The sequence below is a fragment of the Cyprinodon tularosa genome, unplaced genomic scaffold (assembly GCF_016077235.1).
Source record: "Cyprinodon tularosa strain WSP-4 unplaced genomic scaffold, ASM1607723v1 ctg500, whole genome shotgun sequence".
NCBI classification, from domain to species: Eukaryota; Metazoa; Chordata; class Actinopteri; order Cyprinodontiformes; family Cyprinodontidae; genus Cyprinodon; species Cyprinodon tularosa.
This window is the reverse complement of record NW_024039231.1, coordinates 233,679-522,036: the sequence shown is the minus strand read 5'-3', so window position 1 is coordinate 522,036 and position 288,358 is coordinate 233,679. Positions and strand designations below refer to the sequence as shown.

The 288,358-nt window shown below is 41.6% G+C and overlaps 5 protein-coding genes and 1 long non-coding RNA gene across 8 annotated transcripts; 3 read left to right on the top strand and 3 right to left on the bottom strand.

The window, feature by feature from the left end:
- Nucleotides 1-13,304: 13,304 nt before the first annotated feature.
- LOC119795159 lies at nucleotides 13,305-35,346 on the bottom strand. The gene is made up of 4 exons (XR_005282301.1): nucleotides 35,234-35,346; nucleotides 34,802-34,847; nucleotides 13,550-13,622; nucleotides 13,305-13,462 (listed from the first exon to the last, which is right to left on the bottom strand). It is a non-coding gene; the product is annotated as an uncharacterized LOC119795159 (long non-coding RNA).
- Nucleotides 35,347-66,062: 30,716 nt separating this feature from the next.
- On the top strand, nucleotides 66,063-91,715 carry akap1b (A kinase (PRKA) anchor protein 1b). Its single transcript, XM_038302998.1, has 11 exons — nucleotides 66,063-66,215; nucleotides 72,240-73,755; nucleotides 77,174-77,298; nucleotides 79,965-80,091; nucleotides 80,636-80,754; nucleotides 80,830-81,007; nucleotides 82,353-82,503; nucleotides 86,144-86,211; nucleotides 89,671-89,744; nucleotides 89,826-89,891; nucleotides 90,889-91,715. The coding sequence occupies exons 2-11, from the start codon at nucleotides 72,264-72,266 to the stop codon at nucleotides 90,949-90,951; spliced, it is 2,463 nt and encodes an 820-aa protein (XP_038158926.1). The 5' UTR covers nucleotides 66,063-66,215; nucleotides 72,240-72,263; the 3' UTR covers nucleotides 90,952-91,715.
- Nucleotides 91,716-95,767: 4,052 nt separating this feature from the next.
- cuedc1b (CUE domain containing 1b) lies at nucleotides 95,768-119,883 on the top strand. The gene is made up of 11 exons (XM_038303009.1): nucleotides 95,768-95,975; nucleotides 98,799-99,324; nucleotides 106,546-106,670; nucleotides 109,662-109,782; nucleotides 110,169-110,391; nucleotides 114,445-114,501; nucleotides 114,601-114,666; nucleotides 114,741-114,828; nucleotides 117,105-117,163; nucleotides 118,025-118,094; nucleotides 119,292-119,883. The coding sequence occupies exons 2-10, from the start codon at nucleotides 99,010-99,012 to the stop codon at nucleotides 118,090-118,092; spliced, it is 1,122 nt and encodes a 373-aa protein (XP_038158937.1). The 5' UTR covers nucleotides 95,768-95,975; nucleotides 98,799-99,009; the 3' UTR covers nucleotides 118,093-118,094; nucleotides 119,292-119,883.
- A 10,574-nt stretch (nucleotides 119,884-130,457) lies between these two features.
- On the top strand, nucleotides 130,458-279,677 carry nf1a (neurofibromin 1a). Of its 2 annotated transcripts, none has more exons than XM_038303004.1 (57): nucleotides 130,458-130,727; nucleotides 141,116-141,259; nucleotides 143,752-143,835; nucleotides 148,370-148,560; nucleotides 152,779-152,885; nucleotides 153,331-153,398; nucleotides 153,493-153,568; nucleotides 157,238-157,395; nucleotides 157,488-157,661; nucleotides 158,433-158,561; nucleotides 158,646-158,720; nucleotides 158,806-158,937; nucleotides 159,024-159,161; nucleotides 160,758-160,871; nucleotides 163,642-163,721; nucleotides 164,146-164,269; nucleotides 164,354-164,600; nucleotides 166,573-166,646; nucleotides 166,972-167,055; nucleotides 169,632-170,012; nucleotides 173,562-173,701; nucleotides 177,077-177,199; nucleotides 177,287-177,370; nucleotides 177,459-177,575; nucleotides 181,979-182,160; nucleotides 182,276-182,487; nucleotides 185,743-185,904; nucleotides 186,132-186,229; nucleotides 189,592-189,727; nucleotides 198,640-198,702; nucleotides 209,510-209,668; nucleotides 217,218-217,315; nucleotides 220,782-220,928; nucleotides 221,011-221,157; nucleotides 224,872-224,982; nucleotides 245,711-246,143; nucleotides 246,243-246,583; nucleotides 246,767-246,969; nucleotides 251,632-251,825; nucleotides 251,914-252,054; nucleotides 263,938-264,217; nucleotides 264,337-264,551; nucleotides 264,740-264,801; nucleotides 264,874-265,015; nucleotides 265,738-265,839; nucleotides 266,140-266,280; nucleotides 266,784-266,910; nucleotides 267,101-267,232; nucleotides 271,745-271,880; nucleotides 271,974-272,131; nucleotides 272,216-272,338; nucleotides 274,122-274,240; nucleotides 274,317-274,417; nucleotides 274,815-274,957; nucleotides 275,067-275,113; nucleotides 276,982-277,198; nucleotides 279,535-279,677. In XM_038303004.1, the coding sequence occupies exons 1-57, from the start codon at nucleotides 130,668-130,670 to the stop codon at nucleotides 279,675-279,677; spliced, it is 8,319 nt and encodes a 2,772-aa protein (XP_038158932.1). In that variant the 5' UTR covers nucleotides 130,458-130,667. The 2 variants fall into 2 exon arrangements, with proteins under 2 accessions (XP_038158932.1, XP_038158931.1); XM_038303003.1 differs by having other exon boundaries at nucleotides 169,629-170,012.
- Nucleotides 228,884-236,270, bottom strand: omgb (oligodendrocyte myelin glycoprotein b). Its single transcript, XM_038303006.1, has 3 exons — nucleotides 235,956-236,270; nucleotides 230,225-230,419; nucleotides 228,884-229,942 (listed from the first exon to the last, which is right to left on the bottom strand). Exons 1-3 carry the CDS (start codon nucleotides 235,961-235,963, stop codon nucleotides 229,030-229,032), a joined length of 1,116 nt encoding a protein of 371 aa, XP_038158934.1. The 5' UTR covers nucleotides 235,964-236,270; the 3' UTR covers nucleotides 228,884-229,029.
- Nucleotides 244,465-253,438, bottom strand: LOC119795158. 2 transcript variants are annotated; one of them, XM_038303007.1, is made up of 3 exons: nucleotides 253,284-253,438; nucleotides 245,397-245,546; nucleotides 244,465-245,310 (listed from the first exon to the last, which is right to left on the bottom strand). In XM_038303007.1, exon 3 carries the CDS (start codon nucleotides 245,304-245,306, stop codon nucleotides 244,680-244,682), a length of 627 nt encoding a protein of 208 aa, XP_038158935.1. In that variant the 5' UTR covers nucleotides 245,307-245,310; nucleotides 245,397-245,546; nucleotides 253,284-253,438; the 3' UTR covers nucleotides 244,465-244,679. The 2 variants fall into 2 exon arrangements, with proteins under 2 accessions (XP_038158935.1, XP_038158936.1); XM_038303008.1 differs by having other exon boundaries at nucleotides 245,397-245,541; nucleotides 253,284-253,436.
- Nucleotides 279,678-288,358: the final 8,681 nt, after the last annotated feature.

Sequence of the window (288,358 nt, the reverse complement as noted above, 5' to 3'; positions counted from 1 at the left end):
ATAACACTACAGGGACTCTACAGAATAAAAGCCTCTTCTTTATACACACTCATACATTCTGGCATATTGCTCATAGCCATTTGTAATTTCATCACTGCAATGGCTCTTAGAATGCGGGCGAAGCCCGCCAATGGTGATTTCATCACTGCAATGGCTCTTAGCAGGCGGGCGGAGCCCGCCATTGGTGATTTTTTTCATCGCTGCAAGGGCTCCTAGCAGGCGGGCAGCGCCCGCCAACTGCGCTTTACCCACTGCGGTTCAATATGGACAAACCATATTACCCTTGTCCATCATATGCTGTGCACGTCTATCTCCCAGATTTCAGCACAAGTGGCACACAGCTCTCTTTGCCCATGACCTAGCCCTCTTTCCTTCCCTCAGCAGCCCTCAAAGGCGTAAGCAGTTGGTCTGGGGAGCCCCAACGTCACTTGCCAGGGCCGTACTTGCCCAGTTACCCAGACGGGCAGTAGGTGGCCCCCCTCAAAATTTCTTTAGAAATTTTCTAGTTTAAATATTAATACACATGTATACCACTTAAAACTTATGAACAATGAAATCAGTAATTTTCACCCCTTAAGTGTTAAAAATAAATGTTACCCTACAGATTACCAAATATATGGGATGTAGTTTGGAAAAATGCAAATCAAATACATAAAAGCTATTAGTTTATTAACTAAAATGGCAGATTTGCAAAAAATGAATAATTAATTGCTTTAACTTTGAGGGACGGCAGCAGAATACGACATAAGATGTTCTGATTCTTAGGTCAGAGGTGACGCGGCCTTCAGAGAGATCTCCCTATTATCCCAGGTTGGCTTACAGCAGAATACTAACTGGTTCGCCGTTTATTGACTAGAGTTTAGTTATCTGCGGATAAATAGACTGAAAAGCAACCATTTACCGCTGAACCAGTTACAGTAGGTTTGGTAAAGATGGGCAGGCTAAGGGTTCCAGGAATCTGCCTAAACCACTGCAGTGAGGAAAAAAACCCTGAAAGGTTTGCATGCAATAATTAGAAAATTTGATTACTTATATTATGGCCATTTGTTTGTCTTATATGTTTGTTTCCTGTTTGTCTCTTCTGTTGTCTGACTTTTTGTGGATTGTTTGATTGTCTGTTGTCTATTTGTGAAATGATAATTTAATTATTTTTGTCTTGGGAAAATAGAAATGAGTGAATAATTAAGGTTAAACTGTAAAATAAGGACAGCTTCTAGTTTCCGTAGCTCATTATTCCCCCTAACCTGTTTTCAAAACAAAGCAGGAGTTAAATGTGTTAAAGTTAATGCACAGCTGTTTAAATTGGTAATAAAGGGGATTGATATGAGGTTCTGATATCACAACAAATAAAGTTTAATGAAATAGATTAAACATATTAACAGATTTAGTTTGTTTAACAATAATTCGGCATTTCTTCAAATAAGCAAGAAACTGTGTAATTATTTAAATGCTAAATGCTAAATTTAATTTTTTTGGTTTAGATTAAACTTTAAGGGCAAATAAATCTATATATGTGTAGAGCAAAATAATTTGTATAAAAATAAATTAGACTGATTGAATTTGTTTTTAAAATATTGACAATTCATTGAGAAATAAATGCATCTTTAGTTGATCTGGAAAAAATATGCAAATTTATTTAACATAAATACTTGTTAATAATTATATGGTGCTCCAATGACTCAGTTGGAAATAATAGTTATTATCTAATAATAATAATAATAATAATAAAGTGACAGAGGATATAGATAACAGGATTTAATTCCTACATTAAGATGAAAGGTGGAGGCTTTAAAAGGATCTATTACTAATGAATCTATAGCTCAGATATATCTGGAGGTTAAATTGACAGAAATTGCATGTTGTTGTTCCTTCAACAGAACATATGTTGTTTGTTCTGATGGAAAAAAAAAAGGGGAAAAGAATAAAATCAAAAGAAAAACAGCAAAGCTAAACTCATAAGGATCCATATAGATGCTGCTTATTTTTCCATCTGGAACAGTCCATGTGGAATTTGGGTTTGTAATTGAGAGCAGAATAAACAAACAACCTAAATAAAATACAAAATTATGACTAAACCAGTAAAGTAAATAAATAAGTTAATAAAATGGCCTTATAAAGGAAAATTATCTATTTAGGTAATTCTTAGCAGCAGAGGACAGAAACGACTGCTAGACTGCTGGATGAAGTTTGAACACCTCAGCCTGACTGTCTGATGTGCGTTTGGGAAAACCAGCGTTGTTGATGTTTGTTGACGGTTCAGCTTCTTTCACCCCTGATTCGCTGTTTCTTCACCTCATGAAACTCTTGTTTCTGGTTCTTTGATTTTGCTTCGCCTTGGAAACATCGTTCTTGAAATCAGATGGAAAGCCCATCTGGTGGAAGCAACAGAGAAGGCTGTCCTGCAGCGTCTCCCCTTGTTTACAGCGCTGCAGCCCACTGACACACACACCGTCCCCCTCCCTCCTCTGCTGAGGAGAAGTTTGTTTGGGCTTCTGTAGGTGCATAAGTGATAAGGGTACCGAACATTAAGGAAGTAAATTTACTGGGTAAGTTTGAAATTATGGAATAATTCAATGATTTGTGACAAAGTTCTAATTTTAATCTAAAGTTCTTTAAGATACATGACCTTGTTTTATGTACTATTGTTTATGAAAGGCTAAGATAACATCTGATCTGTCCTTCTCTCAGCTCCTTTAATTCAGCATATTGGTAACTTTGACTCCCAGTTTTCCTCCACATGAGCTCATGACGGGTCGACCCTTTCCTGGACCACAGAACGGACCAGACCACTGACCTCTGGCCAGACTGGGACTGACAGGTGACACATTAAAATGACCTACAAGACCTTTTTTCCCTTATAGACAGCTTTACAGACGGACCAAGGTGCCTGGAGACCCTGATGGAGGATCATCTCATCCATCCTTCCATCCTTCAGCACGAGGAGGTGCGGCTCAAGGTCTTCAAAAGAAAGTGATCAGAGCTCATCTGAGCTCATCAGGAAGGAACCAGGAAAAGCTTCAACAAAACAAATCAGAATAAAGGGGCAGAATAATCCCCTCTGACTGGTTAATTAACACATCAGTAGTCCACCTGATGTGTTGAGGACCAGCTGCTCTGCAGACAACATTCAAAATGTCGCCTGTATAAGGGACCAACATCAACAGAAAGATGAAGACGCCCACCTGAAGATGTCTGACATCAGCTCTGGCTTTTTGATTATTTAATTATAGAACATGAATGAGATGGGAAATGTGTTGTAATGTGAAATATTTTAATGAAAAATGAACATTTTTAGTATCTGAATGTTTGATATCAGTTTCTTAATACAAATAAAGTCCAAGTGTTAGATGACCACCTGATGGCTGATGGTCAGTATTGGCAGAGATTTCTGGATTAGAGAATGAACTCTGATGATCGGGTCATCTCAGCTACCATTGGGGAAGAGGAGCGCTGAGATTAAATCCTCCAACTTTTCAATGTGAGCTTTGACTGACCCTGATTCTGAAGAGCTGAATCTGTGTAAAACATCTTTGTGTTATGTTTTTAACATTTTGCATAGAGATTGATTTTATTATATTATTTTTTTTACTTTTAATGAGGTTTGTTGTGTTTAACAGCTAAGGTTAATCACTTGACTTATACTTTGTAGGCATGAAGGAGTCTATATTTTCAAATGATTTGAACTTATCTCTTTCCTGGGAAACAACAAGGGTAACTGATAATAATAAGAACTAACAATTTTAATTCTCACCTAATAGATCTTTTACCATAAAAAGCATCATCATGGAAAAATAACAGTTAAATGTTTTTGTCAACTAGGATGTGATTCCAGGGCTCTATTTATTGGCAACATATTTGAGCCATTATAATCTTTGCCATGATTTTTCCATCTATTAGAATCATTTAACATTGTCCACTGACTTGATTGCAGGTGTGCATTTTTTATATATATATTTTTTTTAGTTTCTTAGTCTTTAGCTTTCTTTACATATATTTATAATTTTAGTTTCTTAGTTTTTTATATTCATTAATTTTCCTTTTTTATTATCGATTACACAAGGATAATATCCTTTTATAATTGAAAGGGTGGTCCCAGTCCCAGTAGAAAGCATTATCAACCATTTATAACTTTTGTCAGGTGCTATTTTAGTCCTAATTCTAAAAGTTAGGATGTTTTTGTTTTTATCATCCTACATTTAAATCAATTTAGTAGGTTTTAGATTTCACTCTCTTTAAAAAATACTTGTTTTAAATGTGACAAAAAATTATTATTGTTGTTATTTCACTCTCTCTGGAAAAGATGCCACTTTTTTATGAATAAACCTTGAGAAAGAATCTGGTTTGTTACGGGAAGAAGCTATGTCTGGTCCACAAACACCCTCATACAGAGAATGGTGTGGCTGTGCAGGTGAAACAGACTGAGTGAAAACTTTTAAAGTAACTAAATAGGATAAATTAATATACGACATAAGAGAAATCTAAATTTTCCGACAACAAGGCTTAGATGAATACAATAGTTTTTCTAACTCTGAAAGTTCAACTGGATTAAAGCAGTCTAAACCCGGTTCAGATTCTATGGCTACCACATTGTTACCAAATAAACAGATCATAGTAAGAGGGCTGCTAATGATCACATTAAAGGAATAGTACACCCAAAACATGATTAGCCTTCATTTTCTACTCACCCCCATGCTGAACAACACTCTGGAGTACTTTTTTGATATCTCAAATGCATCTGGAGATCTGGGAGGCTTCTTGCTGTCTGCTGACATTCAAATAATGGAGGTCTATGGTGCCCGAGTCAGAAAGGTCCATAAAAGTCCACAAAAAACGTGTCAATATTCCTCCATACTGCTCGTCCAATGTATTCCAAGTGTCCTGAGTGGGTAGCATCCAGAATTTACTCGAAACGAAGTCATTTAGAATGTTTTTAGAGCATAAACAGTAGTGTATAGGATTTCCAGAAGCGCGCGCCGGCGCGTTCATGACGCTACGGAAGCCGGCAGACCAAACCAGATGAAAGTGCGCATTCAGCGTCTGCTCTGCCGATAATGCAAGCGTAGAAGAAGAAATGTGCTGTTTACCTGTGCAAAGAAAGAAACAACGAAAGAAAAATGTCTGAGGACTTCAGTGTTGAGGAAGAGCATGAGTTCTTTGCCGAGCTGAATGCGCACTTTCATCTGGCTTGGTCTGCCGCGGTTTCCGTAGCGTTATGAACGCGCCGGCGCGCGCTTTCAGGACCTCCTTTCAGGACCTCCATTATTTGAATGTCAGCAGACAGCAAGAAGCCTCCCAGATCTCCAGATGCATTTGAGATATCAAAAAAGTACTCCAGAGTGTTGTTCAGCATGGGGGTGAGTAGAAAATGAAGGCTAATCATGTTTTGGGTGTACTATTCCTTTAAACCACTGATGGTCTCCACTGATGATGGTCAGAGGGACTGGTGGCGCCATTGTAAGCCAGCCTGGCTTCTGTCAATTAGCCCCAGGACAGCTTTGGCTAGAATGTAGCATGCCACCATGAATGGGTGAATGACAGAATGTAGTGTTCAGTGCTTTGGTCAAGTCCTCTGACTTGGAAAAGCACTATATACACTAAGTACTGGCCGTTTACCATTTATTTTCAATAGAATCAAAATCACTACTGCTAAGATCAGGTGGTATGGATGGTTAAACAGAGCTATGGCTCTGGGTGACTTTGGCAACTGTATTAAAAAAGAAATCTGGGATTATTCTTATTATCCTCTATTAAATATGCTCTTGCTTTAGGAAGGATCTTCCTATACAGCAGTAAAATATATACTCAGACTAGGTAGGATCCCCGTAGGCATATAGAGCACCATTTTCTTTCCAGTTTCCTAGAATTCAGTTCTACACTGCGCAACTCTGCATTAAACCAGGGAGCCGGTTTTCTCTTGTTTTGTTTTCTTTTTCTTTTTTAAAGAGGCTGCAATTTCTAATGCAGTATACAGAGAACTAGCAACCCCATCAACAAAATCATCAACCTGTGAAGGGGAATAAGCTCAACTTTTGCCCTCGGCACAACTGCTCAGCGACAAAGAGGAGAGAAATAGTGAAACATGTTCTTTAAAATTTATAACTGAACTATCTGATAATGATCTGCTAAAGTGAAACCTTTTGTGGAGGAGAACTGCTAAAGTAATCATGAAGGTTGTTTAAAAGTGGTCAGAGAGGACAGGGTTATGAGGAAATACTTATTTCTTCACATTCAATGCCATAAGTAAGCACAAAGGCCAATGGTATAAAGATGAGAACTTGTGGGACTATTCACATTTTGAACAAAGCCAATCATGCTGCTTTCAGCTATCACCTTCAATGTCAGCATAGCTGCTAAAATCCCCCGCTATGATGACCCTGTCGTACACCTAATCAGATAGGGACTCTGAAAACCCATCTAGAAATTCAGAGCAAGGACCTGGCGGACGATTCAAAGTGACAACAAGAAGGGGTTTTGTGGCTTTGCAATTTAGACGAGGGAAACTAGGGGTTAAATGTTCAAAAGAGTTGTAATTATTAACTGACTTCGGAGTAATCAGCAAGTCTGTCAAGGCTCAGGACAGAGGACCCAGTTTTCAAGGAAAGACAGACAGTAAGATTACTCAAAATGTGTTTATTTAAAAATAACGGATTGTCAATGGCAGTTAGGGTGTCTAATGCAGGAACCTCTGCAGGAGTGAAACACAGGTTAGTGACCACATAAATCTGACGGAGGCTGGTTACTAACCCGGTCTTAAAGTTCAGTCCCTGGCCAGAGGAAGAGGTGGATTCCAGCCACACATCTGCCAATACAACGCAACGAACACTGCCCAGAAAGTACCAGATGCTGAAGTCTTGAGGACAGCAGAACTGACAGGGGATCAGATCCAAGCAGACGGAGGAAGGCAGGACAATCCAAAGGACAAAGCCAGAAAAAGATGCTGTCAAAGAGATTTGCAGGATTCCAGGGCAGAAGATCAGAGATCCAAAGAGGTACAGAAGGAAAATCCAGGTCGGTGTCAGGAAGCAGATCCAGGGTCATCAATAGGCAGAATCCAGCAGGAGTCCGGAGACATGTCAGGCAAACAGATCAGAACAGGAACGGGCGAGCTCAGAGGTCCAAAGGCAGAACTGGTCAGGATCAGGCAATCAGGAGGCTTGAATAATCTGGCACTGATGACTGGAAGCAGGCAGGTTATATAGAGACTGGAGCAGCTGATACAAATGAATGGTGATGAGAACCTTGGGGGAGCGAGGCAGGTGAATGGAATGAACAATCAACCCAGTCATTAACGCCAAGATTAAGACAAAGTCAAGGCAACCTATGTAATTAACTTATGTTAAATAAACCACATTTAATCATTTTAACTTGTCCTACAATTGGAGTTATTTTTATTTTCATTAGATTATCATGATTTACTCCTTCAGAATTCTTTTCTAATTTATTTGATTTTGGTCGTGGGTAAGACACTGTCTGGATGTAGTAATGAGTGGGTAACAGTGGAGATGCTGCAGAGAGGTGTGTTAAACTACAGTTCTGCTTCCTGGCCTGCACTCTGGGCTATCAGGGTTTTGGAGGACTAATACATTTGGCCTACAGCTATCAACATCTACCACAGCTCACTGTAGTGCCAGGAATCCAGTTTGTGTGGTCTGTTTTTGTGTTTCCTTTCCTCCTCCACCAGGTGGTGCCCCATCCTCATTGGGTCTCCCTGCACACCTGCAGCTCATTGCCTCATTACCTGTGGAGTGTTCTTAAGCTTCTGACTGCCACTACCTCGAGGCCAGAGTGTTTGCCAATACAGGGTACTCTAGCCATGCTTAGTTTAGCATGAAGTTCTGAGCTTCTAACTGAGCTGGGGTTCCAAACAGAAAGTTTGGATCCATTTTCCCAAGAGGTCGTTTGAGCTTCACTCCAAGCAAAGGTTTCTTCAACACCGCAGCCCGTTCAAGTACCGCAGGAAATCAGAGTGGCAGTCAGCTTCTTCGTTCACTCCAAACAGGAAGTTTGGATCAACTTTCCACAAGAGGTCGTTTGAGCTTAACACCAAGCAAAGATTTCTTCAGCACTACAGCCCGTTCAAGTACTGCAGGAAATCTGAGTGGCAGTCAGCTTCTCCATTCACCAGGGAACAATCGCAGTCTGAGTAACCCAGTCCACCCATCACCAAACAAGACAAGCTCTGGTACAATCCTCACAGTCTGGATTCCATGAAGGACACCTTTCCCTGGAGAAGTGAGTCTGGAATCTTGTCATCCAATTCTAAGATTCAAATTTCCCACTGAGCCTGAACTAACCGCAGTGTCTTCCCCTCACCTTTCAGTCCCTGTTGAGCAGCAGTCAGAGCAACACTGGACTCACTCCCTAGTGCTCAGAGCAGCACTAGATTTCACCACAATATTCCTTAATAAACCTGTTAAACTTTTAAAACTCTGTCTCTCTGTTTGGCTTTCTGCATCTTGGGGTCAAACCTTAGAATTAAATCATGACATGGAGAAAAAGCTAATGATTTACTACAATATTTAATTTCCTTTTGGGATTATGAGGTATTTTGAATCCTGCTGTTTGATGTCTATATTCACCTTCTGTGCATACAGGTTTCTTTAGGGTCATAAACTTCTCAAATTGCCCTGATGGCGCTAATATATAAAAAAAAAGTGTGAATGACCATGCAGGAAAGAAAGCCCAGAGTTGAGCATAAAGTCTTGTGGTCTGACTACTGCCTAAGACTGCCTATTAATCATGTAGAAAATCTAAGTGGGCATCTATTCTAAGAAGTTAAACTACTTGAAAAACTATTGCATGCAACTAACGGTGACTCTTAATTCTCCTTTTTTGGCAAGCTAGGTGTTGAACTCAGATCTACTCAGAGATGTGAAGTAACGAAGTACAAATACTTCGTTACTGTACTCAAGTAGATTTTTTATGATATTTTTACTTTACTTTACTACTTATTTTTATGGAGACTTTTTACTTCTACTCCTTACATTTTTACGCGAATATCTGTACTTTCTACACCTTACATTTTAAAAATTTGGCTCGTTACTTTAGTTTTGAATCATTTCAATGGAGTCACCGTTATTATTTTTCACGTCATCAATACCAAATTCAATCTAATTGGATGGGAATCTACGTTGCATTTGACGCACCACTACAAGATGAATCGACAGATTCGGCGGTATTCATCGGCGGCAAATCATTGCAGCTTGGTGGCGGTGGCGTTAGCATAGTAGCATGGACGACGAGATGATTGAAAATGAACAAAACGGAGATCTAGTCCTATTGGCAGACATCCATTTAAAATGTAGGCAACGGCATGAAATAAGTGGTTTCTACTTTTACTTTTATACTTTAAAGCTACAGTGTGTAATTTTCAGCAACATCTAACGTCCAGACTGCAGACCGCAACAACATGAACATCTCCCCCCCACCGCTTCTCCCCCCCAACAGTACGGCGAGCGTTACGGGACAAAATGTCTTCCACGACGTCCGCATCACCTACCTTCTCAAGTGATGAGGTTTGTTTACATAGATAATTTTACAGATAGTATTTCATTAGTCTGTGTAGGGTATAGATTTCATGTAGACTTAAGATAATAAATATACCCAGAATGGGCGATCTCGCAATCGCTAGTTTGTTGGCTCTGCGCTGCCGTAGCGCAAAGATGTCTGCCTCCATGGCTGCGAGACCCGCTCCTATGTAATTATAAATAACGAATTCTAAGGCAACGCAAATATTAAGGTTAAGAGGCTGAGCTCGTAGATGATGATAAATAACATAGTGATGTATAATATATTACATTTCTGACTGTATATCCCTGTAATTATTACACACTGTAGCTTTAAGTAAATTTACAAGCCTGTACTTTGTTACTTTTACTTGAGTAAAGAAGTTTAATCAGTACTTCCACTTTTACCAGAGTATTTTTTAACACAAGTATCTGTACTTTTACTCAAGTACGGAAAGTGAGTACTTTTGCCATCTCTGGATCTACTGCAGTCTTGCTTACAGACAAGTATTTTTTTATGTTACAATTTATAAACAGAAGAAAGTAAAAAGTAAAAGTAAAAAAGAGAAGATGAGTGACAACAGGATATTGATCAGTCAGGTTTCTATTATTATTTAGGATTACTGTCATGTTTACAATATTTTCTCCCTTTTTTGGTGACATGTCCCAGAAAAAAATAATTTGTTCACACTGTAGATCTCCCAAATTATCTTTTCCCATTTGCTGTTTTTTAATGTTTTTTTTTTTTTGTTTAACCATTTTCTGCTAATAGATTTCGATCCCAGCAATCTGTGTCTCCTCTGGGAAGCTTTGGGGTTCCTTGCCTTAACTCTAGCTTTTGTTTGTTTTTTTCTTTAAAAGATTATTTCAAATGATGTATCAAAGCAAAACCCTATTTTTCTTAGCAGATTGAGTCCAAAATATTGGTGCCTAGGCTGCGAAACACCTCACACATATGAGAGGAACTACTTGAAGCACACATCCAGGTTGTGCCGAAAGACAGTCATCTAACATATGAGTTAGATGACTTTGTTAGACGACCACACAAAGGAAAACATATCTATTATCTCTTTGGAACGGAATACTATGTGGGCGCTTTTATTTAGAAAAAAAAAAACTTGTGTGTAACCGGACTTCAGGTATGGCAAAGAAGCAGGCGGTGGGGTCATTTCTGAGCTCCCATGATATGGATTCTGCCCTCAACAATTACACCATCTCTGGAAAAACAAGTTGAAAAAAATAAGAGGAAAAAAAAAATAAAACTGAATTGAATTGAACAAAAAATAATACTAAAATCACCTCTGTCTTGTGCATTTTATGTTAAAATATGATTTTTTTCTTTTGCTTCAGGAAAGTTACTCATCGTGAATAGAGTAGCCAAGGATTATACTCAAGTAAGAACAGTAGCAAAACGTCATGATCATTTTACTTGAGTAAAAGTAAAAACACTTGTGAAGTGAAACTACTCCTGAGGTACGTTTTTATTTAAAGGTTACTCAAGTAAATGTAGGAGGTAACTAACAAATACACATGTCTGAAAGAATGGATATAAATACAAAAATCATTGAGAACCGAACACAAAGGCCTGTGGATCATAAGTCTTTAGGCAACGAGTCTAAATCAATTCTTAAGTGTTTAGACCACCAAAGTCAGGTTTTCAGAGTTTTCAACTAAAGTGTGAATTGATTACTTATGTGAAACTCAAGCCTTTAAATCCAGTTCATCTTTATGACGGCTAAGCAACAAAACATGGCATTTAAACGAAATAATAATAATGTTTATTTTGACAGCTCATCGGTAGTGGCGGTTCTAGGAAAACATTTCTGGGGTGGCCAAGGGGTGGCTAAAGGATTTCCAGAGATGGCCACATTAGCATGGTGCCTAACCAGTGGCGGTTCAAGAAGATTTTCAGAAATGTGGTCTTGCAGGGGCCAATGTGCCCGGAGAGGTGGCTGAACACTGAAAGGTGTCAAAAACATCTTTTGTCTATACTGATCAAAATAAACCATCAGAAAAATTAATGCGTAAAACATCCATATTTTACAAATAAATCACTGAAGACAGATCAGATTATCATTAGGGTCCTTGCTAATAAAAAATATGCGCATATTTATACAGTAGTGCCATTTATATGGATTTAGAGATGTCCCGATCCAGGTTTTTTGCACTTCCGATCCGATACCGATATTGTTTTTGGACTTCTGATCCGATACCGATACTGGCCGATACCAGCCTATCCGAGCATGTATTTAAGTTTAAGTTAAAGTATTTAGCCTTAGTTGTAAGACTCATGTTGAAAAGGGTTTTAGTACTCTTGATAACATCTAGCCAACTAAATTAGGTGAGAATGAATAAAACACAATGCTTGGTAACAACAAACTTACCTGTTTATTAAGAGATAAACACAAACTGGACAAAATTATGAATAGCAATCTGAAATTGCACAGTGAGCAGTAAAACCGTAAACAGTTAAAGGTGCAAGTATTACTGTAAGTTTTAATAAAAATGCAAAAACAGGGGAACACTGGCGCAAAATAGTGGAATGGATCGTTTCAATCGGCAAAACTGGAAAATACGGACCGCATTTTTTTTTAAAAACTGGATCGGCAGTCTGGATCGGCATTTTACATGCTTTGTCGATACGCATTTTTTTGCCAATATCGGCGTCCCGATCCGATACGTGGATCGGATCGGGACAAGCCTATTAGAGATGTCCCGATCCAGGTTTTTGCACTTCCGATCCGATACCGATATTGTTTTTGGACTTCCGATCCGATACCGATACTGGCCGATACCAGCCTATCCGAGCATGTATTTAAGTTTAAGTTAAAGTATTTAGCCTTAGTTGTAAGACTCATGTTGAAAAGGGTTTTAGTACTCTTGATAACATCTAGCCAACTAAATTAGGTGAGAATGAATAAAACACAATGCTTGGTAACAACAAACTTACCTGTTTATTAAGAGATAAACACAAACTGGACAAAATTATGAATAGCAATCTGAAATTGCACAGTGAGCAGTAAAACCGTAAACAGTTAAAGGTGCAAGTATTACTGTAAGTTTTAATAAAAATGCAAAACAGGGGAACACTGGCGCAAAATAGTGGAATGGATCGTTTCAATCGGCAAAACTGGAAAATACGGACCGCATTTTTTTTTTTAAAACTGGATCGGCAGTCTGGATCGGCATTTTACATGCTTTGCCGATACGCATTTTTTTGCCAATATCGGCGTCCCGATCCGATACGTGGATCGGATCGGGACAAGCCTATATGGATTTACGGTACAACATAATATATACATTAAATGGGTGGAGAAATGCTCTTTATCTTTAATTACATAGAAGATTCCTAGGTGACTGCAGAGACAAACTCCTCCCTATAAAACCCAAAACCTGTTTCAGAAAAGAGCAAACATCCTGTATTAATCATCTCTAGTACTATATTGTTGTGAATTCTTTTTTTTTTCCAGCATTTTCTATTCATTTCAGTTGATATACCAGCATTAAAATCTCCACGTTGAAAATTTTACATGATGGGGTATTGAATTACATCCCAGAGGCAACCACAAATCACCTTGTAGGGGTGGCCATACGGGTGGCCAATGACTGTCTAGGGGTGGCTATGGCCCCCCTGGCCACCCCTCTAGATTCACCCTTGCCATCAGTCTTTAATACAATATATGAAAAACACATACAATATTAATATATTAATATTAATTAATATTAAGTACTAACCTGTGTTGTTTTTCTTTTGATTGAACAATACCTGTTTTGTTCTATTTTCTTGCGTTTTCTTCCTTTCTAATATACAGGTGTAAGTCGTTTTAGTAGCTGGCCGTGGGACAGTGAAATATTCACAAGATTTGTCAGTTGCTTTTCCAAGGAAATTCCCATTCGAGAAGAGTTCACAGCTGAAGGTTGGGGAGGGATCGCATGCTGCATAATAACAATTCAACCTTAAAAAGAATTAAACAGCATGAATCGATTGAGGCAAAAAAAGTATTAATAAGTGTTATCAATGAGATTCAATAGCATGTTCAAACCTGGCAGTGGTGACGTTGATGCTGCAAATATCAAAATAGCCATAGTTTCCTTGCTCTCTGGTTAACGCTGCATCTACAATCAGATGGAGAGGCACCTTGAGGTTAGATATATCAACTTTTATTAGCCACTTTAAACCAGTGGCTAATAAAAAGCAGTAGGCAGGTTATATATATATATATATATATATATATATATATATATATATATATATATATATATATATAAAGCTCTGACAGCATTTCATTTCATAAAAGAGTGACTAATTCTAAAACTTTGTTAAGACAAAGCGATCAGACTTTTGCCATCTTAGAAAGACTACACTCTATAAAAGAGAGCAGTGGTCTAAAATATATATAGCTAAATATCCAAACATATCTAAGTATGTACCCTAACCCTAACCCCCAAAAAATGCTGGGTTAACATGTTTTTCAAACATTGGTTAATTGGTTAACAATGCGCATTTGGCTCTCTTCCCATTGGCTAAAAAAGCTGATTCTAACCCCTAGCTGGCAATCTGCATGGCCTCTGTCCCCCAACCACTACATATCTGGAGACACCATCACCCTGGATTAGTGCTGCCTAGCTACGCCCAGTTTCTCATTACTGCTCATCTGTTTCACCTGTTCAAGCCTCTATTCAACCTCTCTTCTCTCAGTCATCAGTTCCAAATTATTCAAGCCCTTGGTGAGAGTTTTCTAGTTAGTATTATTGTTTTCTGATTGCCTGATGCTGACCCAGTCTGCCTTCGCACCTCTGAAATTGTCTGTTCCCATTCTGGTGTGTTTGCCTGACCTGTCTTCAGACTCCTGCTGGATTCTGTTTACTGAACCTGGAAGTGCTTCCTAACGCCATCCTGGCTTTCCCTTTGGCACCTCTTCAGATCTTTTATCTTATGGCCCAGACTCCTGAGCACCTTCTCGACACCGGCTTTGGCTTCGCCCTCTGGATTATCCTGCCTTCCTTTATCTGCTCGGTTCAGATCTCCTGCCTGTTCTCCAGTCTCCGGGGCTTCAGTGTATGGGACTCTCTGGGCAGTGTTCGTCGTATCTTCGTCCTCTGGGCACGGACTGAACTTTAAGACCAGGTTAGGGACTCACACGTTTGTAATCAGCCTCCCCCAGATTGACGTGGTCACTAACCTGTGTTTTCCCCTTGCAGAGGTTCCTGACTTAAACGCCCTAGCTGTTTACTGCTGATCCGTCACTTTAAATTAACGCTTTTTGAGATGTCATACTGGCTGTCTGCTTGAATACTGGGTACTCTGTTCTGAGCTCTGACAGGAGAGTAACATGTAAGGAAGCCAGGGCATAATAAGTGTGCTTTATTGTTTTGCTCTTTTACCAGTTCGAATCCCTCCTACCTTTGCTACGCCATGTTTATCGAATGTTAACAGCATATTTTTGACTTGTTAGAGCCGACTACAACTGGTGTGTTGATGTCTATATGTTGCGTTCAATGGTATCATGTAAATATAGCGAGTTAACCCAGTTGTGGTGTTCCCACAGCATGCCGATCATAGCTGAGGAGATAAGATTTTTTATAACAGTCTATACTGAATTATATTTTGATAGAACTGCAGTTTGAGCATATTAATAATACAAAAACATCAATAATGAAAATATAATAATAGATAGCATTAGGATTACTGTTTGTGAGTATTAGTAGAAGTAGAACTAAAAGGCCAGTACTAATTGTAGTGGTGGTGCTAGTAATAGTAGCAGCATTTGCATTAATAATAGGAATACAGGTTGATTTTTTTTTTGTTTATTATTTATTTAATTATTTCATTTTACATTTTTTTTAAATGTTTCATTTATTTCAGGTTGAAGTTTTTTATTTAATATTTAATAATTTCAGGTTAAAGGCTGTATGTATTTGGTCTTTTTAATAAGGGTCTATATACATGGCATGTCCATTTTCAATTCACTTCAGTTTATTTATATAGCGCCAATTCACAACACATGTCACCAGATCACCCAGTCAAATTGATTCAAAGCTTTCTATCTAAGGAAAACCAGTTGATTGCATCGACTCATTGACTCTTCAACAATCCCTCACACTAAGCATGCTTGTAGCGACAGTGGAGAGAAAAAACTCTTTTAACAGGAAGAAACCTCCAGCAGAACCAGGCTCAGTATGAGCGGCCATCTGCTGAGGCCGACTGGGGTTCAAGGAGACAGAAGCAGAGATACAAAAAGCAACTGTATGTCACTATACAGTGATTTTTTTAATGATACATCTGGGGTGGGGAGAGGTTTGTGGGTTAGGGTGGGTGGGTGGGGGGGGGGGGTCTTCAAATATCATTTTTCAATTTGGTCAGGGACAGCACTGGTTAGTAGTGCAGCTGAAATTCATCAAAACGTGAAATGCTGAAGGCATGTTCTGTTTGTCAACATCTCCAATTAAAAATGAAATTAAGACCCCTTCTCCTCATCTAAATAACAATTTATGAAGGTTTGACCTCAACCTCTGTCATATGGCATTTATAGCACTTATTTTACACCAAGACCATTCATATCAATGTTGCAATATTAATTTGTATTTTCTAAGATTTAGGGTTTCCTCTGCTGAATAATAAATATACAAAAATAAAATATGTTAAAAAATACTGTTCATGCTTCATAGGTCTATGCCTCAGGCTCTCACAATTGCTAAGCAACCAGAGCTAAACTGAGGTGAGAGCACAGGACTGCTGGTAAGGTTAGACCTTTCCAATTCACATCTCCAAACTTCTGGTCTTTGATTTTTTTGAAATTTTGTTGCTTTTGAAGCTCCTGAATTAACGGTAGGGGACAGGGGGAGGAGTTCTCTTTATCTGCTGCAGGCAGCCTGACCTGCTTGACGACAGCATGCCTATTTCCTGTTTAGTACCTTACCACTAGAAATCCCACAGATACGAGAATTTTCGTCAGCCTCCAGTCCCTCCAACAGTACTTCACAACTCATGAATGGGTGAAATAAATTTTACTTCAATACTGAAATCATACTGTTTGTCAGGGTTTGGTTGTGGTTTGGAGGACCCAAATGCAGAGGCAGACAGGCTGAGGAGATTTCTGGGTAGTTTAATGGGGCAAAAACAGTAACAAAGGCAGGAATGCAAAAATCCAACTAATAATCAAAACCAAACCAGAACTATGGAGACATCTGGGGAAAACCAAACACGAGGAGCCAGGGAGAGACGAGGAACGTGGACAACAGCACGGGAGGACAGCAAAGACAAGGAACCAACAAAGAGTGAGAGCAGAGGGAGAGCATATATAGGAGAGAGAGACAAAGGGAGGGCTAACGAGCAGACAAGGAACAGGTGTGAGAGGAGACAACGAGGGAGCCAAGGGGAAAGGAACATACACACACAAGAGGGCAAAAGAGGACAACAGAAAAACATGAGAACTAATATAAATCTAGAAATACAACAAAACTGGAATTAAACCAATAAATCTAGAAAACAAGGAGCAAAGTAAAGAACAGCAGAACCAAGACCATGACAGTGCCCCCCACTTAAGGGCGGATCCCAGACGCCCTAAAATGTCCAGAAACAAAAAAAATAACCCACCCTGGGTGGGCGGAGGGGGAACCAGGAAGGAGGGCACGAAATACAAAACCAAACGCAGAGTCCAAACAAAAACCAAAACAACCCACCCAAGGTGGCCGAGGGCAAACAAAGTCTCTGGAGGGCGGCCGCGAGGCCCGAGGCCAGGAAGAGTCTTTGGAAGGCGGCCGCGAGGCCCGAAAGAGTCTCTGGAGGGCGGCCGCGAGGCCCGAAAGAGTCTCTGGAGGGCGGCCGCGAGGCCCGAAAGAGTCTCTGGAGGGCGGCCGCGAGGCCCGAAAGAGTCTCTGGAGAGACTCAGGAAGAGTCTCTGGAGGGCGGCCGCGAGGCCAGGAAGAGTCTCTGGAGGGCGGCCGCGAGGCCAGGAAGAGTCTCTGGAGGGCGGCCGCGAGGCCAGGAAGAGTCTCTGGAGGGCGGCCGCGAGGCCAGGAAGAGTCTCTGGAGGACGCCGACGCCGTCTCTGACCAAGGAGGGTCTCTGGAGGACGCCGACGCCGTCTCTGACCAAGGAGGGTCTCTGGAGGACGCCAACGCCGTCTCTGACCAAGGAGGGTCTCTGGAGGACGCCGACGCCGTCTCTGACCAAGGAGGGTCTCTGGAGGACGCCGACGCCGTCTCTGACCAAGGAGGGTCTCTGGAGGACGCCAACGCCGTCTCTGACCAAGGAGGGTCTCTGGAGGACGCCGACGCCGTCTCTGACCAAGGAGGGTCTCTGGAGGACGCCGACGCCGTCTCTGACCAAGGAGGGTCTCTGGAGGACGCCGACGGCGACGCCGTCTCTGACGAAGGAAACTTCGGGGACGCCGCCTCAGACGCAGCCGCAGGAACCTTGGGGGAGGACAACGTCTCCGTTTCAGCAGCTCAGCAACAGTCTCTGAGGGGACTGCGGACTGCGGCTCTGGAACCGGAGCAGGAGGGATCGCCGGCTGCGGCTCGGGAACAGGCTCTAAGGTGGCCGCCGACTGCGGCTCTGGAACCGGAGCAGGAGGGATCGCCGGCCGCGGCTCAGGAACAGGCTCTGAGGTGGCCGCCGACCGCGGCTCAGGAACACCCCCAGAGGCTACCGCCGACCGCGGCTCAGCTCAGGAACACCCCCAGAGGCTACCGCCGACCGCGGCTCAGGAACACCCCCAGAGGCTACCGCCGACCGCGGCTCAGGAACAGTCTCAGTGATTACCGCCGACCGCGGTTCAGGAACAGAGGGGCCCGCCGACTGCGGCCCCTGGACAGGAACAGAGGGGCCCGCCGACTGCGGCTCCACGTCAGGAACAGAGGAGACCGCCGACTGCGGCTCCACGTCAGGAACAGAGGAGACCGCTGTTATATTTTTTTATTATTTATTTTTTTTTTTTATTATTATTTTTTTTATTATTTATACATCATGTGCACTGTTAATTTGTTAGTCAGATTAGACAGAGCAGAAGGCCTTCCTTCACATTGTGGATATCACGGTGTGTACGGAGGTCATCTAATCAAGACAGCCTTCGTGTCTCTAAGAGTACACAGAATATGGGCACATCTTGGAGCCGGTCTGATAGGAGAGCTGCTGTATCTTTAACCCTGAGACAGAGAGGCAACCTGCATGGAGTTCAAGACATGGATGGCGTGTCAGTTTCTGATACGGACAGCTAAGCATCCACATGATGCGACACAGACTCAGAAGGTATAAGAAGCAGGTGATGACGTTGTTCGGGGCTCAAACTTTGCCGGACGCTTGCGGACGTGATTTTTGAGACCACAGCTGTGCATAGCTCGAAGCATTTTTCTCTGTCCTGTAACGACCTGATCTAGAATAAACTCTGTTACTTTTTTACTCCTGTTTTTATAGTCCTTTTTTATATGGTTTTAACGAGTTTGAGTTAAGAGTAGTAAATAACTTGCTCCCAGGAAAAGAACTGTGTGAGGAGGCCCCGGGGCGTTACAGCCTTTACTTTGAAGGGGACAAATCCTTCTCACTTTAACAAATTGGTGTTTCCGCCCGTGACCTGGAAGCAGGACAACAGAGCCACCGACAGAAAAAGCTCCACAGCCTGCGGCCGAAACAACTGATAAGGTGAGGAGATTCCTTATTACAAAATATCTCCAGTGTTTTTACTGTTAAAACACTTTGGCTGTGTTGTGATTTTCTGAAGTGAGCTGAAGCTTTTTATGCAAAAGAGGACAGAGAAATTGCTCAGAGTGATTTTAGTTTTTGTTTTTGCGGTTTTTGTTTTGTTGTATTTGTTGGTTTTTATTTTTTTTTTACATTGCGAACGTGTACACATAAAAAAAAAAAAAAAAGGAGAGAGAGAGAGGAAGAAAGTCGTGCGTTCTGCTGTGGGTAGCGGTTGAAAGTCCGACTGAAGGCGACTGCGCAAACGTCTTCAAGAACTATACTGCTCACTAGGATAAGTTGGTTGGAAAGCCCAACGGTTTCTGCATGCAGAAAGGGACGGTGATTTTATTCCCGGTCTGCCTGCAGACACGAAAGATGCACTTCTGAAAACAGACGCACAGACAGAAACCAGTCACATAGCCGGCTAGAGTTTGCCAGTATACCTCCCATAAGGACATTTACGAAAAACCGAGACTGGAAATAAGCGAGCGGATCAGGTTGAAACGGACCTTCTGAGGTGTTTTTCTCTTTCCTTCTCTTCTCTTATAAAAGGAAAAGAGAGAGACGATAAAATGATATTCCTCATAAAACTAGAAGAGACTGATGCCCGGATTAGGTAACTTGTTTGTCTAATCCTAAAAGTTGGTGGAGTTCCATTAATGTGCACATATAGTTTAACAAGGATCCTAAAATGAGGCTGAAAAGCACTGGTGTAGAGGTCTTAAGACCGGACTGGTGAAAAGATTATGATTTTTGTTTAAATTGGGAAAAATCCTCTAAGAAGATAAATCTAAATTGATACTGATGGATTAAACAAACTTTATGTGGCCAATGTCTGTCTGTCTGTCCTAAATGTGGAACGCATGTGAGGTAGAATGTGTGTGGTCAAGTTGGGAATGATTAAGAATATTTTTTGATGTGACATTAACATGATTTGCATTTTTACAGGATTGAGAAGGAGCACTGGGGGCATAACAGAAGGGTAATCGTATCAAACATGTTGCTCAGGGGCCCCACCTATGAGAGGCTCTGACAAGACCAGAGCAGGTTGCTGTTGTAAGGTGTGAGGTAATTTTTGGGTGTGGAGTGCAGCTGAGATACTGTAGATTAATAGATTATAGATTAGAAAAATAATTAAATATATAAGTAATTATCCAGAAAGAAGCAGAATGGGTGTTTTTACTTTTTGGGAAACTAAAATCTCAGACGAGGGCATTACATGATTTTAATTTAAAGGTAGTTTCATTTTCAATCATTAGATTTGCATTAGAGATTGATTAGTTTCATTTTTCTCTCATTAGGATTTTATTAGTGATTGATTAGGGACAGGATAAATCACACCTCGAGCTGGAACTGGACACAGCATATGGCCAAGATACCCGCAGGAGCTCAGCAGATTAGCGGGGTCAACTTTTATAAACAAGGCTGGAGAGTTAAGAACGTTTTCGGTGTGACCTGACCCTGGGTTTTTTCAGCCTTCAGTTTTTATCCATAAGTATTTTTATCTGTGTATAATGCCGTTTGGAAACTGCCTAGGCACGAACTGATTAATTTGAATCTCTAATCATTACTAACACTTATCTTTTCACTGTTCATCTGGGCCTTACTTTCTTTGCATGAAGTGTTAGATTCTACTACCTTTACAAATTTCTGTGAATTAAGTGCTTAACTATTGACTAATTGATGAACTTTTTGATTGCTTTTTCCTGGTAACAAACCAGAGGGGTCATTTACTTTTTCCCTGCTTGTAGAGAGTGACAGTGCGGCTGTCAGGGAGCAGGCATGATTATTCAGAGGCCCATTTAAGGAGGATCAGGAGATCGTTTTGCTTAAACATGTTCCTTTTTTCTTTTTCAGGCTGTGTTTGTAACAATCCTTAAATGTTAACATTTTTTCTTCCAGGACAGGCTGACAAAAGTCTCATCCTTCATTGTGTTTTGTTTAACCCATTTAGGCCGGGAAAGCATTACCGCATTTCTACCATTCAAGCCGGGGGTGCTGTTGCGTCATTCTACCATTGACGCCGGGAGAGCATATAAGTCAAGCAAGAAGAAAGAAGTTTTTTTCAAGCAAACATGGAGGAGTTTGACAGAGAAGAGTTGTCGGAAGGCAGTGATTTTGAGGAGGGTGTCAGCTTTGATGACGGTATAGATGAAAATGATGACTTTGAACGCGCTGAACCAATCGAACTACCACCGCAATGCACGGACTGTTTTCAACCGCACACCTGGAGTGAAAGTTGATTTGCCTGCAGACGCCACACCGCTGCAGGCATTTGAGCATATTTTTAATGAAGAACTTTGGATGCATCTAGTTACCGAGACGAATAGGTACAGTGACCAAACAAACCAAACTCCAACAAGAGCAAAGATGGCAAAGTGGTCACCCGTGACTGTGACGGAGATGAAGACATTTATTGGGCTGTGTATGTAAACCTCTCTTCAGGACGCAGTTCCCCCAAAATATGTCCCGGGACAGATTTGTGGCCATCTGGAGGTAGGTTGTATGCAATTTATAACACAGACATATGCATTATTATGCATAATAATACTGTTAATAAGTAATCATCAGATAGTTATTTATGTAATGTTTGTTCTTTATTTTGAAAACGTTTTATATTGCACATTCTCAATGAAGACATGATCACATATGGAAAAAATAAAAGGTTGAATTTTTTTTTTTTTTGATTACTGCTTTTCACATTTTTTTTTTGGAAGAATTTCAAAGATAAAATATATTTTGAGTTCTATCTGCTACAGAAGCTGAGATATCAATAATTTAGGCGTTGACACAGTTGCTGAATTTACAGAAAAACTTCAGGTTTTAGGGGTATTTTTTAAAATCGGCCATAGGTTTTTAAGGTGTTTTTTCCAGGCGTTTTAGGCCTAAATGGGCTAAGATGTGCATTAACCCTTATTTTCCCAACAGCTGCAGAAGTTCTGGCATGTTAAATGGACAACTTGGCTGAGAGTGACTAGAGCAAGAGAGAGAGGGGGGTTCAGATAGTTGAAAACTTTTTGATAGGAGGATTTGAATAGGTTCGAACTGACTGGACTGACTTGGTTAGTAACTGGACTGGATCGGAACCATGGATTAGGACATTAGAGAAATGGTGTGAGAACGCAGCATGCCAGAGACAGGGTGTAGAGATTGTGGCTGCATGTTTTGTTCCCGGCTGAAGGCCATTCTGGTGAGCTCTGGGTTTGTTTTAATTCCTCTCTGGTTCTGATATGACCTATGAGGTAGAGATGGATGTGGTGGTTTGAAGCTCACAGACTTTTGTTGGGGTGGAATTGCGCCCCCCATTAAGAGCAGTCATGCTGGCAGAGGCATTTAACGAATGACAAGATGAACCAACAACTATTTGGAGAAGTCAGAGGCACCACTGGGGTTTTTGTTGTCTTACATGTTTGTCGTTGTTTGTGTCTGTATGTTTCTTTGTTTGTTTTCTGTTTTCTGTTTGTTTACTAACATCTTAGCCTTTATGAAAAAAAAAAAAAAAAAAAGACGTGGCACGCATGTTAAGTTTTTTTGAATAGTTTTGACTACACTACGGATGGGAATGTTTCAAAATGAACAATGAATCTTCGTTTGGAGAGACATTGGACACTTTCTTTCTTGAGTCACAGGATGGATTAACCTACAAGGGGCACAGAGACAAACTTTGCTCCTAAACTACAGAAGGAGGGATGGTTTGCAGCTGCTGAGATGCGAACATTAAGGAAATGACTGGATGCCCACTGCTTTGGACGAGAAAAGAACACTGGCAGTGATGGGTTGATGGAAGGTCATGGGATCATCGGACAAGACGGATGAAAAAAAAAAAAAGATAAGTGAACTGACACACCAGATTTCTTATTCACAATGAAAAATTATGGGCAACTTATTTTAAACCGGTTTATTAATACAGATCTATGAATAATATTTTTGCTTTACGGGGATCAACAGGTAGATGTAATATCTTTCTGAACAACGCGGCAGTAGTTTGGGGATTATTAGTATTATTGCTTTATTTATTTATTTTCTTAAAGAGAAATATCAGAAGCGATGGCAACAACATAGAGTATAAATTATAGGAGTAACTTTACCGACAGATTTTAAATGGTCTGCTAAATTTTCTTTATATCATCAGGGGGTGGGGTATTCTTAAATAGAGGAATAAATAAGAGGATTTAGAGATGTTTTACTATGTGATAAATTAGACTGGGTTTTTTTTTTGATAAATGGTTTGGTCAGTTATTAATTAGCATAATATTATTAAAGGGACAACAAGTTGAAACTTTAACTTTTGGGAATGGTAAAGTTGCATCAACAAAATGCAATTTAGGGGAAATTATAACATTTTAGGAGCAAATGTTTAAAGCAAATGATGGTTTCTTTCAATATAAGCAATAACGATGAAGACTTATAGTGTTAATGAGCTTATGGCGATTCAATATCAGGCCCAGGGACTAAAACTTCACCATTTATTTTATCTTTTTATTTTATTTTATTTGTTTTGATTAATTTTATTTGTTTTTTTTGTTTGTTTTTTTACTGCGAGCAGAGTTATAAATAGCATTTGAGGGGCTATATATGATTTGGGGGATGGGTAACCATACTTTTTATGCATGAAGCAATAAGAACACCTGACTTTACTTCACTAGAGCTGCAATTAATACTTTAGAGGGGATGCACACTTTAGTGTTTAGTTTATTTGAGATAACACATATGAGAAGAGATTATGTTTCCTGCACATTTTTGGATCTGGTCAGGGGTCCAGATATGACAACTATTGACTGGTTCTGGGGATGTTGGAACAGATTTTCTTTTTTCTTGTTTTTATTTTGTTCTTTGTTTTTGTTTTGTTTGTTTTTCTCATCGGAGCACTACTTTTTGGAGAATATTTTAAATGGACTATAGCTGGACACTTTGCATAGAGGGGGTGCAGTCGATTTCAACACCTGCAGGAACTGTGTACTGCTGAGTTTTGGGAACGCAGCAGCAAGTCAGAGTACAATCCTGTGCTCTGAGCAGATGAACATTTCAATATGACATTTCCTCTTGAAGGGAGGAACACCTTTGACGCACTGTTTCCTTCTACCTCTATGTGATACTGCTGATGACACAGGTAAAGACTTATCCTTCAGGGGGTGTGGGGACACATGGCCCCAAGACTCTTATGGTTCAAAGCTGCTGTGGTAACAGAGGGAAACCTGATGGACTTGTCCGAACATCAAACTTTTTTGCATGTTTGAGAGGATCACTGCTCCAAGAAACACTTTTTCTTCCAAACCAGTAGCGGGATGGCTCCTGACCAGTTTCCCACGTATAGATCCACTCACATAGACACACACACATACTGTCACGTAACAACACGCCCACACACGGTTAACGACTGGAAGAACACACAAGGGTCCACATGGGAATTAGGTTTTTTTTCATGCACTAACATTCACGGATACAAGGTCTGGTGGGGGAGTTTTTAATAGGGGGAATCTGCGCCAAGCTGGGTTTTTTCCTTAGAGATTAAAGAACTTCTAATAATTTTCTGGGGAGGGTGTAGCAGTAAACTAAAATGCAGTTACAAGTTTAGACGAAACTAAAACTTAATATGCTATGATGTAGAAATGGTTTTAAAATTCATTTATTTAATCCATGAATTGAGTGTTACAATGTGTAAAAAAGGGTTAAATGTTTTCTAAATATTTACAGGTTCCTTGAATTAGATTATATTAGTTGCAGTGATTTTGAGCTTATATGAACAAAAATGATGAGCTGAAACATCCATAGGATGTTCAGGCTGAGTACATACTGGTATAAATAACTTTCAACTGCCAGGCATTGAACGGTAGGTTATGTTAAATGTTTAATGTTTTTGGGGATTTCTTTTTTATTTATTTTTATTTTTTGTTTTTTGAATAGACACTGAAATAATCTGCTGAAAAAACACAGAGTCCATGGATAATTAATTTAAATGTAGTCAGTTTAATGGTGATTTAAGGGATAAAGGGAAAGTAATTGTGGATAAGAATATCTGGTTGTGACTTAGATTTTGAGTGAATAAAGACTTGCTCATTAAAGACACTGCTTATCCTGATAAGAACACTGACTGCACTCTCTGTGTGTCGAAGGATCCCGGAGGAAAGGGTTGATGAACTGTGATGAGAACAGTCCATGAGAACCACCACATGGATTCAGCATCTATCGGCCATTGGACTGCATGGCGAACAAAGTGGCCGTGGAGGAGGCCATACGAGACTCTGATTGATTAATTTGATTGATGTGTGATAGAGACACTGAAAGAATTCATCATCATCAGTGATATTCACCATTTGTTTTTAACTCGGACCAGGATAGTTCTTTGATTTAACCTAATTGTGATGTATATGTTTTGATTTATTTTGATTTTGTTTTGATGAAGATCATGGAAACATTTTGCTCCAGACCCACCAAGATCACGTTTTATGCCATTTTTTCTTTGATGTAGAAAGACTCTGAACCTTACAGGTTCTTTAAGTAGTTGGTAATGATAATTATCAGATTCAAAACGGGGTTTTCTTGCTCAAATTGCCCGAGAGTGGGATTTCCCTGGGGTCACCCCAGTTTTTACTACCTTTTAGAGAGGGTAGCGTTTTCCGGTGGAGAACGGCCCAACCTGTCCTGCGACGTCCCCTACTGTGACTGACTGGTTGGTAAAGTTGGATAGATGGTTTATCCATGAGGAGCGGTCACGTTTAGGAGGCCTCCAGGTGGGAGTGAGAGTAGATGAATTTGGCCTTATTAGCTTTATAGGCTTAGGTTATCTAGTCTAAGGTAACTTAAAATAATGTGCGCATAGGAAACTAAAACAGCTTTCCTTTAATTAGATGACACCCAAATTGTAGTTAAATGCTGAAACTGTGGTCTTGAGTGAGAACATTTGGTCTGTGAAGCTTTGATTGTGATTACTTTTGATCCCTAATTAATGATACATGACTAATTATAGATGCTCTCTGGGTCACCCGGTCCTTCAAAGATGTGTCGCTTCTTGTGTTTTTAAGTCACCTGTAAAAACGGTAACTTATCAGGGGGAGTTGTTAGGTGTTATTATTTATACAGTTGTGTTCGAAATAATAGCAGTGCCTCAACAGCAGCAAGAAAATCACTTGTTTTATTAACATTTCAAACTCTATACCCCAGATAAGTTTCTGGGGGGTAAAATAAAGGTATAGAAAACCAACAAACCCAACAGGACAGCCATGCATACTGTGGATTCTGTGAAATTGAATGCTTAACTGAAAAGGGTGTGTTCAAAAAAATAGCAGTGGTGAGTTCAATTAGAGAGGGCATCAATTAGGGAGGGTATTCTGGGAAAAAAGGGTGTTAACAGGTGATCCGTATTTAAGGATCAAGACAACTGGCATGCTGGCTGTGCATTTGTCCTGAAAAAACAAGGAAAATGGGTCGTTCAAGACACTGTTCTGAAGATGAGCGTTTCCTAATAAAAAAATTGATTAAAGAAGGGAAAACATACAAAGAGGTGCAGAAAATCATTGGCTGTTCAGCTAAAATGATCTCAAATGCCCTGAAATGGGAGCAAAAAACTGAAAAACGAGGAAGAAAAAGAAAGACAACCCCTCGAATGGACAGAAGAATAGCCAAACTGGCGAAGACTCAGCCAATGATGGGATCCAAGAGGATCAAGCAAGACCTTCAGTTGACAGTGAGTACTGTGACAATCAGAAGACGTCTTACTGAGGTTAACCTTCCAGCAAGAAGCCCCCGCAAAGTCCCACTGCTGAGAAAAAGACATGTGCAGAAGCATTTACAATTTGCCAAAGAGCACATTGACTGGCCTGAAAAGAAATGGCATAATATCTTGTGGACAGATGAAAGCAAGATTGTTCTTTTTGGGTCTAAGGGTCACAGGCAGTATGTCAGACGCCCTGCAAACACAGAATTCAAGCCACAGTACTCACTGAAGACCATTAAGCATGGTGGTGCAAGCATCATGATATGGGGATGTTTTTCATACTATGGTGTTGGTCCGATTCACCGCATACAAGGGATCATGGATCAGTTCCAGTACATCAGGATCCTGGAAGAGGTCATGCTGCCATATGCTGAGGAGGAAATGCCTTTGAGGTGGACCTTTCAACAGGATAATGACCCCAAACACACCAGCAAGCGAGCAAAAGCATGGTTCCAGATGAACAAGATTCAACTGATGGAGTGGCCAGCACAATCCCCGGACCTTAATCCCATTGAAAACTTGTGGGCTGACATAAAAAGTGCAGTGCATGAGGCAAAACCAAGAAACGCTGAGGAATTGTGGAATACAGTGCAATTATCCTGGGCTGCAATACCTGTGGAACGATGCCAGAAGTTGGTTGACTCCATGCACCACAGATGTGAAGCAGTCATCAGAAACCGTGGTTTTGCAACAAAATATTAGTTTAGGATACTCAGCTAGGTTCACTTATCAAGAATTTCTTTGTTTGTACAGTACATTTTTGAGTTTCCAAGGAAAGATGGCAACACTGCTATTCTTTTGAACATGCCATTTCTTACTTTATTTGAAATATTATTATTATTATTTAAGTTTTGATGACTTTGCGCAATTGTTTTGCTTTGGAATAGAATGTACTGTGTCCCCAATGTATCTGTGTTCATTAAAGTACAATTTCTTTGAAGAATTTTGACATTTACTCATTTTTCTAAAGGCACTGCTATTATTTCGAACACAACTGTACATCATGTGCACTGTTAATTTGTTAGTCAGATTAGACAGAGCAGAAGGCCTTCCTTCACATTGTGGATATCACGGTGTGTACGGAGGTCATCTAATCAAGACAGCCTTTGTGTCTCTAAGAGTACACAGAATATCGGCACATCTTCGAGCCGGTCTGATAGGAGAGCTGCTGTATCTGTAACCCTGAGACAGAGAGGCAACCTGCATGGAGTTCAAGACATGGATGGCGTGTCAGTTTCTGATACGGACAGCTAAGCATCCACATGATGCGACACAGACTCAGAAGGTATAAGAAGCAGGTGATGACGTTGTTCGGGGCTCAAACTTTGCCGGACACTTGCGGACGTGATTTTTGAGACCACAGCTGTGCATAGCTCGAAGCATTTTTCTCTGTCCTGTAACGACCTGATCTAGAATAAACTCTGTTACTTTTTTACTCCTGTTTTTATAGTCCTTTTTTATATGGTTTTAACGAGTTTGAGTTAAGAGTAGTAAATAACTTGCTCCCAGGAAAAGAACCGTGTGAGGAGGCCCCGGGGCGTTACAGCCTTTACTTTGAAGGGGACAAATCCTTCTCACTTTAACACCGCCGACTGTGGCTCCAAATCCAGCATGGAAGAAACCGCACATGGCGGCAAAGGTTCAGTCTCTGAAGTGGCTTGTGATGCCCGCAGAGGGCTCTTGGCGGTCTGGAGCGCCTGCAGAGAGGTCCTAGGAGGCGTAAAGCCACATACCTCGTATTCAGACACCTCCTTTAAGTTCTGCTCAGGGGTCTCTGGACGGCACAGAGCTAACTCAGGGGTCTCTGGACGGCACAGGGCTAACTCAGGGGTCTCTGGACGGCACAGGGCTAACTCAGGGGTCTCTGGACGGCACAGGGCTAACTCAGGGGTCTCTGGACGGCACAGGGCTAACTCAGGGGTCTCTGGACGGCACAGGGCTAACTCAGGGGTCTCTGGACGGCACAGGGCTAACTCAGGGGTCTCTGGACGGCACAGGGCTAACTCAGGGGTCTCTGGACGGCACAGGGCTAACTCAGGGGTCTCTGGACGGCACAGGGCTAACTCAGGGGTCTTTAGACGGCACAGGGGCTAACCCAGGGGTCTTTAGACGGCACCAAACTAACTCAGGGGTCTTTAGACGGCTCAGAGCCGGCTCAGGGGTCTCTAGACTGCTATGAGCTGACTCAGGGGTTTCTAAAAGGCACAGAGCTGACTCAGGGGTTTCTAAAAGGCACAGAGCTGACTCAGGGGTTTCTAAAAGGCACAGAGCTGACTCAAGACAGCTCAAGGCTGGCTCAGGGGTCTCAGGCGCTAGGCTAAACGGCCCGCTAATGGGCTCAGGAGTCTCTGGCGCTAGGCTAAACGGCCCACTAATGGGCTCAGGAGTCTCTAGCACTGGGGAAACCGCCCCACTAATGGGCTCAGGTACTGGGGAAACCGCCCCACTACTGGGCACTGGAGCTAGGGAATCTGGCCCTCTACTGGACATTGGAGCTAGGGAATCTGGCCCTCTACTGGGCACTGGAGCTAGGGAATCTGGCCCTCTACTGGGCACTGGAGCTAGGGAATCTGGCCCTCTACTGGGCACTGGAGCTAGGGAATCTGGCCCTCTACTGGGCACTGGAGCTAGGGAATCTGGCCCTCTACTGGGCACTGGAGCTAGGGAATCTGGCCCTCTACTGGGCACTGGAGCTAGGGAATCTGGCCCTCTACTGGGCACTGGAGCTAGGAAATCTGGCCCTCTACTGGGCACTGGAGCTAGGAAATCTGGCCCTCTACTGGGCACTGGAGCTAGGAAATCTGGCCCTCTACTGGGCACTGGAGCTAGGAAATCTGGCCCTCTACTGGGCACTGGAGCTAGGAAATCTGGCCCTCTACTGGGCACTGGAGCTAGGGAAACTGGCCCGTTAATGGGCACTGAAACTGATGGAGGTGGCAGGAAAAGGAAAAGATCTTCCCTCTCCCCATAAAAGAAGGTCCATAATTGAGACTCCTTAATATGGGGAGCACTGACTGTAGGGGGTGTAATAATGAGTTTCTTTAAGGATGGGGCTAGCTGTTGGTCATGGAGGTGACGACTGAGATTTAGGGAGAAACTGACCTGGTTATGAGGGGAGCTAAGGCTGGCAGCTGGCTGACCCATGGGAGTGGAGGCGTCAGGCTGACCCGCCGGAGAGGGAGTGGTGGCGTCAGGCTGACCCGCCGGAGAGGGAGTGGTGGCGTCAGGCTGACCCGCCGGAGAGGGAGTGGTGGCGTCAGGCTGACCCACCGGAGAGGGAGTGGATTTCTTACCCCGGCTGCGCTTACGCCTGGAGGAGGCAGACGGCATGGGGGGACCAACAGCTGGTGAAGGTGGTGGAACTGGACCGGAGGCGATTGACAGCAGGGTAGGGAGGAGATGAAGAGATGGTTTGGGTGGTGGAGGTCTGCTGAAGAGCTGGGCGCTGGCTGCTTGGTGGTTCCACTCCAACTCTTCAAACAGTTCAGATAATACTGGGGGAGAAATGAGTGTGGAGTTTGAGAGGAGAATCTGTTTAAGTTGGCTAGTTGCACTCACCCTCTTCCAAGGCGGTGTAAGGTTGGATATTGAGTCCAGAGTATTGCCTAGATTGAGGAAAAAGTCCCTCAGGTCGTCCAGACTGGGCTCTGCTGGGTCCATCTTGGTTGGTTCCTATTGTCAGGGTTTGGTTGTGGTTTGGAGGACCCAAATGCAGAGGCAGACAGGCTGAGGAGATTTCTGGGTAGTTTAATGGGGCAAAAACAGTAACAAAGGCAGGAATGCAAAAATCCAACTAATAATCAAAAGCAAACCAGAACTATGGAGACATCTGGGGAAAACCAAACACGAGGACCCAGGGAGAGACGAGGAACGTGGACAACAGCACGGAAGGACAGCAAAGACAAGGAACCAACAAAGAGTGAGAGCAGAGGGTGAGCATATATAGGAGAGAGAGACAAAGGGAGGGCTAACGAGCAGACAAGGAACAGGTGTGAGAGGAGACAACGAGGGAGCCAAGGGGAAAGGAACATACACACACAAGAGGGCAAAAGAGGACAACAGAAAAACATGAGAACTAATATAAATCTAGAAATACAACAAAACTGGAATTAAACCAATAAATCTAGAAAACAAGGAGCAAAGTAAAGAACAGCAGAACCAAGACCATGACACTGTTTGACATTTTCTAAGCTGAAATGTTGAATGACATGAAAAGGTGAGAACAGACAAAATACAATTATTCTCTAAGTTATTCTTTCTTTCACAGAGTGAGCTTTGCTATATAAATGAGTCTGTTGGTGAATGGACAATATAAATAGGTTCTGCCTTGCCTTGTTGGAAAAGCATGGTTATGATATTCCTGTAAGATATTCCTGTAAAAAGGTCTGATGTTGCAGGAGAAGGTAATGAAAAGTGTTTGGAACATGCTCTTGTTCTGATACCAGTTTGTTTCTGCCTTTATCCAGTCTTCTGTAGAAGGGCTGGTCATATCCCAGGTTATTGACGGATGGACTAACTAGAAGAGCAGAACGCTGGGACCCTTTTTCCTCCTGGATCCCCGCTCTTTTCCCCCCTCTTGTCTCTCCGTTGTCGCACAAACTTGCCCCTTGCATATTTCCACTTCCCCACCGCCTCAGCTATATCTAAACCCACAGCTGGTTTGTGATTGTCCCTCTTGCATTGTGGTGTGGATTAACATAGCACAGACCACGCTTCAAGATTGGGCATAAATCAAAAATATCTGCGCCATACCTGTGACACTGCGACACACTGCTGTGGGAGGTTAACAAGCCCTTAAGAGAGCAGGAGGCAGGGGGAACCACTCGCTCCCCGCTCAGGAGGACAGAGTCAGTGCAAAAAAGGTTGCTGGATTTGGTGCTAGACATTTTTTTTTTTAAATAAAGGTGCTGGAGATGTTTGAAAATTCTTTATATATAGCAACAAACCACTAACTTAGCAACACTATTGTGGACCCTCACAGGGACCATAAGGCCACTCCTCACCAATCCTGAAACTGTGAGTTCAGACAATTCTTCCAGAGAAGAAGCATTGCAAGGATCAATAATTCTCACTCAACTTCCTGTTCCTGAATAATCTGTGTTTTAAGGTGATCCATGAATTAATCTAGATATTTGGCTGGAAAAGCAATGTCTGCATTGGAAAGCAAGGATTGGTATTAAAGATTACGTTAGACTAAGACAATTCAGTGACTTACTGAAAACATGTGGTAATGGCAAAATTTTGCAAATGAGTTGAAACACTCATTATCAAGTTCAGTTTCTAAACAGAGACTCATGGCGAAGATCAGGGTAGAAAACGCAGATAGACAGGAAAGTCAAGCTTTACACAGGTCTAGTTGTTAAGCATATTTTTGTTGATTGGGCAAAGACATGTTTACTGTGTGGCGTGATGACGTCAGTGCTCGTGCACGCCCCCGCCATGTTCTTTCTGTGTATCTCAATAAAATGGCTGACTCTGGTGGAGTTAAGGAGTGCCAGCTAAAGGAGAAGATGTTGTCCGGTGTTTCTCTCATGCTAAGCTAGTCCATAAAGTCTTTCACTGTTTACCCTAAGTAAAACACAAGTGCTGCTGCGCAGGCATGGTGAATATCCCCACACTAGTCATAAGTGTCAACTGTCAGACATGACTGTGGAGGAAAAGTGTGCAGGAAAATAAAATGTCCTTTGCATGTCTAAAGACAAGTCATATTACCAAAAACTGTAAGAACAACTCCATGCGTGGCCAATGCAAACGCAAACACCCCACACCCTTGCACGAGGACCACTTTCCAGCAAGTAAATCTTGTCCACAGGGGATCTTGCATATGTAAGAAAACATGTCTAAACAGTCATGCTGCATTAGTGAAAGTGAAGGAGAAAGATTGTTCCTGTATGGATCTCTTCATATAACTCCCTTAAATCTGAAATACACATTTATGCATTATTGGATTCACAATGCAGTCATAACTCTGTGGCTCAGTAGGTATGTGAAAGGCTTGAGGTGGTAACACAACCAGTGAAGCTTAAGCTTTCTGCCATGAAGAAAAAGGACTTAGTTGTAAAGAATCAGAGGGATAGTGAATTTAGAGTCAGATCCTTCTCTTCAGAGGGCATCATAGTTCTGCCTCCTTCCTATACAGGAGATTTCAATCCACTTGAATGAGCACATATTCCCATGTTCCAAAACAGCAAAAACATGGAAACACTACAGCACCATGTTTAATGTTTAGAAGCTAGGACGAGGTAGAAGCTCAAGTAGACAATGAACTACAGTATTAACAGCATTTATTCATAACATGTTCAGCAGTACTGTGACATCAGGTCTTCCTTCCTTACATCTTACTTCCTACTCTACCCCATTTTTGTATACTCCTACACCACATAATGATAGACACAACACCATGGCTCATTATATTTCTATTGATTTATAAGGACCGTAACCCCCAAATAACACACCCTCCATAACCGCTCTTCCCCATTCTGCTCCAGACCGCCTGTGCAAAGCCTGCAGCCTCTGCGGTTCCTCCCGTTTTGTTCCGCTCTGAGTTCCTTGGAGCTCAAGGTGAGCAAGAGCGATATTATTTTTCCATTCATAGGAACACAATATGAGGTAATGAGCACTTAATTCAATATAGCGTAATAACAAATCATCATCAGCATCCAGCATAAGTTCAGTTTCTACCCAAACATTTTCTTTTCTCCTTGAACCCCAGTCGGCCTCAGCAGATGGCCGCTCACACTGAGCCTGGTTCTGCTGGAGGTTTCTTCCTGTTAAAAGGGGGTTTTTCCTCTCCACTGTCGCTCCAAGCATGTTTGTTGTGAGAAATGGACTTTGAGTCAATGATTCAATGCAATCAACTGGTTTTCTTTAGATAGAAAACTTTAAATCAATTTGACCGGGTGATCTGGTGAATTGTAGGGTGCCTTGAGATGACATGTGTTGTGAATTGCTGCTATAGAAATAAACTAAATTCAACTGAATTTAATTGTTTTTGTGTTGTTTCATTTTTCACACTCTTTAGTTCTTCTAGTTCTTTTTCTGTCCATTTTGGAGCGTTTAATTGACCCCACAAATGTGATGCTCCAGAAACTCAATCTGCTCAAAGGAAGGTCAGTTTTGTAGCTTCTGTAACGAGTTAAACTGTTTTCAGATGTGTGAACATGATTGCACAAGGGTTTTCTAATCATCAATTAGCCTTCTGAGCCAATGAGCAAACACATTGTACCATTAGAACACTGGAGGTGCTGGAAATGGGCCTCTATACACCTATGTAGATATTGCACCAAAAACCAGATATTTGCAGCTAGAATAGTCATTTACCACATTAGCAATGTATAGAGTGTATTTTTTTAAAGTTAAGACTACCGGTAGTTTAAAGTTATCTTCACTGAAAAGTACAGCGTTTTTCCTTAAAAAATAAGGACTTTTCAATGTGAGCCCAAACTTTTGAATGGTAGTGTATGACCAGCTATGTTAAGGGAAAAATATAAATAAAAAAGATTTATTTACACAGTCAACCTAATTCCATTTTCCTGGAAAGTATTGCAGAATATATTATATTATGTTGCATATAATCCCTTCCAATGTATTTTCTTAAAATCAACATGAAATCTACAGAAGAGGAAATTTAAATATGAACAAGTGTTAAAACCTAAAAAAGGATTAAAGCCATGAACTAACAGTGATCTAACCAATCCCAGGATAAACTGATTAGGGCTGGTTCTACTGACTGATGAGCCGGCTACACAACAACAGAAGGGAAATTCTGTTTATCATAATTCTCAAAAGAAGACTCTCAAGCTCCAGACTTTACCCTAAAATCCAAGCCTCCCACCTCAGGGCAAAATTCAGACACCTCACTGTGTGAGTATTTATTTAAGAGTGAAACAGGCTTACCGATAGGGATGAAAAGTAGGCACAGAGCGATGACCATTCCCCTTAGCTGCAGTATTTGACAAAACGCAGAAAACAAATCCAGTGGGGTCAGAAATAGGACTTAAAATAAAATTCCATATATTTTTATACATTTTTGTGTCTCATATACAGTTAACCTGATGAAAAAGAAACAGTTCCCCTAATCTCAGATGAACCAGAAAACTCATTAGCCACACTCTAAGTACAGCTTCAAAATCCTATAAAAGCTATGAAAGCATCAAATAATAAAACCATGCACTATTCCTGCATCTCACCTGTGTAGAGTTTCCATCTATAAAAAGGATTTAGTTTGCACAAAATTAAATTGTTCAACACTTCTCCCCGTAGTACAACAAGTAGAGGCCTTGTTGCATGATCAAATACGAATTATAAAGATAGCTGATATTACCTTACCATTGTGCCTTTTCTTCTTTTTTGTCCTGAGAATCACGTCTGAAGTGGAAAGAAATGCCAGAATCTTTGTAAAGGGTGGGGCTGGACATAATGAAATAAACAGCTGGATTGGAGCCAGATGGTTCTCTGTGGGATAAAACTGACTAAGTGCTGCACATCCTGCCAGCGTGTGAGCCCATTTCAGGAATATCAATGTAAAACTTCAACTCTATGGAAGCTAGTGTTACTCTGATTAAATTAAAAATGTTTTTTAAGCAGCATTTTTGACTCAAGATTAAATAAAAAATAAGTCAACCAAGTTACATTCAAATTTTGTTCTGCAATACTTTTCAATAAGTATATTAAAATGAAAAATAACATTTGAATAAACATTTAATGTTGTTTTAATGTTACGGGACGGGTCGGCAGTCTGTTGCAGGGTAGCATGTTTTGACTTATGAATGAAATACTTACAGGTCATCTAAACTGCATTTCCATATTCTTCTTAAAGACTGCTTCATTTTTACCCATTTAAAATGATTGAGAAAATAATATTTAATGTTTGATTTTTTTTAAATCCAGCAAACAGTTTCCAAAATTACTTTTTGAATCCCCAATTTGCACATTAAAGAAAAAGTCCGGTCAGCAAGGTATGATCAATGGATCATTGTCTATACCTAGAACTAATACGTTTGCGGTGATTTAATGAATTATAAAGTTAATTCACCAGAGCAATAATGAAACTGACAATGCCCGCGTGCATGGCAGCTGGATGCTGGAATACACTGGGGAAAGGTAAAAAACAAAACAAAAAAAAACACGTAATATGTACCGTGACGTGACAAACATGGATGCCTCCATTAAAGCCCATTCAAATGAAAATCACTCTTAATTAAAAACACTTATCACTTATTGAACAGTATGTAAAAATGTCATATTTAAAGTACTTTCAGTAGATTGAATTCTGAATGTCACCGGACTTCTGCTTCAAAACCTCTTCAAAGCTGCATTTTTTTTCGATTTTTGAGTCATAAATAAATCAGCAACAGATAATCCAAAACCTTTTGACAGGCTCTTTGTTGAAAGGTAAAACAGGTAAATGATGTTCTGGTTATAGTTGGCAAAAGTCACAGTTTAGTTAAATGTTTAATTCAAATCGTTTAAGTTAAAAGTTATATCTGTAGGCTATATATCATGGCGAATTTAAAGGATACTTCTTTGACTTTATTGCAGATGCAGAGCTTCTCGCCAACCTGCCACATCCTTGATGTCATGGTTTTGGTTCTGTTTAAGTTTTCATTGGTTTTATTTCCATTTTGTGTTATTCTAGCTTTTTTTTTAGCTTTTTTTTTTAAGTATATGAGTTCTTAGGTATTTCTTGTTTGCCCTCTGTTGCCCTCTTGTGTCAGTCTCCTTTTCTCTAAACTCCTCTTTTCACACCTGCTCCAAATCTGCCGATTAGACTGGTCTTGTTCTTTATGGTACTTTATTGGCTGATGGCATGCAACGAAATGGTGCATTACTGCCACCAATAGGTATGAAGTGGTCTGAATGGTTACTACTCACTTATACTGTCTCTCACCTGTCATTTTCCCTCAATTTTCATTTATTCCTCTCACCTGTTTCCTTTGGGTTATATTCAGTTCAGCCTGAGAATTCAGTGCCAAATCATTATTTGTTTTCTGTGAGTCTGTCTGTTCAGTTTTGCCTTGGTTCTTGTCCTGGATCCTGGCGGCCAGTGGAAAGAGAGTTTTGTGTTTGTCTCGTCTCCTGATCGTCCACTGTTCCTCCCCCGCGGAGTCCTCTGGGTTTTTGGCTCTATATGTGGGGAGGTTCAGTTTTTATCTCAGTAAGCCTGGCTCCGGGGAGGAGACCAGTTTAAAGTCCTGCATCAAGTTCTGGTTCCACGTCCTGTCTCTGCTACCCTCTGCCACTGAGCCTGCCTGTCTGCACCTGATCCTGTCTGCTCCTGTGCGTGACCACCTGGTCATGCTTCCGGTCCCAGTCAGACTCTGAACCTGTGAAAAGACAGCATCACAGCAAGCACGGAGCAGCACTGTTTAAAAGCTAAGTGGCAACCAAACTCACAAGTGGCTTACATCTACTGAGCTGTCTTTTAAGCACTCTTTAAATGATGGAGCGCAGACCATCAGCGAGATTTTAGACACAATCATTAGCATCTCATGGTGTCCAAGCTTCAGTTAGCTCCAGATCTAGCATTGTGTTTTTGCAAGCTAAGATGAAAGCTGAAGCAGCTCAAACTAGAGCAACATTCATGAAAAGGAGGCAGAAATTAAACTGGAGCAAGCACGTCTGCAAGCTGCACTTGATTCGCTCAGAGCAGACGAAGAGCTAGAAACTGCAAGAACTGAAATGCAAACACAAGAAGCTGGATTAATGGAAATGGGCTATGAGATAAGGAGTTATGCTTCTAGTTCAGATCTAGAAGAAACTGCAAAGCAACTTGTCTCCAAATATGTGCTAGAACAAAGGAGTGCTAATACAGGTGCCACACCATATCAGATGAGGAGTGCAGATGCAGATAGCATGTCAAATCTCTGTGCTGCTACAGATCTACAAGCACCAATAAATCACACAGCTACTGATTATGGCCCACCTCCTCTTCTAAGCGCCCCGAGAGGTAATAGTCCACTACCTCATTCAAGCAATGGTCCTCCACCTGTACCTGCTCCGTGGCGTTCTAGCCTCAGAGTGCCTGACCGTACAGATTACCAGTCTTTCAATCTCACCAGAGATCTTGCTAAATTTTTAGCCCGCAGCTACATGGTATCCTCAGGGCTCAGTTCCTTTGATGATCAGCCCATAAATTACTGGAGATGGAAGGCATCATTCAAGAGTGCAATAGCTGGCTTAGATAGGGTGACCAAACGTCCGTATTTCCCGGGACATATCCGTATTTCACGTCCTGTCCCGGGCGTCCCGGGTTTTTTTTAGAAAGTGAGGAAATGTCCAGATTTTTTAGACGCTGCATGTGACGTAATCCTTGAGCCGCGTCAGTGCGGGCAGCCCTGTTCTTAATCAGAGGCTCTGTTCGAAATCCTGGGCTGCATCCTCCAAGGACGCGGTCTACCTAGACTGGATCCTTTGAAGTCCTTGAAAATAAGGAGGCCGGAAGAGCTTTGGCTGTAAATTTGAACAGGTCCACCCTTCAGCGGGTTTTACCGAGTATGCTCTGTTGCTTAGCAACCGTGAAAGTTGACACACAAAGCAGGAAAAGAATGAATACAGAAGTTTTCAAAACTGTTTGTTTATTTATTTATTTTTAAAAAAAGTTAAAGTGAACAAAGACTACACTCACAAGAATCCAGAGTGGAATAAAGATTCCAACCACCGGGAGCAGGAACAAATAAAATCAAATGTAATGATAGTGTTGTGATTCTATAGTTAAATTCTATTCCCAGCCCGCTGGGAATTTATGTTTTTGATACTTTAAGATGTTTATTGCCCTCCCCTGTAGGGGTGGTAAAATATCTTATTTAATCAGATATTATTTCAGCTGTTATATACTGTTTATGACACACAGTCCTACTAACTGTGTGTTAGAACAATAAATGAAAGAGTGATTCGAGCACTAATCATGGTCAAACAGTTATTTCTGCACATACATGGAATAAATTCACCACAACTTCTGTTCAAAATATAAGATTTTATTAACAAAAATCATTCAGCTCCAAGTCAAACATATTTCAGTTTAACACTCTCAACTAAGACTAGTAAAACTCAACTAAACTAAACTAACTACTATGTACAAAGAGGAAGGGGAAAACGGTTGAAAACCATATTACAGTTTAAGATGGATTCTGTGTTTGAAACCAAAGTTTATCTGGAATAATTTGGAATGTGATCAAATTAGCTTTTCACTAATTTTAAAGAAATTGGAATGTTTTCAGACCAATTCACAATGCAAATCCATGAGATGAATAAAACATTATTTGGCCAAATAATGTTTTATTAAATGATTTGCTTAATCAAGAACCAAAAACCTTTAGTCAAATGATTCTTTACCCTCTTTGAAATAGCTAGCAGCGAATAGACATCAGGCTTCCACTAAATGACTCTTGGTCAGACTTGGTAATGGAAATGTAATGAGCATTTGAGGAACACATGAACACTAATGTTACATCAGTGTTTAAATCCTTAGTGAATAAAGCTTGTCTAAGCTTTAGCAACAGCTCAACATATATTCCTGTACCATAGCGTAGCATGCAGTCCATTCTTTAGCATCAATTAGCGTTGTCTTTACTCAGCAGTAAACACACAATATGATTAGCATCATCAAAAGACATATTGCTTTTCCTGTCCCTAATCATGCCAGACCTGCAAACCTTTTTCCATGTCCGTTTGGAAAGCTTGAGTTTCATCCAGTTTTGCAGCTCTGCAGTCAGGGGTTCTTTGTCTCAGTCTCACAGCAGGGGTCCCCTCAGTCTCACACCAGGGCATGGTCTTCATCCAGTTTGGCTCTGTAAGTTCTGAAACTCAAGAGAAATGTGTTGCAAAGGTTCTGTTTGCAGCAGTTAGGTTCTGAAGAGTTCTGACTCATCCTTGATGGTTCTGGGGATCTGGTTTCCCTGGGGCCTGCATCTCCACTGTGGGCCACAGTGGGCCCCAGCTTTGAGCGCAGGAGCAGAAGCAGGCTGGATCAGACGAGGGAGAAAAAGTGAAGAGGCAAAAGAGGGAAAGAATCCTGTGTGCTCTGTGGTTTTGTTCTGCCCTCACAGCGGGGGGATGGTGGTTGGTCACACCTCTGTGACTTCCATGTGGCTGCTTTGGCTGAAAAAGGAGGGCTGCTGAAGTCCCCAAGCTGTTATTCATCAAAGCTGCGTTTTCTTCTCTGGTCATCCTATCAGGATGAAATATGGACACTGCTTCCCAATGTCCAAAAAGTATGATCATGGCATATGGCACAACATATCCCCCCTTTGATCTGGAAATAAAAGATGCAGTTCTTTGTTTTCAGATCACAAATAGGTCCATAAAGCCATGAGATCTGGAGCGGTGATGAGTCAGGTTCCTGTTGGCAGGAAGAAAGTTCATTTAGGGTTCATATCTTCTCCAGTGTTTGTCCCTGGATGATTTGCTGCAGGTCTGGCAGAGGCTGACCCTACCTTATCATAAAACAGTTCATTTTCTCCATAGGTTTTGCGTTTGGTTGAAGCAGGTCTGGCAGGAAAGTCTGACCCTGATACAAAAATATATACATTCCAAACAAAATTTCCTAACACCCTCATGATGCTGTTGTTCAACCTTCATCATTTCTCAAGTTGTGAAACAAAAGGAAGAAAGGATAAAACAGGTTAAAGTATGTTAGAAATGATCAGGAACTATCATATTCTTGGATATGATAAGTTTTACCATTAGCTTGGAATTGTAGTACCTTGTGATTGGTCAGCGAAGCCAGTAGCTCTGTAAGAACTGTTTTGCAGATCTGTTCTAAGTTTTCTTTTGTTGTTGTTTCTGTAGCTTGTTGATACCCCCCTTTACCAGTGTAAACCTTTGGTTTTGCATTGTGATGTGAAGGCTTATGACCTTCATCTTGGTGAACCACTGGGGAACTGAATCTGTGTCTGTTTCTGGTCCTGTTCTTTGTTTGAAGGTTAAAGACTCTAAGCTTGCTTTGAAATCTATCTGATTTGAGACGTATTTCCCAAACAAGCTGAGCATATCTGCGATTTTCCTGCATAGAAAGGTTCTCTATCCTGCAATGCATTGCTACGTCATATCGTACACTTTCATGTAGATTTTGGATGAACAATGCTTTAAAGGTGTGATCTTCTTCGTCAATATCTGGAGAACTGCAGCCCTCAAAATAAACCTGTCTCAAGCGAAAGTAATATTCTCTGGGTGTTTCATGTTCTCCTTGGAGAACTAAAGATGCCTCAAGCGTTGCTAATGCCGGATCTCTGTAACCAGAATATTCTTCTCTTAAGGTTTGACAAAGAGCTGAATAACTTTCTCTGATTTTTGAAGGAAGAGATTTTATGAAAACATGGACGCTTCTAGCTGTTGTTTTCCAAATCAGCTTCAATTTCTCACGAGAAGAAGGAAATGGCAAGTCTTTTAGACAGTGCTCAACTTCTTGCAGATAATCAGCTATGTTGGAGTGTTGATTTTCTGGGTCAAAAATATCAATGTCTTTGGCCAAGGATTCAATTTGTTGAATTCTATGGTCGCTCGGTGGACCTGGCCCGTCAGGAAGCTGGTTCTGCTCATTAAGTGGTGGGGGGTTTTGAGCTAACCTTTGATGACACAAGGGAGATGGGTTCTCCTCAGAGTTTTTCAAGGTGTGAACTTTGGCACTTGATGCTCGGTCAACGGAGTGTGAGACAGAGATTGGTTTGCATGGCTGTCCTTTGCAAAATTTTAAACCGCTTGAGTTTACCAAGTGATCTACTTGTTTCTCTCTGTCTGCGACACTACTTTGATTTTGAACATCTTCAGATCTATTTAGTGTTAACTCAGAGTTTAGAGACTTTGTATCTGCTTCAGGAACTGTTCTCCTTTTGACTGGGGTGACCTCCTGCTGATTCAAAGTCTGCTTGCTTTGTTTATTGCATAGCTCCTCCAGGAGGGGGGTCACCGTTTGTTCTGAGGCATGGTCAGTCTGGCCACATGGGTCTTTGATCTTGTCAGCTCCTGACAATAAAATGTTTGCAGCACTTACTCTGTGGCAGATCATCTGATATTTGGCTTCTAACTCAGAGTACTGTTTAGCTTTTATTTGGGATTTAAGCTGATAAAGAAGCGTGAGCTCACAGAGTACATCTGTTATCAGAAAGTTTCCATTTGGGTTTTGAATTAAGTTAATTAATTCTTGAATCTTTTCTTCACATAGGCTGAGGTTAAAATTGTTTAGGTTATCCTGCTTTACTGGGGATAAGTGGATAAGCTTAACAACAATTTGTTTCAGTTTCTCTATGCCTATGGAGTCAATCGTGTGCCCAGAATTGAGGATGCTTGGATCCATTTTCAGCTGATGGCACAAAAACACAAGTTATGAAGAAATTTAAAAAGAACACAATCCAGTCAGTACCCACTATATTTGTATATTTACATATACATATTGTAAGGACTTATTTTTATGTGTGTAGAAACGGGTCACTGGTTATCTTTAAACCTGTGAAATCAAAGAAACACTTTTCTTTCAGTGTTAAAAATGCTACACCTTGTTTAGGATTTACCAGCTATTTTAGCGCATGCTTTACCTGTCTCTGAGGATTTATAAGCAGTTTGGCGCAAAGCTTACCTTTTAAGGACTTACAAGCAATTTTGCTTATGCTTCACCCTTTTCTGTGATATCAAAGAAACACTTTTCTTTCAGTGTTAAAAAAAATGCTACACCTTGTTTTAGGATTTATTAGCTATTTTAGCACATGCTTTACCTGTCTCTGAGGATTTATAAGCAGTTTGGCGCAAAGCTTACCTTTTTAAGGATTTACTAGCAAATTAGCTTATGATTCACCTTTCTTTAAGGGATTTTAAGCAATTTAATTTGAATCCACCCCCTTTCGGTTGGGTAGGACCACAGATTAACTTACGTTAAATCTGGCAACAAATCTTGTTCTACACAATATAAAATAAGTGTTTAGGAGTCTTATCAGACTAATAGACTAAGGGATTTAGGTTAAATTCCGAGGCATCTAACCTATTTTGGACTGGAGGTGACTTTGAAATAGCATAACTTGGGAGTTTTCATTTTTGGGATGTGGTTATAGAAACCACAAATGGCAGCATCTAGTTATAGATGTGCATAAATTTTGGTCGAACGATAAGATTAACTTGGGTGTTAAATCTTTTAGTTTTAGTTGGACCAAAGTGATCAGATTGATTTGAATCATCTGAGTTTTGCTTTGAAGTAAAGTTGGTTATCACTAGCTGAAGAGATATTTTGGAGTTATTAGATTTAGTTAAATTTTCTATATTTTGATGCTCCAAGAATGTCAAAGGTTATATTTTCTTCTCATATAAGCTAAGACATTTAGTATTGGATTCTTAAGTTGTGAGTTTAAGATTTCATTATTGAGTGGTGAGAGCTGATGTTAATGCTTTCACACGGTTTTCAATAATGGCTCTAAGTTTATTCTCATATATGTGCAGAATGACTGTTATATTCGATGACCACCAAACTGAGACACCAATTAAATGTTACATTCAATGAGCCCAGTCGCATGGGACGCTAAATAAATGTTACAATTAATGGGCCCACCCAGGGACGCCATATTTATGTTGTGATTCTATAGTTAAATTCTATTCCCAGCCCGCTGGGAATTTATGTTTCTGATACTTTAAGATGTTTATTGCCCTCCCCTGTAGGGGTGGTAAAATATCTTATTGAATGCAGACAAAACAGAAGTTATAGTCTTTGGACCAGAGTCTCTGAAAAAGAAACTGATTAGCCAGTCACTTCATTTGGATGGGATTAAACTGATTTCAGATAATAAAGTAAAAAATCTTGGTGTTATTTTTGATCAGGACCTGTCATTTAAATCCCATATCAAAGAGGTTTCTAGAATTTCCTTCTTTCATCTGAGGAACATTGCAAAAATTAGAAATATCCTGTCCAGGGGTGATGCTGAGAAACTAGTCCATGCATTTGTTACTTCAAGGCTGGACTATTGTAATTCTTTACTATCAGGAAGTCCACAAACTGTAGTTAAAAGCCTTCAGCTGATCCAAAATGCTGCAGCCAGAGTTCTAATGAAAATTAAAAAGAGAGATCATATCTCGCCTATCCTGGCTTCTCTTCATTGGCTTCCTGTTAAATCAAGAATAGAATTTAAAATCCTCCTTCTCACATATAAAGCCTTAAATGGCCAAGCTCCATCTTATATCAGAGATCTGATTGTTCCTTATGTTCCTAACAGAGCACTTCGCTCTCAATCTGCAGGTTTACTAGTGGTTCCTAGAATTTCTAAAAGTAGAATGGGAGGCAGATCTTTTAGTTATCAGGCTCCTCTCCTGTGGAACCAACTACCAGTTTTAGTCCGTGAGGCAGACACCCTGTCTACTTTTAAGACTAGGCTTAAAACTTTCCTTTTTGATAAAGCTTATAGTTAGAGTGGCTCAGGTTATCCTGAGCTATCTCTATAGTTATGCTGCTATAGGCTTAGACTTTTGGAGGACATAGGGACCCCCATTTCATCATTCTGCTTCATTCTCTCTCTGTTCTCCTACTCTGCAGAATCTGTTAGTTCAATCTCTAACCTTCTGCTCTCTGCTTTTCCTCAGAGTAGCTTTGCCTCGTCTGTTCCTGTTTGGCTGTGACGTCATCCTGGAAAGAAACATCAGCTGTGCTGCTTCTATCAACACCCTTGTTTATAGATGTTGGAGATCGGCCTGTTTTCCAGTGTGGTCCTGTTTCTCTGACCGTGACTGAGTGGATGTGCTCTCTTCGTCCTCTGGCATGGGAGCTGCCTTGGAGCTCGTCTGCCTGGCTGTGTGTTTCCTGGACGGGGCCGCCTTTTACAGCTGCTTTTTGTATCTCTGCTTCTGTCTCCTTGAACCCCAGTCGGCCTCGGCAGATGGCCGCTCACACTGAGCCTGGTTCTGCTGGAGGTTTCTTCCTGTTAAAAGGGAGTTTTTCCTCTCCACTGTCGCTACAAGCATGCTTAGTGTGGGGGATTGTATTTGAGTCAATGAGTCAATGCAATCAACTGGTTTTCCTTAGATAGAAAACTTTGTATCAATTTGACTGTATGATCTGGTTGAACTGTAAAGTGCCTTGAGATGACATGTGTTGTGAATTTGGCGCTATATAAATAAACTGAATTGAATTGAATATTATTTCAGCTGTTATATACTGTTTATGACACACAGTCCTACTAACTGTGTGTTAGAACAATAAATGAAAGAGTGATTCGAGCACTAATCATGGTCAAACAGTTATTTCTGCACATACATGGAATAAATTCACCACAACTTCTGTTCAAAATATAAGATTTTATTAACAAAAATCATTCAGCTCCAAGTCAAACATATTTCAGTTTAACACTCTCAACTAAGACTAGTAAAACTCAACTAAACTAAACTAACTACTATGTACAAAGAGGAAGGGGGAAACGGTTGAAAACCATATTACAGTTTAAGATGGATTCTGTGTTTGAAACCAAAGTTTATCTGGAATAATTTGGAATGTGATCAAATTAGCTTTTCACTAATTTTAAAGAAATTGGAATGTTTTCAGACCAATTCACAATGCAAATCCATGAGATCAAGGGCGTAGGAATATGTTTACAATTGGGGGGGACACCAGTGTTGGGCACGTTACTTTGAAAAAGTAATTAGTTATAGTTACTAGTTACTTCTCCCAAAAAGTAACTGAGTTACTAACTGAGTTACTCCACAATAAAAGTAACTAGTTACTAGTAAAAGTAACTATTGCGTTACTTTTGCGTTTCTCGCCCCGTAACCCTCACCACCCGGCCCCCCACCTTCTCGCCGTGTGTTTCAAAGCCAGCTGAATAGAGCGGACGACAAGACAAGAACCTGCAGACAGTTTAGCATTTATTGCAACTCAACGTAAATGACATCAGGGGGGAACGCTATGTGAAGTTTTATAACAGGACATTCAGATCCGGTGAGTATATGAAATTAATAACTGGGGATGTCTAATTCTGAAATCCTGTGTGTTTGGGTTGTTATAGATACTGCAACATCTATCTATCTATCTATCTATCTATCTATCTATCTATCTATCTATCTATCTATCTATCTATCTATCTATCTATCTATCATCTATCTATCTAGATGTATACTCTGTGTGTGACATAAAATATGGATCTCCATCCCTGCCACAAAGGCCATCAAATAATGTTTAAAATAAAAAATACAGTAGGTTGAGAAGGCAGAGCATCCATCCATCCATCCATCCATCCATCCATCCATCCATCCATCCATCCATCCAGATTTCTCCCTTTCTCCATATAGGCATCATTTCTGGCTGTTGTCAGGTTCATTTGATCGTTCACGCTCTCTATAGTTCTCCTGTGGCGTGAGCACAGGGCGACTGTTGCGCGCCTTTAGCGAGCATGCGCGTTTCCTGCCGCTTGCGCGGTGACTCTTGCCGCCTGCGCTGTGTGGAGATGCAGAGGAAACCGTTATGTGATGGGGAAACGCAGCTCTACGTAACACCGGTATTTCCATGTGGAAAACGCTGTTTTGCTGCTGGAGTCATCCTCACTCTCCATCTCTCTGTGTGTGCTGTACGTTAACACCCACCAGCAGAAACACCCACCTACCCAACTGACAGACGGAATCTCACCATACATCAGCCATTCTCATCCTCCCCTCTCTCATGACAAGGCGCGCACCTCTGGATGACCTAAAAAATAATCTTTAATATCTCTTAAACAAAAGTAGCACAAACAATATTTTTTTCTGCACAAATCTGCACTAACGTTGCACTAACCATTCAGTCTATTTGCAGAGTTTTTTGACGTGGGTGGGGTGTCAGCTTCACGCAGCTGCGCACGAGTCCTATCATGAAAAAAGGTTCATTGTGCGACCTGAGTAACGCGCAGTAACGGGGTGCCTGCAATGGTAACTGCGTTATAGTTACAGTCAAAGTAATTAGTTAGATTACTCGTTACTAAAACAAGGTAACGGCGTTAGTAACGGCGTTAGTTTCAACGCCGTTAGTCCCATCACTGGGGGACACATGTCGGAAATCTGAGATTCGTAAATATTCAACAGAAACATATCTTAAGTACGCTACTTTAAAAAAAGGCTATTTAATCTTTTACTTTATTCCTTTATAAATGTGTTTGCAAAAATAATGCATTTAAAATTTACATAATGTATTTGTTCATAAGATGTGAGCATATCACCAAACAAAATGACTGGAGTCTTTTATTAAGCAAAGGGAGATGTCTTTCTAGGGCTTCAGCCCTTGGCATATTTAGTGTCCGCATACGCACTAGAAAATCAAAACAATTCAGTAGGCCACACAAGTGCAAAGTTTGATATGTTTTATTTTGTCAAACTTGCAATAATGGTCAAAAATGAATTTATATAGGTTGACTGACAGAGGGAGCTTACAGTGTGTTGAAGAATTATGGACAGGGCGCTTTGAAGCATCTGGTTCAAAAACGCATTCTGAACCTTTGGTAGAAATCCATTTATCCTTCCATTTTCTGTACACTCTGTCCCTTAGTGGGGTCGGGAGGTGCTGGTGCGGGGTCCACCCTAGACAGGTGGCCAGTCTGTCCAGACCTTTGGTAAAAATGGCGCCTTTAATTCCAATTTGCAGTACAGAACAGAGAAAACTACAGATTTGTCAATGTTGTGTTAATCTGTTTATAGTGTAAAAAGAGGAGCCAGCAGTTTATTTGAGGAAATAAAGATGCAGAAGTTAATTAGTTGGTTACTTAGTGGTTGTGCAGCAGTCCGCTGCACGACCAATGCGGCCGCCGCTTCTAAGAATTAGAATTAATTCTCCCTGTGGTTAACTAACTATCAGGAGCACGGCAGGTATAACATCTGTCCATTTCGGTGAATCAAAACCATGCAAAAAATAAAAAATCCTCGTAAAACGCACGCCCAGACCGGGCTAATTTCAACACAAGTTGTGTTAGGTGACTGTTACTCACACTGACGTTTCTCTTTAAAAAAAATCTGAGTAAGTCCTGCTGCTGTTTCAGCCTTTTAGTTGGTGGTGGCATTGTACTGAAATGAGATATAAAAAAAATATATAAAAAAAACATTTTGGCTAGCGTGGCAAACGTCTAGAGAAAGTTAGCAGTTAAATATTGGATGAGTGATCAGCCCAAGACTACGGAAGAGGATTAGGGCCACTGGAGAAAAAAAAGTTAAGTGATTTTTACATTTTATTTCAGTTTAATACGGGAAAAAAGTCAGAATTCTGACTTTTATTTTCAGAATTAAGACTTTTTTTTCTCAGAATTCTGACTTTTTTTCTCAGAATTTTGGATCTTAATGTAGATGGGCACCATGAAGGCAGAGATGTGGAGCACTCAGCTTCACTGACAAAGATGTGAGTTGTTTGAGAGAGCCAGTGACACATTGGTAGCCTGGGTGCCAGTCAGAACTTAGTCCCGCCCACAAGGTTTGAGTTCGGGGAAGTTCGGTCTGGCTCTGCTCCATAGTAGCTCGAGTATTATCGCCCACTGTCAGGCGATCCAATCAAATTGTCAGGGCGGACTTTATACGATGATGGACAGATGATCAAGAGTAATGTAATCAACCACGTGACCAAAGCGCGCTTGGGTGACAACAATAATGGCTGCCGCTGGAGAGTTTGGGTGAGTAGATTCTGCTATTAGGTCTGTTCTAGAAGATATCGACAGCAAATTAATTTTAAAAGAGGAACAGAGAAACGCGATCAAGTCTCATCTTCTTATTCTAGGCGTGAAACTGCCCGCTTTGATTTTTGTGGACAACAACTATGCCTCGCTTAACATACACTCCGTTGCTCTTATTGGTTGTAGATCTATCCAATTGAGTGCAGAGGCATTTTTTTCCCTGGTTCGTTCGAAACACGCCCCATAATCACAGCTCTATGGAGCAGTATCAGACTCATATTCTGACTAGAATTGAGTAGGACTAAGTCAGGCTAACACATTGGTGGAAAATGACAGAATTAGGCAACTTTTTACGTGCCCGAGGGGTCCCCTCATTAATGGAGGAGCAGAAGGTCATTAAAACAAGAGAGCTAGTCTCTAAAAGAGACATGGCTATGGCTTGATGCTAACATGTTTGTTGTTAAACATACTTTTGTTATATTACATTTGTGTTGTGTTTTCCAAATAGAAAATTAATGGTGGGTTTATAATGTTTACCTTTTATGAGCAGGACAGGAAGAAGAGAAGTGTAGCATTACCTCCAACTAGTTAAACTCATAATTATGAAGTTATTCAACAAATTCCTCAAGTAAAAAAGTGCAACTTTTATTTTTTATTTATTTATTTATTTATTTTTTTTTACCAGATTTGTTGATTAATTTCAGAATTATGTATTCCTTCCAAATTTCCAAATCTGAATAATTTTTTAAACCAATATCTACATTATTTAACATTTAGTTTGTTTTAGCAGTACTTCCTGTTATATTTCTTTATACGTATATTTTACATTTTCTTGCACAGCAAGCTCAGCAGATTTGAAATTGTGTGCTTGTGTAAACACAAGTAGTCAATCTTTACTCTAAACATATATTCTGGTTATTTTTTAGTTAGACCTTCTTGTTTTTATATATCTGTATTAGGCTTGTCCCGATCCGATCCACGTATCGGATCGGACGCCGATATTGGCAAAAAAATGAGTATCGGCACAGCATGTAAAAATGCCGATCCAGTTAAAAAAAAAAAATCCGGTCCGTATTTTACAGTTTCGCCGATTGAAACAATCCATTCCACTATTTTGCACCAGTGTTCCTCAATTCCGGCCCGAATTTTCCAGAACACCTTCAACACACCCACAGGTCTTTTTGGTCTGTCTCCCGGCCTAACCATTAAAACAGGTGAATTGGAAGATAGCGGGAAAATGTCAGCCATGTGGGATTATTTTATCCTGCACAATGTGTAGATGGAGACTAGGTGTGGAGGAGATTGGGGAGTATAAGGCATTTTTGTGTAATAGTTCACTATTATTTGCACTGATTTTTTTTTAAGCAGTGTCTTTTTTCAAGAGTAGAGTCCTGATTCTAAGTTAATAGACTATTTTCCACTCTTGTCTGTTTTGCATTTTTATTAAAACTTACAGTAATACTTGCACCTTTAACTGTTTACGGTTTTACTGTTCACTGTGCAATTTCAGATTGCTATTCATAATTTTGTCCAGTTTGTGTTTATCTCTTAATAAACAGGTAAGTTTGTTGTTACCAATCATTGTGTTTTATTCAATCTCACCTAATTCAGCTGGCTAGATGTTATCAAGAGTACTAAAACCCTTTTCAACATGAGTCTTACAACTAAGGCTAAATACTTTAACTTAAACTTAAATACATGCTCGGATAGGTTGGTATCGGCCCATCTCGGTATCGGATCGGAAGTCCAAAGACAATATCGGATCGGATCGGAAGTGCAAAAACCTGGATCGGGACATCTCTAATCTGTATAGTACCCCCGCCCCCCCCCCCCCCCCCCCCCCCCCCAACCCAAAAAAACTGTAAATTGATTAGAAATATTAATCATCTGTCAGATTTCTGAGAAAAAAGTCAGAATTCTGAGATTAAAGTCAGAAATCTGAGAAAAAAGTCAGAATTCTGAGATTAAAGTCAGAATTCTGAGAAAAGTCAGAATTCTGACTTTTTTCCCCCATGTTAAACTAAAAAAAATTAAAAATCAGTTAACTTTTTTCAGTGGCCCTAATCCTCTTCCTACAAGACTAAGATGACTAAACCAAAAAGATTCAGTTTCTATATATGAAAGTGAACTGACAACAAGACGTTATAAATAAGCAATATTCATAGCAGCATTCCCGACAGACCATTTTACCTCATTCACAAGTTTCTGACTTTCTGTATTGCTGTTTCCCTCTGAGTGCTCAAACACTCAACAGTTCACAGAGGGGAGGGGGAGTACAGTGACGTAATGCTATGCTGCACCTTCAAAATAAAAGCACGATAGTTAAAAAATTGTCAAAATCTAATATTTGGCGGTACAATTTTTGGGGGGGACATATCCACCTGGCTTTTATATTGGGGGGGACATGTCCCCCCCGTCCCCCCCGCTTCCTACGCCGCTGCATGAGATGAATAAAACATTATTTGGCCAAATAATGTTTTATTAAATGATTTGCTTAATCAAGAACCAAAAACCTTTAGTTAAATGATTCTTTACCCTCTTTGAAATAGCTAGCAGCGAATAGACATCAGGCTTCCACTAAATGACTCTTGGTCAGACTTGGTAATGGAAATGTAATGAGCATTTGAGGAACACATGAACACTAATGTTACATCAGTGTTTAAATCCTTAGTGAATAAAGCTTGTCTAAGCTTTAGCAACAGCTCAACATATATTCCTGTACCATAGCGTAGCATGCAGTCCATTCTTTAGCATCAATTAGCGTTGTCTTTACTCAGCAGTAAACACACAATATGATTAGCATCATCAAAAGACATATTGCTTTTCCTGTCCCTAATCATGCCAGACCTGCAAACCTTTTTCCATGTCCGTTTGGAAAGCTTGAGTTTCATCCAGTTTGGCAGCTCTGCAGTCAGGGGTTCTTTGTCTCAGTCTCACAGCAGGGGTCCCCTCAGTCTCACACCAGGGCATGGTCTTCATCCAGTTTGGCTCTGTAAGTTCTGAAACTCAAGAGAAATGTGTTGCAAAGGTTCTGTTTGCAACAGCTAGGTTCTGAAGAGTTCTGACTCATCCTTGATGGTTCTGGGGATCTGGTTTCCCTGGGGCCTGCATCTCCACTGTGGGCCACAGTGGGGCCCAGCTTTGAGCGCAGGAGCAGAAGCAGGCTGGATCAGACGAGGGAGAAAAAGTGAAGAGGCAAAAGAGGGAAAGAATCCTGTGTGCTCTGTGGTTTTGTTCTGCCCTCACAGAGGGGGGATGGTGGTTGGTCACACCTCTGTGACTTCCATGTGGTTGCTTTGGCTGAAAAAGGAGGGCTGCTGAAGTCCCCAAGCTGTTATTCATCAAAGCTGCGTTTTCTTCTCTGGTCATCCTATCAGGATGAAATATGGACACTGCTTCCCAATGTCCAAAAAGTATGATCATGGCATATGGCACAACAATAGAAACCTTAGTCCGTTAAATAACCTGCTGCTGTCATTCTGCACATCTCTGATGTTGCTGCTATTTTCAAATATCCATTACTGTAAAAATGTCCATAGCTGAATATTGGTTATTAATTCTCCAGTTTTATATTGTTAAAACACTTTACAGAATTGTATTGTTTATATTTTAACTCTTCCCTATTATGTTATTCTTCTACATTTTTCTAAGGTCCACATTTGTGTGACAATTTTTAATAATCTTTCTGCTGCTGTAAATTTGCCCATTGTGGGACAATAAAGGGATTTTCTATTCCATAAAAGGGTTAGAAATATATAAGTAAATCTAAACAATGTATGTACAAAAATATATCTGCAAAATCTCTAATATTCAAAATAAAAAAATACTTAGTTAAGCATATTGTGCAAAACAGCAATAAAAAAATTAAACTCCTATCAGATTTATAGTCCCCACTCTGCAGATATATTAGAATCTGTCCTTAAATTACAGCCAAACCCATTTAATCAGTAACAGATAAAAACCTTTAGATAAACCAAACACTACCGCCACATATCTGACTCTATAACCATTAAAACAACTATTTTCATTCATTTCAGACGGAACTATTCACAGAGTTGTATTATATTAAACTGAACTTCCAATTTTTACCACTGTTCAGCGCCAAGTAACATTTCCTCTGATCACGGAGCAAATCCCGATGATGAGACATTATTTCTTTCATTGTGCTATTTATTCATTACAGGAATTGTTAAGCATTTTTAATAAATACATTTTGAATAAAATTATCGTTTGTTATTGGAGTTATAACAAACTCCACTGACTTTTACTGAAAAGCATTTTTAATAAGTCAACTGTTAATATCATGTTATTGTAGGATTACGTAGGCCTACGTTAAGTGAGTGCATGCCACAGACATCTCTATGCATGGGAACAGAGATCCCCCCGCCCCCCCCCCCCCCCCCCCCCCAAGGTGTCCTGGTTTTCCCAAATGAAAATATGGTCACCCTAGCTTAGATATGTCAGCAACAGAAGAGCTGGATGTTCTTGTGAAGTATCTGGGCAAGGACTCTGCTGAGCAAATCAAGCTAATCAAAGCCGTTAACATCCGACACCCACCAGTCGGATTGTCATTAACCTGGGAATGGCTTGAAGAGACATATGGCTCACCTGAAGCTATAGAGCATGCGCTTTTCTCAAAGGTGAGAATTTTTCTCAAGGTTTCATCCAATGATCCATGGAAGCTGCATGACCTAGCCGATCTACTGTCAGAGCTGGAGTGTGTAACGCTAGATGGCAGTCTACCAGGCCTGTCATACTTAGACACTTCCAAAGGCATACAACCCATAGTGGAGAAATTGCCCCACAACATACAAGATAAGTGGATATCATATGGCTCAAAATACAAACGGACCCATCTTGCCGTCTTTCCACCATTCTCTGTGTTTGTGAAGTAGTTTGTTCTCACAGAGGCTAAAGCACACACAGACCCCAGCTTTAGTCTCTTTGCTTCTTTGTCTACACCTGCAAATGTGAAAAAGGGCTATTCAAACTGGTCAGCTAAAACACCTGTGGGGGTCAACAAGACGCAAATCTCTTCTACTGGAGAGTCAACCAGAGAGAACGAGAGCAGTGCAGTGAACCCAAGCAAATTATGCCCGATCCATCAAAAGCCTCATCCGCTCAAGAAGTGTCGTGGGTTCAGACTCAAGACAATGGATGAGCGTAAGCAGCTCCTTAAGAAGTTCTCCATCTGTTTCCATTGTTGCTCCTCCAGTCAACACCTGGCTGAAGATTGTATAGCTGAAATCAAATTTACCGAATGTGAGATTGATACTTATGTATCAGCACTCCACCCTAGTCCAGCCCCTTGTTCATCCAAAGCGTCTCTTCCCCCTGCAAGTCATGGCGGGGAGGGTGACAAAGCGGACAGCCAAGAGGTAACTTCAAAGTGTACATAGGTGTGTGAAGAAGGAGTAAGCCCACAAGCATGTTCCAGAATCAGCCTAGTCAATGTGTACCCCTTTGGATGCCAAGAACAGTCCAAGACAATCTACGTTATTTTGGACAATCAGAGCAATTGCCCTCTTGCTCGCTCCAAGTTCTTTAACATCTTTCAGATCAAGGGATCCTCGTGTGCATACACATTAAAAATAAGTGCAGGGCTAGCGGAGATGTCAGGAAGAATGGCTTGCGGGTTCATCATAGAGTCAGTAGACAAGAAGCTGAGTCTTTCCCTACCTACTCTTGTTGAGTGTGATCAGCTCCCCAGCAACCGCTCTGAAATACCTACGCCAGAAGCTGCCCGCCACCACACTCACCTGAGGTGTATTGCAGGTGGAATCCCACCTCTGGATCCCAACGCCAACATTCTCCTCTTGTTATGCCGGGACATCCTTAGGGTGCACAAAGTCAGAGACCTGATCAATGCTGTGAGCAACTTTCCATTTGCACAGAAGCTGGATTTGGGGTGGGTAATTGTCGGAAACGTTTGTCTTGGATCCACCAACAGACCTCTTGAGGTAAAGAGCTTCAAGACCACAGTGTTGGAAAATGGTCATACAAGCTATCTTCAGCCATGCAGCGGTCAGATGAAGGTGAAAGAAACGTTTGCAGAGAAGCCTAATAGTTGTCATCAGCGTGCGCTTTGCCGAGCATGCAGCTCGATGACACCTCTCAATAGTGAGAGCCAGGGTCAAGAAATCTTCAATCGCACCTCAGACGATCACAAACTCGGACTCTCAGTTGAAGACAGGAAGTTTCTGAAAATCATGGATGAGGAGTTCCATCAAGATGATGCCAACAACTGGGTTGGTCCCCTACCTTTCCAGTTGCCAAGAAGGCAGCTACCCATAAGCAGACAGCTCGCCAATGACCAGCTCATGTCTCTACGATGGTCATTGGACAAAAAACCTGCCATGGAGACACACTTCTTGGACTTTATAGAGAACATGCTCAAGCGACAACATGCAAAGATCGCACCACCATTCCAAAGAAACAAAGAGTGCAGGTAGCTACCTCTGTTTGGAGACTACCATCCGAAGAAGCCAGACAAGATCCGCATCGTCTTCAATTCCAGTGCAGCGTATGACGGAGTGTCACTCAACAACATCCTCATTACAGGCCCTGACGTCAATAACAGCCAGGTGGGCGTCCTCATGAGGTACAGGAAAGAACCAGTGGCTGTCACAGCTGCCATTGAGCATATGTTTCATTGTTTTGTGGTGAAGGAGGATCACAGAGACTTCCTTTGCTTTCTGTGGTACCAGAACAATGACGCACTGAATATCGAATGAGAGTCCACACCTTCGGAAACAGTCCCTCACCCGCCGTCGCCATATACGGATTATGAAGGGCTGCTGAAGAAGGGGAAGCAGAGTTTGGTCCTGCAGTGCGAAGATTTGTTGTACATGAGTTTTACGTCTATAATGGGCTGAAATCATTCAGCACTGAAGAAGAAGCAATCTGTGTTGTAAACCAAACACAACAAATGCTTGCAGCTTCTAACATCAGGTTACACAAGCTCACTTCTAATCGGCCTGCAGTTCTGGAAGCCTTTCCGTCTAATTATCTTGCTCAAAATATGGAAGATTTGGATCTCTTTGCAGATGACCTGCCTATTCAATGCAGTCTGGGATTGTCCTGGAACATCGCAATGGACACGTTCACTTTCCGAATCACCTGTGAACAGAAACCCTTTACGTACACGAAGGGGGGTGCTGTCGACTGTGAACAGTGTCTACGACCCACTAGGGTTCCTGGCTCCAGTCACCATTCAGGGTAGACTGCTCTTGAGAGAGCTCACCAGCCTGGCATTCGACTGGGACTCACTTCTCCCACACAATATGGAAGCCGAGTGGAGGAAATGGAGAGACTTTTTGCAAGACCTAGAGGAATCCCACGTGTCTACACACCCATTTCTACATCAGGGGCTTAGCAAAAGGAGCTTTGTGTGTTTGCTGATGCATCAGTGAAAGCTGTGGCTGCAGTGGCATACATCAGAGTCTCATCTCAAGAGGGGCATGTAGAGACTCGCTTTGTGTTTGGGAGAGCGAAGTTTGCGCCTCGACCTGATTTGACGAATCCGAGGCTGGAACTCTGTGGGGTAGTGCTTGCTTTGGAGATGGCAGAGATGATAACTTCAGAGATGGATTTGATGTTCAACAACATAGTATACTACACTGACAGCAAGGTAGTGTTAGGATACCTCCCCAACCAAACACGGAGGTTCTACGTCTATGTCCACAACAGAGTCCAACGCATACAGCACTCATCATGCTCTGGACAGTGGAGATACGTACCCTCGGACTTGAATCCAGCGGACTGCGGCTCTCGCTCTGTGCCAGCTGTTCTTCTCAGCAGCACGACATAGCTTAAAGGACCAGCCTTCCTCACCAAGCCATCTCTGTACCTCTCTGAGTCTAAACACACCTACGACCTTCTCGATCCTGAAATACGTCCCCAGGTGACGTTGTGCAAATCCCTGAAGATATTGTTCAGCCCAAGCGTTTTGAGCGCTTCTCCAAGTTAAGCACTCTGATCAGAGCAAGGGTGCACTTGACCCACATTGCTCGCACCTTTTCTCACTCTAGTTCCACTAGTAGCTGCAGAGGTTGGCACAGCTGCAAACCCTCAGTGGAAGAGATGTCCAGGGCAGACATTTTACAGAAGGTGCCATCAGGTAGCAGGCTTCTGGTTAGTTGGTGCAAAATGAAGCATTATCAGTCTACACACTATGGTGATAGCTGTACTGCCCCACATGTGAAAGCAAAATCAGTTGGCCCCTTTTTTGGGCATCAAGACAATCATTCTTATTGCCACATAACCAGACAGGACACACACAAAAAAAGGAAAGAAAACGAAGACAGCTACTACCCTTTCTTTGTGTACTTGTCCTTTTCTAATTTAATGTTCTAAACTTACAGCTTGATCCATTGTATTTCTTCCTTTCCTAAAATCACTTTGGTATTTGGCTATATATCCTTTCTTTTCCATATAGTATGTTAACCTTTCATTTATAATTTTCTCCACTATCTTGCATATCTCAGATGTTAAAGCAATTGGTGGATAATTTCCTAGATTTATACAATATTTTTCCTGGTTTGCGAATTGGTACCACCACAGCCTCCTTCCAGCTCTGAGGCAGTTTCCCATCCTCCCATATGTTGTTATATAGTTCTAGTAATGCATCCTTTTAATCTTCACTCAGTTGGTTTATCGTTATGTAACAAATCAGATTGCTTCCTGGTGCTGACATCTTGGATTTCTGGAGAGCTCATTTTAGTTCTATCATTGTAAAAGGTTTGTTTTATAAGTCATTAGAGTTTTCTTCTTGTTGTAACTCTTCATTCTCCCTTACAGTTTTCTTCCTCCCTCTTTTCCCCTCTTCACTAATACTATTTGAGCTGTGAATTGTTATAAAATTTCTAGCCAGCATCTCTGCTTTCTCCTCGCCTCTCACTGCTATTGTTTGTCCATCATTTAAGAATGGGTAGCCATACTCTCTTTTTATTCCGTTCATTCTTTTTATCATCAATTTCTGTCTACCTTCCAACTGTGCAACAAAGCTTCCTCCAGTATTCTTTCTTTGCACTTTTTATGGTTCTCCTTACATTTGCTTGTATTTTTTATAATCAATAAGATTTTGAAAACGGTGATTCCTTTTTATTGATTTAAAAGCTTTATTTGGAGAATTTATCTAGATTTATATTTCTCACTGTATGACCAGCTTTATAACCATCATTGAGCTTTTCAGACTGCTCAACTCCTGGTGAAGAAGGGTTTCCCTGTTCATGAAATCCCTAAGGAGATCCTGTCTTGCCGTGGACTCCAGTTTATTTCCCATGTTTAGAAAGCTTTTTGTAATGCTCTCAATGCTAAAGTCAGTCTCATTTCCGGTTACCGCTCCCAGTCCAATGCCCAGAGCGAACGCTTGATGCTTTCATGGACTTGAACACCATTATTCCACAAACTGGAACAGCTGGGCTTCAATACACCCCTCTGCAATTGGCTGCTAGACTTCTTCACCAACAGACCTCAGTCCGGGTTGGACAGAACACCTCTGATGTCATCACCCTAAAAACTGGCTCCCCTCAGGGCTGCGTCCTGAGCCCCCTGCTCTTCACCCTAAAGACACATGACTGCGTCCCCAGGTTCACCACCAATCACATGGTGAAGTTTGCAGACAACACCACGGTGGTGGGCCTCATCAGAGACGGCAACGACCTGGACTACAGAGAGGAGGTGGAGCAGCTGGTGGAGCAGAGATAACAGCCTGATCCTGAAGGTGGAGAAGACGAAGGAGATCATGGTGGACTTCAGGAAGAACCGGCCTAACCACACTCCACTGCTCATCAACAGCTCAGCTGTAGAGGTGGTCAGCAGCACCAAACTCCTTGGGGTGCACATCACAGACACCCTCACCTGGACTGGAAACACCACCTCACTGGTCAAAAGGGCCCACAAGCGCTTGGACTTCCTGCAGAAGATGAGTAGAGCCCACCTGCCCCCACCCATTCTCCCCACCTTCTACAGAAGCACCATAGAGAGCGTTCTGAGCAGCTGTCTCACTGTGTGGTGCGGAGGCTGCAGCGCCTCAGAGTGGAAGAAGGTGAGAAGAGTGGTGAGAACAGCAGAGAGGATCATGGGGGCATTTAAATCAGGTCCAGCAGATTCTGAAACTTCTTCTCTGCTTCTTCCCCACTGCCATCAAACAGCTGAATGTTGAAAAAATTCTAAATTATGTCACAGACTCTGCGTAAAACTGACCATATCAATGCGTTTTTTTTGCAACATGTTTTTTCTCCCACAATGTTAACATTTGTTCACTGCTGCACTTTAAGAAAATGTTATGAGAGCTGTACAAAATGAAATTTCCTTTAGTATATACTCTGTGTATACAAAATGACAATAAATGTTGTCTAAGTCTGAAGCATGTAACAGGAACTTGAAGCCACGCTTAGATGCCTCACAGCCTACAATCCTACCGAATGGAGCAAGTTTCTACCCTGGAATTAGTATGCACATAATTCCCACGTCTCTCCTGCCACTGATTTGTCATATTTTCAAATCTCTTTGTGCTACCAACCACCTTACTCAGATGATAAGTAAATCATTGTAACCTCTGTTTTTCATCACATCCGTCCCTGCAAAGACATCTGGTCTTCCACAATTACTGTTATAAATAGAATAGAATAAAATAGAATAGAAAATCCCTTTATTGTCCCACAATGGGGAAATTCTGGTGTAACAGCAGCAAAAAGATTATAGAAAAAAATTGTCACACAAATGTGGACCTTAGAATATTGTATAAGAATTACATAACAGTGAAGAGTTACAATATAAACAATAAAATACTGTTCGGTAAAGTGTTTTAACAATATAAAAATTGTGCACCTGGAAAATAAATATTCAATACAGCTGTGGGCATTCTTACAGTAATGGATATTTGAAAATAGCAGCAACATCAGAGATGTGCAAAATGGCAGCAGCAAGTTATTTTACTGACTAAGGTTGAAACTTTAAAATAAGCAGGAATGTAACTTATTGAGGTGTTGAGAACAGTGATGGTTTATAAAGTCTTCAGGCTGCTGGGAGGAAGGATCTGTGATAACGCTCCCTGGTGCATTTAGGGTGCAGCTGTCTGCTACTGAAGGAGTTCTCCAGTTTAGCACCAGCTTCATGCATGGGGTAGGAGACATTATCCAGCCACTGCTCCAACAGACAGCTTAATTAAAGATGGCTGATGCCACAACAGAGTCATAGAAGGTATTTAGGAGCGCCCCCTGCACTTCAAAAGACCTCAGTATCCTCAGCAGGAAGAGCTTCATGTTTTGACTAGCAACCCCTGCTGACCTCTTTCTGGATGTAAACAAAAAGAGACAGGTCATTAGCTGTAATGATTTTGGCGCTGATGGCTGGCTTGATTGCACATTTCATTCACCTGTCTAGCTCTGCCCTGTTACACATAGTTGCTCATCTGATCCACCTGCTCTTGCTTCTATTTAAATTTCTTGGTCTCAGCCATCAGTGCCAGATTATTCTTGAGTCTTTGGTGTTGAGAGTTCTCTAGCGTTTCTATAGTGTTCTGATTGCCTGATCCTGATCCGCTTCTATATTTGGACCTTTTAGTCTGCCTGACCCTGTCTGATCTATTTGCCTGGCCTGTCTTTGGATTCTGCCTTCCTTCGTCAGCTCTGATCTGATCTCTTGTCAGCTCTGCAGCCTTCTAGGATTTCGTGTCTGAAACTCTCTGGCAGCGTCCGCTGCCTCTGTTCCATCGACAGTTGGAAAAATCCTCGTTCTCTCGGCACGGACTGAACTGTCAAACCAGGTTAGTGACTCACACACTATTAATCATCCTCCATCAGATTATTGTAGTCACTAACCTGTGTTTCTCCGATAGATGTTCCTGCCTCTGATGCCCTTGCCGCTGCAGCCGCCACCACACTCCGCTTTGTTTTTAAATAATATAAATATAAAAAATATAACCAAGGATGTATGGGGGACAGTGATTCGCCCACATTTTATGAATGCTGGCGTATCATAAATGATAAACTATGAACAGTTTAGTTTGTGCTTTTAAGTCGTTGCCCATAGGAAGAGGTTGCTTGGATATAACAAAACCGAATATCTTCGGAACATCTCCCAATGACACAAAACTCATATGGGTGAGTAGTACGGAGCCCCTCTGATGACATGGTCAAAAAAAATGTTTAATTGTGGCCACGAAGTAGTAACCTGACAACAGCCAGATGCATGTCTCGCTCCGCCCAGCTCCACTCACATACATCTGGGAACCCGCTCATAGAAAGTGATTTCCCCAACCGAATTTATGGTCTGTCCAATCAGGTGTGTCCTGGAGTGGAGAAGCGACCGTGAGATTCCAACAACAATGGCGGCTCGCATTGAGGAAGCAAGCGTTAGCATTGATGCTGCTATTTCTTCTGTGTTGTCCAATCTATCTGATATTGTTTCATTAAAAGAACTTCAGAGAACAGCTTTGAAGGCTTTTGTTGGTGGAAACAATGTTTTCGCCCTTCTCCCGACTGAATTTGGCAAGAGCTTGATCTACCAAATGGCTCCTCCTCTCACAGCGTCATGGGTTAGCTCCGGTGTGAGTGGTTGAAATAGCACGTCAATAAAGATGACAGACAAGTGGCTTATCCAATCATATGCAAGGAGTTTTGATAAGGCCCAGCCTTCAGTAAAGGCAATTCCTATGGCGGGTTCCCAGATGTATGTGAGCGGAGCTAGGCGGAGCGAGACATGCATCTGGCTGTTGTCAGGTTAACGAAGTAGTATTTCGTGCACACGAAGTAGTATTTCGCGGCCACGCAATAAGTATAACATGCGCACGAAATACTACTTCGTGGCCACGCAAAAAGTTTATCGTGCGCACGAAACACTACTTCGTGGCCACGCAATAAGTTTAACGTGCGCACGAAATACTTATTAATAATATCAATAAATCCGCCCCTGTTTTCAGGCTTATGTTAACTGTAATGACTTATCTTGGACAGGCTGCTATGTAAACGGGCCTTTAGTCCTTCGTTTAGCTATGCTGCGGTTGTTTACACTACGCCTTTTCCACCTAAAATGGCGTCTTAGCAACAAATGTCACGTGACTGGCGGAGACCGACTGGGTAAGCAAATCGAGCGCACCTTAGACCTTAGAGAAGGCGTGCTCGATTTGCTTACCCAGTTGTCCAGGAATGATATTAATATTATTAATAAGTATTTCGTGCGCACGTTAAACTTATTGCGTGGCCACGAAATAGTATTTCGTGCGCACGTTAAACTTATTGCGTGGCCACGAAATACTACTTTGTGCGCACGAAATACTACTTCGTGGCCACAATAAAAAAATTTTTTTGACCATGTCATCAGAGGGGCTCCGTAGAGTAGAACATTATGTAATAATGTAAAATCAAGGGCCCAATGTAAAAAAAAAAAAAAGGCGTTCCCTTTTAAGTATTTCACGGTCTGCCTTGCCTGAATCCTTGGTTCGTCTTTCTGAGACATTACATTAGCACCTGCAGCACCACATAAAATAATGTTTTACTCAAAGGAACTTCACATGGTCTTAGCCAAACGTTAAGTTGTTACTATACATGTTTAAGCTCACTCTTAATGGTTAATCTCTGTCCATTGATTGCAGTACAAGAGTTCAGACTGATCTGAATTTGTTTAAAACACTGCAAGTCATTTATGATTATCTCTGCCTTTTCAACAATAAACATGCGTCCTCCCACAAAGCAAGCTGTCTATGTTACATTTCTGTCCCTCTTTACATGTGGCCACCGCTTTAGTTGTCTCTCTCTGTCACCTTTGGAAACATCCTTCTTGAAACGCAGGTCTTTTGTTGCAGGTAAGATAATGCCTTTGCTGCTTTCCAAACAGCCTCCTTGGATTCCCAGGAAGCCAAGTGCAACATGATGATTTGTGCCCCGGTCCCCTCCACAGTGGCCGTGCATCTCCCCATTTGTGTATGAAAAATTTGACCTTAATACTTATATAATTAATCATAAATTATATTTGTTTATCTTGGAATATAATATCAAATTTCATTGAGAAGGGGGAGAGAAAATATATGTAAGGATTTAGTTTGTAACCAGTTATGAATTGAGGATAAAAATGTTTGGGATTTACTACAATTAAAAAAAAGAGAAATGTTCAGTTCTTTTTTCCTCATCTTGCTCACGTAGACGACATTTTTCTACAGTGAATCTAAATTTGGAGCATATGAATAGGTTGGAAGGATAAATTTAAGTTTTTGAAATGAATCTCTTTATGTTTTGATGTAATAGCAAAGATAAGATATTTATTTCTCAATGTATGGATATCATTTCTGGTGTATTCTTTTAAAAGGGAAAGTCTTTTGATTGTTTAATTAATTATAGAAAGCTTGCTCCCTGGTTTAATGCAGAGCTGTGCATTCTGAAGCAAAATGCTAGGAAAGTGGAGAAAAATGGCGCTCCACAGGCCTACGGGAATCCTACCTAGTCTGGAAAAATTGTTTACTCATGATTTAGAAATATGCAGAGTTACGCATTTCCTGTCAGTGGTTATCAAATTACAAAAATACTCCACAAAACTGCCCCATTGATCAGAAAACAAAAGCAGAGCACATCAGTGGTTTAGTCCCCACCCTTCTCTTTTGCGGCTAAAAAGTTTTTCTCTGAGATGTTAATGTTATTGTTATTGATTTTATGATAGTAAATCTAATTAGCCACAGGAAGAACACTGAGTTAATAATTTATCAGTTATTTATCAAATGAGGAGCAAAACATGCCTGCTTCATAAGGCAGAGAATTTGAATAAAATATAGAATATTATTTCTTTAAATAGCAGCAAAAACAATGTCAGCATGATAATGAATGCTGTCATTGTGTTGCTGACATATTATTAAGTATGTCAACATAGTACATTTTTAAAAGGTAGTATGATTTCTTCTTCTTCTTCTTCTTCTTCTTCTTCTTCTTCTTCTTCTTCTTCTTCTTCTTCTTTTCTATTATGGCGGATCACAAGCAATGTTAAGGTGCATACCGCCACCTACTGTACATGAGTGTGTAGTAGCATTACTTCACATCTATTAGATTCTATTTTTTTATTTTGTATTCTTAAGATACATAAACAATGCTTTCCTTAGTTTATGAATATCTGTTATGTTTCCTTCATTTCCTAATATTCCTTTAAGATTCCATTCATGCCCTATACTTCTAACTATTCTCTTTAATTCTTCCCTTTCGTGTTCATATAACTTACAGTTCATCAGTATGTGTTCTACATTTTCTTTTTCACCACATTTCTCACATTTATCACTATTTTTCCTCCCTATTAAATAAAGCATGTCATTTAAGTAGGTATGACCTATTCTTAATCTACTAACTATTATTTCTTCTCTTCTGTTTCTTTCATTAATGCTTCGAATTCGAACTGACTTTTGCACTTCATATAATCTTCTTCCTTTCCTATCTTCGTTCCATATTTTTTGCCATTCCTCCATTTCTTTACTTTTAATAAGTGATTTCCCTTCCCCTTTTCCAAAATGAATTGAAATTGTTATTTCCCCCTCTAAAGCCCTTTTAGCTAATTTATCTGCCTTTTCATTGCCTTTTACTCCTTCATGTGCTGGCACCCAACAAAACCAAACATCAATGCCACCCCTATATAATCTAAATAAAATATGATGAATTTCTAATACCAAATCTTTTCTATTATTTCCTTCTCCCTTAATACTTTCCACTACTGCTTTAGAATCTGTGCACACCACCACCCTGATTGGTCGAATCTCCTCCACCCATTGCAAGCTTAATATAACTGCCACCATTTCTGCTGTAAAAACCGACAATTGATCTGATATTCTTTTATGAATAAATTTTTTAAACTCTGGGATATATATTTCTATACCCACATAACCTTTTAAATTCTTAGAACCATCTGTATAAATTTTAAGGTAATTATTATATGTAGTTCTTAAATAAATATCTGTTTTTATCCCTATTTCATTTAAATTCCAATCATTTTTCATTAGGTAGTATGATTATTTTTGAAAGTAATTTACATAATTAGAAGAACTAAGAAACCCCGGAGAGTGAGAAAATAAGAGTGTCAAATATATTAATTTATTTTTGCCTGATGGTGTTTATAAAGTGCTATTTCAGGTCCAGTAAAAATTTGATTTAAAAAAAAAATATTGGAACTTCACCTTATGATGTTTGCATTTCTAAAGCATTATTAGCAATATATATAAAAAAAATATTGTGACAGGGGCAGGGCATCCACCAGGTTGACATGCATGTGATCAAACTTGCAGACCAACAACAGGAAGCAGGTGTTCTTCAAACTTACGTGAATTGTCTATGCCATGCTACAATGTGGGATTCAGAAAAAAAGGTTGAAATGTCTGAAAGGTCGCACACAGGCGAGAGCGTATCGGGAGATGGAGACGGAGACCTACAAGACCTCCCTCATCCTTGGCCCAATCTCAAAGAATGTTTCTAAATAGTTGAAAAATTGGGCTTTCAATTCATATAGCGGCATCTGGCTGTTTTTTTAAAGGTTACTTTATACTTTTGTACTTTAAGTAGGTTTTGGAGCACATACTTTTTCACTTTTACTTCAGTAAAGAAGTCATGTAGATACTTCAACTTTGTGTTTTTAAAGTTCAGTATCTATACCTCTACTTAAGTAACAAATGTGTGTACTTTTGACATCACTGTTGCATAGCTGCCATTATAAAAATGTTCTGGCTACGCCTCCGATTAAGATATGTTTGAATTTTTCTCCACACAATGCTTTCAGAGTTTTACGCAAGAGGATTAGGGCCACTGTAAAAAAAAAAAAGTTACCTGATTTTTTATTTTTATTTCAGTTTAACATGGGAAAAAAGTCAGACTTCTGACTTTTTTCTCAGAATTCTGAATTTTTTCTCAGAATTCTGACTTAAATCTCAAAATTCTGACTTTAATCTCAGAATTCTGAATTTCTTCTCAGAATTCTGACTTTTATCTAAGAATTCTGATTTTTTTTATTGTCAGAATTCAGTCAGAATTCTGACTTTAATCTCAAAATTCTGACTTTAATCTCAGAATTCTGACTTTAATCTCAGAATTCTGAATTTCTTCTCAGAATTCTGACTTTTATCTAAGAATTCTGACTTTTTTTATTGTCAGAATTCAGTCAGAATTCTGAGAAAAAAGTCAGAATTCTGAAATTAAAGTCAGAATTCTGAGATTGAAGTCATAATTCTGACTTTAATTTCAGAATTCTGATTTTTTTCCCCATACTAAACTGAAATAAAATGTAAAAATCAGTTAACTTTTTTTTTTCCAGTGACCCTAATCCTCTTCCGTAGAGTTTAGATTTTCCTTTATGCAAAAAATGTCTGTTTAAGATTACAGCACCGCAAGGCACATAATTCCAGTCTGCTGTCATGTGTTTATGAACTTTCCTCATTTCCTTTATATTTAAGAACCCAATCTCAGCTCATCTTAGACTGTAAAACTTAGGATTAGTTCTATTTTATGTGCCTTGCCCATATGCAGTTTATGTCTATTAATAGTACTTGTGTGCAGTTTTTTTTATGCAGTCTCCTTCCAGGGGAAGGAGCACTCTCGCCTGAAGCGAGAGTACATAATCGAGTATCGCGAGATTTGAACAGCTGTTTGGACTGTTTTTACAGACTAAGGCAGGTCGGTTAACACGTGGGGAGATCAGGAGCGCGATTGAAAACATTCTGACAATTTTTGTTCCCATCGTGGCAGCATCGAGGACCTTAAAACACTGTAAGTAAAGAGGCAGCCATGTTTCCCAGCCGGCTGCACGGAGCAGTTTTAGCATGTCTCCTTGTTCGCTCTGTCCATTTGACATTGTTGATGCACTGGAAGCGGAGAGCGCTAACTACAGCGATAGTGTGAAGTTAACGTCGCAAGCTGCTCCAAGCCGACTCTGTAGGGGAATTGGAGCGGTATGCTCATGTCATTGAACGGACAGCCTGTTCCCTCTGGCTGTCAGCGGGGCGCTTTAGCTGCGCTCCCGTTATGAAACTTAAAGAGCCGGACTTTGTCTGGTTAGCTCAGACCTATCCTAGCCACCGCGTGAATATGTTTCGATCCCAAGGTTAGCAGGTAGCCGCTAGACGCCGTGTGCTATCATGCTAGCTCTGGTGGCTAGCAGCAGGGCTGAGGCCTGCTCGGGGAAAGTCGTTAACCCGCGTGCAGCACGCACGTGCCCTCTGCTTAGTTGAACCTGTGGGATGGGTCGTGTGGCTGCGATGGGAAGGTCAAACCGTCCGGGTTGAGTTGAGTGGATGTGGATTGCGTGTCACCTCTACTGATGTCATGTGTTGTGGGTAGAAGTGTGGCCTCCTCAGCTGTCACTTTGCTCCCTGTTCTCCTGGAGGAGACCCTCCACAGGAGGAGCACAGGCTGGAGGCCTGCCATGCACCGGGCGGCTTTATGTGCTCACATTCGGACCTGCTGACTTTTTTCACCTTTCATGAGTCCAGATCTTCCCTCAGTTATTTAATTAATTCAGTGTGAAGTTACTGGAGGGGATCATGTCGGAAATCTTTAGGGAGATGGTTTCTGGGAAAGTTAAGGACAGATAATATTGAATTATATTTCCAAACTTTCTTCTGTTGCTTCTCATTGTGTCCTTGGTTTCTCTTTCCTTTCCACCCTTCCTTTAAAGTTTGGTTTCTTACCTCTAACCTTATGTTTCTTTCCTCATTCCCTTCATTTCTTTGTAGTGTCCTTGTGTCCTACCTCCCTCTAGTGTCCTTCATATCTTTCCTATCTTGCTCCCTTCTTTGTTTCTCCCATTTTTTATCTTTCCTTTTCCTCCAACCTGCTTTTTTTTAGGTTTCTTTTTGCAGGTGACCAGCAGTGTTGGGAAAGTTCTCTTTCTACGTGAACTAGTTCAAAGTTCAGTTCACACATTTTAAAATGAACTAGTTCAGTTCATAGTTCACAATTCCAAAAAACGAACTAGTTCATAGTTCTTTTTTTTTTCATTTTTTTTTCATATATTGCTCAATAACACCATAGCCTACTGTAGAACCACGACAGCAATTATTTTATCAGTTGTAACTCTGAAACTGTGCGTCAGATTTCATCTTCATATCCAGTTTTGAATCCTTATCCAACCAGGGTTTACATTAGCATTGAGGGGACAGCATTTCCCCATTGTTGCTTTAACGCTTTGTTGCTGTCCATTCACTTCACACTAGTAGCAGCTGCAGCTTTCACCCCTACAGTATATTCTCAAAAACATCAGGAAAAATGTGCTGCTTGAATGGTCTTTTTTATGAGTAATTATTAAAAGAAAAATAGGAAAGTAGTCTTTAAGGTGCAAATGTTTTTTTTTATTTTAATAATTTTTTCCATTTAAAATTCCATTTCAATACATACTAAAAAGGAATCCTGGAAAATTATACCAGGCAGGTTTAAAAAATAAGTTACATGGATAGTAAAACCCTCAAGAACAGGGGTCTTCTATGTTTTCCAGACCAAGGACCCCCAAACTGATGGCGAGATGGAGCGGGGACCCCCTATTTATATATATTGTATGAAATTGTGTCCTATAGTCACTCTATTACAGATGGAGTAATGTAAAGAAATTAATTTCTCCCTGGGATTATTAAAGTTTTTCTGATTCCTGGTTGTTGTGAAGGAAACTGTGCCCAGCTTGAAAGAGCTCCTGTGTGTCGCTGAATGTGTGCATTGATGACTGAAAGACATCTTCTGTCTCCATTTATCTGTTTACTACAGTGTGTTGATTTCATGTTAATGAGTATTTAAAGACATTTCAATTAGTGGGGGAAAAAAATGCAGGGGGAGAATATAAAAATATCAACTAACCATGCACACCCTCATGCAGTACCTCCGTAGACCCCCTAGGGGTCGCGGATCCCCCGTTGAAGACCGCTCAAGAAGATTTTACTAACACAAACTGAGGGACCAGGCTGAGGTAGGAATTTAAGGTTACTGAAGTGCGGATTTTTTTACTGAAAGCCGGCGGGCAAACTTGTTGCCATCATCCTCACCGACCACCTGGTCATAAAACTGTTTTAAGTCGTCTCCATGCTGCTGTGGCTTCCACGCTGCATTTTGTTTTGATGACGCACGCGGCTGTAGGCTACGACACTGGTAGCTGCTGTTGCCAGATTGGGTGTTTTTACCGCTACATATTAAGGCCTGTTTACGGTGTGATTTAGCCGGGGTTTCGCCTGGAGGGCTCTATAGAAATCTGGCAACCTATTGAACGGAGTTGAACCGAGAGAGCGTGCCGTTCACAGACGCCAGAATGAACGAGTTCACAATAACGTTCATCAGGCAGTAATGCAGTACGTTCAGTTCACGTTCGCCCAAAATATGAACGAGTTCATGAACTTTCGTTCAATGAACGCGTTCAGGCACAACACTGGTGACCAGTATAACATCGGGTCACAGGATCAGGCCAATAAAACCAGGTGTTGGTAATGTAAGGTCTATTTACTGTGAGTTCACAGTGAACTTCACTATTTTGTATTTGAAAGTGAAGTGCCTCTAGGAAAGGAATACTTTGAAAGTGTTTTATATTAGAAATGGTTAAAAACTAGAGATGAATCCATTCGTGACTCCTGCAAAGTAATTTTTTAAAGCGATTTAGAAATGAACAAACCTGCTGAATCGTTTTTTGGTTTCCAACTGCAAGGTTTCTGTCCAGCTGCTCTTTAAGTTATTCTTTAGCTAAAAATGTGGGGCTTTCCCCAAAAGTCTGTTATACCCCTATTTAAAACGTCATTCTACATAATGAGAGTCTGTTTTTGGGCAGCTTTCTGCAGGCTGCCCCCTCTTAGCCCAAAGGTATAACTGCATCTCTGACTGTGTAGACAAAAGCAGTGTTTATATAATGAATGGTCTTAAAATGAAAGTGACATTTGTCATCCAGAAGAAGAACAAACAAGGCTTTCCAAAAAAGTTAAGAAAAGTCTTCAAACTTGGAAACACAGTCTAGTGGATTGTTAACTTTTTTTTGAAGGACCATGACCTGGATGACTGAATATTCTTCATCAGCAAACAAGGGTTTCATTTTTATACCATCAACTGGAAATATTTTACAGACTGAATTAGGAGTCTGGAAGCTGTAATTAGGTCATTTCCAACCTCCATAAGTTATTTTTTAAGATTTTATTGGAAAAAACGGTATAAAGCTACAGTTTTAGTAGTTTATTAATCCCCGATACAAGAACTTTGTACTTCATATAAATGCTAAACTCATATTTGCTAAATAAACCCACCCCCTTTTCTTCAGGCCCTTCCTCTCTGATGTTGCTCCGGGTAGTGGTCTGAATTTCAGCGCAGCTGGGATGTACTTGAACGTAGCAGCCTGTCAGACAGCTGTCTATTACCGTAGTTGGTCTGATCCAGGTGAATGTTGATGTCTTCACTTCAGTGCTGGAGTTTCTGATAAAGCAAATCAGGAGGAATCATGTTTTAATATTCTGGAGAAATGAAACAGTGCTGTCAGTGTGACAGCAGGTGCATGATAGCAGCTTTAACTCCACAGTGTTAAGCTGCGTGGGGCTCTGATAGTAGCCTGTCTGCTTACTCAGGGAGGCTAACAGGAGTCTCTGTAGGAGGAGGGTGTTAAACTCCACTGAGTGGAATGGAGTTAGTGTCCTGAAACTTTTAAATGTATTTATCTCACTGTCCTTTGATCCTGGTGTGTTAAACTGAGCGGGGCTGGACAAAACTGGCTAAGTTGGCCAAGTCTGGCTTAATCCGGGTATACACTGTGTGATATTTTCAATCATTTTAGCAGCTACAGCTCACACTGCAAGGCAAAACCGCAGGGTTTAAAAGTTCCCAGCTCACGATGTTTGTTCTCACACTGTGCGACCCGACGCTCTGATGCGATCTACCTGCTCACACTGTTCGACTAAAAACCAGGTGGGACTGAGCTCCGCAGTGAGATGGCGCTACTCGGACTTGTCTGTGAATCAAACGAGTAGAAGAGGAATAAAAAGTTCACTGAAACGTGCTGCCTTGGCAATTTGTTCAATTTTGTGTTGAAATCCCTAAAAAGTAAATGCGACGCTGTATTTGGACAAAGATGTGGCTGAGCACACGGCTACTACGGTCTGTCAGTTTTATAGAAAGAACTCCATTTCAATCATTGCACCCCCCGCCATGCTGCTGTGTTTTTACGACAGCCGACTGAATTTCAAACATGTTTAATTTTCTCCCGACCCTACGATACCTGATCGGAAGGTGGTCGTTAGAAGCTGATCGCTCCTCGTTACCCCCCTGCACACGTACACCACGCACCATCAGGCTGAAAGTCGGCCTGATCGAAAAATTCTCGCACAACTCGAGAATCGTCCCGAAAAGGACAAAAAAAAAATGTACGGTTTATGTCTGGCTTTATTTGGCTTTCATAAAGCTGGCTGTCCGTTTCTGGCCCGGTTGCTATGGAAACAAACCCAGTACACTCGGTTAAATGACTCTTCGGACAGATCACCACTGTTTTTCGCTCCTGTTGGCCTAGTGGTGCCGCCGTCATCTTTCCTTTCTCTCGCCCCTAAAACAAATCCCATAATGCTAAGAGATAAGGGGCTCTTGCAAAGCATTTTGCGATATCTGTTCATCTAGTGACCATGGATGCACACTACTTGTGGACGGACATTGTGGGCAATTTTGAGTCCACGAGTTTTCATCCACTGCCCATTCAGACACTCGTGTAAAATGGGGTAACCCCATATAGTGACCTACAGAGGGGTTAGGGCGGACGTTCTGACACAGCCTGTCTTTGTTGATTTCCTCACCAGGGGGCTGTAAATGACAGTATGAGCACCATCTAAGGGTGGGCGTTTATTGTGAACTATGTTTGTTCTTTAGCTCCAAACTCAGCATCTCTTCATCCATGCCTGCCACAAGAAGTTTTTTTATAATTTTTGAGATTCGGTCTTAGAAGTCGTTGTGACTGGATTTGATTAAGCTTTTACGCATCTTGGTATAAAATAATTTGATGGATATGAGAAATCTGCTTCTTGATACGTTGAAGTATCAGTAGCTTGCATCCAATCATGTAATTAAACTAAATTAAATCTTATTTTTTGGGAATATATAAGAATTATGCTCTAATTTGTACTTACCGATCTGTCGTTGCTATATTTTAATTTGACAAACTGGATCTTCTCTACGTTCTTTTTGCTGCTTGGTGCGATTGCGGATTTTAAGCGGAGCGGAGTAAAGAAATAGCTCGGCTCGTATTTCGACGGTGACGGACGGAGAAGACTTACGTGGACGGCGGCGTGCGGAGGAGTAGCGGTGGATTTGGAACAGTTCTGATTGACTAACCTGACAGACAAGTACTCCTCATGACGTACGTGGGCGGGGTGGTGACGAAGGATGTGGAATCTGGGGGTTACTTTTGATATCTAAGAGGATGAAGAGTACATACAAAACAAGACTAAACACTTTAAAAGAGACCCAACTTTATCATTTATAATGGTGATTATGATTTATAACATTTTGAGCCAGCAGCCCAGTTGATCCATTTTAAAGAACAAACTGAGAAGGACAATATATTTCTCTTTATTGACCTATTGCTCTGCAGTCAAAGTATTTTTTTTGTTTGCCTTTCCCTAGAGGCCCATGCACTCTGCTTTCCTCAGATAGAAAATATTCTATCCAGGCTGTCCCAATGTTTGCACTAAAAACAACTGAAGATGCCTTCATAAGCTGTTTGATATAATAAGTTTACTTCTCTAAATGAATCCAAATCAATTCAGTCGTTGCTAACATAACTTTCTCTTGTTTCAGGTGAGTGTTTGGCGTCTTGAGGAAATGCCAGTGCGGTTCCGCTCTGTTGTTCCCTACACATTGCCTGGAGTACTTGTACTTATTGGCTGGTGGTGGTACACATCGAGGAAGAAAGAACGGATCGACAGCCAGAGCTCGGAGGTCTCTCAAAGTCCTGTGAGCTTCAAAGACTCTCACGTAGAAGGCAGCAATGGCCTGCTGTATGAGGAGGAGAGCGCCGTCTTTCCAAACCTCAGCAACCAGAATAAAGAAAATGAAATTATTTCCCCCTTTCAACTCCAAGACGCTGAAGCAACATCTTCACAGGAACACAGAGGTAATGATGCTAGCTTAGCACCCGCAGAAGCTCATGCTCTGTCAAATTTAACTCCGCCAACATTTGGCAACAAGGATTTGGCAGAGACGCCCCATGAAGACCCGGACATTGATTCAGCCCCCGCTTTAATTGGGAAGCTAGAGAAATGCCCAGCCAAAGATTTAGACCTTCTTCCAGAAGTATCGGAGGAATCTGCTTTGCTGTCCAACGCCGCACCCTCATCCTCATCCAAAGACGCCAGATCCTCCACAAACACTATAGATGCAGAAAGGCCAGAGCCAGAAGGTGAGGTTGCTACCCATCACAGCACTGTAAATCCACAAGAGGAGATTGTTTGTATAGCTACATCTACCAAAACACTGAGAGCGACGGCCTCAGATGAAGAGTCTTTGGAGAATCCCCTGCAAATACAGGATTTACACAATCACATCCTCACCAGCACCCCCAACATCCCCGCCTCCAGAGCCCAGGCCACCACCACCTCATTAGCTAGCTCAGCTGAGATACAAGTAGAGAGAAACACTGAAGAAATGAACCATCTGGAGCTCCTGGCAGCCGGACTCATAACTGAGGTCCTCTCTGCAGCCACCCAGGAAGTGCTTGGCACTACGAGCTGTGAGGTTACAGCAAACGAGGAACCCAGTAGTAGAAGTAGTGCTGCTCTGGCCAGTGGCACTCTATGCCCCCAGCTCAACTCCACAACAGGAGCCTCCCTTGATGATGGTCTCTCACATGGAGATGGAGAGCTCACCAAGGCAACAGAGAAAGAAGTTGAAGGAGAGCTGAAAGTTTGCTCTCTGGTCGAAGAATGGGCAAATGTTGAGACCCGGATTCAGAAAACCAACAGTGCACAGAACGAGGCCTGGCCAACGGCGTTACGCCAAGGACATCCGGCGCTGCTCTCTAAATGTAGAAGTGAGGAGGCGGCGGCGCTGGCTGAAGACTCTGCCTGCAGCACATGCCACTCTGAGGAGGGAATCAGCAGCGAAGACCTGCAGGGCAGCACGCTAGAGAACCCAGCCGACGCGTTCAAGGTTCCGTCTGCGCAGGACGGCCGGCAGCCTCCGGCCGCAGCCGGGAGCGTCGCAAAGGAGACAGAAGAACCGCCTGATGCAGTGTGTGACATGAAGGGCGTAAATGGGGACGGCCTGAGGAACGGAGCACATGGGACATGCGAGTTGGATACAGATCAGTCTGGAGGTGAGGAAGGATTCTAATCATCCTGTTACTTTTGCTTTGTTGAACTTCTAAGGATTTAGTGGTTTGAAAACTATTGCTAGTTTAATGCTTAACTTAAGAGGAGCCTTATAAAGGATCGAATGTTCAGAGGTGAACAATCAGGGTCCAGAAGATAGAAATACGCCCGTTAGCACGTGTCACAGAGGACATGTGAAGAAATTATGTATTCTTGTTAAATTCCATGAGGGGGTCTTTGCCCCACCTCCTGCGCTGCAAAGGATTATGGGAGTCCTCATAGCTCCTTAGCATTAGAAAAGAACCACTGAACTCTATTTATTCACTGGATTGCTGATAGGCAGTTGGTAGTACACAGTGCTGTGAAGTTACATGCCGCCATATTGGTACTCCCTAGATTTACCAGTTGGAATGTAAACAGTACGTACTCTAATGCATTGTACAATGATGATGATCTCATTTTCAGGCGGCCTTAAAGGGATAGTTCGGTATTTTTGACATGAATCTGTATGGCATCCCCATCACCAGTGTCATGCAATCACACTGACTTACCCCTGGCAGCGTCCTGTGAGCAGAGTTCTCGTCCAGTTTTGGTCAAGCCGAAAGTAGTCCGGCAGGTTTGCTAGAGCCAGCGAAATAAAACGTTTCTCTTCCCAAAACATTATGTGTTCAAAAGAGTGATATTTTTGCATCCCAAAAACGTTGTAGTGGAAAAAGTCACACGTCGTTATCACTTGGTCCTATTTTCTCTCTGTTCATATCAGTGCGCGCCGTCATTCAGACAGCGAGCTCAACAACAGCCAGATGCATGTCTCCCTCCGCCTAGCTCCTAGCTGGGCGGAGGGAGACATGCATCTGGCTGTTGTCAGGTTAGTAGGCCCTAGCTGTCTGAATGACGGCGCGCACTGATACGAACAGAGAGAAAATAGGACCAATTGATAACGACGTGTGACTTTTTCCACTACAACGTTTTTGGGATGCAAAAATATCGCTCTTTTGAACACATAATGTTTTGGGAAGAGAAACGTTTTATTTCGCTGGGTCTAGCAAACCTGCCGGACTACTTTCGGCTTGACCAAAACTGGACGAGAACTCTGCTCACAGGATGCTGCCAGGGGTAAGTCAGTGTGATTGCATGACACTGGTGATGGGGATGCCATACAGATTCATGTCAAAAATACCGAACTATCCCTTTAAGACTTTTTAAAAAAGTCATCACTTTCACACATGCCGTTTCATAGCATCAGTAGATTAGTCATTTAAGATAAAAAAAAAAGTTAATCATTCATAGTCAGTATAAAGTGTATAAATCAAGTAATGTAACATATTATGCAAATCCATTACAGCAACATTATGACAAAGTATATTAATGGAGCAAAATAATACTGGGCTTGATGATTCAGCTCTTGGGGAGAGAATTCTGCAGAGCAGCAGCTGGATGATGAATTTAATCTATACTATAATACACGCTAGATTAAAAACGATCAGTCAGGGATTAGGAAAAGAATAATTGTATGCGCACAGTGTAAATATTTCTATCATATGGCCGTCTTCTGTACAGTGGTCATACATTCAAAAATGTTGATAAAATTTTTTCTCTTAGACATTGGAGTGGTGCATTTAAATGTTATAGAGCTAAACATGTTAAATTGGTGAGTAGTAGTAGTGTAAGTTTTTAACCTGTTAAGTTTTTTTTTTATTTTTAACATTACAATTTATATTTTTCCAAGCACACAACAGTTTAAAGCAAAGTTTAGTTTGAAAAGAATGTGCAGGAAGGATTGAAAAGCATGTTAACACGGTAATGTAAGCTTGAGTTCATTATCTGACGCATGCAGATACACACCAGGAACCTGGAAACTTATTGAATTACAAAAAAACATTTAAAAAGCAAACATGTTTCATTGATATATATACAAAAATGATTATTAGGAACTATATTTATCAAACATTATACTGGGCAAGAAAAAAATAGTTTCTGGGCAAATGAAATGTGAAAGTCATTTGCCCAAAGGGCAAGTGGTAAAAATCCTTAACATCCACCCCTGTAATACTGTAGTCAGATATTATTACTGTTCCACAGTACACCCCCACATACTATCTGATGTGCCAAAAGTGCTCAATCTTTAATGTATATGGTATATACATGTATTGATAACATTTTTATGATGATGACATTACATTAAAGGTAGTTTTATGGTGCGACTCAGTGAAACTGCTCCTTTGTTTAATGGCACAGAGCGGCTTTGCTATATTTGCTGTGATCATATATTTCTAAGTGAGAAAGTCCACCTGTGCAGTCAGTTCATCTGGATTACGACCCTTCCTAAAAGTGTTATTTCTCTGCTGGAGCCACTCAGACCCCCCCCCATACTGACGGTGCGCTGTTATTAGGAATCCCCAGCAGCAGCTGCCTCAGGCCCGCTCGCCTCTTGGGGGTTTTCCCCCCACTTTTTCTGGCGAACATGTTTTTCCAGCAGATTTGGGCATTTTAAGTTAATTTAGGCTTTAATAAACTGTTTCAGAGGAGCGATCATAGCGCTCTGCATCAGCAGTGCTGTCTGTCTCCCTGCCAGCTCCCAGAGCAGCTTCTCTGATTGGTTGATATGGTGAGTCGAGCAGCAAAAGTTACATTTTTCCAACTCTAACAGCTGCTGCTTGTGAAGCTCGTCAGATCCTCAGAAGTTAAAGCAAAGCTCCTCCTGCTCTAGATGCGCTGCAGGACCTTTTGATGTGCGTCAACCATTGACTTTACATGTAAACCGGCCACTTCTGTTGCTGAAACTGCATGCGGTGTGAACGTAGCATAATGGTACCTCCTTCCTTGCTGCAAGCTATATTTAGACAGCACTTATCATTGCAAACATTCTTCCACTTTACTTTAGAGTCTTTTGTGATTTGCTGTATTTGGATCCAGCTTCTTTCTTCTGGCGCTTAAAATGGAACAGTAGTGGCTTATCTCCATACAAGTGTTTTTGCTTCCTGGATGGATAGTCCATGGCGATCTAACCTGAACAATAAATGCAAAATGTCGGTGCTGTTACCTGTGTTCAGTAGGTTTATCCTAACACTCAGTGTTGAAACATCTCAGAGGGATTTTTCTCTGGTAGTTTCAGTTCTTCCTGTGCAGATAAACTAGTTTGAAGACTGGAATGTTTTTGTGTGAATCTTAAGTAGTGACCTCTCCCATCTGTGTTGTTGTAAAGAATCAAAATGCTTTGATGTTATTTAAAACAGTAACCACATTGACATAGTAAACCTACTTGGATTACGACCCTCTTAGAAGTAGGAGGCAATAGTTCTTCACGGCTCTGTGTGGTCAGATTCATGTGATGGCCTCCCATCATGCCTCCCTGCCTCTAAATTAGCTCAATATGTAATCGATGTTTCTGATCTGATGTGTTCTAACGGTAAATGTCTGTAGGTTCTGATGTCAACAGTATGGACTCTGTGGACAGTGGCTGCACTATGGGTGTTTGCGAGTCCCAGGTCAACAACGCCGCCTCTTCTTCCTCGGAACTCGTCATCTGGGAGATTGAGGTCCCAAAGGTTAGTCAAAGCGGCGATTTGATGCCATTACCTCTTCTCCCTCATTAATACTTTAATGTGTCGACATAATCTAGTCCTAATGTGCCCTTCTGTATCTCTGGGGAACTTGATATGACATGTGTCTAACAAACACTTTTTATAGTTGCATCGTAGCTTTTAATAATGATGGCACTGAGGAAATGCTAGTTATATTTGCTGTGTATGTAATACAAATGATTTTTGACTAAAGCAATGAATCGGGTTAACATTAGGACTCCCAGAATTCAGATACTACTACAACTCCCACTGGCCATCGGTTTCACTGGTGACATTTTTCCCAATGGAACGCAAGAGTAGTGATGATGTCATCGACTGAAATGGTTCTAGGTCAGGGGTCACCAATTAAAAATCAGCGGGGTCCGAATAATGAAGATCAACGACCAGTAAAGGACCGGAGACATTTTTAATTATAATCTGTTACTTTTAACTGAATTTAACCCTGAAATAAAATGAGGTGTTTATGCATCAATGTTATACATTGACTTTTTAAATAAATAAAAATATAAAAAAAGAAGACATTTTTACATTTTAAAATCTAAAGTGTTTTTTGAATTAGAAAACAATCGTTCAGTTTGGTAAATGGACAACTTCCTGATTCACATATTTTAAAACACCTGAACTGACTGTTTATCTTGTTTCTTTTTTCTGTCTTAATGTTGGCAGTGGGCTTTAGGCTGCCCTGCAAGGCTTTAAACCTGGGTTTAACCGGAGACTAAGCCATTCTAAAGCACATATCAAGGTGCTCATTTTGAGCCTGGATCCAGATTTATTGTTGATTCTGTTCATGGTGGAGAATCCTGCTTCACAGCAGCAGGTTGAGCCAAACATCCTCTAAATGTGCAGGGTCATCTTTGAGCACCATTTCACTTTTCTTTCACCAGTTCACCGCAGTTCTTCCAGCAGTCCACACTTTCTCTGCTCTCTTTTTCTCATGGTCTTCTCCTTCTTTCCCATCGCCCGGCTTGCCACAGGTTTGCCTACTGTGTCTAAAAGTAGCAGCAGCAGCAACCCAGACTGACAGCTCATTGGCTAATATGGATCACGTGCAGCCTGGAGCCGGGCGCTTTGGATGACTTTACCATATTAATAGCAGAAGCGGCGCAAGTGAAGTTAGACACTGCCGTCAGACAATGTGCAGTAATTTATAAATGTTTTAAATCAGGCTGGGTCTGGATTAGCCAGGAGGTGGGTCCGGATCCGGACCGTGGAGCACTAATCCGTGACCTCTATTATAGTGTGTGATAAGAACCCATTGTGGATATGTAGACCTTAAAATAGGTCTAATATATACATTTTAAAAGCTGTATTGTTATTATAACCTTTATTTGTTATGCCCCAGGCCCTAGAACTGGCCCTAGAACTGGCTGGCCAATCACAACGCAGATTGCTTATTTCTGGATTGTTTTTCCAGTGCAGCTGTCTACAACTAGAATTTACTGGTTTTAGTCAGATATCATGGAGGCCAGTTAACTTTGTTTGGCTTCTTTTGTCCGCCGCAATACTTCTAATCCCATTTACAGGGGAACAGAAGACCCCACCTATTCAGCCAGACCAACAATTCACTTTAAAAAAAACCCTTTCAGAGACATAGACAGGTATGGGGTATTAATTCAATTTAGTTTATTTATATAGCGACAAATTCACAACACATGTCATCCCAAGGCACTTCAATCAGATCATACAGTCAAATTGATACAAAGTTTTCTATCTAAGGAAAACCAGTTGATTGCATTGACTCATTGACTCATTGGCAATCCCTCACACTAAGCATGCTTGTAGCGACAGAGGAGAGGAAAAACTCCCTTTGAACAGGAAGAAACCTCCAGCAGAACCAGGCTCAGTGTGAGCAGCAATCTGCCGAGGCCGACTATTACAGGCTAACAAAATAATCCAAACGACCCCCATTCCAAAGGGGTGGACCCGTCCATTTTAATTTGCAGGTTTTCTAAACAAAAACAAGGCTCTATAAAGCCTCAAACTTAACGCTATTTCTGACATTTTGAATTTAAAAAGCTTCCTGGATGGAAGAGAAACGTCTTCAAACTTGGAAACAAAGTCCAGTGGATTGTTTAACTTTTTTTTTTAATGACTATGACCTGGATGACTGAGAATCTTCCCCAGCAGCAATCAATATAGTTCCTTGGGAACATAGTCTAAGCTGATTTTCTGGAGCTGAATGGATCAGAACAGAAGTCCCTGTGCTTTCAGTGAAGCTTGTTTCCTGAGCAGTGGGAAAACATTTCAGCTGGAGAATGGGACAAGTTTTTCTGTTAAAGATCTGGCTCCAACTCTTCCTTCAGCAGAAAGCTATCAGGTTGCTGGAAACCCAATCAGCCGACCCTAATTGGGTTTCAGGGGTCTTGAACCCATCCAGCGAGTTCAGGGTCTTTGGATTTCTGAAACTTAGTGGAGCGTTTCCTCAGGTTGGAAGGTTTACCATCTATCTCTGTGCTTCTGCTGCTCTGATGTCATGGAAGGATCCTCCTTCAGAGGGTTAAAAATGACCCGTCTGGAATCAGTTTGTGGTAGACTAGAGATTTTCAGTTCATAATTTCTCTAAAAGGTTTCCTCATTACATTGGGCGGGTATGCATGGCTCATAATGACCTGTTTGCTTTCTTGTTTCAGCATCTTGTAGGGCGACTGATTGGGAAGCAAGGGAGATATGTAAGTTTCCTGAAGCAGAACTCTGGAGCAAAAATCTACATCTCCACTTTGCCTTACACACAAGAGTTCCAGATCTGCCACATAGAAGGTGAGAACAGAAAACCAAGGAAAGCAGACCTGCTTTTAAACAGCGTGACGACTAAAGGCTCACCCTGTCTTAGGCTGCGTTCACACTGCAGGCCTTGATGCTCAATTCCGATTTTTTTGTGAAATCAGATTTTTTATTTTATTTTTTTTTGCGTTGCCGTTTATATTTCCAAATATATGCGACTTGTATCTGATCTCCTGTGTGAACTGAAGTCATACAACACAAGTGTCCCGCATGACATCACAGGCCAGGGTGCTCTGTGTTTACTTCACGTGAATCCAACCTGGCCGTTCAGACACAGGTCGCATTGGAAAAGATCAGATTCGTATTGGATTCAGGACCACATAGCCAAGTGTTTTGGGTCGCATTGGAAAAAATCAGATCTGTGTTGTTCAGACTGCCATGAAAGGATCAAATCCAGGTCGCATATGGGCAAAAAAATCGGATTTGGGTCACTTCAGGCTGCAGTGTGAACGTAGCCTAAGTGTCAGATTACCAGGAGGAGTAAAATGCTCAGGGCTAATTCTGCTTCATCTGTCTGCAGGTCTGCAGCAGCAGGTTGATAAGGCTCTGTCATTTATTGGCAAGAAATTCAAAGATCTGGAGCTGACGAACCTATATGCGCCTCCACTAACATTGCCATCGCTTCCCATAACTTCCTGGGTAAGGATTGGTTCCCTAATCAAAGAAAGACATCCTGAGGGACCAGACTGATTCTCCTGTGACCTTTTTCCGTAGCTCCTTCTGCCCAGCGGAGTGACGGTGGAAGTGATTGTTGTAAACATTGTGTCAGCTGGTCACATCTTCGTGCAGCAGCACACCCATCCCACCTATCATGCTCTGAGAAGTCTCGACCAGCAGATGTTCCTCTGCTACTCCCAGCCGGGCACTCCAGCACTGCCCTCACCCGCTGAAGGTAAACTTTAAACCTACATCTTCCTTGGCAGTTGTAGAAAGTCACCAGATAGTTTGTAGAAATGTTCAGGAGGACTGATACAGCAGCAGTTCTACTAGAACAGGGATCTGTAACCCAAAATGTTTAAAGAGCCATACTGGACCAAAAAAACTAAAAACAAAAAATCTGTCTGCAGCCGCAAAACTGTAAAAGTGTCCTATATGTATAGCAGCACGGCTCTAAGTGTATTGGCCAACTATAAAAAAGGACTACATGGGCTTAAATATATAATAAGCATTAGGGCTGGGCGATATAGAAAAAAAGCTTATCGATAAAAAAAAATGCATATTGATCGATATCGATAATTATTGAAAAGATTTGAAACCATATTTTATGTGCAGCTCTGCCTGGACTTTTTATAATATTGCTAAATTATTTAATTTTAATAAAAAACACAAACACAGACTTCGAATTAAATCTTTATTTAACCAACTTTTTTAACCATAACAGAATTGTTTTAAAGAAAAATAACTTAAGAGACCTGGGTTATGTTATTAAATACTGACAAAGAATAAACTAAAGTGACCAGAAAAGTGACCAAAATAAATATAACAAATAAATAAATGCCCCCCGCCGCCCCCGTTTCCTGCTTTAACCTGAGTTATTACTTTGAAGTTTCTGGCCCCTCAGCATTTTTATCTCAATCGTTAGAACTACGTGGGAAACTGCCCAGAACTGAAAATATATATATATTTTCCCGAAATTCCCGAAGATTCCTCGGAGGAGAGCCGCGCCGGGGCCTGCTGTTTTTATTTTGAGGATTTGGGGGAAAAAAATGGAAGAAAGTTCACATACCCGCATGTTAGAGCTACCCGTTGGATCTGTGGACGGTTTTCTATGCTTGCAACAAAACTAGCAGCAGTAGCGGAGTTTGGAGATGCAATCCACTTCTTAAATCTATCTTTTCTCTCCTTTAATTTATCCAGAAGTTCTGCAATCTGACTTTTTCTTTCACTCCCAGCTTGATGATCGGCTGCATATTTAGCATGCCTTCCCTGGAAATGCCTTTCCAAATTACTCTTTATTTTTTGACAAACTTTCATTACAAAGCATAAATGCAGGCAATCCTTCCGCATTGATGATGAAAGCAAATGATTCAGTTCATTCTTCTTTGAATCCTCCGTTCTCATCAGCTATCTTCCTTTTTTTTACCTTTTGGGATCCATGGCCTGAGACAAACCCGCCGCTTTGTTTCCAGGGGTCGGGAAGCCGCAGCTTCCCGACCCCTGTACTTGAACGTTTGCTGCTGCAAAACGTTTGAGTTTTTGGTTTAAACCGAAATGCTGATGTTTGTGTTTCCTTCCAGTTGGAGTCATCTGTGCAGCTCCAGCAGTGGATGGAGCGTGGTGGAGGGCTCAGGTCATCACCTTCTACAAAGAAACCGACGAGGTGGAGATCAGATACGTCGACTACGGAGGCTACGACAAAGTGAAGATTGATTCACTGCGGCAAATCAGGCACGTGTCACCGGTCTGACGTTTGCTTCTCTCTGGTTCATGGTTGCAGCATTTAAAGAGATTATCTAAACAGTTTTTTTAAAAGCTGTCCATGTTCTAAACTAAAATGATGAATCCATGGTTATAATACAGGCTACAATTCTTTCAAGCCATGATGGTCATTATAAAGGGGGAATACATTTGGAAGGCTGTCCAGAAGGGTTTCACAGTATTTACTCACGTCCCCTTTTTGAAGGGCCAGAAACGGCACCAGCGAAGGCAAATGGAGGCCATTGCTTGTAGGATAAGAGGCGCTTCATTCTGTTTCTCTTATTCTACGTTCAGACTGGACGCACTAGTAGGGCTGGGTATTTTCGCCAAAGTCCTGAATCGATTCGATTTTGATCCATACAGTTCTAAATTGATTAATTTCGATTCGATCTGTTTTTACAATAATAAAAGTGGCTCAACTGTGTTTCAAAATAGTCATGTATTTAATTTTTTTCCTGTCATATTAAACACAAAGTGCAAACTTGTAAATCGGACAATTTAAACTTGAGATGTGAACAAAATTGTCTCAAAAGTGCAGACATGCATGAGCTGCATTATCTTCCTGCACAAAGCATACTTGCAGCGTTGTCTGTAACAACTACAGGGTGTTTTCTGGTCAGCCCCCATTTGTTAATGTCTTCAATCAACCTATTAGCTATATTTGCAGCTGTCTGGCTTGAAGTCATCTTGAGTGAATCTTTCCTGCTTATTTGAATGTGAACGTCACACGCGTCACTATAAAATGAATCAATCTCATTCCCTAGATATTGATTTTGCAAAAATGTAAAGGAATCGATTCAAAATCCATTAAATCGATTTTTTTTTTTTTTTTTTTTTTTTTAAACCCAGCCCTACTTGCTAGAGGCAGCAGAAGCAGCAGGTTTACATGCAAAGTCGACGGTTGAGGCATGTCAAGGGGCAGCAAAAGGTCCTGCAGCGCCTCATTGGCTTCTGGTCATCTGACGTGCAACACGCTGCGAAAGCAGCTTGAAAAAATGTTACTTTTGCTGCTGGACGCGCCACATCAACCAAACAGAGAGCTGATCTGGCAGCTAGCAGGGAGTCAGACACAGCACTGCTGATGCAGAGCGCTATGATCACTCCTCTGAAACAGTTTAACGCCTAAATTAACTTAAAATGTAGAAACCTGCCGGTAAAATATGTTCGATTTTATTATCCTGGTGCCTGCAGTTTGGATTACATACATGAGAAATGCCTTTGTGTCGCTACAAACAGTTGCGGAAATGCCTTAGAGGCTGCTGTTGAAGGGGATTTCCAGTGACAGCGCGCCATCGACTCGGACAGAGAAATATTTAAAGGCAGGATTTTATCTGGATGAACTGACTGTACAGCTCATTTTTTCAGGTGGACTTTCTAACTTAAAAATCTATTTAAACTACTTTTTACCCGCTAATCACAGCAAATATAGCAAAGCCGCTCTCTGCAATTGAACACAGGAGCAGCATTCATGAAAAATTAAGCAGCAGAAGCTTTATTGCTGCTTCCAGCCCTTGCGGTCTGAACGTATTATTTGTTAAAATACAGGTGCTGGTCATAAAATTAGAATATCATGAAAAAGTAGATTGATTTCAGTAATTCCATTTAAAAAGTGAAACTTGTATATTATATTCATACATTACATACAAACTCATATATTTCAGATGTTTATTTTGTTTAATTTTGATGATTACAAATGACAACAAATGAAAATCTCAAATTCATCATATCAGAAAATTAGAATATTGTGAAAAGGTTCAAAATTGATGGCCCCTGGTGCCACACTCTAATCAGCTAATTAACTCAAACCACCTGCAAAAGCCTTTAAATGGTCTTTCAGTCTAGTTCTATAGGCTACACAATCATGGGGAAGACTGCTGACTTGACAGTTGTCCAAAAGACGACCATCGACACCTTGCACAAGGAGGGCAAGACACAAAAGGTCATCGCTAAAGAGGCTGGCTGTTCACAGAGCTCAGTGTCCAAGCACATTAATAGAGAGGCGAAGGGAAGGAAAAGATGTGGTCGAAAAAAGTGTACAAGCAAGAGAGATAACCGCACCCTGGAGAGGATTGTGAAACAAAACCCATTCAAAAATGTGGGGGAGATTCACAAAGAGTGGACTGCAGCTGGAGTGAGTGCTTCAAGAACCACCACACACAGACGTATGAAAGACATGGGTTTCTGCTGTCGCATTCCTTGTGTCAAGCCACTCTTGAACCACAGACAGCGTCAGAAGCGTCTTGCCTGGGCTAAAGAGAAACAGGACTGGACTGCTGGTGAGTGGTCCAAAGTCATGTTCTCTGATGAAAGTAAATTTTGCATTTCCTTTGGAAATCAAGGTCCCAGAGTCTGGAGGAAAAGAAGAGAGGCACTTCATCCACGTTGCTTGAAGTCCAGTGTAAAGTTTCCACAGTCAGTGATGGTTTGGGGTGCCATGTCATCTGCTGGTGTTGGTCCATTGTGTTTTCTGAGGTCCAGGGTCAACGCAGCCACATACCAGGAAGTTTTAGAGCACTTCATGCTTCCTGCAGCTGACCAACTTTTTGGAGATGCAGATTTCATTTTCCAACAGGACTTGGCACCTGCACACAGTGCCAAAGCTACCAGTACCTGGTTGAAGGACCATGGTATCCCTGTTCTTAATTGGCCAGCAAACTCTCCTGACCTTAACCCCATAGAAAATCTATGGGGTATTGTGAAGAAGAAGATGCAATACACCAGACCCAACAATTCAGAAGACCTAAAAGCCACTATTAGAGCAACCTGGGCTATCATAACACCTGAGCAGTGCCACAGACTGATCGACTCCATGCCACGCCGCATTGCTGCAGTAATACAGGCCAAAGGAGGCCCAACTAAATACTGAGTGCTGTACATGCTCATACTTTTCATGTTCATACTTTTCAGTTGGCCAACATTTCTATAAATCCTTTGTTTTTATTGGTCTTCAGTAATATTCTAATTTTCTGATATGATGAATTTGAGATTTTCATTTGTTGTCATTTGTAATCATCAAAATTAAACAAAATAAACATCTGAAATATATGAGTTTGTATGTAATGTATGAATATAATATACAAGTTTCACTTTTTAAATGGAATTACTGAAATCAATCTACTTTTTCATGATATTCTAATTTTATGACCAGCATCTGTAAGCCAAGCGACTCTTGATTTCATCTGCCATTGTTACAGGCAAAAAAAGGATAGGGTAGCTCCGCTCAACACACATTAGACCCGCTTTTTGACCGCGCAGCTAGAGCAGCAAAGAAGATGCTTCAGCGGCGTGTCGGAACCAAACTTGTGCAAGCATCAAAAATGAAGCAGCATGCACTTTTTTGCTGCTTCTGCTGCATGCGGTCTGAACGTAGCATTACTTTGCATTAGGAGATAAACTATACAGTTTTTTCTGCTCTGTTGGCCCCCAGTGAAACGTAAAGATGATTCTAACCAAAAAGCTCCAGTCTTTGACAGGTCATCAGACCACATGGAGCCGGACTCCACGTCCATCAGCTCACTGTTAACTGTTTTGATCCCAGTATAACGTGACGCCTTCAGTTTATAGGATCTATGTCTTTAAATGTCCTAATCTATTGGTGCCTTTTCTGCAGATCGGATTTTGTAACACTACCCTTCCAAGGAGCAGAAGTGCTGCTTGACAACATCACCCCACTACCAGGTCGGTGATCCTCATTCTTCCTCCTACTGAAGCTTTAAATGTCTTAAACAGCTTCATCCCTGGGTTCTACAGCTTTTTCTGTTTCAAAAAGCATTTTTTATTTATTAAATTATTTTCAGTTATGTCTCTTAAAGCTCAAACTCTTAACAGTTTTACATTCCTATAGTAGTTGCACACTTTAAAACCATTTTAGTACACATTAACCCAGTAAAGAAATGTTAATACTAGTAAAGACTATGTTCTCTCACCTTTTGCACATGGTTAGAGCAACACCGCCACCAAATCTCCCCTTAAGGAAAAAAAACAGTTCTTCTCTCCCACTCCTACCTGCTGGGACCACAGAGTGGAAACCAGTTAGAGAACACGGTGTTCCCTTTGAGGAATGCTGTCTTTAGGATGCATGTCTGACAATAAAATATCCTTGAGTGAAAATGCTATAGCCGGTTCTGAATTCACAAGAAGACAGGAAGTATGGATTTGGAGAGAACGGGAGCATGCAGAACAGAAGCGTACGCGTGACATCACCACATTCAAAGGTAGCCTGGAGCTGCATGTCGCCTCCTGTTATTACTGGTCTCTAGATAATAATAATAATAATAAATTACGTTCTTCATTTAGCGGGGGAATAATGATTAGCATAGCCAGATAAACACAGAACCAGCAGTACTTCACTATACAGAGAGAGAGCTGCTGCAGACGGGCTAACGTTAGCCCTGGCTGCGGTTAGCCTCAGAGCTCCGCTGGTGGCCACGGTCCTCAACATCAACTTACAAGAACACAAGACCAAGAATAGACAAACTGTTGTCTGGCCCCTCCCTCTTTACCCAGCATACATCAGAGCGGACTTGTGCATTGTTGAGATTGACAGCTATCCCAGCATGCACCGCAGCAGCAGCAGCTTCCAGATTAGCGTTCAGAGTGTTAAGTTAAGTTCTTTTTTCTGTAGCTGTTGTTCAATAAATGTACATTTTAACATCATTTGAGGCAAAAAAAAATCATTATTATACTTGGAATTATACATGGAACTTCTCAGAAAACGCACAAGTCTGCACTGATGCATGCTGGGTAAAGAGGGAGGGGCGAGAACATCCGAGGATTTAGTCAGTTTTCGGAAAGGCTGATTATGTTTCATGAGAACACACAACTACGTATATTGGCAAACAGCCTACCATTACACAGAATCTAGACAAGTATTTTTTTTTCTCTCCATTAGATTATTGAGTTTAATTATTTAATTTGCATATTCTAAACCGATGAAGAAAAATAACTGCAGTCCTGTTTTTCTAAATCTTAGATTAGTAATGATGTCACTGACATATGGAGGCATTAAGAGTCCAGGTTTTCAAGAGACACTTAACCAGGCTAATGGCAGCGTCACCATGACTTGCTGCTGCTGTTTAGATGTTAAAACAACTTAAAATCCATCAGATCTCAATCTTTTTCTTGATTAAATAAAACTCTTTTCCTCCCATCTATTTGAATATCACCATCAGTGACTAAACAGGCTGAACAAGCTAATTAAAAGGACCTCTTGGGAGTTCTTCAGACCCATTATGCTTCATGAAATCATTGGGAGGAGAAAAAAAAGCAGCAAATGCAGGAACTATACCGCATGAGGTCTGCAGTTAAAGGTGTATACTAATCCACTGCAGCACAGACCCCTTTAGGAGATTCCTGCTGCCACCAGCTGGGTCCAGTTAGGAACTAGCCTAGTAAACCAGCCCCACCCGCCAGCGGCCAAAATCATTTCTGCCTGGTCTAGCCTCGATCAATGCCTCAGGCCCTAGAACTGGCGGGCCAATCACAACGCAGAGATGTGTTTTGAATTTCTGGATGCAAAGTGGGCGGGGTTTTGAGGGTGTAACGACAAAGCTGTGCGATGCTGGAGAAAACACAAGAAGGAAGATGGCAGCAACTATTGAACAGTTCTGGTTTGACTCGGCTTTGGAATCAGTTTTGGAAGGATTAGACTTTGGGTTTTCCTTGAAACGTGAGCAGGAAGAGGCTCTATGCTAGTTCATTTTTAAGAAGGACGTATTCGCCATTTTACCCAGAGGCTGTTTGTTTACACTCCCCCACCAGCTTTCTGTCACGGTTACTACGTCACAGTCGGTTGCGCTCATTGGTCAGAGCGTTGGCCAATAGGCAAAGACATATGGTTTCAAAAACAACTGGTTGTTTTCATCAACAATCTTATGTCTCATTCATCGGGGCCAGATTAAATTACACATTTAATCTCATATTTAGTCTGTTATTCCTATAAAAAAAAGAAAAAAGGAAAAATTGCCTTTATGGCCTGATAAACCAAACAGTCAATCATTGGCCTCCCCTACCAGATGTCGTTGCGATTCACTGCCTCCTGAACAAGCAGTTCCCTTCTTAACCAGAGGGGGGCAGCAGTGATACTATCAAGGGAAGCAGATATTGCATTTTAATAATTATTCACATTAAGCCAGACATACGCTGTAGGATTTTATTTTTCAATCGTTGCACTCAGCAATCTACCTGCTCACGCTGCACATCAGCTCCGCAGTGAGATGACGAGTAGAAGAGGAATATTCAGCTCACTAGAGTGAAACGCGCTGCCTTGGCAATTTGGGCAATTTTGTCCTGAAAGCCCTAAAGAGAAAAGGCGTGGAAGTATTTGGACAAAAACTTGGCAGAGCAAACGTGGCTACTACGGTCTGTCAGTTTTACAGAAAGAACTCCTTTTCACTCATTGCACCCCCGCCATGTTTCAGTTTTTTTTGTCTGAGAGGAAGAAGAAGAATCCTTGTTTGCGCACTGAGCGATTTGCCCACGACCACCTTACAACGGCCAACTGAATTTCCAACATGTTTGATTTTCTCCCAACCTTATGATTCCTGATCAGGGAGGTGGTCGTTGGAGGCTGATCGCCCCCCGTTACACCCTGTACACTACAGGACGCACCATCAGGCTGAAAGTCGGCAGATAGAAAAATTCCTGCATGACTGGAGAATCGTCCCGAAAAGGGCAAAAAAATCGTAGGGAAGGCAGGCACAGAATTCTTGTTTTTTATGAACCAGTTTTCGTTTCATGGGAAGAAAGATCTGTTTTGTTTGCTTGCCGATCGTTCAGCAGTCTCTGTTTGTTGGATATTATGCAGAACAATAAATTATTAATTTAGACGGCATAATTTATAAATTAACACATAGATTACATATAGTTTGACTTCATTGATTGATTTGGAAAATGCTGATGTTATATTTTCCTGTAAACAGGATATAATTCTAATTTCCCAGCCCCAATTATATCTCTGCAGTCCGTCATTAAGTGTCTCATCTTTGGTTTATTGACCCCAAAGGGAAATGAAATGTTGTAATGATGCTTTCTTTGGTATCATGGAAGAGGCCTTGGACACACATTTTCTGCCTCTTAACCTTCTGGAGTGAAGAAAGCCGGCGCCTCGTTGTTTAATAAGTTCTCTTTATTCAACAGGAGAGGATTGTTTCTCCACAGACGCTACAACCGCATTAGAAGAACTGACCAGAGGCGTTGCCTTGCTAGCTCAGGTATGACCGGCTTTATGCCTGAATCCCCTCAGAGTAACAGAACCGCTTCATGCTAACAGTTTGTCTGCGTTTCTCTGGAAGGTCTCAAACTATGACAACAACACGGGACTGCCCCTAGTTCACCTGTGGAACCTGGTAGGAGATGAGGTACGTCTGGATCCACCTTTTGGCTCAAGAATGTGCGTCTAGTTCGGTTCTGCAGTCGGACCCCGTGTGCGCCGGGTTCGGTTCTGCAGTCGGACCCCGTGTGCGCCGGGTTCGGTTCTGCAGTCGGACCCCGTGTGCGCCGGGTTCGGTTCTGCAGTCGGACCCCGTGTGCGTGGGGTTAGGTTCTGCAGTCGGACCCCGTGTGCGTGGGGTTCGGTTCTGCAGTCGGACCCCGTGTGCGTGGGGTTCGGTTCTGCAGTCGGACCCCGTGTGCGTGGGGTTAGGTTCTGCAGTCGGACCCCGTGTGCGTGGGGTTCGGTTCTGCAGTCGGACCCCGTGTGCGCCGGGTTCGGTTCTGCAGTCGGACCCCGTGTGCGCCCGGGTTCGGTTCTGCAGTCGGACCCCGTGTGCGCCGGGTTCGGTTCTGCAGTCGGACCCCGTGTGCGTGGGGTTAGGTTCTGCAGTCGGACCCCGTGTGCGTGGGGTTCGGTTCTGCAGTCGGACCCCGTGTGCGCCGGGTTCGGTTCTGCAGTCGGACCCCGTGTGCGTGGGGTTAGGTTCTGCAGTCGGACCCCGTGTGCGTGGGGTTAGGTTCTGCAGTCGGACCCCGTGTGCGCCGGGTTCGGTTCTGCAGTCGGACCCCGTGTGCGCCGGGTTCGGTTCTGCAGTCGGACCCCGTGTGCGTGGGGTTCGGTTCTGCAGTCGGACCCCGTGTGCGTGGGGTTCGGTTCTGCAGTCGGACCCCGTGTGCGCCGGGTTCGGTTCTGCAGTCGGACCCCGTGTGCGTGGGGTTAGGTTCTGCAGTCGGACCCCGTGTGCGTCGGGTTCGGTTCTGCAGTCGGACCCCGTGTGCGTGGGGTTTCGTACTAGTTAGGTTCTTGAACAAACTCTAGAAGGATTCGTCATGAAGTCTTTAGACACAGAACACATAATCGGACCTCTGTACCAAAGTTCAGAAAGCTTGGTTCCGGTTCTTACCCCTGGTTCTGTTCTGCAGGTGGTCTCGGTGAACCGCACCTTGGCAGAGAGGGGCCTGGCTGTGTGGGCGGATGGGTTCTGAGTTCCGCTCCATCCCAGAGGAAGTCATGAAGGAAGCTCATTCCTGTTGTCAGCAGCTCATCCTGGGGATCCCACCCACCAGGAACACCACTGAGAAGATCGTTTCGTTGCTCTTCCACTCTTCAACCCAACGGAAAGCAGAGAGACTTTATCCTCAGGCAAAGTCAACAGGGAAACGGCACCTCTCCAAGATGGACTTCAGTTTTGGTCTAAAAACCATATAATTTTAAAAAAAGAAGAGGTATTGTAACAATAAAGGCTCCAGAATTATATATTTTTTGCTCCCATTCTAGCATAAACCCCTGGAACAGTGGCTCATCATGCTGGCTTAGAGGACAGACGCATGCATGACGTCCTGACTGTTCTCTAGCAGGTCTGTCTGTTGTGGAACGCTGTGGGAATGCTGGGCTGACAACCAGGCAGCTTCCTGTGGACCTTTCTAGACTGTAGTAGAGGGAGACGAGCGGACAGCCTGCCTTTCCTCCCCGGTCTTTGGTGCACGTTGGTGGACCAGCCCACATTTACACACTTCCCATGAAAAAGCACTCTATTTTTTTCTTAAAAAGACTCGTTGAGTAAAAGCTGGCTCATTATTGAACATTCATGTTGTTGAGATGTTCAGAGGTAGATGAGCGCTATCCGACACATTGGCTGCCGTTTGTGGAGGTTTTCTGCAGGATCAGAACCTTCTGATTGGTCAACAGCAGAACTTCTATTTAAAAAAAAAGACAGTTTTCCAGGATTAAATATGAAATGATTGAATTCTGCTGCTCCAGGTCAAACTGACATCCAAACAGGAAACCTAATGGTGTTTATTTCTTTCACTGTCATCGTTTTTTGAAAATTTTTCTTTGTTATGGTGCGTGGGTCTGATGTCGGAGAAACGCTACTTAGAACAAATCATCTTAAAGCCGCCATTTAATTCTGAGCTACCATAAACCTTAATGAAATCCCAGTTGGTGCCGGAGCTCCTCAGCAGCTCAAGTTTCAGGTTGATTCGTGGATATTAGACCAGAAAAGATTAAAAAAACTGATTCTTTTTAAAGTCGACTTTGATCCAAAATGGTGTTTTTTTGGATGAGGCTGTAGTGTTAACCAGAAATATATTGATGTTATTGAAAAAGTAAATCAATGCAGAAAAGTCCTGAACTAAAACTTGAAAGTTGTTTGTTTTTCTAGATTTACATTTGATCCTCAGATCAATCCTTATTTATAGTTGTTCCCATGGTACCGTTCCAGCACTAAAACCAGTTACCCCAGAATGAAACATCTTAAGCAGCCGTGCATCAGGTTGCAGGAATGTAAGAGTAGGAAGTATGAAGCTCAGCCTGCTGTGGATCAACACTGACCCCTGGTCAGCCTCGGTGAAACGAGCCGCTGATCTAAAGGGACCCATCCACAGAGTGAGTCGCACTAAAACGCTGCTGCTCTCAGAACAGTGAGGACCACTTTAAACCGAACCGTTTGTCGTCATATTTCCTGTGAAACAGTTTCAGATCTTCCCTGTGCAATAATGCCTACTCTAGTAAATGATGCGCTTTTAATTTGATGCAGCTACTGTAAAAGAACTGAAACTGACGTTCTGGCAATAAGGCGGCTTTGTTTTCATTTACTCTGAGGGGTGGAGTCACCATGGCAACGGGAAACATGTTTTCTATTTGACGTTTAAAATCTGTTTCACGATGGGCTTTATTTAGCCGCTGATAAAAACACGGATAGTCGAGTGAAACGGAAGGAAAAGTGACTCAGAAGCAGAAAACGAGTTATTGGATCGGCACGGTGTAATCTGTGTCCTCTGACCTGTCGGACCCGCGGCTGCTTTCATTCGCTTTGTCTGAAGAGTCAATCACTCAGCACTGAAGAATCTGTCATGGCTCTGCTCATTTCTCTGTAAATAAGATGGGACTAATTTTCTGCAGTGCTGGAGAACGAGACGGTTGTTTTTTTTTGTTTTTTTTTGTCTTTTCTGAGTCCCCCACCCCCACCCCACCCATTGCATTTTCAATCATGAAACCGAGGATAGCTTAACTTCACTAGACGACCTCTAATTGGATCTAAATGGGGGTCAAAACAGCTATAACTGAAGGCATTTCAATAACCTGTACATATCTGACTTTGCTAGGATCACTTGACGTTTGATTTGATTGTACAGATCCAAAAGGGAAATAATAAAGTTATTAAGTGTTTATGGTCCGTCTTGTTTTTTTTTTGGTTGGTTTTTATTGCGTCCTGTTTTCCAAATGCTGTTTTAGGACCTGGACTAAACTGACGGCTGCATGTTTGGTCAGTTAAAATCTAAAAATGTATTATTGATGCCTATTTTTATTCTTAATGTTTCACTTTTCTCCTTAAAGGTACACTTAAATCTAGGGTGACCAAACGTCCGTATTTCCCGGGACATATCCGTATTTCACGTCCTGTCCCGGGCGTCCCAGGTTTTTTTTAGAAAGTGAGGAAATGTCCTGATTTCACTGTGCACAACGCTCCGTGTGACGTAATCCCTGAGCCGCGTCAGTGCGGGCAGCCCTGTTCTTAATCAGAGGCTCTGTTCGAAAACCTGGGCTGCATCCTCCAAGGACGCGGTCTACCTAGACTGGATCCTTCGAAGTCTTTGAAAATAAGGAGGCCGGGAGAGTTTTGTCTGTGAATTCAAACAGGTCCACCCTTCGGCGGGTTTTACCGCCGTATGCTCTGTTGCTTAGCAACCGTGAAAGTTGACACACAAAGCAGGAAAAGAATGAAATCAAAACTGTTTCTTTATTTATTTTTTAAAAAGTTAAAGTGAACAAAGACTACACTCACAAGAATCCAGAGTGGAATAAAGGTTCCAACCACCGGGAGCAGGAACAAATCAAATCAAATGTAATGATAGAAACCTTAGTCAGTTAAATAACCTGCTGCTGTCATTCTGCACATCTCTGATGTTGCTGCTATTTTCAAATATCCATTACTGTAAAAATGTCCATAGCTGCATATTGGTTATTAATACTCCAGGTGCACAGTTTTAGATTGTTAAAACACTTTACAGAATTTTATTTTATATATTTTACCTCTTCCCTATTATGTTATTCTTAGACATTTTTCTAAGGTCCTCATTTGTGTGACCATTTTCAATAATCTTTCTGCTGCTTTAAATCTGCCCATTGTGGGACAATAAAGGGATTTTCCATTCTATTCTATAAAAGGGTTAGAAATATATAAGTAAATCTAAACAATGTATCTACAAAATGTATCTGCAAAATCTCTAATATTCAACAACAAAAAATACTTAGTTAAGCATATTGTGCAAAACAACAATAAAACTAAACTATCAGATTTATAGTTCCCACTCTGCAGATATATTAGAATCTATCCTTAAATTACAGCCAAACCCATTTACAGTCACAGATAAAAACCTTTAGATAAACCAAACATTACCGCCACATATCTGACTCAATAACCATTAAAACAACTAGTAACAAGTAACATTTCCTCTCATCACGGAGCAAATCCCGATGATGAGACATTTGTTCTTTCAATCCCCCCCCCCCCCAGCTCCAAGGTGTCCTGGTTTTCCCAAATGAAAATATGGTCACCCTACTTAAATCAAAATGTTCTTTAGTCATATTAAGACCATTTAGAATATCGGAAAGTTAATTTATCTCAGTAACTTATGAATACTCTTTTTCATTATGAATTCCTGCTTGCAGTTAAACACTTTCTCAATAGTTTAGAGATTAGCTGCTTGAAATGCTTATTTTTCATGATTTTCTTTGTTTGATGTTAAAGACTCTTTCTCGAACATGTTTTGTGACTTGAAAAAAACATCTTTCTGATCAAATGCATCAAACTCCTTGGGTTTATTTGTTTTGATCAAGAAGAACTCTGCAGTGCAGGTTGGAGGGTCATCTGTTCTGCTGAGAGAGAACATTAGTGCCCATCATATCTCCTCTTTCTGGAAAGGAGATATGAGGAATAAATAAATCAATTAAACCTCATACAAGATAGAAATCTGAGTCAGAATTTTAGTTACTAATTTATACAGACTTTAATGGAGTTGGACACATTTTACTATTGCATTAAACTGGGAAGAAAAGTGTATAAACAGTTTTAGATAGCCGATGTTTATAAGACCATGAAAATTGGTCAATTGTTCAGATTGCAGTTCTTGATTAAATGTTTAAAACCAACTTTTCATCTTAAAACATTCAGTGTACAACGTGAACATTATTGATCTGAACTTATCACTTAATGGATACCCTGAAGATAAGGCAGCAAAGACTGGAAGTAAGTTTCCAGTTTTTGTGAAACTAAAAAAACAAATTGAGTGAGAGATGAAAATGGGTCAAAAGAAATTAAAGCTGGATAAAAGGATGAAAGAATTTGGGTACACCAGGCTAAACGGAAGCACTAAATACTGTGTTTGATCAGCACACAGGATTTTATATATGATACTATTGCAAGTTAGTGAGCGAAGAACAATTGTTTTGTTTTCAGACGGATTTACAATAGGAAAATATATATTATTAAAAAATGTAGAGTAAGTTAAAGCTTTCAGGGAACAGTTTAATATATTTGAGAAAGAGCATCATATGAGTCCAACTCAAACCCCACACCACTAGGTGGCAGTAGTGTGCTAACTTGTGGTCAAACCAGACTGGTTGCCATGGGTAACGCCTCTTATTTCTCTGGGTTATAAACATGGAGGTGGCGTGTTTAAAGCAAGCAAAAGGACAAAAGTACGCGATTGGTTTAGATATTCAACTCATGAAAATGTGTTGTTTATTAGACAGTTATGAACCGGAAGGAAACTCGGACCAGTTTGCTTGTGCGCATGCGTCAACCGGAAGTTGAATCCACGGACCTTAAAGGCTTTCAGGCTGTGGGGCTTTAGTAGAGCCCTGTTTACTCTGTAACCATAACGTCAATAACACAACCCCCCCCAGTCTGCCTCTGCATTCCTCAGCGGGAGGGACCGTTTGATCGGATAAAAGTTCAAACTTCCGGCCAGGAAGCGGCTGCAGACCCGACTTTGTATAATAATCAGTAAGTAACCCGAACAGTTAGCATGGCCGTTAGCATTGTGAGGTGAGAGCATATTTAGGTTATATTTGTTTCTTTAAAAGATAGAAACTGACTCTATAACAGCTGAGGTCTGCATCCTGCTTTAGCATTCAGAGCTGCGCCCTGCTGTCAGATGGAGCTAATATGTGTTTGTTTGGATGTTTCACGCTTTGCCTGGACAGCTTTCCAGGCTTTTATTAATGATGACAGCTAGGTACCTTTAGCCAGTTAGCATCAACCCAGTCAAACAGAGAGGTAGTCCAAGCTTCAAAGAACACCACTGAAAGCAACTGTGCAGCGAACAGCTGTTTGCACATTAGAGATAAAAATATCAAGGGATTTTTGTTATATTTAGCATTTTTTTATGCCATAATAACAAAGAAAGTCCCACTGTGATGTCTTCGAAAGAAAAATAACCAATTACAAATCTGGGATTTCACGGTTCATGCTTTACAAACAGCTGATACTTTTTATTTTGATGCACATAATGCAGTTTTTTATTGATTATAGCTCTAACCCAAGGCTGTAACTTGGCTGATGGACCTACAGCTACTCCACCCGAACGCTTTCAATAGTGTTTATATTTACCAAAAAAGAGAAACCTATTTTTATTGAATGCTTTCATATTGTTGAGAACACAAGAGAACCACAGTACACTGATATGTATAGTTATAGACAGATGCCTGCTTTTAATGCGTTCAGAACTATTGATGTATAAAAAGACGAAAAACAGCCGATATTGATGATGCAGCTTAAAGGAAAGCCATGCATGGCTGGATGGATGGATGGAGTCGAAGTTGTGTCCATACTACATCAATATATCCTGCATCCCTATTATGGACACAACTTCACTTCCTTCCATCCATCCATGCATGGCTTCCCTTTAAGCTGCATCAGTGATTATCCTCCTTCACAAGCAGCAAAATCTAATAGGCTCTATGCACAGCTCCACTACTTCCTGAAATTAAGGCAGCTCCTTTGTTTCCTGTCTTTCATGATTGGATGCACTGATTAATCCAGGTGTGTATAACCTAAGTAACTGGCCAGACACACCTGGATTAATCAGTTCGTCCAGTAATGAAAGACAGGAAACAAAGGAGCTGCCTTAAATTCAGGAAGTAGTGGAGCTGTGCATAGAGCCCATTTAGGAATTCGTCCCATATGTCATCGACAGCCAAAGTCTATAATTTGAACCTTATATTTGTACACAGATTTTTATTATTTGTGCTTTAATTCCTGCAGGTTTCTTATACTTTTATTTTAATTCTTTAATTCTGACTCTCTCTGGGTTTCTTGCACTGCTATTTCTGAGTCTCGTTGAACTACAAAAGACAAAAAGATATGTTGAATTTTATTATAGCATTGCGTATTTTTTCTTGTAAACTTGGAGATATGTTTTATTGCATGTTGCATATCCCAGTAAATCTATTTCACCTTTAAATCTGCAGCTCTCCCTAATTGTGTCTCTGCTCTGCTTAAAAACAGATTTATGAGCCTGCCTACTAATATAATGATGCCTGAGAATATCATTTTCCAGATCTCTAGAAGCTCTGCAGTCTGATTCTCTGTTCAATCAGAAAACAACAGATCTGTGTTCATTTTAATCTGTAACTCTGAGTAATGATCCTCTGAGAAGCCCAGCTTTTTTAACTTATATAAATGTACAATCTGCTGCCATTTTTAGCTGAAAAAGCTCCGTATGTGTAACAAACGGACTTTTCCGTTGCATCTCTAATTTTTATTTTTTTTAACCAACCAGTCTCCTAACTTTTACTGAAACATCTATCGAAGTAGCTGCCTGTGTCTCTCCCCCTCCACATAGCTACTCTGTACGCAGGGAAATGCGAAGCCAAATAATATTATATGCCAAAGTATTGATAGCCAACATTTATACTTAAGTTCTTTGTTACTTGACGCCTCTGATCTATCTGACTACAAGTCACAGATTTATGCCTCTATGTTTCATCTAAGAGACTCAAAAAACTAAAGATTTCTAAACTTAAAATCAAGATTTTAATAAAATAATCTTCAAACAATGCAACTAGAATCATCTCAGAATCATAATTACTTTATTAATCCCTTTCGGGAAATTATTTTCTTGCAGTGCAACCGTTTACAGCAGAGAGAAAAATATGATTTTAAGTTCAATAGAACAAAATAAAATATAAGACAGTATAAAATATGTAAAATTGAACCCTTCCCATATAAACAGTGTAAAATAAGAAGAATATAATAGTATATGACCACATTGCATACATCGACAGTACTTTCAAATTGTTGTGTTTTTTTCCCCAGTTTTTATTGTCATTCTGCTCTCACAAGTACAGAGTAACGAAATTCACTCTCTGCATTTAACCCCTCCCCTTGGGGAGCAGTGGGCTGCCATTGTGTGGCTATTGGAGAGCAGTGTGGGGTTAAGGGTCTTTGCTGAGGGACCTAGAGTGGCAGCCTGTCTTGAACTCAGAACCTCTGAATTCAAAGCTTTATGCCCTAACCACTAGGCCCCCACTCCCCCAATCATTTTTTAATGCTGCTCAGCACAAAATTACAATTATTGCACAGGACTGTTATTGCGTATAGTGAAGTAAGAAAGACCTGCAGGGAGACAGATGTTTGGTTTGTGAGGTAATAAGCACTGATCTGGCCTCCCTTTCGCAGGGTCTGATATGAACATGGAAGCTGCCTCACTTCTAATCCAATCACTGCTTAAATGTTGCTTTGTGTAAATGATGTTTCCATGAAGTGAAACTGGACCGTTCCCAATAAACATCAGCAGCACATTCAATCTGTCTGTTCTCGTTTTAGGTGATGACTCTGGTATCATGTTCCATGAAATCTACACCTCAAGTTTTCCTCGAAGCTAAGAGATCGTCCAGGTTTGGTTCCGAGTGAAATCTTCGAAGGAATGTTTGAAAATCCTGCCAGACTGAAGGTAATCAGTGGTTTGGTTTTTGAGTGAAAGGTGGATCCATTTCATCAGTGGCTTGGCAGCTCCTGAGCCGGCCGATCTGAAAGGATGACCAGCCTGTTCAGGCGCAGCGGCGGCAGCAATAAAGGCTCTGAGAGCAGCGGAGGTAGAGATGGAGGTGGTGGAACTGGAGGCCAGCTCAACAACAGCAGGCCCAACCGGCCAGTCAGGCGTCTGGAGTTCAATCAGGCCATGGAGGACTTCAAGATAATGTTTCCCTCCATGGACTATGAGGTGATTGAGTGCGTTTTACGATCCAACAAAGGAGCCGTGGACGCCACCATCGACCAGCTGCTGCAGATGAGCATTGAAGGACATAACTCGGATGATAGCTCGGACTCTGACGACAGCATCCCAGTGGAGGTCAGTGAAAAGGTTTTCATTGCCTTCTTTTCTCCTCTTTTCCACCACAGCTCACCTCAGGCTCTGAGAGGAACGGTTCTGGGTCGACTTTCTGGCTTATCTAGATGCACTTTGATGCAGTTATGACAAAGTTACATGTGAAATGATACTTCCTCAAACAGAAAGTCAAATTTTAGTTGGAAAAAAAACAACTAAAAACAACCCACTAAAGGTAAAACGTTTATTAGACCCTCCAAACATCTAAAGAACTACTGCTTAAGGCTGATTTATACTCAGAAACCAGGTTGCAGTGAATGCAAATGTGACTCCGCCCCTTCCGCAAAGACTCTGCTGCAGCTCTCCAAAATTGTAGGGGACGGCAGACAGTGCCGTTCACAGGAGGGCTCTGATTGGTCAAATCTACATCCGCTCTATCAGCTCATCAGCTAGTTCCTGATTGTCCCTCTGACATTGTGGCGTGGAATAACATAGCGCACCACGCTTCAGTATTTGACATATAAATATAATTGGACACATAAAATATTGGCAATGAGCTCATTGCGACACTACTGCGGGAGGATAACCAGCCCTTAGAATCAGTTAACAGGACGAGTCAATGATAATAGCCCCATTTCCACTACCCTCTGAAAACTGATCCGTGCCGAGCTTAGTTCCTGACGCCCGTTTACACATCACGTTAGCACGGTTCCTAGCCTTTCTAGTGGTGATCTACAGTACTACTGCTCTCTATACGTAAACAAGCAAATCAACAGGGCGGCGCCCAAAACATTAAGGAAGTTTGCAGAGATTCAGGCGAAGAAGGCAGCCTTTGGTGAATTTAATCGACAGAGTTGGCTTTTGGGAAGTCAATACAACAAACGCTAGTCTAATCAGTGCTAACAGACGCAGGAAACAACGACGTTAAGGTTCATCACACTGCTAAGCAGAATCATCACTGGTGGCACTGTAGAGAAGCTAGTATTTTTATGAATTTCATGATTAGGGAGGCTGACTGTAAGGCAATGACGCGGTCTGCTGATGCGCTCTTTGTTATCTGAGAACCGCGCCAGAACTCAACTGCGCCGAGCCCTGCTAATGAACTAGTACCATCTAAGTGTGGTTCGGTAGAGTCTGGCACGGTTCGCTTCAGTTCTGCGTACCATTTACACTCAACAGTTGTCTCAGTTGCTGTGTTTGGACCAATTTCAGCACGGTTTCAAAAGGGTAGTGTAATTGGGGCTAATGCGTCATTTTATTTCTCCAAATTTGCAAATAAAACTGTTTCGCTGATCAACCACAGATTTTCCCCAAAGAACAGCTGCAGTGATGCACGTCAGATCATTGCCACCAGTATTTTATTGGACGTTCAGAGTAAAAAAAAGGCCAAAACCTGGACCAAAGGTTACCCTAAGGAACACGTCACAGGTGTAGGACGGCGTTGGCCTGTGACGGACATGGTTTATCAGCAATACAAAGCTTTGTTTTGCCTTTATGATCTCTGTTTGTTGCCTTTTCTCTGGTTGAAATACACTATATTGCCAAAAGTATTTGCTCACCCATCCAAATTATTGGAATCAGGTGTTCCAATCACTTCCATGGCCACAGGTGTATAAATTCAAGCACCTAGGCATGCAGACTGTTTTTACAAACATTTGTGAAAGAATGGGTCGCTCTCAGGAGCTCAGTGAATTCCAGCGTGGAACTGTGATAGGATGCCACCTGTGCAACAAATCCAGTCGTGAAATTTCCTCGCTCCTAAATATTCCACAGTCAACTGTCAGCTGTATTATAAGAAAATGGAAGTGTTTGGGAACGACAGCAACTCAGCCACGAAGTGGTAGGCCACGTAAACTGACGGAGCGGGGTCAGCGGATGCTGACGCGCATAGTGCGAAGAGGTCGCCAACTTTCTGCAGAGTCAATCACTACAGACCTCCAAACTTCATGTGGCCTTCAGATTAGCTCAAGAACAGTGCGCAGAGAGCTTCATGGAATGGGTTTCCATGGTCGAGCAGCTGCATCCAAGCCATACATCACCAAGTGCAATGCAAAGCGTCGGATGCGGTGGTGTAAAGCACGCCGCCACTGGACTCTAGAGCAGTGGAGACGCGTTCTCTGGAGTGACGAATCGCGCTTCTCCATCTGGCAATCTGATGGACGGGTCTGGGTTTGGCGGTTGCCAGGAGAACGGTACTTGTCTGACTGCATTGTGCCAAGTGTAAAGTTTGGTGGAGGGGGGATTATGGTGTGAGGTTGTTTTTCAGGAGCTGGGCTTGGCCCCTTAGTTCCAGTGAAAGGAACTCTGAATGCTTCAGCATACCAAGACATTTTGGACAATTCCATGCTCCCAACTTTGTGGGAACAGTTTGGAGCTGGCCCCTTCCTCTTCCAACATGACTGTGCACCAGTGCACAAAGCAAGGTCCATAAAGACATGGATGACAGAGTCTGGTGTGGATGAACTTGACTGGCCTGCACAGAGTCCTGACCTCAACCCGATAGAACACCTTTGGGATGAATTAGAGCGGAGACTGAGAGCCAGGCCTTCTCGTCCAACATCAGTGTGCGACCTCACAAATGCGCTTCTGGAAGAATGGTCAAAAATTCCCATAAACACACTCCTAAACCTTGTGGACAGCCTTCCCAGAAGAGTTGAAGCTGTTCTAGCTGCAAAGGGTGGACCGACGTCATATTGAACCCTATGGATTAGGAACGGGATGTCACTTAAGCTCATATGTGAGTCAAGGCAGGTGAGCAAATACTTTTGGCAATATAGTGTAAGTAGAGCTAGAAAAGCACTCGGAGAGCACAGACTGCCACTAAGCTGCAAATTTTGCCCCAGATTGTGACTTACTGCAATAGCTATAACTGGCACATGATCTGGAGTATTGCAACATTTAATTGAGATGTTCTTTGTTATGAGGCACACCTTAGACTTAGAATCAACTTTTTTTATGCCTTGGGATTACTCCTTCAGGGAAATTCTGGTTCCAGTAGCTTACATAGAGTACAAAGAGTTAAATCAAAATGTAATTGAAAATAAAAATATGACGGACAATGTAGGTCTTCCCACACCCGAGTTTTTGCCTCAGCAACCAGCCGAGCCACCTGCTGCTTTGACTGCCGGTACACATCAGCTGCTTCTGGAGTCCCACAGGTCAATAAAGCCAGATAGGACTCCTTCTGCAGCTTGACAGCTTCTCTAACCGTTAGTGTCCACCAGCGTGTTCAAGGGTTGCCGCCGACATGCACCGACAACCTTGCAGCGACAGCTCCAACTAGCCGCCTCAACAATAGAGGCACGGAACATTGTCCACTCAGACTCGATGTCCTCCACCTCCCTCGGAACGTTCAAAGCTCTGCCGGAGATGGGAGTTCAAGCTCCTTCTCACAGGGGACTCTGCCAGATGTCCCCAGCAGACCCTCAGAATACGTTTGGGTGTACCAGGTCTGACTGGCGTCCTCCCCCACCATTGGAGCCAACTCACCACCAGGTAGTGGTTGGTGGAGAGCTCCGCCCCTCTCTTTACCCGAGTGTCCAAGACATGCAGCCGCAGGTTAGATAAAACAAAAACAAAGTCCATCATTGAACTACGGCCTAGGGTGTCTTGGTGCCAAGAGCACATATGGACGCCCTTATGCTTGAACATGGTGTTCGTTATGGACAATACATGACGAGCACAGAAGTCCAACAACAGAACACCGCTCGAGTTCAGGTCAGGTGGGCCATTCCTTCCAACCACGCCTCCCCAGGTCTCAGTGTCATTGCCCACGTGAGCGTTGAAGTCCCCAAGAAGAACAAGGGAGTCCCCAGGAGCAGCACTCTCCAGTACCCCCCCTAAAACTCCAAAAAGGGTGGGTAATCTGAACTGCTGTTTGGCGCATAAGCACAAACGGTCAGAACCAGTCCCCACACACGTATGCGGAGGGAGGCAACCCTCTCGTTCACCGGGGTGAACCCCTACGTACAGGCACCAAGATGATGGGCAACAAGTATGCCCACTCCTGCTCTGCGCCTCTCACCAGGGGCAACTCCAGAGTGGAAGAATGTCCAGCCCCTCTCAAAGAGACTGGTTCCAGAGCCATGCGTCGAGGTAAGTCCAACTATCTCTAGTCAAAACCTTTCAACCTCGCGCACTACCTCAGGCTCCCTCCCCACCAGAGAGGTGACATTCCATGTCCCAAGAACCAGCTTCTTCAGCCCAGGATCAGAATGGCAAGAGGATCAGTGCCTCCAAATCCGAGACCATGGTCTTGAGCCGGAAAAGGGTAGAGTGCCTTCTCCGGGTTTGGGAGGATGTACTGCCCCTAGTGGAGGAGTTGAAGTATCTTGGGGCCTTATTCACAACTGAGGGGAAGATGGAGTGAGAGAACGATATGTGGATTTGTACAGCGTCTGCTGTGAAGCGTGCGCTGTACCGGTCTGTTGTGGTGAAGAGAGAGCTGAGCCAAAAAGCAAGGCTCTCGATTTACTGGTCGATCTACGTTCCTACCCTCATCTATGGTCATGAGCTTTGGGTCATGACTGAAGGAACGAGATCCTGGATACAAGCGGCTGAAATTAGTTTTCTCCGTTGTGTGTCTGGGGTGAGGAGCTCAGTCATCCGGGGAGGACTCAGAGTACAGCCGCTGCTCCTCCACATCGAGAGGAGCCAGTTGGCTCGGGCATCTGATTAGGATGCCTCCTGGGCGTCTCCCTGGTGAGGTGTTCCAGGCACGTCCCACAGGAAGGAGGCTCAGGGGGAGACCCAGGACACGATGGAGGGACTATGTTTCTCTGCTGGCCTGGGAGTGCCTTGGGATTCCCCCGGAGGAGCTGGCCCAAGTGGCTAGGGAGAGGGATGTCTGGGCCTCCCTACTGAAGCTGCTACTAGGGTGGCCAGATGTCCGGCTTTAGGGCGGACAGTCCGGATTTTCATTGCACTGTCCGGCGTCCGGCGCTGCACCCAGCCGGACGTGTATTTGTCCTCCTTTACCCCCAGATTCCACATACTCCGTCAGCGCTCCGCCCCGCCCACGTACGGAGTACTTGTCTGTCATGTAAATCAATGAGAGCTGTTCCACATCCTCCGCTCGTCACCGCCCACGTACGTCTTCTCCGTCCTTCACCGTCAAAATACGGAGCTGAGCTATTTTTTGCTCCCCTCCGGTCCGTCCAGATCAAGACCCGCTATTGCAATCGCACCAAACAGAAAAAAGAATGTAGAGAAGACCCGGTTTGTCAAATTAAATTATAGTAAAAACAGATCGGTATCTAGAAATTAGAGCATAGTTTGTATATATTCCCAAAAACTAAGAGCAATTAATTAAATAATTGGATGCAGACTATTGGTGCTTCAACAGACCAGGAAGAAGTTGTGAGATTCTAGAGTGAATCTCACAACTTTAAAAGAAAATTCTTATTGCAGGAATGGATGAGATGATGAGTTTGGAAGCAGAGAATAAACAGAGAACTATGTATGATCCTAGTTATCCCTGTTACAAAAATCCACAACAGAAAGAAAATATTTGGGCAGAAACTGAACATCTGCTGGATGATGATGGGGATTTTTTTAATATGTCAGATTAAATTAAGCGTTCACATGTTTTATACAGGAATGAGGAACTCTAATTTAATGCTCTTTTAATGCTATTAGAAATAATTTTAATGCCATCAACAAGTATCATGTACACAAGTTATTAGTTTACATGAAATAAGGAGCTGTAAGCACAGTTCCATGACTCAAGTTTATATATATATATATATGGATAGATAGAGAACATGGTGAAATCATCTTTACTCTCGACAGGCTGCAGCCATGTCATGAATTCCTCTTTTCCAGCCACTTTTTGCAGTTTGCATCGTCCTATTCTCTAGCTCTTTCTTGAGCTTCTTTTCCAAACAACTGCTTTATGATCAATTGCAGCAGTTCTGCGCAAATTAATCGTGTTAAAAAATGGTCACTTTTTAAACACCACAATGTATTAAATAAATACAAATGCTGGGAACCAATTCTTTTTTACATTTCTTTAATATTTTGTTCTATTCAGCTACACAAGCATCCTCTTTAAACTACTAAGAATTGTGCTATAAATGTGACTTTACCCGATTCTTATGTACACCTTAGTAATTTATTGATATGCCGCACAATGTCCTCCTTTTTGTGCTATAGAAATGGCCACCCTAGCTGCTACCCCCGCGACCCGACCCCCGGAAGATGGATGGATGGATGTATATAGTATCAAAAAAGCATTAAAAAAAGAAAAAAGTTGTAATGTCCTGGAATATTTTTCCCTTAGATATAAATATCTGCACAGTGGAGAGCTAATGGAAGACTACACAGTAGTTGACTTGGACTATTGCACTTGCACTGCAGAGATGTACTGACCTTATAAATTAGTAAAAAAGTCACACAGGCTACAAGTAATGTTTTGCATAAGATGTCAAAGGAGGGGGGTGCTGACCCTTGTCCATCTTCCTATCACTTCCTCCTTCACCTCTGGTGGGGAAAAAATGAAGAAAATGTCTATAATATATCCATTCTCTAAGTTTTTACCTGATACCACTAACAAACCGACAATGTTTCTTTTCTTGTGTTTGTGTCTTCAGTAAAATTCCTCCAGATTTTTGAGTCAGACGCTGAGGCTGTCAATAGTCTTTGCTGCCTCCCTCTGGTTTTGTAGGAAACTGCTTGTTTCCTTCAAATATCCCCATCTCACAACGTTAACGAATCCATTAAAACATTCCTGTATCCAGGTTATGATCTGTATCATCATCAACATTTAATGGACTGTTTCTTGGCATGAGGGACATTTTGGATACAAATTTGATTAAAATCCATCCATAACTTTTGAAGTGATGCTGTACAAAGACACAAACTCTCCTAAAAACAGAACCTCCTTGGGGGAGGTAATAAACACCAAGACTAAAGGGCCGTGGCCCAGTCAAAAGTCTTCCCAGGGCCATTTTGAATGACTGCTACTGTATCGGTTCTCCTCAAACAAACAAACACATACCTGAAGGAATTGAAGGAACCAGACATTTGCTTGCCGCTCCGTTGTTTGCTTTTATTGCGGAAATCTTTACCTGCAAAAAGTTCCGTTTAGTTTGTCTGTGTTGACATAAATCTGTCTTTTTCATCTGATGAGAAAGTGTTTCCGATTTTAGGCCAACTGAAACAGATCTCAGAAAATAAAGAAATGTCTATAAATTGTTCGATTTACTAAAGAAGAGGAGTAATAAGTAGAGATGTCTCTGTTGCTAGATCCTGGAGCGAACTCAGGAACCCGACAGCTCAGATGAAGAACCTCCTCCAGTTTACTCTCCCCCCAAAGGCAACATTTACTCTGACTGGAAATACCCAGAGGCCCAGACAGTATCTCCTTCAAGGTGAGAAACCAAGAAAAAACGCAGTTTGCTTTGAAATTTATAGTTTCTGTTTAAAGTGGGAAAGAGTGAATGGTTTGTTTTTGGTTTGGTCCAAATCTTTTTTCATTGTTTTATTCTCTGTTTGTGAAAGCCAAAGATGATTAAAAGGAGAAACCTAAAAACCTGTCTGACTATAACGCTGATAGAGGATCTTAAGGAAAGCTGTTAGTCCTCATCTCTTTTCCAAAATGGAGATGTGTTTTTTTAGACTCATCAGACAACGAAAGGACCAAACTGATGTTTGTCTTTTGGATTTTAACAACACTTTATTTACACAATTCAAACAATAGAATCAATTATTGTTGTAAAACAAGGCAGTTAAAAATCACTGTTAAGGTAAAACAAGTGTAAGCTAAAATCATTAAATGAGGAACTTGTTAAGCTCGTCCAGCCTTATTCTGGCTTTACGTTGCACCTCCACAGATCCACGGCATCAAGGTGAGGTCCCTCCTGCAGTCTAAGTAAATGGCCATCTTTGCTTCACTAATTCTTGCAAACTCCTCCTATTAAAAGAGCGTTTGTAAAACCCGTCCCATAAAGACTAAAAAAACTAATTAAAAGGCTAAAAATTGTCTTTAGTGCTGTGTTTCGTTTACTTTTGGTATTGACTTTTAAAGGAAGGTAATGTTTGCAAATAAACGTTGTAATTGGGATCTTTTTTATCCCAACTAGGATTCTTCACGGCGGCTCAGATGCACCTTTATTGTGGTTCACTGAAACTGACAGAACAAAGAAAACTAGAATTAAAAAACATTTTTGCTAAAGAGGCATTACAGAGTTTTCTAATGATACTGCCACCTGTGGCCAAAACATGGAACTGCAGCTCTCTTCTGCTTGTTCTCGTAGCTTGTTTTTGTTTGTTTACCTTTTTACCTCTACATGAGCTGCTTATGGCGTCTAAGTTTTGCTGGATGCTTGTCGCTTCCGACTATCCACAAAAATCCATCTTGAATATGACACTTTTGCTTGATTGGTCAGACCCATTCAACATGGGGGAACTTTACGTCATATCCAACGAATAGCGTGGGAACCTCACATCCAAAATAGGCCACAGGCTTATAGATGCATCAACGCTGCACTACTACAGTCTGATCATCAAACCAGGTTTTAATCATGGTTAAAACTAGTGTTGCGCCGATGCCATTTTTTGGCCCCGATACCTAGCTGTGCAGTATCGGCCGATACCGATACCATAATAATGTAAAATAATTGCCATCATGGCTTTGTCAAGCTGCTGCCTACCTTTGTGAAGCAGGAAAAAATCTAATACAAAGTGAATCCAGTAGAACTTTTTATTGCCTACCAGGAGTGGGTGACAATAGTTGAAGAAACTTTTGGCTCTCAAAATGGTATCGGTGCCCTATTGGTTGGTACTTGCCGATACCGATGCCACCATTTTAGGGCAGCATCGGGGCCCCGTCCGATACTGGTATCAGTATCAGTGCAACACTAGTTAAAATCAATGGTCAAAAGAAACAGCTATTCTTAAGACTTTTTAATAAAAACTTAGATAATATCTTTAACTAAAATAAAATCTGAAAATGTAAAACATTTATTTGTAAAGCTAATTTAAACAAACTGGATTTTAAGAGAGAGTCTGCTTAGTTTTCATTGGTGTCTTTAATATGACATCTAGTTTTAAGGCTGTCATTTTTAGGTAGAGCTGTCAGGTCATTTGTGTTGCTGCAACGCCCTCTTATCTGGAATTTTATTAGTATTGTTTATTTATAGTCTTGCCACAGGTATGTAAGTCATAGTTGACAAAAGAAAACTAAAACCATGACATAAACTAGGACAACGCATAACAAATGTCAGTTAAAATTAGTCAAATTCAGTTAAAAACTGAGCAAATAAATGAGGAAGATGATTGGCTGCTTTAAAAAGCCAGCATAAACGTTCAGGTTTTTAGCTGCTTTTTAAAAGTGTCCACAAAGACAAAGGTACAACTGCATCAAAAGACCCGAACCCCTCAGGTTTGAGGAACCTTGAGTAGATTTTGACCTGAAGACCTCAGGCTACGTGCTGCGGTGTAGAGCTGGATCAGACCAGCAGTTAGGCGCCTAAAAGTAAGGACTAGGATTTAATCCTGGAAGCAATAGGCAAATGAAGGGAACCCCAAACTGCACCTAAACACTAACCCTGAGTACTAACCCCTTGGTTTGCGTGTTCCTGCGGAGGGTCCGCCACATTAAGTGCTGTCCCAAACCACGGAGTGGGTAGGACCAGTGGACCATTCAGCCCTTAAATAGCCAGTCTGCATCAGTTCAGGCCGCCCTGTGGAGATTTATTTCACATATTTTTTTTTTCTAAATCAGAAAGATGGCCAACCGCCCTGTTAAGGTCAAAGGTCATCTTACTTATAGCAAGGACTTAAACAGAAATTTGGTCTCCTCTCCACCTCCAGGAACCTGACTGCATCCAGCCAGATGTATCCTGTCTCATTTTTTTTATTTTTTATTTATTTATCCTTTATTTAACCAGGTAATACCCATTGAGATTAAAAATCTCTTTTGCAAGGGAGACCTGGCCAAGATAGGCATCAAAATTACATCACATCATTACATACGTACAAAGACACACACATAAAAGCCAAATATGCACTTACAATAAAATTTCAATTAAAACATTGCCATGTGAGGGAGTCTAACTCAAAACATCTAATTCTCATGAAATGGTGGAAGTGGGACAAATCCATCAGACATCTGCTGAGATTTTTATTTTTTATTATCTGTGGGGTGGATGATAATAAACCTGCAGGTCAGGGTTCCTGTATTCTGGCTCATTTCTTGGGGAGGAGAGAGTCTGTCAAGTTATTCAGGAACAGTTTAATGAAGTTTCCACACCTCATCCACTCTAACAGAAAGTGACCTTATCTTCTCACCTCACCTGCTGTCACACAATGATGGCTAACCTGGTGAGGTAAGCTAATGCTCTCTTCTTCTGCTGTCCTAGATCAGAATCCCAGGGGCCTCCAGGGGCCCCGCCGGTTCGGGTTTACAGGAACTGGAACCCTCCTCTGCTTGGAAATCTTCCAGACGACTTCTTGAGGATTTTGCCGCAGCAAAGTCTAATGGTATTTATGAGGTTCATGTTTTTTTTTGCTACGATTTACGTAGCATGCAGTCAGCCATAGTTACCTAAGAAAGTTTTTGTTATCGACACTTATTCAGGCGGTGACATGATTTATCAGAAGAAAATAAATGTTCTAAAGTTGAACCTTATTCTGGTTGTAGATGCTGTTTGAATTTTAGGAGTTTAGAACCTTCCTCTGATCTGATCCTTTTCGTCTCTCACCTGCATTTCCTTTGACTGTCCTTAGAAAAAAGGCTGCTGTTGTTGAATGTCTTCCTTCACTCCGTCTCTCCTTACGACAGGAAGCCAGACCACCAGATTCTGTTTCTATGGTTACTGATTGGTGTTAGTGAGTGGTAAATAAACTTGCCTGTCTGCATCTCTCAGAGCGGTCCATCCCATCCGTCCTCAGCGAGTCGGCGGACGGCTCCGTCTGGGTCTCCGTTTGGAGCGGCAGTGACGGCTGGAGGTCCTGATTTGACATCGGGGCTACAAGAGAATAGCCTGAAGCAGTATTTGGAGGACGAGCGCATCGCCCTGTTTCTGCAGAACGAGGAGTTTTTGAAAGAGCTGAAGCGTAACCATGACTTCCTGATCGCCTTGGAGAGAGGTAATGCATCGTGTCTTTAAAAATAGAGAAAAAGTTCCTCAAATGCTTCCCCTTTATGTTTCTCTTTGGTATGTTTCAATCCTTAAGCAATCCATTAAACTAGAAAAGAAAAATATACAAACAAGTTGCAAGGGCTAAACTCGGTCAGAGGGGTTTATATTTACCCAATAACCAGAAAGAAGTGATCAGAAACACAGATTCAACAAACAGCTTTTTCTTTAGGGTGGGTTGACCTTCTCTCTGCATCAGTCCTTTTACCAAACAAAAAGATGCTTTCAAATCGTCAAAACCTGGAATGTTAGAAACTAAATTCTTCTCTAATGTTCATGTTTAATTGTTTTTTAAAGAAAAAAAATTGTACACCCTTTTTTTTTCTCTCTTTAAGGTACACATGAGAATTTGGCTTTTGTTTATTTTGTGGCTGTGGATGTAGCATTAGCCACATTAGCTGTTAGCCATAGTTTTTTTAATTGGTCCCTGATGCAATAAGATAAACGCTATAAAAGCAGAAACACTGACTGACCGCCTGCAGGTGACTCCTTCATTGTTGGTTAGAGACGCGAGGAGTGATAGCAAGACATGCTAAATTTAGCAGCCTTCTAGGAATGATGTAGACCAAGGAGGACTAAAATAACCGATTGTGGTGGAGAGAATGCTCTGATAGACTTTTCTGGTTTCAATAAAGAGCTCACACCAAAAAAGAACCAGCAAGAATTCCAGGTTTTCCCTCAGAAAACGTAAATGCAGATGGTTCAACAGGGAAAAGTCAAATTACTCCTGTCATTCTGCCATGGACTATTTTGAAAAAGTGGCTTGTAAAGTCCCCACACAGTTTCTTTCATTTCAAAAGTACTTTATTTATGCTGAAGGGAGATATTAGAAACTCTTATTAGGATAGGAGGTTGTTCAGGACTCTGGACTTGCTTCTGGTTCTGGTCTAACCCGTTTGCTTTGCTCTGCCCACATTTAACGGTGCAGTTGTACAGTTTTCCTTTTTGTTGTTGTTGTTTTTTTTTAATCACTGTCTATGAGAACAGTATCTTGTAAACTATTAATTAACAATTTGGTCACCTGAATTTGTTTAGTTGGTCAGACATGCTAACAGGCCAGTCAGACATCAGACATGCTAACAGGCCAGTCAGACATGCTAACAGCCAATCGACATCACACATGCTAACAGGCCGGTCAGACATCAGAAATGCTAACAGGCCGGTCAGACATGCTAACAGGCGGTCAACATCAGACATGCTAACAGGCCGGTCAGACATGCTAACAGCGGTCGACATCAGAAATGCTAACAGGCCGGTAAGACATGCTAACAGGCGGTCGACATCAGACATGCTAACAGCGGTCAACATCAGACATGCTAACAGGCCGGTCAGACATGCTAACAGGCTGGTCAGACATGCTAACAGGCCGGTCAGACATGCTAACAGCGGTCAACATCAGACATGCTAACAGGCCGGTCAGACATGCTAACAGCGGTCGACATCAGACATGCTAACAGGCCGGTCAGACATGCTAACAGCGGTCGACATCAGAAATGCTAACAGGCCGGTAAGACATGCTAACAGGCGGTCGACATCAGACATGCTAACAGCGGTCGACATCAGAAATGCTAACAGGCCGGTAAGACATGCTAACAGGCCGGTCAGACATGCTAACAGGCGGTCGACATCAGAAATGCTAACAGGCCGGTAAGACATGCTAACAGGCGGTCGACATCAGACATGCTAACAGGCTGGTCAGACATGCTAACAGGCGGTCGACATCAGAAATGCTAACAGGCCGGTAAGACATGCTAACAGGCGGTCGACATCAGACATGCTAACAGGCTGGTCAGACATGCTAACAGGCGGTCGACATCAGAAATGCTAACAGGCCGGTAAGACATGCTAACAGGCGGTCGACATCAGACATGCTAACAGGCAGTCGACATCAGAAATGCTAACAGGCTGGTCAGACATGCTAACAGGCGGTCGACATCAGAAATGCTAACAGGCCGATCAGACATGCTAACAGGCGGTCGACATCAGAAATGCTAACAGGCTGGTCAGAAATGCTAACAGGCGGTCGACATCAGAAATGCTAACAGGCCGATCAGACATGCTAACAGGCGGTCGACTTCAGACATGCTAACAGGCTGGTCAGACATGCTAACAGGCGGTCGACATCAGAAATGCTAACAGGCTGGTCAGACATGCTAACAGGCGGTCGACATCAGAAATGCTAACAGGCCGATCAGACATGCTAACAGGCGGTCGACATCAGACATGCTAACAGGCCGATCAGAAATGCTAACAGGCGGTCGACATCAGAAATGCTAACAGGCCGATCAGAAATGCTAACAGGCGGTCGACATCAGAAATGCTAACAGGCCGATCAGACATGCTAACAGGCGGTCGACATCAGAAATGCTAACAGGCCGATCAGACATGCTAACAGGCCGATCAGATTAGCAGATCAGTAGTTGAACTAGTATTGTAAAGGAAGAATGGAGCTAACTGGAGCAGTAGCTAGATGACCCAGACCGACTGTGATGATGGGTGTACCTGAGACGGGCCCTCAGCCTGTCATCATGTGTCATTTTCCTGACGGTGTAAATGAACAAGTCAGAATTCTGCCTAAAGTTCAAACATTAATAAATACTCATGGTTTCATTTAAACACAGGAGTATTTTGAACTTTTTTTGTGAGCAGATTGAAAACCATGATGCCATCCAACATGTTGCATATATGAACACATGTTCTTTCTCTGCATTGTTTGATAAATCTTTCTATACCTGTAGCCTCTTTCCTACTCTCCTGTTGATCAGCAGTTAGCCTGAAGATGCTTTAACATTCCTAGCCACAAACAGGAAGAAAACAGTGCTGTTTTGTTCCTGAAAGTAGCCAATCACAGGCAGTTTACCTTCTTGGGTTGGTTCATTCCTCAAAAGCCCCATTTACCTTATAAAACTGCACTGAGACCAGATTGAGCATGCTAACCAAGATAACTGTTGAGTGTAAGTGATATGCACAACTGAACTGAACCGGACCGTGCTAAACTGGTACTACCAAAAAAAAAAAAGAAAAAACAAGGCTTTGCTTTGGTTCACTCTATAAAGCCTTGAACCCAACCCTATTTCTGACATTTTGAATTGAAAAAGCTTCCTGGATGGGAAGTGAAATGTCTTTGCACTTGGAAACAGTGTCCAGTGGATTGTTTTTAATTTTTAATTTATTTTTTTTTACCTTTTTTGGAATTACTATGACCTGGATGACTGACAATCTGTATCAGCATAAATTAGTACCGGTACTAGTTCATCAGCAGGGCTCGGCGCGGTTCAGTTCTGGCTCGGTTCTCAGATAACAAAGAGCGCATCAGCAGACCGCGTCATCTCTTCACAATCAGCTTCCATAGTCATGAAAGTTCAGACATTCATAAAAATCCTAGCTTCCCTACCGTGCCACACGATTTCCAGTGATGATTCTGCTTAGCAGTCTGATGAACCTCAACGTCTGTCGTTGTTTCCTGCGTCTCTAAGCCTTGATGAGACTATCGTTTGTCGTATCCATTTCCCGAAAGGTCAAGTAAATTCACCAAAGGCTGCTGTTGGTTTGCTTGTTTACCCCTAGAGCGCAGTGGTACCATAGATTGCCACTAGGAGGCGAGAAACCGTGCTAGCGTGGTGTGTAAACGGTCGTAAGGAACTCAGCTTGGCACGGTTAACTGATCCAAGCTCGGCACGGATGGGTTTTCAGAGGGTAGTGTAAATGGGGCTAAAGTAAAAAAAAACATTGACCTGAGTGCAAAGAGAAACTGCTCCACAAACAGGAGAGAATCTACAGATGCAGCCAGAAGCACGGCGGCGCAGCAGTTATCCTGGGGGCCTGATGGCTTGGAATCTGCAGAGATAAACGTTCAGATGTCAACATGCATCTTTAAATCTAACTGCTCCAGAGATTATCTATACCCCGAGTGACCTTTCAGCTGAGTTCTGACCTCCTAGTGAATCTAAGTGTGTTTTATTTTTCACTGCTTTGTCCTCATACGTCTCTGTTCTTGTTTCAGATCGGTTGAAGCATGAATTGAAGTCCAGCCATCTGTCAGGCGTGGGGACCTCCTCAGGTAGATGTAACAGGTGGTTCCGCCCACCAGTGAAACCTATCCAACATGTCTGACATGCGTAATAATACCGATGGGTTTGGGTTCTTTGTCTGTGTTCAGGCGGCTCCGTGGAGGCCCCCTCAGATGACGCTCTGTTTAGAGACAAGCTGCAACACATGGGGAAATGTAAGGATGAGCTAATCTAACCTTCTGCTTCACCCTGCTGCTGTTATAACAGCTTTTATCTTTTATCACCTCAGCAACAAGGAAGAAGCTGTTTGAAATCGCCAGAACATTTTCTGAAAAGACCAAGAGGAGGAAGTCCAAAAGAAAGGCTCTCGTCCATTTATATCCTTTATGAGAGCAGTGGCTGCTTCCAACCTTTAGAAACCTGAAATAGATCGATGGCGTTTAAACAGACGCATGAATGAGTCTCTGCTGGGCTGAGTGAGCAGAGCTGGGAAGGCAGAGGTTAGTGGGGGACAAAGACCTTTTATTTCATGCTACACTTTACTGGATCTTCTTTAGAACTAGGTGTGTAAATCAGACCCATCATGGCAATTTGATTCAGTATCGATTTCCTGACCCAACGATTCGATTATTTTCGATACTCAAGAATACACCACGATAGGATTTGATTAATTGGGTAATTTTTTTTTTTTTTTTTTACACCTTACAGGCTAGACAATGTTTCAAATTTGAAATAAATCAATGAAAGCTGTAATATCGTTATGCATTTTTTTTTTGAGAAACTACAGCAAATAACACGAGTAGAAAAGTTGTACTCCAACTATTCCTATTAAAACCTCATTCCCTGAAAAATAATAATACCCCTGCGTTATAGATTCTGAAAGACCTTGCATTAAAAAATCCTGCACAAAATCAGTGCAATGAGTGCAATGCAATACCTCGGCTCCAGACGTCCCCGCCCCCTCCACAGACGCTCCGCTGCTCCTCTACCAGATTGTAGCTGACCGCAGACAGTGCAGCAGAGAGGAGGCCGGCTTGTTTTGTTTTTGCGGAAAACAACTGGTGAAGTTTGACCCGCTAGAAGAGCGAGGCGTGCGAGAACGCGGGGACCCTTTTTCCACCTGGATCTCCGCTCTTTTTGGCCCTCATGTCCCTCCGTCGTCCGACTAAACTCACCCCCACTTCCTCACCGCCTCGGCTGTATCTAGACCCACAGTGTGTAGCACAGACTGTGTCAAATGTCTGCATCAAGCTCACTGCAACACACTGCTGCAGGACTATAACCAGGAAGCGAGGTAGGAGGGCAAAATAGGTTTAGCGCCACCGCAGCACGGGAGGGAGAATTACACCCAGGAGCAAATGGATAAAAATAGACCGGAGGGGGAAAAAACATGAAGCGATTCTCTTGCGGACGTGTCGATGCATCGAATCCTCGGCTGTTGGATCGATGCATCGATACAAAACGATTATTATTTACACCCCTATTTAGAACCAGTTTATTTTGAATTTGACATCATGGTTCTCTGAGGCTCCAGTTTAGCTTCCCAGCATAGATCTGCTTCTGAAGCAAGATGTTTAGGATTAGACCCCCACTGATGTGTTCTCCATTCATAAACCCCCACAGCTTCAGGTTTCTGTCCTTAAAGGAAAAGTCCGGTTTTAAATGGATCATTAATTATACCTAAAACTAATACATTCGCAGTGATTTAAAGAATTTGGCGTTAATCGGTAAAAAAATTAAAAACAATAATTTTCATTGCGATCACCCAGTCTGGGAGTGGCTTTTTTTCCGCAAATATAGTGATGAATTTAGCAATAATTAGTAGAAAAATGAAACGGTAATTTTCATCACCATCACCGAGAGCAGCCATTTTTGCCCAAATATAGTAACCCCTCCCTCCTGCCATCTTCCAGCAGTGACGTCACGGTGCGGTAAGCCTAGCGCCATTCTCCCCGCTTTACAAGCAAAATCAATGGGAACTACTAGACACATCTGCAATCAACAACAATTATTGAAGATTTCCAGAGGACTTCACCATTGAAATTCACCAGAGCTATAGTGAAACTGACAATGCCCATGTGCATGGCAGCTGGATGCTGGAATACATACATAGTGTTCTTTGACAAACATGGATGCCTCCAGTAAAGCACATTCATAGGAAAATTACTCTTGATTAAAAACACTGATCATTTATTGAACAGGATGGAATAATTTCATATTGGAAGTACTTTCAGAAGTTTGAATTCTGAATATGAGCGGACTTTAAGAGCAGGATGAGGTCTGAGCAGCTCTTTAATCAGGAACCATCACTTCCTGCTTTGTGGTCTTGATGTGTGACAGAAAACCACATTAAGTCATTAAAGAAGCTCCGTTCCTTCACGGTTCTTCAGTTATGGTCTAGAGAGCTTTTATTCTGAGTCAGGATGCGGTGCTCAGCGTGAAACGGACTGAGGCTGTGGCCGGGTCAGTCTATGGTTCAGTCTACGCCCTCATTGAGTCTGTGGTCAAACCCATTATTAATGCCTCCAGTATTCCTGCTGGTATATGATGGTTTTCTTTCTAACACGGCTAAATGGGGCTATTTGTGATATTGTTGCAAACAGACGGACCTTTCATTTGTTTGGTTTGGTTTTTTAACTAAGCTTGTGTTCAGATTGGGGACGGCTAACTCTACAGCGAACCTCCTGGAAGACGTGGAGGGAAACCCGAGCGGTAAGCATCATCTATGAGGTTACCTCAGGTTTAATCTGGTATCTTATAAAATGATTTCAGGAGACGTGGAATTAATAATCCTTAGCATTGGTAACTTCTCATTGAACACTATGGAGGCTAAACCTCCCCTGAAAATGTTGCAAAACAATTGGTCTAATATTAATAAATAATAAACTAATTTATTTACTTCGTAGATGCAGGCATTAAACTGGATTAAATGCTTAAAAGCTCTAGATTTCTGGAGTATGTTTATTAGTTAGCGGCTGAGCCGCTATTGGCTGCCTGTCAGACTCCAGCAGCTTATTGTTTTTTTTTTTTTTGTTCTGTTATATTTTCTACTTTCAGGGAATGTAGATGTTAAAAATAACCAAGTAAAACTTTAATCTGTATCTCTGCTCTGTCATTTAGGTTCTCATTATTGTAAGACACATTTCTCTTGTGTCACACATGTTGAGATCCTGATAACAATTACAACCAAAATTCTTTCTGTATTTTACACATTAACAACAATCTAAAAAGATCCTTTCCCATCTATCTGGGTACAGTGTGTAGAATTTAGAGGAAAGAGATAAATATTTCCGATCCGGTTGTAATAGAAGTAAATAGAAATATTTCAGCGCTGTGAAAACTTTCTGGATGGAGTCGTCTGAAGACTTCTCTGGTCTTTCCATACATGTGGGAACAACTTATCCCCTGGGCCGTTTTAACTTTAAGGTTTTCATGTCAATATGTAAGAGAGGCAGGTTTCGTTTTTACAGTTTTTATGTCTGTCAGGAATGAGATCAATAATTATTTATGAGATTAACTGAAACAGTTTTTTATAAGATTCCCTAAAATGATCCCTTTGGTTTTTGTGTCCAGAGGAAGATGGTCAGCCAAGAAGAGCCATCCTTCAGAAAGACTCGGAACAACTCAGCGAGCCCATCTGATGGTAACACTAGACGGGTTGGATGGGGAACGTTTGGGAACCGAGTCACAAACATGTTGTTCTTTAACTGCTCTGATGACCTGAATAAATTGTTGCCTCATGTTTGTCATGCCTTTTGTTAGAAGGTCTTTATTTTGCTTAGAAAAACCTGAACAAAATATAAATATCCTGAAATGAGCGTATTTGCTCTTTAATTTGAGCAAATCAAAACGGTGATCTGCAATGGAATTAGGATTCTTTTTTCCTTAAAAAGGATTATTGGATAATATAGAATGACATATGATACTGGAGTTGTTTACCTATTTGAAAGGAAAAGTCCGGTCAGCATGGAATAAACAATGGATCATTATCTATACCTGAAACTAATACGTTCGCGGTGATTTAATAAATTTAGCGTTAATCAGTAAAAAAAATGAAATTTTCGTCGTGATCACTGAGTCTGGGATAGTAGCCCCTCCCTCCTGCCATCTTCCAGCAGTGACGTCACGGTGCGGTAAGCCTAGCGCCATTCTCCCCGCTTTACAAGCAAAATCAATGGGAACTACTAGACACATCTGCAACCAACAACAATTATTGAAGATTTCCAGAGGACTTCACCATTGAAATTCACCAGAGCTATAGTGAAACTGACAATGCCCACGTGCATGGCAGCTGGATGCTGGAATACATTGGGTAAAAGTGGAAAATTAAAATTAGTTAATTCAGCTTTCTAATTCATGATCGGATGATAATTCATGATTTGCCATCGAACTTCTGGCCAAAGAAAAAACCCGTAATATGTAGCCAACATTTGGAAGAAGAATGTTTTCAAGATGACTTGGATAATAGCGCGTTGTGACAAACACCAGATACAGCACTGGGACTTGATCAACAGCCGATACCGCACCGTGACGTCACAAACCAGTAGGTGGCAGTAGTGTTCTTTGACAAACATGGATGCCTCCAGTAAAGCACATTCACATGAAAATAACTCTGAATTAAAAACACTGATCATTTATTGAAAAGTTTGCAATCATTTCATATGTAAAGTACTTTCAGAAGTTTGAATTCTGACTATGAGCGGACTTCTCCTTTAAATGTAAAACAAGGAAAGATGCCCTATTTGATTTTTTGCAGGCTTCTAACCCCGGCAGACATCTTGGAAATAAGTCTCCGTTCCTTTTAAACATTCCGGTAAAATCTGCTGCTCTCTTCCTGTAGTTCTGTCTGAGAAGACGAAGCGGAGACGGATCTGGAGGCCAGCGGCGGTGGATATCTTCAACTTCCTGATGCTCGTTTCTTGTTGTGGTTCTGGTGATGCTGGGTAGAAACTCTTGGGCCTTCTTTGACCTTCTGGGATTCTACTTTGGACCCAGGATCCCAACTCTCTGCTGAATTCAGGACTTGGCTGTTAGTTCAAATGTTTCTGATAATTTCAGACCTTCTGAAAGTTGGACTTTGAACAGCTCCTCATGTAGCTCTTCTCCAGTATTAGCTTTAGTATTTCAAAACAGCCGGCAGTGTCCACGAAACTGAAATGCCTGGAAAGAAAGTTTTGTGCGCAGTGGTGTGTCAGAGCCACAGATTTCACCACAAGGCTGTTTTCAAATGTCAACAAATATTTGTCGGTAGTTTTTTATGTACCAGTATGCTGTGACAACCAGAACACTTTGTTTTATATCTAATAGACTCTTAACCTCACAGTTTGTGAAATCAGTGCAAAGATGAACCAGATGATCTTACACTTTTATTTACCGCGTCGGTCTGTCTCTAAAAAATAAAACTTGTAAATTAATCTAATCAAATTAATCCACCAACTGCCTCGTTTTCTTCTGGTTTCCTTTCTGATTCCAAGTTAAATGTTGATAAAGTTTTATTCAGGCTAAATATCTGCTCTGTTAAGCAGCAGGAAGGCTGAGGTGCAGCTCTGCGGTGGTGGAAACGGATCATTTTCATGAGGGGGGGCATGCAGGAACCGATGTGACCTGAGGGGGGGTTAATAAACCGAACAGTGTGGAACAGCTGCGCTAGTCGTACTAAACCAAAAGAAAAAGCAACGAAATTCGTACTTTCTAGATGAATGACTGAAGATGGACTTTATATACTGCTAATAAATGAATGCATGCTGGTCATTAATAAGCTGTCTAATCATTTATGGTTCTGTAGAATTTAAACTCAGAGGTGGGAAGTACCTAATTACATTAACTTGAGTAACTTAAAAAAAAAAGAAAAGGTCATTTTTAAGAGTACTTCAAATTACCTTTTTACTTCATATTCCTGTGAGTGCATCGTTTGTTACTCCAGCCACCATGAATCCAGTGAGCCGTTCTGAGGTCAAACGTATAGTAGAACATGGCTAGAAGTTTGTTTTTTATACTTTCCGTAAATATGAACTAACTTCATGATGGGAATTTTATTTAGAAAAGTGTTTCTATGCATGAATTTATTGCTCTGCTTCCATTGTATTTATTGCCGCTTTTTCGTAATACTTCAAAATACCAGAATTTACACGTTCCTGTCTCTGATGACATCATTTTAAACATTAAATCTGATGCTAAGAGTTAATCACTACTTTAGTAGACATTTCATCAAGTAATTCTTTACTTGAGTATTTTTTAAATGCTTTTACTTTTACTTGAGTAAAACTTGTCTGCTCTACCCACCTCTGTATACCCATTAAATGAGATATTTATAAATCTCTAATTACAGGGAAAATTCTAGATTATCTCCCTTCTCTCCCATAATTAACAAAACCTTGAATGTCAGTTTAATATCGATGTGAATAATTTAAAACTTATCTGTTCATGGTTAATATACTATAACAATGGAAATGTCAAAATAGATTATTTCATCTAAGGCCCTCATTGCTGCTACCCTCTGGTTTAGAGAGGAACTGCTTGTTCTGCAGCAGGTGAGTGATGTCCAGACTGGAACAACAAACCACCTGGTAGAGGAGGCTCATTACTGGCATTCCCAGGTCAAACCAAACTGAGCAGTTGGGCATCAAGGACTCTTCAGCCAAGCAATAGTGTTTCATTAGTCACCAAGATAAGTGCTTTCCAAATAGTAAGGAAAGGAAGCATCCTATCCATAAGTTCATTTAGAGATTGCCTCACGTTTCTATCTGGAGATTTCCAGATTCCCACAATTCTTTGCAAAGCAAGTTTATTTAAATGGTGTATTTCAGTAGCAACAATTCAAAGTGCTCTATGTGGAAAAATAAAAGGAAAACACTGAGAAAAGTGGGATAGAAGTGATTAAAGCCGTGAGTATAAATAATCTATGAGAATAAAAATGAATACATTTATTATAAAAGATGAGTAGTAAAAACAAAGATAACAATGATGTCCGTTTTTTTTTTAACCTAAATTAGAGCAGCTCAGGCTTTCAGAACTTTTACAGGCTTCTAGGAGTTTGTTCCAGATCAACGGAGCATAGATTCTGCTTCTCCATGTTTGGTTCTAGTTCTGGGTGGACAGAGGAGGCTGGAACTAGAAGACCTGAGTGGTCTGGGAGGTAGATCCACTGACAGCAAATGTATGTATTTCAATGCTAAGCGCTTCTGTGATTTCTAGATTTTAAAGTCTATGCTCTGATATACAGGGAGCAAATAGAAGGACTTTAGAACTGCGCTGATGTTCTCCACTTTCTTAGTTCTAGTGAGGACTTAGGCAGCAGCGTTCTGGATCATCTGCAGCTGATCCACTTCTTAGTCAGATCTGTGGAGACGCCGCTGCATGGATCAACGCTAGTAAAGATGAACGAATCAGGAAGGAGTTTTTAAGGTCCTGCTGAGACATTAGTCCTTTAATCCTGGAGTGTTCTTTATTTGATAGGAAGACTGTCTTTATGAGCCTCTGACTTTCTACGATGCTGTCTGTCCAGCACCCAGTGTCAGCGCCTATTGTCTGGGTATAGGTCACCCTCCTCTAAGCTTTGGAATGAATAGTTTTGTCTCCATTAAACTCCTTCAAGCTATCACCACCACATCCAGACAGTTTTTTCGGGATGTTTTAGGTGTTAATAACTGTCGGCAGGGAGGATCTCCTGCTACAGTCTGTCTGCCAGCGGCTCTGTAGACGCCTCTGACAGGAGACACTTTGATGATGTTCACAGTCTGATAATGGTCGGGGTTGTTCATCATGCTCCTCGTTATATAAAATATGGTTCTTTGTAAAATCATTTCTGGAGGTCCCAGAACAGAGCTGCCCTTCTTTACCAGCTTTTGAAATATGTAATCCATTATTTTCTTGTTTCACATTTGAAATGTGGCCTGATTTTTAGATGTACAGCACTTTTTTATTAAAAATAATAAAAGTAAAAGGTAAGCAGACCCCTAGATAATAACAGCTTACAGTCAGCGAGACTGAAGGGCAACAATTTGTTTGATGATGCAAGGATTGGCAAAAGCCAATACAAAAAATAGACCTAGTTTATTTATATAGCACCGATTCACATCTAAAGACGCAATGAGACATGATTGGCTCCTCTTAAATGAGCATGAAGAACCCTAAATATTCACTTTCATACTGTTGTTCTCGACAGCAATCCCTCACACTGCAAAATACATGCAGTGACAGTGGAGAGGAAAACTCTTTTAACCCTTTATAGGGCACTCAATGAAATGCTTTGAAAATTACAATTTCACGCCAATAGTGTTATTGGAATCCAGGACAAGACCTTATTACCTTTGTAACATTCAAAAAATATGGATATTTTGGTGGCAAAAATGAACGTCAATGTAATAAGAAACGCCAACTTGCCCGAAAATATTAAGAAGAATAACAAAAGTGCTTCTAGAAGAAATTCATGAAAAACACTCAGAGAGTAAAAAAATTTTTTTTGCTATAACATAACCTTAGAGCAGAGGTCTTCAACAGGGGGTCCGTGACCCCTAGGGGGTCCGCGGAGGTACTGCATGGGGGTCGCGAAACTTTTGGTTGATTAATTTTTTTTTTATATATTCCCTCCTGAATTGAAATGTTTTTAAATCCACATTAACATGAATTCAACACACTGTAGTAAACAGATAACTTACATTTTTTAATCTATAACCCTAAATATAATTGTTACCGTAATTAGGCTTACTACATTTTCAACTTTTCAACTTACCTTTTTTTCATGACTTGTTCTTTTTTTTCAACTTTATTTCCAGTAGGTATTATATCATTCAAGGGCTCATCTAATTGTTCAAATGCCAAAATAAATGTACAGCCATGTAGCAGTATCTTTACTAAATGGCTGGATATAGATCTTGTGCTTCTAGACCTCACTATGGTATTGGGGGGGATGAAATACACTAACTTGCCTTACAAAGGGTTAAAAGGAACAAACCTCCAGAACCTGAACCAGGATTAGTGTGAGCCTGAGTGCCGAGGCCGACAGGGGGTTCCAGGAGACATACTAAAGGAACAGAGAAGGCCTGATCTATACATAATTTCTATGATAGAAACATCAAACTAGCCACACAGGTGGCTTGTCCAGGAAAGAAATAGAGAAGCAGATGAGAAACAGGACTAAGCACTTAAAAACCTTACCAACTATACAATATAAAACCAGGCCTGGACTAGGCCCAAAAAACTGCCCAGGTATTTTTTGTGGCTATATTTTCTAGGGAAAGATGCAGGACAAATGCAGACATTGAGTGGTGTCAAAAACTAATTTATAGCAAAAGAAATGAATCAAGTGTAAAAAAAAAAAAAGAAAAGTTAGTAAAAAGGCAACTTAAACATTAAGTACAAAAACATATCATCTGATTTGTTACTTAAAAATACAGTCAGAAAAAAAAGTATTTGAAGGCAAGGCTTATAAATCATGGAGGGGTCTGAAATTGTCATTGTAGGTGCATGTCCACTGTTAGAGACAGAATCTAACAGAAAGAAATCCTAAAAACACAATGTATGATTTTAAAAAATATTTATTTGTGCGATACAGCTGCAACTAAGTATTCGAACACCTGAGAAAATCGCTGCTAATATTTGGTACAGTAGCCTTTGTTTGCAATTACAGAGGTCAAACTTTTCCTGTAGTTTATCGCCAGGCTTGCACACACTGGGATTTTGGCCCACTCCTCCACACAGATCTTCATAGATCAGGCAGAATCCAAAAGTCACAATGTATGATTTTTTTAAGTATTTACTTGTATGATACAGCTGTAAAGAAGTATTTGAACACCTGTCTATCAGCTAGAATTCTGAGCTTCAAAGACCTGTTAGTCTGCCTTCAAAATGTCCGCCTCCACTCCATTTATTATCCTAAATTAGATTCACCTGTTAGAGGTGGTTAGTGGTTTAAAGACACCTGTCCACCCTATACAATCAGTAAGAATCAACTAATAACATGGCCAAGACCACAGAGCGGACCAAAGACATTAGAGACTGATTTGTCCACCTACACAAGGCTGGAAAGGGCTACGGGAATTACACAAGAGGAGCTGGTCAATGACCTGAAAAGAGCTGGGATCACCGTTTCCATGGTTACTGTTGGTAATACACTAAGGCTTCATGGTTTGAAATCATGCATGGCATAGAAGGTTCCTCTGTTTAAACCAGCTTATATCAAGGCCCGTCTTCAGTTTGCCAAAGATCATCTGGATGATCCAGAGGAGTCATTGGAGAAAGTCATGCGATCAGATGAGACCAAAATATAACTATTTGTTCATAATTCCACTAACCATGTTTGGAGGAAGAAGAATGATGAATACCATTCCAAGAATAACATCCCTACTGTGAAGCATGGGGGTAGTAGCATCATGCTTTGGGGTGTTTTTCTGCATATGGGACAGGGAGACTCTGTATTAAGGAGAGGATGAGCGGGGCCATGTATTGGGAGATTTTGGGAAACAACCTCCTTCCCTCAGAAAGAGCATTGAAGATGGAAGGAGGCTGGGTCTTCCAGCATCACAATGACCCGAAGCACACAGCCAGGATAACCATGGAGTGGGTCTTTAAGCATATTAGATGTAGACGACTTTTATTGTCATTTTGTATACACAGAGTATAGAAAACAACATTTCCTTTTGCTCATCTTTCAGTCAGTAAATGAGCAGCAGCTTAGCAGTGAAATAAACATTTCCATTTCAGTGAGATCAAATGTAAACACTGTTGGAGAAAGAAACATGGTGCAAAAATGCATTTATAATAAAGTTAATATATGGTGCAAAAAATGCATTATTTGGTTATCAGTGTGATGAAGAGTCTGTGACTTGAGTTTTTTCAACAGTTCAGCAGTCTGATGACAGTGGGGAAAAAGCTGTTCCAGAATCTGCTGAACCTGCAGTGGATGCTTGCAAAACATCTTCCCAGAGGGCAGCAAGGAGAACAGTGCATGGTGGGGGGGTGAGGGGTCATTATTGATGTTACGGGCTCGGGACACGCAGAGCTGAGATGAAATGTCTTTAAATGTAGATGGAGCTTGGCCATTTAAGGCTTTATATGTAAGAAGGAGGATTTTAAATTCTATTCTGGATTTAACAGGAAGCCAATGAAGAGAAGCCAGGATAGGAGAGATATGATCTCTCTTTTTCATTTTCATCAGAACTCTGGCTGCAGCATTTTGGATCAGCTGAAGGCTTTTAACTACAGTTTGTGGACTTCCTGATAGTAAAGAATTACAATAGTCCAGCCTTGAAGTAACAAATGAATGGACTAGTTTCTCAGCATCACCCCTGGACAGGAGATTTCTCATTTTTGCAATATTCCTCAGAGGAAAGAAGGAAATTCTACAAACCTCTTTGATATGGGATTTAAATGACAGGTCCTGATCAAAAATAACACCAAGATTTTTTACTTTATTATCTGAAATCAGTTTAATCCCATCCAAATGAAGTGACTGGCTAATCAGCTTCTTTTTCAGAGACTCTGGTCCAAAGACTATAACTTCTGTTTCGTCTGCATTCAGAAGCAGAAAGTTAAGAGTCATCCAGGTTTTTATGTCTTCAAGACATGCCTGTAATCTATGTAATGGGTTAGCTTCATCTGGATTTATAGACAGATATAGCTGGGTATCATCAGCATAACAGTGGAAATTAATCCCATGCTGTCTAATAATTCTACCAATTGGGAGCATGTATAAAGTAAAGAGAATTGGTCCTAGCACTGATCCCTGTGGTACTCCACAGGTAACCTTTGAGCGTGTTGAAGATCTGTCATTAACATGAACAAACTGAATTTGATCAGATAGATAAGATTTAAACCAGTCTAGTGCTGTTCCTTTAATTCCAACAAAATATTCAAGTCTTTATAAAAGAATATTGTGATCAGCTGGATCAAATTCAGCACTGATTTCTAACAGGACAAGCACAGATACATGTCGGGACAAATCTGTCCATGGTCATTCACTGAAGCCATGAGAATATCATAAGTGACTTTCACCAGAGCTGTTTCAGTGCCATGGTGAGTTCTAAAACCAGATTAAAACTCTTAACTGATCAATAATTGGTCAATTGTTTAGCAACTATTTTATCTGGAATTTTAGATAAATATTACATAGAGATCTGTGTTTATATTCAGCATTATTTGGTCAAATAATGTTTTATTCACCTCATGGATTCGCATTGTGAATAGGTCTGAAAACATTCTAATTTCTCTAAATTAGTGAAAAGCTAATTTGATCATATTCAAAATTCTTCCAGATAAACTTTGGTTTCAAACACAAAATCCATCTTAAACTGTAATATGGTTTTCAACCGTTTTCCCCTTCCTCTTTGTACCTAGTAGTTTAGTTTAGTTGAGTTTTACTAGTCTTAGTTGAGAGTTTTAAACTGAAATATGTTTGACTTGGAGCCGAATGAATTTTGTTAATAAAAAAGAAGTTGTGGTCAATTTATTCCATGTATGTGCAGAATTAACTGTTTGACCATGATTAGTGCTCGAATCACTCTTTCATTTATTGTTCTAACGCACAGTTAGTAGGACTGTGTGTCCATAAACAGTATATAACAGCTGAAATAATATCATATTAAATAAGATATTTTACCACCCCTACAGGGGAGGGCAATAAACATCTTAAAGTATCAGAAATATAAATTCCAAGCTGGTTGGGAATTGAATAGAATATAAAATCCCAACATTAATGTGACATCCTACCTGGATGGGCATTGAACTTCAAATCAAAACAGGAAGTCATTCCTGCCTGTGGCCATCAAACTTTATAATTCGTCTCTCTGAAAACCATTTCATTTTATTGCTTATTTATTTATTTATTTAATTATTTATTTATTTCATTACTTCACTATGTGCAATGACTCGGTGATGTGGAATAATTGTAATTTTGTACTGAGCAGCGTTGTAAATAGTGTTAATTGTATTTATTGTGGTGCTGGTCTTATTTTATTCGTGTTTTATTTTTGTTTATATGGAAAGGGGGTCATTTTATTTATTTTATTCTGTCCTATTATATTTTGTTCTATTGTACCTCTGTAAATGGTTGCACTGCAAGAACTACCACAGACTGCCACTATGGCTCCCTGAGCAAGACCCTTAACCTCACACTGCTCCCTGGGCGCCTCACAATGGCAGCCCACTGCTCCCCAAGGGGATGGGTTAAATGCAGAGAAGTAATTTACCTCTGGGATTATTAGAGTATATATATATATATATAAAGAACTTCCCTCAAGGGATTAATAAAGTGATCCTGATATTGGAAGTACAGTTTAATGTGATAAAAATATGTGAATTGTTCCAACTGGAATGAATGAAATGTTTTTTTTTTATTGATTTTCATAACTTTATGTAAACATCCGCCAAACAAAACCAACCCATCCCAAATCAACAAGGAGCACTGCAGTGTCCACCTATATACATACATATAGCCTACACACACAAAATACAGACAGACATTCCCAGGCAGGTTCAAAGTACTAGAAACTGTCAGACAGCCAATAAATTGGTTACTGAATTTAAAAAAGAGGACAAAGAAGAGGGGGGGAAAATTACAGTGTTTGTAAGAAAGCTTGCAGGGGGGTTCCAGATCCTCCAGAATTTGTCCTGCTTTTGATGAAGTCCATGGGTCCATTTTTCAACTGAGGCAATAGCAGAAATTTGTGACCTGTAGGGACCTGTGACTCACTGTCTCAGTAGTATTTATTTATTGGCCAGAAATAAGAGGATTACAAGCAAATGTTTAGTATCTGCATTAAATAGAGTGTCTGGATCAAGATTAAAAAGACAGAAGGAGGGAGCCAGTGAAAACCGTTCATACAATGATCTCTTGCATCATCAGGTGAGCCTCTTTCCAGAAAAAAATTAATACAATTGCAGGACCAAAATAAATGGATAAATGTGCCCCAATGTATTTTGCATTTATGACAAAGATCTGAAGCATCAGGAAACATCCTCTAGAGACAAACAGGTGCATAATAAGTTCGGTAGAAGAATTTAAAGTTCTACTCATGTATAGAATAATGGTCAGATTCCAAGACTCCTCGTTATGAGGCCTACAAATGCGTCCATCTTTTTGCCCGATTTGAAGGATGGTTCCGATGTATCCTATGTAACCTTGGGTATCCCAGGATTCATTGCGAGAACAAGCAAGCCGGCTGCTCCGTGATCAGAGGAAAAAGGCACTTGGTGACGAACTGTGGTGAATATTGGAAGTTCAGTTTAATATAATCCAAGTCTGTGAATAGTTCCGTCTGAAATGAAAATAGTTGTTTTAATGGTTACTGAGTCAGATATGTGGCGGTAATGTTTTTTTTTTATCTAAAGGTTTTTATCTGTTACTGTGTAAATGGGTTTGGCTGGAATTTAAGGACATATTCTAATATATCTGCAGTGTGGGGACTATAAATCTGATAGGATTTTTATTTTTTTAATTGCTATTTTGCAAAATTTCCATAACAAAGTATTTTTTTGTTGTTGAATATAAGAGATTTTTCCCTATATATTTTTTATATATACGTACACTGTTTAGGTTGACTTATACCTTTCTACCCCTGATACACATGCCCTTTGAAGATGAGCTGAATGTTTGGCACAACACCATCTTTAAGTTGTCCAAATGAAGCTAATACAAACTTATAAAAGCTTTGAGTCAACAACAATCTTGTAATACTATTATGTCATAGCAAAAGTCTGGCATCTTCCTTTTAATAAACCCAGCAAATTCCTGTAACATAATGTAAGATGTGTTGACAAACCAAATCGATTGGAAATCATGTTAAATTCTGCCTCTTCCACTGATGTAAAGTTGCTTGTTAACGTTAGCAGCTAGCTAAACTGTAACGTTAGCTGCTAACTTACTAACGTTAGGTCTCACTTTGCAGCTTCTTGTTATTAGCCAGCTAACGTTAGGCTAATAATGAAAATACAACAACACTCAGATTATTGTTATTAGCCAACTAATAACTACAACCACATCCACAAATATTGTAATTTACACCAAAGATTAATTGTCATACAATCGTTATTGGTGTCAGTAAAACCTATATAATTGACTAATAATCTCAGCCTTGATAACTTGCGCAAGTAGCCGTGATGCACAACTATGCTGCGCGATTAAGTCATTTTTCGACAAGAAAATCTGCAATTTCAACATGTTCAAGCGTAAAGAATAATAGCCACGTTCATAATGTTTGTAAGAAACCAAACTGTTTGTAAATCCGTCAAGAATTCAGTGAGATAAGAGTATTTGTGTTCGTGCTGATCACTCACCTTACATTAGGTACCACAGAGCACAACAGAAAGCCTGCCTGAGGCAAGATGGCCGCCGGTGATGACGTTTGAGACTCCGCCGTAAGACATCTAGCCTTTATTATGGATATCTATGGCTGGACCTGTTTGAATTCACAGCCAAAAGTCTTCCGGTCTCCTTATTTTCAAGGACCTCAAAGGATCCAGTCCAGGTGGACCGCGTCCTTAGAAGACGCAGCCTTCAAGTCGAACGCATCAGAAGGCTGCATTTGTCGGCCGCATATGGAAGAGTTTTTGAATCCGAAAACGCCACGGCGCCGCGCTATGACGCAATCGGCCGACGAATCTTGCCTTCGGAGGACGCAGCCGCCGGATCCGAACGCAGCAATAGTTCCATCTAATTCACTGACAGCGGAAGTGGAGCACCAGAGGCCCTTTCAAAATAAAATAAATCAACCAATAAGATAAACCATGGTTGTATTTGATTCTTTTAGCTATTTTAACGCCAGAATTGATCATCTATTTTTGTTTTAACAGAAGAAGGTTTGTCTCTGCAGCCACACTTTCACGAGGAAACATATTGAAACTAAATAAAAAGAAACCCATATGAAAAGGTATTGGTTTATATTTTTCTTAGACTACAGCAATGTTATAATTATTTAAAATAATAAGAAGCCATTGAGTGTTTATAGTTGTGTGGACAGAGGGGTCAAGCCTTTGCCTGGAAGCCATTAGTTATCTGTTCTCTGCTAACTTGACCCTCCGCCTCCTTCAGCTCCACCGAACAAGACTTCCGGTGGCTTGTCATGGCGGTGGCATGGTGAAGCCAGCAGAAAGGAGAAAATATTCGCCCGCTTTGTCCTTTCTGGCCCATCCAGGTCAGACATTCATGAGGAAATAAGGCCGTCCATCGCCTCTCCAAACGTCGGACTTCCCAGCCGAGCTGTGCGTGTCCCCGCGGCCGGCCATGGCGGCTCACAAACCAGTGGAATGGGTCCAGGCCGTGATTACCAGATTTGATGAGCAGGTAAAGGGGGCTAATCCAGGTGGGCTAATCCGGGGCTTGGTTTGTAGCAGCATCGAGTTTGCGGCTCTTCCTGTGCGCAGATGTTGTTGTTAAATGGGCTGTGAGGAGCGGAAGGAAGCGGCTCTCCTGTCAGCTCCAGAGCAGAGCTGAGTTTAGAGCACCGGAGAGGAGCTACAGGATGCTAACGCCTCCCTCCCTCCGCGGCTCTCCTGTCCCCCGCAGGTCAGCCGTGGAGGGGAGGCTGCCTCACTCCTCTAAACATCTGCAGTTAGACTTTCTGTGGGAGGTGCTGGAGGAGCCGGAGCTCCGTGGAGATGCCTGACTCATGTAGCTCCGTCCCGATAGGAGGCTAGCTTTAGCAGGCCTGATGCACCCGGTCGTAAACAAATGCCCCGCTTCATCTGCTGCTGTGGAGGCTGATCCAACTTCAGCTCCATCAGGCTCACTGCTTCCATTCTATGCAGCTTATTTCTATAGCACCGATTCACAGCATGTCATCTGAGGTCACTTTAAAGTTCACCAGATCATCAGATTGATTCAATGTTTTCTATCTAAGTAAAACCAGCTGATTGCATCGACTCATTGACTCTTCAGCAATCCCTTACACTAAGCGTGCTTGTAGCGACAGTGGAGAGGAAAAACTCCCTTTTAACAGGAAGAAACCTCCAGCAGAACCAGGCTCAGTGTGAGCGGCCATCTGCTGAGGCCCACTGGGGTTCAAGGAGACGGAAGCAGACGTAGAAAAAGAAGCATAGATACAAAAGGCAACCGTCAACCAGCTCCACAGGCGGCCCCGTCCAGGAAACACACAGCCAGGCAGACAAGCTCCGAGCCAGCTCCCATGTCAGAGGATGAAGAGAGCACATCCAGTTAGTCACAGTCAGAGAAACAGGACTACACTGAAAAACAGGCCAAGCTGCAACATCTAGAAACAAAGTTGTTGATGGCAGCAGCACAGCTGATATTTCTCTCCAGGATGGAGTCACAGCCAAACAGGAACAGACCAGATGAAGCTACTATGAGAAAAAGTGGATAGATTCCTGCTGCAGGTCTCCTCTTTTTACTCTTTGTCTCATAATCATTTGTTTGGACATCTTCAGTTGATAAGATTACAGTTCAGCCACATACTTTCCATTTAATCTGAGCATATTTAGCAGATTTTTGACCTGCGAGGTTGGCTGACATGTGCTGGTGACGATTCTGTTATCCAGGTCATAACCATTCCAAAAAAGTAAAAAAAATCAATCCACTGGACTTCGTTTCCAAGTTTGAAGACATTTTGCTTCCCATCCAGGAAGCATTTTTGCTTATAGATGTTGGAGATTGGCCTGTTTTTCACAGTTTTTATTCTCCACTGTCGCTACAAGCATGCTTAGTGTGAGGGATTGCTGAAGAGTCAACGAGTCGATGCAATCAGCTGGTTTTCCTTAGATAGAAAACATTGAATCAATCTGACTGGATGATCTGGTCTAACTGTAAAGTGCCTTGAGATGACATGATGTGAATTGTCGCTATAGAAATAAACTGAATTGAATTGAACTTTTCAATTAAAAATCGTAGAAATAACGTTGAGTTCGAGGCTCTTATAATGAAGCCCCAATAAGTTTTCTAAAGGCTTTGTTGAGCTGCTGGATAAAGCCTGGAAATCGACGCTATTTCTGATGTTTTGAATTGAAAAAGCTTCCTGGATGGGAAGAGAATCGTCTTCAAACTTGGAAACAAAGTCCAGGGGATTGTTTTTTAACTTTTCTAAAATTGGCTGACATGTCTTTGTTTTAATTTACTTCTTAGTGACTCTGTTTTCACAAGCCTTTTCTTCTGGTTTTAAATGCTTAAGATTATGGCTTTTTTACTGAGATTTACCAGCTCAGCTCAGATTACTGCAGCATTGGGTGGTGTCGTTAGCCTAATCTCCAACTAAAACCTTTTTGGTAGTTTAGTTGGTTAATCTCAGTAACACTGTAAGGGATCTGAACAGAATATGAACTATTGATCCGTTTCTTTGATGCTTTTTGCACACAGCAGACCCAGAGTCGCTACAAACCAATGAGATCAGCTCCTCAGGCTCATTTATTAAAAGATGTTTTACAATCTTTGGGCTGATTGGTACCAGCGATGCTGGACTGTTGGCACCTTCAATGTTCAGTCAAGTCTGATTAATATGAATGAATGCATGAATTAGTGATTGAGTGACCTTAGATGATATTTCACACAGATTATTTCACACAGATTGGAATATTTCAGCTCATCATGTTGTGAATTTTTAAACAAATTTCAGGTTTTCCATTCTATGCTGTAAATATCTGTGCTGGGCTCCTCCTGCAGCGCAGCAACCATCAGTGGTTCTGCTCAGCTCTGATAGAAACCCAGGTCGCTTTGATTGCTGAATCAGCTCAGCTTCCTCTTGACTCTTAGCCTGATAAACCAGATTAAATCTGTAATTTAGTTTGGCCAAGATGAATGAAACATCAGAAGATTGTTGATGAGAACAACCCGTTGTTTTTCAAACCATGTCTGTGCCTATTGGCCAACGCTCTGACCAATGAAAGCAACTGACTGTGACGTAGGAAGCGCGACAGAAAGCTGGTAGGAGAGTGTAAACAAACAGCATGTCGGTAAAACGGCGAATACGTCCTTCTTAAAAATGAGTGTAGAGCCTCTTCCTGCTCACGTTTCAACCAAAACCCAAAGTCTATTCCTTCCAAAACTGATTCCAAAGCTGAGTCAAAGAACTGTTCTATAGTTGCTGCCATCTTCCTTGTTGTGTTTTCTCCAGCGTCACGCGACTTTGTTGTCACGCCCTCAAAACACCGCCTGCTTTGCATCCAGAAATTCAAAACACATCTCTGCGTTGTGATTGGCCCACTAGTTTTGGGTCTGAGGCATTGATCGAGGCTAGACCACTGGCAGGCAGAAATGATTTTGGCGTCTGGCGGGGGGGAGGGGCTAGTTTACTAGGCTACTTGACTCTGTAAATTCTGGCCGTTTCTCAATATGTGTACTTGAACGAACATTTAGTGCATAATTTAAAAAAAAATCCATTCTTGAGAGGAGCACAGCAACTTACGTTAGCCCGTCTGCAGCAGCTGGGGCTAATGTTAGCCCATCTATAGCAGCCGGGGCTAACGTTAGCCCATCTATAGCAGCCCTCTCTCTGCATAGCCGTGTGTGAAGTACCGCTCGCTCTGATGGCAATTTTCTTGTTTTATTTGGCAAAATGTTCATTTGATTTGTGTTTATCTGAGTTTGTTGATTATTGTTTTCCCACTAAATGAAAAAAAGTAAGAATTTCTTATTATCTAGAGACTGTTAATAACAGGAGGTGAAATGCAGCTCCAGACTAGGCGAGCGTGTGGTGATGTCATCAGTACGCTTCTGTTCCAACTGACCCATATTTATGCTGCGTGCTCCCGTTCTCCCAGAGTCCACACTTTACTGTGTTCTTCTCAAGAACATACTTGGCGAGAACAAGAGTCTGTACTCAAGTTTTTTAGAATTGAGAAATGGTCTCTGTCTGTGGTTCTGGTCCAATCAGGCCGCCTACCATCGCGGTCACTGGACCAGCTTCTGGTACCTTTGGTTCAGTGTGGGCCGGTACCGAGAGAATGAAACCAGGTGGAGATGCTGAAATGCTCCAGAATGTCCAGGTAGGCGACTGAATTCACAGATGACCTCTGAAAACCCAGTGGACCAGAACCAGCAGATGAAAACGTGCTTCTGTCATAATCTCTGGTTCCGGAGAGGCTAAACACAAAGGATGACGCCAGAAGCTCATGGGCGGGAACCTCTGTGCTCCTTTTCCTGCCACACTTTCTCCCTCCACTCAACTTTCCATGAATGTGCTGAGATGCAGCTTCTATGACCAGCAGAACTTTAGCAGTGAGTTCTGATGGCTGTGCCTCCATGAGGATGTAAGCTCCTCCAGCCTCCTGATTGGTTTTCCTTCTGACCCAGAACTGAGAGACCAAAGACAACCAGGAAACCTTCAGAGTTCATTATCAGTGGAAACCAATAAATGTCCTGAATTCTGAGAGACGGAAAGTTTTTATTCCCTGGAAGCAAAAATAATGTGAAATAACCGTAATAAAGGCTGAAAATGTTCCCTCTCTCTGCTCACCTGAGCTTACAGGTATAGTGGAGGATGTTCTTTTTCATCAAAATAAGTGGTCCTCCTTATTGTCAATCATTCTGGTGATACGTTTACGTAAGGTCGTCCTACGTGCTCGTCCAGATTTTCACTTACTGGTGTTCAGTCTGACATAGAGGAAAAATTTTAAATCTTCTTTTGGAAGGTGAGCTTGTATGAGGGATGACAACAGCAACTTTGAAACAGAGCGTGCACAAGGAGAAAGGAGCTCATGCACGCTCTCGCACGCGTTTAATAGGTGTCCCCTCTCTGGAGCGGGTACAGGGTTGAGCATGTGGATTTTATGTTTTTTTTTTTATTTGCGAAAATTCCTCCACATTTCCTTTAACCATGATGTTGGTGTCCGAAGCAGAGAGGAGCAGAGATGCAGTTTTTTTGTTGTTGTTTTTAGTTAAAATTAAAAGAGCAAAAACAAATGTTGATCTGGGGGCGTACATAGTGCTTAGACTGCGCTCTGATTGGTTGATGTGGGTTTCTGTGAACGGGAGAAAGGTGGTTCTGTTTGTGTTGATTGGTACCAGTGAATATAACACCTAACGGGTCAGAGAAGACGCCAAAATGGGCCTGCAGCTTCGTACTGGTGAGAGCCCGCTTCTAAATGCTCCAGGAGGAAGTTGAAGTCTTTAACTTTGAACTCCTCTTCTTACCTACATGATCATTTAGCTTTGCTTTAGTTGGTTCAGAACCAAACCGCCTGTCCTGAACTGGGATAACCTAGAACCACTAATGAGTTCTAGTTCTAAAGAAAAAGTCTGAAGAGCTTCAGTGTGAAGATCAGGGTTTAAAAACAAAATTTTTTTCTTTATTTTCCATCTGTGAGACGGTTCTGGTTCTGGTTCCACAGAGAGAATTGACCCCAGCCAGGTCAATCCCAGACTCCATCCAACTCGGGGGCTGGATAACATGACCCAGAATCCTAGCTGGTACCAGAACCCCACACATGGTGACGGAGGGAATCTGACAGAACAAAGCGCTGCTTTCAGCCGTTCTGTCAGATGAGCGTACCTGGTATATCCCTTTAGTTTATCCCCTTTTTTTATTTTTTCTTAATGAAAAATGAACTTTAAACTACCTAAACGGGCCTGTATCCCTTCTTTCACATACAAAAAAAAACTAATTACTTTTTGGTGTTTTTTGAAGCGTATGGCGATCTCATCTTAACTTGTTTTTATTGTACATGACTAAAGGGATACTCGTCCATTGAGGTAGTTTAAAGTACATTTTTCGTTCAAAACTAGAGGGATAAACACAAATTGCCTATAGGTATGCTGATCTGACAGAGCACTGGCCCGGTCCGGTCCGACCCAGGCCCGGCTGGTCTCTGGAGCTGTGGTGCTGATCAGGCTTTAAAGCTTTGCTGACTTGTTGTTTCCGGTGGTTCTGGTCTCAGGTTCTGGTCTCAGGTTTCCTCTGTGGTTCAGGACTCAGATCCAAACCCAGAACAGAACCTCTTCCATTTCCCATCCCAGAAGACTGGTCTTCCTCTGGACCCTCTAAGCCAGACAGACTTTTTAAATCCAGGTTCTGATGTATTTGACCAAAAACGTCAATTTGACAGCCAACCAGAACCTTTTGTGAGCGAATGGGCGGTCCGGTGTTGGACCAGCTAATTTATGCTGCGTTTACACCAGACGCAGCTGGCGCGACAGAAGCAGCGAGTTTACATGCAAAGTCAATGGTTGATGCGCGTCAAGGCACAGCAAAAGGTCCTGCAGTGTGTTTTGAGCAGCAGGCGCAGCGCGTCGGGCGCGTTTAAGCATCTGACGCGCCGCAAACGCGCTGCTGCTCGAGATGGAAAAATTGACTTTTTGCTGCTCGACGTGCCGCGTCAACCAATCAGAGAAGCTGATCTGGGAGCTGGCAGCAAGACAGACACATCGCTGATGACACAGAGCGCTGTGATCACTCCTCTGAAACAGTTTATTGACGCATAAATTAACTTAAAATGCAGAAATCTGCCGGCAGAATATGTTCGATTTTATTTTCCTGGTGCCTGCAGTTTGGATTATTTAGATGAAAAACACCTACCAGCTGCCGCAGTGAACCGCGAGGAGGCGACCCGGCCAGAGGCTGCTGTTGAAGGGATTCCTACTGACAGCGCACTGCTGGTATGTGGGGGTCTGAGCGGCTCCCTCAGAAATAATATCGGAAGGCGGGATGGTAATCTGGATGAACTGACTGCAATGATTAAGTTTTCAATTGGAATTTTTCACTTAAAAACATATTAAAACGACTTTATTCCCACTGATCACAGCAAATATAGCTGCAAGGCAAAGAAAGCATAGAGTAGCTCCGTCCAACGCGCGTCAGACACACTTTTGGACCGCGCAGCCAGAGCAGCAAAGCTGCTTCAGCCGCGCGTCAGAACTACAGGTGCTGGTCATAAAATTAGAATATCATGAAAAAGTAGATTGATTTCAGTAATTCCATTTAAAAAGTGAAACTTGTATATTATATTCATACATTACATACAAACTCATATATTTCAGATGTTTATTTTGTTTAATTTTGATGATTACAAATGACAACAAATGAAAATCTCAAATTCATCATATCAGAAAATTAGAATATTGTGAAAAGGTTCAAAATTGATGGCCCCTGGTGCCACACTCTAATCAGCTAATTAACTCAAACCACCTGCAAAAGCCTTTAAATGGTCTTTCAGTCTAGTTCTATAGGCTACACAATCATGGGGAAGACTGCTGACTTGACAGTTGTCCAAAAGATGACCATCGACACCTTGCACAAGGAGGGTAAGACACAAAAGGTCATCGCTAAAGAGGCTGGCTGTTCACAGAGCTCAGTGTCCAAGCACATTAATAGAGAGGCGAAGGGAAGGAAAAGATGTGGTCGAAAAAAGTGTACAAGCAAGAGAGATAACCGCACCCTGGAGAGGATTGTGAAACAAAACCCATTCAAAAATGTGGGGGAGATTCACAAAGAGTGGACTGCAGCTGGAGTGAGTGCTTCAAGAACCACCACACACAGACGTATGAAAGACATGGGTTTCTGCTGTCGCATTCCTTGTGTCAAGCCACTCTTGAAACACAGACAGCGTCAGAAGCGTCTTGCCTGGGCTAAAGAGAAACAGGACTGGACTGCTGGTGAGTGGTCCAAAGTCATGTTCTCTGATGAAAGTAAATTTTGCATTTCCTTTGGAAATCAAGGTCCCAGAGTCTGGAGGAAAAGAAGAGAGGCACTTCATCCACGTTGCTTGAAGTCCAGTGTAAAGTTTCCACAGTCAGTGATGGTTTGGGGTGCCATGTCATCTGCTGGTGTTGGTCCATTGTGTTTTCTGAGGTCCAGGGTCAACGCAGCCACATACCAGGAAGTTTTAGAGCACTTCATGCTTCCTGCAGCTGACCAACTTTTTGGAGATGCAGATTTCATTTTCCAACAGGACTTGGCACCTGCACACAGTGCCAAAGCTACCAGTACCTGGTTGAAGGACCATGGTATCCCTGTTCTTAATTGGCCAGCAAACTCTCCTGACCTTAACCCCATAGAAAATCTATGGGGTATTGTGAAGAAGAAGATGCAATACACCAGACCCAACAATTCAGAAGAGCTAAAAGCCACTATTAGAGCAACCTTGGCTATCATAACACCTGAGCAGTGCCACAGACTGATCGACTCCATGCCACGCCGCATTGCTGCAGTAATACAGGCCAAAGGAGGCCCAACTAAATACTGAGTGCTGTACATGCTCATACTTTTCATGTTCATACTTTTCAGTTGGCCAACATTTCTATAAATCCTTTGTTTTTATTGGTCTTCAGTAATATTCTAATTTTCTGATATGATGAATTTGGGATTTTCATTTGTTGTCATTTGTAATCATCAAAATTAAACAAAATAAACATCTGAAATATATGAGTTTGTATGTAATGTATGAATATAATATACAAGTTTCACTTTTTAAATGGAATTACTGAAATCAATCTACTTTTTCATGATATTCTAATTTTATGACCAGCACCTGTAACTGGTACAAGCAGCAAAAATGAAGCAGCAGACGCGATTTTGCTGCGCCAGCTGCGTTGGTATGAACGTAGCGTTACTGGCCTTGGTTTCTAAGTATTAGCAGGTATTTTGGTCGGTCAGCTGCAGTAAACTTTGTTTCTTCCACTCATATCGATGTTGTTCAGATGCTTCATTCATTTCATATCCATATATTATATACCCTGCAGGGTGAAAAACAACTTCAGATGGAAGTCATGAACATGGTTTCATTTTAAGGATAACTAAGATTGGTTTTTGGGGCCCTAAAGAGACACAGACGTGTGCGATGTCACCTTCTTCATCCAGTTATAATCTACGGTCTCTGTGTGTCGTCACCAGTCTGCTCTGACTCCTCCTCTGGACCCTAAAACTGTCATTTCATCCTCAGTGGTGTTTAGTGGTTCTGCACAGATCAGCCTGTTTCATTCATTCTGGGTCATTAGAATTTGGGACACAATGATCCTCATGTTTTCACTTTAATCCAATAATTACATTTCAATCCTAAAAGTGCATTAGAGTTGAACGTGAAACGATTAACACTTTGTCAACACTTTGCATTTAAATGGGATCCAGTGTTATTAGTGACCGTTATCTTAGATTTAGTCTATTATTAGTCTAAAGGGCTGGTTATCCTCCTGCAGCAGTGAGCTTGATGCAGACATTTTTGATTTATGCTCAATTTTGAACGTGGTCTGTGCTACACGCTGTGGGTCTAGATACGGCCGAGGTGGTGAGGAAGTGGGGGCGAGATTGTCCGACATCGAAGGGACATGAAGGCGAAAAAGAGCGGAGATCCAGGTGGAAAAAGGGTCCCAGCGTTCTCGCGCACCTCGCTCTTCTAGCGGGTCCATCTTCACAGGTTGTTTTCTGCAATTTCGGTAATAAAAACAAAACAAGCCGGCTTCCTGTCAACGGCACTGTCTGCGGTCAGCTACAATTTGGGAGAAGTGCAGCAGAGTGTCTGCGGAGGGGGCGGGGACGTCTTTTTGTTCACTGCGTCACCTACGCAAACGTAGTTTAGAAGTATATATCAGCCTTTAGTCGTATTTTAGTCGTTACGACATGATAGTTTTAGTCAAGTAAAACACAAAAAGGTTTTAGTCTAGTTAGTTTTTTATGTTTCAGTTCATAAAACATTTAACCAGTTAATGGTTATTCTTCCCCAGACTGACAGCTCTAGCCTAGATGCTACAGTTGCTGGGTATAGAATGCTGCAGCGCAGTTCATCATTGCTGTTGGGCAGAAAACTAGTTTCTAGAATTCAAATAAACTTTTTTATGAATTAATGCCCTAGTTTATAAAAAGTATCTCACAAAAGCTGTAAAATAGCAGATCTAGTTCAACACCTCATATTGTCTAACAAAATGTCCAATAAAGGATTGTTTTTAAACATCCAAGGTTTCCCTCCCAAAGCAAACACCTCCTTATCTACTATGAATTATGCATTACACACACATCAATAAAATCTTCATTACTCCAAAAAAAAAGGAAAGAACAAAAACATTCTTCTTTCTACTCTTGAAATTTTGACTTTATTTCTAGGAATGAACCCCTTGGTTACTGCTGCTCAGGGGTCAAAGTAGATTTATATTCATTTAGGTCTGATTTAAAAAAAAAAAAAAAAAAAACACAGAGAACCTACATAATTGTCTTACAATGCCATGGCAATCCATGCCTAGATTTCAATATGTAAACTAATGTGTTGAAATATTCAAATAGATAGTTTTATCTAGGTTAAGGTTTAGTATCAGTTCTTATGAGCTGGAAGAAATAAAATCTTAATATTTAGACAAAATGATTTTTTAATTCTTGGCAGAAGATGATCAGCAACATATAGTTTATTAAGTAGCGAGAGCAGGAGGATCCATGCTGCTGAGAGCAAACCATCATTGTGGAGAACAAAGCGCAGACTTGGCGCTACGCACACACAAAGAAGCATTTTTGCACAAGCGCAGCTGGAAGAGCAGAGTTTATCAGAGTTGAATTTGCGGTCCTGGTTCCTTCTGGGATATTTTCCCCCCTGCCGATGCTGCCATGATCCATCTGTGGTCACCCAGAACGTGCACCGCTGCACGCAACGTGGTCGGCATCACCAAACAAGGCGCAGCAGCTGATACTGCTTAGCTTTTCTAACAGATTACGGCACAATGATGCCTTTTAAACTGCTCACGCACCACCCGCTAATTTTTATGTTATGTTAAGTTACGACGTGTTCTGACTCCTTTTTGTTTCCCTCCAGCTTCCTATGAAGGTCGCGCATCAGAACACACACAGCAAAGTCAGCACAGACCACAACAAGGAATGCTTGATCAACATCTCAAAGTACAAGTTCTCCCTGGTTATCAGCGGCCTCACCAACATCCTTAAAAATGTCAACAACATGGTAAGTAGACCCGGCCGTCTCAGGGCTCCTGTTCGACTTCTGGCAGATGGAGGAACCCGACTGGATAGAAAGCTCAATTTAAACTCAAATGACTGAAGGTCTGGTTATAAATCCAGTTTTATTTATAACAAGATCAAAAGAAGAAGTCAAAAGTTAAGAATAAGTGCTTTTTTAAGCTTTTAATAACTTAAGGGACGAGCAGCTTGAATATTGTTGAGTCTAGGGCTGAAACAATTAATCAAATTAATCGATTATTGGAATAATGTTCAACTAATTTAGTAACAGATTAATCTTTAACTAGAGTTTAAAACATGCCTTTAGCTGACAGTGACCCAGTTATATCAGTAACTATATCAAAATTGTAAAAAAAAAAAAAAACAAAAAAAAACATTTTGCATTTAATATGGGGGAAAAAAGGTTCTGTCAATCTGCTCTAGGGCTGGGCGATATAGAAAAAAAGCTTATCGATAAAAAAAAATGCATATTGATCGATATCGATAATTATTGAAAAGATTTGAAACCATATTTTATGTGCAGCTCTGCCTGGACATTTTATAATATTGCTAAATGATCTAATTTTAATAAAAAACACAAACACAGACTTTGAATTAAATCTTTATTTAACCAACTTTTTTAACCATAACAGAATTGTTTTAAAGAAGAATAACTTAAGAGACCTGAGTTATGTTATTAAATACTGACAAAGAATAAACTAAAGTGACCAGAAAAGTGACCAAAATAAATATAACAAATAAATAAATGCCCCCCCGCCGCCGCCCCCGTTTCCTGCTTTAACCTGAGTTATTACTTTGAAGTTTCTGGCCCCTCAGCATTTTTATTTCAATTGTTAGAACTACGTGGGAAACTGCCCAGAACTGAAAATATACATATATTTTCCGAAGATTCCTCGGAGGAGAGCCGCGTCGGGGCCTACACAGCTCGTACTCCTGCGGCTGTGAGCGGCTGAGATGATAAAAAAAAAGTTGGTTTCGTTATCAGACTGGTTTTCACTGGTTCCCGACACATTTTCCAGATGACTGTGGTTTGTTTTTGGTCCGACTTGCCATGACCGAAATACTGCCAGACTGCCGAACTACAAAAACCCTTCTTTGGAACAATTTCCTCCGCCTCTCCTTGCTGCACATCTTCATGTGCTCTGTGTTGTGGTTTGAGAGGGCGGCGCTTGGTGACGGCGTACCTGGGTCCGCGATTGTGATTGGTTGGGAGGAAGCAGTGACTAGCATAAACCTACATGCTAGGCTACAATGAGAAGGAAGGAAAACTGCGTTTCTTTTTTATCGAACTTTTATCGACCCTCTTTTTTTTTATTGCGCCACACGTCTATCGATCGATATATATCGTTATTGAATTATCGCCCAGCCCTAATCTGCTCTACCAGAGCTCCTCAAGGGGAAAAGATTTATACCCCATTTACAATACCCTTGAAAAAGATAACTTATGGTGTGTAAATGGAAAGCAAACGGAATTGAACCGAGCTAGACACGACCGAACCGAGCTAACTGCAGACCAGTTCCAGAGGTGGGCTCAGCTCGGTTTTTCCCTGGCTCGGTTCTCTGATAACAAGAGTGCATGAGCAGAACGCGTCATCTCCGTCTGGCTGCACATCCCGATTCACACTCAATTCCAGTAGATGGCGGTAATGCCCCTCCGGAAACAGAAGAAGAACAACAGCTTCTTCTTCAACTATAAACAACAATCGAAATCTTCTCCACACATATTAAATAATAACACCGAAGTACAGCAATAATAATCAAGCATACCTTTCTGAATTTGACGGGTGCCGCCATTTTGATTTGCTTGATTCCCTCCTTCGTCTTCTTCTTGTGTTTTATGGCGGTTGACAAACAACTTTTGGTGCATTACCGCCACCAACTGCTTGATTTCCTCCTTTAATACTGGCAGTAATACAGCAGATCGTCACTAGGAGGCGAGGAACCGAGATAGCGTGATGTGTAAACGGTCGTCAGAACCGAGCTCGGCCTGGTTAACTGATGCGAGCTCGGACCGGTCTCGGCATGGATCGGTTTTTCAAGGGTAGTGTAAATGGGGTATTAGTTTCACCTGCTTTAATTTTGTAAAAATTCTTTTTTTTTAAGGAACTGTTGGCTATCAGATTATTAATAAATAATGGTCAGATTAATCGATTTGTTAAATAATCGTTAGTTGCAGCCCTAATTGAAACTGTTTTATATTTGTAAACCACAGTTAGTCATTCATCCTCTTATGTATTTCAATCCATAAGCTATGAAGCTAATTGGCATCATTCAGCCATGACTTACTTCTGCTGATTGTTTTTTTTTGTTTGTTTTATATATAAATGTTTTATTTGGACTAATGAGCCTCATAAGTAACCGAATGCTAATTGTGTGTTAGTCTTTGGTCTGAGTGTGACTGAAACGTCTGAAGTGAAACAGCTGATTTCAGGTTTTATAGAAGCAGCACTGATGGATTGATGTTTGGTTTTCTAACAGCGGATATTCGGAGAAACTTCGGAGAAGAATCTTTACCTTTCTCAGCTCATCATCCTTGACACCCTGGAAAAGTGTCTTGCTGGGGTGAGTGTTGTTTTTCGTTCTCTGAGAAATGTATAAAAACGGCGGCTGGATAATTAATTGCTTTTACAATTAGGTAAAAATTTAACAAGTGTTAATTTCAAAGCGAGTAAGAAACTGACTTTCTCATTCCAGCCCTGTAGGTGGTGCTAATGGGCTTAAAGTGGGCTCTGGTTTAACAGAAGTGAGTTAGTGTTTGGCTGCAGTTAAAATCTGACAGACAATCCACAGTAATAAACTGGCCTTGGTTTTTTTTTTTTCATGTTGGCCCTTTGTTCAAACCAGAAAATCCCTCCTTGATGTAAGTGATTTGTGGAAAGGTGCTAGCGTTGGCTAACATTAGCCTGTGTCTCTATCACTCCTCTGTAGGGTGGCCAGATGTCCGGCTTTAGGGCAGTTTTCATTGCACTGTCCGGCATCCGGCGCCGCATCCAGCCGGACTTGTATTTGTCCTCCTTTATGATGCACTAGGCTTGTAGAGCAGATTTTTATTTTTAATGTTTTTGCTGGGCTGCAGCACAATATCCAATCATCAAAAATGCATCACTATCTGATCTAACAGATGATTGGCTAAGAGTGGCGGCGTGTCAGATAAAGATCTGCTTGTCATTGGTTGCAAAAGTAAACAAGGATCAGAATTACTGATGCTAAGTATTAAAGTTAGTGTCCTGTCAAAACCAGGACGTTGTTTAACCCAGAACGGACTAAATGAATTTATGACCAAAGGTAGTGGAGATTCATTCCATGGTTTCTGCCACTTTGTCGATGCGATGTGGGCGTAAGCAGCCGAGGAAAAGCTGCAACTGAACGGCGTGCGAGTACGGATTAACATAAAAGTAATAAACGTGCAGGAGCAAACTCTTCAATGTTGGCTTTTACATTTAGTTTCGTTTTCCCCTGGATGCTAAAATAGTTTGTGCAGAGCTGCAAGGTTTCGGAAGAAGATTTGTTGATATAAACTTACTTGATATAAAATAACCTAAGTCATCCCAGAAGGAAATTAATTTTTTGTACAACTCATCCGTAGGATGCGGTGTCCGAGGTTACATGCTAAGTTCACATCTCACATGCGTTGGGCAGCAAAAAAATCGTCTGCTGCTTCATTTTTGATGCTTGTGCACATTAAGGTCATTAAGGTCAGGCGTGTCCAGATGCGTCTGATGCTTCTGTGTTCAATGGCAGAGAGCAGCTTTGCTATATTTGCACTGATCAGTGGGTAAAAAGTTGTTTTAACATAATTTTAAATGAGAAAGTCCACCTGAAAACTTCCTCTGTGCAGTCAGTTCATCATAATTACCATCCTGCCTTCAAATATTATTTTTCTGTTGGAGCCACTCGGTTCAAATCAGCTTCTCTGATTGTTTTGTAGCGGGTGTTGAGCTGCCAACTCAACTCCAGCTGTTGCTGCTGCTTGTCAAGCGCTTCATGCGCCTCAGAAGCTCATGAGGCGCTCCTTCAGCTTCTCTGATGCGTCAACATGCGCTGCCCCTGCTGCTCCAGACGCCGCAGGCCCTTTTGATTCACGTCAACCATTGACTTTGCATGTAAACCAGCAGCTTTTGCTGCTTCGATCGCTTTCAGTGTGAACGTAGTATAAGTGTCATGAAGGCGGGACCCTATTGATTCAAATTAAAACCTGGCATTGAGATCATGGAAATTATGTAAAACTCAGAATGTGAGGAAGAAAAACATCTCAGGCCTCTGCTAATCTTTCAGCTTAGGAGGCTCCTGATTTCAACTTTGGCTCCGGATTGATGCTGCTAGTTTGCTCCCCTCCCTCAGTCGATTTAATACATTACTAAGTCATGTTTGGCGCCACAGGATTGCAGCTTAGAGAGAACTGTCCCCTTTGGCTGCGTTCGATCAGGACCAGAACATCCCGCCACACGAACAACTTCTTTCCTCTTTAAAAAGGTCGGAGTTCCCACTGACAAAATGTAAATAAATAAAACCCAAACATCTGAGCACATAATGTTGGTATTTTTTAATTTAATTTCATGTGGTTTACTTTATTAACTGCCATGGTGCGCTTTATGTACAACTTGCATCCTGTGTGGATTTATGTTAAAGGTATAGAGGATCATCTTTTATTTCCGGGTGGTTTATCTAAATAAGTGGTCCTCCTAATTGTGAATCATTCTGGTCATAGCTTAACGTAAGGTCGTCCTAGGCGCCCGTCCTGTTAGCTATCTTTTTCTGCTTATGCGTACTTCAGGTGTATATCTGTGGTGAGCTCTGGTTTCAGACAGTCATTGAAGCTCACCTGTCTCGCCACGGTTCTTTAAAAATGGCAGAGGGTCGCTAGAGAAAAAATGTCTTCCAAGCCTATGAGAAGAAAAGAAAGGTCTCAGAAGAGGCGGATATATCCCAGAATCCTTTGCACCGAGAGCTTTCCTCGCAAAGCATTATGGGATTTGCTGTCACAGCGACCCGCTGTCGTCATAGGCTGTCACTAAACAACAGCGGCGACTAATAACAGAGATGGCTGCGCAGTGGAGGAGGAGTTACGGTGACCATTCAGACAGATTAGGGTAGTTAACTGAGTTCACTATAGAGTCCCCGCTATATATAGTGATTGGTTTATGGCCGACATTGGGGCACAGTAAGCTTGCACAGTAGTAGCCGTTCAAACTTTCCCCACTTTCCTTGATGGGTCCTTGGCTGGTCCCCTACAATTCCTTTTTAAACATCAATCTTTGTATTAAAATATTCTTTCTGTCATGATTTGTGGACATTAAGATCTAAAGAGAAGCGCCATCTCCTGGGCAGACCCTGTAATTCAGGGATAGGGTGAAGTCGGAGTAAAAAAAAAATGAACGCCCAGGAGAAGGCCAGTGTCTGGAAGTTGGAGGAGATTTGGCTGTTGGCTGGGAATCGCAGGGAAGTAGGTATGGGAGAATTATCCTGCCATAATGCAAGAGCACATAATTTCAATTTGAGAAAAGAATTTCATCTTCTTGCACTCAAAACTTATAATGCTCACACTCAAAACATGCGCTCTCTCTCAAATATTTTCTCTTCTCTCTCAAATCTTTGTTTCTTCTCTCAGATTTAATGCTTCTTGCACAGATATTTTCTCCTCTCGCTTGCCTCCTTCTCTTCGCGCACAAACCGCGCTCTGCTCGAGTTTCAGATACGCTCGCAAACCCGTAGGCTCTGCTTGCGGATTTTTTTTACTCTCTCTCAGATTGCAGTTGGATCGTCGCCTAGCAACCTTTCCAGCCAATAGAACGACAGCCTCGGAAAGGGTGCGCTTGTTTAACCCTACTGAGTGTGCCTGTGCTACTACGCCACTTATAAGAGCGTCAGCTGAAACTGCTATTTACAGAAGTTTTGTGGCTCGATTCAGCAAAGTTCAGTACTTATGGATAACCCAAACAATTCTGAATTAAGTAATTTTAAACAATTAGTGGTTTGTTATGTACAAAAGCAAAGAACCGACATATTAAATTATTATATTGAAATACTTTGTTAGTATAATGGCAAATCTTTACGTTTTAACCAGTCAGTGAGTTATGGATGTTTTAAAATGTTGGATGAGTGGACAATTGGTCCGAAAGAGGAGTCCAATCGCAGCTCAAGTAGGACATTAGCAGAGCCTACGGGTTTGCGAGCGTATCTGAGACTCGAGCAGAGCGCGGTTCGTGCGCGAAGAGAAGGAGGCAAGCGAGAGGAGAAAATATCTGTGCAAGAAGCATTAAATCTGAGAGAAGAAACAAAGATTTGAGGGAGAAGAGAAAATATTTAAAGAGAGCGCATGTTTTGAGTGTGAGCATTATAAGTTTTGATTGCAAGAAGATGAAATTCTTTTTTCAAATTGAAATTATGTGCTCTAGCATTATGGCAGGATAATTCTCCCATAAGTAGACTGCCGTTCGGTTGGCGTTTGACTGGGAATGGCCTTTTTGAATAGCTGCTACTGCACAGGTGTCAAACAGGTTCCAGAAAGGGCCATGTGGCTGCAGGTTTTCTTTCCAACCAAGCAGTAGCACACCAGACTCCAGTCATCATGTTCAGATTGGACTCCCTTGATTGATTTGGGTGAGAGCGCATCGTTCAATGCTTGGTTGGAAAGAAAACCTGCAGCCACACGGCCCTTTCTGGAACCGGTTTGACACCCCTGTGCTACTGTATGAGCTATTGGAACAGCAACTTTTAAACAGAGTGTGCACGAGGAAAAATTGGCTCATGCATGCTTCTGTGCGCACATTATTTTTTTTTTTTATTCACAAAAATCCTCAACAATACCTTTATCTGAATGTTTGCTGCTCAGTGTGTTGCACCTCATCACTGAGACAAAATCCTCCTACTAGACAATACATCTCATTCTGATTCTGATCAGTGGTTCATCTAGTTTATTCTAGATCACAGTCCTCATCTTAACACAAAGCTTCAGAGTTAGCTCTGTGTGATGAGGTTTAACTGTATGCCTAAATGCCCAACGGCCCAGACGTGGTTTAGCATCATTCCTCTCCATGGAGTGCTGTCTGGACCGTGAGAATATGTCATGGCTCTTCTTCTCCCCCTGCTTCCTCAGCAATCTAAAGACTGCCTGCGTCTGGATGAGACCATGTTGGTGAAGCAGCTGCTGCCGGAGATCTGCCATTTCATCCACACCTACCGCGAGGGTCACCAGCACGCTGCCGAGCTGCGCTCCTCAGCCTCGGCTGTCCTCTTCTCTTTGAGCTGCAACAACTTCAACGCCGTTTTCAGCCGCATCTCTACCAGGTGAGCCGTTTACGCCGCTGGGCACAAAATCCTGGAATCATGAGAAAACATTTAAGACCTTAATACAACCTTTGTTGATGATTAGAAAGTATTTATCACAATGAAGAAAAACACCCGAGCTTGGATTTCACTTCAAACACTGAAGCAGAGGTTAGCTTTTAGTCAAATGAGCACAAGGAGCTTAATGAGTTTTAGTATTTACACAAAAAGTCTCTTTCTGCATCCTTTTTTTCATAAATTAGAGTAAAATATTCCCACAGCTGATTCTGTTTGGATCATCTGTGCTGTTGTTCCTCTGACATCTATCAAATAATCTGACTGCTCTTTAGAATAAACAGCAGCGCCCTCTTGTGGATTAGCCAGCACTGAAAACGTGTTAAATTTGTTGGTAATTAATCACTAATGATTAATTGATCATGAATCTAAGCCCTTCTTGAAAGTTAACATTAAATTTCATTAACCCTCTCAGTGATCCGGTTTTTAAAGCACAGCCAAACTCATTAAACTGAAATGACTTTTGGGTTCAGAAACCAGTTCTTTCTGGTGTTCTGTCAGACCATCATACCTATAGTCAATACGCATCCGCAACACTTAAGATTTGCCTTTATCCCTTTAATGTTGTTCAAAAAAATTGTTTAAGGTTAGAAAACCATACAATAAAAAAAAAACACCAAGTAAGTACCGTATTTTCGCGACTATAAGGCGCATATAACCGTCTTTTTTTCACCCTCAAAATGTGCGGCGCGCCCTATAGTGCGGTGCGCCCTATGTGTTACTGCGGACGTTGTTGAGACCGCCATGAGAACGTTAAAGGGGGAAGTGTGGGTGTGGATTGTGTATAAAAGAACAGGTATGTGCTTTATGCAGAACTCCTCATCTCCTCATTGAGGAGATGATGAAAGAGTGGCTGAGGGAGGTGAATGGAAGGAGACCAGGTGGTTTTTTACACGCATCACCATCGCTGTTAATCTGTGACTCCATGCGTGCCCATCTCACAGCCGATGTGAAAAAAATGTTAAAGGTATAGAGCAGTGGTTCCCAAAGTGTGGGGCGCGCCCCCTAGGGGGGGCGCGGGAAGCGGTATGGATGAAGAAAAAAAAAAAAAAAACAGCGCTTGCTTGACTGAGCATAAAGGACAGTTGTGACACTGCAACCCAGATTTGAGAAGATCTACAGCAACAAGCAGGCTCACTACAGCCACTGAAAAGATGGGAGGATTAAAGTACAAAGAAAAAACTCTCAGGGAGCTGTTCAATGTTTTCACTCCATTTTGCACAGAGGCTTTTTTAATGTATAGATTATAGCAAAGTTAAATATTGTTACAAATAATAAAAAAAGAAATATGTTTAAAATAACACAGACAACAAAGAATCCTCTTCTAATCTACATTATAGAACTATGAAAAAAATACAGTTACACAAAAGTGTTCCACTGTAAAGATGGGGTAGTTTGTTTTGTTGCAACCTGAAGTGTGAAATAAACTTCAGTGGAGTTTGAAAACAAATATGTGTATAGATTTATTATATCTGGTTGAACGATGTGTGTGCCCAGTTTATTCTGTTTTTTTGGGGGGGGTTGTGGGGGGGGGGGGCGTAGAAATTTTATTGTAATCCAAAGGGGGGCCCAGAAGAAAATCTTTGGGAACCACTGGTATAGAGGATGATCTTTTATTTCCGGGTGGATTATCTAAATAAGTGGTCCTCCTAATTGTGAATCATTCTGGTCATAGGTTAATGTAAGGCCGATGTGAAAAACATGGTGAAACAAATGAACGCTGTGCTCGCTGTTATCCCGGCGGTCTGACAAAGGAACTTCAACCGCTCGACATCGGTGTGAACCGGCCGTTTAAAGTAAGGCTGCGAGCGGCGTGGGAGCGATGGATGACAGACAGAGACCACAGTTTCACGAAAAGTGGAAGGCAGTTACGCCACAGTTTGCGGATGGATTGTAGATGCTTGGGCTAACGTGTCTGCTGGCTCTGTTGTTCCAACCTTAGCAAAAGCTGGCATCATTTCCGAGGAGCCGCCCGACATGGAAAGTGACTCTGACAGCGAAGAAGGGGAAATTGGCATGTCTGATTTAGCGCAGCTGTTTAATTCAGAAACAGAGGATGATGACTTTGATGGGTTTGATTAATACTTTGTAATAAATACATGAATAAAGCACAATCATACTCAGTTTTGCTCCCGCTCTATTTTTAAATACGCAGTAGAGGTATTTCTACATAGTAGAGGACATGTACCTGTATATAAAACCCGCGCCCTATAGTCCGGTGCGCCTTATGTGTGTGTTAAATACAAGGGCGTAGGTTTGAATTCAACTTTGGTAGGGACACTATTCTTCAGTTTCATTGGTCCTTTGCAAAAATATGCAAGCTCTTTTTTTATGCTTAATGTGAGCTTCAGGGCTCATTTTGTTTAAAGAGAACAGCAGCATTTCTTGCTACATTAATACAAATCTTATAAGCACTACATGCACTAGATGCTGTTTATCAATATTTAAAGCATAACTGGCTCTGATGAATGTGGAATTAGGACTTTTTCCACTTTGAAAAGGATTGCATTTAAATTTACCTGCGACTAGGACAGTGTCTGTTTAACCAAATATAGTCTATAATATGTGGATTTATCCTGTGTTTTCTTCTGAAGATAGAGAATTGTACAGAGGTAAACAGAGGTAAAACCCACTCTTATTTTTTTTTATCTAATATGCTCTCTCTGGATCATGCAAAATAATACATTCAAGGGACAGCAAATAAATGCATTGTATTTACATGTGCATTGGAACTATAAGAGGAACTGACACTGAGCATTTAAAGTATTAATATTAGAAGTTGTACATCTGGGCTGTAGTTACTCTGTGTAGCTAATTTCATGTATTTTATCTATGGCTGAAACAATTAATCATATTAACAAATTATTTAAATAATTGTGAACTATGTAATTGATTAATCGTTAACTGGAGTATAGGGCCACTAAAAAGTGCCTTTAGCCGACAGAGCGACCCACTTAGAGCAGGAATTATACCAAGATTGTAAAAAATATGTAAACATTTTGCATTTAAGAAGTAAAAACAAATAGTTTTTGTCTGTCAATATTCTCCATCCAGAACTCTACCAAAGGAAACGTTTAAACGTTTCTGTTTCACCTGGTTTCATTTCATAAAAGATCTTCTTTAAGGAGCCTTTGGCTATATGATTAAAAGATAAACTAAAAGAAATCCTAACGTTGTTAACTTACATTCCTCAAGTTCCACAAATCAAAAAACTCTCTCCTGCTTCTTTACAGAACTCCAATCAGAAGCTTTCGCCTGTTTTAGCGTAGATAATAAGCTTTTTAATTCGGACTAGTTTCGTAGCCCAATATTAATTTATTTTAGTGTCTTTTTTTTTTTCGCGCTCCAAGCACCCCCGCGCGCGCACATACAGACTAGAAAACACGCAATCAGAAAGAGAGAAGGCAGAACTTAAGGCAGAATAATCAGAGAGTTAAACCGCGCAGCACAGTTGATGCGCTGCTATGTGAAAGGGACAGGAAAGAGCAGGCAGCTGCAGCTACCAGGCAGAGAAGCTGCGAGAGGAAAGAAGCGGCTGCTGTATAGTAAATTATAAACATGTGGTTCACATCCAAAACTTTGGTAGGGACATGTCCCTATGGTCCCTATGCAAACCTACGCCCATGGTTAAATACAGTAATGGCACACATAACTGAGACTGCGCCTTTTAGTACGGTGCGCCTTATGGTTGGGAAAATGCGGTAATAACATTTTTTTTGTAGATCACTAAAGGGACAAACGCCTGTTGAAGTAGTTAAAGTTTTATTTTTTTAACAAAACTAAAGGGATAAATGCATATTATGGGTATGCCCACCTGACAGAACACTGGCAAAACTTAGCAACCTGGTTCAAAGACACCAAGTGGTGAAATATTGGTAATCCAAACTGCAGGCACCAGAATAATAAAAGCAAACATATTTTACCGACAGGTTTCTACATTTTAAGTTTTTTGGGCGTTAATAAACTGTTTCAGAGGAGTGATCATAGCGCTCTGCATCAGCAGTGATGCGTTTGTCTCCCTGCCAGGGAGGTTTGAATGTGCGGTTAAACTTTTCAGTGTGGCGACAGCGGAGTATTGGCGACTCGTCGCGGCCTGCGCTGCTCGCCATCCCTGTCGTCAGACCTTTACATTCAGGGAGGTAAACCAGTGTTTTTGTCTTCCAGGCTGCAGGAGTTGACTGTGTGCTCAGAGGATAATGTGGATGTTCATGACATCGAGCTTATGCAGTACATCAACGTGGATTGTTCCAAACTGAAGAGGCTTCTGCAAGGTTTGAATCTTCCTGCTCCCATCTACATTAGGACTGTCAAAGCAAGAGCTTAGAGCTACGCTGAGGTTTTAGGCCTGAAAGACAGAAAATAAAGCCTCCTCCTTCCAGATGAATCAAAGTAATACTCGTTGCTCTAAAAGTTAACTTGACTTTGCTGCTCTAGCATAACGGAGCGCGAGGAACCCAGCAGATAAATCAGGGAATCAGTTTAAAGCAGGGTTAGGTTCCAGAACCACAATCTGACTTGTCATCCTAAACACACAGCCCACAACACGGTGAAGGCTGCATCATGCTGTGGGGATGCTTTTCCTCAATACCAACAGAAAAAGCTGGATGGTGTTCTCTACAGGGGTTTATATAGGCAGTCCTTAACCAGATGCTAACAGTGCAGCTCAGTACTAAACGGACACTGGGTTGATTGTGACGCTGTTTGTCTTTTCTGTAGAAACGGTGTTGAAGTTCCGGGCTCTGAAGAAACCGGCCCAGCTCGCCGTGATCAGCAGCTTAGAGAAGGTCTCCTCTCAGAACAACACAGAATATCTAACCGTGTCTTTTGTTGAGTGGAAGTGATAAAACATGAAGCTGTGTTCCTGCTGTCTCATCGCAGGCCTTCTGGAACTGGGTGGAAAATTATCCGGATGAATTCACGATGCTGTACCAGCGTCCTCAGACAGACATGGCAGGTAGGTATGGATGCAAAACGGTCAACGTTTTGACCTGGAAATTATTACAGTGAATGAAAAAAACCCGAGCCCCTCTAACTGTAAGAAGAAGACAGGGTGTCTGCCTCACGGACTAAAACTGGTATTTTGTTCCCCTTCCCATTCTACTTTTAGAAATTCTAGGAACCACTAGTAAACCTGCAGATTGAGAGCGAAGTGCTCTGTTAGGAACATAAGGAACAATCAGATCTCTGATATCAGATGGAGCTGGTTATTTAGGGCTTTATATGTGAGAAGGAGGATTTTAAATTCTGCTCTGGATTTAACAGGAAGCCAATGGTGGGCGGTCAGCGCCGTCAAAGGCTTCACTGCTGTCCTAAAATCAATCAGGACCACTGACCTACATTCATAACCTAAGCTTTAATTTTCTTCTTTCCAACTGTAATAATTTATTCCAAACAATCTGTCCGCTTAATTTTGTAGTGTTTCTCTTGGCTGCGCTGCTTCCATTCCATTTATGTGGTTGCTGTATTTTTTGTCCAATCAGATTTCAGCTTTACTTCATTGCTTCATTGCAGAGTCTTCAGAATCAGCAGTGCTGGCTGATGTTACCTTAACAATATTAGTGAGGAACGTTTTCTTCAACCAATCAGATTCCAGATAGCCAGCTAGAGGACCCACACTAACGCCAGCATTTTCTGCCCTCTGATTGGTCAGTTAGAGCAAAAAGTCTTACAGCCAAGTTAAGCTAGCGACAATCTGCATTTTAGATTCACTTTTGTTACGTTTTTTTTGGCCCCAATGGTTCATTATAAATGGAGACACAATGACTTCCTCCACAAAGACAGAAGGGTGGATTTGTTTATAAATAATCAGCATATCTGATGAGTGGAATATATTTTATTTTCATGCTTTATACTTCATTTTATCTGGTAATGAGGTGCATCACCTGAGCGAAGTTGATCCCCCCCACCTTCTTCAAATGAGACAAAATTGGTGTCAAACGTTTGTGCTACGTTTCTGCTGGTGTGTGCAGCAAACATTTTCGTTTGTGCTGCTATTATTTTAAAGATAGCATTTAGTTCCAATTCTCCACTTATCTGGAACAAACTTCCAGAAAACTTTAAAGTGTGGAAAGCTCAAGACTAAAAACCCATTTGTTTAGGATTGCCTTCGACTGTTCTAGTTAAACAGTTCATCTAAAACATATTTTCTTTAGTCCAACTGTTTTTAATATTCTTTTTTGTTTCTGCATTTTTTATTTTATTTTATTTATTTATTTTTTATTTTTTCCTACTTGCTTTGTTTCTGTTTTATCTTCCTGTATTTTAATCATGTAAAGCACTTTGCATTGTACTGAATTGTACTATACAAATAAATCTGCCTTGCCTTGCCTAAAGATATAAAGAAATATATCTTTATATAGAGGTCATCAAAGGTCAACCAGCCCCCCAACCTTCTTCAAATCAGACGAAATGGGTTTCAATTAACTCAGCTCCGTTTGTGCAGCAAAAATAGTCGTTTGTGCTGCTTTGGGTTTGAAGATGTTAACGAAAACGTAAAGGTCAAAAGGTCAAATTAGACAAAATTGATGTCAAACGTTTGTGCTACGTTTGTTCAGCAAAAACTTTTATTTGTGCCGCTTTCATTTTAAAGATATAAAGAAATGTTTCTAGTCATCAAAGGTCAACCAGCCCCCCCCCACCTTCTTCAAATGTGGCAAAATGGGTGTCAATTAATTCAGCTGCGTTTGTGCTGGTTTGTGCAGTGAAAATCTTCGTTTGTGCCGCTATCATTTTTTTACAGTCTAAAATTATATAATCATAGGATAGCAACTTAAAGTTTATATGAAATTTCAGAATAAACAAATGTTCACTGACCTTTGATGGCTTCTCCAAACAATTATTAATATCATTAAAATGATAGCAGTACAAAATGGATATATTTTTAAATATGCATTTTCACAATTTTTATATATTTTTAATATTTTGTATTTAAGGCCCCGTCCACACGAAGCCGAACCCTGGCCTAAACGCACAAATTTTTCACCAAACCAGCCTCTCATCCATACGAAGTCGGCGTTTCGGGGGTCTGTAAACGATCTTTTTTTTATTACGCCTTCAGAGTGGGAAGATTTTGAAACGCCGCGTTTCCATCTTTAAGCTCTAACCGCATTTTTTTTCTTACACGCATGCGTCATAGCGTCGCCTCTAAACACGCATGCGCGACACAGTATCACAACAACAATGGCGCCGTACTGTGTTGAATGGTTGCTGCTCATGCTACTCACCCTGCTGTCGGGCTTACAACAGAATCTTCTTCTTCTGGAATATCTCCAGGAAGAACAGAGCAATATCGACCACATAGTTCAGCACCTGAATTTGACTGAACCACGAAAATGGACCCGCAGGGCAACCATGTATAAATATTAGTGCGCATGCCCAACATTTCGTCGCCTATTTTTGCTTTGGCACCACAGAGCCACTTACAGGCCTGGCATACATTTTGCAGCGTTCGTGTGGACGATCCCATTTATTTTACGTCTCCGTCGTGTTCGTTTTGACTTCGTGTGGACGGGGCCTAAAATTAATTTCAACTTTTATAGTTTTGTCTGGCAAAATGTTTCATTTGTACTGCTATCATTTTAATGATATTAATAATATTTTATAGAGGTCATCAAAGGTCAATTAACATCTATTTTTGCTGCACAAATCAGCACAAACGGAGATGAGTTAATTGACACCCATTTTACCTGATTTGAAGAAGGTGGGGGGGCGGGTTGACCTTTGATGACCTTTGATGACCTCTAGAAACATCTCTTTATATCTTTAAAATGATAGCGGCACAAACGAAAATATTTGCTGCACAAACCTAACACAAAAGTTTGACACTACATTTGTCTGATTTGAAGAAGTTGGGGGGGGGCAACTTCACTCAGGTGATGCATCTTCATTCTTAACAGCTACTGATGATGTAAGTGTTGTGGCGCTGTGGTTATAGAGTAGAGGATTGCTGTTGTCTGAACTGGGCTTGTTGCTACATGTGCTTATTATATGTCATATTTGAATACTATTGGTGGTTTGTTTTATTAAAAGGTGAAAGGGTTGATATAAGCCCTTGACACGCATTGTTGCAAATACGCAACAAACCCTTTATATTACCAAGATAGCATTTGCATTCCCTCAAAAAAAAAAAAAAAAAAAAAATATATAGTATATATATATAGATAGATAGATGGATAGATATACATATATAGATATACATATAGATATACACACAAACACACACATTTGGACACGAAGGGATAAGAAGTAGATTAAGCTGATGGGTGCCCACTGAAGGCCTAGGTACCATATACCATATGCCCGCCACTGGATAGGAGGAATGTGACCTTTGAACCTGCAGAGTTCAGAGTCAGCCTGATTCTCCTCTAGTTTCCTTTTGTTAATAAATGAATCCTTTCTACTGTCGGCCCATTCTGGCTCACAAGGAAGGAAATCTGCACAGTCAGACTAGCTGGCTTCTATATATAGATTATCTATGCCCAGTTGGTGTTTTTATTCTATCACATTTTAGCATTAAACTGGATTGTGTGTCATTTCAATCTGTATTTAAACCAGAGGCTCTGCTTCTCATCTGAAGTGCTTTGAAGGGAGACCTGCACTAACGTCTGCGTTTTCTCGTACACAGAAGCTGCAGAGAAGCTGTTCGACTTGGTCGACAGTTTTGCAGAGAGTGCCAAGAGGAAGGCAGCAGTATGGCCTCTGCTGATCATCCTCCTCATCCTCTGCCCAGAGATTACACACACCATCTCTAAAGACACAGTGGAGGAAAGCAAGGCCAACAAGGTGGACAGAAAGAAAGTCACAAACGCTCGATGCTTCCAAACAGACGCTGATGCCATCAATCCACCTGCTTCTCTTCTATGTTGTTTCTGCAGAAACTGTTTTTGGATAATTTGCGCAAAGCTTTATCCGGCCAGGGAGGGAGCAAACAGCTGATGGAGAGCGCCGCCATCGCCTGCGTTAAGCTCTGCAAAGCTTCGACCTACATCAACTGGGAGGATCACTCAACCATTTTCCTTCTGGTCCAGTCCATCGTCATGGATCTCAAGGTCCAGATGGTTGTTTCCTTTACCTGTTTTAAATTATTTATCTATGTGATGCATTAGCTGTGCCCCATCCTCTAGGATAAGTGAGGTAGGGTTGGAAAGAACCAAATCAAAATACGATTTCCCTGATAAGTCAAAACTTCAGGAGCTGTGGATTAAATCTGAATGGCTTCTAAAGTAGACTGTAGAGCCTAAAGACATCATTGCTATGACTAGCTTCAGTGTTAAAGCTGTTTAGCAATGCTTCCAGCAGCGTGGCAACCTCATCTGAGCGCCTTCAATGAACAGAAACTTTCATACTGGATTCTAGTTGCTATTCCCGTCTCTTCCTCCTTTGAATCCAATATTTTTTTATTTATTTTTTTTTATTTCTAACTCTGGATATTAGACCCACATCGTCCATTGGAGGTGCTAACTGGCTTAGCAGCATCTTTTCCTAGTTTTAAGCCTAGACACACGTGCAGCGTTGTACCACCAATAAGTATACATCAAGGCTTTTATTGACCAATAAACTGACCAAAATAAAAACGTAAAACACGAACTGACAAGCAATGAGCCACCAGGACATGGTAAACTTGGAGAAAATGAAACCAGATTGAGCTGCTGGGGTGTAAATTTAGCGTATAACCCTTTAATGCTTTGTGTGGGTTTTTGAACAAACCTCAGCTGCTGTTTTTTGGTGAAGACGCTCATCTGTTCTCTAAGCACCAGATTGGGCCGAGAAGAGATGCTCTCTGTCACGAATGTCTGACCTGGGTGTTGTTGTCTCCGCAGGCTTTGCTGTTTAACCCGGCCAAACCGTTCTGGAGGACGACCGGCAGTCAGAACGCTGACGTGGAGCTCATGGTGGATTGCTTTGTCTCGTGTTTTCGCATCAATCCCCACAACAACCAGCACTTTAAGGTAGCTGCACGGATGTGAGCTTAAAGCCGATCGGTCGCTCTGCTTCTGCTACCCTTTGTCCCGTTTCTCCTCTCTGCCTTTTAGGTCTGTTTGGCTGCCTCCTCCCCTTCGACCTTCCACTTCGTCCTAGTCAACTCGTTGCACAGAATCATCACCAATGTAAGCGTCTAGAGACAATCCGCTGAGTACTTCCTGCCACGTCTTTGCTCTCTCTGACTCGTTCCACCTGTTTCTGCTTTTTCAGTCTCATCTGGACTGGTGGCCGAAGATCGATGCAGTGTACTGTTACTCTGGGGAGCTCCGCTTCATGTTCTCAGACACCCTCAACAGGGTGATCCAGGGCACATGCACTCATCCTCCCATACGCATGACCCCGGTTTGTTTGTTGTCAAACCTTTCATCTAAAAAGGATAATTTGTAGTGGTAATCATGACAACCAGCAAGCTTTATGCCTTCCTGCAGAGTCTGACGTTCATCGGGAAGAAGACCCCAAGCCTTAGGTCCAAAGAGAAAGCTACAGAGCAAGACACTCGGAGTTACAAGTGCCTTCTTCTCGCTCTAGTCAAGCTGATTCATGCTGACCCTAAACTCATGTTGCACGTAAGTCCAGCTACATTTACTACAGGAAATATATCTCAATAACTGCAGGGTTGGACGTTAAGGATTTTCACATTTCATTTGCCCAGAAACAATTTTTACTTGCCCAGTATAATGTTTGCTAAATATAGTTCCTAATATTCATTTTTGTATATATTTCAATGAAACATGTTTGTTTTTTAAATATTTTTTGTAATTCAGTATTTTTTAAGTTTCCAGGTTCCTGGTGTGCATCTGCATGCCTCAGATAATGAACTCAAGCCTACATTACCGTGTTAACATGCTTTTCAATCCTTCCTGCACATTCTTTTCAAACTAAACTTTGCTTTAAACTGTTGTGTGCTTGAAAAAATATAAATTGTAAGGTTAAAAACTTAAGATAAATCACAAGACAGAAGTCAATGTCACAAATGAATAACTTTTATTTTAGAGTCATGGTATGTTTATAGAAGATAATACTATTAATAAAATGTGACTTTTCTATAGAATCATTATACATAGTTATTTTATTCAGGGTTTCCACAGTCTGACATCATTTCAGAATTCCCTGAATTTTAACTGACTCAGGATTAGTTTTCCCTGACAAAATAAATGCAGCAACAAGACAATAATAATATCATAACAGGTCACCAATTTAACATGTTTAGCTCTATAACGCTTAAATACACCTCTCCGATGTCTAAGAGAATAAAATTTAATGAAAATTTTTTAATGTATGATCTGCATCACTGTACAGAAGACTCCCATATGATAGCGCTTTCTAGCTTGTTTGCCGTTTTGGTAACTACATCAAAATTACGGCTGGGTGGACAAAAATCATGCGAGAATGTGTACAAAACAACAAAGATGGCGCTGGCAACGCTTCTGGGTCGTTTTCATCGAATGTTGGTGATTTTAAAGTAATTTTGAGTGGTAATTTTTTTTGCGATCATTGCACTTGCCCGGCCGGCGGGCAAATGCAATGAAATTTGTAGTCTCCCGACAATAAAAACTACCTGCCCCAGGAGATCGGGCGATGGTTAACATCGAGCCCTGAACTGTGTGGCCGCTGAAGTTAACCCTGTATAAGTCAAGCTGTCGTTCTTGATCACTTGGATGTCCATTATAAATGGAGTCTAGAAGCACAAGATCTATATCCAGCCATTCAGCAAAGAGGCTGCTACATGGCTGGACACCTTATTTTGGCATTTGACCTGCTGTAGATTAAGTAAAAAAAAAAAAAGTTAAGTCAAGAAAAAGTTCACATTTATATTTAGGTATATAAACAAAAAAAAATTTAAGTGCCAGTATTGGCATTAATGCCTCTAAGGTTATGTTTTACAAAAAAAGTTTCTTTTACTTTGAGTGTTTTTCACACATTTCTTATAGAAGCACTTTTGTTATTTTTCTTTATATATTCGGGCAAGTTGGCATTTCTAGATAATTTTTTTCCCATCAAAATATCCATATTTTTCTGAATGTTTCAAAGGTAATAAGGTCTTGTCCTGGATTGCAATAATACTGTTGTGTTGAAATGTTGAAGTATTTCACTGATTGCCTTATAAAGGGTTAATGAGTGGGAATCATTTCAGCTTTATTGACGCTTTGTTTACGTGGCAGAACCCGGTGAAGCAAGCTCCAGAGACCCAAAGCAGCACGGCAGAACTCATCACCGGCTTGGTCCAACTGGTTCCTCTGAGCACCACGACTCAGCTGTCACAGGAAGCCATGGAGGTCAGAATGCATCTCACTGCTGTTTTATTGTATTTAGTTATGATTTTCTATCTTTTTTTATCTGAAATGTAAAATATTTATATATTTTATTACAATTTTGGTATAATTATTGGTCTAAGTGGCTGTTTCTAGGACAGTCCCTATGCTCCAGTTAAAAATTAATAAATTAGTTGACGATTATTTCAATAATTGATTCATCATGATTAATTGGTTTAGCCCTAGATCAAAACATCTAGATTTTCAAAAATATTTCTCTAAAGACAGCTTTATTTACCTAAAAACATCCTCATGTTAAGGTATATAAAGTTATTTATATATATCTATTAGGGATGGGACGATTTATGAAAACAGTCCGAACCGTTCGGTTCGACTGTCTCGGTTCGGTTCGTGTGTGTTGCGTTCGGTTCATGCGCTGCTCCTTTTTCTCATAGGCGAAGCGTTTACACTCCAGAGCAGAAGGTGGCAGTACTGCGAACAAAGCCAACCATCAGTAGTAAACAAGAAGAAGAAGCGAAGCAGCGTAGTCGGGTGTAGCAGAAAAAAATCGGTTGTTGTGGAGAATTGTGTGGGTATGGCGAGTGGGAAAGAACAGGAGTTGGAAGACGCGCCAGCAGCACTTTATAGGTGTGCTGTATGGGACCACTTTGCATTTAGAGTGACCTACGATGACGGCGGAAAGAAAGTTGTGGATAAAAGTGCAACAGTGTGCAAGCATTGTGCAACACGTTTTGTTTATGCTAACAGCAACATGACCAACATGTCATGCTAACCCCAAAATCCCTCATACTCCGTCAGCGCTCCGCCCCGCTGCGCTCCAGACCGGCTGCTCAAAGCAAAGCCTACAACCTCCACTGTGGCTCCCGTCCGCTCCCCTCTGAGTTCCTTGGAGATGGTAGAGAGCATGCGCCAGATGATTAAATTCATAGCAGCAAAAACATTTAAATAATTACAATCCATTATTTTTTGGGGGATTTTTTTCATTAATTTCATAATTTTTTATGGGATTTCGGTGTAACAGTCAACATATACCGAACCGAAAACCGTGACCACGAAACCGTGAATCGAACCGAACCGTGGATTTTGTGAACCGTTCCACCCCTAATATCTATTTCTATTATCAACTGAAAATAAATATGACTGTTGGTTTGATGATCTTTAAAATGTATTTTCAATTTTCTATTCAAAATGTCTGGAGTAGCGTTACTCCAGACATGGATGGAAAGTGAAAAATCTTCAAGGTTGGAAACTGGCTTTGTTTTTTAACATTTTTTGGTATATTTGATAAACATTTAAACAGAAAATAACTTTCATAAAGATCATCAAAGGGGGAAATGATTATTTCAGTAAGCTAAAATATATGGTTCCCCACCTTTAATTTTGCCAAACAAAGATCAAATGTGGCCAAATCCACAGGATTTGTTATTGATGAAGAGAGTTAGACCTGCAGGTAAATAGATTCCTTTCCATGTTATGGAGGCGGAACTGATTATTTCAGGGAGCTAAAATATTCATTCTCTTTCTCCTCCTCTTTGGGAGGTAAAGAGCAACTGTTTCCAAATCCTCAAAAATTGTTATGTGTGTTAACATATCGTATACTAGAAATGTCTTTAACCCTTTAAACCTGAACCAGGAAATAATTGACAGAAGATTCAAATTTTCCAAAATTAGAATTATCATTGAATTTTGTGACAAATGAAATAACTATATAAATTTTGTAAAAACATGAAATTACATCATTTATTTACATCAATTTTGATATGTTACGCATTTCTATTTTATCTTTTATATGTTTTCTGTTTACTACATGTGTCTGATTATGTAAGTCAAGGTTTAAAGAACAAAAACATCACACTGATGATGCAGAGGTTTCAAAATCTCCTGTATCAAATATGATACACTTGGCTTTAAAGGGTTAATCCAGAATTCTGTCATAATTTACATTAGAACAGTATTTACAGGAAAGTCTACTCTCTCATCTTTTCAGGAAGTCTTTATTTTTGTGCCCTTCTATCAGCCAGTTTCCATTATCTTATATCATCAATAAAAAAATAAAAAAAAAACACACTACGTGTTGGAAAACTGTTTTGTGACTGAATTTATACGTATGTCAGGCGACAGGTGACAGAAGTTGGAAAAAGACAGATTCTCTTGGTGTTAAAAAAACAACAAAACACAACAGCATAGAAAGACCTTTTCTATTTATTTGTTTACAAATTTAGTAAATAACAGCTGCTGATTAAACTGGATGTTACAACCTTGACATGTTTATATGACTTGTTTTTACTGAGAAATGGATCAGAAGCACCATGAAAATGGTCTGATCTGCCAGATCCGCCTCTCTGGCTTCAATGCGCGCTCCTGACACAGAGGGAACAGATTTTCAAAGGGGAACAGAATTTCACCATTTTAAAAGCAAAAACCTGCACTAAAGAAACAATAACCAGTCGATTTGCTGATTTATTTTTTTCTGCATCAGTAGGATGTCAGCTTCACGCAGCTTAAGCTCCTCCTATTTGATTACACGGTCCAGGGTGTAAACACCGTGTATCTGAAATGCAGAGCGGTGAACTCCATACGGCGGAATCTAAATCTTCCATTTAGAGCCGACCTGGAGTCCCAGTTAAAACAAACTTTTATGAAGTCATGTTTGTGTGATAATGATTGCCAAATGTTTTACCTGGAGGCAGGAATGCACTAATGCGTTGAATCTTCCTGTGGTGTAAATGTTTTCTTCTTCTCTACCCTTCTTTGTTTCCTGTTTGATTTGCAGGCTCTGTTAGTTCTGCACCAACCAGAGACCATAGAGCTGTGGAACCCAGATGCCCCCATCGAGACGTTCTGGGACATCAGGTACTAAAGCAAGAAACCTTTTGGAGAACTTCTCATTTTAAAGGAAAAGTCCGGTCAGCAAGGAAAAAAACAAATGGATCATTATTTATACCTAAAACTAATACCTTCGCGGTGTTTTAAGGAATTTAGCATTAATCAGTAAAAAAATTTAAAGTAATTATAATAATAATTTTTACTGGGGGTCCCCCAAAGAGGCAGTCAAGCTGCGGCGTTTAAAGCTGCCCAGTCTGTCGGGCCTGTCCGTGTCTCCGTGTTTGAAGCCAGATTTGAGACGGTGGAAAATTTGAAAGTGGTACCTTCCATTTTTCTTTTTTTTTTTTTTCTGGTTTTACTTTCCCTGTTCTGCCATCAACCCATCGACCTGTACAGATAATCATGTTTAAAACATTCCAATGATTTCTCGTCCTGTTTGCCTTGTTTTCAGTTCACAGGTGCTTTTCCTAATCTGCCGGAAGTTAGTCGGCCACCAGATGGCAAACAGAACAGAAGTCCTGAAATGGCTGAGAGAGATCCTCATCTGCAGGAACAAGTTTCTGCTGAAGAACAAGGTACCGTCTTGGTTCTGACCCACGGTCCGGATCTGCTTGTAACGATGGGTTTTTCAGTCATCCTGTTGTTCCTGGTCGTTCCAGGAGTGCGCCACCATGGGGGGAGCCATCCCCATCTGCCGGCAGGCGCAGACCAAGCTGGAAGTCTGCCTCTACCTGTTCCTGTGGAGCCCGGACACAGAGGCGGTGCTGGTGGCCATGTCGTGTTTCCGCCATCTGTGTGAAGAGGCCGACATCCGCAGCGCGGCCGATGAGGTCCCGGTCCAGACCATTCTCCCCAACTACGCCACTTTCAGCGAGCTGGCCTCTGTCAGCAGCCTGATAGGAACGGGTCAGTGTGTTTCTCTGAATTAGCCTCTGCTCTGATCACCCCTGTGCAAGAGACACCCCAACAGGGATTTTACTAACTAGCAAGAAATCAGATTTACGTTTGTCCCTTTAGTTTTGTACAAAAGAAACTGACTGTGCAACAGTCAGGTCTATTGTTTCCCCCATGAACAGGGTGATGCTGTAGGATGTTTCCATTCTTTGAGGTGGAAGTCTGACAGCGGCTAAATTTAGTTGGCAGGATGAAGGAACTCGCCAAAAAGATCCATTACAATAAAAACTGGTTCTAACATGAAGACCTGCTGTGTGAATGTAGACTGCCTAGTTTCTCCAGTCCTGACTGAAACCCAGCTGAACCCCCATCATCCCTCCCCATTATAAGCCCCGCCCCTCTGCCAGCTCTGTCTGGGGTAAGGGTGTGCAAAATAATCGTCATGACGATGCATCGCGATTTTTGTGATCTACTGCATCGATTCTTGAAGGCAAGAATCGATTATAAAAAAAAAAAAAAAAAAAGAACAAATATAATACATTAATGGTTGGCGCACATCAGCCAAACGCCCGCTGCCTTGCATCACAAGCATGTCCGGCCGCGGCATACTGAGACGAGTCATATGAAATAAACATGGAGGACACTATGAAAATTCGCCCTGCGGCTCCATCACATTTCAAGTCAGATGCTTGGATGCATTTTAGCTTTAAAAACAAAGAAGGTAAAAATGAAATTGATAGGACGCACGTAATTTGCAAAAGGAGAAATATACATTTGAATGTTTTTTATTTCATTGGTTTAAAGGACCACTGAGGCCATGTAAATGGCACTGATTATCCTTATTTTGTTATTTTAAGTTTGATGAATCCTAACATCTTTTTTGTCAGTGTGTCCACGCCAGTAATAGTAATATTTCGGTCCAGTATTTGTTTTCATGGCAACACCTCCAAAAGTACAAATACAGCTATGTATGAATTCAGTTGCTTTCAGTTATGTATCAATTGAAGACATTATCCAGATCACACCCAGCCAGTCAGCCACTGGTAAGGGCTGTATCTTTTTCTTACAGTGTTCAGTGAAAATATCGCGATGCATCGCAATATTTCAAGTATCATGATGCATCGTGATAGAATCGCATCGTGGCACGTGAATCGTGATTTGAATCGAATCGTGACTTCTTTGCCAATACCCACCCCTAGTCTGGGGCGGGTTATATTTTCACATGGTGAGTTGTACTTAAAAATTGTATTCAGTTATTTAAGAAGGTTTAAAGCTAAAGTCTGTAAGTTTTTAAAAATCACTTTTTTGTCATATTGGCTAAAACTGTCCCTATGCCCAGACAGCAGTACATGTGATATGTAACCTGTGAAAAAAACTGCTTCAATTGGTCCCGCCTACTGCCTGTATTGCAATCTGGAAAGAATATTTCGGGACGAGACAAAACAACCAATCACAGCCAGAGGAGCGTCTGATGGAGTGTCAATCACAGCTCACACACGCTGAATCCCGCCCCCCCCCCTTTCACCGCTGAACCTGCCGCCTTGTAACTTCGGTATAACCAGCATCTTATATCTAGCTGCTTGGAGGTGAGTGTTATCGCTCTTACCGGTTCACACTCCATGCCGCGTACGCTGCTTGGACGCTTCTGGTCGCATGCGGTAGCCGCGCAGATGCTGTGAGAGGGGTGGAGCTTGGAGGTGGGGCATGAGTGAAGCAGAGAGGGTGGGGGAGTGGCGTGAAACCTGTTTTTCTTCAAATTTTCAGTCGAAGTCTGCTCTCTTCTCAATGTTACAGACTGCTGCCTTAACAGTTTTCTATCTAACTGAGGTTTGTTTCAGCGGAATTATACAAATTAAAGATTTAAAAAGTTTGATTTTTAAGTAGGTTTTATGTCTCCTGTGAAGAGCTGAAAGTTCAGACATTCAGATAAGCCATATCGTCTCCTCGAGGACTTGGACTAAACAACTTTTTTTTTTCTGCATAGGTCGCTCCACCTTGCAAAAAAGAGTGATGGCCTTATTAAGAAGAATAGAACATCCCACACCAGGAAACATTGAGGTACATCAGTGTCCAGCCTTTACAGCTTTATAAGGACTGAGCAGCGAAGTGCTGTGATAGCCTATTGTAATTTGAATGTTTATTATTAGCTGTTGGATTTTTTTGGTAATATGGAAGTCTAAGGTTTTTATTTGAAGGCTGAAGGTTTTAATTGTTTAAACGCCTTTTTGAACTTTTCAGGAGGTCCTTTGAAACATCATGCTTCATTAAAGAGCTGATTTGCAGACTGGCTGTTTTCTGAACCAAGCATTCTCTCTTACTGTACCTGGTAGTTATTTCAGTTAAGCTTCTGTTCATTTCTCGCTTTCTGTGCTGCTTGTTTTAGGCTTGGGAGGACACTTACACTAAATGGGACCAGAGCACCAAACAGATACTGAATTTCCCTAAAAACAAGGCAGATGATGGACAGGTAAGATTTTAATCGGAATAACATTAGCAGGAGATTCAGATAAATGAACTGATTTATTTACATTTAGCTTTTATTGAAAATTGATGTTTTGATAGGAGCTAGTTTTTGTCATGGATTCATTTGTAAAAGCAACTGTTTTCATAATTGACTTCCTCCAAACTAGAATCTAATGTGGAAGATAAAAAAAAATCTTCATGGTTTTAGACACACAGATGTTAATGTTTATTCTCTGAGGTGAGGGGATCTCTCTTTATTATTGATAATTATAATCTTAATTATTTTATTAAATAATACTTATTTTATGAAAGATTAATTAGAAATGTTAAGTTAAAATGTATCATCGAGGTTCTCTATGTTGTCTTGGTAGATGTGGTCATTTAAATCTTTTAATTTGAAGCCGTTATAATTTGTGGCGTCTTTCCTTATCCAGACGTTGTTAATCGATCTCAGTACCATCCCTCTAAAACCGCATTCAGAAGAATGTGATGAGTAAAGTAGCGTTCAGAAGAATTAACGGGTGATGCAAACTGATTCCAATTTGCACATAGCTGGAAACTCGGAGTCAAATGGAGCAACAACGCATCAAACTTTTTTAAATTTGCTTTCTGGAAACCAATCAGGGACTGGATGTGTTTTTTATGTTGGGTGCTGGATCCCTCTAACCTGACAACAGCCAGATGCATGTCTCGCTCCGCCTAGCTCCACTCACATACATCTGGGACACCGCCATAGGAATTGCCTTTACTGAAGGCTGGGCCTTATCAAAACTCCTTGCATATGATTGGATAAGCCACTTGTCTGTCATCTTTATCGACGTGCTATTTCAACCACTCACACCGAAGCTAACCCATGACACTGTGAGAGGAGGAGCCATTTGGTAGATCAAGCTCTTGCCAAATCCGGTCGGGAGAAGGGCGAAAACATCGTTTCCACCAACAAAAGCCTTCAAAGCTGTTCTCTGAAGTTCTTTTAATGAAACAATATCAGATAGATTGGACAACACAGAAGAAATAGCAGAATCAATGCTAACGCTTGCTTCCTCGATGCGAGCCGCCATTGTTGTTGGAATCTCACGGTCGCTTCTCCACTCCAGGAAACACGCGCCCTGCGTCCTGATTGGCCAGACCATAAATTTGGTTGGGTAAATCACTTTCAATGAGCGGGTTCCCAGATGTATGTGAGTGGAGCTAGGCGGAGCGAGACATGCATCTGGCTGTTGTCAGGTTAGGATCCCTCTGCCACGGTACAGAACCTTCCTGATTCTGGGCTTCTGGAAAGTTGGAAGACATCCTGCTGCAGGTAATAGAGCAGATTGTAGTACTGGCCGAACTGGGAGGAGATCTGGTGGAGCCAGGAATGATAATGCCATAGGCATGGTTCGCAGTGGTCTCTAAGTAGAAGTTGATAGAAAATGCTCTCTCCATGGGTGTAGTAAGAAAATACGGCATCTGTCTGTGGGTGTTACTTGTTGGGGCGTTGAGACGTTCCTCATTGGAGTGCTTCTTGCTGCAGCAGGGCTTGTTGGGGTGTGGCTGATCAGGACGTTCCTCATGGGCGTGACAACTTGGGTCATTCATTGTTGTGGCACAGCTCATTACGGCGTTCCTCGTTGGGGTGTGGCTCATTAGGGCAGTTGTCTTAGGGGTGTGGCTTTTTGGGGCGTTCCTTCTTGGGGCTTGGCTCTTGAGGGCATTTTTTGTTTGGGCGTGACTCCCTAGGTCATCATTGTGGCACGGCTCGTTAAGGGCGTTCCTAATTGGGGCATGGCTCGTTGGGGCTTCTGCTCTTTGGGGCGTTTCTTGTTGAGGCGTGGCTCTTAAGGGCATTTTTTGTTCGGGCATGACTCACTAGGGCATTCCTCGTTGGGACGTGGCTTGTTAGGGTGTTCCTCATTGGGGCGTGGCTTGTTAGGGTATTCCCAGTTGGGGCGTGGCTTGTTAGGGAATTGCCAGTTGGGACGTAGCTCGTAAGTGAATTCCGTGTTGGGGTGTGGCTCTTTAGGGCTTTTCCCGTTGGGACCGGCTTGTTAGGGTGTTCCTCATTGGGGCGTGGCTCGTTAGGGCATTCCCTGTTGGGGCGTGACTCGTTAGGGCATTCCCTGTTGGGGCGTAGCTCGTTAGTGAATTCCCTGTTGGGACGTCGCTTGTTAGTGAATTCCCTGTTGGGGCGTGGCTCGTTAGAGCATTCCCCGCTGGGACGCGGCTTGTTAGGGTGTTCTTCATTGGGGCGTGGCTCGTTAGGGCATTCCCTGTTGGGGCGTGACTCGTTAGGGCATTCCCCGTTGGGGCGTGACTCGTTAGGGCATTCCCCGTTGGCGCGTGGCTCGTTAGTGAATTCCCCTTTGGGACGCCGCTTGTTAGTGAATTCCCTGTTGGGGTGTGGCTCTTTAGGGCTTTCCGAAGGGGCGTGGCTCGTTGGGGCATTCCCCGTTGGGGTGTGGCTCGTTGGATTGTTCCTCGTTGGGGGGTTCCTTGCTGTGACATAACTCGTTAGGGCGTGTCCACTACCTCAAAACAGGTTTACTCAGCTCGGAAGTTTTCAGGTCATTACAGAATGTTTCTGTACCCCCACAGCAGGAGTGGATCAACATGACGGGCTTCCTCTGCGCTCTAGGGGGTGTTTGTCTTCAGCAGCGTAACACCCCTGGTCCTGCCACCTACAGCCCACCCATGGGTCCCCAGAATGAACGTAAATCCTCCATGATCTCGGTGGGACCTGGTGATACGACCAGCCCTGCTCCTTCATCCTGCTCCTCCTCTGCCTCCAGCGAGACGCCCGTCAGCCGCTTCCTTGACCGACTTCTGTCCCTGTTGGTGTGTGGCTATGAAAGGGTGGGCCTTCATGTCCGCACCAATGTCAAAGACCTGTTGGGGCTGGAGCTCAGCCCTGCGCTCTACCCCATGCTCTTCAACAAACTAAAGAACAGCATCGGAAAGTTCTTTGACACCCAGGGACCGGTGAGTCCAGTTCTAGGAACATAGCTGGCTCTCTGCCTGTGCCAGGAGAGCTTTGTTCTAAAGGGGTTTCTGTCAGTTCGTATCATTAGTGTGACCAGATTTTGGTTTCTGAAAAGGACACTTTTTTTTCAATGCATGAAAAAAATCATTAATAACAGCTGATTCTGATGCCAAAATTTATATATCATGCTACCCTAGAAGTACAATTTCAATTTCATCCAGAAAAAAATGGATATGGTGCATTTTAAATATAGCATAGCATTTTTTTCTTGTGAACTTTGTGGTAAACTTGGAGATATAATTTATTTCATGTTGCATTATGTAAATCTGTTTCACCTTTAAATCTGCAGCTCTCCCTACTTCTCTTTGCTTTGTTTAAAAAGATTTCTGAACCTCTTTACTAATATAATGATGCCAGAAACTAAATTTCAAGATATGTAGAAGCTCTGCAGTCTGATTCTGTCTGTCCAATAAGAAAACATGTTCATTTTAACCTGTAACTGTGAGTCACGGTCCTCTGAGAAGCCAAGATTTTTTAACTAGTAAAGAAGAACAAATCATGTTTTCTCAAGCTTTATAATGCCAACTTGTTTAAACTTACAATCTGTTGCCATTTTTAGCATAAAAGGTAATATATAATATATATATATATATAATATTCACTGATTGTTGCAGCCAGCAAAGAGCCCATCAAGCTCTGATATTGGCCTAGCATCCACAGGTGCAGCAGCGGGTCTCTGAAGACAGAGGGCGCCAAAGGAAAACCAAAAACAAGCCAAAAAAACACCTGTGGATAAAAAGCTGTAAAAAGCAGAGGGCAAACGTTTGCTCCAACAGGCAGCTACATGCAGGCTGAGATGAGAGAAGCCCTTGATTTGGTCGGTAGTGATATTAGTGAACAGCTTAGTGTTTTTATCAGGATTAAAACTTGGGAAATCAGTTAGCTTTACTGTTAAAAAGTGTCTGCATTTTTTTTTTTTTTACTGTTAATAGTTAATCTGAGCCGTAGACTCTGTTTCTGTCATATGTGTCACATTCAGCAGTGTTGGGGCCCTGTCACACCGGGCCGATTTGGCTTACACTGAATTTCTATGTATGTTTTTCAAGTTTGGGCATTTATATTTATAACATAACAAGTCCAGAACTTTTATGTCCAACAACAGCCTAACTTGTGCATAACGCACGGCAGCATAATGCCCATCAAATGATACACAAGCATCATTTGATGGGCATTACGAAGCATTAATTAAAGCTGCTCCACAGAGGAAACCCGTTCAGCATAAAAAGATATCTTTGATCGCAGTATTAACCTAGCTGCTATTTACCGCCCGCCCCCCAAAATTTTTTTATAAAATTAATAAAAAGAAAGAAGGTTAGCAGTCGCAGGAGATTCATCGTCATGTCTCCTAGGAGGTTTGTTGGTGGTGGGCAGGAATGCAGGGAGGATCCATCACCTTCTGGCTCCCCCCTGATGGGGATGAAGTCTGGAGGAGAACTGACGGTTTCCACCTGTGAACCCCCTTGATAAGTTATGCATGAGTTATGCACATGCGACTCATAGGTTTTGGATAAGCTAGACACCACGACTTAGAAGTAACTTAGGCTACGTTCACACCGCAGCCTGAAGTGACCCAATTCCGATTTTTTTGCCCATATGTGACCTGTATCTGATCTTTTTATGACAGTCTGAACGACACAGATCGGATTTTTTCAAATGCGACCCAGGCCACTTGGATATGTGGTCCTGAATCCGATACGTATCTGATCTTTTCAAATGCGACCTGTGTCTGTACGGCCAGGTCGCATTCATCCGACCTACACGTCATTGATACTTGACAAATATTACTAAACGTTACTAATCTGCGTCCTACTAAGCGGAGGCGGGAAAAACTAACAACCATGGCGGAAGATAACACAGAGAGCAGTCAATGGAGAGAAAGTGAGGTTGCTGACTTAATTCATATTTAGAAAGCTCGATTCAGACCAAACTCGAAGGGTCTTACCGGAACCGGGGGAGGGTCTTTCTTTTTGATCTTCTTAAAAAGATTTCGTTCGTAATGTGCCTGCTCCTGTTGGAGAAGAACTTAAAGAACGCAATATACGCTGCGGTATTACGAGTCATGTTTACTTCCGCAAACACTGAGGACGCTTGCTACGTGTGACGTCATCGCGTCCTCGAGTGCGCATGCGGGACACTTCGGTTGGACGCATTCAGTTCACACAGTAGATCACATACAAGTCGCATATACTTGGAAGTGTGAACGGACACGCAAAAAAATCCGATTTCACAAAAAAATCGGAATTGAGCATTAAGGCCTGCAGTGTGAACGTAGCCTTACACTTGATGTATGTCAACGATCAGATAACTTACCTGTAACTTATGGCCCATATATGGCATACGCTGGCGCTTGCCGCATGTCGACGTGTGCCAGTGTGTTTCAGTGTGCTCATAACTTATAACGCATAACGTATCCAGCATATGGCAGCGTTTTAGCCAGATTTTCCGAAAGTCAGGCTGACTAAATTGTCAAGGTGTGATAGGGGCTTTATGATAATCATGAGAGCTAAGGCTCTTTGTTTGTTTTGTTTTATTGTTTATGATTGTTTTTAAAAGCTAATTCTTCTTCAGTTTGACTTGTAAAGTTTTTTTTTTTTAGGAATCCAGCAGACTTGATGCCTCTTTTGGTTTTAGTCGGATTAGACTGAGCCACAGCTGCCTCCTTGATCCGATCTGATCCACTGCTGACTTAATTATTTCTTTTATTTATTTATTTTCTTAAGCAAACACAAAGTTTTAGTTCAGATCAAGTTCTCCTTGGTTTGGAAAAATAAAGTTCCAAAGTGCATCAGCAACCCCCCCTCAGAATGCCTCTAAATTAACATTACGAAAGTTATGAAGTGGCCTAGTCAAAGTACAGACTTAAATCTGACTGAGAACTGCAATATGACTGCTGGTACAGGGAAACCCTCCAATGTGGCTGAATTAAAATGATTGAGCAAAGTAAATTTTGCCATAATCGCTCCACAAGGCCGTTAAAATACTGTCAAACGGGTGATTATAGTCGTTGCCGTGGAACATCCAGATTTAGGGGGATGATTACTTTTCCACAGGTTGGTAGATATTTTTATAAGTTAAATTAAAGCAGCCTTTGAACAGTGCTTTTTAGATGTATTAATAGTACCGGTAAATTTTCCTGGTGATAACCTGGATCATTTTAGGGTCAACATTTTCCCACATCTTTTTAAATCATTAATGGAGGATTTCATTAGTGTTTTTTTTTTTTTATTATTATTATTCTTTAACCCATTCAAGCTAAATCCAGACCACCTTCAGTCAAAGAGGTTTTTGGTGAGCTGGTTCTGACGGTCAGTCCATAGTGTCCATGACTCTGAGCTGACGCCGTCTGTCTGTTAGTTTATTTATAAACTAGTTTTGCTTTGGTTAACATGGATTAGAAGTTAACAGATAAGGAGAACACAATGAAGTTTGGTTGTTCTGCTGAATGGGATTAATCCTGGAATGTTCTCAGTGACTCTGTGTGTTTTCAGGTTCCCATTAATGACACCAACACCCAGTTTGTAGAGCAGACCATCGCCATCATGAAGAACCTGCTGGATAACAACACAGAGGGCAGCTCGGAGCACCTGGGACAGGCCAGCATCGAAACCATGATGCTCAACCTGGTCAGGTAGGAAAAACCCATCTAGAAATGTTTTAAAGGAAAAGTCGGGTAAGCATGGAATAATCACTGAATCATTATTTATATCTAAAACTAATACCTTTGCGGTGATTTAATGAATTTATTGTTAATCACTAAAAAAATAAAAACAATAATTTCCGTCATGATCACTGAGTCCGGGAGCGGCCATTTCTGCTCAAATATAGAAACCCCTCCCTCCTGCCATCTTCCGGCAGTGACGTCACGGTGCGGTTAGCCTAGCGCCATTCTCCCCGCTTTACAAGCAAAATCAATTCAAGCTACTAGATAATAGCGCGTTGTGACAAACACCAGATACAGCACTGGGACTTGATCAACAGCCGATACCGCACCGTGACGTCATAAACCAGTAGGTGGCAGTGGTGTTCTTTGACAGACATGGATGCCTCCAATAAAGCGCATTCAAATTAAAATTACTCTGAATTAAAAATACTTATCGTTTATTGAACATTATGTAATAATTTCTTATCTAAATTACTTTGAGAAGTTTGAATTATGAATATGAGTGAACTTCTCCTTTAAATTCACTTCAGACAAAATGTAAACATTTTTTAAAGTTATAAAAGTTTTGAATTTCACTTGATTGGAAACGCTGCGAGTGAACGGTCATGTATTAAAGAGTTGTCCAGCATCACCAGTGCAGCGCTGTGAATAGTCTGTTCCTGTGCGCTGCCTAGCCGGCTAGGCTAGCTGCTGCAGTTACCTGCAGCGCCAGTCAAGTCACTTGTAAGTCTTATTTCCTAATCCTGTCTCTAGTTCTTAGTTTTATGTAATTGCACTTTTCTTCTGAAGTTAAATGTCAAATAAAAATCATTAGAGTTTGGAATCATCCAAGGTTGGCATCCCGATTAATTAGTTTTGAAAACTACAGTTTTTATGAAGAAATTCTAGCTATGGCCTTCACTGCAAAAACTATCTAAAAATGTCCTAAATTAAGTGTACTTACCCTTAGTTTGAGCAGGTAAATAAGATAATCTGCAACGGAATGAATATTTTAGCTTTATTTTATATTATGCACTTGAAATAGGAGACTGCTGTTGTTGTTTTTTTTTTCTTATTTCAAATGTAAATTTTCATCCATTGGCTTAATTCAAGAAAAAATGCACTTATTTTGAGAAAAAATGACTCATTTAGATTTCCTTTTTTTGCATTGTTTAACACTAGAACTCCCAATGCCATCATTTTGATGGTTCTGAGATTTTAAAGGGAAAGAACTTTATTTAAAATTAATCTTATGTTTCTCATGTTAAATGACTTTTTCTGTTTCTATATTTTCTTCATTTTCACATAGTTTTTTAAAAAATGAAATAAATGTGGTTAATTTTACCTCCATCTTGAAGAGCCGTCGATTTGACGGCTCTATTAGTTGCGATGTAAATTCTTCCCGGGTTGATTGACTTTCGGTACCGTTGCCTAGCAACCAACATTCTACCAAGAACTCTTTGGCTAATATGGAAATGGCTTTCAGAAGAAATCTAACCATGAAACAGGCTTTAGAAATCCTTCAAAATATTCATGATAGCGATTCAGGCGGAGGGGGAGAGACCGATGTGGAGGACTGGGGCTCAGATTCTGACAGCGAGTCCGAGGATGATTACCCATAACACATTAGTAAAGTGACCCAGTGACCCATCACACATTAGTAAAACTTTTGTTCAAGCACTGCTAGCACCTTAGTCGGTCCACTCAGCGGCCCAGAAACCAAACCAGAGCCCGCAGTCTAAAATAACCACACACAGGTCGGCTGAATATGTCGGATCAGATGATTAGAAAGGATTCTGTAAAAGCTCAGACAAGAAGGTGGCCTGTTGCTGTAGTTTGCAGCCGCCTGGAAATATCAGCTATAAGTGCGTTGGTTTTTTCAGGAGCTGTTTATCACTTTTTCATGCAGTGATTTTATCCATGAACTGGTGAAACAGCTGTGGGCAAACCGCAGGTTTCAGCCCCTCTGCCGCTGAAGAGCAGCGTTGGAGAGGCACAGAAAACAGCGCCGGGTGCCTCAGCGCTGCACAGAAAAAATGCTCATGTTAAGTTTGTCAGAAATGAGAAAAAAGGTGGTTTGGGGGGAATCAATCAATTTCTTAATATAAAATTGTAATTTCCAACTTTGAATCTCTGTAGTAAAACCAGGGTTCCCGCGGGTCCTTAAAAAGTCTTAAAAGGCATTGAATTCTTCAATATAAAATTAAGGCCTTAATTGGTATTAAAATGTCTTAAATCAGTCTTTCCTAGTCTTAATTTTTAAAACATCATAAATAGGATTATTTTTATTTTTGTATTCTCAATAAAACATTAAAATTTACCTTTTTTTTTTTTATAAAAAAAATAAATAAATAACGGCTCACCATTATTGGTTCCGTCCCGATAGCAGAACCAATAAAAGCGTTGTTGCAGCCGGGACATTTGGGAGATGCTCATATTTTCCAGACAAAAAGTAAATGGTGCAAGTGTAAATGTAATGGAAATTGTCTCCAGCCAAGAGTTTTCTCCATGGCTAAAACCAGGGAACATACATGAGGCTCAGTGGATTTAGTGCAAGACGCGATTCAAGCTCAGAACGATGGGAATTAAGGCAGTGGAGTCGCACATGCGAAGCACGAAACACAAAGCGTCAAAATCGAGAAACAGCCGGTATTTCCCGGTTTAGTTCCACCCTTGTCTCTGCAACGCCTCCACTTATCACCAAATCAAACATACTAAGAAAACGATACAAAGAAAATAGCTGCAAAAAAAAAAATGGAACAACAACGTTTGTGAATTCAGTTAAATAATTGTTAAAACATATCTGTCATTTGTGTGTTTTTAGCTTTCTTCCTGTATGGGAAGCTTTTCAAAATATTAAACATTAGTGCAGTGGTTTATGTTAAAATAAACCTTTGGGTTAAGTTGTCGCAAGCAGGTTTTTCTTGTGTTTCTTGTGAATTTGGTCTTAAATTTTTATTTCAAGTGGCATTAAAAAGTCTTAAAAAGTCTTGAATTTAACTTTCCTTGTGCTGTAGGAATCCTGAAAACTGTCTTACTCTACGGATTTATTTTTAATATAAATTTAGAACGCTAATAATAATAGCATACAATACAGCATTTGAAAAATATATATTAGACCTGTTTTTTGAGGTTTACATATCCACTATGAGTTTATATCGCACACTAGAACCATCTCAGGTGATGACATCGTCACTGGTCATGCGTTTTATTGGGAAAAATGTCACCCGTCAAATTAACGGCCATTGGAAGGTCTAGTATGATCAGAATTCTGGGAGTCCTAGTGTTAAAGACACAGAGCATGAGATGCTGTGAGGAAATCCCAGTTTTAAACTGATCTGTTTGTTTTTTTTTAATCACCAGGTACGTGCGCATCCTGGGCAACGTGGTCCATGCCATTCAGATTAAAACCAAGCTCTGCCAACTGGTTGAGGTGATGATGGAGCGTCGAGATGACCTGTCCTTCTGCCAGGAGATGAAGTTCAGGTTAGTGTTCCTGACTATAGATTATAGACGACTCTGTATGATTTCTCTCAGCGCTGAATAGCTCTAACTCCTTGTTTTTTTTTCTAGGAACAAGATGGTGGAGTACCTGACAGACTGGGTGATGGGAACATCCAACCAAGCTGCCGATGATGACATCAAGTGCCTGACAAGGTGCAGCTCCTTGGGGTTTTTTAATTCATGTCATGCAAGATGCTGAGCATGCTCCCCTTAACGGCATGTTGTGATGTTTGATCTGCAGAGACTTGGACCAGGCCAGTATGGAAGCCGTGGTATCCCTGCTGGCTGGTCTCCCCCTGCAGCCGGAGGAGGGGGACGGCGTAGAGTTGATGGAGGCCAAGTCTCAGCTTTTTCTCAAGTAAGGAGACTTTAAAGGGGAACGCCAGTTCTTTTATATTGGGCCCTTGAATTTACATTATTACATCTGTTCTCATCTGTTCTTGTAAGTAGAGCCTGCTTCAGTGTGAGAAGGCCTCTGCTACAGCTGATTTGGTTCTAAAAACAGAAAGCATGTCTCTACTTGTACTTTCAACTGAGTAGGAACACAATTAGAGATCAATCCCTACAGTGGGCGCTGGTTGGAAATGGCCACTTCACTCACGCTCCGCGTGTTTCACATCTTGTGTGAAAAACATGTGACTACTATAGCCACTAGGTGGCAGTCTGAGTCCATTTCGGCGTCCCATGAGTCAGATTAGATAGGTGAATGAGCAGACTGGGAGGGGAGGGCTGAGCAGATTATTGTTCCCCAGGTTTAGCGTAGAGGGTAGGGTGAATGGGCTGCAATTCCAAAGGTTAAGGGTTCGGTCCCAGCTGTGGTCAAGTTATTAATGTTGCCCTAAATGTTTTTCTTTTTTTTTTAATCACTTGATGGCCTATGATATCAGAAATTGTACAATAACTTATTTATATATATTACGGATAGTAGCCTATTATGCTGTTTGACTTTATGGCATCTTTCTTTTATTTAGATCAGCTGATGTGCGCTCCACCTTTCCAAGGAATTACATTAGACCATAGGGATTATCATTCTACAGCCTCAATATCTTACTCTGATAATAATAGGCGTATTGTTATTTTTATTATCATCTAGCTGGTAAAATTTTCAGTTTGATCTGGAAAAGGACGCTATGATGCCTTACAACAAGCATGAAAGGCCCAACCCCCCAGGCTTTTTGGGCACATTATGCAAGAATGCTGCTTGCTGCCGCGATGAATAGCGGCGTTTCTAAACTGTTGTCAGGGATGGTTGTGACCCACCCAAAAGTCAGTGAGCTAATCCGGAGTATTTCCATTTTAAATACAGTGAACCCTCGTTTATCACGGAGGTTACGTTCCAAAAAGAACCCGCGATAGGTGAAATACGTGAAGTAGAAACCTTTTTTTTTTTAGAGTTATCATACGATGAAATACTCCATACAACATTGAAATCAGGGAATAAAAACTTTATACAGGCCCAAGCATTTGTTTAACAAATAAAAGTACGGTATAAATGTTAACTACTGTACTGTACTGTAAAATAATATCGTTATAAATACTTTTAATCATCAATACGAAATAAAGGGTTAATATTGCGGGGATCAGCACCGCCCCGCCGTGACGGATTGGATTTTTCTTCCAAAGCCTGCGGTGCAGCTGTGTGTTTTGGAGAGAAGAACATAGTTATGTGATCAACGCGCAAGTTAGTGAGCTAATCCGGTTTATTCCCATTTTAAATCATGTACTATTTAACCACGTATGACCAGAACGTAATCTGGATATAATGGGTTCCTCATCCTGTTCTAAACATCACCAATTAATTAAGCAAACCACTTAATGCAGGAATGCCGCTACTACTATAGCAGTGCTTGAACTCTATTGTCAGAGAACAAGAGGGTAAATGTCTACACATCGGTTTTTCCAAGACAACGATGAGGTCATAGCCTTGAATGGAGCAGCGACTGGCATGTAATATTCCCAGGGCCAAGAGATACATGTCATTTGCTATCAGAAATATATTGATTTGAAATGCAAATAAAAAACATTTTCTATGAGACATTTTCCTGACTTTATGTTTCACTATTATATTATGGGCTACTATATAAATCTTTTTAAGCAAACCTGTAAAAATGTAATGATGTCAGAATATTGGATCCAGAATTCAAGGCGAGACAGGCAGTGGGAAAGTTCAAAACGTTTATTAAACACCAACAGGTGCGCGGGGCTGCTCGTCTGCTGCGGGGCAGATCTCTGCAGGGATAGGAGAATACTGGGCAAAAAACTCTGATTACTTCCAAAGAAAAATTATTATAAGAGCTGCAGAGTTCAGGATTATTCAACCACTCTGACGTTCGCCATAATTTGGCCTTTCCCGCTAACAGAGAGATTACATAGGCCACCTTGGCTCGATCAGAAGGAAACGCAGAGGGCTGTAATTCAAAATGAATTTCGCACTGAGTCAGGAAGGCTCTGCATTGATCAGGGTCCCCTTTAAACGCTTCAGGAGGGGACAGACGCGGTTCAAGAGAAGCTGGACTATCAGTAGCAGACGTGGGTGCGGCAGCTGTCACGGGCGGGGCAGCTGGAGCAGCCTGATTAATAATCAAGGATCTCCTGCATGCCTGATTCTAGCCGGGAAATACTTTGATCCACATCATTTCGCCACTGCCAGGTTATTCTGTAATGATCTCAGAATATTGGACCCAGAATCCAAGGCGAGACAGGCAGTGGGAAAGTTCAAAGCGTTTATTAATCAAAACAGGTGCGCGGGGCTGCTCGTCTGCTGCGGTGCTGATCTCTGCATGGATAGGAGAATACAGGCCAGAGACTGGATGTGGAGCTGAATGCGACTTGGAGCAAAGTCACTGACTTGATTCAAAGTTCAGTTCATTCGCTGAGAAACAGAATCCTGAAGGGAGGTTTGACCAGCAGTTGCGGCGGCAACGCCCCCAGAGTTTCTAGAGAGCGAGCAGCAGACGCAGCTGATCCACAGGACAGAAAACTGGTCATAATCAGGGAAGCAGAGAGACTAAAGAAAGCTAGGAAACGTCTCACCAAAACACACAAATAACCTGGCGCTGATGGGAGGCAAACACACAACTTAGAACCGCAGAACCAATTAGACAGGGAGCAAGGAGCAAAGGAAAAAAAACATCAGCGCCAAGATCATGACAAAAAACCCATTTCCATTTCTTTCGTTTTTAAAATTAAATAAAAAAATTAAATGGCAAAAATCCAAACGTGTCTGCTAGTTTAAAGTCCATCTTATTTATTTGAATATTTAACGAAAACATTGCAGATGCCTCACACGCACACAAAATGACAGAAAGATCCGAGCGTTTTAGTTTCTATATATATATAATACCTTTCAAAAACTGTGAGTGTTTTCAAAAACTAGTGATTTTTTGAAAGAAAATAAAAGAATAAAAACAGTTAAGCATTTTAAACGCATCTTTACAAAAAAGGAACATAACAGCATTTTTTAAATAAATGATTTAATATGAGAACATATCATTTCACCATTTATTGGGGGGTAATTAATTGAATGCTTATTTATTTATTGAACATGTATATGTTTATGTATTTATTTAGATTGGATTAGATGTGATTAGATGAGCTTTATTGATCTCACAGCGGAGAAATTCACTCGTCACATATTGGCATAGAAGTTACCGAAGGTGCAAACATGGAGGAAAAAGGTGCATTAAGAATAAGCAATATATATACCGTATATCCAGGTATATACAGTATAGATAAATAGGATTATTTATCCTATTTATTTTTATTCTTCTTATGAAGGTCTGAGGGCAAGGAAGGACAAATGGAACATCTTAAAAAATGACTTTCATAGAAATTTTAGACAAATAAAACAGTTATTCTACTTGTAGAAAACCAACGGTTGTCGTTGACATCAATTTAAAAGTAGCGTAGCTTAGGGGTGGAACGGTTCACAAAATCCACGGTTCGGTTCGGTTTACGGTTTCGTGGTCATGGTTCTCAGTTCGGTTCGGTATATGTTGATTGTTAGGAAAATCTATCAGAGACAGTCGAACCAAACTGTTCGGACGGTTTTCATAAACCGTTCCATCCCTAGTGTAGTTAGTATGGCTAACTGGCCGAGCTAAAATAGGCTAACCTGTTACCTATTTAGCACAGCTAGCCACAATGCTACCCAGCTCTCCCCATTTATATCATGGTCTTGCATTTACGTTGTTCACCGTTAACAGACTTTTTTTAGTTTTGTTATCGATCAGGTAAAACGCTAATGCTCCCGACTCACCGAGTCACCGGCATGCGCAGGACCCGAGCAGATGTGGTACCTACAGCGTATCTGTAGCTGAGGACGTGGAATGACTCAAACCCCAAACACACGGATACCTAAATAACTAAATGATCAGTATCCTCTGAACATATAAAGCAGTTGCTTTTTATCTATACATTTAAATTTGATCACAATATATAGAGGTATTGTATCATATTAATATCGTATTGTGACCCAAGTATCGTGATACATATCATATCGCAACACCCTGTTGATACTCAACCCTATCAACCACTGCAAGCTTTTTTTTTTTTTTTAAGCAGATACCAATTATTTTCATATATATGAACCCCACCCCCACCACCCAGAAGCAGCTGTGTACGAAGAACAATCTTATCCTGAGGTCTAAGCTTTGGAGAAGAAATCATGAAGAATCCTGATAGTTTGTTGACTCAAAGTGTTTGACTGTGAATAAATCCTGTTCCTTCCTCCTAACAAGGCGGCTCTCTGGTGGTTTGCAGGTATTTCACTCTGTTCATGAACCTGCTGAATGACTGCAGCGAGGTGGAAGACGAGGGTCAGACAGTGGGGGGGCGGAAGAGAGGAATGTCTCGCCGCCTGGCTTCCCTCCGCCATTGCACCATCTTGGCCATGTCCAACCTGCTTAACGCTAACGTGGACAGTGGACTCATGCACTCCATCGGTCAGTGCTCTCTTGGTTTTTGTGTCTTTTTATTTCAGAAATATAAGCTCGTGTTTCTAACCTTCTTGTTAAAACCTTCAGAGTAGAAACGGCGCTAAATCTTTTTCCATTTTAGGCTTAGGCTACCACAAGGACCTTCAGACTCGCGCTACCTTCATGGAGGTGCTGACCAAGATTCTGCAGCAGGGAACAGAGTTCGACACGCTGGCAGAGACGGTGCTGGCTGACCGCTTTGAGCGGCTGGTGGAGCTGGTGACCATGATGGGGGACCAGGGAGAGCTGCCCATCGCTATGGCGCTGGCTAACGTCGTCCCCGGGTCTCAGTGGGTATGTAGCCAAGGTCTTTTATGTCTAAAATCAGTACTGATCCCTGTACTCCTCTACTTCTGGGGATGTTGGTGCTTCTACGAAGGGAGAACCCAGCATCCAGAAACATCAATGAAACTTTTGGCTAGGGCTGGGTAATTTAGCGCATTTGCAATACAATCGCAATTTAACAAAATGCAATTTTTAAATTGCAGAGGCCAAGATTTTTAATCACACCATATTTAAATACCTTGATGTTAACTTGAACAACAAACTAGGGACACAATTGTGAAGCCGACAAGAAGGGACAGAGCAGATTGAAGTGCGGGTCCTTTAAGCTGGACATACGCTGTACGATTGTTTGCCCTTTTTACAATTGGGCCGACTTTCAGCCTGATCGTGCCTCCTGTAGTGTACAGAGGGTAACGAGCGGTGATCACCCTCTCATGACCCCCTCCCGATCAGGAATCAAAAGGTCGGGAGAAAAATCACACGTTGGTAATTCAGTCGGCCGTCATAGGATCGCATCAGAGCGTCGGGCCGCACAGAGAACATACATCGTGAGTTTGAGCTGTAGCTGCGTGCAATGGTTGAAAATATCGCACAGTGCATGCCCGGCCTTAGAGAGTGAAGCAAGATGATACAGATCTTCTTTAAGTCTGGTGTGGAGTGTGGGATCTCTCCTACCATCATCTGCTAGGAAAAGAGCATCAGAGCTAAGGATAAAAAAAAACTCGGCAAGTTAATTAAGAAGGGCGGCTCTGTTCTAGAAACTCATGAAGAACCTCTAGAGATTATTTCACAATGAAGAATTCTTCAGAAAGTGAAGAAAATTATGCACAACAGTGAGCATCCTCTTCAGAAGATTTTTAAACAGAGTGTCTTCAGTCAGAGACTTCTCCAGATCCGGTGCAAGGCAGACCTCTACAGAAGATCCTTCCTGCCTACAGCTGACAACACCTGCAGCACCTGTTAAAATAACCTATGACTGACTGCAACATTGAAATTCCCTTTGGGATTAATAAAGTATATTTTCATTTGATTGAATTTTACAATTCAATTCAGTTTATTTCTATAGCGCCAATTCACAAAACATGTCCTCTTAAGGCACTTTACATTTCAACCAGATCATACAGTCAAATTGATGAAGTTTTCAATTTAAGGAAAACCAGTTGTTTGCATCGACTCATTGACTCAAATACAATCCCTCACACTAAGCATGCTTGTAGCGACGGTGGAGAGGAAAAACTTTAGATTAAAGTCAGAATTCTGACTTTTTTCCCATACTAAACTGAAATAAAATTTAAAAATCAGTTAACTTATTTTTTTTTTCAGTGGCCCTAATCCTCTTCCGTAGGTTTGCAATTGCAAACTCTACCGAAATTATTTGTAGCCTATGTGGTCGTCCTCACGTTATCTGTCATTGACTTGGGCTACAGTGTAAAACTTTCAGAATCAGAATCAGGTTTATTGCCATTGTTAGTGAAGGAGTTCACAAACTAGGAATTTTTTTGTGGTACACTCATGCAACATGAAACATATAATATTTAAATAAAATTATCAAAATATCTAAAAACTGTGGCTATACATCATGCAATAAAATAGACTAATATATACACTTAAGATAAAAATATGGATATAAAATATAAAAAGTAAAATAGCATCTTACAAGGAGACAACTAGTTTATCAGGTGACCAGTCGGCAAAATGCTTGTTTGGTGCTGCTGAATGAGACATTTTAATGCACAACAAAATGATTTTGCTTGATCTGTATATTACCTGGCTAATGGGGCGGGGAGAAGCAGCCTGTCAGCGACCGTTCCTGCTATCTGAAGACGCTACTGAACTGCTATGATGCTGCGCATCTGGCATGCCCTGCGGGCGACCGCGCGAGTTCAAAGGAAGAGAGATAGGCTGGTCGGGTGTGCGTAAGTAGGTGGCTCATTTCGGGTCATTGTTTTATTCGTTTTTAATGGCTCAGGTTTTCAAAAGATCATTTCAAAACCGACCTCAGTAAAATCTTAATAATATTAATAATAATAAAAAAAAGGGTTTCAAAAGGGCATTTTCATTGATAAAGGGCAAACTTCCTAGTGCTTTAGCACCACCTAGTGTCTATGTATGCACGCCCCTGCTGAGAGGGAATTTTTTTTACTTATTTGGTCACCCTAAATGCAAAATGTTGCGCAATTCAAAATGGCTGTAACAAAAAAGGAACACCCCCCTCCATATATGAAATGCACAAATTAAGCCATTAAGCACACTTGAAATTTATCCTCGTTCTGATTACAAACGAGGAGGATTTTAAAATGACAGGACAGAGCTGGAGATATCAGCGCGATGGGACGCAGGCTCTCAAAAAAATAAAATAAATAAATAAAAAACTTGTTGCAGTCCAAACAGTGAGTAGCCTAGGGTCGTTGATGACCTGTGTTTTGTCGTTTATCCCCATGTTTCGAGCCATTCCTCAGAAGTTGCTTGTTTACAATGTTGGGCTACGGCGTTGTAGGTGAAGTGCCTTAGGCAAGCCCACTCTGCACAATGAGGAAAGGAGAAACGCTAATCATAATCGGTAGACGTCACAATGTCGATTCATTTTCCCTAAATTATAAAATTCTTAAATTATCACACCGCAAACATTTTCACAGGAGAATCTTTGCTTGTTGATCTAATGTTCATTTCTAGACATGGTGCCCCCCTCGAGCTCTGCCAACATAACCAACAAGCTTACGATGGTTCGTACAGACGTGCAGAAAAATTACTGCAATGCGACGGCGCGATGCTGTCTTCATGTTCAACCATTATTAGATCATTATTATCAATAAAATGTTTTGGATTAATGAGGCTTTATGATTATGTGACTTATTATTGAGAAATTTTCTAGAGGCGCTCAAAAAATAATAAAAAATAAGTCTTAGGGAAGTCTTATTTAAATTTCCAAACAAGAGCAGGACACTAAATGTCTTCCTCCAGCCCTTTGGGTGTTGTTTAAATGCTTGAAGTGGGTTTGTCGCCACACTGAAAGGTAGACAGATTTGCTGCCTTGCAGATCCATGCATAAAAGTAGAGTTAAACACTTTTTCAGACAAAATTTAAAGTGAATTCTTGATACAATGGAGTCTGGGCCAGTAAGTTCTCAAAAACCAAAAGCCTTGGGTGTGACATCTACAAGTTTGGGGTTAGTGCAAAGGAAAAGCAAAATAAAATCACAATTTTGGTGAAAAAAAGCTGCGGGCTCTGTTTCAGGTCGTGATGCGTCTGTTTTCTGATTTCCAGGACGAGTTGGCTCGAGTTCTGGTGACCCTGTTTGATTCCCGCCACCTACTCTACCAGCTGCTGTGGAACATGTTCTCCAAGGAGGTGGAGCTGGCTGACTCCATGCAGACTCTCTTCAGAGGGAACAGCCTCGCCAGCAAAATTATGACCTTCTGTTTCAAGGTAGGAAACTCATCTACTAACAGCAAGCAGGATCAGCACCACAGATGCACTGAAGTTTCACCCATAAATGATTTTTGGTTTGGAAGCTTTGATTATTTTCCCTGCCGATTGAAAACCGCTGGAGTGAAGAGCGCTTTGCTTTGCAACGTTCCTTCCAACCATAGCTGCACACATGTAGAACTGCTTCACTTTAGACCCACTAAGTTGACCTTCTGTTATTATGACAGGTGTATGGAGCAGCGTACCTGCAGAAGTTATTGGAGCCTTTATTAAGGGGAGTCATCTCAACCCCTGAACACATCGGCTTCGAGGTGGATCCAACCAGGCAAGTCATTGAACGTCTGCTCTGCTCCATGGATATACTGAAGAACCTGCATCTGTTTCTATCATTAATCAGCTAGAGCTAAAGTTCTGCTCATTGATGCACCTCAGCCTGACAGACGAGTCACAGCAACACAGCCACAGATGTTTCTCACATTGTGTCTAAAAAGGTTTATAATACTATAATTTTATTAAATCCAGAGGTGTCAAGTTACAAAGTACAAATACTTCATTACCTTACTTTAGTAGACATTTTGGCTGTCTATTCTTTCAGGGTTCCTGCGGGTCCTTAAAAAGTCTTAAAAGGCTTCTTCAAAATAAAACTAAGGCCTTAATTGGTATTAAAATGGCTTGAATTAGTCTTTTCTAGGTCTTAATTTTTAAAACATCATAAATAGGATTATTTTTAGTACGATTTATTTGTAATCTGAATAAAACATTAAAATTGACAATTAAAAAAATAAAATAACGTCTCGCTATTATTGGTTCCGTCCCGCTAGCGGAACCAATAAAAGCGTTGTTGCGGCCGGGACATTTGGGAGATGCACCATTAACTTTTTGTTTGGAAAATATGAGCAAGTGTAAATGTAACCAGAATTGTCTCCAGCCAAGAGTTTTCTCCATGGCTAAAACCAGGGAACATACATGAGGCTCAGTGGATTTAGTGCAAGAAGTCATTCGAGCTCAGAACGATGGGAATTAAGGCAGTGGAGTCGCACATGCGAAGCACGAAACACAAAGCGTCAAAATGGAGTTAGAGAGAAACAGCCGGTATTTCTCAGTTTAGTTCCACCCTTGTCTCTGCAACGCCTCCACTTATCACCAAATCAAACATACTAAGAAAACGATGCAAAGAAAAATAGCTGCAAAAAAGACTAAGCACTGGTTATGTTGGGGCTTTAAAACTGATTTGTTTTGTTCCCTGCTAAAACAAAGTTTGTGAATTCAGTTAAATAATTGTTAAAATATATCTGTCATTTGTGTGTTTTTAGCTTTCTTCCTGTTTGGGAAGCTTTTCAAAATTTGAAACATTAGTGCAGTGGTTTATTTTAAAATAAACCTTTGGGTTAAGTTGTCGCAAGCAGGTTTTTCTTGTAAATTTGGTCTTAAATTTTTATTTCAAGTGGCATTAAAAAGTCTTAAAAAGTCTTGAATTTAACCTGCCTTATGCTGTAGGAACCTTGACTTTACTGGAGTAATTATTTTTAGATAACTTTTTACTTCTACTCGTTACATTTTAAAAATAAACTTGTTAGTTTTGTTTCATTTAAGCAAATTTTCTTAATGGCCTGTTGGTATTAAAAAATAAAAACCATCAAAATAATTAGTTTTATCCAGAAAATACATTTCTTTGTTGTAATCGGTGCTGACCCGACTTGCTGCTTACCAAATACCATAATAAATCGTTTTCAGAAAGATACAAAGATAAAATTGACGCTGTTACTATTAGTTATACAACTAAGAAAATGAAGTCTAAGGAAGTTTTCATCCAGAATTGTAGAAAAATTTTCCTTTAATAGAGTAGAGCAGTAAAGCTTCTGTCCTTAACAGTTTTTCCTGCATTAATTTTATACTTTAAGGAGTAAAAAGCTAAAGTTGATACTCTTACAAACATATTTTTAAACAGGATTTATGCTACGTTCAAACTGCATGCACAAGTTTACATGCAAAGTCAAAGGTTGACTGGCAACAAGGCGCATCAAAAGGTCCTGCAGCAGCTGCTGGAGTTGGTAAAATGTAACTTTTTCTGCTTAACGCGTCACATCAACCAATCAGAGAAGCTGATCTGGGAGCTGGCAGGGTGACGCACACAGCACTGCTGATGCAGAGCGCTATGATCACTACTCTGAAAAGGTTTATTAACGCCTAAACTAATTTAAAATGTGGAAACGTACATGAAAAACGCCTTCCAGCCTCGGTGAGCAGGGTGTGTGAGCGTGTGTGAGCTGTGATTGACACTCCATCAGAAACTACTTGGCTGTGATTGGTTGTTTTGACTCGTCCCGAATTATTCTTTCCAGATTGAAATACAGGCAGTATGCGGGACCAATTGAAGCAGTTTTTTTCACAGGTTACATATCACATGTACTGCTGTCTGGGCATAGGGACAGTTTTAGCCAATATGACAAAAAAGTGATTTTTAAAAACTTACAGACTTCAGCTTTAAGACGCGAGAAACCCGAATCTGAAGGAAGGAACGGCTTCAGCTACTTTAGGGCTGAAGATTTTTTAAACTGTTTTATTGTTGTCCGTCCAGATAACCACAGTCAGCTTGATGTGGATGGATCCTATTGTATTGAGTTATTGAGTGAGTATCGCTGGGTGGTTACAGTTAACTGGTTATATATATTCAGAAGAGCGACCTCCTCTGGACAACACTCTGCGGTACATCTATACCTTATGGACAAAGGACCAGAATGTTCACATTTTGGTTAAAGAAGACGGGTGGTTTGAGAGGAGCGTGAAGGAGGCCATATATGTTAAGAGAGAATAACCAACCTTAATCAGAGGGGTTGGACTCAGATTCCAGCTTTCAAAAACCTGCAATGCAGCGATGATAGAGTTGATTCCTTCCCACTATCATGGCAACCCCAACCCCTTTACAGGAGAACAGAAGACCTCGCCTATTCAGTCAGGCCAACAATTCCCTCGAACAACCACCCTTTCAGAGGCATACACTGCAAAAACAATCCAGAAATAAGTAAAAAATGGCTTAAATTAAGTATATTTAGCCTTAATTTGAGCAGGTAAATAAGATGATTTGCCAATGAAATGAGTATTTTTACTCTTAAAATAAGATAAATAGATAATATTTACTTGAAATAAGACGATAAAATAGTTTCTTATTTTAAAAGGAAATTGTCTTGTTCCATTGGCAGTGTCTTACTTACCTCCTCAAATCAAGGAAAAACACACTTATTTTAAGAAAAAATAACTTATTGAGATTTCTATTTTTTGCAGTGTAGACAGGTGTTGGGTGTTGCAGGCTATCAAAGAAGCCAAACGACTGCCCATCCCAAAGGGGTGGACCCGTTCGTCAGGTTCAATTTGCATGTTTTCTAAGCCAAAAGAAGTCTTTGGTTTTTGTCCACTCTATAAAGCCTGGAACTCTACGCTGATTCTGAGGTTTTGTATTGAAAACGCTTCCTGGATGGTAAGCAAAACAAAGTCCAGTGGATTTTTTTAAAACTTTTTTGGAGTTAACTGGTTAGATTGGAATGCTTCATTTAATCAAAGGTTTGTTTGATGTTGACCATAAATGTTTAAGATTTTTAGTGGTTCTGTGAAAACTTTTACTTTGCAGTAAAAGTTTTGAAGGTTGTTTTTTTTCCTACCAAGCACTGAGCTGAGCTACTATTTCCTCAGACTGGAACATGGTGAAAACCTGGAGGACAACCAGAGGAACCTGCTTCAGATCACCGAGCGCTTCTTCCAGGCCATAATCGGCTCGTCCAGCGACTTTCCGCCACAGCTACGCAGTGTTTGCCACTGTCTCTACCAGGTATTCCCTCCCTGACCACCCAGCCTCTCTGTCTGTAGCCATCCACACACACTGTCGTTTAAACATCCTAGACTCCAGCCGCTTCACTTTGGCTCGTTTCATTATCCGCCGCATCAGCTAGAAGGAATATTTAAGTTAGAAAGCATCAATGGACAGTTTAAGCTGAAGTTGACTTTAAAATGAGACCATTGTTTGCTCTGCTTCAGTGTTTATAGGATCTCCTTCCGCTGTAGATAAAATCCTCTGACTTCCTGATCCTTGGTTTGGATGAATCCTTTCACCAACCATCCTATAAACAACCAGCCAAATTTACATTTAGATAACTGTTGGAAGGAATGTCTTTTTCTTTTCAGACCTGCGCTTCCCTCACTTATGCTCAGAACCCATTAACTAAACCAACGCCAACTCCTGAGGCCGTAGAGATGTTTCTTCAGTAACCAATGACTGATTAGATCATATTTATCTGCAGTTCATCATCCAGCAAAGTCAAAGGCCATGTCACACTGCAGGCCTTAATGCTCAATTCCGATTTTTTTTTGGGGGGGGGGATCTGATTGTTGTGCATGGTTGTACACATTTCCAAATATATGCGAATTGTATGTGATCTGCATTCACACAACTGTAGTGTCCCGCATGCGCATTAGAGGACGTAATGAGGTCACAAGCGAGCGTGCTCTGTTTACAGGAGTAAACATGCATAGTAGTGCTGGAGCATTTAAAAAGATCAGATAAGTATCGGATCCACGACCACATAGCAAAGTGACCTGGGTCACCGGATCTTTATTGTTCAGACTGTCATGAAAAGGTCAGATCCAGGTCGCATATGGGCGGAAAAAAAAGAATCCGATCTGGGTCAGGCTGCTGTGTGAACGTAGGCAAAGTCTGTCTCTGCTTTCAGAATATGGATCAGGGATTGTGAAGCCAAAGGGGCGTGGCCTAAACCTCAGTAGAACTTCATCTGTCTGAGCTCCGCCTCTTTCTTCATCCTGTTGTGCCCCATCCTCAGCATGTTATTACCTGCGTAGGAAGTATTTCTAAGATTAGATAAACGCTTAACTCCTTCTGGTGAAGCTGTCTTTGCTTCAGCTCTGGGAATCATGTATTGTTACACGCATGACTTAAATTAACTCGCTGTTCCCTGTTAACACCTTTCAAACCCTCATTCTTTAAAAAAATTAGTTTTCTTTGGATTAGAAGTATGAGTTTAAGAATAAATGCTGCTGCATCACAATATGGAAGCACGTCATTATCATTTGAGAAGTGGATCATATGGAAAAGTGTTTTGCTTTGAAAGGTACCTAAAGTAATCACCCAGTGATTTCAAGTCCATGTACTAATGGACTTTCTTATGATGCATATGGACTGAAAAACAGAACCTTGTGTTTTTTACAGAACAGCCATTTTTAAGCCGGTGCTTACAGTAACATTTGTCCTGCTCTGCCACATCATCTATTAAACTTTGTTAAAGGAGAAGTCTGGTCAGCAAGGAATGATCAATGGATCATTATTTATACCAAAAACTAATATGTCTGTGGGGATTTAGTCAATTTAGTGATAATCAAAAAAAACAATATAATAATAATAATATTTGTCATCATGATCACTGAGTCTGGGAGTGGCCATTTTTGCCCAAATATACACTCTGTGCAGAATTATTAGGCATGTTGTATTTTTGAGGATTATTTTTATTATTGGGCCACAATTGTGTTCTCAATCAACCCTAAAGACTCCTTAATATCAAATTTTCATACTTTTGGAAATTGATGTTTGTTTTTTTTTAGATTTGGCCATTTTATATCTGTGTGTGCAGGTAAATATTACTGTGCAGAATTAATTGGCAAATTAATAAAACAACAAATATATACACATCACACTTGTTTATTTTCACCAGGTAAACCAATATAACAACTGAAAATTCAGAAATAGACATTTGCGACATTAAAAAACAAACAAAAAACAAGTCAGTGACCAATATAGCCACCTTTCTTCACTATGACGCTCTAAAGCCTTCCATCCATAGATTCTGTCAGTGTCTTGATCTGTTTGCGATCCTCATTGCGTGCAGCAGCCTCCACTGCCTCCCAGACACTGTTTTCCCTCCCTGTAGATCTCACCTTTCATGAAGGACCACAGGTTCTCCATGGGGTTCAGATCAGGTGAACAAGGGGGCCATGTCATTATTTTTTCTCCTTTTAGACTTTTTCTGGCCGCCATGCTGTGGTGTATTTTGATGCGTGTGACGGAGCATCGTCCTGCATGAATATCAGGTTTTTCTTGAATGATGCCGTCTTCTTTGATGATACCAGCCCATAGCATTACCCCACCTCCACCTTGCTGTCATCTGAGTTGATAAGGAACTTGCTGCCTTTACTGATCCAGCCTGGTGCCCATCCATCCATCTGGCCCATCTAGACTCCCTCTCATTCCATCAGACCAAAACACCTTGGAGGAATCAGTCTGCAGAAATTTCTTGGCCCATTCTTGACGTTTTGTCTTGTGTGTCTTGTTCAAAGGTGGCCTTTTTTCAGCTTTCCTTACCTTAACCAGCTCCCTAAGTATCGAGCACCTTGTGCTTCCAGGCTTACCATACATGTTGCAGCTCTGAAATATGGCACAACTGGTGGCTAATGGCTTCCTGGCAGCTTCACGCTTCATCCTTCTCAATTCATGGGGAGTTATTCTGCACCTTCTTTTTTCAACACGCTTTTTGCGCCCCTGTTGGCTAGTTGCCATGAACCGCTTGATTGTGCACCGATCCCGCTTCAAAAGCTGGGCAGTTAATTGGTAGTTGGCTTTCAAGCCTCTACAGCTTAGAGTAGGACAACATGTATGAAAAGGATGATATGGTCGAAATTTGCCTAATAATTCTGCACACAGTGTAGTAAAATGTCAAGATTGATTTATACTCAGAAACCAGCTCATCTGTGTGTGTGTGTCCACCCCTTCCGCAGACACTCTGCTGCACCTCTCCGAAATTGTAGTTGACCGCAGACAGGATTGTTTAAATCTACATCCGCTCTACACTATGAGTATTTACTGTTTGGTACCTTACCAGCTTGTTTTGTTTGTATGACCAGCATTGTGGAAAATGACCGCTAGAAGAGCGAGGTGCGGGAGAACGCTGCGGCCCTTTTTCCACCCAGATCCCCAGTCTTCTTCACCCTCATGTCCCTCTGTTGTTGCACAAACTTGCCCCTCGCGGTTTTCCTCTTCCTCACCGCCTCTGCCGTATCAAGACTCACAGCTAGTTCATGATTATCCCTCTTGCGTTTTGGCGTGGAATAACATATTGCAGACCACGCTTCAATATTGGGCATAAATTAAAAATATATGCGTTATAATTGTGACAACCTGCTGCGGGAGTATACTCAGCCCTTCACTTCTGACAACTTCCTGATGTGACGTCACGGTGCGGTAAGCCTAGCGCCATTCTCCCCGCTTTACAAGCAAAATCAATGGGAACTACTAGACACATCTGCAATCAACGACAATTATTGAAGATTTCCAGAGGACTTCACCATGGAAATTCACCAGAGCTATAGTGAAACTGACAATGTCCACGTGCATGGCAGCTGGATGCTGGAATACATTGGGTAAAAGGGAAAACAAATTAGTTATTCCGCCTTTCTGATTCCTGATCCTCCACGGACGGGTTGGTCGTTGGATCGCCAACTTGAAGAGGGAGGATTTGCCATCGAACTTCTGGCCAGAGAAAAAACCCGTAATATGTAGCCAACATTTGGAAGAAGAATGTTTTCAAGATGACTTGGATAATAGCGCGATGTGACAAACACCAGATACAGCACTGGGACTTGATCAACAGCCGATACCGTACCGTGACGTCACAAACCAGTAGGTGGCAGTAGTGTTCTTTGACAAACATGGATGCCTCCAGTAAAGCACATTCACATGGAAATTACTCTGAATTAAAAACACTGATCATTTATTGAACAGGATGGAATAATTTCATATTTAAATTACTTTCAGAAGTTTGAATTCTGAATATGGTTTAGCAGTCTGAGTATTCGGTTCTCTGACACTGATAGGATAGGTTGTATTTGTTGTTGTAGCAAACTGTACCTGCATTGATGGGGAAAATGCTCAGAGACAGTTTAGAAAACCAGATTTGGAAATCTTTACCGTAAGACATTTTTAGGTGAGAGAATCTACTTTCTTGAGCAGCAATAATCAGATGTTTCAGAGGTTTTAAATTGAGGATCACACTTAAAACTCAACCTGTTTGTGTTTTCCAACAAACTCATTAGATCTGCAGCTGGTGTTACTGATCACCAACAAAGCTATTTGTCTTGTAATATAAAACAGAAATGTTGAACTTCCTGCATATGATTTAGATAAGCCAGTGAAATACTGACAAATAAAATAGACTTTTAAGGGTTCAGTAACTAACACTGAATTCTGTTCAGCTGAGGCGTTTCAAAGTTGGGAGTTGAAAACTAAAAATCTTAAAAATTCCAGCTAAATCAGGTTGTTAATTCTAGTTTCAGTTCTCATTGCCAAACGCTTTTAACATTGTTAAACAATAGGAGCCGAGTGGGGAACTATGAGGAACCCCTCATGCCTTAATGTTTACCTAGATTTTGAACAACCAGCTCCCTCAAACCATCAATCCATCGGCCAAATATCATGCACCAGAAATCTGTAAGATTTCTGTTCCAATATCCTGTTTGGAAACATCGGCTAAGATCACATTGATCATACTAGTCAGTCTGCTTTGTATGGTGGGTCTGCTGCCGTTTTTGCTTTGGACTGAAATCTGCTTTCACCTCTTAAACATTCTCCAGGTTCAGTAATTCCTCACAGGCTTTGTCAGGGGGATGGATGGTGATTTCCATCCCCTTTCACTTTATTGTGAGGAATATTATTAAAAAAAAAGTCAACCAAATGAGAAACTTTCCATTACACCGGTGGTCTAAGCATGCTAACTCTCTGGAGTCTTACTGGACAGGACATCTGCTGTAGCCGCTATAGCTAGTAACCTGTTGTCAGGTCTAAGCACCTAAAACATCATACATGCATACAGGGAAAGAAAGAAGGCACAGAGACGATTAGTTTAGTTTTACTCGCGAGGAGAGTTGGAAGAGACTGTGGAGTTTAGGAATCTCCAACCCACTCTGCGGTCCCAGCGTTCTCCTCGCTATTTATTGAAATCAGTGGTCCCTGGTTACAACAGCTGAGACTACACTGGGGGGGAAACAAGATAAGGAATTCAGAATTGCAGTCTCAGTAAACATATCCTCTAAAGCTCAGGGTTTAGTCAAAGTTTAAGCTGTTGAAGCTTTTCACCAAAGTTCAGCAGGTTGAGTGCTGCTCGTAGATCAACCACAACCTCCCAAAAAGCAAGTCCACAAATCACAGTATACTTCAGAAAAGGTGGCTATGAACACATGCACATACATACATTAATACAATTATTCTAACACCTGTGCACCTTGGTGGCATTGCTATGCGGTGAGTTGGTTAAATAAATCAAAGATGCTCTTACAGGCAGGGTTGGGATTCGCCATTAGGCAATACTAGGCGGTTGCCTAGGGCCCCAAGTTTCTGGGGGCCCCATAAAACTCTGTTTACATTTATGGTTCATACAACTATTCATTATTTGTCCACATAAATTATGTTTTTGATAAAAATCCTTTTGCTAAAATGCCATCAGAATGCTTATAAGTGTGTCGCAGCTCCTAGCTCCAAATCTAGAGACTTTGGAGACAACATCTAAAAGCAGCAAACTCTGCTCTCCAGAGCGAGTAGATTGGTAACCCCGCCTCCTGCTCTCCTCTATCTTGTCTGCTGTCATGATTCATGCAGCTATTATTTCATCCAAATGAAAAATGGAGAACAGATAAGCAGATCATGGCTTGTCTACAGTGAAAAGAAGGACTGAGTCCGTATCATTCAACACTCAAATCCAGAAGCAATATTGAATTTTGTCAGTTGTAGTACTGACATGGATAACCTACCATGATGATGCTGTTAGTTGTTTTTAACAGTTGAGATGACCTCGTTATGATGTTTGAATCACAGTTTCTTGGTGTTTGGCCTTGATGGTGAAATTTCTGCCTGCTTAGCGTGTTTTTGCACCCTGTCATTACGGTTGATTGTTGTCGCTGACCCTCTGTCAGAGTGCGTTGGCTGCTTTAGGCTGTAGCCAGCTGGACTGCTAGCTTGCCGGATTCAAAAGTCTTTTACTCTACATAATCTCCACAGTGGTGTTCTGTGGGGCAAAATGTAAATGCTTTTATTGGAAATTCACTCTCTACATTTAACCCATCCCGTTGGGGAGCAGTGGGCTGCCATTGTTTGGCGCCCGGGTAACGGATATTGAGAACCCCGGCTCCAAAACTGCCTCTTCTCTCCTTCCTACAGCTCGTTTCACACGGTGAATGGGCTCATGAGCATAAACTGTGTGATGTAGACACTTCACTACCCTTTCAGCTTTGTCCTCCATCAAACCAAATGTTTTATGGTTCTGATCTATCACCAGTATAGCCAATGTATACCATTGCTAGAGCTAGCATTAATCAACCCAGTGATGTCACCGTTCCAGGTACTGCAACATGGCGGTGCCCTTACCAGAAAAAATAAATCAAAGCTTTGTTTTTTCTTTTACTTTTATATTTTTAACATTTGTAATTTAATTATTGATAATAGTAAGGACCAACCTCGTTAGTTTTGTTTGGTTCAACGTTTTATTTCGTCTTTAAAGGCTGGCAAAGGATATGTTGTTTGCTGAGAATAAAGCGTGTTGCATACTCCACAGAAACAGAGAGATTTGTTTTGTTAGAAAAGGACAAGTTTTTTTTACCTCGGAGTATTCAGGAGCAGCTCAGCAGCCGGGCTCATAGAAAGTCCCATCTGCTGAAACTAATGTCACACCTGCAAAACAAAACATCACAGTAACACAAAGGTAGAGGTCATATTTTACCAACTGATGCAGGATGAGGAGAGAAAATCCTTTAGTCACTGAGATGTTTGGTAAACTGTGATGTAGAGGAAGTAAGAAAATATCAGAGGATTATAAATAGATTAGATATCTAGAACTGGAAGTTATTTCTAACTAATGGTTCATTCAAATCGAAGACAAAACCAATTAATGTGTATTAGTTCAGTGATTATAACTGTAATTTGCTTACTCAGCAGGGATCGTCTGTTTAAAATCCAGTTACCTTTCACCAATTTAACATATACTATAGCCCCTTTTACTCGACTCTTTAGAAACCGTGCCGAGATTGATCCAAGCACGGTAACCGAGAGAAATGTGGAGACTAAATGGAACGCACAACTGAACTGGACCGTGCCAGACACAACCAAACTGCCCTAACATAGTACTGGTTCATCAGTAAGGCTTGGCGCGGTTCAGTTCTGTCTCGGTTCTCAGATAACAAAGAGCGCATGAGCAGACCACGTCATCTCCTTACTTTGGGTGGACCCGTTCGTCCGTTTTAATTTGCATGTTTTCTAAACAAAAACAAGACTTTGTTTTTGGTCCGCTCTATAAAGCCCCAAACTCAACCCTATTTCTGACATTTTGAATGGAAAATTGAATTGAAGCCAAACGTCGTTAAACTTGGAAACAAAGTCCAGTGGTTTGTTTTTTTTACTTTTTTTGGAATGACTATGACCTTGATGACAGAGAATCTTCACTAGCATATCTGAACATTGTCTAAATAATCTTTTATTTATTTATTTTTTCTCCCAAAGTGTCTGTAAGCTGCCTTTTTTATATTTGACTCCATGTAGACATGTCATGATGCCTTTGACTTAGTGATGCACGATATTGGGATTTTGGCCGATATCCGATATGCCGATATTTTAAAACTCATGTAGCTGATAACCGATATCGATACTGATGTTAAAGCTGAAAAAATAAAAAATAAGTAGTCATTGAAAATAGCAGTTTTGTTATCCATTTCTGACACTTTGAAAAATAATATACTCAAATATATTTTCATATGCTGATATCAAATAGATTTTTAAAAACGCGGTATCGATCTATTTTACTTTCAAAATCTCGTGAAATTTCATTGTTCTGTTACAAACTCTCGTGATATTTTGCAAATTCTTGTGAGATTTTGTTAGTAAAATAGATCGATACAGCGTCAATATATCAACATATAAAAATATGGCAAAATTTTGTGAATTTTCGGGGGATTTCGTAGCATAATGATGACATATAGCAATATTTCATTAGTAAAAGAGATTGATATGGTGTTTTTAAATGGCAAAATATCAGCATATGAAGATATTGTGATATTTTAATGTATCAATATTTTTCCCTCATCTTTAGAAGTTTTTAAGTCTGTAAAAAATAAGTATTTGAGGAAGAAGAAGAAGTAGTATTTTTTTTTCTTTTCACAGACTTTAGAAGCTGATCAAATATCGGGTTAAATATCGGTGGGGTGGCCGATGTCCGATATTCAGTTTTAAGGCCGATACCGATAGGGGGCCGATTATATCGTGCATCCCTACTTTGACTAACTAGTAGAGTAGTTGCGATGACTACCTGGTTAGTTAACAGACACTCAGCGACTGCCATGTGACTCTGGATCCAGAATAGATGCACAGGGAGCGGTTCCTTTGGAAGAGTAGTGCTACATGCTACTAACTCTAAAAACAAGTCTGTTTTCTTTCTAGTTCAGGTCTTTCTAACATCTAAGGCTTGATTACCACTTGTTATTAAACTACATGCTAAGTTAATTTTGCTCTAAATGAATCAGGGAAATCTGTTTATAGCAGTGCCCATATTATTAGGCCTTCCAACTGAGTGAGGAGTGTTTTTTTGCATATTTAAAGACTTTTGAGCCTGAATGGGTGCTCTGAACTTCTGTTATGGTTTTGTTGAGTTTCTGTTTGTATCTGGTGCTGTGACCATGATTGTGCTCATCTCTGTTCTGTAGGCTACTTGCCACTCTCTACTGAATAAGGCAACACTAAAAGAAAAAAAGGAAAACAAAAAAGCAGTAAGTTTGGTGAATCTATTTTCCTTTACACACTTTTCCCCCTCAAGCAGAAAATGCATTTTTGCATTAGACTGTATTCATTCCCCCCCCCCCCCCCCCCCCCTTCATTCTTAAATTTTGTTTTTAATCGTCTATTTGTAATTTCTTTATTCTTTTTTTTTCCATTTTAACTCTGTGTGCATCACTCTCCTAAAAATCTCACTAATATTAACTTGATCTGACATTATGCATTTTCTATTAACGATCCTGGGAATCTGCCTTCTCTGTTTTCCTTCTGGTCTCTATGTTGGTGCTCCATGAAACATGTTTAATATATTTTTGTCTGCATTTTTACCATGCTGCTTCATCTAATGAATGAACAATGTGTCCATCTTACCTTCACAATCAAAACTGCATGTATTACCTGCCATAGTGCACACAGCCTGTCTGAAACACTTTCTCTGCAGCTGAGATTTTTGAAAGAACTCTCCTTCCCTTTGAGTTGGATCATTTTGCAGAGTGCAGAGCTCTGCATTATGCAGAGCTCTGTGCATTATGTCCACTTATGAGGACAGTTTAATGCTTCGCACCTTTGTAGCACATTTATTGAGGAGGAAAAACATGCATATCCGAGAACACACAGCCTCCAGAACTTTGCGCTGTTGTGCACTTGGCTGGATGTAAACTTGAGCTTTATACTGATCCTCTGCTTTCAACCAAAAGTTCAAAAGTGTTGCTTTTGATGCATATTTTTTTTAATTGACAATTCAAAATGGAGCAGAGTTTGTTTCCAGCATCTTTGAATCCAATGCAGGCTATTAAATCCAAGTTCCAGTGTTCATTGGGAGTGACTCCAGGGCTTTTTCAATCTTCTTTTTTAGGGGAGATTAATCGGCTCATATTTGTTTTCTGCAGTTTTATGGAAAGCTCTGTGTTTACACCTTGAAGCTTTCTCTCTCCCCTTCTTTTCCTGAGAAGAGATCCCTTGAAATAAACTATTTAAATAACATCTCATAATGCATATGTATACCGTAAATAAACATGAAAACAGATTGTAAAAGAAATTGTAATCTTACTCAGATCAGAGAAGTTATTTAGGGTTACAGAAGGCAGAATTTACCAACCAGCTCACATGTCTTTGAAGTGGCCTCCAATCTCAGTTAAAGAAGCATTTCATATGACTCCAGTATGCCACATCATTACGACATAAAGATTTGTAAATGAGGAGACATCAAAATATTACTGTCTGTTCTTAGATCAAGAACGCCGCTCTCATTTCATTCCCAAACCTTTGCCACATGCATAATGAAGATGAATTTTTATCCTGACACAGGAACCGTACAATTAGATAAACGAATAGGTAAAACATTAGTTCTGTAACGGAACAGGCAGGTATTATTAGGGTTTAACAGACTCGCACATCATGAGTATGAATTATCCTAACAATAGTTTGTCTTGAATAATAATTAATTTCATTTATAATAATAAAAATATTTCCCCCCCTTTGTGACAAAAAAAGGATAAAGTTCAATTTTATACACATTTTAGGAAGGGTTAAAAAGTGTTTATCTTGGTTAAATTCTTAATAAATCAGTGATATAGGTGCAGTAGGTGTCCCATAAGAAAGTATTCTTTAGAATCAAATTGTTTTTGCATTAGGACCTTTATAACCATGGAGCCATTCAGATAGACATTATTTCTAAAATGCTCTACAGGTTAAACCAAAAACCCAAAATCCTAAATAAATAAAACGAAGCTGGATAAAAATAATTTTCCCTGAAAAGAAGAGCTCGAAAACTTTCTATTCAATGAGTCTTTTGTTGGCTTGATTTTATTGGTTGATTCTATTAATCGTATTGTTATAACATTATTACTTGTATGAAATTATTTGAGCAAAACATCAAGATTTCTTTATTTGCTGATGACGTACTGATTTCTTTATGAAACCTAGAATATTTCATCTTGGAACTTTAAGATGTGTCATTTATAGCCTGAAACCAAGAAAAATACAACTAATATACTCGGATGCTAACATTAAATTTGTGCTCTGATTTTTGTTTTATTATCTATATAAATATTAGCTTCAAAAAAAGATTAAACAATAAACAGCAGCTGTGTTTAAGGACATTATACAGAAGAAAAAAAATTGAATAGTAAAAGGTTGGTGTGTTAAAAGAAGTTTTTTTTTTTTTTTCTATTTAGGTTTTCATAAACATATTTTGTTTTAACTGCTATTTGCAAGTTTTTATTTTGATGAGGCTTTGTTACAGTTATTTTCCCAGGTTTCCCAGGAGCAGGTTTGTCGTTCAAACTGGGTTACCACGGTGACTAGATTGGCTAAGAATGGATCCAGTTTTGTGGTACCGGAAAGTCAGGGTTAAACCCAGTCTGGCTAACCCAGTAATTTTTTTGTTATTTTTACAAAAGGTCAGATTTTTTCGCGGCTGCTTGCAGGCGAGTCCTTGATTGTTAGTTTGCAAATTTTTACAAATGCAGGCGTGATTCCACTTTCATCTGGTAAGGTCCCATCACTGAAACACGCAGGTGCAAAACATGTAGCACAGACATTAAGAGTTGCAGGCAGATCTACTGGAACATCCTTAAAAGAGCTGAACTTGAACCACTGATCCCTGGTAGTTTAGCTGCAAAAAAAAAGTAATGACTCAAACTAGACATGTATAGATGATCTAGCTTTATCAACATGTTTGTAATGAAATTCACTTTTTCAGTGCAGCAATTCCAATTTAAAGTTTTCATCCTAAATGTTCAAATATTCCTAAATCAAATGTTCATCTCCTGAATAGAACAATTTTAATCCAGCACTGATTTTTTTCTGTAAGACTTTCTTCAGAACGTGTGTAAGCGCACTGGGCTGCAACTAATTAGGATTTTACTACAAAAAAACAAGAATGTCTTTATATTAGAGTAGAACCTTTGACAAAGCAAAAACGCACCCCAAAAAAGGGTTTCTGTTAAGGTGTTCTGTTACAGTAATATTAAATAATAAATAATTGTGCTTTAGATAAACAACTTTAGGTTGACCATTTATTTAGTTAAATCAGGCATTTAACATTGAGGCTTATTAGTGGTGCATCATAGTGTAAAGCAGGACTCCACCGACAGAGCAACGACCAATGTTGCCGTTTCCTCACTTTGAAATTAAATAAACTAAGGATGTTTCAGTGACTCCCACTGCTGTTGGCCTTCTTCCTTAGTGCTGACTTTATTTCCGCTTCAGGCGCTGCATCATCCACACTTTTAAATGTAGCGCTCAAGCTGTTTGCTCCGTTTCTGTCATTTGAAGAATTGATATAATCTCCTTTGAAAATACCACTCTGCCTCCAGCTTGCTTTAACTAGCTCTGCAGGTTGTTTTTTTTGTTTTTTTTACTTTATTTCAGTCAGCCAGCAATAACAAAGCTCTGCGGGTGAACAGCTATGCCACATCGCAGGTGATGCAATGAATCGATAATCAAACCAGAACTTTTAAAATATTTTCATATTCAGTTTGTTGTTGCAGCCCTACAAACAAAGTTCATAATGAGGGAAATAAGTTGGTTTTTTTTGTTGTATTTTTACCATCAAAGGAAACTCATTAACTGGCATCAAGCCACTCGCCCATTCTTGTTTTTTGCTTTTAGATTAAATTTGAAAAAATTACTTTCAATTACTCTTTAGTTCAAAATATCTTAAAGAAATTAAAACATATAATTTCTAACTCCAGTTTTAATTATATTTGATGTAAAGGAAAGTTTTGATGTTTAGCTAAACTCTAGCTATCTTAGGGGTCATCGTCCAGTCTTTCTGCATGGTGTTTGCATGTTCTCCCTGTCCATGCATAGAAACTTTCTGGGTACTCCTTCTTCCTCTCATAGTCCAAAACCATGAATTTAGCTTAATTGAGCTCTAAATTGTCCCTTAGTTACAAATGTCTTTCTGGGTATTGCTCTGCCATTCAAGACTTTGTTGCTCTGTTATGTCTTGAGACCGCCCTTTGCTAAATGACTGGCACCAGCCCTCCCACAACAGTGCAAGTACAGGCCACATATAAAGGCCAGAACACACTGGATCAGATTTTGCATCCAATGTCCTTTTGACCGAGGTCGTGGCGTTTAGAGCTTATTATAAGTCAATGGGGATCATCACGGTGTGTTTATGTCAGACCGAGATAGAGCCCAGGTCTATTTTAGTCAGACTATGCAGTAATTCAGTGGTCATTTCCTGGGTCTGAAAGGAAGAGGGACGCGGTTATTAAGTAAAAAACATCCGCTTTGGGGGAAAATACAAAATAAAGTCGCATGGGAAAAGTGTCAGTTTGGAGTCACACATCGCATATATAGCAAGCGGGACAGAGTCAGGCAAAAACAGTGAATGAAACATTAAAATAGAAAACTTTACCCATGACAGGAGTTCAGGAGAACAGAAAACAGATAAAGTAGTGATCCTCTTTGAGCCTCACAAAAAACAAAATAAGGAGGGCAGAAAGCACGGTGTATTTCTCTCACCTCTTTATAAAAAAAGAAAGAAAAACCTAGATAAAGTTCCCAGATCTCTCTGAGAATCACCCCTCTGTCTCAGTCAGCATAGAAACAACCCACAGCGTTTATTGCTGAGTTTTTCATTTTGTAGATCTCAATATGTTTGTAATAGATGAACATTCTTTGTTCTTGTTTGAGATGCTGCACAGACTCGTTAAGTGGGGCTTTGCTTTATAGGTGCGTCACTCTTTAAAAAATGTTTTCAAAACTTTTCATAATCATAAACCAAGTCAAATGTGGGGAATTGTTTTAATTTGTGTGGCACAGAGCCAGAAGTGAAAACAATCTGCACAGATCTGCTCGTCCTGCCTAGTCTCAGCCTCTCTAGAGTGACAATGTTACATCAGTGTGAAATGGAAATATTATCCCGGAGCTTAAAAAGTCACATGCAACCGGTGTGCTCAGGCCTTCAATCGATAATTCTTAAAAAGTACCTGTACAATATAAGAAATGTACCTGCCATAAAAAAAAGGACCTGTACTATATACGTACTGGCGATTTACAATTTACCAAAAATAATCTTCCAATAATATTAAATGTATGACGTATCATTTAAGTTTGCTGTGTTGATATAGTTCATTAGAAAGTTTCTTTCTTTGTTTTTTGTAGATCATTCTGTATTTGAGTGAATTGGTTAATTAACCCTTGAAAAAAAATCCCTTGTTTTAATTTTTTTGCTGTTTTGCCACAGAGATCAGACCAAAGGTCTTATAAACAGAGGACACTTCGCATACAGACTTTCTACTAAGGGTGTCGTGGTTTTAGTCCTTTCATTACAGACAGACAATTCACACATTCAGTTAAAGGTATTGAGGAGGGTTTTTAAAAGACCCGCCTTCTCCACTTAAAAAAAAAAATAAAATGCACGTGCAAGAGCATGCATGAGCCCATTTCTCCTCGTGCACGCCCTGTTTAAAATGTGCTGTTCTCATGGCTCATACAAGCTAAACTGTGTCCACAGACACAGTGAGGATTGTATAGTGGACTTTATAACAAACTCAGTTAACTGATCGTTCAGACAGATGCTTTTTGCTCCCTGTTGGTCATGTAACTCCTCTACTGTGCGATGCCTGTGCCATCTCTGTTATTAATTGGCGCTGTCGAGTATTGACAGCCTGTGGTGACATCAGGCCAATGTGACAGCAAATCCCATAATGCTTTGCGAGGAAAGCTCTCCGCACAAAGCATTCTGGGATATATCTGCCTTTCTTCTCATACACTTCGTAGACACTTGTTCTCTTGCGAACCTCGGCCATTTTCAAAGAACCGTGGTGAGAAAGGTGAGCTTCAATTACTGTCTGAAACTGTAGCTCACCACAGATATACGCCTGAAAGTGCGCAGACGCAGAAAAAGATAGCTAACGGGACGAGCACGTAGGACGAGACCTTACGTAAACATATCACCAGAATGATTGACAACTAGGATAGACCACTTAAGATTATCCACCCAGAAATAAAAGATCATCCTCTATAGCTTTAATTTCTCTAAGCTTTTCAGATCAGAACAACCTCATGCCATTGGAGTTTGTTGTTCTCTGGGATTGTTTTGATCGAAGAGGGAAAGGAACAATAAGAGTAAAGTCTGCCTCATGGGCTTTCTGGTGCTCCCTTGGTGTTGTTAAAATGTCGCTGTAGGGCTACTTTACCGCTCCTTTTTGTCCAATTTTAAAACCATTTCTACCTCCTCTTTTCCACATTTTTGGGGGGAAGCGGAGTCCTTGTCCACCTCCTCTGTCAGCCTTTCATAGGCCTTTCTACGGCAGGAATCCTAGAACCTGTTGGTAAAAAAGGCAATTAAGGATGCCGTCAAGTTGAAGCGGTTCTATCCAGGGCATGTGGCTTTTTTGGACTCTCAAGGCAGCATTGGGTCCAAGTAAAAGCAGGATGGTAAAAAAATTAACAGGCAACCCAGCCCTGGAAGGGATTTATAATTATACTTTCAAACCACAAATAATTTAAGGCATCTTCTCCTTTCGAATGGGTCTGTTAAGTCAACTAACTAACTAATAAACAAAGTGGCCTTAAATATCAACTTCACAGTCATTAAATGTAGTTTCTTTGTCTCCTTGGCTGTTTGTTAACAGTTCTCTCTCACATGATGCAACCAGTAATACTACTAAGTGGAATTAAAAGTCCAAAATCTGACTTGGAGGAAAGTACTGCCTTCTAAGACTGAGCTTTGCCATTTAACAAAGTGACAAATGTTTTAATTCTTTTATTAAGATCTGAGGGGAGGGGAGGACAGATGGAACAACCTAAAAATGACTTTCGTAAATATTTTAGACAAATAAAACCATTATTTCTACTAGAAAACAAACAGTTGAGACAAATTTAAAAGTATTGTAGCTTATTATGGCTAACTGACCGAGCTAAAAGAGGCTAACCTGTTAGCTACTCAGCACAGCTAGCCACAGTGCTACCCAGCTCTCCCCCGTTATATCATGGTCTAACAGTAACTTTCTTCACCGTAAACAGATTTTTTTCTGTTTTATTGATCAGGTAAAACTTCATCGGTCATTAGACACGCTAACGCTACAGAAGCTCCAGGCTCGGTACATGGACGCTGCGCGATGTTATCATCGTTGTCTGGGCAACCCCTATGTTTTAAATCATGTGGCGATGTTCAGCTAATGATGTTGCGTAAAGTCACTGGCAGTGGTACCTACACCGGCAGAGTAGCACCATAGCACATCACCTCAGCTTCCAGTGAAACTAAACCTGATTTATGCTCAGAAACCAGGTTGTCTGCGTGTATGTCACAGTTAACGCAAATATGACCAACCCCCCCAGTAGCTGTGTGTGACGGTCTGTTTTTTGCACCCGAAGCCAAAAAACGCCACGGCCAGTCTTTGGGAAACCCTCACGGGTTAACTGTGTCATCCGGCGTTCAATGAGGGGGTGTAGACAGCGAATAAGCTCGTCAAACTGACACATGAACACCCATAATCCTAGCTAGTTAGTGGTTGTCCCTCTTGCGTTGTGGCTTGGAATATCTGCATCATACCTGCGACAAAATGCTGCGGGAGGATACCCAGCCCTTTAGGTGCCAGATTGATGTTTTTTTTTTTTTTTTGATTTTCAGAAATATGTCTGGATAAACCCTTTACTCCAAAGAGCTGCTGTATATGTTTAACAGAACCTGACTAAGATCAGCTGGAATGAGGAAGTTGTGATGGAGCAGATAAAGTCCCTTTCACATGAACCCTGACTGCAGACGCGGTAGAATGGATTTACCTAATACCACCATTGGATGTACCTAATATCACCTGCAGTCTGCAGTAATGCCAGAGATGGAGCTCTTAGTGATCAAGCACAATTTAAGCGAGACATTACATCTGACCAGCTACTGATTGGCTAATGCAGGCGATGGCTTGTAGAAAAGGGTCGTTTCTCAATTCACAAGAACGCAAGTACGGACTTGTCTTTAGATAATGATAAGTTATTACTTTTTTCATTTTGTAGGAGGAATAATGATGGACACAGTCAGATAAACACAAATCAAATGAAAATTTTGCCAAATAATACAAAAAAGTCGCCATCAGGGTCAGCGGTCGTTCACACACGGCTAGGCCGAGAGAGGGCTGCTGCAGACGGGCTCAGGTTAGCCCCAGCTGTCGTTACCCTCGGAGGTCCGCTGGTTGCCGCGGTCCTCACAACTTCAGAAATCTTTTTTTTTTTATTACCCATTAAATCGGTCAATGGACAATATAGTGACATTTTAAGGTATAATATTCTCGCCTGAAATTATCTTAAAACGTACTTTTATTGAACAACAGCAACAGAAAGAGAACTTTAAACTTTCAATGGAGCGCTTCATTGAAAGCATCTGCTGCCGCAGTGCATGCTGGGACAGCTGTCAATCTCAAGAACGGCAGGTCTGCTCTGATGCATACTCGATAAAGGGGGCGGGGCGAGAACAACTTCTGGGGATTTAGTGCGTTCTCGGGTATTGGAACAGTGCTCGGGCTGAGGCTAATGACTTTTCACGAGAACGCTCAAGAACGCATATTGAGAACCGGCCCAGTAGTTCTAACAGTTGTTGGTAGCGTTATGAAAACTTCTCACAAAATCTATATTGGTCAGGGCCGTTGCTAGGCAACATATTACCACCAACGCTACACAGTTGTCTTGTTTTTTTTCTTATTTTGATTGGCAGAATGCATTTTTTTTTTACTTCAATGTGTAACGTCATCATTTCTGACAATTTTCTTGCTGTTTTGAAGTTTTTCCTTTTTACTGATTAAAAATATTGTTTGTTGTAGCTTCTCAACATTTAGACTACTTTTTTTATCGCTGTCTTTTTATTGAGTTTTCCTTTTATACATACAGTTTGTAAATTAAAAAAAGTATTTATCTAGCAAAGATAGATATAAAATAATCTACAGAAAAAACAACAATCCCTACAAAAAAAATCCCATTTAGCCCTGCCAGGTCACTACCAAGAGGTCAACGCACTACTTTCCTATCCCTGACTGAGACAGAACACATTTTAATAAATCTAAACCTTTTTAATCTGGAGCATTATTGTAAGTTTTGGAATGAGTCAAGAAAGGGCCCCCATATTTCTTCAAATTTACCAGTTGAATGTCGAATAGAACACACTGCGTGTGAGTTGGAGGAGTCACACCCTTCTACCTGGTCAGAACTGTGCGCCACGCTAACAGTGAGCAGAATGCCAGTGCCTGTCATTTAGAGGCTGGTAAAGGCGACCCCTCACCACTAAAACCATCTGTCCAGAAATGACCAAGAGTAGGGCAGGACCAAGACTTATGGACCAGTGTGGCTACAGCAGTTTTGCATTTATGGCAGTAAGGGGTGACTCCTGGATAGAAACAGGATAGTTTGTCTTTGGAGAGGTCTGCTCTATGTACTATTTTAAACTGAACATTTAGACTACTTTTAAAATTTTTTTAATCAAAGCTTAGACACTCTTAGGGCAATACACTGCCTCAAACATGTTCTAGATTTAAGGAGAACGTTTTCTCCCACCCTGGTGTTTCCTGGTGTTAGTTTGCACTGAAGTGCCAACAGGGGTCTCATTCCCGGTAATTCATCAATCAAATCCTCCATCCCCTTTTTTTCTTTGTGTTGCGCCTCATTTTATTCAACACTGCAAAAACAATCTAGAGATAAGTAATAAATTCTTATATTAAGTGTATTTACCCTTAATTTGAGTAGGTAAATAAGTTGAACTTCCAATGGAATGAGTATTTTTACCCTTAAAATAAGATCATTAGATATGCACTTGAAGTAAGTGATGGCAGTAGTGTTTTACTATTTTAAAAGTAAATTGTCTTGTTCCATCGCCAAAGTGTCTCACTTATCTGCTCAATAAAAGAAAAAAAAAAGCACTTATTTTAGGAAATATTGACTAAGATTTAAAGTTATTGTCGTGTAGAAGAGCTTGGTCTGAGGTGCTGTTTTCATTGGCCAGGGAAGAATGAATGAATTCACTGCTGCACTTTTGATCTGCGGTTTTGGAAACCGATGGAAATGCCTCGACTTGGTCACGCAGTTGCAGCAAATTGATTTAGTTTTTATTACTGGAGTGCTGGTTGTAGATTGGATGAATAGCATTTCAGAGGGAATTGGATTATGGATATTTGGGTTGAAAATTTTCCTTTTCTAGCAAATGTTAAACCACCTTACTGAGAGGCAGCGGGCCAATCATGTGTTGTGCTGAATGAACCAAAAGCAGCAGTGAGGATCCTGCCTTCAATTGATCATTTCAGAGTTCCTAAAATCTCACTTGTTTTTCTAAATATGTCTGAGAAGCATTGTTCCCTCTCTCTGTCTCATTGGTTTTCTGGATAGACTCCTTTAACTTTAACCTCTTAAGGCCCAAGCAGTTTTTTTACGTACATTTTTTATTTCTCTTTGTTATTTGGGCTTGTTTGAACCCAGTTAGAATAAAAGTGAAACATCATATTTCAATGTTATTCAGTTTTAGAGAAAAAGGATGTACACATAAAACACAATTAAGTCAACTTTGGATAAAAGAGTGAAAAAACTCTTTATTTCCACCTTAAACGCAGCAGTTTCTGTCAGGCACTGGGACTTAAACAGACTGATTCACTTCTGTTATTTCACCATTTCTCTTTCTGAACTTTAAGCAGCCAGATCACAGCACACATTGCTCTGCCGCTCAGTTAAATTCCCCTTTTCTTCAGGACTTTTCTTTTCTTATGATGTTTAGAGAATTTTTCTGTCAATATTTTCCCTTTGCCTGATTTGTTCTCATTAGTTTCTCTGCACCCCCTCCTCTCCTTTCCACACATCCTGTTCATTCAGGTGGTGAGTCAGCGGTTCCCTCAGAACAGCATAGGTGCGGTGGGCAGCGCCATGTTCTTACGCTTCATCAACCCAGCCATTGTGTCTCCCTACGAAGCAGGCATCCTGGATAAAAAGCCCCTGCCCAGAGTAGAGAGAGGTCTCAAACTCATGTCCAAGGTAAGTCCTGGAAACCATTTACTCTTCTTGGAAAATGGAAAAATTACCCATTTCTATTCATTTTGATTCAAATTAGTATTTTAAAGGAGAGTATCCTGCAGAACGACTCTGAAATACGTATAAATCTGCACATAGAGTCCTTAAAAGTCCAGAAAAAGTTGTATTTAGTCTCCAGGTTCTTATATTTAGATGCTGTTTGAAGCATATTTTCCAGGTTTCTTCATCCTCTTGCATTTCTCCGTATTTGTGTGGAACTATTAAAAGGTCATGGAAACCCAACCAGCAACTCCGCCATTTTTTCTCTCTCAGTATTTTTGTTGTTCAAGTCTTGAAACAGCAAAGATCCTCTGCTCAGAATGAACACAAAGACAAAACAGACAATGTAAAGCGCTTTCACTGCAATAAATGGAAATCAAAGTCATTTTAGCTTAAATTAAGTGCATTTTTTCCTTAGTTGGCAAATGGAACAAGACAATTTATATTTAAAATAAGAAAAAAAGCATTAGAAAACCAGCATTCAGACGCCTGAGGAGCAATAATAAGAAATCCAGACCAAAGCACTGCAGTTCCACTTTATGAAACGAAAGTTACGTATGTAACTACGGTTCTATGAATCCCGGATGACCGCCAGAGGGCGGTGCTGAAAGCACTGAATGTTCCCTTCGGGCATGCGCAGTTCGAGTAATTATACCAACAGACACCTGTGACACCGGATGACCACTCAGAAGCTATATAGCCTGGTGTCATCCTTTGCTCTGCTCCTACAGAATCTTCTCGCAAAAGCAAGGATTCTGAGTGACAGAAGCTCTGGCGGTCATCCGGGATTCATAGAACCGTAGTTACATACGTAACTTTCGTTCTATTTCATCCCTACTGACCGCCAGAGGGCGGTGCTGAAAGCACTGAATGACTAATGCCAACGATGTCACAAGGAATCCTGAGCACATACCTCACAGAGGAGGCCCAGCAGAACCTTGTAAAAGGACCTGACCCAGGGGATGAGGGGCAGCCACATTGACACTGTAGAACCTGGTGAAGGTGGTTGGGGAAGCCCATGAAGCAGCAGCACATATAGCTTCCAGCGGAACCCCTCTCAAAGCAGCCCAGGAAGCGGTGACGCTCCTGGTGGAATGTGCTCTCACACCGACTGGCAGAGAGCAGTGACCTGCAGCGTAGGCGTGGCAGATGACACTCACAATCCAATGGGACAGACCCTGTTTAGAAAGAGGACAGCCTAACCTTGGACCCCCATAGCAAAGGAAAAGCTGGTCCGAGCGTCTCAGATTGGCGGTGGCTGCAATGTATGCCTCCAACGCTCTTACTGGGCACAACAACTCAGACTCATTCTCAGTTGTACCAGATTGAGGCTGAAACCGAGCCAGCCGCAATGGCTGGTTACGGTGAAAAGGAGACAACACCTTAGGCACAAACGCAGTATTAGGCCACAGGGTAACACCAGAGCCATCTGGATTCCACCTGATACACCTAGGGCTGACAGAAAGAGCATGTAGCTCGCTGACCCTCTTAGCTGAGACGATAGCCATCAGGAAAGCAGTCTTGCAGGAAAGCCACTAGAGTTCTGCTTGTGCCAAAGGCTCGAATGGAGGGTGGCACAGAGCTGTGAGAACCAACGGCAGATCCCAATCTGGGGCTCGTGGGGCTGGCTGCTGGCACAACCTACGAGCACCACGCAGAAAAAGTGAAACCAGTTCATGGCGCCCCACTGTACTGTTGTCAACAGTTCGGTGAAGACATGAAATTGCTGCAACATACACTTTAAGGGTCGAAGGAGAGCGGCCCTTATCAAGGAGAGGCTGGAGGAACTCCAAAATAGTGGGCACCGAGCAGGAAACTGGGTTCTCATTGTGGGCAGAGCACCACTGAGAAAAGAGGCGCCATCTGTTAGCATACTGCAGCCGAGTGGAGGAAGCCCTAGCACTCAATATGGTGTGTCTCACGGTGTCTGAACACCCAGTCAGCCTCCCAGGGGCCATGCCCACAGCTGGAGACGTTGAGGGTTGGGGTGCCATATCTGTCCCCCCAACTGAGACAGCAGATCCCTCCTTGCTGGAAGACGCCATGGAGTACCGTGACACAGACTCCAAAGCAGCGGGAACCACGGCCGCGCTGGCCAGAACGGAGCTACCAGCAACACTCTGTGGCCCTGCTCGAGAACCCTCCTTAGAGTCGGCCAAATCAGTGAGAGGGGTGGAAAGGCATACAGGAGAACTGCGGCCATGGATGAGCCAGTGCATCCTGGCCCAGTGCGCCCGCCATCCCGGTTAGGGAATACCATAGGGGGCAATGGGTCGACTCCTCTGTGGCGAACAGATCTACCTCTGCCTGCCCAAAGAGGTTCCAGATTATGCGCACTACGTCGCAGTGAAGAGACCACTCTCCCGGAGCAGGTGCCTGGCGGGATAGAGAGTCCGCAACCTGGTTCTGCCGTCCTGGCAGATACGCTGCGCGCAGGGTACACAGACGGGGAAACGCCCATTCCAGGAGATCCCTCGACACCTTCAAGAGACGTGCTGACCTGGTGCCACCTTGGTGGTTTATATGATAAAACAACAGAGGTGTTGTCTGTCCGAATCAGCACGTGCCTTCCCTCTAGGTGGGGCAGAAGGCACCTGAGGGCCATGTGCACAGCCCGCAGCTCCAGCACATTTATGTGTTCGGTGCGCTCCCTTGGGTCCCAAAGACCCCGAACAGCTCTGTGTTGCCACACGGCACCCCAGCCCATGAGGCTGGCATCCGTGGTGAGCACCTCCCTTCGACACACTACTAGCCCCATTGGAACACCACTGGACAAAAGGGTCCCGTCTCGCCAAGGAGCTAGGGCATGGAGGCAGCTCCTGGTCACCATTAGCCTGCGATGCCTGTGCAGCCTGGCGTCTAGGCGAAAGCTGTTGAGCCATCGCTGCAAAGGACGCAGAAGGAGCAGCCCTAAGGGCACTACACGAGTGACTGATGTCAGTTTGCCCAGCATTCGCAGGAAGATGATGTAGGGAAACTCCCTGCCCAGTCTGAATCGACGGACAAGCTGGAGTATGTCGTCCACCCTGTGAACAGATGGACGGGCCATCATGGTAGCAGAGTCCAGATGCATCCCAAGAAAGGTGGTTGTCTGAGATGGAACAAGACAACTCTTTGCCAAGTTGACTTTGAGGCCTAACAGTGACACATGAAGTAGAAGCTGGGACGTATCCCGAGAGGCAGCTACCTGAGAGGGAGCACAAAGAAGCCAATCGTCCAGGTATGGCAGAATCCTGACTCCGGAGGCCTGTAGAGGAGAGAGGGCTGCTTTCACGCATCGAGTAAACACCCTCGGGGAAAGGGAGAGCCCGAATGGGAGCACCCGGAATTGCCAATGGCGCCCCCGATAGGCGAACCTGAGAAAACGGCGATGTTCTGCCGCAATAGGCACATGAAAGTAGGCGTCTGTCAGATCTACTGATGTAAACCAATCTCCCGCCACAATGGTCTGAAGGACCTCTGTTATGGTGAGCATGTGGAAGGGAAGGACCTTCAGGTACCGATTCAGTACCCTTAGATCTAAAATGGGGCGAAAACCGCCGGTCTTCTTGGCCACAAGGAAGTATGTGGAGTAGTAGCCTCTGGGTTGCCGCAGAGGATCTACAGACTCGATTGCCCCCTTGCCCAGGAGGGCGGAAAGCTCCTAGTCTAGTGCCTGAGATTTCACCGGGTCTGTGATGACAGTCATCTTGACCCGGTGTGAGAGGGGGGGCCGCCGTCGGAACTGGAGCCTGTAGCCATTGGTTAAGGTGGCAACCACCCATGGATCTACGGCATGAGCAGCCCAGAAATTCAGCTGCTGATGGGAAAAATGTCCGACGGCTGGCCCGGTGGCATCATCTTCTATCCCCACGGCCCCTGGGGGCTCTGGGGGGAGGGCGTCCAGGATTTGCAGCCCGGGTCTGTCTAACAGGGCGGCAGACTGGCTCACGAAAGTCCCTCCTCGGTCTCTGCCGTACATCATGGGGATAGGAACCAATAGGTCTGCCACCAGTCTGAGGTCGTGGCTGAACGCTGGGGGTAGTGGCAGGGCGGCCCGAACGCTGGGGAAAGGCAGGTATGCTCCTGCGAAGGCCGGAAAGCTGCTGGCTAGTCTGACGTGCTTGAGCAGTCCGTTCCAGCGCCTCCAAGGCAGCTGATCCAAACAGCTCCCCTGGTACAACCGGGACACCCCTGAGGGTCCTACGGCATGCTTCAGTCAGAGGAGATTGTGCCAACCAGACCTGTCTACGAGCTTGGACAAAGAAAGACATCACCCGTCCAAGCTCTCTGGTCATCAGCGCTAAGGCCTGCAGCGCTGCGTCACTATAACCAACCGCCGCACTTGCACCACCAGTGTCCTGAACAGATGCAGACAGGGCAAACATGAGGTGCGCCAGAGAATTGCCAAGGCGGCCAGCACGCGCTCCTGCATTGTACGCCTTACAGAGGAGGTCATCTGTAACCCGACATTGAGTCCGCGGGCACCGGACTTCAGGACGCAGGGCTTTATCTGGTGACACAATCAGTGAAGCAACAGCTGGTTCAATTGCTGGCATACGGTCCAGGCCGGCCTTCACCGACTCATGCATGGCAGCTAATACACGACCATCCGATGAGAGACGCGACAGCGCTCTCGGTTCCCGCCAACAGGCGTGTAACTCCTTCAAGTACTCCTCTGATGGAGGTACAGAAAAAGGAGTAGGAGCCCTTCCACGTCTGAAAAAGGCACTGCCGGAGCTGGATGCCTCTCCTTGTGGGAGTTCCAGCTGCAGCTGCTTCAGGGCCATAGACATGACCTCCCGCATGGAACCGTCACCGGCCTCTCCAACCGCACTCTGAGATGAAAATGAACCAGCCTCAGAGGCTTGAGAGGACCCTGCCTCCTCCTCATCTCTAAAATGAGAAGCGGAAGCAGCCAGAGAGATAACGTCATCCTCTACAACCAGCTCGGGCATTGGTGGGGAAGAGAGCCCAACCACTGGGAGCGAGGGATCAGATTGCCGTGTCTGCAACAAGGACTTCATCTCTGCCAGCTCTGCTGACAACTGCTCCACCCTTGTGGACAGGCCCTGGTCAGGTTTGGCCCGCTTCCTCCGGGGGAGGGGCACAGATGCTGTGGTCCAACCACGGCGCTTAGAACGCTTGGGGGGAACCACCTGCCCAGAGGGCGGAAGGTCCGAGCCCTCCTGGGGGCACAACTGGGCCAACCGGGCCACCCTCACTGCATGGGGCATAAAGCTGCAGTTCATACAGGGGTTCTCAGACAGCGCCTCCAAAAGGTGCTCATGTCCAAGGCAGGTAGGGCACAGGTCGTGGCCATCCTCTGCCTGCAGGGCAGCCCCACAATCCATGCAGCTGTGAGAGCCATCCATGTCGAAGGCCGACAAGGCTTAAAGAACAGAAAGTTATCGAAAATCGGGAGAGGGGGCGCAAACGCAGCCGTCACCAATTACAGCAGAGAAACGAAAGAGGCTGCGAGCACAAGGCAGCCGATACTGGGAGAGGGGGCGAGAACCGCTACCGTCACCAGGTATAAAACCAATAAACCAAAAAAGCTAACAACGTTAGCTGTATGGAAACTTAAGTTGGGAGTAGGAGCGAACAACGCTGCCGTCACCAATTAAGAGAGCAGACCAACGAAAAAGGCTGCAAAAAAGGTTCATATTGGGAGAGGGGGCCAAAACGCTGCCGTCACCATTTATAACTAAGCAGACCGATGAAGAAGGCTGCAAACAAACCAAAAAAGGCTAACAACGTTAGCCGTCTCCAACTTCGGCAAACGAAGTAGACCACACTTGGTTTGGAGAGGGGGCGAAAACCGCGGCCGTCAGTAATTATAGCAGCGCAGACCGGTGAAAAAAAGGATGCAAAAGTAGGGAATATACTGGGAGAGGGGGCGAAAACCGCTGCCGTCACCAGGTATAACACCAACAAACTAAAGAAGCTAACTACGTTAGCCGTATATAACTTCGGCAGTGAAGTTATTCACACTGGGAGTAGGGGCGAAAACGCTGCCGTCACCAGTTCGAAACAAAACAGCACGAAGCTGTAGGTAAAAAGCTAAAGTCGTGAGCCGGGAGAGGGGGCGCGGACGCTACCATCACCAGCAAACAACTCACTTACCTTCCGTAATCCTCAGAATCGACCCGTTGCAGCCCTGGGAGGGCGGAGAATAACCGCAACTCCGGTCAAGAGACAGGGGCTTCAGACAACGGGGAAGTTAGCGAACCGCTTGCGAGAAGAAAAAAGGAGCAGAGCAAAGGATGACACCAGGCTATATAGCTTCTGAGTGGTCATCCGGTGTCACAGGTGTGACTCTGTTGGTATAATTACTCGAACTGCGCATGCCCGAAGGGAACATTCAGTGCTTTCAGCACCGCCCTCTGGCGGTCAGTAGGGATGAAATAGAACCACAATTGAGAGACTTGAATAGGAAAAGGAATTTAAAAGCACGATATGTGTTCTTTTAGAAGAACAGTCTAAGTTCTGTTAGGATGAGAACAGCAATAGCTCCAGGATGCGACTGAGGTCAATCTGAACCATGTTGACGTCTTGAGAGATAATAAGCAACACTTGACTTAATGAAGCTGTTCTTGTTTGATTTAGTTTTTTCTCCCAAGTTTTTTCTGTGTTTATTTGTATGAAACATGTTTCACTAAAATCTGAGCAGTTTAGATGGACAGATGTGAGCAGCTGTCTGCTTCCATCTGTCTGGGACAGAACGGGTCCTCATAGCAGCATGGCAGACACCCGGACATAAACCACCTACTGCCGCTGGATTAAATCCCACTATCTGTGTTCATTTAATCTACTTTGGGACCAGTTGTCTCCAGTTTAGACAACAGGCCTGGGTTTAAAATATTTCATTTAGCTTAGTCTCATCCACATTTAAAGGTATTGTGGAGGTTTTTTTACAATTTTTTTTAAAAGAACCGCCCTTTCCACTTAAAAAAAAAAAACTATGCCCATTTCTCCCCATGGACACTGTGTTTTAAAGTTGCTGTTCTCATAGCTCATACCAGCTTACTGTGTCTGAACCCTTAAATCCCTTAATCACTGTATAGAGCAGGCACTATATAGTGAACGTTGGTGAACTTAGTTAACTGACCGTTTGGACAAATGCTCACTACTTTTTGCTCTGTGTAAAAAGTAACTCCTCATCCACTGCTCGGTCCCTGCGCCATCTTTGTTATTAGTCGCTGATGTCGGGTAGTGACAGCCTATGGTGACAGCGGGCTGCTGTGACATCCCATAATGCTTTGCCAGGAGAGCTCTCCACGCAAAGCATTCTGGGATATATCTGCCTCTTCTGGGGAAAACTTTTTTTTTCTTAAATGCAAAATGTTGATATATTTCTTTTTACAATTTTGTGTTAATTTCTGCTCTAAGTGTGTAGCTCTCACCTAGAAACCTGTTTTACAGTCTCTATAATCCAGTTATCGATTACTAAATTAATTGCTTTTTATTTCAAATATTGATTAATCCCATTAATTGTTTCAGCCCTGGTGATCAGATCTTGTCTCTCCTCTAGATTCTACAGAGTATTGCAAACCATGTCCTGTTTACTAAAGAAGAACACATGAGGCCTTTTAACGACTTTGTTAAAAGCAACTTTGATTCTGCAAGAAGGTAAGAGGCTGTTGGTTTTTATGACGATAACGAGCCTTTAATGGAAGAAACATGGTTTTTAGACGACTAAAACAGGACATGCATGGTCTTTATCTAGTATGTGGACTGGTATTACGGTAGCTGGGTTCAGTGTTGCAGTGGTAGTTCTAATCAGGGCCGTTTCAAGAAATTTGGAGGGCCCAAGCAAAATTCAGTTGAAGGGTTACTCCCGTCAAGGCGTATTCTATATATATATATATATACCGTATTTTCACGACTATAAGGCGCACTTAAACATCTTTTTTTTCCTTCAAAATGTGCAGTGCGCCCTATGGTGCGGTGCGCCCTATGTGTGTTGTAACTGCGACTTTTGAGACCACCTCATTGAGGAGATGATGAAAGAGTGGCTGAATGTAAGGAGACCAGGTGTTTTTTTTCCACTCATCACCATCGCTGTTAATATGTAACTCCATGCGTGCCCATTTCACAGCTGATGTGAAAAACATGGGGAAACAAATTAACGCTGTGCTCGCTGTTCAACCGCTCGACATCGGTGTGAACCGGACCCAGCAGGTGCAGCAGAAGCAGCGAGTTTACATGCAAAGTAAATGGTTGACGCGCGTATAGTTGCAGCAAAAGGTCCTGCAGCGCGTTTTGAGCTGCAGGAGCGTTTAAGCATCTGCCAACGCGCTGCTGCTGCTCGAGATGGAAAAATTGTAGTTTTGCTGCTGGACGCGCCGCATCAACCAATCAGAGAAGCTGATCTGGGAGCTGACAGCGAGACAGACACAGCGCTCTGATGACATATGATATTAACGCAAATGGAAAAGGCTGGATGGATGAGGAGATGATGAAAGCGTGGCTGAGGGAGGTGTATGTGAGGAGACCAGGTGCTTTTTTCCACGCATCACCATCGCTGCGTGCCCATCTCACAGCCGATGTGAAAAAAAATTTGAATCAAATGGATACTGTGCTCACCGTTATCCCGGGGGTCTGACAAAGGAGCTTCAACCGCTCGACATCAGTGTGAAGCGGCCGTTCAAAGTAAGGCTGCAAGCGGCGTGGGAGCGATGAATAACAGACGGAGACCACAGTTTCAGGATAAGTGGAAGGCAGCGCCGGGCAAGTTACGCCACCGTTTGCGGATGGATTGTAGATGCTTGGACTAACGTGTCTGCTGGCTCTGTTGTACAAGCTTTTGCAAAAGCCGGCATTATTTCTGAGGAGCCGCGCTGCACGGAAAGTGACTGACAGCGAAGAAGGGGAAATTGGCGCAGCTGTTTAATTCAGAAACAGAGGATGATGACTTTGATGGGTTTGATTAATACTTTGTAATAAATACATGAATAAAGCACAATCATACTCAGTTTTGCTCCCGCTGTATTTTTCTCCCTGAAAACTTAATTCAACAGCAGCCTCTGGGCGGGTCTCCTCCTCTTCACCGCGGCGGCTGGCAGGTGTTTTTTCATCTAAATAATCTAAATCTTGCAGCTATATTTGCTGTGATCAGTGGGAATAAAGTAGTTTTAATATGTTTTTAAGTGAGAAAGTCCACCTGAAAACTTAATAATTGCAGACAGTTCATCCAGATTATCTATTTCTGTCGGAGGCGCTCAGACCCCCACATACCAGCGGTGCGCCGACAGGAGAAATCCTTTCATCAGCAGCCTCTAGGCTGGGCAGCCTCCGGGTTCACGCGGTGGCTGGCAGGTGTTTTTCATCTAAATAATTTAAACTGCAGGCACCCATAAAAGCGAACATATTCCGTCGGCAGGTTTCAGGATTTTAAGTTAATTTAGGAGTGACCACAGCGCTGTGTCATCTGCGATGTGTCTGTCTCACGGCCAGCACCCAGGTTTGATTAATACTTTTTAATAAATACATGAATAAAGCACAGTCATACTCAGTTTTGCCCCCGCTGTATTTTTAAATGCGCAGTAGAGGTATTTAAAGGTAGCAGAGGACATGTACCTGTATATAAAAAACGCGCCCTATAGTCCGGTGCGCCTTATGTGTGTGTTAAATACAGAAATGGGACACATAACTGAGACTGCGCCTTTTAGTACGGTGTGCCTTATGGTCGTGAAAATACGGTGTATATATATATATATATATATATATATATATATATATATACACTATATTGCCAAAAGTATTTGCTCACCTGCCTTGACTCACATATGAGCTTAAGTGACATCCCGTTCCTAATCCATAGGGTTCAATATGACGTCGGTCCACCCTTTGCAGCTAGAACAGCTTCAACTCTTCTGGGAAGGCTGTCCACAAGGTTTAGGAGTGTGTTTATGGGAATTTTTGACCATTCTTCCAGAAGCGCATTTGTGAGGTCGCACACTGATGTTGGACGAGAAGGCCTGGCTCTCAGTCTCCGCTCTAATTCATCCCAAAGGTGTTCTATCGGGTTGAGGTCAGGACTCTGTGCAGGCCAGTCAAGTTCATCCACACCAGACTCTGTCATCCATGTCTTTATGGACCTTGCTTTGTGCACTGGTGCACAGTCATGTTGGAAGAGGAAGGGGCCAGCTCCAAACTGTTCCCACAAAGTTGGGAGCATGGAATTGTCCAAAATGTCTTGGTATGCTGAAGCATTCAGAGTTCCTTTCACTGGAACTAAGGGGCCAAGCCCAGCTCCTGAAAAACAACCTCACACCATAATCCCCCCTCCACCAAACTTTACACTTGGCACAATGCAGTCAGACAAGTACCGTTCTCCTGGCAACCGCCAAACCCAGACCCGTCCATCAGATTGCCAGATGGAGAAGCGCGATTCGTCACTCCAGAGAACGCGTCTCCACTGCTCTAGAGTCCAGTGGCGGCGTGCTTTACACCACCGCATCCGACGCTTTGCATTGCACTTGGTGATGTATGGCTTGGATGCAGCTGCTCGACCATGGAAACCCATTCCATGAAGCTCTCTGCGCACTGTTCTTGAGCTAATCTGAAGGCCACATGAAGTTTGGAGGTCTGTAGTGATTGACTCTGCAGAAAGTTGGCGACCTCTTCGCACTATGCGCGTCAGCATCCGCTGACCCCGCTCCGTCAGTTTACGTGGCCTACCACTTCGTGGCTGAGTTGCTGTCGTTCCCAAACACTTCCATTTTCTTATAATACAGCTGACAGTTGACTGTGGAATATTTAGGAGCGAGGAAATTTCACGACTGGATTTGTTGCACAGGTGGCATCCTATCACAGTTCCACGCTGGAATTCACTGAGCTCCTGAGAGCGACCCATTCTTTCACAAATGTTTGTAAAAACAGTCTGCATGCCTAGGTGCTTGAATTTATACACCTGTGGCCATGGAAGTGATTGGAACACCTGATTCCAATAATTTGGATGGGTGAGCAAATACTTTTGGCAATATAGTGTATATATATATAAGCTACAGCAGCATTTCTATAAACATATAATCCTTTAGGTGAATCTTTGGTTAAAGGTTTCTGATGAGCTGCACCTCTCCGTCTGCTGCAGGTTTTTCTTGGACATAGCCTCCGACTCTCCACCCAGTGATTCGGTCAACCACAGTTTGTCGTTCATCAGTGACGGTAACGTGTTGGCGCTCCACCGCCTGCTGTGGAACAACCAGGAGAGGATTGGCCAGTACCTCTCCAGTAACAGGTCAGGATCGCCCCCATAACTGTTGCTAGCCTTGGTTTAGAAATCAGTTCTGACTAGATGCTTGTCTGCTGGATCTTTCCAGAGACCACAAGGCGGTGGGCAGGCGGCCTTTTGACAAGATGGCCACCCTGCTGGCCTACCTTGGACCGCCAGAACACAAGCCTGTTGCGGACACCCACTGGTCCAGTCTCAACCTAACCAGCTCCAAATTTGAAGAGTTCATGACCAGGTATGAAGTCGACTGCTTTGATTTTTATCTACATTCATACTGGAATGTTTTACTTGACTGACAAAAACTAGCATGTTAGTCACACTTCAGTGTTTCATCAAATGTTAGTCCAAGTAAACATAAAATTCAGTTTTTTACTTATTATTTTTTTAACAAAGGGACAAATATCCAAACCTCCAAATCTGTGTGAAAAGGTGAACACTACACCTGTTCACCAAAAGGTCTTTAGAAGATAGACCACATGCTGAAATCCAGAAAATTGAGGAACAATGACAATGTAGTTCTGGAAAGGGATACAAATCCATTTGTAAAACTTTGGGACTCCATTGAACCAGATTGAGATCCATGATCCATAAATAGTGAAAACACAGGAGAGTAGTGAGGCTTTCTGGGAGGGTACGGCCGACCAAAATCACGAGTGCAGCAACTAATCACCCTGTAGGTCAAAGGAGCCTGATGACATTCAAAGACCTGCAGACCTCACTACCTCAGTTAGGGTCAGAGTTCATTTCTCCACCATCAGAAGGAGATGAAGCAGAAATGGCTGCCTCCCTAAAATGGGAGTCTTTTATCAGATTTATTTTTACTTTTATTTCAAAAGTATTATACCTGGGACTACAGGGGTGCACAAATTTTTACACCAAATGAGACGACGGTCACATTTGGGGCCCTGTCACACCTTGCTTATTAAGCCAGTATATTCCTGATGTCCCAGAATTTCTTAAAACGCTGGCTTACACTGAACTTTCTATTAATTTTTTTTTAAATTTTGGGTATAGAGTATTTATAACGAGTCCAGAACTTATGTCCAACAGCAGCCTGACTTATGTGGCGCCCGGCCTGCATAAAAATATGTCTTTGATCGCGGCATTAACTTAGTTGCTGTTTATCTCCCGTCCAAAAAAGAAAGAAGGTTTGCAGTCACTGCAGATTGAGCGTCATGTCTGCTAGGAAGTTTGTTGGTGGTGGGCGTGAACGCAGGGAGGATCCATCACTCACCTTCTGGCTCACCCTATGATGGGGATGAAGTCTGGAGGAGAACTGACGGTTTCCTCCTGTGAACCCCCTTTATACCAAAACGCTGCCAATACGCCATTATACAGTAGCTGGAAGTTAGAAACACGTTCAGCGCTCGACTGGAACACCTCAGATACGTTATGTGTTGGAGAGAAGTTCTGGATAAATGGTAAATGGCATGTACTTATATAGCGCCTTTATTCAAGTTAGGAGACTTGACCAAAGCGCTTTACACTACATTCATTCACCCATTCACACACACACTCACACACTGATAGTGGCGAGCTACATTGTAGCCACAGCTGCCCTGGGGCTCACTGACAGAAGCGAGGCTGCCGCACACTGGCGCCACCGGGCCCTCTGACCACCATCAGTAGACAATGCAGGTGAAGTGTCTTGCCCAAGGACACAACGACAATGAAAGTCGGAGTCGGGGCTTGAACCGTCAACCCTTCGATTTCAGGGCAAACTCCTACATCCAACGCCACTGTCGCCCCACAGTTACGCACACGTTACGCATAGGTTTAGGATCAGCTAGACGCCAAGACTGATGAGTAACTGACACTTAAGCCAATGTGCAAGTTGCAATTATGTCAACAATCGGATAACTTGCCTGTAACTTATGGCCCATGTGTGAGTATACAGGTGCTGGTCATAAAATTAGAATATCATGAAAAAGTAGATTGATTTCAGTAATTCCATTTAAAAAGTGAAACTTGTATATTATATTCATACATTACATACAAACTCATATATTTCAGATGTTTATTTTGTTTAATTTTGATGATTACAAATGACAACAAATGAAAATCTCAAATTCATCATATCAGAAAATTAGAATATTGTGAAAAGGTTCAAAATTGATGGCCCCTGGTGCCACACTCTAATCAGCTAATTAACTCAAACCACCTGCAAAAGCCTTTAAATGGTCTTTCAGTCTAGTTCTATAGGCTACACAATCATGGGGAAGACTGCTGACTTGACAGTTGTCCAAAAGACGACCATCGACACCTTGCACAAGGAGGGCAAGACACAAAAGGTCATCGCTAAAGAGGCTGGCTGTTCACAGAGCTCAGTGTCCAAGCACATTAATAGAGAGGCGAAGGGAAGGAAAGGATGTGGTCGAAAAAAGTGTACAAGCAAGAGAGATAACCGCACCCTGGAGAGGATTGTGAAACAAAACCCCTTCAAAAATGTGGGGGAGATTCACAAAGAGTGGACTGCAGCTGGAGTGAGTGCTTCAAGAACCACCACACACAGACGTATGAAAGACATGGGTTTCTGCTGTCGCATTCCTTGTGTCAAGCCACTCTTGAACCACAGACAGCGTCAGAAGCGTCTAAAGAGAAACAGGACTGGACTGCTGGTGAGTGGTCCAAAGTCATGTTCTCTGATGAAAGTAAATTTTGCATTTCCTTTGGAAATCAAGGTCCCAGAGTCTGGAGGAAAAGAAGAGAGGCACTTCATCCACGTTGCTTGAAGTCCAGTGTAAAGTTTCCACAGTCAGTGATGGTTTGGGGTGCCATGTCATCTGCTGGTGTTGGTCCATTGTGTTTTCTGAGGTCCAGGGTCAACGCAGCCACATACCAGGAAGTTTTAGAGCACTTCATGCTTCCTGCAGCTGACCAACTTTTTGGAGATGCAGATTTCATTTTCCAACAGGACTTGGCACCTGCACACAGTGCCAAAGCTACCAGTACCTGGTTGAAGGACCATGGTATCCCTGTTCTTAATTGGCCAGCAAACTCTCCTGACCTTAACCCCATAGAAAATCTATGGGGTATTGTGAAGAAGAAGATGCAATACACCAGACCCAACAATTCAGAAGAGCTAAAAGCCACTATTAGAGCAACCTGGGCTATCATAACACCTGAGCAGTGCCACAGACTGATCGACTCCATGCCACGCCGCATTGCTGCAGTAATACAGGCCAAAGGAGGCCCAACTAAATACTGAGTGCTGTACATGCTCATACTTTTCATGTTCATACTTTTCAGTTGGCCAACATTTCTATAAATCCTTTGTTTTTATTGGTCTTCAGTAATATTCTAATTTTCTGATATGATGAATTTGAGATTTTCATTTGTTGTCATTTGTAATCATCAAAATGAAACAAAATAAACATCTGAAATATATGAGTTTGTATGTAATGTATGAATATAATATACAAGTTTCACTTTTTAAATGGAATTACTGAAATCAATCTACTTTTTCATGATATTCTAATTTTATGACCAGCACCTGTACACTACTCCCGTATGTCGACGCGTGCCAGCGTGCTTTAGCGTGCTTTAGCGTGCTCATAGTTTCTACAAAAGGTACCCATAACTTATCCATCATAAGCCAGCGTTTTTGCCAGATTTTTAATAGGTTAGGCATACGCTGGCTAAATCGTGAAGGTGTGACAGGCTTTAACAGGAGTTAAAAAAATAAAAAAGTATGACTAATGCAAAATGTTTTCTTCATAATATCATCTTATTGTTCAACAAGTGACAATCAAACACATTCTTTTATTGTTTAAAATCTAACTTTACAATTTTAAGTGTTTTATTCCTTGTGGCCTGCTAACCCATCCAACTTGGCAGGTTTGGATCAGTAAGACGGGGCAGTTTGTCTCCCTCCCCAGTCCGCAAACTCAGAGTTTAAAGTTTGCAGAGGAAGAGGGACTGAACCTTTTATATCTTTTCTATTTTTAAGGCACCAGGTCCATGAAAAGGAGGAGTTTAAAGCCTTAAAGACGCTGAACATTTTCTACCAGGCAGGCACCTCCAAGACCGGAAATCCTGTGTTCTACTACGTGGCTCGCAGGTAGGACCTCCACTGCTGGAATTCTTTGATTACCAGCACCAACATGTTCAATCAGATCACTTCCCTTGATGGATTTCCTTTGTCATCTGCTAAGAACTGTTACCATGAATGTCCTGAAACATCATCAGGAACAGTTACTGAGAGAATCGGTTCCTTTAAAACTTTTACTGAATGAACAAAACCTCAACTGATGGCTGATTCACATGGCAAGATTTAGAACTCAGGAGATAAAACTTAGACCTTTAATATATGCTGTTAACTCCAAAGAAAGAGATTGTGGTACTAGTCAGGTAACCTGAGGTCCTGACTTGTGCTCTACAGTCCCTTGTTTTTCACTTCTGTCTCATAATGTCCTGCATTTGACTTTCCATCAATAATCCATCAAAAGGCAACCATTATCTGTTCATAAGTGGTGACAGGTGGTGGTCTGCCCAAGTTATGTTAAAATTTTACTGCAATTTTAAGTATTCAGAAATTGTTGATGGAAAATGCAAAAGAAGATAAACATTTTGTCTCACCAACTTTGATTCTGTTCAATGTTCGTAGTAGGGATAGGACGATTTATGAAAACCGTCCGAATCGTTCGGTTTGACTGTCTCTGTTCGGTTCGCGTGTGTTTCGTTCGGTTCATGCCCTGCTCCTTTTTCTCATAGGCGAAGCGTTTACACTCCAGAGCAGAAGGTGGCGCTACTGCGACCAAAGCCAACCACCAGTAGTAAACAAGAAGAAGAAGAAGCAGCAGCGTAGCCGGGTGTAGCAGGGATAAAAATCAGTTGTTGTGGAGAATTGTGTGGGTATGGCGAGTGGGAAGAACAGGAGTTGGAAGACGCGCCAGCAGCACTTTATAGGTCTGCTGTATGGGACCACTTTGCATTTAGAGTGACCTACGATGACGGCGGAAAGAAAGCTGTGGATAAAAGTGCAACAGTGTGCAAGCATTGTGCAACACGTTTTGTTTATGCTAAACAGCAACATGACCAACATGTCATGCTAAGCCCGAAATCCCTCATACTCAATCAGCGCTCCGCCCCGCTGCGCTCCAGGCCGCCTGCACAGAGCAAAGCCTGCAGCCTCCGCTGTGGCTCCCATGCGAGATGATTAAATTCAAAGCAGCAAAACATGTGGAAATGATCCAGGGTTTCCGGGGATCATTAAAAATAATTAAAATTCATAATTTTTTTTTTCCATTAATTTCATAAATTTTTATTTTTTCATAAATTTTTATAATTTTTATTAATTTTTTTATTTTTCGGTGTAACAATAAACATATACCGAACCGAAAACCGTGACCACGAAACCGTGAACTAAACCGAACCGTGGATTTTGTGAACCGTTCCACTCCTAGTTCGTAGCTCATCTGTGTGTTTCCTGGACGGGGCCGCCTGTGGAGCTGGTTGACAGCTGCCTTTTGTATCTATGCTTCTTTTTCTATGTCTGCTTCTGTCTCCTTGAACCCCAGTGGGCCTCAGCAGATGGCCGCTCACACTGAGCCTGGTTCTGCTGGAGGTTTCTTCCTGTTCAAAGGGAGTTTTTCCTCTCCACTATCGTCACAAGCATGCTTGGCGTAAAGGAATCATAGACATAATATAAGCAGACCCGCATCGACAGCTTTCGCCTATGAGCACTGACGTGATTTGTTGGCGCCATCTTGGGGCGGTCGACAGCTCCACTCAGTGTAATGTGTTGAGCAGGAACAGAATCAATTTAATCAATTTTAAATTGCTGAATATTAAATTTAATTCCATGTTTTTTTTTGTTTTGTTTTTTTCTAAAAACAAAAACAAATGTTTCAGTGCTTGTAAATATTCTTAGTAGAGTTAAGACTAATAGAATATTCTGATTGGATGCATTCATGTTGCAAATCACAGCTACTCAGACATTTTTATTACTATATACAAAAAACATTTTTATACAGGTATACACAAATATATATGCACCCCTCTCTCTCTTTGTGTGTGAATATATGCTCAAAAAACTGATTACTACACAAAGTTATCCTTTGATTCATCGATTCAAAGAAAAATTTGCTGCACAATGCTGAAGCATCCTCCTTCTTCTCTGGTTAAACCAGCTGCTTATGGTAGCAGGTCGACCTCCCCAAGATGGCGCCAGTAATTCCTGCGCAGCAACAGTCAATGTGGGGTCTACTCTTATATTATGTCTATGTGAGGGATTGCCTTCGATTCAATGAGTCTATGCAATCAGCTGGTTTTCCTTAAATATCAGTCTGACTGGATGATCTGGTTGAATTGTCTCTGTAAAGTGTCTGGAGATGAAGTGTGAATTGGTGCTATAGAAATAAACTGAATTGAAATTGAATTGTTCAGACTACAGCTTGTTAATAGTTGACTGATAGATGCAGCTAAATTTGACTAAAGATAACTTTTTGGTGTTAAACTGGTTGGAATTCTGTCTGCGGTGCCGCAGCACAAAGTGCCCGAAGCGGCTCGATTAGGGTGCTGTGTCCTCGATGCAGCAATCCCAGGCTGTGATCCAGACCGTTGCTGCATAGGAACCTCTGCAACATCTTGGCCCCTTCTCTTTCTTCAAAGTGTCCAGTAGTGCAGAAGCAGGGTGCCGCCATTTTGACCATCAATGCTGGAAATATCCATCAATCCACCAATTTTAGAATTAGGGTTAACACTCAGAGAAGAAGATAAAGGCTTTAAGTTTGGTTAGGTTTTCTCCAAAACTTCCAGTGTAAACTTTCTTTTCTTTATTTGATAGAACCTAATTGCCAAAAACACAGACGATCAAATGAACAAAGAACATTGTTTAAACATCTCTACCGATGTCAGATCATTTATGTAAGAAAAAACAAACTAGAAAGTGAAGTATAAATTAAAACTTTGATTTAGTGTTAGTTATGAAATGAGAGAATTTCATATAAAAAAAAAAAAAATTATCCAAATAAACCAACTCTTGATGTTTATGTAAAAAGGCGGCATCTTGCTCCTGGAATCGGATGGTTCTCCTTTCTTCACCTCCTTCCTGCCTGTTTACTTTCATAGCTTTTCTGTTAGCCTGATGTACAAATGACCTCCATGAAATAACCGGTTATTCATCATATCTCCAACTTTTCCATGTTTTATTATGTATTTCTTCACAAAAAGAGAAACATTTCCATACACTTGTGATCTTAATGATATATAGTAAACATTATATTTATTAAAGGTAAAGTCCCATCAGCAAGGAATAATCAATGGATCATTATTTATGCCTAAAACTAATACGTTTGCAGTGATTTAATTAATTCAGCATTAATCTGTAAAAAAAAAAAAATAGATACAAATTTTTGTCGCAATCAATGAGTCTGGGAGCGGCCATTTTTGCCCAAATATAGTAACCCCTCCCTCCTGCCATCTTCCAGCAGTGACGTCACGGTGCGGTAAGCCTAGCACCATTCTCCCCGCTTTACAAGCTAAATCAATGGGAACTACTAGACACATCTGCAATCAACAACAATTATTGAAGATTTCCAGAGGACTTCACCATTGAAATTCACCAGAGCTATAGTGAAACTGACAATGCCCACGTGCATGGCAGCTGGATGCTGGAATACATCGGGTAAAAGTGAAAAATCTTTTTATTTGTTTCACCTTTCTGATTCCTGATCCTCCACGGACGGGTTGGTCATTGGATCGCCAACTTGAAGAGGGAGGATTTGCCATCGAACTTCTGGCCAGAGAAAAAACACATAATATGTAGCCAACATTTGGAAGAAGAATGTTTTCAAGATGACTTGGATAATAGCGCGTTGTGACAAACACCAGATACAGCACTGGGACTTGATCAACAGCCGATACCGCACCGTGACGTCACAAACCAGTAGGTGGCAGTAGTGTTCTTTGACAAACATGGATGCCTCCAGTAAAGCACATTCACATGAAAATTACTCTGAATTAAAAACACTTATTTATTGAACAGGATGTATTAATTTCATATTTAAAACTTTCAGAAGTTTGAATTCTGAATATGACCAGACTTCTATTTTAACATCTGAAGCATCAGGGTATCTGGGTATCTTTCCCTGAGAATACTAGTTTCCTACATGCTGGTTGCTATTGTACAAAGTAAAAAATTTAGAGTCACAATTTTCATCTGAGGCTCAACTGTCTGAGCGCTGCTCACAGAGCTGGCCATCTTGGGCTTAACGGTGCTGGTGTCTTCAGAGACGCTGTGAGACTTTGTAGAGGACGTCCACACCAACAACCCGGTCTGATACAGAGAAGGGTTTTCCTCATAGGTAGAGGTGACCATGATGGTCCTTGAAGTGGACACGTCATCATATCCTTCTCCTCTGTTGTTCACCCAGAGGGTTTCCTCTGTAAGTGGAGCTGGCTCCGGTTCTCCGTCTCTGGTGGCCAGATGGTTTTGTCCACAGACGGGTCGTGTAAAGCAGGGACATCCCAGAACGGTTGCACCAGTTTTCTCTGCCCACTGAAGGATTCCCGTTATGTTCTCCTCTTCACATGCCCAGGGATTATCTCCAAGAGTTATGGTTTCCAGTGCCGTCAGTTTATCAAACACGCCTCCCGTCAGACTGGAGAAGTGGTTAGCATGCAGGTACAGTTTGAGCAGCCTCGGAAGGCGGTCCAGAGACCCAGGCAGAATCTGAACCAAATAGTTAAAAGACAAATCGATGCTCTCCAGGTTCTGAGGCATGTTGGTGGGCACGGTCCAGAATCTGTTATGGCTGAGATTCAGAGATTTAACGCTGAGGAGGGTGTTGTTGATGAAAACTATTCTCTCCAGTTCATTGTGTGACAGATCCAGCTGTTTAAGGTTCCAGTGGAAAGCTGTGTCATTCTTGTCCAGAGAGCGAAGATGGTTCCATGATGCTTTAATGTCCCACAAAGACCTGGGCAGGACAGGCGGCAGGCTTTCCAGGTGGTTGAAGGACAGATCCAGGGTTCGTAGCTGAGCGTAGTGGCCGAGCTCGCCGCCGAGGACTTGCAAGCTGTCAGAAAAGACTTTTTTTACAGACTTGCATAAAATTCTACATGCAACCATCCCGTTAAAGCATATTATTGTGTTAGGATTAACTTAAACGATGAAACTAAGACTTTTAAGCCCTTGAAGATGGATTCATGCTCACTTCTTTGTACTTGGCTATCATTTGCCTCCTATCTGACTGCAGCATTTATTCTCACTCCTAAAAACAAACATTTTCTAGTATGTATTATTTTAACCTCTTGCATGAGGTGCTTGGAGGCTGCAGTGTAGACCTACAGTTGCTTACCTGTTAAAAGACAAGTTGAGGAACCTGATATTGTGCTGCAGGCCGCGTGGCAGCTTGGTCAGCCCTCTAGAAGAACAGTCCGCATCACGGTGACCCCCACTACAAGAGCACACGGACGGACAGACGGACAGGACGCAGCCTCCCAAAAGCCCGCAGAGAAGCAGAAGAAAGAAGGACGCAAGCATGGTCAGGGCTCTGAAGACAGAAAGAAGGTGTTTACCAGAGATCTTTAGAAGAAAGGGTTTTAACAACTGTTATATGGAAAAATCTTTTTGTTCATAGTCTGGTTCTGCTGGAGTTTTCTTCATGTTAAAAGGGAGTTTTTCCTCTCCACTGTCTCCATTGATGAGTCAATGCAATCAACTGGTTTTCCTTAGATAGAAAACTTTAAATGAATTTGACTGGATGAACTGGTTGAACTGTAAAGTGCCTTGAGATGACATGTTGTGAAATGGCGCTATAGAAATAAACTGAATTGAATTCAGTATAATTTAGTTTTTCATGTTTGTCTGGATTTGTAGGATTTCACGGAAAAATTAGGCTTCACACAGCATTGTGTTGTCATAGTGTTGGTCTTAATGATTTGTGCAGGATTAGGGTCACGTGGCGTTTATTCTGGAAACCGCCTCAATGTCCCCAGACAATAAGGAACGCTATCCCTAAACTTAGCAGGTTTCTAAGAAACCATCAGCTTTCACATCTATTATTCAGTTTTAGACTTGGGGAACATCTCTCACTACAGGTCCCACAAACTGGGAGGGATTTCTGGTCACAGACAAAAGCCCTTCATAGTCCTAAAATAAAGAGGAATGCGGGTTTTTTTTTTTTTTTTTTTTTTTTGTTAGAGTATGGTGGAAAAAGTTTTTTCCCTCGTTTCACAGAAAGCCACAGATTTATCAAATAAAGGAAAAGGTTCAGGAGTCTCAGAAAATTGGAAAGGTTTAGCTATTAGAACATCGTGGTCTTTAATACCCTAATCAGCTAATTAACTCCAAACTGCTGCTGATTTGTTAGATGTACTTCCATATCCCCCCATTTACTCTTTTACCTCTCAAGTCACCTTGAGAAGTCATCTAATTTGTTGACAGCATCTAACAGTGTTATTAAATATCGTTTTTAATTAAATGCAGCAGTAAAATCTTCCAAGGTGTTTAGAGAATGGGGATTAGTGATGTGTTCTTCGTTTGGTCACATGACAGCGGTGGGGAAACAGAAGCACAGCCAGCGGTGTGGTTTGTTTTCACTGTGTCAAAGGGAAGGGAAGTGTATCAGAAATGAATATTGACCTAAAGGTTCACATCATGGTGACACTCTAATATAGAACAGGTTCAAACAGGATCCACAGGACGCTTTCCAGCCACTGCAAACTGACACATTTTGCTCCCATCTGTTTCCCCCAACGTGCATCAGCACATTAGTACGGAGCCCCTAAAGCGACATGGAGGGAAAAAATAAACTTTTGCGAGATCTCGCAAAACTATTGCGGGATCTCGCGAAAGTATTAAGGGATCTCGCAGTAGAAGATGGATTTAAGAAATAAATTCTACTAATACTGATTTCATGGAACATTTGTTATGTTATGTCATGTTGCGTTATGTACGTTTATGATCTATTTTGACCATACATAAACCTCAGGGATCACATTCTATGGAAGATAAACAGTCTTATTGGAATCTGCCTTTTTTTTAACACCGAATTTTAAACACGTATTTTTTTTTTACACAGAATTTTAAACACTAAATTTTTTTAGACATTGAATTCCTTACACAATTCACCATTCAGCCGGGAACAGCGCTGAGCCCAGCCGTTGTGTCACGTGACCAAATTAGCTAATTTAATTGGCTAGAAGCTGCTCGATTCTATCGAGTGTAAATTGCTTTCGCTTAAAGCTACAGTGTGTAATTTTCAGCGACATCTAGCGGTCAGACTACAGACCGCAGCAACATGAACATCTCCCCCCCACCGCTTCTCCCCCCCAACAGTACGGCGAGCGTTACGGGACAAAATTTCTTCTACGACGTCCACATCACCTACCCTCTCAAGTGATGAGGTTTGTTTACATAGATAATTTTACAGATAGTATTTCATTAGTCTGTGTAGGGTATAGATTTCATGTAGACTTAAGATAATAAATATACCCGTTATTTTTTCTACATCGTTGTGACGTCTTGGTGAGCTGCTTTGCATGGTGATATAAACAGACGAAGTAATTGTAGTCATTAGTTTAACAGCGAGATTGTGTTCGCTGGAAGAATATATCCCCCGTTTACAGAGTCCAAGTCATTTCGGTGGCACGGGGGTTACAACGCGAGGGAGAGGGAGAGGACGAGGGCGAAGGCAGGGAGGCCGTGCAGCTAGGGCCAGGCGAGAGAGGGGAGCCAGCGGGGTGAGAGCAGAGGAGGAAAGGCTTGAAGATCTCCAAAGGAGCCGGAGAGAAGTAACCGAGGTATATATCCAGAAAATTATTTTACAGAAAATTACTGAATCATTACCTGTGAAACGTCAGGGACGTTGCTGAATAAGTATACTGGAGAGTAACAGCATCATCACGCAGCATGTTATTGTTTTAGACAGGTCTGAGCATCCTGTACTCCAAAAACTGCAGTGATATTAGACAATTGTGTGTGTAGGATTAATTACCTGTCCAAGAGAAAACTGGCAACTTGAGCGTCACTTTGAAAACCTTTTTCCTCCATCAGTGACTTCCATCGTGTAAATGCCGTGCCAATGTTGATCCGTGTTTTTTGCCGTTTCTTGTCACGCTTGCGTTTATTCTCGTCGTGTTTCCGCTTCTTAGATGACGGGGGTTCGGTGTCCGCCGCTTTTCGTTGTGATACAGAGTAGGCATGATCCTCCATTCGTCTGATGTTTGGCCACACAGTGCCAAACAGTTTGCAAAGTCACTCACGCCTGCCGCCTTGTTCACCTTTCTTGTTACTGAGGCGCAGTATACCTGCTTCTTCTTCTTCTTTGGTTTCAGGCAGACTAAACGCTTCTCAGGCATAATACTGCCATCTACTGTTCAGTACCGTCTCAGTTAATCTCTCTCAACTTGCCGTAGTTATTTTTGAGCGTCATGGGAGATCTCGCAATCGCTAGTTTGTTGCCTCTGCGCTTGCCGTAGCGCAAAGATGTCAGCCTCCATGGCTGCGAGACCCGCTCCTATGTAATTATAAATAACGAATTCTAAGGCAACGCAAATATTATGGTTAAAAGGCTGAGCTCATAGGTGATGATAAATAACATAGTTATGTATAATATATTAAATTTCTGACTTTATATGCCAGTAATTATTACACACTGTAGCTTTAAGTTCACCAAAAGGTCAACACATTTGCGGCTACATATTTTTGCAGCTGAATTTTTTTCTGGTGAATTTTTACCAGATAAAAATTGAGTGTTAGGAATTAAATGTCTAAAAAAATTTAGTGCTTATAATTTGGTGTTAAAAAAATTCCGTGTTTAAAATTTGGTGTTAAAAAAATTCAGTATTTAAAATTCGGTGTTAAAAAAACTGTGTTTAAAATTCGGTGTTAAAAAAAAATTTATGTTTAAAATTCGGTGTTAAAAAAACTCAGTGTTTAAAATTTGGTGTTAAAAAAATTCAGTGTTTAAAATTCGGTGTTAATAAATTCAGTGATTAAAATTTGGTTAAAAAGTTCAGTGTTAAAAATTCAGTGTTAAAAAAAATTTAATGTTTAAAATTCGGTGTTAAAAAAACTCAGTGTTTAAAATTCGGTGTTCATAAATTCAGTGATTAAAATTTGTTTAAAAAGTTCAGTGTTTAAAATTCGGTGTTAAAAAATGTAGTGTTTAAAATTCGGTGTTAAAAAAATTCAGTGTTTAAAATTCGGTGTTAAAAAAATTCAGTATTTAAGATTCAGTGTTAAAAAAATTCAGTGTTTAAAATTCGGTGTTAAAAAAATTCAGTATTTAAGATTCAGTGTTAAAAAAATTCAGTGTTTAAAATTCGGTGTTAAAAAAATTCAGTGTAAAAAAAAAAAGGCAGATTCCAATGAGACTGTTTTTCTTCCATAACATTCCAGTTATTGTTAAAATCCATCTTGTTAACCCCTACTTGGTGCTTCAGGAACCCCTCAGGGGCCCATTCCTGTCTTCTTAGGGCAGTAATCTACCTCTGTAGATAAACATGAAAATTTATTTTTCTTTTGACTTTAACTTAGGGCGACCAGTCGTCCTCTTTTTCCCGGACATGTCCTACTTTTCATACCTAAAAATGTCCGGGGAGAATTTAAAAATTGTGCGGGATTTTGGTCGACTACAGTGCAGCACTTAGTCGAAACGGAGCCAGTGGGCGACGGAGGCAGGGAGCCAGCGGAGGTAACAGGTTGGATGCAGCTATCTGTGTTCAGAGTGTTTTGAGGCTGTTTTTTTTTTTTTTTTCCTCTCTCCTGCTGCTCCCATGTTCCACATCTCAGTCTACCATCATCAGATCTGTCCCTTTGAGACATCTGATTTTCGGTCGCATTTCACCTAAGTACAGAGTAGCTATGCGGAGGAGGAGAGACACAGCAGCACTCAGAGAATTTAAGCAGCAGATACTTCGATGGTTAATTAAAAGTTAGGAGACGGGTTGGTTAAAAAAAATTAGAGATCATGCCGCTGAAAAATCTGTTAGTTAGACATACGGAGCTTTTTCAGCTAAAAATGGCAACGGATTGTAAGTTTAAATAAGTTGGTATTATGATGCAAGAAGGTTGAGAAAACATGGTTTGTTCTTTTTCTAGTTATAAAATCTTGGATTCTCAGGGGACAATGACTCACAGTTACAGGTTAAAATGAACATGTTTTTTCTTACTGTGCAGACAGAATCAGACTGCAGAGCTTCTACATATCTTTAATTTTAGTTTCTGGCATCATTATATCAGTAAAGAGGTTCATAAATGTTTTTAAGCAGAGCACAGAGAGAAGTAGGGAGAGCTGCAGATTTAAGGTGAAACAGATTTACTGGGAAATGCAACATGCAATAAAATATATCTCCAAGTTTACCACAAAGTTTACAAGAAAAAAATGTTATGTTATATTTAAAATGCATCATATTCAATTTTTTCTGGATGGAATTGAAATTGTACTTCTAGGGATGCATGATATATGAACTTTGGAATCGGCTCTTATTATTTTTTTCATGCATTGATGTTTTGGGGCCCTATATTTGTAATGCACTAAAAGGCATCTCTCTAACATCTATAAATATAAGTATCATGTATTTTGGTCTTGTGTTTTCAAAAATAGGAAAGCTTTCAATAAATATGTTTGAGCTCTTTTTTCTTTGGGAAAAAGAACCCAAGGAAAGGGAAGCTGTCGGTGGTTTTCAGATTTCTGCGTTGGATTTTTAGGTTTAACGGTTTGATTATAAAGCTGTTAGACCACCGTTGGCTTTAGATTAATACCATGAGTGCAAATATTTCAGAAGCTACCCCTTTAAATTCTGCCAATAAGGAAACATGCTGCAATGCAACAAACACATTTAGAGCAGTAGGTTGTGTTTCTATAAACGCATGTCATCTGCTCAATGAGGGCAGATATTCTGCTGCAGATGTGCTTTTCATCCAGGCCGCTAATCTTTATTCACTGTGTGACTCTAAAAAGGAAGGAAACAACTTATCTCCATGTCTGTTCAGCGTGTGAGCCACAGTCTTCTGGTGAATCGGCAGGATTCCTACATTTACATCAATGTTTCTAGCTTTGGTACCATGCCAGGATCACTCACCTTGTCATGTCAGTAGTAGCAGCATCTCTTCTCCTCTCTGGATGTTAACTTTTCAAGCTCCAACTTATTCCTTTGTGCATTTTAGATCATTGGTCTCAAGCTTTTTTTCTGGCCTCCAGTGCATCTAGAGACACGTCTTTGCACATGTTAGCGCCGGCTCTGTTCTGCTCCCTGCTCTGGAGGGATTGCAGGGAGAGAAAGGAGACAGGAATGCAGCAAAGAGCCAGTCCACCGGCCTTTGATGAGGCAAGCATAATGTGGAGAGGGGGGGTGTTCAATAGGGAAAGCGCTTTTTTTCAGGATGCTGCATCTTTAGTTTTCTTGTTGGGGGTTTCTGTATTCATTAGAGACTAGTTAAGTTGGATTTCTGGGGGGTTTCTGCCTTTTTTTGTAATTTAAAGAACATCTTTGTTACTAAAACTTTGGCCTAATCTGTTTTTTATTCGGACAGACATAAAGGTTGAAAGAATTTGAATGCAATGCAATTTAAAGTTTAAAGTATGCTTTTAGAGATAATCTGTCCAGCTGTTTAATATATCACTCAGTCTGTTCCTTCTGGCTGATTTAGAGGGGACCCTCAGTGACTGAGCTCTCAGTGATGGGGCAGTACCTCTGGCTCCGTACGGAGCATAGTTCACAACCAGCAGTTGAAATAATACTTTTCTCTACAAAGCAAAACTGTGTGTTTAAAAATAAATATGTCTGATCTAAAAAGTGCAGAAAGTCACCTCCTTAACGTAGCTTTGATCATTTGTGAAATATTCTAAAACATATTTCACAGGTGGAGGAGGTGCAAAACCATGATATTAATCATATTCTCCTAATTTAACACATTTTATTGTTATGAGTAGTTTTGCTCCTGAAAGTAAAATGTTAAGCATCTGACTCAACATTTATGCATCCTTCTGATCGATGTCAGGGCCTTCCCCAGAACCACTGGGTCCCATTTAGAAACAGAGGGGTCCCAGTTCCGGCGTGTTGACAGATATGCTGCATGTAACAGAAGCCAACCCACAACTTTTTGTAAAAAGCAGCAATCAAATGAATATTTACCATTGAAAACATGGTTGATGCTTCTGTCCGTCTCCTTCCTTTTAGTCTCCTATTTACTTCCTTCCCCTTTCTTTCTCATTTCCTTCTCTCTTACACTTTAGTCTTTTCTTTGCCATTCTCTTTGCTACTCTTTTTTTAATATATATAATTATCTGAAGTCAAATTAAACACAAATACACCAATTCAAATTTCTAGAGAATTAAGTGTACTTTCCCAGATTTTTAGTTTGTATATTGCTTTGTGGCTTAAAAAAAAGTCCACTGGGACTGAAACTGTGGTTTGTCACCAAAAGTTTGAATGAACAGATATAAGCTGACACAACTTGCTTTTTTAAAGTCCTTTATTAGCTGGGCTCAGACACGTTAAAATGCTTTCAGAAAAGCTCTTCCTGTGTGAAGTACTGTAGAGAAATGAGACATCAGGCTAAAATAGCTTCCCTTTTTTTGGTCTGTGACTGTTTTCCGGAAACTTTCCGTCTTGTTCAATGCATACATTTAGTCTCTAGTTACCTTTAACTTCGCCGTTTTACAAATTTCACTCATCTTCCTTACATGAAGCCCAGAGAATGTGAATATCTACACATAAACAATACTTTCACAACACAGCTGGCTAAGCTGGTTTTTAATCATTATTTAAATACAGGTTTTCTAAGAGTCTTCAGTTAAACAAAAGGGTATAATATTCAAATCACAGAACATATGTAGCAAAAGATGCCTGGATTTCCAGAGGTATTTTATGCCGTTGCAAACACTTTTGTGTGGTACTGTTTTTGTGAAAACTCTTCCCCCCGGGTAAACATCCAGGAAGAGCTTCAGCAACTCCACATTTATCCAGGCTTCCATAGGTCCCTCAAAGTGACATCCATCTGTCGCATGTTGCTCCTCTCAGGGGTTCCATACCTTTCTTTATGCTCTAGAGAGAAAACCAGCAAGTCACTCCAGCATATCTTTGTGAAACATCTGTCCTGCCCGTTGTTTCTCTTACACCATTTCCTTCTGCTTTTTCAGTTTTATGCCAGATTAATTTAAAGACACTTCTTTCAATCTGAGCAAAAGCAGGACAAAATCTCCATTACAATCCCCTCTAATAAAGAGGTTTTAGTTTGGATAGGAGTACATTGATATAACTAAAGGTCTTAAGCACAGTTGGCTGCATCCAAACTTGAGATCTGAAAACAGATTTACAAGTATGCTTGTGACTCCTCGGGGCCATCGTTTGCTTTTGCCTGAGAGCGTCCCAGGACTCCAAAAGCTAAGATGACCTTCTGAGGATAACCATTGGTTTTTAAACCGAAGTCTGTATGACGGTCATTACAACTCTCTCCTCAGCTTCACCTCCTATCTTTATTTCTGCAGCTGATTTGTAGGATTTGTCTTGTGTAGCATTTCCATCCACAGTTTGACCAAAGGTGCTTCCTTGGTGTTTCTCTTCAAAAGTGTCTCTCAGGGGGATTTCCTTCATCTCAGTTGGGTCTTGAAGCAAAGAGAGTCTCTTAGAAAGTCTCTGAGGCAGGAAACTGGTTAAGGAAATTCGGTTGGACGACCTCAACTCAACATTGCCATTGTTAGCGTCCCCCTCTAGAAATGGGGAAGGGCCTGCCCAGGCTGAAGGCTGCTGCTTCTTCTGATGTCTCTGTTTGTAGATGAAGATGAAGAGAAAACCTAAGATCATCAGCAACAACGCTGCACCTATTACTGCTGCGACAATCTTTCCATGGGGTGTATCATCTTTCTTGGCCTTGTTGATGGGGTAAACTGTGGGTTTCTCAGAGGTTGAGGATTGTACTCCATCCCCACCTGGACTTGGCTTGGTTGCTGTCGATTTTGTCGATTCAGGCTTGAACGTCGTGGTTTCTGCATTGATGGTTGTGAACTCTGATGTGGATGTAAATGAGGAGGTTGTTTTCTTCTGTTTAGTATGAGAAGTGGAAGTCCTAACTGTGACAAGACTTTGTGTGATAATGCTCAGCGTCGCAGGTTCTGTTGAACCATTGACCCTGTCACTCATTTCATTAGTCGGAGCTACTGTTGGTTCTGTTGAACCATTGACCCAGTTACTCAGTTGACTAGTTAGTGCCACTGGTGTTTCTGTTGAACTGTTGACCTGCTTACCTCCTCCACTTGTTGGTACCATAGTTACAGATTTCCAGAGTCTAGACTGAGCGGTTGTTGCACCCGGTAGACCTGTGAGAGTTGGTTCTGTCCGTATTTCTATTGGGAGAGTTGCAGGAGGCGTGTTTTGAGTTGGCTGTAATGGCGCAGCAGAGCTTCTTTCCTCCTTCACTGTTATCCCATCAGCTCTTGTGGCAGATGTAGAGTCGGAATCCTGGATCTCTGACATCTGGTTGGAAGTTGATGGCTGTTGTGTCGTCGGCTGGCTGTCTGGGACCGCCATGCCCGTTGTTTCATTGGTGGAGTCGTTAGGCAGCTGTGATGTTGCCGTACTAATTGCTGCCAGCAGCAGCAGGAGGGAACTGAAGATGTCCATACTGGCCTCAGGTCTTCTGTTTCTCGCTAAAACAGAAGGAATTCTGGATCTGTTATCAGGTAATAACATGTTATCGAGCAACAACTGCAACCAGTAATCTCTGCAACTAAAGGTTTTCATTCTTGCAATGGTAAACTACCATTTAACCCGTTAACTGCCATGTCCTATCTGTGTATGGTGCCTCCAAATTTGCAGCCTCATGCTGCCAGAATAGAGCTATTGTCTGTCCTTCCAACAGCTTTAAATGGCATACTAAGTTCCGCCATCAGTTAAAGATCGCCAGCTGATTTTTTTTTATCCCTTTTCAGGCTTTTGGTGATTTTGATGCACCTTGTGCGTGTCATTAAGCTCTGGATTTTTGCCTCACCTTTCCACTGCCTCATGTTCCAACAGTCAGTGCTGTTTAGTCTAAATCCTTATTGAACGGACAGAATCACAAAGGAAGCCAGGTTTGTTTTGACTTGAAGAAATTTTGTAGAAATTAGAGGAAAGCTAAGCTTAATTTTGAAATTTTTCTACCTTTTGTTTTGGAGGGTTTTTCGTTTGGTTGACATAAATCTTGTCCTATAATCCGTGGTGCATGTCGACACACTGACCTCATGCAACAGCAGCAATTCTGTTTATGAAGCTGCCCTATTGCGTCTTGTGCTGCAGTTAATTTTGTCCTCGCTGACAACTTCCTGTAATTGGAAGTCACCGTTATGCACCAGTCCTCTAATACCATCCCTGATTATCACGCGGACAGCTCATGAACGCTGGCGTTCATGGTCTTTGGTTTGCCGATGTCCAAACTAGAATGGTTTCTAAAGGGAACTTCTGTCCACTGAGATGAGCTGGAGCTCCGAGTTCATTTGATTCTCTGTATTTACTCTAAATTATTTTATTTTTAAGTCTCTACAATCAGGATATAAAATGTTCTACGGGGCGATGTAATGATATCATCCAGTTAGATCAATAAAAGGGTTTTTATCTAAGGACCACCAGCTGATTGCATCATTTTCTTGACTTTGCAGGAATTGCTCCTCCTGGTTGAGCATGTGGCGACAGAAGATCAGCAGTAACTGAATAAAGCCTCAGCCAAAATACCTGAAAAGGGCTTTTCTCCATTTCATAAATTATCTTATTGCATTTTGAAGATATTTTCTAGAAGCATCTACTAAACAAAAACCTCCTATTAAAGAAAATATTTGCAAGTAAAGAGCAGAAAGTTGTACTCACAGGCGACTCTGCCAGGGGAATGCAGGTTTAGTTCCAAGAAGCATAGATGGTGAACAGATTTAAGTGTTAAGCAGAATGCTGAGCGAATGAAAGCAGGAACTAGGAGCAGAACACAACCCCACCTTTTTGAAATGTTGAAATCGAGACTTGCCTAACTGACAGGAAATGAGACATTTTTAAGACGTACTCTCTCTTCAAAGCGTTTGCCAAATATAGTTGTTTATATCTTGCATCAGCACCTCAGACTGAATTAGCTTCTTTAGCATTTCATGTTGGTTGAAATGGTGAGCTCACTTTATGTGATGTTGGATATATTTGAATCTGTTTCTGTACTTTGGACTGTGAAAAAAAACAGTGAACTGTCCATCTTCTGACTCTGGAGTCTTTGCTGTCTGTATAAACAAAGCTTGGGTTGGTCCATTAGACTAAGACCATGTTTCTAGTGCTGCTCAGAAAGCCCCCGTCTTTCCCATCCAGGCTCAGATATAAGGCTGAGCTGGGAGGTTTCTTTCCACCCTGAAATATGATGTTACTTTAGGGATGTTTAAAGGAAAAGTCCGGTCAGCAAGGAATAATCAATGGATCATCATCTATGCCTAAAACTAATATGTTTGCGGTGATTTAATGAATTTAGCATTAATCAATAAAAAATAAGAACAATATTTTTCGTTGCGATCACCGAGTCTGGCAGCGGCAATTTTTGCCCAAATATAGAAACCCCTCCCTCCTGCCATCTTCCAGCAGTGACGTCACGGTGCGGTAAGCCTAGCGCCATTCTCCCCGCTTTACAAGCTAAATCAATGGCAACTACTAGACACATCTGCAATCAACAACAATTATTGAAGATTTCCAGAGGACTTCACCATTGAAATTCACCAGAGCTATAGTGAAACTGACAATGCCCACGTGCATGGCAGCTGGATGCTGGAATACATTGGGTAAAAGTGGAAAAAAAGAGTTATTCCACCTTTCTGATTCCTGATCCTCCACGGACGGGTTGGTCGTTGGATCGCCAACTTGAAGAGGGAGGATTTGCCATCGAACTTCTGGCCAGAGAAAAAACCCGTAATATGTAGCCAACATTTGGAAGAAGAATGTTTTCAAGATGACTTGGATAAACACCAGATACAGCACTGGGACTTGATCAACAGCTGATACCGCACCGTGACGTCACAAACCAGTAGGTGGCAGTAGTGTTCTTTGACAAACATGGATGCCTCGTGCGTGCTTTGGTGCCGTAGTGGTTAGCGCACACGACCCATGTACGGATGCCTTAGTCCTCGACGCAGCTGATTCGGGTTCGAATCCGGCCTCTGGTCCTTTGTCCCATGTCTCTCCCCCTTTTTTCTCATACCTCGTCTCCTATCAGCCTACTGTCCAAAATAACAAGTTACTAGTGCCCAAAAAAAAAAAAAAGTCTCCACTAAAACACATTCAAGTAAAAATTTCTCTTGATTAAATACACTGATCATTTGTTGCACAATATGCAATAATTTCATATTTGAAGTACTTTCAGAGGTTTGAATTCTGAATAGGAGCGGACTTCCTTTAACAGTTTGTAATTCAGCATCTCTACCAGTTTTAAATCTCTCTAGTAAAGTTGTTTGGGTCAAAGATGGTTTGATATTCCCAACTGAAGGCTTTAAGGCCCCGTCCACACGAAGCCAACCCCTGGCCTAAACGCACACATTTTTCACCAAACCAGCCTCTCATCCATACGAAGCCGGCGTTTCGGGGGTCTGTAAACGATCTTTTTTTTTATTCAGCCTTCAGAGTGGGAAGATTTTGAAACGCCGTTTTCGCGTTTCCATCTTTAAGCTCTAACCGCATTTTTTTTTTTTTACACGCATGCGTCATAGCGTCGCCTCTAAACACGCATGCGTGACACAGTATCACAACAACAATGGTGCCGTACTGTGTTGAATAGTTGCTGCCAATGCTACTCACCCTGCTGTCGGGCTTACAACAGAATCTTCTTCTTCTGGAATATCTCCAGGAAGAACAGAGCAATATCGACGACATAGTTCAGCAGCTGAATTTGACTGAACCACGAAAATGGACCCCCAGGGCAACCATGTATAAATATTAGAGCGCATGCCCAACATTTCGTCGCCATTTTTGCTTTGGCACCACAGCGCCACTTACAGGCCTGGCATACATTTTGCAGCGTTTTCATGCATTCGTGTGGACGCTCACATTTATTTTACGTCTCCGTCTTTACGACAAACGTTCTGGAAAATATTAGCATTTCGTGTTCGTTTTGACTTCGTGTGGACGGGGCCTAAGTTTCTAAGTATAAACTGGGGAAGATGATAATCTGAAGATGATGCTAATTTACAATCTGTCCCCAGTCCTCGTTTCTCTGCTGGCAGGGATTATTTTTTAGGAAACTTGTTCACCGGTTCTGATACCACTTCATTTCCTCAGCCTTTATTCTGAAAGTCTAGTTTCTTGTTTTTTTTTTTTTTATTTCTTATGCTCTTTGGTGTCTCACTGACAGGGATTAATTACTGAGCAGACATTATACATGAGTATTTAACACTATTTGCTTAAAAAACAACAAATGTAAAAAATTAAAAATAAAAATCAGGTTGAAAGATTCCAATGAAATCAGTCTTTAAGCTCCACTTTTTTAAGGAAAATATTTATACAGATATTTTCAATCAGTGACAAAGCAAGTTCTCCACAGTGTGCCACAGTAAAAGCCTCAACATTGATTTGAAGCACCAGACATGAGTACAATACAAAAGGATTTATTCAGAATCAGGAAATGGAACATTTTGCTTCTGTGTTTGCAAAGAATGAATAAGCAGTAATGTTAAACAAGTCAGCAGTCAACAGATGATCGGCGGCGTAGCAGCAGCACAGAGTTCGTTTGTCTTTAGATCAGCCATGTTTCTTTTTTCTGTGGTTCTATTTTTGTTTCTGCTGAACACAGATGTCTGTTGTTGCACAGCTGCAGAGATGTTCTGGTAAGCACTAGTTGGATCCGCTGCAATAAATTCATCTATACGGCATATCACTGCACCCTGCATATGTCAGATGCTTCGGATGTTTATTTAGGCGCCAAATTAATGGCTGTAATCTGTTATCCGTTTTTATAATGCAGAATAATCTGTTATAAAGGGTAAAATGGTGGTACCGTGGGCGAGCTATTAACAAAACCAAAGCAAGTTGTTTCATCACTAAAACAGCACAAGCTGTTGACGAGATGGAAAGAACCCCCCCCCCCACCACCACCACCACCACCGACCTGTTGCCCTTTAACTCTCCTGGTGAGAGCAGAAATAAAGCCCAGAATGAATGTCTGCAGAATTTTTTTACACCTTATGAACTGTTGACTTTTTGTTAAGTTTTAGTCCCAAAAGTCGCTATTTTATTTGTTTTTTATTTTTGGCTTAAGGCTGTGCAAAATACTGCCTAATTATGTAGGGTCTTGTTGTCACCAGTTAAGAAAAGTGTTGTCTTTTCTTATATCTTTCATAAAGGTTATTAAAGCTGCACACATTGCGCTTTCAAAATATTGCTTTGTAATTTAATCTGGTCTAACTGAAGTTAAAATATTCTGTCTGCAAAATCTGCTTTAATTCGCATCCTCTTTGTGTTTTTAACAGATATCTGTGTTTTTTTCCTGTATTTTGTCCTTGATTCATTTTCACTGAACCAAATCTGCAGCTTTGTATAATTCAAACATCAGACTTTTTTGTGTGATAAAACATTATTCTCCTACTTTTATCTGTTAGCGAGGGAAAAAAGGTTTTGACTGTTTCTAAAACTAAACAATTTTCATCCATTATTAAAGTTCACTTATTTTTTTTGCTTTTTGTTTAAGTGAAAAAATTTAAAAGTTTAAGAAATACTTCCAGATTAAGTTTTACAAGAACTTTAGTTTCTAAAATCACATTAGGAAAGATAATCTGACGGATTTGGTTGTTTGCGCCATGGTGACAGACGTGGGTTACCGTCTCATACAACAAGAGGCATGTCTTCTAAATCCTTTGGAAGCACCACACAGGAATCCCTGGAGCTGGAGCTCTGGAACTGAATGTTCTTTTCTCCAGGATCAGAACAAGTTGTTCCTCCTTCCTGGATACCTGCCCCAGCTTCCTCCAAGGCATCTTGTATCTCACTCTGAGTATGGTCGTCTGTCATCACCTCCTCAAGTATAACGGTGGTATCACAAGGGCCAACCAGCCCTTCTATCTCCGTCTGATCTGGTCCCCAGTAGTGGGCACCACCCATCATGTCTGTGTTGGAACGGTGGGTTCCAGGGATGTACACCCGGCGCTGGAGGACCCAGATTTGGCATGCAAGCACTGATATGGTAATCAGAAGGCAGATGATGAACCCTGCTGCTGAACCAATAGCAATCGGGCCCATCTTGGAGTCAATTAAACACTTTCCACCTGTAGTATTGGTGCCATCATTTGGGTTTTGTTGAAAAGCAGTCGTGAAGGAGGGATCCGTTATAAATGTTGGTGTGTCAGTCAGGTTTTCGGATGCCAGTAAGTACATGGTTGTAGTTGAAGGATCTTGGTCCGCCTCAGCAGTTCGGTGCAGCACCAGAAACAGGACAATCAGGGAGGTTTTCATCTTTCTGTGAAGGAAATAATCCCAAACAAATGTTTTATTACCATTGAATCATTTTTCAACTTTCTTCTTAATGACAGTTTTAGTACTTACCTAAGGTTGCTCAGGAGGTCTGTGTGGCGTAATGGAGAGCGCCTCAAGAGCTGCTCTGAACCGTCGTCCTGACTTTCTCACTACGTCTTCTTCTCTGCTGGGGTTATATCAGGGTCTTTGGTTTGAAGCCACAGAGGCTAAGGTGCTGTTCTTAAAGAAGCAAAAGCATCAGTATTTTTAAACACTTGGTGTTTGAAAGGCTGCTGTGTCTTATATTCGTCCTTAGTGATTTTCTGTTTTAATCTAAGGAATAAACTGAATACCAAAGTTACAGAAGATCATGGCTTTTAATTTGACCTATTTTTTCTCCTCAGGTTCAAAACGGGCCAAATAAATGGAGACCTTCTCATCTACCATGTCCTCCTCACCCTAAAACCTTACTACGCTAAGCCCTACGAGATAGTCGTAGACCTAACTCACGTTGGACCCAGCAATCGTTTTAAGACTGACTTTCTGTCCAAGTGGTTTGTGGTCTTTCCTGGCTTTGCCTATGAGAACGTGGCAGCGGTTTATGTCTACAACTGCAACACTTGGGTGAGGGAGTACACCAAGTATCACGAGAGGCTACTGACTGGCTTGAAGGGTAGCAAACGTCTCCAGTTTATTGACTCTCCGGCTAAGTTGGCGGAACACATAGAACCTGACCAACAGAAACTTCCAGCAGCCACCTTGACATTGGAGGAAGACCTCAAGGTGTTCCACAACGCCCTCAAGTTGGCGCACAAGGACACCAAAGTCTCAATAAAGGTAGGATAGCAGTGAAAAGCTCTTCGCCAAACAAGAGAGAATACGATAATAACAGGCTTTTTTTTCCAATTTTACTCATGGATACTTGTTTATTCTTAGGTGGGCTCTACAGCAGTCCAGGTGACCTCAGCTGAGCGGACCCGCGTTCTCGGCCAACCGGTCTTTCTCAATGATGTTTATTATGCCTCAGAGATTGAAGAAATTTGCCTGGTGGATGAAAGCCAGTTTACTCTCACCATGGCCAACCAGGGAACGCCTCTGACGTTCATGCACCAAGAGTGCGATGCCATCGTTCAGTCTATAATTCATATCCGTACCCGCTGGGAGTTGTCTCAGCCCGACTCGATTCCCCAGCACACAAAGATCCGCCCAAAAGATGTCCCAGGAACTCTTCTCAACATTGCTCTACTCAACTTGGGAAGCTCTGACCCGAGTCTGCGGTAAGTTACTCAAAGGTTTCAAGAGGGTCATCATCAAACCATTGCAATGTGGATTTGATGTACTAAATCAGGATCTGTATAACTAACACTCAGTGTTTCATTAAATCAAAGCAAGCTGTGCTTTATGATGAAATAATGAAAAAGTAGTTTAGTAACATCACTCAATGTCTTCTTCACTTGCAGGTCAGCAGCTTACAATCTCCTCTGTGCTTTAACTTGCACATTCAACCTGAAGATAGAGGGTCAGCTGTTGGAGACGTCCGGTCTCTGCATCCCAGCGAACAACACACTTTTTATTGTTTCTATCAGCAAGACCCTCGCTGCGAATGAGCCTCATCTGACCCTGGAGTTCTTGGAAGAATGCATCTCAGGCTTCAGCAAGTCAAGTAAGTCCATTGAGGTGGCAGATGACTGTTTTTTCCCCCTTCTTGTGTCATTTTTGAACTCCCCTCTAACCTGAAGAGGTCAAAGGAGTTTCTGCCTCAAGTGAAGGAGTTCAAGTATCTTGGGGAGATCGATGGCCAGATCGGTGCGGCTGCTACCTTAATGCATCACTGCGCCGGTCTGTTGTGGTAAAGAGAGAGCTGACCAAAGAATCAAAACTCTATCTTTTCGGTTGGTCTATGTTCCTACTCTCACCTATAATCTGGATCTTCACCTAAAGGGCAACATCCCAGATACAAATAGCTTAAAGGAATAGTACACCCAAAACATGATTAGCCTTCATTTTCTACTCACCCCCATGCTGAACAACACTCTGGAGTACTTTTTTGATATCTCAAATGCATCTGGAGATCTGGGAGGCTTCTTGCTGTCTGCTGGCATTCAAATAATGGAGGTCTATGGTGCCCGAGAAAGAAAGGTCCATAAAAGTCCACAAAAACGTGTCAATATTCCTCCATACTGCTCGTCCAATGTATTCCAAGTGTCCTGAGTGGGTAGCATCCAGAATTTACTCGAAACAAAGTCATTTAGAATGTTTTTAGAGCATAAACAGTAGTGTATAGGAAGGTGGCTGGGCACTTTCTTAGGAATAGGGTGAGGAGCTGGAGAAGCTGGGAGTAGAGCCGCTTCTCATCTACATCGAAAGGTGTCAGCTAACGTGGCTCTGAATTATTAATCAAAATGCTTACAGAGTCCTAGTGGATTATCCAGGACACACTGGAGGGACTAAAGCATCTTTCCCACTGAAAATACCACGTTATGGTTTTGTTATTTTTTTTTTCAAACATGGGTCGACGCGGTAAAAACCGGCATTTGGCTCCCTTCCCATTGGCAAAAAAAGTGTATGGTCTAACCCCTCTCTGGCAGCTGCGTGATCTCTGTCCCTTTAGTGTGACGCCCTCACACTCAGTTAGTGTTGATGATGTCACCAGTGCAACAGAAATTAAGAAAGTAAACAATGGAGAGCAACAAGTAAGGAAGCCTGGGCGTAGTCAGTGTGCCTTGTTGTTTCTCTCTATTATCTGTCTGAATCCCAGTTCAGCTGCTCCATGTTTATTAAAGGAAAAAGAGGTTTTTAGCTCAGACGCAAATGCCGCAGTGTGTTGATGTCCGTTTGCATTCAGTTCTGTCACATAATTTATCGGGTCAACTGGGCTCTGGGGTTCTCACCCCGTTCTCACCCAGTGCCGAGGCGACTTTAATGCGGGTTGCTTGCTGGGCGTTCGACCCGGATACACACGGGTCAGTGAGCTGTTCCCACTGCCACTAAAAGCCGATTGTTTTCAGGTTTAAACGGGTTTCTCAGCCAGTTGGAAGGGGGTACATGTCTCACAGCTGGTCTTGGAACACCTCGGCTCTCCATCAGATCTATGTTTGATTATTCCACTTTATTCAAAAACTCTAAGAATAAAAAATGTTGATTCTACAAAATGTTTTGGTTAAAATAGGAAAATTTCGGCGCTCTTCTGTTATTTTTCTACACAAAAACAGTGCCTGTTTTATCTGAAAACGTTCTTTGATAAACGAGTGAGGTGTCTCAACTGGCATTGTGTCGTTGACTCTGCAGCAATCCCTCAAATCGGGCATGCATGCAGAGAAAGTGGAGATAACAAAAACTCCCTTTTAACAGGAAGAAACCTCTAGTAGAACCAGGCTTTGTTTGAACAGCCTTCTGCAGGCTCGAGAAGACGGAAGCAGACATACAAGTGGAGGCAGTGATGGTTGCTGCCTATGGAGCTAGTTTACGGTCCATAGATGGCTCGATCTAGGAAAGCAGTAGCTCAGCAAATGAGCTCTGAGTCGGTTTTCATGTTAAAAAGGATAAAAGACAGTCCTTAAACCTATACCTCTTTTTCACTGGCTGAAAAAAAACCTTTTTAACCCGGCAACAATCGGCTTTTAGTGGCAGTACGAACAGCTCACTGACGTGTGTCTAACCGGGTCAAACGACTCTGCAAGTCACCCACATCAAAATCGCCTCGGCTCTGATCGGCATGTTGTGGGAACACCAGAGCCCGGTTGACCCTCCAAATTACGTGACGCCATCGAGCGCAAAGTACGGACATCAACGCAGCACGCCAGTCGGCCTGATCTAAAGACCAAAACAAATCTGTTTACATTTAATAAACATGAAGCAGCTCTGGTGAAAGGGATTTAGACAGATAAAAGAGCTAATCAACAATTCTTATTGTCTACGCCCTGGCTTTTTTACATGTTGACTTTCTCCATTGTTTACTTAACTGATTTCTGTCACACTGGTGACATCATCAACGCTGCGTGATGATGTCACCAGACGCACTGCTGCGAGGGAACCGAGGGCACGCAGCTGCCAGCGAGGGGTTAGACACTTTAGCGAGTGCTTAAGGAGCCAAATGCTGATTATTGGGTCGACCCATGTTTCAAAAACACAGTTAAAATGGTAGTTCCAGTGGGAAAGAGGCTTTAGTCACATTCAAGCATGAGTCATTGACTATGTCTAGGAGATAAATGGGATTAAACAAAAAGACAGTCTGTGCATTTGGCCACATTCAGTCTGTAAAACCCAGTTTTGTGAGATGTTGCCCAGCCTGCTGCTGCATAGATGACCTGAGCTGACGCACAGTGGAACAAAGCCCAAGAGGCCATCGCACCCTTATAATGCTTTGAGCCCATGCACTTATTGGCCAGAGATGGAGCCTCCAAAATCCAGTGCTCTAACTTTTTGAAGGAGACCTATAAGCAGTGGCCCAAGGTATGAACAGATGATCATATCTAGAAGGAACTATAGCAAAGTGGACAGACAGTTTTGCTTTGCTAGCTAAAACCCTTCAGATCAGAGAGGAAGTTGTGGGAAGAGAGACTAGGCTTTCAGTGACATTTGAAATCGATTTATTCTTTCAACAGTCACTGAAAAGGAAGGCTTACCACTTGGTCTCTGGTTCTCAGCTTTTTTCTGGTGGAGAGATTGTGGGGCAGTTCTATGGAGCTCCAGCTGACCGCCCTCTCACTGCCACGGCAGCAAAGGCAGGTCTGTGGTCCTGTGTGGGAGTTTGACTTGGTTTACAAGGCTAAGAGATGTAAAAGCTTCTCATCTGGCTTTTTTGGGGTACTTGTCTCTTTAGTCTTGTCCAAGGAGGGTTCAGATAGACCTTCTGTTGGGTCATTGGTCATATTCATAGTTTGGGCCTTCTAGCAGTCATTTAGACCTGACAGATGCATCTATTTTACCTCAGAGTGAGGTCCCTAAGTGCGTTCAGACACACCCATGCTCAGTAAAAGGGCGTAAGCCACTGAACAATACTGTGGTTGTGGTTAAGCCAACATAGAGAAGTCCTTGACAGGAGCTTGTTTATTAATAGGCTAGACCAGTAACGGCTGATGGTGGAAGTCTTCTACAGTCGTAGAAGTCATTAAGCAGTACTCCTCCTGCATCTGGAGCTGCAGGCCAGGGACATCTCAGCTTTGATGCAGCGTGTTTGCATCAAAGCGGAGCACTTCTAATCCGCTTGCTTGTCTGGAGTGTTGATCTTATCGTCATCTTCTAGGGTGACGGTGTCAAGGTAGGGGTTTGTCCTTTGCATCCGAACATGTGCATGACCAGGTGATTCAATGAATGCAGGGTAAGGTGCTTTGATGTCCTCTGGACTTGATTAAACATTGGATTGCAGCCCCTTTTCCACCTTCCTCTATGTCCTTAGATGCAAGGAGGTCTTTTTTTGCATCATCTGTTTCCTAAAAGCATCATCCATGCCCCTCTATGTAGCCGTTGACAAGAACAAAGAACAACAACCTGCACGCAGTAACACCTGATTGATATGAAATGGAGGCGAGCACCATTAAAAATGGAGAAGGGACAGCATTACTTGCTCTTTTGTTTTCTATATTGCCAGAAAACCAATATCTGGAGTATCTAAACTGTATGAATTTTGTCTTTGAAGATTCTCAATCAAAATGTAGGTCTGTTATTTTTGCAGCAGACGGTGTTTGTCTCAAAAACATCAAAACTACCTCTGTAAATAAAGAATCTACTTTGGGTAACTATTAATTTAGAGTTTTAGTGACACCTGCTGGTTATTGTATTATTATACTCTAACAATATAATGTGAGTTTCTACATAGGGCAGAAACAATTAATTGTGATTAATCGATTATTGAAATAATAGTCAACTAATTTAGTAATGGATTAATCGTTAAATGTAGTATAGAGACTCTAAAACATACCTCTAGCTGACAGAGCAACTAACTTAGAACAGTAATTATATGGAAAAAAAAAAGTAATATAAAAACATTATGCATTTGAGATTAAAAAAATAAAAGGTTTCATCTGTCAATCTGCTCTATCCAGAACTCCTCAAGGGGAAAAGTTTAAGTTTCACCTAGTTTAATTTTGTTTAAAAAAAAGCCTTTGGCTATCTGATTATTAATTGATTAATTGAAAAAATAATCAACAGGTTACTCGATTTGAAGAATAGTAATTAGTTGCAGCCCTTTCTTCAACATAACCAGATCTACTTGCTCAACAGGGTCAAAAGGGGCTAAAACGTCAAACTTGAGCAGAAATATCTGATCAATAATGTTTTTATTTTCTGATCAAGTTAAACTGAAGTTTTTAATGTTTCGTTTTAGGTATCGAGCTCAAGCATCTCTGTCTGGAGTACATGACCCCCTGGCTTCTGAACCTGGTTCGATTCTGTAAACATAATGACGATGCCAAACGCCAGCGTGTCACAGCCATCCTGGACAAACTCATCACCATGACGATCAATGAGAAGCAGATGTATCCCTCCATCCAGGCTAAAATCTGGGGCAGCCTAGGCCAAGTGAGTCTTCAGCTCCCAGAAATTGAAAAACCTTTTCTGGACTGAACCAAGGAGCCGTCTGTCTGTAACTCGTCTTTCTTGCCTGCAGATAACCGATCTGCTTGACGTGGTTCTGGACAGCTTTATAAAGACCAGCGCCACAGGAGGCCTCGGCTCCATCAAGGCCGAGGTCATGGCCGATACCGCTGTCGCTCTGGCTTCAGGGAACGTCAAGCTGGTGTCCAATAAGGTAAGAACTCCCCCCCACGCCTCTCTTGTAAGGCATCAGCTAAAGTTTCCTGTGTGCTGTCATCCCTCTGGAGCGTTTTCAGCCTTTTGCGTCTTCTAATTTAAACTGCTGAAACCATAAAAAAACATCAGATCTCTGACTTCATTAGCAAATTGAATTATTCAAACCACAGATGTCTTAAGCCAAGTCCCAGAGGAAGTGAAATTGAAAAACTGATGCAGCAATGCTCCTCGGTAGCTCATATGGACCCAACCTGCTGGTTTGCAGGCAGATAGTGTTGGTCTAAGAAACATGAAGGCCAGTCCATGGATTCAGTTTCCTCATCCTGCAGGAATCGGCTGCATATTCTTCCAACATGAAGCCATCATGTTGCAGGTCCTCACACCAACACTAACCCATCACCTAAACCATCAGTGACCACCTCAGCCTCTCCATATGGAGTGGATGAGGTCTATTCCCCCTGTGGCTCACTGCTACCCAGACGCTATTGCTCACATTTTAAATTGAGAAATCGTCCTGGGTGGGAAGCGAAACATCTTCAAACTTGGAAACAAAGTCCAGTGGATTGTTTTTTTTGGACAACTATGACCTGGATGACTGAGAATCTTATCAACATGCTTGATTATAGAGGTTTATCAATCTTACAGAGGCTGTAATCAAAGCCCTACGGTGAGATTCTAGTGTTTAAACAGACATTAAGAGAAGGAAGTTGGTTTTATTTTATTAGTAGTCTGTAATGGGTTCCAGTCCAGAACCTGTAGGATCTGGAAACATTGGAAATCTTTGTAAGACTAACACTTTCAGCAAACTAGCTCATGACTTTCTGATAGAAAGAAGGCTTATTAAATTTCTCTTTATTGTCACATTGAACCAGTTTAAGCCTGGTCTAAGTTCCTGCTCTGCTGCCCGAATCATGAAACTTTGAACCCAGGAGACATTTGCCATCTTCAGCCATCCATTTAATACTCTTTTCTTTAATAGACCCTTCTTAAGATCCACTTTTTCCACGTTTGCTTCAACTTTCTTGGGCGGTCATAATTTTATGAAGCATTTTGTTTAAAAAAAAAAGCAATGAAAGTATCATTAAGTATTAAAATAGTAAAACAGTTTCCTCTCATTATAGTTGTGGATAGAAACTGAATGCTTGCAGACCTTAGAGAGAGAATGCATTGATATTAGATGCAGATTTTAGTCTATGTTGTTGACCTGGAAATATAAACTTTACTTACATGCTAGAAGTCCAGACCCAAAGCTGGGAGTTCCTGGTGAATTACAGAAAGCGAAAAGACCAACTCATCCACTCACTATCCATCATCTGTGTGCTCTGGTTTCACTTCAGCTCACTGCCCAGATAAACAAATACAACATACACAGGCAGACACAATAGAAATTCTGGGCCTGGCTCCTATTATGGCACACATCAGTGCTGCTGTGAATGGTGGCCATTGTAGGGACTGTTGCCTAAGAAATGTCAGGCAGGGTTTGGTTTGTGCTGCTGCTCCGCTCTGAGGTTAAAGCCTCCGAACCCAATGGTTCTGGCATTAGCATCCATCTCGGAACACCCTGTTGCCCCAGGACGCAATAATATCAGATATAAATCTACTCAATGGAAAGAACTCGTTCAGGGATGTACTAATGCTGAATCCCAAATCGGCCCCTAAGCACTAAACCAGGGGTCACCAACCTTTTTAAAGGAATAGTACACCCAAAACATGATTAGCCTTCATTTTCTACTCACCCCCATGCTGAACAACACTCTGGAGTACTTTTTTGATATCTCAAATGCATCTGGAGATCTGGGAGGCTTCTTGTTGTCTGCTGACATTCAAATAATGGAGGTCTATGGCGCCCGAGGCAGAAAGGTCCATAAAAGTCCACAAAAAACGTGTCAATATTCCTCCATACTGCTCGTCCAATGTATTCCAAGTGTCCTGAGTGGGTAGCGTCCATAATTTACTCGAAACGAAGTCATTTAGAATGTTTTTAGAGCATAAACAGTAGTGTATAGGATTTCCTGAAAGCGCGCACCTGCGAGTTCACGAGCCTACGGAAACCGGCAGACCAAACCAGATGAAAGTGCGCATTCAGCGTCTGCTCTGCCGATAATGCAAGCGTAGAAGAAGAAATGTGCTGTTTACCTGTGCAAAGAAAGAAACAATGAAAGAAAAATGTCTGAGGACTTCAGTGTTGAGGAAGAGCATGAGTTCTTTGCCGAGCTGAATGCGCACTTTCGTCTGGTTTGGTCTGCCGCGGTTTCCATAGACTCGTGAACGCGCTTTTAGGAAATCCTATACACTACTGTTTATGCTCTAAAAACATTCTAAATGACTTCGTTTCGAGTAAATTCTGGATGCTACCCACTCAGGACACTTGGAATACATTGGACGAGCAGCATGGAGGAATATTGACACGTTTTTTGTGGACTTTTATGGACCTTTCTGCCTCGGGCACCATAGACCTCCATTATTTGAATGTCAGCAGACAGCAAGAAGCCTCCCAGATCTCCAGATGCATTTGAGATATCAAAAAAGTACTCCAGAGTGTTGTTCAGCATGGGGGTGAGTAGAAAATGAAGGCTAATCATGTTTTGGGTGTACTATTCCTTTAAGGCTGAGGGCTACTTCATGGCTACCGAGTCATAGAATGGCTACCAATACTGACCTATGAACTGGAGGGATCAGTGTTCACCTACAGTAAATCTCATCAATAAAAACTCATTTTTATTCTTATTTTATTCTTTTATTTATTTCTAATTTTCTTTTTAATGTCATTTTGAAACCCCTGAAATATGATGAAATAGTTAACAACAATGAAATAATACATAAATGATTAAGAAGAAGAGCAACAGAATAAAAAAATAAATAAAAATCTTCTGTTTTCAGAAGACGAAGAGGGGACCCAATGTGGTCCTTGAGGGCCCCTTGGTGCCCGCGGGCACCGCGTTGGTGACCCCTGCACTAAACCAAAGCATTATCGCTCTGTTTGCGTGTTCCTCTTGACGGTCTGCCACAATAAGGACCCTACCAAAAACCTGCAGTGGGTAGGCAGAGTGGACCGCTCAGCCCTTAACAGAGGTGTCAGAAAGTATTCATCTTTATTACTCAAGTAAAAGTAAAAATCCTACTGTTAAAAACACTTTTGTAGAAGTTAGAGAATCAACTGAAACTTTTTACTCCAGCAAAAGTGTAAAGGTACTAATTTTAAAACTACTTAAGGTATAAAAGTAAAAGTATTGCAGGAAAAAATGTAAAGTATAGAAGCTTTGCTGCACTACCCTATTAAAGGTCAATGTTTCTACAATTCTGGCTAATAACTGCCTTAGACTTAATTTTCTTAGTTTTATAACTAATGGTAAGAGTGTCAAATTTAACTTTACATCATCTTGAAAAACTATTTATTTTGGTCTGTGGCGAAGAAGTTGGTGCAGCACAGAGTCCAACCACAAAGAAATTGTCTGGATAAAACTAATTCTTTTGATGGTTTTTATTTTTGTTTTGATACTAGCAGACCATAATGAAAAGTCTGTTTTTTTTTTTTTTATGTAAGGAGTAGAAAGTAGAGATAATTGCAAAACATGTAAGGAGTAGAAGTAAAAAGTTGTCTAAAAAAATAATTACTCCAGTAAAGTATAGGTAGCCAGAATTTCTACTTAAGGTAGTGAACTATTTGTACTTTGTTAGTTGACACCTCTGGGCCTTAAATAGCGAGTCTGCATCGGCGCTAGGGCTGAAAGATTTTGCCAAAATCTAAACTGCGATTATTTTTCACCAAAATTGCGATTTTATTTCCATTTTCCTTTGCTCTAACCCCAAGCTGGTAGATATTTCAACCGAGGCTTTCGGTTTTTAAGAGCTTGCTCACCCAGAATCCTTTGTTACTTGACCTTACTGTAACCATTGTGTAAAAAAGTTCTTAATTTTACTTCCTTTCGTAGATCTGTGAGCTAACTGCAAATCTCTTCCTTTCTGTGTGGCAACAAATGTTTTTTTTTTTTTTGTACTTTATTTTTGATAAGATTTCGCAGAATACAACACCAACACATTTGATTTGACAATTGCATTTTGTGAAATTGCACTTATATTGCAAATACAGTTGACTGCCCAGCCCTAATCAATGCGCGCTTGACTGAAATTTGGCAGAGGGTTTGACAGCGACCTAATGACCTTTGGAATCAAACGAACCCCATTCGAAAAGGTTGGACCCGCTCGTTAGGTTTAATTTGCATTTCTTCTAAGCCAGAACAAGACTTTTTTTTTTTTTTGGTCCACTCTATAAAGCCTGGAACTCAACGCCATTTCTGACATTTTGAATTGAAAAAGCTTCCTGGATGGGAAGCGAAATGTCTTCAAACTTAGAAACAAAGTCCAGTGGATTGTTTTTTAACTTCTTTGGAAAGCCTTACTGTGTTTGGGACAGTCAGGCTACGTTCACACAGCAGCCTGAAGTCATCCAAATCTGATTATTATTATTTTTTTGCCTTAATGCGACCTGGATCTGATCATTTCATGACAGTCTGAACAACACCCATCCAATCTTTTCACATGTCACCCGTGTCTGAACGACTAGGTTGCATTCACCTGACCTGCATGCCATTAAAACTGAACAAAAGTCACTGTTCTGCTATGCAAAATTGGAAGGAAAACAACAACCATGGTGGACGATAATCCAGAGAGTCTTTATTTTCAACCATCTTGAATAGATTGTGTTGTTAATGCACTGGCTGAGGTTGGGAAAGAAATGTAAGATTTCTAGATGCGCTCTAGCACTATTATCCATGTTGTGCATGGATGGTAGTAGCATGCTCGCTTGTTAAGTCATTGCGTCCTCCACTGTGGAAATGTAGGCCAGCCAAGGACCCATCAGGTCGAGGGACACTTAAGCTGTCACATACAGTAGTAGCCAAGCAAAATTTCCCCACTTTCCTTGATGGGTCCTTGGCTTGTCACCTACATTTCCTTTTTAAACGTCCATCTTTGTACTAAAATATTCTTTCTGTCATGATTTGTGGACTTAAGATCTAAAGAGAAGCGCCATCTCCTGGTCTGACCCTGTAATTCAGTGAAAGGGGGGAGTCAGAGTAAAAAAATATGCAAGAGGAGGGGTCACTGCACTGGCTGGAAGTTGGACACTAATGGTCCAGGAGAATGTTGTATAGATGTTCTTTTATTCTACATTTTTAATCAGATTCAGAGCATTTCTCAGGTTTTTACGGCTATAGTGGCTCGTTTTTTTGTATACATTGGGCTGACAAGAAAGGGAGGATGAGAGACATGCAGCAGAGGATCACAGGTCAGATTCGAAACCAGGTTGGCCAAGTCAAGGATCCAGCCCGCGAACTGTTTATCCATACTTACCTGACTGTGCCATCTGTTCACCTCCTGGCATTCTGTGCCTGGCATGCGGATCCCACCTGCCCCTCGCTCGGCAGCGTGTCGCTCTCTATTTTCTGCAGTCCGTCTCTATCACCTGCAGTGCGTCTCTATCACCTGCAGTCCGTCTCTATCACCTGCAGTCCGTCTCTATCACCTGCAGTGCGTCTCTATCACCTGCAGTCCGTCTCTATCACCTGCAGTGCGTCTCTATCACCTGCAGTCCGTCTCTATCACCTGCAGTGCGTCTCTATCACCTGCAGTCCGTCTCTATCACCTGCAGTCCGTCTCTATCACCTGCAGTCCGTCTCTATCACCTGCAGTGCGTCTCTATCACCTGCAGTCCGTCTCTATCACCTGCAGTCCGTCTCTATCACCTGCAGTGCGTCTCTATCACCTGCAGTGCGTCTCTATCACCTGCAGTGCGTCTCTATCACCTGCAGTCCGTCTCTATCCCCTGCAGTCCGTCTCTATCACCTGCAGTCCGTCTCTATCACCTGCAGTGCGTCTCTATCACCTGCAGTCCGTCTCTATCACCTGCAGTGCGTCTCTATCACCTGCAGTCCGTCTCTATCACCTGCAGTGCGTCTCTATCACCTGCAGTGCGTCTCTATCACCTGCAGTCCGTCTCTATCACCTGCAGTGCGTCTCTATCACCTGCAGTGCGTCTCTATCACCTGCAGTGCGTCTCTATCACCTGCAGTGCGTCTCTATCACCTGCAGTGCGTCTCTATCCCCTGCAGTCCGTCTCTATCACCTGCAGTCCGTCTCTATCACCTGCAGTGCGTCTCTATCACCTGCAGTCCGTCTCTATCCCCTGCAGTCCGTCTCTATCACCTGCAGTGCGTCTCTATTACCTGCAGTGCGTCTCTATCACCTGCAGTGCGTCTCTATCACCTGCAGTGCGTCTCTATCACCTGCAGTGCGTCTCTATCACCTGCAGTGCGTCTCTATCCCCTGCAGTCCGTCTCTATCACCTGCAGTGCGTCTCTATCCCCTGCAGTCCGTCTCTATCACCTGCAGTGCGTCTCTATCACCTGCAGTGCGTCTCTATCACCTGCAGTCCGTCTCTATCACCTGCAGTCCGTCTCTATCACCTGCAGTGCGTCTCTATCACCTGCAGTCCGTCTCTATCCCCTGCAGTCCGTCTCTATCACCTGCAGTGCGTCTCTATCACCTGCAGTCCGTCTCTATCCCCTGCAGTCCGTCTCTATCACCTGCAGTGCGTCTCTATTACCTGCAGTGCGTCTCTATCACCTGCAGTGCGTCTCTATCACCTGCAGTGCGTCTCTATCACCTGCAGTGCGTCTCTATCACCTGCAGTGCGTCTCTATCCCCTGCAGTGCGTCTCTATCACCTGCAGTGCGTCTCTATCCCCTGCAGTCCGTCTCTATCACCTGCAGTGCGTCTCTATCACCTGCAGTGCGTCTCTATCCCCTGCAGTCCGTCTCTATCACCTGCAGTGCGTCTCTATCACCTGCAGTCCGTCTCTATCCCCTGCAGTCCGTCTCTATCACCTGCAGTGCGTCTCTATCACCTGCAGTGCGTCTCTATCACCTGCAGTGCGTCTCTATCACCTGCAGTGCGTCTCTATCACCTGCAGTGCGTCTCTATCACCTGCAGTGCGTCTCTATCCCCTGCAGTCCGTCTCTATCACCTGCAGTCCGTCTCTATCACCTGCAGTGCGTCTCTATCACCTGCAGTCCGTCTCTATCCCCTGCAGTCCGTCTCTATCACCTGCAGTGCGTCTCTATTACCTGCAGTGCGTCTCTATCACCTGCAGTCCGTCTCTATCACCTGCAGTGCGTCTCTATTACCTGCAGTGCGTCTCTATCACCTGCAGTCCGTCTCTATCACCTGCAGTCCGTCTCTATCACCTGCAGTCCGTCTCTATCACCTGCAGTGCGTCTCTATCACCTGCAGTCCGTCTCTATCACCTGCAGTGCGTCTCTATCACCTGCAGTGCGTCTCTATCACCTGCAGTGCGTCTCTATCCCCTGCAGTCCGTCTCTATCACCTGCAGTGCGTCTCTATCACCTGCAGTGCGTCTCTATCACCTGCAGTGCGTCTCTATCACCTGCAGTGCGTCTCTATCACCTGCAGTGCGTCTCTATCACCTGCAGTGCGTCTCTATCACCTGCAGTGCGTCTCTATCACCTGCAGTGCGTCTCTATCACCTGCAGTCCGTCTCTATCACCTGCAGTGCGTCTCTATCACCTGCAGTGCGTCTCTATCCCCTGCAGTCCGTCTCTATCCCCTGCAGTCCGTCTCTATCCCCTGCAGTCCGTCTCTATCACCTGCAGTCCGTCTCTATCACCTGCAGTGCGTCTCTATCACCTGCAGTCCGTCTCTATCACCTGCAGTGCGTCTCTATCACCTGCAGTCCGTCTCTATCACCTGCAGTGCGTCTCTATCACCCCTCCCTTCATCCATGCTCCTTTAATTTTGCCTCTGTTGACACTTGTAGTCTGTAGTCTTTTTGATTCTTTGGTTCCTTTTGGTATTGCTTTGCTTTTTGTTTAATAATTTCCTTTTTTAAAGAACCTCTGGCTGAATTCTGGGTCTGCTGCTGTGATTCATCACAACATTTTTACATTTCTTTGTACAAGACGTTATATTTTTTTAAGGAAGTTTTGTTTTGCCTCTGTGCCATAGATTTTGTATTTTATTTTATTCATTCATATTTTTCAGTTAAACGGACTCAGGGAAAAAGGCAGATAAGAGCCATGAGAGAGAATACAACTGATTTTTTAAAATTATCTTACTATTTGAAAGCAGTGATCGGTAGGATCGTAGAGCTGCACAGTATTTCATTTTCCGTTTATAATAATGCACTTTCATTTATGTATTTATCTTAAGTTTATTGATATAATAAAAGTTTATTAATAATATTGATATTAATATAGGTCTTGGTTCAATAGGTTATGTTCATTTCAATATGTTTTAATAAACATTTAACCAGTCCGGCCCTCTGTGTATTTGACTTTAACATCCCTGGACTAAGGCCTCCATACATGGCTTATGTGCGTTATGCACTGCCGCACCGAAGCATGCCCCAGCCTTTCTCAGTTCTAATGGAGGCCTATAGCTCCCGCCAGCAGGGATAAAGGTCAACCTCAGGGCTGAAGGTGGCAACGTATGGCCATGCGGTCAGTCTGTAGAGCAACGTTAGCTAATGGCCCACTGTTTGCTTCACCGGCAGGACAACCTACTGAGACAGAGGAGCTTTGTTTGCCGGCCTTGAACTCTTTGTCTCCAAACACTTGAATCAATTCTTTTTCCTTGTCTGATGAAGAAGTGCTGCATTGTCATGTTCACCATGCAGCCCGCGTCCAATGTCCATCAGTGAGGCAGCAGGGATTCATTTTCAAAAATAAACTATTTATAAATGTTTTATGACTGCTTTTATCTGTGGTTACTACTAGGGATGCACGATATTGGGATTTTGGCCGATATACGATATGCTGATTTTAAAACTCATGTAGCCGATAACCGATATCGATACTGATGTTAAAGCTGGAAAAAAATAAGTAGTCATTGAAAATAGCAGTTTTGTTATCCATTTCTGACACTTTGAAAAATAATATACTCAAATATATTTTCATATGCTGATATCAAATTGATTTTTAAAAACGCGGTATCGATCTATTTTACTTTCCAAATCTCGTGAAATTTCATCGTTCTGTTACAAACTCTCGTGATATTTTGCAAATTCTTGTGAGATTTTGTTAGTAAAATAGATCGATACCGCGTCAATATATCAACATATAAAAATATGGCAACATTTCGTGAATTTTCGGGGGATTTCTTAGCATAACAATGACATATAGCAATATTTCATTAGTAAAAGAGATTGATATGGTGTTTTTAAATGGCAATATATCAGCATATGAAGATATTGTGATATTTTAATGTATCAATATTTTTTTCTTCGTCTTTAGAAGTTTTTAAGTCTGTGAAAAAGAAGTTTTTGAGGAAGAAGAAGTAGTAGTATTTTTATTTTATTTTAGACTGTAGAAACTCAGAAGCTGATCAAATATCGGGTTAAATATCGGTGTGGTGGCCGATGTCCCATATTCAGTTTTAAGGCCGATACAGACAGGGAGCCGATTATATCGTGCATCCCTAGTTACTACATGTTTTGGCGGCAGACATAGAAATAAGAAATACGCTGATCTGGGAAGTGGCAGCCTAGTGGTTAGGGCATAGAGCTAGGAATCCTTGGTTCTGAGTTTGAGCCCCACTCCCACAGACTGCCACTCTGGGTCTCTGAGCAAGACCCTTAACCTCACACTGCTCTCCAGGCGCCCCACGATGGCAGCCCACTGCTCCCCAAGTTAATTTCTTTGCTCTGTACTGTGACAGTCTAATGACAATAAAAGCTGGGGAAAAAAACTTTAGTTTAGTATTTCCTCAGTTTCAGTGAGTCGTGGGAGCCGACATCAACTAGTGTCTACAGATGGTAATAGTAGTAGTAGTGGTCATTGCTCTGGGCACCAATCAGCAACTTTCTTTATGGGAACGGGAGTCCCAAATGGCCATGATGCAATGATGTTGGTTGGATGCCGGAACAGGACGACTCCTTTGACAGGAACAAACGAGATAAAAGATTGACGGGGACCTAGCCAACAGGTTTCTGAGTTCTTTGTCATCTCCTGATTGCAGAATTAATTTCACGTGACAGACAAACAGAAAACCAAGAGACGGTGTTGTGACAGATGAGCATACCCAGTCAGACCAGCATATCCATAATCAATAGCCCTTTATCCCTTGCGCGAAAAATAGACTTTAAACTACCTGAACGGGCGAGTGTCCCTTTAGACATTAAAAAAGATAACTATTTAATTATCTACTTTTTTTAAGCATATGGCGATCTGACCTTTAAATTTTTTTTTTGTTTGTACATCACTAAAGGGTTACATGTTGAGTTAGTTTAAAGTCTATTGTTCGTCCAAAATTAGTGGGATGAACGCAAATCTGGCGTCTTGCTCATGGGTATTGACTATAGGTATGCCGGTCTGACAGGGTATGCTCATCTGACAGAACAGTGGCCGTACCTCAGTCTGCAGTCAAAGGTCAGCTTTTTTTTTGCTGGAGGAATAAATTTACAGAGGGAGACGGTTAATCTCATTCACAAAAATGTTGCTAAAGTTGAAACCAATGAACCTCCAGCTTTTTAACAAGCCGCTCAGCTTTGCAGCGCATCCTGTAAATAAACATCAGACATGTTGTTTATAAAATGGTCTGGATTACCTGAGTGATGCAGTGATGAGTTTATAGACTCAGGAGGTTAAAACTAGTCTATCCAGAATGTGTTTGACTCTGTTTTATAGTTTGAAGCTTGTAGACCTTCCTGCTGCAAATCTTCATTCTCCTCCTCTGATTCTGACCTTAAATGCAGCTGGAAGCTCTGGACCTTCACAGCTATGCTTGATCTTCTGTTGTTTCCGCTGCATGTTTCATCCTGAATCAATGGATTTAATTCAGGATGAAAATATTTAAATATAATTTAATTAAAAATGGAAATATTAAATGATTTTAACTGACATGATAGTCCATTTTTTAAATTAAATTTCTGTCAAATGGAATGAATTTGAATTAAATGTTAAATCCATTTAGATTTTATATACTGTAATTTTTGGACTATAAGCCGCACCTGAATATAAGCCGCAGGTTTTTTATGATTAATTACCATATGGTTCGTGCACAGAGAGGATTGTCTGGAAAGAGGCAACTGTTTGGGGAAGCTCCTATTTATTAAAATTTCAACGCAATTGAATTGAGACAATTCTTCCTGCTGGCGTCTCCAACGTCTCACCATTGATGCCAAGGTTACGTGCAGCGGTTCTATTTCCTTTGTTTACTGCCAAATTGACTGCCTTTAACTTAAAAGCTGCATCATATGCATTTCAACATTTGTTTTCCATAATGAGGGTGTCACACAAACTGTCTTACGCTCGCTTCCGGAGGACGTCCGCATTCCTGCGCTCGCGGCTACTTGTGTGTTGAAGCAAATGTGACGTCAACATGGACGATGGTAAAATCCATAGATTTAGGTTCCGTATTACCCTAGTGGCCATTGGCTGTAAAAGTCCATAGATAAGCTGCATTGTTATATAAGCCGCAATGTCGAAAAATGGGGAAAAATTTGCTGCTTATAGTCCCAAAATTTACAGTAAATGTTATTTTAATTTTGAAGTAGATAATTTTGATTTGCATGAAATTATTTTATTTCAAGGTAAACCATTTAATATTAATTTATATTGAATAGAAACAAAATCTGATTAAAATATGGTCTGATTTAGGATAGGATCACTGATTTCAAATTAAATGATTTGATTTAGAATCAACAATTTGATTTAGCTTTGCAGGGAAACGCTGAGTCATCCTAACGTGGCCCGATGGGCTCTGCTGAGACGAAGCTCCTTTATTCTGGTTTTATTTCTCTCAGCTGTGGAAGAACCTGCATGAGGAAAAGTGCTGCTGGTGTTCAGCTGCTTCTGTTCTCCTGCAGGTTATCGGTCGGATGTGTAAGATCATCGACAAGACCTGCCTTTCTCCAACTCCCACCCTGGAGCAGCACCTTATGTGGGATGACATTGCCATCCTGGCCCGCTACATGCTCATGCTGTCCTTCAACAACTCTCTGGATGTGGCGGCACACCTGCCCTACCTGTTCCATGTGGTGACCCTTCTGGTAGCGACCGGGCCGCTGTCCCTTCGCGCCTCCACCCACGGTTTGGTGATCAACATCATCCACTCACTGTGCACCTGCTCACAGCTAAGCTTCAGCGGTAAGCAAAGCCGGCATCTTTACTGCTGATCACTGAGAAGCTTGAATACAGCAGATAACCTGATTAAAGCAGCCGGGTGTTTGTGATGAAACAGGTTTTATTGTGTTGGTTTATCTCAGAGGAAACGAAGCAGGTCCTGAGGCTGAGTCTGACGGAGTTTTCGTTGCCAAAGTTCTACCTGCTGTTTGGCATCAGCAAGGTGAAGTCCGCTGCCGTCATTGCCTTCCGCTCCAGCTACAGAGACCGCTCCTTCTCTCCAGGCTCCTATGAGAGGGAAACCTTTGCCCTGTCCTCGCTGGAGACGGTCACCGAGGCCTTACTGGAAATAATGGAGGTCAGACAAATATAGAAACATCTTCTCTTCCTGTCTTTGCTGGAAATTGTCCCAGAAATGTTGTTTAAGCAGATGTTTAGCAGTGTGTTTATTGCTAGAGGCTGATTCTTTTACCATTATCACTGGTTGTTGGGTGAATTAGACGTCTGTTTGCCACAGCTGCTTGTTTCATCCTCTGTTTACTTCAGGCTTGTATGAGAGACATCCCAACCTGCAAGTGGTTGGACCAGTGGACAGAGCTGGCTCAGAAGTATGTGGCTATTCAATCATTAAAGCATTTAATTCACCATGCAGGGTTAGCAGCATCTGCGTTTCTTTGTAGGTTTGCCTTCCAGTACAACCCGTCTCTGCAGCCCAGAGCTCTGGTCGTCTTCGGCTGCATCAGCAAGAGGGTGACCCACGGTCAGATCAAGCAGATCATCCGAATCCTCAGCAAAGCCAGCCCTCTGCTCAGCATAGACCGGGTAAGGAATCTCTTTCTGAACCACCGTTTGGACGCGCTCCACTGGAATCTCATCCATTTGTTTCTGTTTAGCTTATCAGCTTCTTTTTAATCATTTTGCCAATTTGTTTACCTAAAAAGAACACATGGCTCTACTTTCTTACATGTGCTTTTTTTTGCACTCAAGTCAGATAAATAGTCCTGAGCCTTGAGTTTGACACGTGTTTGAAACCAAACCTCTAGATAAGGTTCTGTCTAGTGAAACAAAAAAACTACTCTGACTCTGCTGCAGGTATATTTACCCACATATGGTTCTTAGTAATTAGCTAGCCTGGCCAGCCACACTAATTTGCACCGTGTACCACAGCACATTAGCCCGATTACATAGGCAGAGCTACATACGCTGGAAAGGCTTCAGAGCCAATTGGATAATTATGGGAACACTCCGTACACTTTTGTTTTAAGAGCAGGCTGCACAGAACTTTCCATCAGCCTTGAACTTTTTTGTCACTGGGCTCCACATGGCGAATCCAATATTTCAAATTTGTTGGGCTTTTCCGCATTAAAAGGAGTTTGAACATCTAAGATTTTATCCCATCTCTCCTCTGAGTTCAACCCCCACCGTTTATGATGTGTTTATGATCATCTAATTTTCCTGTGGGATCAATAAAGGATATTTGAATGTCTCTTTCATCGCTCTCGTGTTGCTCCTCCTCTGATGGCCGTTTTTTCCCCATGTTCAAGGGTCTGGAGAGCTGCTTGAAGGGACCTGATAACTACAACAGTCAGGTACTGATTGAGGCCACAGTCATCGCTTTGACCAAGCTGCAGCCTCTTCTTAGCAAGGTAGGAAACGTCTCTCCACTGAGTCACATCTTTTCTGTTTTTGAAGATGAAAACCAAAACGTCATCAGGACAATGTCGGATTCTAACCGTATTAAAAGCTGAAGCTAAATTACTTTCTTCTTTTCCAACCTGACTAAGAATATTCCAGGAACATCCCATAACCCTAATCCTCTAGTTGAACCCTCTCCTGATTTCGTGTTGGGAGGTTCAGGAGTTCTGACCCGTCCAGATGTCTCTGAAGCAGACCGCATGCTGTAACGGTTGCTGCTCAACCATCTGCCTCTTGTCTGATGTTTGCAGGACTCTCCGATGCACAAAGCTCTGTTCTGGGTGGCAGTAGCTGTGCTGCAGCTTGACGAAGTCAACTTGTACTCTGCTGGAACCGCGCTCTTGGAGCAGAACCTCCACACTCTGGACACAATGCGCATCTTCAATGACAAGGTAAAGCCTAGGAGGCCTGGGCGCTGCTCCGTGTCTCGTTGCTCTGCTAAACTTTGTCTCCCTGGAGCGTTAGCCCTAACTTTGGTTGCAGGACGTTTTCGAGCATAGATGCATGAAAATAACTGCGTAACAGACTGCCTCTAAAATAGTTTGTTGTATAATTATTTTTTGCCTTTCCTCTCCTGTCAGAGGTAGGTTGGTTTGTTTTTTTTGGTTTGCTTTTTTTTTTTAAGGTCACTGATGCAGTATTTCTATATTTAGGGAGATTTGAAACTTTATTAAAGAAACAACCAGAAAAAGTTCATAGTTGATCTGGTAAAATCGAGCAGATGCTTCCTGCTCTTCCTCCTCTGGAGGATGACTGCTGAATAGAAAAATAGGTTTTAACGTAACCTGAGACATTCACTGTTTACGTTTGCATAAGAAAATTACCCTAAAGCTGACTTTGAACACCAGTTTATTTTTCCCCAAATATGTTTTGTTGTTCTTTTTTGCTTCCTTAGAGTCCAGAGGAAGTTTTCATGGAAATAAGGCGTCCTTTAGAGTGGCACTGTAAGCAGATGGATCATTTTGTGGGCCTCAACTTTAGTGCCAACTTCAACTTTGCTTTAGTGGGCCACTTACTCAAAGGTAAAGCTGTTTGCTTCTTCACCATATTTTATTTTAAAGTCCCTGGTGTGATTTCCTGCTAGATTAACCCTGACTCAGAACACAGGAAGTGCTTTCACACAGAAAGCTAAGAATAATGTCTGGTTTTTGAGGCTTTTTTTCGAGGAAGCCAGCATGTTTACATATCTCCTGTTGGTTGGTGTCCCTGCAGGCTACAGACACCCATCACCCACCACTGTGGCGAGGACGGTGCGGATCCTTCACACCCTGTTGGCTCTGACTAGCAAACATCTGAAATGTGACAAGTTTGAGGTCAACACTCAGAGTGTGGCTTATTTAGCAGGTACAAAACAACATGCAAAACATCCGACATCCTGTTTTAAAAACCGAGCTGAAAGGCCAGACCGCTGTGGTTTCAGACCATAGGGCAACCAGGTCTGCCAGGGGTCTGCACCCCTATCTATCTACGCTGTTTTCAGTTAGACTGACAGGGGGTCCGCGACCCCTAGGGGGTCCACGGAGGTACTGTATGGGGGTCTTGGTTGATTACTTTTTTTTAAATTCCCTTCTGCAATTTTTTGCACTAATTAAAATGTCTTGAAATACACATTAACATGAATTCAACACAATGTAGTAAACATATTAATGGAGGCAGAAGATGTCCTTCAGTCATCAATGCACACATTTAGCGACACACAGGGGCTCTTTCAAACCTGGGCACCATTTCATTCACAACACCTGTCCCATCAACCAGGAATCAGAATCAGAAATACTTTAATAATCCCAGGGAGAAATTACTTTCATTACATGACTCCATATGTAATAGAGTGACTATAGGACCAGTTTGATATAACACAATTTCATACAATATATATAATTAGGGGGTCCCTGCTCCATCTCGCAATCAGTTTGGGGGTCCTTGGCTTTGAAAACGTTGAAGACCCCTGAACTAGACAGTAAGATGATGATATACCATCCTTTGCTGAACACCAGCAGTGCAACCAGGCCTGTTTTAGGGACATAGAGAGCGACAACAAAACCAAATCCCGAGGTTTCACACTGAAAAAACGATCTAGAAATAAGTAAAAATGTATTTAATTAGGTGTATTTACCCTTAATTTGAGTAGGTAAATAAGATAGTTTGCCAATGGAATAAATATTTTTACTCTTAAAATAAGATATTTCGATAATATGCACTTGAAATAAGACAATGCAATTGTGTTTTCTTATTTTAAATGTAAAATGTCTTGCTCCATTGGTAAAATGGCATTTTAAACCTTGCCCAGGGACTACAGTTGAAAATTAGCTACTTAGCTAACACTGGCTCATTTACAGAAATGTTTATTAATGTGCACTGTCCCTGTTCAAATAAACACATAAATAAAAATAAATAAATAAAAAAAATATCTCTTTTATCTCCTCAATCCAAGAACAAATGAACGTATTTTAAGAAAAAATTACTTATCTAGATTTTGATTTTTTTCCAGTGCAAGTTATAAAGTACAAATACTTTGTTTCCTTAAGCCTCTGTCACACCTTAACGATTTAGCCCACGTATGCCTGATGTCCCATAATTTCCTAAAACACTTGAGTAATAAAAATTAATTTTGACAATTCTGAAGAACACCTTCATTCCAGGAAACCGTGTGGAGCTTCTGAAGTAAACCGTTTTTCTGGTCGGCTAGGGGCTGAAATATATCCCACCTCAGCTGGTTTGGCTATCAGGACGATTAGCCATGTTCAGTCTGGATTTTCCCCACAATATTCCCAGTTCAGACCTCAGGATGATGGACAGAACCAGTAGGGGTCATGGTTCCTCCAGGTCACAGAACCCTAGAAAGATGGAAGCTCCACAGTGTAGCTGCACATTGCATGCAGGCAGTGTCTGAAGTACTCAAATATAATACTTGATTAAATGTATTCATACTTTGATCTTACTAGTAAAGTAAAAGTTACCTGGTCAAACATCTACTGGTTAAAGTATTAAAGTACTCACTTTTAAAAACGCTGAAGTATTGAAAAGTACATTCATTAAAAAGTATTTAAGTTTTCAAAAATACAAATAAAATTTTCTAACATCAGAACATTTCTGTATAATTTTCAGAGTAATTTTTACGGACCTTGTAACTTTAAGAAACCACTTGATATATTGCTGCTATAGATTCGACACCACTTGGAAAGAACTTCAGCATAAAAATGCCACAAAATGTAAGAACAGCTGGTTTGATTTTTTCCAATTTAAAAACAAAGAAAAGAAAAAAGAAGTCTTGATTCTCCTCACGCTTTGAATGTGGAATAGAGCAGAGGTCTTCAACAGAGGGTCTGCGACCCCTAGGGGGTCCGCGCAGGTACTGCATTGGGGTCACGAAAGTTTTGGTTGATTACACTTTTTTTTATATTCCCCCCCTGCAAATTTTTCCAGTAATTAAATGTCTTAAAGATCACATGAACATAAATTCAGCACACTGTAGTAAACAGATATATGAAGGCAGAAGATTTCTTTCAGTCATTAATGCATACATTGGTGGTCACCGTTTCATTCACAACACCTGTCCCACCAACGAGGAATCAGAATCAGAAATACTTTAATAATCCCAGGGAGAAATTACTTTATTTACATTTCTCCATCTGTAATAGAGTGACTATAGGACCAGTTTGATATAAAACAATTTCATACAATATAAGCAGTGTTGGGGAGTAATGGATTACATGTAATGACATTACGTAATTTAATTACAAAAAAAGAGTAACTGTAATTTGTTACAGTTACAATGAGAAAATATGTAATTCAGTTACAGTTACTTACGAAAATATTAAGAATTACAAATTTAGTTACATTTAAAAAAAATATAAAGAAAAACCTTTGCGAAATATGTAATGATATTTTTATTGCTTCGCACCCTGTATCGCAGTTTTCCGCTACGGTTCCTTGTCTCTATCATATTTACCACTCTGATGATCCATCCTGTGCTGGTGGAGCCTCCTTGAGGAACAGCAAGCGAGCGGACGGTTCTATTCCAGCTCAAGCAGCGCATCAAAAATGACAGCCTTCCAGCACTGGAAATTTAAGGAGGTTTCTGAACCTGCTTGTGTGGCCCGATGAGAGGAGTCTGAGAAAATCTTCCATGCCTGGTGCTGGCATCTCTTCTTGTGGACATCCTGTGATCGCCTGTCAGCAATTCCCTCTCAGCTTAGTGCTTTTTTAAGGTTCACATTCAGTTCTCAAAAATTAAATGTTGAACAGGGGTCAATACTCATTAAAACCTTAAAGTAATCAAAAAGTAATCAAAAGTAATTAGTTACATTACTTTTTAAAAGTAATCCAAAAAGTTACACTACAATTACATTTTAAACAAGGTAACTTGTAACTGTAACGGATTACATTTTTAAAGTAACTTACCCAACACTGAATATAAGTAATTAGGGGGTCCCCGCTCCATCTCGCCATCAGTTTGGGTCCTTGGCCTGGAAAACATTGAAGATGCTGGAATAGAGGATTAAGGTTGAATCTATTAGAAAATATAACTCTGCATTGAGAATAGGGCTGGGTATTTTCACCCAAGTCCTGAATCAATTCGATTTGATTCATGCAGTTCTAAATCGATTAATTGCGATTCGATCTGTTTTTACAGTAATGAAACTCATTCAGCTTTGTTTCAAAAATACTCGTGTTTTATTTTTTTCCAGTCATATTAAACACAAAGTGCAAACTTGTAAATCAGACAGTTTAAACATGAGATGTGAACAAAATTGTCTCAAAAGCGCAAACTTGTTTGTGAAAAGTGAACAAGTGAAGCCTCACACGAGGAAGTAGCTCTGACACAGCAAGAACACAGCAGACATGCAGGGGCTGCATTATCTTCCTGCACAAACCGTATTTGCAGTGTTGTCTGTAACAACTACAGGGTGTTTGCTGGTTAGCCCGCGTTTGTTAATGTGTTCAGTCAACCTATTGGCTATATTTGCAGCTGTCTGGCTTGAAGTCATCTCGGTGGTCTGTAGGACGAGATACAAGGTGCCATTCATTATCAATGGAGAGGGAAGTCGCCTTAATGCCACATATCCAGCACATTATCTTTAAATCCAAAATGGTTCCAGACATCAGACTTCAGTTGGGACAGCTTGCTGAGCGGTGTGTTACTTGGGTCGGCATTTGCACACGCCTGCTCATTTGAATGTGAACGTCACGCGCATCACTATAAAACTAATCGATCTCATTCATTACGCCTCGATTTTGCTCAAATGTAAAGGACTCAATACAAAATCGATTAAATCGGATTTTTTTTACCCAGCCTTAATTGAGAACTCATCCTATTGAACAACTTGGTCACATGGAAACAACTAACTCCTTAATAAAATGTATAAACTACCAATAATATCTGCTCTGAGTTTCTCACATCTTTGAAATGTCTAAAAATCTCTAAAACAGTGGTGTCCAACTGCCATGATGAAATTGCATTTCAGCAAAGACAAACAACATTGGATTAAAAAGCTTAGCTGGGCCAAAAGGAACTAAAATAACCCCCACCCCCCCAGTAGTGTTCTTTGACAAACATGGAAGCCTCCAGTAAAGCACGTTCAGATTAAAATTACTCTTAATTAAAAACACTTCACTTTTAGTACTTTCAGAAGTTTGAATTCTAAATATAACCGGACTTTTCCTTGAAGTACAGTAATTAAGTAAATGTACTTTGTTACTTTCCACCACTGCATGCAGTGTTTACGTTTCTAAAAGCCCCGTTAGTGTTTAGACCAACAGACTGAATAAAAACATGAGAAACCTTCATGTTCCGTTTATTTTGCTCCTATCTGACCCAGAGGTTGACCTCTGCTGCTACCTTCACCTTTTCTGCAGCTTTGCTGACGGTTTCTGAGGAAGTCAGAAGTCGCTGCAGCCTCAAACACAGGAAGTCTCTGCTGATTTCCGAGCTTTCTATGGACCCCGTTCCCATGGAGACCTATGCCAGTCACATCACCAATGCCGCCTGCAGGTACACCCAGAAATGGGGGCCGGCTTGACATCCATCCAAGATCGATTTAGGCTGAACAGCTGACATGTCTGCTTTGAATGCTTGATTTTTCAGAACTGTGCAAGATCTTCAGCCTTGGACGTCTCCTCAGGTCCCAGACCACCACCTTACCACCCATTACCCTACGATGGGCCAGATCAGCCCACGCACACGCAAATCCATGAGCCTGGACATGGGCCAGCCTTCGCAGGCCAACACCAAGAAGCTTCTGGGTATGGGAGGGGTCCGGTCATCAGCAGTCCTGCACCTTTCATCTAAAGGTTTTCTGATTCATACATTGTCTGTGTGTTGGTCAGGCACCAGGAAGAGCTTTGATCATCTCATATCAGACTCCAAAGCACCAAAAAGACCAGAGATGGAGTCTGGGATGACAACCCCTCCCAAGATGAGGCGTGTAGCAGAGAATGACCGTGAGATCGGTAACAGAACAGATCTTAGCAGATGTTCTCTGAACAGGAAACACACATCAGCAGCGGCTTAAAAAAACAACAACACACTCCTAGGAAAGGAACTGAAGCTTCTAGAAGCCTCTAACAGAACCTTAGCACACTAAAACATCTAGAAATAAGTTAACATTTCTTAAATTAATTATTTACCTTTATTTTGAGAAGGTAAATAAGATGTTTTGCCAATGAAATTAGTAAACTTACTCTTAAAATAAGTTAATTAGATAATATGTACTTGAAATAAGACAATACAATTGTTTTTTTTTCTGACTTTTAAATGTAAATTGTCTTGTTCAATAGGGGGTTTTCAGTGACGTCACTGGCCAGCTCCCAGTCAGCCATCTTGGGTGGCATATTATCGTATATCATATATATCATGTCGCGAATGGATAAGTACGCCAGCATGCTAGAGCCACCAGATCATGGAACATATCTGAGGAAATGTTCCGTGATCGACCATATGGACCCCTATGCCCTCCACGGTGCCTTGTTTAGCACTAATCCAGATGATTGGCCAAATGTAGAGCATGGTGACATAGTTCATTACCCGGTGTTCAGTGAAAACCCTCTGCACACTCTTGAGGAAATGAGAGCGTACAAGGGTCTAGAGGCTCACAACCAGTTCACATCTGGTTGGGTACGAGATGTCGAAGTGATGTACATGAAGGAAATCGGCATCATACGTGGACGGGTGAGTTTTAATAAGATGGTAAAAATGTAAACAATCCGACGCAGGGCTCGCTATGCTAGGTGGCTAACGGCCGGCGTGCGCGAACAGTTCCAAAGCTACAAGTCCTTGGAGTCTCATGTGCAGTTTACGAATGGATGGGTTCAGGAGCTGCAGCTCATAAAGCCAGCAAACAGTGCTAACCGTTAGTGCTAACAACCACTCAGGCATGTAATGTACTTTTAACTAGCTGCTATGTATTTCAAAGGTTTGGTTAGTAACGTTAACTGCCAACCCTCCAGGTTTCTCACATATTTGAGCCTTTTCCCGCTGGTTGAAATCAAGTTAAGGTGAAATTAATCAAATTAAAACACGGCTGAGAGAGGGAGTCCAGTACGCGGTAGTCATAGGCAGTAGTCTGAGTAGCGGCGGCGGAGGCAGTCAACATTGCGGCCACGGAAAGTAATACGTCATGACGCCCAAGCCCTATTATTAATATATTCTTACATGTTTTAAATGCTTGACAGTTAATTACCTGTGACAAAGTGAGCACTGCAGACTCTGGCGTATTCCAGCTTAACACCGTCCAAATCGGACCTGGATATCCGTGTCAGCCATAGGTGAGGGCGTTGTTCAGATAGCTGTTTTGTTTTGTTTTGTTCACATTGATTCATGATTACGGCTGGTATGCGATAGAAAGAGCGTTGATCTCCACCTCCACGGGCCGTGCAACCAACAATTACACACGTTTTCACCATTTTTCACCGTCAATACTGCCTAAGGCTGCCACCCAATATGGCGGACGCGCTGAGTAGTCACGTGAGCGTGACGTCACCTGAAAACCCCCTATTGGGATAGTGTCCCAATTACCTCCTCAATTCAAGAAAAAATGCACTTATTTAAAAAAAATAAATAAATAAAAGACCTATTTATATAAATTTTTTTAGCAGTACAGTAATTTGCCCATTTCACTAAGATTCCTTTAGAACAGAACCTTCATGCTGCTTCCGATGTGGATTTCCCTGTTTTCTTTCTTTTCTTCCCCAAATTTTTTCTTTAATGCCCTGATCTCATTCCCTCCTGTTAAAGAAACCCAAAGAATTGGAAACTCTCACCTTCGGAAGGTCTCCGTATCAGAGTCCAATGTCCTGCTGGATGAGGAGGTGCTGACGGACCCAAAGATCCAGGCTCTGCTGCTCACTGTGCTGGTGAGTGCTCAGGCCCAGTCCTCGTCTCTCCTCCAACCTGTGGCTGTTCTCATCAACCTCCTTTCCTCCTCTGCAGGCCACCCAGGTCAAATACACCACAGACGACTTCGACCAACGCATCCTGTACGAGTACCTGGCTGAAGCTAGTGTTGTATTTCCAAAAGTTTTTCCGGTCGTGTAAGTTCTACATTGATTGATTGACTTTATTGATTTCACAGTAGACAAATGTAGTCGTTACATCAGCTCAAATAGTCAAATGGAAAAGAATAATGTGAAATCAAAGGAAGAAGAAGGTGCATGGGATATATATAGTTTATTGGGGGAAAAAATTATTAAGAAAGTCAGATAAACACAAATCAAATGAACATTTTGCCAAATAAAACAATCCAACGTCCATCAGAGCCAGCAGTACTTCACATGGCTATGCAGAGAGAGGGCTGCTGCCGACAGGCTAACGTTAGCCCTAGTGAGGCCAATCTTTTTTGAAGTATAACTCTTCGTCAGTGGATGTGCCATAAGCCCCATGTTTGGCTGCAGCTCAGGTTTTCAGTGTGTTTCTATGTTTTCTCCTCAGCTATAACCTGTTGGACTCCAAAATCAACACGGTGCTGTCCATGTGCCAAGACATCAACCTCCTGAACCCTGTCCATGGGATTGTGCAGAGCGTGGTGTACCACGAGGAGTCCCCTCCTCAGTACCAGCCCTCATATTTACAAAGTATGACATCTTTTCTGCTTTGCACTTTGAGATGATGCCAGCTGTAGTAAAGTGGAGCTTTCACCTCCTCCTAATGGATTCCTATCTCTTAATGATCTTCTTTTCTCAGGCTTTGGCTTTAATGGACTCTGGAGATTTGCTGGACCTTTTTCTAAGGTATGGAAATAACCTCAGCTAGTGCTTACTGCTGTGACAATGAATGAAGGACACATACTCGTCAAAGTATGTAGATTCTCCACATTAAAGATATTAGTGACAAAAATTCTATTCAGTTTATTTCTAAAGTGCCAATTCACAACACATGTCATTTTAAGACGCTTTACAGAGCCAGTTCAACCAGATCATACAGTCAGAGTGATTAAAAGGTTTCTATCTAAGGAAAACCAGTTGATTGCATTGCCTCAACAGCAATCCCTCACACATAGCATCTTTGTAGTGACCTTGGAGAGGAAAAACTCCCTTTTAACAGGAAGAAACCTCCAGCAGAACCAGGCTCAGTGTGAGCGGCCATCTGCTGAGGCCGACTGGGGTTCAAGGAGACAGAAGCAGAGATGAAAGACGATCCAGCTCCCATGTCAGAGGACACATTCAGTCACAGTCAGAGAAACAGGACTACACTGAAAAACAGGCCGATCTCAAACATCTAGAAACGAAGGTGTTGATGGCAGCAGCACAGCTGATGTTTCTCTCCAGGATGGAGTCACAGCCAAACAGGAACAGACCAGATGAAGCTACTATGAGAAAAAGCAGAGAGAGAAGAACGTTAGAGATTGAACTAACAGATTCTGCAGAATAGGAGAATAGAGATAGAATGAAGCAGAATGATGAAATGGTGGTCCCTATGTCCTCCAGCAGTCTAAGCCTATAGCAGCAGAACTATAGAGATAGCTCAGGATAACCTGAGCCACTCTAACTATAAGCTTTATCAAAAAGGAAAGTTTTAAGCCTAGCCTTAAAAGTAGACAGGGTGCTTGCCTCACGGACTAAAACTGGTAGTTGGTTCCACAGGAGAGGAGCCTGATAACTAAAAGATCTGCCTCCCATTCTACTTTTAGAAATTCTAGGAACCACTAGTAAACCTGCAGATTGAGAATGAAGTGCTCTGTTAGGAACATAAGGAACAATCAGATCTCTGATATCAGATGGAGCTTGGCCATAAGCTAGTGGCTTTTTTCTGCTACTGGAAACTTTGGAGACAACATCTAAAAGCAGCGAACTCTGCTCTCCAGAGCAAGTAGATTGGTAACCCCGCCTCCTGCTCTCCTCTATCTTGTCTGCTGTCATGATTCATGCAGCTATTATTTCATCCAAATGAAAAATGGAGAACAGATAAGCAGATCATGGCTTGTCTACAGTGAAAAGAAGGACTGGATTATTTGCTTTGGCCTTTTTGGAAACACAGGAAGGAGCAATCAGCTAAGTGAGCTTAGTGCTTGGAAAAAATCTTTCATTCCTTTAGAGACAGCATGAAAAGTCAGCTGAGTACAAAACATAGAGAGGAAAACAAGAAGAAAAGGGACAAGAAGAGAGGGACACAACCTAGAACAGATAATGGATGTCTATTTTATTAACATTTCTCTATCTGTAGAATGGTTCTGTTTTATGTTGTCCTTTCAGTTTTAGGGCCCCCTGCCTGTCTTTGCCTAGAGCCCCAAATTTCCAAAACCCACCCCTGCCTATAAGATATTACTGATTTGCGGTTTGCTAAAACTATGTCAGGAAAAGGAAAGCATCCCTGCACAATTCAAACTGCACCTCAGTTTAAATCAACTAGAGGTGGAAGTAGTGAGGCTGAGGAATGATTTCTCCAGGCTGAGTTCTTTAAAGGAGGAACCAAAGTAGAGGTTTTTCTACTCACTGCCGATGTTCTGCTTAATCTAACCCCATGTGTTTGATTTTAAGAGTTGGTTCTTTCTTGAATTCCATCAGAAAACAGTTTGGATCAACAGTGGGAACAGATCTGGCCAATGATTTCTGATTTCATTACGCTGCAGGATTGATGTTGATGTTTTTGGTTCCTGCAGCAAACCCAGATCCCAGATTACGCCGAACTGATCGTGAAGTTCCTGGAAGCGTTGATTGACAGCTACCTGCCCACAGCGGATGAGGAGAGGGGAGAGGAGCAGCTGCGGACGCCCACCTCCCCATATCCTCCCAGCAGCCAGAGCCAGCTGAGCATCACTGCCAACCTGAACCTGTCCAACTCCATGACCTCACTGGCCACATCGCAGCATTCTCCAGGTCAGACCGCTCGGTCCCAGAACCTGAACTTCTTAGGATCTATTAGGCAGTTTTATGTTGCAGTGTTCAGGTCAACAAACATTTATTTCATTAACTTCTGGCCTGTTTTTAATTGTTCAGCAAAGGTGTGGCGGTAGAAGCTTTCTGTACATTTCCTCCACAATGTTTTGTCTTCAGATGTTTTGCTCCTGAAACAAGTTTGTTTTCCACAAGTAGAATAACTGTTTTCTTTGTCTAAAATCTCTAAGAAATTAGTTTTTTAAGATGTTTTTCCTCTGCTGCCCTCAGATCTTAATAAGAAGAAGCACTGATATTTTTTTCACCTTTTTAAAGGCATACTATGCAACATTTTTCAGTTAATTAATGTGTTCCATAACGTTTTGAATGATTAAATGAGTCATTTCAGGTCAAACAAAGGTTTTCTCGGCTGCCCTGGTGGTCTGTAGGGGAAATACCGCGCTTGCAACTGCAGGAGCCCTCGGCCCGCACCCATAGGCTCAGAAGTCTCGTGCATCGCGAGAGTCAGTCTTGCTTTACGGCGAGAACTTGGCTAACTACAATCTTTGTTATTTAGACACATGCATAACAAATAATGTATGGAAACAAAACAACAAAATAGTCACTTACCGCAGTAGACATGGTGATTCGTTGCGTTCGCCTGTCTGCTAAGCTCAAAACAACCGCGCCTGGCTTGACGGAGAAACCAGGAGAACAGCTGAGCATATTTACGACAGTGCGCTTTTACTTTCGCCCTCTGGGGGGAGCCTCGCTGGAAAATCAACACCGGTTGCATAGTGTACCTTTAAATGGCAGTCTGTCTTAGAAGGCAGTGCTTCCCTTCAAGACTGACAATGATTGTTTTCTAGTTTCGACTACTTCAGATCGCAGAGGAAATGTAAAATAAAAGCAGATATGGGGAATAATATGTTTAGACTCTGGAAGAGATTTGATTCTTCAGAAACAGGTGAAATACAGTTTGTCTGGGTGCCGTTGCCAAATGATGACTTCATAAGAAAGGCTCCGAGCAGATATGGTAGCTACACCGGTTAATTCATTTCACTTTATTTCTATGGCGCCAATTCACAACACAAGTCATCTCAAGGCACTTTACAGTTAGACTAGATCAGGGGTCGGCAGCCCAAACTGCTCAAAGAGCCATACTGGACCAAAAAATAAAAAATCTGTCTGGAGCCGCAAAAATGTAAAAGCCTCGTATAGCAACACGCGTTCTAACTGTATTATCACACTATAGAAAAGGACTATATGGGCTTAAATATATAATAAGCATTCACCAATAAATGTTTATCCTGAAGCAAATGTCACATGGAAGCCTGAGGTTACGGAGGAACAGTGAACGCTCCCATCGCGCACCGCTTCATCGAGCGCCGCTTCACCACCTTCACTGCGCGGTTTAAGTTTTCTAGCAATGTTGAAATTATAGAAAAACAATAAAGGAATCGTTCTATGGTGGACGTGTTTCTGTTGGAAGGAGTTTATTGAGTCATGAGGAACCAAGCAGGAAGTGACATCAGAGCAGAGCTCTCTAACCCCGAAATCCCACATCCTCCGTCACCATCGTTCCTTGGTCTGATTAATGTTTTTAGGATTTGGGGAAAAAATGGAAGAAAGTTCAGAAACCTGCATCAAAGCGCTGCCTGTTTGATCTGTGGACGGTTTTCCATCCTTGCAACAAAACTAGCAGCAGTAGTGGAGTTTGAAAATGCAATCCACTTCTTAAATCTATCTTTGCGCTCCTCCGATTTATCCTGCAATCACACTTTTTCTCTCCCTCCCAGCTTGGTGATCGGCTGCAGATTAACCTTCCCTGGAAATGCCTTTCCACATTTTTCTTTTTTTTTTTTTGACACCCTCTCATTACAAGGCGAAAATGCAGGCAATCGTTCAGCACTGATAATGAAACCAAATGAGTCGGCCTATTTGAATCCTCTTTTCTCATCAGCAATCTTCCTTTTTTTCCCCTTTGGGATTCATATTCCGAGACACACCTGCAGCTTTGTTAGCCTGGCACCGCGCCACGCTGGTTCCAAGTTATGATCACTGATCTCTATGGCTTTGACGCAAATTTATTTATAATACAAATGTTTAAAGCATTGGAAAACATAAATTTTTGTTTGCAACCTGCACACCATATTAAAACAAAAAAAAGTAGATTTTCATAAATTTTTGAAAAAGCTCCAGGGAGCCACAAGGGGGAGCTAAAGAGCCGCAGGTTGCCGACCCCTGGACTAGATCATCCAGGCAAACTGATTCAGTTTGATCCAGTTGCTTGCATCTATCTAAGGCTTCATTAGACTCTGTCCTCTGTGTCCCTCCAGGTGTGGATAAGGAGAACGTCCAGCTGTCCCCCAGCTCGGCCCTGTCCAGCGGGGGACGGACTCGCCACGGGTCAGCGAGTCAGGTGCAGAAGCAGCGCAGCGCCGGCAGCTTTAAGAGACCCAGCATCAAGAAGATCGTCTGACCGCCCTCCGATTGGCGCTGCCCTCTCTGTTTCCTCTCTAGTTTCTCCGTCTTCTCCATCCTCCTCGCATCTGCAACACAAGTGGTTCGGGATCTGAATGAGGGAATATTTCCGAGGGCGAGCAGAGCCGCCAGAGTCGCGGCTCTTTTTATTTGATTTTTAAACGGCAAAGGTTCTGGAAACGCTCGTGATCTGCACCGGGCTCTGTGTGAGAGACTTCCCTCGCTGCAGGAAGTGACGCTGCGGACACTTCGGCCTGGAAGCTAAAGCGTGTGTTCGGTCGGATGCTCAGCAGGCGCCGTGTGACGGGACCAACATACCGACCTGCTGGGACACATCGCTGGCTCTCTGTCCTGTACATAGTTGGTCCAGACTGATGATCTACATCCGGTCCTTTGTGCTAAACTTGCTGTTTTCTCCATGGTGTGCCTTTGTATGGTTTTATATATGTACAATTTGTAAAGTTAGAGTCCAACCTTGCTGGAGACAATAAACAGGTACTAATTATGAAGACGGGCTCCTCACATCGACGTACGTCGAACTAAAACTGTCCAGATCTGCCTGCAGTGGCGGTCCGATAACCTTTGACCCCACGCCTGACACTAGTTACTCTGTAGAAGTAGATGATGCTACACAAATCTTCCTGTACTCGAAACACTTTCCAAAAAAACTAGCTTTTTTTTTAACACTTTAACCATGAATATGACTAAACACTATAAGAAATGCAACCCTGTAAATAACTGCAAATCTTTTGCTTTCATTGTTTATCTGTTTTCTCACCAGTTCAGTTTTTTTTAGCAGCGAAACGTTTTATTTGTGATTTATGTGAAGGGCAATAACCTGTAGCTCTCCAGACGCTTTGCCCCTTCGTACAGCAACGGCGTGCGTCTGCCTCTCCTACCGCCGCTCATTATGTGTTCTCCACCCAGATGCTGTCCTCAAAGGATTTCTGTGCCTGCAGAGCTCAGACCGCCGGGCGACCAAAACCATGCATAGAAGTGAGAACGAGTTTGATGTCTGCAGGACTGAATCCAGCAGAACCTGACTAACTTGGAGAAAGATCAAGTGTTTATCTGGCTGGACAGGAGAAGGTGGCAGGCTGCTGACAGATAAGCGTCTGTTTAGGCTGTTTTGATTTCAGGCTCAATCCAAGATGAGACAAACTAGTGAAGCTGGCAGTAAAGGTCTAAAACCCAGCGACCCGAGACCGGTAGGTCTGCCTCAGAACTAACAGACGACTGGCACTCAGGGTGTCAGACTCCGTGGGCAACAGATGAAGCCCCTCCCCCCTCTTAATGAACACTCTGAGATTGAATCATCGAGTCATCGGCCGCTCTGTCACCTACATGTCGGGTTGCAGGCATTTGCTGCCCTCAGCTCAGGGCGCCAGAGAAACTTCTGCAGATTCCTGTTTATCAGAGAAATAAAGACCTTATTATCCTGGAACGAATCACAGCCGCCCCTTTTCCCTCCAGCATACTTGAAGCTTTTTCTTCCTGAAACATGAGCAAGACATGGAGCCGATGAAGCAGGCGGACGACTTGCACTAAGTTCAGAAGGGTCATGGCTTTTTAAAGATGAAAAACCTCCAAATTTGGCATGTTCTTTTGATGTTATGCAAAATCTAATGTCTTGAGTATGGTCTGAGTAGTCCGAGTTCTGTTTTTAATGCAGTATGTGTGACAATTGTAAAGATTTTGTGTGCAATTTGAGATGATATATTTACTACACTGTACATACCTGTGATACTGTATCATTTTGTTTTTGTAAAGCAGGTAGTTTCTGTATCATAATACATATATTACAGTGTTAGTAATAAAAGGTTCTGCTAGTGCCTGACTTGGTCTTCTTTAAAAGTGGTGAAATACTTTTTTTTATGGATGTTTCCACCCGAGTCACTACATAAACTATAATGCAATGCAGCAAATACTCGCAGCTTTGATGTGGGTCTGATCATAGACATTTTATACGTAGGCGACTCATTGGACGCTGGCCGACGTGCCTTAGGTACGGTGGCCGGGAGGTGCAAACCAACATTACAAAATCTAAAACACTTTTACAAGTTCAAAAACAAATTATTTCAGATAAAATTACATAAAAAAATAAACAAAAAAATTCAAAACAAATAGCATTTTAAGAAAACAAACATTCGAGAAGGAAAGGAAAGATCTCGCCCTTACACTCCTAAACACCTCTGGTAAAGGAAATTTAAACATATAAATAAAAATAAAAAAAAGGTAGATGTTAGTTCAATAAGCTCTTTTTTACATTTTTTTTTTCCTAAAGTTCGGTGAACAAAACTGGAGCGCAATGCGTGGCACTTTCAAGCCATCCGGACCAGGGGCCTGTTTCAATAAGAAAGTTCAACCAACTCTGAGTTAAAACTTGAACTCTGAGTTGACTTATCCTGAGATTGGAAACTCTGAGTTTTGGGTTTCAGAACAGCTGAAATGAGTTAGTTCAATCAACTCTAAATTGACTGACTCTGAGTTGAGCGCGTGCACCACAACTATAAAAAGCCATTATCAATGGAGCACAGATATTATGAGTCACCAAGGCAACAGCGTCAGACAAATAAAGGTGTGCATATTACTCACCAGCAGAACTGGATGTGCTTATGCAAGCATATGCAGAATTTGAACATGTATTTAAAAAAAAAAGCAACACGGCTGCAGTGGCGAAGGAGAGAGAGTTAGCTTGGGTGAAAATAGCTGCTAGAGTCAATGCGTAAGTTTACATTTTAATTACTTTTATACAGTGTTGGGTGTAATGAATTAAGTTACTTAAGTCATATAAATACTGTAATTAAATTAAAGACTATAAAACAATAGTGGATTTAATATCAAATTTTAAAAGGTATATTTTGATTTGAACTTTCTCCCTCTAGTTACACACTTTGGTCAATTTAAGATTAATTCATGCAATTGAATATTGTTTATTTGAAAGCATTAGAAGTGCAGTTTCTTGTCTCTCCTTGTATTGTTCAAGTGGTTGAGGTTGATTTGGGATTTAGAAAGTAATTAATAAGTAAGTAAAACAAATTAGTAAGTAGACCAATACTTTCTAGAGACAGTAATTATTACATTAATCTAATTAGACTTGTTGAAGATAAAATTTGTAGTTAGTAATTAAGAACTATTTTAGAGTAACTTACCCAACTGTTATAATATCAGAGGTGAAACTGGAAGAACAGTATTTTATTAAACCTAATTTAGTTTTCATGGATATGCAATCCTGCAGGCATCAAAAGAACATGGCAGCAGCTGAAAATGAAATATAAAAACACAATTCAAGCAGGTAAGCCTTGAGCACATCATGGGAGTAGAGTAGCTACCTGGCTTTACAAACAGGATCATCCATTAAAGGACATGCCATTTCATTCCCTTTGATGCGCTCTACGTGACTGAAATGTGTGCAATGAATACTGTATGTCCCCAAAGAATCAATGAGGTGTTTAAACACCACTTCCTCTTTAAAAAAGGGGAGGAGACCAAAATAAACTCTGGATTTTCTGAAGAAAACCTGCTCCCGACCAGGTTAGGTTCAGAGAGTAAATTGCCATGGTAACTGACTCTGAGTTTAAGTTACCTCTCTTTCAGAAACGGGCTTGACTTACTCTGCTTTCTCAGGTTTAACTTACTTCCCTTTCTGAAACAGAAAACCCAGAGTTTCCCTCATTTCAGGGTTAACAAACTCAGAGTTTTCACTTAACCTCCTTTCTGAAACAGGCCCCAGGAACTGCCATTGTACATTGGGCGAGTAATACGAAAAACAGTTAAAGGGTTGATAGAATGATTCTATCGGGTATCTGGTCCTTCAGGTCTCTAATAGGGTGTGTAACATTGGTTGGGCTGAAAATGGCATATTAGCTGTTCTATGAGCCCTAATGCAGCCTGGTTAAAAGCCCTAGAATGAAACCACAGGTTTTCTTCCTTTTATGGTTTGATCATGAATATTTAGATGAGCTGTGCTCTGATTGGTTGGTTTACAACGAGCCAAGCTGCTGAGCAAAGAGGTATCATAGCAACAAGCACTCACTCACTGAAACATCAAATTGTTGATATGGGAGGGTGACCAGACGTCCTGTTTTTCCTGGACATGTCCTACTTTTTGTACCTAAAAAAATGTCTGTGGGGAATTTCTAAATCGTCCGTGATTTTAGTCGACTACAGTGCAGCAGGACTGAGCTGTGAGCTCCGGTACTGGGCTGGGAACCCCAGCGGACGGGGGCAATTTGTTTTCTGAAATGATCATTTGTTTTGGAACTTGTAAAAGTGTTTTAGATTTGGTAATGTTGGTTTGCGCCTCCCGGCCACCGTACTTAGGTGCAAAGGTGAGTCACACTTCCCTTTGAAGGCCTCTGCCAGCATGCTGGAGAGAAGAGTGACTGATGGTTGAGGAGCAGCAACGCAGATCTGGCTGTGAAACACTGGACCAGTTCTATGGCTGAATGAGTGAATGTAATGTAAAGCGCTTTGGAGTCCTCTGCAGTGGCGGAGCTAGAAGGGGGGCCAGGGGTGGCCATGGCCACCCTTACCCAATCTGTGGCCACCCCTACCATTTTTTCCCTCTAATACAGACGGTGGCAGCAGAACTACGCTCAAGCCGAATGTTCTAATTTATTTAACATTTTAATTTTATATATTTAAACAATTAGCTGACAACAACAACAGTGTGGTTAATTATGCACATCAATATACTAACAATAAAGATAAATACAGAATTCATGCTTTTATCAGAACCAGATTTTGTCTTATCTGGGGTAAAGAGAAAATTATGTCTCTGCAAGTAATCTAGGAATCTACTGAAATCAGAGATAAATAATTACTTTAATAATCATTTAATGTAGATATTAGTACATGTAAATAATAATTTTATGCAGAATGATTATTAATTAAAGTAGGTAGGTAATGACAATGAATAAGATGTTCGCGCCAGGACTAAAAAACAAAGAATTATGTCCACTACACCTTTAATTTTGACAGCATGGATGTTTGAATATATGCTTTTATTTGTTAGCAAAGGTTGTAGGAAATTATAGATTGTCTTTATTTAGAAAATATGGCTGTTGTGATTATTCATCATATTCCTGTTGGAACAGTGTAGATTGACCGTGAGGTTGTGGCACCGCTTTCGGCCACCCCTCAGTGTATGTTGGTTATTGCCTGGCCACCCTGATAAAAATATTCTGGCTCCGCCTCTGGTCCTCTGACCTGAAAAGTAGCTGTACAAGTACAGACCATTTACTATGTGTGGTCAGGAATATCCCATCCTTTAAGCAGAAGAAGGGATTGGATAGATAGAAGCATGGACAGAGGTAATCATCTGAGCAGATTCTTCTGTTCAGGAACAAGCTCAGCTTCTCTCCTTCCTCCAGCCAAACAAACATCCCAGTTTACTTAAACCCACAGGTTTTCTGTCGCAACTCAAATCTTTAAGTTTCTGCAGCAGGAAACACAGCGATAGGGAGTTTCTGGCCTAAGCTGCTCAGCATGGTTCTGTGGACTAACCAGCATAAAAGAAGTCCTTCCTGCTGCTGACGGCTACAGGAACGCTGCAGCTGATGAAAATGGCCGGAGCATTTTTAGGTCATGGTGTCCCACCCTGATAAGTTAAAATTTATCTGGAGACACTCAGCAAACCAGAGGACAGTTTGGCATATTGGATGTTTTAAATAATGAATGTATCGCAAAGGAAATCAATAAAGCATTAAAAAAACCTATTCATTAAAAAGCTTCTTAAATATTGACTAACTGATCATAACGTAACGGTCCTTATTTTTTGTCGCTTTTTATGCTGAAGTTCTTCCAGATGGAGTAGATTCTGTAGCAGGTGGTTCTACGCTTCAATATATCAGTTGGTTTCTAAAAGTTACTCTGAAAATACAAAAATACTCTGAAAATTAAACAGAAATGTACTGATATTAGAACATATTTGTAGTTTTGAAAACTAAAGTACTTAAAAATGCATGTACTTTTGAAAATTTAAGTATTTTTTTAGTGGGTACTTTAATACTTTATCCTGTGTAGATGTTTGACAAGGTAACCTTTACTTTATTTGTAAGATTTGGCTGTGAGTATCAATACTTTTACTGAAGTACTACTGTTGAGTACTTAGTCCACCACTGCCTGCATGCAATGTGCAGCTACCACTGATCCTATTTGAAGTCACTTGCCGCCATCTTGGTACTACCTACTCTCAAGGAGTCGCTCAATAAAAATGCAGAGAAATATGTGTGCTGCAGGAATATGTTTCACATATGTGTGTATATATATATATATATATATATATATATATATATATACACCTTTAGGATCTCTGCTTCCGTCTCCTTGAACCCCAGTCGGCCTCAGCAGATGGCCGCTCACACTGAGCCTGGTTCTGCTGGAGGTTTCTTCCTGTTCAAAGGGAGTTTTTCCTCTCCACAGTCGCTAAAAGCATGCTTAGTGTCAGGGATTGTATTTGAGTCAATGAGGCAATGCAATCAACTGGTTTTCCTTAGATAGAAAACTTTGTATCAATTTGACTGGATGATCTGGTTGAACTGTAAAGTGCCGTCAGATGACGTGAGTTGTGAATTTGGCGCTATATAAATAAATTGAATTGAATTGAATAGGATTTTCGCGAATCTTTTAAAAGACCCGCCCTCCCCACCATAGGTTTGCATAGGGACCATAGGGACATGTCCCTACCAAAATTTTGGATGGACCTACTTGTCCCTACCAATAATTTGATCTGAACAACATTTTTATAATTTGCAATACAGCGTTGGGGCATAATGAGCTATTTAAACAGTCAGACAGTAAGCATGATTAAAGGTTGTGTTATATTTAATCCTTTACTATTAAAAACACACTTGTATAATAGAAACATTATATGATTGTAGGAAACAGATATAATGCTGCAGGGTAGCCTCAGGGTGAAGCAGCTGCCCTTCAGTGCTGCATTATGTTTGGAATGTTACCATAAAATTAGGGCAGCAACTATTGATTATTTTGCTAATTTATCAATCTGTCGAGTATTTTTTCGATTAATCGATTAATATTCAGGTTCATTAAAGAAGATTTTTTACTAAATGAAACCAGGTGAAACAGAAACTTTTCATCTTGAGGAGTTCTGGATGGAGAGTATTGACAGACAAAAACCTTTGATTTTAATCTTAAACGCAAAATGTTTACATATTTTTTACAATCTTGGTATGATTCCGGCTCTAAGTGGGTGGCTCTGTCAGCTAAAGGCACATTTTAGTGGCCCTACACTCCGGTTAACGATTAATCAATTACTAAATTAGTTGACGATTATTTAAATAATCGATTAATATGATTAATTGTATCAGCCCAAGATAAAATACATGAAATGGGCGACACAGAATAATTACAGCCCAGATGTACAGTTCTTCTTATAGTTCCAGTGCAAATGTAAATACATTTATCTGCCGTCCCTTGAATGTATTATTTTGCATGATACAGAGAGAGCAGATTAGATAAAAAAAAATAAGAGTGGGGTTTACCTCTTCACGATTCTATATCTTCAAAAGAAAACACAGGATAAATCCACATGTAACAGACATTTTTAGACTATGTTTGGTTAAATAGGCACTGGTAAGTTTAAATGCAAACCTTTTCAAAGTGGAAAAAAAGTCCTAATTCCAGATTCCTCAGAGCCAGTGATGCTTTAAATATTGATAAACAGCATCTAGTGTGTGTAGTGCTTATAAGCTTTGTATTAATGTAGGAAGAAATGCTGCTGTTCTCTTTTAACAAAATGTGCCCTGATGCTCACATTAAGCATAAAAAACAGATCATGCATATTTCCATAGGACCAATGACATCAGACCAATGAAACTGAAGACCAATAGTGTTCCTACCAAAGTTGAAATCAAACCTATGCCCTTGCTCCCCACTTAAAAAAATTCTAATGGTTGTGCGTGCACATGCGAGAGCGTGCATGAGCCCATTTCTCCTCGTGCACGCTCTTTTCGAAAGTTGTTGCTTGCATCGCTCATTCACTTAACTTTCCTGAAGTTTTTTAATTTTTCACTATGTCAGACTCACCACATAACAGCAGAATGATTGACAGTTAGGAAGACCACTTATTCTGATGATCCACCCGGAAAAAGAACATCCTCCACCTTTAGGTAACAGAGTATTTGAACTTTGTACTTTGTAACTTTACACCTCTGTTCATCAGTAAGATTATTGAAAGTTGTGTTTTACCAAATAAATGCCTTCTTAACGATGACCGACTGCTTTGGTTTCTTCCAGTCAGGTTTCCATGGCAACCACAGTACTAATAAAGCTGTTCAGTGACATCTGGATAAATTCAGACTGTGGTGGATCCACAGGACTCCCCTTATTGCTGCTCGTAGTTTGGCTGCACTGCCACCTGATGGCGCCCTTAGGGAAGGATTCTGCTACTTTTGTTTTCTATCATTTGCTCCTTTTTTTAAGGAGAGGCTCAGAATGGGGCCATAAAAACTCAACAACATAACCTGTAACTGGCCCACTGGAAAAAATCGAAATCTAGATAAGTCATTTTTTCTTTAAATAAGTGCATTTGTTCTTGCATTGAGGAGGAAAAAGAGACATTTTGCCAATGGAACAAGACAATTTACATTTAAAATAAGAAAACACAATTGCATTTTCTTATTTCAAGTGCATTTTATCTAATTATCTTATTTT

Excerpts from the sequence above, each read along its gene's own strand:
- cuedc1b (XM_038303009.1), top strand. The coding sequence starts at position 99,010 with ATGACCAGCCTGTTCAGGCGCAGCGGCGGCAGCAATAAAGGCTCTGAG. Across the intron at positions 110,392-114,444 it reads CCTGATCGCCTTGGAGAGAG|ATCGGTTGAAGCATGAATTG; the intron begins GTAATGCATCGT and ends TTCTTGTTTCAG. Across the intron at positions 114,502-114,600 it reads AGGCGTGGGGACCTCCTCAG|GCGGCTCCGTGGAGGCCCCC; the intron begins GTAGATGTAACA and ends GTCTGTGTTCAG.
- omgb (XM_038303006.1), bottom strand. Across the intron at positions 229,943-230,224 it reads CTCAACTTGTCTTTTAACAG|CTTGCAAGTCCTCGGCGGCG; the intron begins GTAAGCAACTGT and ends CTTTTCTGACAG.
- akap1b (XM_038302998.1), top strand. The coding sequence starts at position 72,264 with ATGCCAGTGCGGTTCCGCTCTGTTGTTCCCTACACATTGCCTGGAGTA. Across the intron at positions 80,092-80,635 it reads CCAGATCTGCCACATAGAAG|GTCTGCAGCAGCAGGTTGAT; the intron begins GTGAGAACAGAA and ends ATCTGTCTGCAG. Across the intron at positions 82,504-86,143 it reads GATTCACTGCGGCAAATCAG|ATCGGATTTTGTAACACTAC; the intron begins GCACGTGTCACC and ends CCTTTTCTGCAG.
- nf1a (XM_038303003.1), top strand. The coding sequence starts at position 130,668 with ATGGCGGCTCACAAACCAGTGGAATGGGTCCAGGCCGTGATTACCAGA. Across the intron at positions 246,144-246,242 it reads ACACCAAAGTCTCAATAAAG|GTGGGCTCTACAGCAGTCCA; the intron begins GTAGGATAGCAG and ends GTTTATTCTTAG. Across the intron at positions 265,840-266,139 it reads TGCAGCCTCTTCTTAGCAAG|GACTCTCCGATGCACAAAGC; the intron begins GTAGGAAACGTC and ends TGATGTTTGCAG.
- LOC119795158 (XM_038303007.1), bottom strand. The coding sequence starts at position 245,306 with ATGAAAACCTCCCTGATTGTCCTGTTTCTGGTGCTGCACCGAACTGCT.